General features: G+C 38.7%; 1 protein-coding gene across 7 annotated transcripts; it reads left to right on the top strand.

Annotated features, from left to right (window-relative positions):
* The first annotated feature begins 1,478 nt into the window (after positions 1 to 1,478).
* Positions 1,479 to 164,846, top strand: Kdm4c (lysine (K)-specific demethylase 4C). 7 transcript variants are annotated; one of them, NM_001172095.1, is made up of 22 exons: positions 1,479 to 1,622; positions 21,791 to 21,951; positions 30,176 to 30,351; positions 39,879 to 39,993; positions 57,423 to 57,616; positions 65,947 to 65,996; positions 70,629 to 70,732; positions 74,494 to 74,631; positions 89,637 to 89,830; positions 92,615 to 92,850; positions 93,531 to 93,850; positions 95,864 to 95,972; positions 102,352 to 102,533; positions 104,425 to 104,638; positions 107,382 to 107,458; positions 116,324 to 116,379; positions 118,402 to 118,510; positions 132,548 to 132,733; positions 136,612 to 136,782; positions 150,359 to 150,478; positions 158,329 to 158,421; positions 163,803 to 164,846. In NM_001172095.1, the coding sequence occupies exons 1-22, from the start codon at positions 1,589 to 1,591 to the stop codon at positions 163,977 to 163,979; spliced, it is 3,216 nt and encodes a 1,071-aa protein (NP_001165566.1). In that variant the 5' UTR covers positions 1,479 to 1,588; the 3' UTR covers positions 163,980 to 164,846. The 7 variants fall into 7 exon arrangements, with proteins under 7 accessions (NP_001165566.1, NP_659036.1, NP_001343490.1 ...); NM_144787.2 differs by lacking the exon at positions 1,479 to 1,622 and adding an exon at positions 10,861 to 11,068; XM_006538352.4 differs by lacking the exon at positions 1,479 to 1,622 and adding an exon at positions 11,107 to 11,395.
* Positions 164,847 to 288,358: the final 123,512 nt, after the last annotated feature.

Raw genomic sequence — 288,358 nt, forward strand, 5'->3', positions numbered from 1 at the left:
CTGATAGTGTGTATTTCATTTCTCAACTGCTTGAATTTGGGGAGAGTTTTAAACAACAATAAATGAATCTATCACTGCCTGGTTCATAAGGTTTTGGGATACGTAGGGAAATGGGATCAATCTTAACTGTGAAAGTACAGAAACTGCATAATAAAACTATTCATCCATTCTCAAGATGGCTACATAACAGAGAAATGTGAGCAAAATCAGACCCCTGATGAACAGGGTTATAGAATCCATTAGAGACACTGGATACTGACAGTTGAGGTCTGCATGAGTACCACAGAATAGAAGACAATAAAGGAAGGAGAGAATTAGGCAGTATTGATGACAAGTTTACTGGGCTTGGTGGAGCTATGTTTATAGGAGAGTTTTAAAAGGGGGAAGGGGATTGATTCAACAGGGACCTCACTAATGATATGGGGTTTTAGTAGTGTTCCTGGGCTCCCATGGTGGGCCATAATCATTACTTTAGAAGAAGCTCTGGTAAATCTAAATGATGCATGCCAACAGATAAATTTGGTTTATAAAGTGCAAAATCTATCAAGATGGGATGAAAGGCTGGAAAAACTGACTAAGAAATTTGTAAGATTTGTGACAATCTGGAGTTCCTAGACAAGAAAATCAATAGAAAGCAAAATAGTGTGCTAGTAAACTCCAGGAAGGCTTTAAAAGCCTGTACTAACAGTTAATAGGATGGGTAATTATCCTCCAAGAGTATTTGGTATGAAGTGAACTGAGGGTAGAGACTGTTCACCCAAACTGGAGTCCTTTCAAGGCAAGGTGTGGCTGAAATGAAAGGGTGACAAAGTTGGCCTGCAGCTCTCAGGAACAAGGAAGCCAACCCCAAGGGCTGGCCTGGAAGCCTAGAGAAAAGCCCTTGTGCCAAAGAACTACAAGCAAAATCCACTGAGAACATCAGGGATTAGAAATGCATGATGAATCCGGGCGTGGTGGCGCATGCCTTTAATCCCAGCACTTGGGAGGTAGAGGCAGGCAGATTTCTGAGTTCAAGGCCAGCCTGGTCTACAGAGTGAGTTCCAGGACAGCCAGGGCTACACAGAGAAACCCTGTCTCAGGGAGAAAAAATTGTAGAAATGCATGATGACCTCATGGTAAGAGTATTGTGGTAGAGGAGGCTGGAGAGTTCAAGGTAAGTGACTATAGGCTCTAGAAGGTTAAATGGAACAGTGTACTACCCATACCCCTTGTACCCAATACTGTGCTTAGCAACACAGTGAATCCTAGGCCAGTCTGGCTTACATGAGACCTACATTAAAGACCCTGTCTGGAAAACAAAGAAACAAAAATAAAACACATCATCCAAAGTGAAAAGGGATTAAGGGGATTAAAACAGGACAGCTGCTAGGCAGATAATCAATCCTCTTATGTTAAATATAGCTAATGAAATTAGGTCAATAGGAATAGTTTTGTCAGTTGGGGGCAGGGGATCCAGTGGCATCACTGAGGCAATTTATGATGAGGTCTACCTTGCTTAAATGTCTCTTTATCAGTACCAGGCTGCTTAATTAAGTGCATGAGGCAGACCGTGAATGGATGTCTACTGAGCCATTTACTGAGTTAATGAATGAAGGATTATCAAGTATGTGCATCATCAATCCGTAAGTTCTGTTTTATTTTTATTAATTTATTTACTTGAAATCCAGACTCATGGAACTGAGGGTGTGAACTCAGACTCACTCATTATTTAGCCAAAGACGTCTTGTATTTCTAATCCCTCTGTCCAAATGGTAAGATTATAGGCATATACTATGATCAACTGAGGCGGGCACACAAACAAAATGTTGGAGATATGCAGAACCCCCTCTTCAATAGTGCATTCGTCAGCCTAAGACCCTCACTTGCATGTACTATGTATTCACATCCCTCTCCTAAAAGTGTACGCAGTAACCTCAACCCCGCACTTGCAGTCCAGCCACATACATACACATACTATGCTAGACGATGGAATAAGTTTCTCCTCCCCTAACAACCACAAAACTAGGAAAGTGTCTATTTAAATGTATTCTTTTTTTTTTAATTAGGTATTTTCTTCATTTACATTTCCAATGCTATCCCAAAAGTCCCCCATATACCCTCCCCACCACTCCCCTACCCACCCACTCCCACTATTTGGCCCTGGCATTCCCCTGTACTGGGGCATATAAAGTTTGCAAGTCCAATGGGCCTCTCTTTCCAGTGATGGCCGACTAGGCCATCTTTTGATACATATGCAGCTAGAGACAAGAGCTCCGGGGTACTGGTTAGTTCATAATGTTGTTCCACCTATAGGGTTGCAGTTCCCTTTAGCTCCTTGGGTACTTTCTCTAGCTCCTCCATTGGGGGCCCTGTGATCCATCCAATAGCTGACTGTGAGCATCCACTTCTGTGTTTGCTAGGCCCCGGTATAGTCTCACAAGAGAGAGCTCTATCTGGGTCCTTTCAGCAAAATCTTGCTAGTGTTTAAATGTATTCTTAGTTTTATCTAGGTATCCTGAGTTCAGATGGGCTTGATGGTAGAGGCTGATATGACATGAACTAATTTTAGATGAGTATGTAATAAGACAAATTGCCCTCTGAGTGAATGTTTATCACCGTATACCTATGCATAATTGGCGATGAATGATTACAATTAGATGCTTGATAACAAGGGACATGCACAGTAGAGAAAGGGGTCTTATAATTTAAGCGTGTCAGTCAAAAAGGAGACCTGAGCGTGTTACACCTCTTAGTAACCAGCCCTTCCTTTGTTTAGGTCCCATAAAGAGAAACTCCAAGTGATAACTGGGAACCCTTAAATATTCTCTCATTCATAGGGCCTGCTGTTATTTTTTTAAAAACTTTTTTAAAAAGAAGTATTTATTTCTTTTATGTATGTGAGTACACTGTTACTGTCTTCAGATGCACCAGAAGTGGGCATTGGATCTCATTACAGATGATTGTAAGCCACCTGGGAATTGAACTCAGGACCTCTGGAAGAGCAGTCAGTGCTCTTTACCACTGAGCCATCTCTCCAGCCCCCTGCTGTTATTCTTGACAATTATTCTCATCCATTCTATCACTTTACTTTTGAAGAAAGTTTCTTTGCTACTCGGAAATTTCAGTTCTTTGAGACAAGAAACTGAAAACTTCCAGTCCAGACATTGACTAGCCCAGTAAAACAATTATTTACAGTTATAAAATAATAAGAACCTGAAGCAAAGGATAGTAGAAGATACTTTTATGACACATAAATTCTCCAGTGTCAAGTTCTCTTGTCTAGTGGGTACCTAAGTGACTCATGACCATGAACTGCAAGTTTGACTTTCTATATGTTGTTTTTAACAAAGTCTCAAAGGTTCAATTTTGCCAATAAAGACTCAGGTGCCAGATGCTGGGCTAGAAGCCTGCTAGCTCAGAGAGGCAGAGAAAGCACTCAAATGATCTTCCTCCTCGGCTGTCATCCCCAAACCAAGCTCTCCTCTCTCACAGTCTCTAAAAACCTCCTTCAAACTGAATCTTCCCAAGTCTACTTCCTATGCATCTCTCTTTCCATCCTCCTAACTCCCTTACTCTCTGACTTTTTCTTAGTAATCACATGTCCACTCCCTGTCAGCTGGTTGCTTCCTCTGACATTTGACCTAGGGTTGAATTCATTTAACCCTGTTTACAATGCTCAAGCAGAAAGCTCTTTAATTAAAGGTGTGAGCTGAGGCTGACCCACACTGTAGCTAAAAGCAGGTTTCTTTTTTTTTCCCCAGTAAATAACACAATCTTAGGGTTCACAGTGATCAAATATTCTGCAACAACTATGTAATAAAAAAAAAGCTTGTCATTTTCCAGTCAACATTAGGTCACTTCTAGGGAGTAGTATGAGTAGGCAGGCTACTTGATTCTGGAATCTCAGTGTAGCAAAATTTGGAACAAGGTATTTTTTTATAAATTGAGCTGAGCATGATGGAATATACTTGTAAAGTCAAGGATATCTTTTTTCTTTAATTTATTTTATGTGAGTACACTATCACTATCTTCCGACACACCAGAAGAGGGCATCAGATCCCATTACAAATGGTTGTGAGCCACCATGTGGTTGCTGGGAATTGAACTCAGGACCTCTGGAAGAGCAGTCCGTGCTCTTAACCACTGAGCCATTTCGCCAGCCCTTGGCAAGGATATCTTTAACGACATAGAAAGATCAAGGTCACCTAGACTACAGGAGACTCTGTTGCAAAGAAGCCAAAAGGAATTTATAAACAAACTCAGACTTAATTCACAAGTGGCTTTTGTGAAAAAGTATGAGACGTGAGGGAGGAGTCTGTCTGTGGGGATATGCTCTTCTCTGTACCCAGTTGTTTCTTCAGTGAGAAGCATGAGTTCATGGACTAGTGAATGAAGAAGCCAATGCTAGTATAATACACAACGTTGGTGATTCACCAGGACATCCCTCTGCACATTAGTATTTGGAAGCAACGGAACAACAACAAGAACAACAGCAAAATAAAACCAAAAACAGTTGTGGTGGCTCACACTTGTAATCCTAGAATTTGTGAAGTGGAGGCAAGAGGATCAAGATTAGCCTAGATGGGTTAGACAGTTTGAGAGTAGCCTGGACTACACGAAGCGCTCAACAAAATAAAACCAAACAAAAGCCTTAGTAATTTCAGAAGGACCCGGGGATCCATCCCATATATAACCACCAAACCCAGACACTATTGCATATGCCAGAAAGATTTTGCTGACAGGACCCTGACATAGCTCTCTCTTGGGAGGCTATGCCAATGCCTGGCAAACACAGAAGTGGATGATCACAGTCATCTATTGGATGGAACACAGGGCCCCTAATGAAGGAGCCAGAGAAAGTACCCAAGGTACTCCCAAACTGCCAGGAAGCAGGAGTGGGTGGGTTGGGGAGCAGGGTGGGGGGAGCGTATAGGAGGCTTTGGGGATAGCATTTGAAATGTAAATGAAGAAAATATCTAATAAAATTGCCTGAAAAAGAAAAGAAAAGAACGAAAAGAAATGCGCACAGTAGAAAACTATCTCCTGGTTTCCAGCTCTCTGAAAACAAGAACTTTCCCCCATTTTAATAAGGCTGCCTCTATTGTTCATGAGAAAGCTTTCAGGGGAAAGTCTGGAACCTTGGGTGGGGCTAAGGATAGCAATATGGCAGAGGAGCCATGAAGAAAGACAGAGAACTTCTGGGGCACTCAGAGGGCTACGTGGACCATTCATTAAATGATGAAGACCTATGGATAAGGTTAGACAGTATGGGAGAGGGGGACAGGAAAATAGAAGGGTACAGCTTCCTGGGTCTCCTGAGGTCCTATCCACATTGGAGACATCCAAGATAGCACTTAAGGATACTTCCTGAAGTCTTCGGTGATCTTAGAGAGGAAAGTCGTGTTTCAAGGGAGAGTCATAGGTCAGGCAGAAATGAATATATTATAAAGAGACGCCGCGTCTCTCAATCAGACTTTCAACTATTGAAAGAAGGGAACTGAAAGAAACAGGAATCTCATACTGGGATCAGGAAAAGGCACCACACCTAGGGGATACATTCCAGGAAAGAGATTTCATAGTTTTAGCTATTTGTCAATGATGTCTGTTGGGAACTAGTCTTGATGGTAAGTGCTTAGATGTGCACATCTTGGTTCTCTATTTAAATTTTAATCTCAGGGAATTCTGTGATATCCTTGTTTAATCTCGATTCCCAAAGAACATTAAATAAATCCACTTTAGTTGTTTTCAAATAAATTTATTTTTTTGTTTTCCACTCCTCCCCCCCCCCCTTTAATCAGCTTATTAAGAACAGGTAGTGGCTCACGCCTTTAATCCCAGCACTCGGGAGGCAGAGGCAGGTGGATTTCTGAGTTCGAGGCCAGCCTGGTCTACAAAGTGAGTTCCAGAACAGCCGGGGCTACACAGAAAAACCCTGTCTCAAAAAACAAAAAACAAAACAACAACAAAAAAAAACCCAAAAAAACCAAACCAAAACAAAACAAGAACAGGTGGTCAGATCTGGTTTCAGAACAGGCTGTGATTCTGAAGTTCAGTGACAGGACTTACAAGCAATGGGACATTTTAAGAATTAAGAATTATGGGGCTGGAGAGGGCTCAGATCCCACAACCAAACAGTGGCTCACATCCATCCATAAGATCTGAAACCCTGTTCTGGGGCACCTGAAGACAGCTACAGTGTACTTATATATATTAATAAATAAATGTTAAAAAAAATTTAAGAATTACTAGATGTAAGCCGGACGTGGTGGCCTTTAATCCCAGCACTAGGGGGGCAGAGGCAGGCAGATTTCTGAGTTTGAGGCCAGCCTGGTCTACAAAGTGAGTTCCAGGACAGCCAGGGCTACACAGAGAAACCCTGTCTCGAAAAACAAAACAAAACAAAAAAAGAATTACTAGATATGGTGACTCAAGACTGTTTACCTAGCACTTTGATGCTAGAGGCTCACCTCATGTACAAAGCCACATTGGTTTACTATATTAGTCAGGATTCTTTAAAGGCACTGAACTGATAGAATGAATAAATGTGTGTGTGTTCTATGTCATTTATTGGAGTGTCTTACAGGCTAGTCCAAAAATGTCTCCTGACAGGAAGGCCAAGAACCTGATAGTTGACAGCCCACAAGGCTGGAGATTTTAGCTGGTCTTCAAGCTATGCTGAAATCCTGAATAAAGCCTCAGCACCGGCAAGTGGACAAGCAGACAAAAAGCAAAAGATTTCTTCTGGGCTGGAGAGATGGCTCAGCAGTTAAGAGCACTGCCTGCTCTTTCAGAGGTCTAGAGTTCAATCCCCAGCATGGTGGCTCACAACCATCTAATGGGATCTGATGCCCTCTTCTAGTGTGTCTGAAGAGAGCGACAGTGTATTCACATACTTAAAATAAATAAATCTTAAAAAAAAAAAGCTCTTTTCTTCCTTTATGAAGGATTGCCATTAGAAAGTGCACACCAGATTTAGTCTGAGTCAAGTGACCTACTTCAAATGATCCAAGCAAGAGAAATCTCTCACAGCTCAGCTGCTTGGGTTTTAGTTGATTCCAGATGTAGTCAAATTGACAAAATTATAGCCATACAGCTACATGAGAAGATCCTGCTTCAAAAAAGAACCCCCCCTCCCCGAGACATCATCACTGCCACGTCACCATCACCACCACCATCACCGTCTCGTCACCCTCCTTCCTTTAGGTTCCATATGGCCTTTGAGTATTGTCTCAAAAATGCTAAATGAAGTCAGGAAAGTAAACCTTCTGACTAAAAAATGGAAAATCTAGGCAGGTGTGGTGATGTGATCTTAATCTCAGCACTAGTAGGTAGAGGCAGGTGGATCGCTGAGAGTTCAAGGCCAGACTGGCCTACAAAGTATGGTCCAGGGCAGGCAGGGCTGTTACAAAGAAACCCTGTCTCAAAACAAACAAACAAACAAACAAACAAATAGCAAAAAACCAAATAATCAAATCTTCCAAACAACAACAGCAAAAACAGGACAATATAATTTTTTATACTAAAACAAGTGCTATTTGTACAACATTAACATTAACAACATAAGTGTGAAGCAATGGGAGTTCAGGTCTCCAGGGTTTTTAGTCTAGGGTACTAGGTTTCCAGTCTAATATAGCCGACAGCTTCTTTATTCCTCTGTTTTTTGTTTTTCTCTTTGCCTCCTTTATTACTGGGCATGCATATTTTACTTAGATTTGCTTTTTTTTTTTTTTTTTAATAAAAACATTTGTCACTAGGCAATGGTGGCGCATGCTTTTAATCCCAACACTTGGGAGGCAGAAGCAGGCGGATTTCTGAGTTCAAGGCCAGCCTGGTCTACAGAGTGAGTTCCAGGACAGCCAGCACTACACAGAGAAACCCTGTCTCTAAAAACCAAACCAAACCAAACCAAACCAAACCAAACCAAACCACACCACACCACACCACACCAAACCAAACCAAAAAAACCCCAAAACCCCAAACATTTGTCACACTTTTTTCTTTACATAGACACATATATGTGCACCCTCTATTTACAGTTCTCTCTCCTTCCTTCTTCCCTTCCTTCCTTCCTTTTCTTTCTTAAACCCAGGATATCTCTTCAGTTACTTTTAATTTAGACTAGCTCCTGGACTTTCCCCTCCCTCCCTCTCTCCCTCCCTCCTTCTCTCTCTCTTCCTTCCATTCTTTATTACTTTCCTTCTTTCTTAAGACAGGGTCTTACTATTTAGCTCCAGTTAACCTATATATAGCCAGGTTGGCTTTGAACTCAAGGTGAACCACCTGCCAAGTAGCTGGTACCATAAAGGGTTGTGGCACTATGCCCAACAAGTCTTGAAAAAAACTTCTGTTTTTTGTTTTGTTTTGTTTTTGAAACAATGTTTATCTTTGCACCCCTGGCTGTCTTGAAACTCCGTCTGTAGACTAGGCTAGGCTGGCCTTGAACTCAAGAGATCCCCCTGCTTCTGCATCCCTAATGCTAGGATGCAAAGCATACTACCAACCCCCCACTCCCCACGCCCGCCCCAGGGTGTGTGTGTGTGTGTGCACAGACGCAGCACTTTTGACATTGACTTATATTTCGGTTATACAGAGATGAGGAAAGCTCTTTTCTTTTCTTTTCTTTTCTTTTCTTTTCTTTCTTTCTTTCTTTCTTTCTTTCTTTTTCTTTTCTTTCTTTCTTTCTTTCTTTCTTTTTTTTTTTTTGTTTTTTGTTTTGTTTTTTGTTTTTTTTGAGACAGGGTTTCTCTGTATAGCCCTGGCTGTCCTGGAACTCACTCTGTAGACCAGGCTGGCCTCAGAAATCCGCCTGCCTCTGCCTCCCAAGTGCTGGGATTAAAGGTGTGCACCACCACGCCCGGCTGGAAAGCTATTTTCTTATGTTATGTTTTAAGCACACCTTCCCAGACTACACTTTTACTCATTAGTCTCATTATTCTCTTTTGTTTCCAAGGCAGTCTTGCTTTTATTTTCACCCCATTAATATGTATGCAAAGTGTGTGGTGTGTGTGTGTGTGTGTGTGTGTGTGTGTGTGTGTGTGCAATGTCTAGGGCCCATAAAAGAGATCATGAAGTCTTTGTCTCTCTCAGACTGCAACTGGGGATATACTTCTATCTCACTCCCCTCTCCTTCATTTCTTTTGAGACAGGGTTTCTCACATATATCCCTGCCTTTCAGCAACTCACACTGATCTACACTTGTAAATCAAATTGGCCTTGTATTTAGAGATCTGCCTTCCTTGTCCCCCAAGTGCTAGGATTAAAGGTGTGTGCCAGTACGTTGGCCTTGATAATCTCTGCTTAGCAAGGATAATAAGAGTACTTATTCATTGAACTATTTCAATTATTTAATAATAGATGTGCAATCTTTGTAGTTCACAAAACGCCCTAAAATTTAAGATATGTAACTATAGTTTTAGTATATTCAATTGCTTTGGAGTATGGTTGCCAATCTCTATAATATCCACATTGAAAAATTACCAGTTGACTATATATAAGTTAAGTAAGTTTAGAATTGTATTTTTCCAAACCCTAAGCTGTGTTTTATTATTATTATTATTTTTTTATTATTATATCTAAGTACACTGTAGCTGTCTTCAGATGCACTAGAAGAGGGCGTCAGATCTCATTACGGATGGTTGTGAGCTACCATGTGGTTGCTGGGATTTGAACTCAGGACCTTCAGAAGAGCAGTCGATGCTCTTTACCACTGAGCCATCTCTCTAGCCCCCAAGCGGTGTTTTTCCAGTCAAAGAAATATGGTGGTTAGATCTCATTATCTTTCAGTTAATTAACCATATCCCATCTGTCTTTACAGTGCTCCCCCTAAAAAAAAAAAAAAGAAATAAATTAAAAAAAACACATTTAAGTACATTTAAATAGTTATGTTGAGCTTTTTTTTTTTAAAGAGGTGATCAGTTTTTGAGACAGCATATCATGTAGCCCAGTCTAACTTCAGGTCTATGATGTGTTGAGAATGATCTTGAATTTCTAGTCCTCTGATCTCTGTTCCAAGTCCTGGGTTATAAGTATGCACCACATTCATTAGAAATCCTTGTTTTCTAACAACACGTAAAATGATGGTCCTGTGTGCTCACTTTTGTATATGCCTGGTCAGTAACTAGAAGAAATGCAACAAAAAAACCCAGATAGGAACTGTGGGACAGTAAAACCTGTTTAGCCTTTGCAAAACGCTTAGTGTTTAGGCACCTATCTGGAAGTAAGAGTTTGAGATCTGTGTGATTCCTCTGCGGTCTTGGAAGTCAGATTTACACAGACGTGTAGGAAGGTAACTCAATTCAGGATCCCTAATCAAGATTTCTCTAGTCTTTAAGTATTAGACCTTTTTGCTCAAGGGCAGGCTTGGTTGCTAGGAATTTGGGAACACTGCTCACTTGGGATCTCCGACTGAAGTAGGCTCAGAGGTGCAGCCCACTGGTTGGTGTACCGGCACAGGACAATGTCATCGTGAGTCTGGCCTTCCTGACCACCTCCACTCGAGGTAAAAATCAGCCAGCCGTTCTTGCACCGAGGGTTGCCATAGACTCGCACCGAGTCCCTGCAGGCGTGTTCGTGTACTATTTTATTTCAGGTCCAGCCCCTGTGGGAACCTAGTGAGTGATCCGACAAAGATCTGTTGCGCACCTGCTCCTTCTGCTTCGTCAGTGTTTTTCCTCCTTTGAGAAAGAAGAGGCGAGCTTGTCCCCAAGGCAAAAGGAAATACAGCACGGCAAGCGTAGACTAGGCAAGAGGCGGAAGTCTCGGCTTCAAGTCGGGCACCTTTAAGCAGTTTAGAGACCCACGTGACCCAGAGAGCGCCCGGCCCAGCGGTCACGTGGGGGCGCGTGCGCCACACGCAGGCAGAGGCAGCCCGCACAGCCTGCGCGCCCGCGCCGCCTCCCGCCCACCTCCGAGCCGGGAGGGAGGGGAGCGCGGCGGAGGGATTCCGTGGTGGCGCCCCGTGCGCGTGCGCAGCGAACAGCTGTCACCCAGTGCGGAACAAGTCTTCCAAAGATTCCCAAAACCCTCAGGGGAGGCCGCACTTTTCATCCCTTTCATTCGGGTGGCGTCTGGACCTCCGCCAGCGGCGCAGGTAACCTCTTCTTGGTCGGGACGGAGCGGGAAGGGTGGCGGCCTCGGTCCGGTCTTCGCAGGGCAGCACGGGCCTGGGCGCTCCGCGGTGCAAAGCAGTCAGCTGGGAGGGAGGAGGCGGCCCTGACAGTCCATTCTGGCCCTCGGGATTCGGGAGCTCGCTCGCCTGCCTCCCGGGAGCCGATCGGAGGTGCTGTTGCTCCGGACTGCCACGCCTGTGTGGTCTGGGGCGCCGACCGACCCCTCTGCGGCCGACTCCAGGAAGGCCGGGCCTGTGCGTCCTCCGAGCCTCCCTTGGGTCGGGATGTCCGGATCCGCGAGGTAGCAGGTAGCCCGACCCTCACTCGGGTTCGTTCTTGGCCCTAGCAGATGATCTTTCCCTTTTTCTTTCCTCCGTCTTGAGGCCATTTCTTTGTGCGGTTCCTGGGGGGAGCCATGATGCGGGGTAGACAGTGGGCGCTTAATAGATGCGACTTCGTTGCGGCATGTGAACTGCCAGGGAGAGAGGGCGTGTTGTGCGATGGGAATGCCAAGAAGGCAGGCGGTCTAGCTCGGGCTGGAAGTTGGTGTTCTCTGCTCAGCAGTGAAAGCAGCTGGACTCAGTTCTGAGGATTTTCTTGGGGACCCAGAAGGCAGCCGCCGGTGTGGCTGAGCCCGCAAGCTCGCACGTAGTCAGTCAGGTGCTCTGAGAGAAGACTTGGAAGACTTGACCAACTTTTTTTTTTTTTTTTTTTTTTAAATCTTGGACTCAGTACGGTCACTCACACTTGGTGATTTACCTAGTACTGCTTAGAAAGCTTACGTTAGAAATGAAGCAATTCGGAACCCGGGAGACGCTTTTGATAGGCTCGGTAAGCTTAGGTTAGCACCAATCTTTGCTGTATTTCACCCACTTGAGTTTTGCGTTTAAAAAGGGCGGAAGGGAGTGGAGCCTAACTCTTTCTATGGGAAAAGTTATTAGTATTCTAATTTAAAAGTGTGATGGTTAAAACTTTTGGTATTTTTGGTTGTTTTTTGAGTCAGGGTCTTATATGTAGTCCTGCCCAACTTAGAACTCTGTATGGTAGCTAACCTGGTGCTCCAGGAAATCCACCTGCCTCTGCATCACCAGTGCAGGGATTCCTGCTGGTCATATTTCTGCACTGCTACTGGTTATTTGTTCTCTAAAATTTACGGTCCGTTCCCACCGCCTGGAATATATAGCTCAAGTGGTAGGGCCAATGCTTAGTATCTGAACACCTTAAGTTCGGTCTCTAAGATTGAAAAAGAAAAAAAAAGAAAAAGGAAAAAAAAGTTCGTTTTTAAAATTTAAAAATTTTTTTTTACTATTGAGCATGTTCACTAATGTTTTCTTAAAGCTTGCTGGCCTGGTAACCTATCATGCTTTGTTTTGGAATGCACTGCCTAGTTAAGTAGTTTTAGGACCTCCTTCCCATTTTATTTTATTTTATTTATTCATTTATTTATTTATTTATTTATTTATTTGGTTTTTCGAGACAGGGTTTCTACCTTCCCATTTTAGTGTTTAGAGTTTACACATAATGTTTACAGTTCTCCACGAAATTGGTAATACAATAAAATTCAACGCTAAGGCTTGCTTTATGGTACTAAAAAACTTACTTAATTCCTCCCTCCCCCACCCCACTCTCTTTCCTTTCCTTTTGTCTTGAGACTGTCTCTTGTAGCCCACATAGATTGGTGAATTGGTGATCTTTGTCTCTACTTCTTGAGTGTTGGAATTACTTTGTTTGACTCAGACCTGGGGACTGAATTCAAGGCTTTGGCGCATGGTAGGCAAACTCTATACCAAGCTACATTTCCAGTCCTACATTCTGTAGCAAGGATTCTTACTGCTATACCCTTGATACCCGTTATTATTTACTAGATATTAAATGATAAAACAAGTACATTCTGTACTGTCATTAAGTTCAATATGTAATGCAGGTTTTTTAAAAAAATTCTCTTTGAAGCAGTAGTTCTGGCTGAGTGTTTAAGGCGATGGAATAGAAAAAATTGTCTCCTTTTTTTGTATGTTAATATTTCATGGTCCTGTAAATACCATTTTTTGTTTATTTATACTTGTTTCAAACAATAGATTTTGATCCTGATGTTTTCCCTCCACATACTCCTGTCAGATCCTCTCTCTACCTCTTTACATACTTCATTTTCTCTCTCAAACTCCCCACAAAACTCAACCAACCAACTAAAACTCAAAACACACACACACAAAAATCAGTTTCACAATTAAACAGAACAAAAAGTGTATATATACACACAGACACAGGCCCAGGCAAAGGGAGTGGGGGGGAGAGGAAGAGAAAGAGAAGGGGGGATAGAATATGAATATCTTTCGTCTTGGTCAACTAATTCTGGGCACCAGGGCCTGCCCTGGATAGAACTGACTTTTGCAGGTGGTATCAATTACAAATAGCTTCTTGGTTAGTGGTGGGACTACAGGTACACGTATCCCTCTTAGCTGAGACCTTATCTAGCTTGAAGCTGTACATATCTTTTTTTATGCTGCCACAGGCTCAATGAGTTCATATGTGCATTATTGTTGTGTCTGGAAGATGCCCTCTTTCTCTGGAGTCCTCCATTGCTATGGCCTTGTAGTCTTTCCACCTTCTTGGTCTTCAGTCCCTTGATCTGGGACTGGAGAAAAAAATTTTTTTTTTTTTTTTTTTGGTTTTTTCGAGACAGGGTTTCTCTCTGTAGCCCTGGCTGTCCTGGAACTCACTCTGTAGATCAGGCTGGCCTCAAACTCAGAAATCCGCCTGTCTCTGCCTTTCAAGTGCTGGGATTAAAGGCGTGCACCACCACGCCCGTTTGGGACTGGAGAAATTTGATGAAGATATCCCATTTAGACCTGAGTGCTCCAAAGTCTCTCATACTCTGCATATGGTGTAGCTGATGGTCTCTGTTTTAATTACTGTCTACTGCAAGATTCTGTGATGCTGGCTGAGTGAGGCTCTGATCTGTGGGTATAGCAGCATGCTAAGGGCAGTCATTTATTGCAGTGTCCTTAGCAAAGTAACAGGAGATGTTTTTCCTAGACCCATAGCCACTTAATCAGTGTCATGGATTCTGTCTCATGGTAAGTTCAATAAAAAAGTGGTTTTTTACTGCAGTAAATACCAGTATCCCTTGCAGGCAGGTCACTGTTGTAGGTTATAGGGTTTGTAGCTGGGTGATACTGATGATTAACCACCTTCTCTGGTATGGTATAAAGTGCCTTCCAGCACTGTTAAAGTTTCTATTCGGATACCAGCTCCATTTCTTCATGTTTGATGATATAAATAGGTGATATACGTCAGCATTAGGGCCTTATCATCTGGTTGTGGCAAGTAAACAATAGCTTATTACATTTTGCAGACATGCCTATGGGAGCCATTTGGCCAATGACTCAAAAAGATGTAACCCATTCCCATCATTGGGGGTTTGTGTCAGGTATCTAGCTGTGGTATTGCCTCCCTCAGTATGTGATGATTCCATTTAGATTACTTCCATAGATTATATGTTTTAGGAACGTGTAAAGTAGTAGGTTTCCATATGGTTTTCCAAAGGGCCTTTAGTGTACCTCCCCATATTTTTTCTTCTGCTCTGCCCTTCCATTTCCTTCTCCATTTGATCTTCCTATTATGTCTTTCCATTTGTCTCTCCATAACTATATTCTATTTTCCCTTCCTTGGGATATGGTCTCCCCACCCCCAACTAGGTACTTAAACTTCTGTGACTATTCAAATCATAGCTCACATATCTAAAGAGTAAAAACTGACATCCACATAGAAGAGATACCATGCAGTATTTGTCGCCTTGGGTCTGGGTTGTCCGGGATGATGGTTTCTAGCTGTTTTCCATTTACTGGCAAATTTCATTTTGGTTAACAACCAAATAATATTCCATTGTGTAAATGTATCACATTTTCATGACTTGTTCTAATAGTTGATTAGCACCTAGGCTGTTTTTCTGGCTATAATGTATAGAAAAGTAATGAGCATGGATGTACAAGTATCACTTTAGTAAGATGTAGATTTCTTTGAATATGAATGCAAAGAGGTAGCACCATCCCTGATTTCAACTTGTATTACAGAGCTATAGTAATAATAACAGCATGGCATTGCCATAAAAAGTTGTCTTGCTAAATAGAATAAAGTTGATGATGCAGACATAATTCCACACACCTTTGGAAACCTGAATTTTGATGATGGAGCCAGAATTACACCAGGGAGAAAAGAAAGCATCTTTAACATGATGTAGTTAGACTGGATAGCTGCATGTAGAGGAATGAAAATACATCCATATCTATTTTTCTGTACAAAACTCAACTCTAAATGGATCAGAGTCCTCAATGTCCTACCATATACCCTGAATACGATAGAAATGAATTAGGAATAGCCTTGAACTCACTGTCACAGGAAAGGGTTTTCTGAACAGAATGTTGATAGGATAGGCACTATGATCAACAATTAATAAATGGGACTTCATGAAACTGAAAAGCTTTTATATGGAAAAGGGCACCATAATTTGGGCAAAGTGGCAGGCTATAGTATCTTGAATGCACAAAGAAGAAAGAGAACTGGGATCCAGGAAACAACTCAATTAAAAATGGGGTGCAGAACTAGGCTGAGAATTATAAAAAAAAAAAAAAACAAACTCACAAAACAAACAAACAAAGAATTAAAACTCAACAAAGATTGAAATGCTTAAATGTTCAATATCTTTAGTCATCAGGGAAATGCAAATTAGAATTTGATATTTCATCTTAACTCAGAATAGCCACGATCAATAAAATAAACGACAGCAGTCTGTGGTGGGGAAAGGATTCTTCATTATGGTGGGGGTGCAAACTGGTAGGGGCAGTCTAGAATTTAGTGTGGAGGTCCCTCCTGAAGCTGGGAATCAATCTACCTCAAGATTCAGCTGTTTGTTTATTTTTTGGGGAAAATGGGTCTCACTTTGCAGTTCTGGCTGGCTTGGAACTCACTGTGTATAGCAGGCTGGCCTGCAGTTCCTAAATCTGCCCCCAGAATTCAGGGGTTAATGGTGTGGGCTACCATTCCTTTTTCTTCACTATTGAGTCTCATTTGAACTTCTTGGGAAGTATAGTATACTGTCATCTTTTTTTTTTTTTAAGATTTATTTATTTATTATATGTAAATACACTGTAGCTGTCTTCAGACACCCCAGAAGAGGGCATCAGATCTCATTACAGATGGTTGTGAGCCACCATGTGCCATGTGGTTGCTGGGATTTGAACTCAGGACCTTCAGAAGAGCAGTGCTCTTTTTTTTTTTTTAACCTGCCTCCTCCCTCCCCCATACGTGCTCTTAATCGCTGAGCCATCTCTCCAGCCCCTTGTCTTATTTATTTATTTATTTATTTATTTATTTTTGCAGTTCTGGGGATAGAAACTAGAGTTCTGGAAATAGAAGCCATATGTATACATGCAATGTGTATTTTTGTCTTTATAACTATAGTGTTGTGAATCCGAAAGTACAAATTTAAAAAATTAGTGGTAAATGAAACAAGATACCATTAACAGTAAGTCTTGACAGGGAGCTGACAGAATTCATAATTTACTTCAGGTGTGAGGTTTAATTAGAGTGAAACAGACTCAGTTTTTACTTTTACATTTTCCATTTACATATTGCAGCTCATTTTACTTTTCACCCCCCCCCCCCACACACACACCCAAAGCTTCCCTACACACTTCCCTCTCTGTCTCTTGGAATTAAGTGATACACTGAAAATATTTCATATTCCGTGGTAGCTTAATCCACCCACGCAGTCAGAATAATCCCTTTAAGAAGGTTAGCCTCCTTGCTCCACTTCCAGCAGCTCTTCATTTGGGGTAGCAGCCTGCAGTTGACCCTGTGTTTGTGAGGCTTTGTTCAGCCCATCATTTCCCACTCCTTTCCTCTGTTCGCTTACCTCTCAGAGTGGGGCTGATCCTTTGTTCTTCCTCCCTTCTGATTTGTACTTTACTGTTTATTTAGTTTCACCGCCCCAGCCACCTTTCTGAAAGCTCAGCTGGAGTCCAGTGCCTTCGTGCACGTCTGGCCTGTAACCCAGACTCCTCCTCCTCTTCTTTTGGTGAATTGTTTATTAAGTTTTTGAATAGTGACCCATTAGTTGCTCTGCTTGTTTTTGCATCTACATACATTTAAAGAAAACAGTAACATGTACAACGTGCTAAGTACTTGCTAGATATGGGAGGAAGGCAATGCTAAAACTGCAGCTTTCATCTTAGAAGGGAATAAGAGATTCTCCAGCCATTTTGAGTAACCATGGCCTGGGAACACAGACTTATGTGACCTCAAATTCTATGTTCCAACATGGAAGCAAGCAATTTAGGATCGGTCTTATCTTACTGTTACCAGGCTACTGAACTCATAATGTAGCCCAGCCTTTAAGTACAGTGATCCTCCTTGACCAAGTGTCCAGGGTAGCTGCACTTGCAGGCTGGGCTCTTTGTCTCTATTTTTTTCAAAGACAGGGTCCTATTATCCATACTGGTTCTGAATTCTACATAGCTCAGGTTGATCTAGCATTTGTGACTTTCCTGCCTCAGTCTCCTGAGTGCCCCACCACACTTGGACCCCTCCCTTTTCCTTATTTTCAGGCGTGGTTTTGGTCTACATCTCCAGCTGTGCTTCCTGCCTCAGCTTCTCAAGTGTGAGGATTTGGGGCTACCCCCTCCTTCCCCTTGCCCCCACCCCCACTCTTGTGTTTGAACTCCATCCTAGTGCATGCAAAGCAAGCATGTACAATTGAGCTACACATCTCCAGCCTCAGTTTAGAAATCTTGACTTTTCTTCCTTTTTCATTTCTGTTGTGAAATTTTCTTCAGAACATACCAAATACTAATTGGATCTCACTGCACACTATATACATTCACTTCTGTTTTGTCTGGCTAAATTTTCTTTGGATAAATCTCTTCCTTGGTGTTTCCCCCTTTTCATCCCCCCTTCCTCCTTCTCCCCTCCTTGTCTTCCTTACTCTCTTTCTTCACAGCAACAAGAAATGAAAATATGAGCAAGATTCCTTTTTTGCTTCAGTTTCCTCAGAAGAGGTATACTTAGGGAGCTTAGTTCTTTGAATGGTGTGACGAAAATGACTGAGTTCAGGAACTGGATATGTTAAGGGGTAAAGGTCCAAAATTACTTGCTGGCATACTCAGATAAACGCCAAACTTCTTTTTTCTACTCTCTCTCTCTCAACCTTCTCTGTCTTGTTTTCAGCCATATCTGCCTTCTTGGAGATCTCTTGAAGAATAGAGCAGAACTGAACCTAAGAGATATCTCTTCCTTTAGGCTTCTCCTGGATTTTATTTCTCTGAACCACCTTCGATTGCCTGCTTTGAAACCGGAACCCCCTCAGTTGGCCCTGCATTTTTTAGTAGTTACTATTGTAAATCAGAACTCTTGAAAAGCAGCTTTGTCTCCAGAGCTTGCCTGACTGATTAGAATTTCAATACTGTGGAGAGGTTGGAATGTTGCAGGCCCAGGAGGTAGTTTTACCTTATCTTGGGCTGGTTTTCCTCTTCTGCACGCAGTAGCCTTTCTTTTTTCCTGGCAGTCTTGTGAGTAGTAGGTCATTTCTTCTTGGACTCTATTAACATGGTAGACCACCAGCTTCCACCAACCAAATGCTAAGAATGTCATCAGAGACCCTTCTGTAGCCTAGCATATAGCATAGCATAGAAAAGCTTTCCCTGTCTTGCTGTGACTGCCCCCTTTGATATTCTGTGTGTTTTAAATTTGCCTTGACTTATATTTCTCTTTGTTCTGCAACATGTTCTGTTCTCATAGTGTAACTGAAACTCATGAAACTGCTTCCATGTTGGAATATGGAGTTTGGAGTGATCTAAATCTGTATTCCCTGTGCAACAGTCATGTTAAAATGCTCCAGAAAAATTTATTTCATATTCCCTTAAAAAACAAAAACAAAACAAAAAACTGCTTTTTTTTTTTTTTTTAATTTCGCATTGATACCATTTACTTACTGTATTTTATGTGTCATTGTTAGTGCCAGGACTGTTTTGTCCTTTCAATGTCTGTGGAACTAAAGTTAGGAATTCAATCACTGTTGAATTGCTAGCTGCATTTCCAGTTCCTTCAGTGGCTGCTGACTCTGCTCAGACAAATACCAAGGTGACTTGTATTTTGGCCAGAAGAAAAGGAATGTTTCATTTCATATAGCTGGTGTGTTTCACACAGATAGTTTGTAGTTTTCTTAGTTTCCTGCTGTGGTTTTTTTTTTTTTTTTTTGCTAGTGAAACAAATTAGATTTGTTTATTGTTTTGTTTTTTGTTTTTGAGGTAGGACTCTAGCTGCCTCACCCAGAGTTTGGTATGTAGACCATGCTGACTTCTGACTTGTGAAAATCCTCTTGCCTCTTTCTCTCAAGTACCAAGATTATAGATGTGTTTTTCATGCTAGGCTAATCTGCTTTCTGAATAACTTTTGTTTAGGACAAGTTTATTCCTTTTCCCGAATGTGACATTCTATGTAATGTCTTTTTAATATTTTATGTGTAATATTATATGTATATGCATAGTCTGTATGTTAGTCACCATGTTGATTCTGGAAATTGAGCCAGGCAGGGTCCTATGTAAGAACAACAAATGCTCTTAACCTCTGTTCCTTGCTTCTAGCCCCTTGATACTCTTTTCTTTACTTTTCTTGATCCCCCCCTCTCTCCCCCTCCCTTCCTTCCTTCCTTCCTTCCTTCCTTCCTTCCTTCCAGGGGTTTTTTTTTGCCGTCTTGGAACTTGATCTGTAGACCAGGCTGTCTGCAAACTCATAGAAATCCACCTGCCTCCTAAGTGCTGGGATTAAAGATATGCATTCCTGGCCAATACTTCTTTATTATTACTCATATATTATTGTAATGATTATTGTATATAATATTATTATAGCAGATGTGAGGAAGACTACGTGCCAATCTGTCTTTCTTTTCAGTGCTTGATAACTCAATGGCTAGTGGGCTGTGCCAGCATTGGGAGGAACCCCTTGCTGTCTATAGTATGGGTGTAGACAAGGAGACAGAGCACAGGATGGCTCGTTGAGTTCTGTATTGCACAGACAGTTGGGAACTCACAGCTAGGAAGTGTGCAGAGGCTGCTTCAAGGGAAGGAATATGTGAAGTCACAGATTACTTAACTTGTTTGAGAAACTGGGTGAAGTACAGTTGGCTTTCTATATTTGAGTTTTTTTGTATTGATGAATTGAATCGACCAAGGGCTTACAAAAAATTGCATCTGGTTAAGGATGTAGCTTAGCTGGTAAGAGTAGTTACCTAGAGGGTTTGAGTTTGATTTCCAGTACTACAAACCTCCTATGAAGGAGATACAGGCATATGGATCAGAAATTCAAGGTCACCCTCAACTACATAACAAGTTCAAGGCCAGTCATGGCTATATCAGAAGTCTCAAGAGGAAAACTTGGCATGTAAAACATAAAAAATAATTCCCTGTGCTGGATGCCTTTATGTCAACTTAACACAAGCTAAGGTCACTCGAGAGGTGGGAACCTCAATTAAGAGAATGCTTCCATGACTGTTACCGAGCCTGTTGGACATTTTCTTAATTAATGACTGGTGGTGGATGACCCAGCCCTTTGTGCATGTTGCGGTCCCTGAGCTGGTTGCCCTGGGTTCTTTACAGCAGGCTGAATGAGCCTTGATGGTCAAGCCAGTCAGCAGCATTCCTCTATGGCCTCTGCATCAGCTCTTGCCTCTGGTTCCTGCCCTATTTGAGTTTGTATACTGACTTCTTTGACTATGAGCTATGATATGTTCAATCTTACTCTCTTTCTTGAACCTGGAGTAGGCTGGAGGGCAGCAAATCCCAGTGATGCTTCTGTCCCTGCCTCCTCCCACAATGCTAGGGTTACAAAACATGGCCATGCTTGGCTAGGCTTTTTACATGGATGCTGGAGTTTGAATTCAGAACTTCAGTTTTGCACAGCTCTTATCAGAGCTCCTCTGGTACTGTTTTCTGTCTTCAGTAGATTAGTTTAGTTTCTGGTGGTTTTGTCATGTGATTGGTTTTTAATTATTATAGAAAACCATCTTATAAAAAACTGGAAGACACTTCAGCTCTGTGCTAGTGATATTGAACATCCTTCAGCATATATATGCTAGGCCTTTATATATATATGTGCATATGTGAGATAGTGGACCAGTACATCTGTGTGTTTATTTGAGGACCATTAACACCTGACCTCCAGGTTTTCCCAGCAGTCCCTCCTCAGCATACCTTGTCCCCAACCCTGAACTTTACAGCCCAGCAGCTACGCTGCTTTTCTCCTTCAGAGGCTTCTCCTTGGTGTCTGTCTCTATGTTTCTCTGTTTGTCTGTCTGTCTGTCTGTCTCTCTCTCTGTTCTTTTCCCTCTCTTTCTCTCCACTCTCTTTGTGGGCTCTCTCTCCACCTTTCTTTCCTCTTGGGGCCAGTGAACTTGCCTAAGAACAGCTTCCCAATAAACATGCCTTTAAGATAATCAAATTTGGCTTGAACTGGCTCATTTTCACCAGTGGAGAAATAACTTATCTCTGTGGTAGACTGTACTTCTAGAAAATTCAGTTTTACTTGGAAAGGTTTCATGGAGGTCAGTTTTACAGTCAGGTCAGTGATTCTGTATCCAGAATAGGAGCATGTTAGGAAGCCCTGAGGCGTCCTTTTTGAGGAGTCCATTATTGATGGCCACCTTTTCTTTGCAGAAACATCTGTGGCCATCATGGAGGTGGTGGAGGTGGAGAGTCCCCTAAATCCCAGCTGTAAGATAATGACCTTCAGACCTTCCATGGAGGAGTTTCGGGAGTTCAACAAATACCTCGCATACATGGAATCCAAAGGAGCCCATCGAGCAGGTCTTGCCAAGGTGATTATATTCAGACTTGTCCTAAAAAGTATCCTTTGACTTCGGGAATTACATTGTTAGTTTTTGGTTCTTTCAGTGTCTGCTATCTAGCTGGAATGCTTAATTTTCTTTTGTTTGGATTATTTATACTAGACTATGTTCTAGAATTTCTCTTCCTTCCTCCCTCCCTTCTTTCCTCCCTCCCTCCTCCCCTCTCTCTTTCTTTTTTTTGGTTTTGAGATAGGTTCTTTCACTGTCTTGAATCATAGCCATCTTCTCTCTTCAACTTCCTGAATGCTGGGATTATAGGCTCTAGCAACTATGCTTGTCTCGTGTTAAAACAACAAGATACAATATCCTCAATCTACAGTTTCTAATTCAGTGGTGTTTGTTTATTCAAATAGTTTTATAGCTGTTACTACTATCAAATTATATGTGGATATCACAAAGAGAAACTATATATTTTAAATGGTCATTTCCAATTTCCTGGTATCACTGTTGCCCTAGGCAATCACAGTCTGCATTCTCTATCAATTTGCCTTTTTACCTATTTTTGAAAAAAAAATTTGTATATTATTTATGGGTGGTGCCTATGTATGACATGTGGAGATGTATATATTGCCACAACTCATCTGTTGAGGCCAGAGGACAACTTTAGAGTTGGTTTTCTGTTTTTACCTTGATGTGGTTCCAGGGGACAATATTGTTTATCAGTATTTCTTTGTTCTTATTTTGTTTTGTTTTGTTTTGTTTTTGTTTTGTTTTTTCAAGACTGGGTTTCCTATGTAGCTCTGGCTATCCTGGAACTTTTTCTGTTGACCAGGCTGGCCTCTGCTTCCTGAGTTCTGGGAGTAAAGGTATGAATTGTCATACCAGGCTGTAACAAGCATGTTTACCACCGAGCTCTTTTACCAGATCCTAGCCTACTTTCTTTCTTCAAGTGTGAAGTGTCTGCTGTGTAGCAGTGATGATGGAGGGCATGCAGGCAGAGTCTATAATTCTAGCACTTGCGAGGTAGAGGCAGGCGGATCTCTTGAGTTTGAGGACAGCCTTGTCTTCAGAGTGAGTTCCAGGACAGGCAAGGCTACACAGAAATCTTGTTTCCAAAAAAACCAAACCAACCAACCAACCAACCAACCAACCAACCAAACAGATAATTAGGGTGAAAGAATCCAGGTTGGAGACATGGTTCAGTAGGTAAAATATTTGCTACCAAACTGTGAAGACTTACAGTCTCCAGAAATCATGTAAAAACTGCGGCCAATAGCATATATTTTGTAATCCCAGCCCTCCAGTGTCAGTGGCAAATGAAGACTCATGGCCAGCCTGTCACAGAAGGTGGTAAAGAGACTGTCTTAGTTAGGATTTATTGCTGTGAAGAGAAACCATGACCATGACTACTTTTTTTTTTCTTTGGTTTTTTGAGACAGGGTTTCTCTATATTTAGCCCTGGCTATCCTGAAAGTACTCTGTTAGACCAGGCTGGCCTCAAACTCAGAAATCCACCTGCCTCTGCCTCCCAAGTGCTGGGATTAAAGGCATGCGCCACCACACCTGGCCATGACAACTCTTATAAAGGAAAACATTTAATTGGGGCTGGCTTACAGTTTCTGAGGTTTAGTTCATTATCTTCATGGCTAGAAGCATGGTGAGTAGGCAGAAATGGTGCTGGAGGAGGTGAGAGTTCTACATCTTCTTCAGCAAGAGGCAGGCAGAAAACTGTGAGCCATTGAGCCTGGAATTGAGCATCTTAATGCACGCCCCCACAGTGACACACTTCCTCCATTAAGACCAACCTATTCTAACATGGACACACCCACACCGAATGGGCCAAACTTTCAAACATGAGTCTGGGGAGCCATTCCTATTCAGATCACCACAGAGACCTGTGCCAAAAGAGTAGGAGGTAGGAGTTAAGGAAAAACATTCTAGGTTGTCCTCCCTGCCCCTCCACTAATAGATGTGGTGTGTGTGTGTGTGTGTGTGTGTGTGTGTACACGCACACGTGTGCGATTGCTTATGAAGTATATAAAAGGGCTTTGAATCATTTAGAACTAGATTTACTGGTATTGCCATCCACCCAGTATGGTTACTCGGATTTGAATTCTGGTTCCCGTGATTGAGCAGTAAGGGCTCACAGCTGCTGAATCACTTTTGGAGCTCACTCTATTATTATTATTATTATTATTATTATTATTTTATTTTTTTAAGACAGAGTTTTTTTTTTTTTTTTTTTTTTTTTTGCTAAGTGCTAGGATTACTGAGGTAATGCATTAGGGGGTTTATTCCACCTGCAGTAAGAAGTGAGGGTAGTCTTGAATTGAATAGATTAGTCTGACAAAACAATTTCAGGAAGGAATGATTTATGTTGGCTGTTTTAGAATACATTATGGTGGTAGGGACATGAGGCAGCTAGATGGTCATATTACATCTACACTGTGGAAGGAGGAAGAGATAAATACTGTTGTTCAACTTGTTTTCTACTTTTTAATACAGTTCAGAATCTTAGCCCACACTTAGGGTGGGTCTTCACGTCTCTGTAATACAATCTAGATCTGTCCCCTAGGTGACTTCTATCAAGTTGACAATCAATATTAACTATTAAAATTGGGAAGGAAGATGTAGTAGTAGATGTTTCCTTGTCCTGTTCTTTTGCTATGCTGAGACATTGCTTGAAAAAAAACTACACTGGCATCTATGTAAAAAATGAGTTTGGTTGTAAAGACAAGTGTCCACGGGAAGTCTTACCAGGGATAGTGTGCTGATCTACTGAACAGCTCTCGGTAGCTTTGAACACTTAAAAAGAGAAGCCAGTTTTGAGTAGGTTCATCTATTCTTGTTCTTAAAGATACGAAATTATGTGTTTTAAAAAATAATGGTAAATGGTGTGCTTAAGGTCGTAGGAGAGTTCATGAGGTCCCAAAGACTGTAATTTCATCATATAGGTGCATGGCACTGGCAGAGGCTGTTGCTAGTGATACGTTCACTGGGAAAGGTTTTTCCCTGGACTTTGCATATCTGTTATGAAGGTCAAATGGTGTGGATAATGACTGTTAGCTGAACAGAGAACTTCAGAAATATAGGTTTGGAGTACGAGGACGAGATATCTTGATTCATACTAGAGACTGTAATCCAGTTTTTTACTGTTTGTGGCATTTTGTATCCAGAGGTCATTCCTTTTGTTAGGTGGCTGTTGTCAGTAGTTATGCTCTGACTTCTACATTTGTGCTATGTACTCCCCATGCCTCCATGTCCCCCCTCCTCATACACAGAATAAGTAAATGTAAAAGTTGTTTAGAATTTGCTTTTTCAGTTTTGGTCTCAACTTGCAGATTATAATTTGAGGTAGACATGGGGGAATCTTTCTTCAGTTGAACAGAAGGTGTTATTTTTCCGTCATTTGGCATGAGTATGAAATGCTATGTCATGTATTATCTAGGAACTGGGCTTTATTAGCCCAGAGAGAAGCTGGAGATCACCTTCTCCTCTCTAGTTTTCTAGCTGTCTGTCTGTCTGTCTGTCTAGCTATCTATTTTTTTTTTTTGAAACAGATTTCTCATATATCCCAGAATAGCCTGGAACCCTGAATTTCATGGTTGTTCTGCCTCCATCTTTGAATGCTGGGTTGTTGGCATGTGTGTTACTATACTGTGTTCATTATTTGACCTTTTTTGAAAACCTTTTTTTGTCTCCTTTTTTGTTTCTTGAACACATCTCCTGGTCCTCTGTAATTAGTATGCTGTCTAGTGGTGAGATGACTTGTTAAGTAACGAGAAGAGGAGCTGTAGGCACACTGAGTACACCCATGACAGGTATAAATTAGAATCAGAATAAAATTAATATGAGAATTACAAATACACCTGAGTGAGTCCAGTGTACCTCACCCTCAATGGAACACTCTTTGACAAAGACAGCGTTCTCTAATAATATTAGGTTTGCTCTCCTAGGATGAAGCTGAACTGCTTGTTTCTTCTAATAGTATTTTGCTGTATTCTTATTGTCACATAAATTATGTTTAACCTAGTTTCATTCTTACTCTGGATGGTGAAGTAACTTAAGTGTATAGAGCTTCAACAAACCAAGTTACTTGGTTGAAAATCCAGACTATATAGATGTGGATGTTTTTCTTTTCGTGGGGGAATAAAGGTCCCCTGTGGTTCCTTTCTTAATGTATTATTGACATTTCGTGGACTTGTCTTAACTTATAATAATTTCTTTAACTTACAATAATCAATTTTTGAGTACTTCAATAATAGTGAGTTTAATTTCAGAGTAGCCCAATTTTGTTTTTTCTCTAATTATTTATATACATACACATAAACATATACATATGTACATATATATGTGTGCATATATGTATGTGCTTCATAAAATACAAGAGAGTGAAGATATGTACCTATGCCTACAACATGAAGATAACATCGTTCTTCTTTTGCTACTTTGTAGATAGCATCTGGCTTCAACATATCTAGTGGGCATGCATATTTTAGCTGGCAATGCCTGGGTTTGGGAAAACAGTGACATAAAGTATGTATTCTGTCTTGACATACTCAGGAAGTAGTCAATATAGTTGATAGAAATGAAGCAGAATAGGTTTCCTCTACTTTAACTCATTAAATATGAAGGTGTTACTATTAAATTGTTTAATGAGCAAATATGTTGTACTTGGTTTCGAACTGTGTGAGGTGATTTGATATTTAAAGACTTAAAATGGAACTGAAAGTATGACTGTAGGTAAAGCACTTGACTTACCTGCTGCTGACTGTTGAGTTCTGGATCCCGTGGGAAAGAGAGAACCAACTCCTGAAAGTTGTCCTCTGATCTCCACTTGCATGCCACTTCCATCACTCATGCACGTAGGAGAATAAAATAAAATCTAAAATGAATTCAAAAGAAAATAGTTGGTATAGGCTTGGATCAACATGCCTGCCTGCCTTCCTTCCTTCCTCTTTGACATGGGGTCTTTCTGTGTATACCTGTCTGGCCTAGAATTCACTGCATATACTGACTGGCCTCAAACTTAGAACTGATAGGCTTAACTTTGTAATAACTTTAATTTATTTTATGCTTTATTCTCTGGCATTAAAAGTTACTTAAAAATATTCCTGGTGGGCTGGAGAGGTTAGGTTTAATGATTAAAACCACTTGATGTTATTGCAGAGGATCTGGGTTTAGTTCCCAGTACCTACATGGTAGTATACAGTCATCTATAACTCCAAGGATGCCAGACAATCATGTGGTACATGTAGGCAACATACTTACACATAAAATAAAAATTCAAAAAGAATAAAATATTCCTAGCCGGGTGTGTTGGCGCACGCCTTTAAACCCAGCACTCGGGAGGCAGAGGCAAGCGGATTTCTGAGTTCAAGGCCAGCCTGGTCTACAAACTGAATTACAGGACACCTAGGTCTACATAGAGAAACCCTGTCTTGAAAAACCAACAAAACAAAACAAAACAAAACAAAACAAAACAAAACAAAACAAAACAAAAAATATTCCTGGGAAACCAGTTTACTTCTTTTATTCTTTTTATTTTTAAAATTAATTTTTAAAAATTATTTGTTTGTGCGTGTGTGATGTGAGTATGGGTATATTCAGAGACCTTTGGAAGTTTTTTTTTTTTTTTTTTCTTCCCACCAAGAATTCTAGGGACTACACTCTGGTGGTGGCTTGAGTGTATATGAACCACTTGTGTAGGGGATCTCAAGAGGTCAGAGGTGGACATTGATTCCCCGGGAACTGAGTTATAGGAAGTTGTGAATTGCCATTTGGGTGATGGGAGTCTTCTGTAAAAGCATTAAGTGCTTTTTTCCACTGAGATATTTCTTAAGCCACTAATTTTATGTTTTATTTTTGAGACAGGATCTGTTGTCTCAGGCTGGCCCTGACCTTGCTATGTAGCTAAGAACATTTCTACTGTCTAGATGTACAGCCTTGTACTACCATGCCAAGCTTAGGTGGTTCTGGAGGGAGAACTCCAGACTTTGTACATGCTAGATATCTCTCTTTTCCTTCCTTTTCCCTTTCCTTTCTTCCTCTCTCCCCTCTTCCTCCTTCTCCTCGTCTTATTTATTCTGAGACAGTTTTCTCTGTGTAGCCTTGCCTGTCCTGAAGTAGCTCTGAAGACCAGCTGACCTTGAACTTGTGGAGATCTGCCTTCTTTTGCCTCCCAATTAAAGGAGTACGGCATGCTTACCTGGCTGTATGCTTGATATTTTTGTTCTTTTAAGATTTATTTTTATTTCCCTTTGTGTGTTGATGTGAGTATCTGCTGTGTCTTTGCAGGTGTCTGCAGAGGGCAGAAGAGAGTGTCAGATCTTGTGGAGTCATAGGCATTTGTGAGCTTCCTGATGTGGGTATTGGGTACCAATTTCAAGACCTTTGGAAGAGAAGAGCAACAAGTGCTCTCAACTGTTGAACTATCGCTTTTGCACTCACAGTTGATCTTTCTAATACTTAAACACTCTGATTTCCTTTCAGTTACCAAGATTATAGTATAGTGTCTTAAAGATTCCTTTTTAACGGTTTTCTGTGTGAGCACGTTGATGTGCATGCGGGTACCCCTCCTGGAGCTAGAGTGCTGGCACCCTCTGAGCCTTTGCTCAAGCCTTCCACTTTTATATAGTGTACCTTTCAAATAGTAGTATTGATGTAGACTGGAGGTGTTGAGTACCTGCTGTACAGTCAGGAGGTCCTGAGTTCAGATTTCTAATACGCATGTTAAAAAAAAAGCCAGGGGTCATTATGCATCTCCATAATGCTAGTGCTGGGAAGGTGAAGAGAGGACTCGGCTCCATGACAGACTCTGTTTCCAAATAAAATATAATAAAATACATACATGTGTATCCTAATGCATATATACAAACACAAAAATGTCAGACATGTTACATACACAAAACAAAACTTTTTTTTTTTTTTTAAAGATACATTTGTTTTATGTATGTGAGTACACTATCACTGTCTTCAGACACACCAGAAGAGGGCATCACATCCCATTACAGATGGTTGTGAGCCACCATGAGGTTGCTGAGAATTGAATTCAGGACCTCTGGAAGAGCAGTCAGTGCTCGTAACCACTGAGCCATCTCTCCAGCCCCAGACAAAAACTTAATATTTAGTGAAGCATAGCCACATGCATTTATTACCAATAAATATGGTAGTTGTTGCCACTTGAGCAGGATAGACCTATTTTGAAAAGAGTGTGTGGAGGACTTGGGAGGGGTAATAGTATTCTGCTTCTTATACTTGCCCAAGTGGGTCCTCTGTGCTTTGGTTTCTAATAATTCATTTTCATTTTCTGTAAATAAATCTTTCAATGTTAATTTTTTTTAAGATTTATTTTATGCATATGAGTGCACTGTAACTTTTCAGACACACCAGAAGAGGGCATCGGATCCCTTTTCAGATGGTTGTGAGCCACCATGCGCTTGCTTGGGAATTGAACTCAGGACCTCTGGAAGAGCAGTCTGTGCTCCTAACCACTGAGCCATCTCTCCAGCCCTCTCAATCTTAAAATATTTTAAGAAATTTCTTAGGTATTCTGGCGCATTCATGCAGTCCCAGAATTTGGGAGGAGCAGGAGGTATTCCTGGGCATTCCTAGAGACGTAACAAATTCAAGGACAGTCTGGGTTGCTTAAGAAGAGACATGTAGATAAAATTCAGTAAAGGTGAACTTGCTTGTGTTCTGTGAGGAAGAGTCCATCAACAGTTGAGAGGTAACACGTGGTGAATTGTTTGTTCTGGTGTCATTGGTGTTTCATCTAACATCTCAGCCTGCCTTTTTTTTTTTTTCTCGAGACAGGGTTCTCTGTATAGCTCTGGCTGTCCTGGAACTCACGTAAACCAGGCTGGCCTCGAACTCAGAAATCCACCAGCCTCTGCCTCCCGGGTGCTGGAAGGTATGCGCCACCATGCCCAGCTCAGCCTGTCTTATAAACACCTAATAAATATCCCAGCCTGTCTTATCATTAGCTCTTACTCTTAGTCATTCTGTATACATAAAAAAATCATAAAAAAATAAAAGCAAGTGTTATGAGTGGCATTAAAAACAAGTCAATACAAATGTAGTTATGGGTGTCAGTGAATTTTGTTATTAAGAATCATATCCTTACTGCAAAGTATTAGTGAGTGTTTACAGTACTTTTGTTACAGAGGTATTGAGAAAATGTGTTCTTCTGAAAAATAAAAGGTATGTAATACTTAGTTTGGAGTGCCAAGTTAATATTTTGTTTTGCTTCCAGGTGATTCCTCCTAAGGAGTGGAAGCCAAGACAGTGCTATGATGATATTGATAATTTGCTCATCCCAGCACCAATTCAGCAGATGGTCACAGGGCAGTCGGGACTGTTCACGCAATACAACATCCAGAAGAAAGCCATGACTGTGAAGGAGTTCAGGCAGCTGGCTAACAGCAGCAAGTGAGTCAGTTGAGTTATGTTTGTAATTCTTCCAAAGGGGTCTGTGAGGTAAGAAGCCACGTGGACAGAGCAGCCGGAAAAGCAGGAACCTCCTTTGTCATCTCTTGTCTTCATCCCTGGTTTCTGTTCTTCAAATGACGGCTTACTCATATTTGATTATTTCTAAAGAAATTGATCCATATTTTATAATCCTGTTTATAAAATCTAGAAGTGGTTCTTTTGTGTTTTTTTTTTTCTGTTCTTTTTAGTTGTCAGAGGTTTTTAGTTCTTTTTAGCTTTGTTAGGGAAAATTTTATTGATAATTTTGTTTAAGACTAAAATGAGCAGTAGCAATTTAAAAACAACGTTGAATGAATAGGGAAACATCTATTATATCAGTTATATGGCATATAACAAATTCTTAAAGTTAGTCCCTTAAGCCAGCTCATAATTATAAAAGTCAGGAAGCTAGGAGTCATGTAGATGAATGATTAAGCTTAGGATGTCTGCCACGTTTACTGCTAAGGCTTTGACTGGGAGGGCGGCTGCTTGAGAACTTAGCTGGAAGATTTGTCTAGGAGGGGTCCTTGTATGAGGCTAAAGTTCATGCTGCTCGTCCTGTAAGTGGAGCTTTGCAAATGTGTAGAAACATGGACATATTACTGTTTCCTTTTTCCTATACCAGTCCTGCTATGCACTCACACATCTTTAAAAAGCACATTTGAGTAAATTGCAGACATTGTGGACTTGTGCATGTGTATGTAACTTTGGAGTTCAAGATTTGCTTTCTTTCTTTCTATCTTTTTTTTTTTTTTATTATTATTTTGTTCTTTGTCAATTTCATATGTATTTAACATATTCTGGTACTTTACCCACTACCCATTCTTTTTCCCCAACTCCCCTGTCAGTTCCCTCTCCTAATAGGTCCCATTCCCATGTTTTCTTTTGTTATATGACCTACTGTGTTTAATAAGGGGTTTTTGAGTGATTATGGGCTTATATTGAATGGAGCCAGGTAGGCTCACCAGTGGGTATACAACTGAAGATAATGACATCATCATCATCATCATCATTTTTAAAAATTTATTTATTATATGTAAGTACAAGTTGTCTTCGGACACCCAAGAAGAGGGCATCAGATCTCATTAGGAATAGTTGTGAGCCACCATGTGGTTGCTGGGATTTGAACTCAGGACCTTCGGAAGAGCAGTCAGTGCTTTTAACCACTGAGCCATCTCTCCAGCCCCTGGACATCTTCTTTTCTAAATCCATCACTAGCCAGTAGGTTCCCCCTTCCTTTACTTACAGTTGACAGTCCAATATTGTTCACACCCATAGTAGACAGCCACAGCGTCAGCGAGTTCATAATTAAAATGTCTGTGTCCTGTCTAGTAGATGGCATATCTCTGTTACTTCTCTATCCTTCTGATCCTGCATTCTTTCTGTTTCCTCTTTGTCTGTGTTGCCCGAATCTTCATATAGTGGCCGTTGTCTTCTTCCAGAGAAATTGAGTAGGTATATCATATACTGAATGGGGAGAAGAATGAAGTCTTACTTTGTTTTTGAGGCAGGGAGATAGCTGGCCACTATAAAGCTTAGGCTGACAATGAATTTGTGGTCCTTCTGTCTCAGTCTCTCAAGTTCTGGGTCTGTAGGTATATGCCACCATACCTAGCAAAATTTTCTTTCTTGAAGGGAAGACTATTAAAGAATTTACGGAAAAAAAATATATGTGTGTGTGTGTGTGTGTGTGTGTGTGTGTGTGTATAAATATATTGTTGTTTTGTTTTGTTTTTGTTTTTTGTTTTGTTTTTTCGAGACAGGGTTTCTCTGTATAGCCCTGACTGTCCTGGAACTCACTTTGTAGACAAGGCTGACCTTGAACTCAGAAATCCGCCTGTCTCTGCCTCCTGAGTGCTGGGATTAAAGGCATGTGCCACCACGCCCAGCACGAATATATTTTTAAACCTTGTGTTTTTTATGTGGTATTGGATGCCCAATATAAAAATCTTAATCTGAAACTGGGGATTCAGCTTAGGTGTTGTTTTTTTTTTGTTTGTTTGTTTGCCTAGCATGCATGAGGCCTGTGTTTAATCACCAGTACTAATAAACCTGGCTTGATGGTATATGCACCTGACTCTAGAGGGAGAGGCAAAAGGATCATTAAAAGCTCAAAGTCATCTGAAAATCCCCCTAAAACTGACTGTGCCCAACTCCTGCTTTTCTCTCCTTTTCCTGTAAAATCTCAGAAAAAAGTTCCACCTTAGAACAATAATAAAATCTCCAAGTATTTTAAAAAACATGCCAAAAATGTTTAAATTTCTTGTATGGTTGTGAATGGAAGCAAATCTTTGGATGAACTTAGCTGATACGGCATAAAAGTAACTTGCGTGTATGAGTGCATTATTTGATATAGTATACAAATGATGAAGAGTCTTTCTTGTTATTTCTAGTTTAGTGTAAAAATTAAATTTTGAATTAAAAAATATACTATTAGATCCCATTCTTTTGGATCTTATTGAGAATAGGACTTTAGTTATAGATTGAGCACCTCATCATTTATACTATTAAGAAACTTTATTAGCACATGTACGTGTGTGTGCATGTGTGTATGTGTATATGTATGTGTGTGTATATAAGTATGATGTGTTTGTGTGAGCATTCATGTTCCATATAACTTTTGTGTGGTGGTCTTGGAACAACTTTGTGGAATTGATTCTAGGAATTGATCTCAGATCTTTAGGCTTCTGAGGCAACTACTTTTATCCATTGAGGCATCTTACTGGCCACATAATTTTTCTGCTGCTGTTGTTGTTGTTGTTATTTTTCTGCTGAGGATTGTACTCAGGGCCTTTTGATTGCTAGCCAAATTCTCTACTATTGGGAATAGAGCAGCTGTCAACATGGCTATGCAAGTATCTGTGGAGTAGGTTGGAGAATTTATGCCAAGTAGTTGTATGGCTGTGTTACATGGTAGATTTATTTTTAGCATTTTGAGAGTTTTTTACATGATTTTTTGTAGTGCAACACTAATTTGCACCTCTACTACATTACCCCCAGCATATGTTGTCATTTGCTTTCATGATTGTAGTCGTTCTGATTATGGTAATATAAAACTCAAAGTATTTGTCTGTGTCTGTGTCTCTGTCTGTGTCTCTCTCACTGTAGGATATAGGCTTTGAACTCATAGAAATCTGCCAGCCTCTGCCTCCTGAGTGCTGGGATAAAAAGCGTGCACCATCACTTCCAGTTACCAAACTAGTAGTGATTTACATTTTCTGAGTTGCTAAGGATGTTGAATACATTTTGAGATGGCTTTTGTTACCTGAACCTCATGTTGTCTTCTGTTTGTTCCATTGGTAAAAATGTCAGTTTTTGTGCCTGTCCCATGCTGTTTTGTTACTGTGACTATTTTGTATTAATATAGCTCAGTAAGATATCTCGTAATTTAGAATGGCAAATGCATTCAGTGTTACTCACCTTGTGCCTTCTTAGTTTAGATTGTTGATCTCTTCTTGCTTTGACTTTGCTGGTTTGGATGAATCTAGAAATTCATCCATTTCTTTTAGATTTTTATGGAATATAGGTTTTAAAAATATTTCCTTATAAAGTTCTGAATTTCCTTGGTGTCTGTCATAATGTTTCCTTGTTCATTTCTGATTCTGTTAACTTAGGTCTTTTTTTTTTTTTTTTTTTTTTTGCTGAGTTTGTCTATGGGTCTGTTATTCTTACTTATTTTCTCAAAAATAAGCTATCAGACTCATTCTTTGTATTGTTTTCATTGTTTCTATTTTATTTATTTCTGCTTTGACTTTTATTATTGTATCCACATACTAGATTTAAATTTTATTTGTTCTTTTTTTGTTTGTTTGTTTGTTTTTTTTGTTTTTTGTTTTGTTTTGTTTTTTTCAAAACAGGGTTTCTCTGTGTAGCCCTGGCTGTCCTGGAACTCACTTTGTAGACCAGGCTGGCCTCGAACTCAGAAATCTGCCTGCCTCTGCCTCCTGAGTGCTGGGATTAAAAGCATGCGCCACCACGCCCAGCTTGTTCTTATTTTTGTAAATTCTTCAATAGTATTAGTAATTTTTTTGTGTGTGTATGTTTAGATATATGTATTATTATTATTATTATTTTTCGAGACAGTATTTCTCTGTGTAGCCCTGGCTGTCCTGGAACTCAATCTATAGACCAGGCTGGCCTTGAACTCAAATCTGCCTGCCTCTGTCTCCCAAGTGCTGGGATTAAAGGTGTGCAACACCACTGCACAGCAGATATATGTATTTTAATGCATGGTCTTAGGATTCCTGTTATAGGAATACTTTTAATGTTTCCCAGGGATATTATTTTGTTTTCAGATCTAAATTTTTTTAAATTACTCTTATTTCTCATATGACCTATTTATCATTAAGTAACAAACTGTTTAATTTCCACAAGTATGTGTATTTACTAGAGATTTCTATCAATTTTAACTTTGATTATATTGTGGTCAGATAAGACATATGAAATTATTTCAGTTTTTATAAAGTTTTAAGGTATAGTTTTTGCTCCAGAATATGGTCTCTTGCGTGGAATACATTTTTCCATCCTTCCATTTTAAAGTATTGCCTATCTTTTAAAGCTAAAATTAGTTTCTTGTAGACAATGGAAAGATGCGTTTTCTTTCTTACTCCATTCATATAGCCTGTGCCTTTTGAGATTGGTGAAGTAAAGCTATTCGTATTTAAAGGTACTATTGAAAGGTACAGGTTGATTGTAGTATTTTTATTGTTTGTGGTCTTGTATTTGTATTTTGTATTTCAATAATTATAACTTCATTTATTTTCTTTTTAGCTTTGGCTTGTTTATTCCTCTATTCAGTCATAAGTATTGCTTCTAGTATTCTCTGCAAGGTTTGTTTGGTAGAGATGAAATATAGTAATAATAATAATAATAGTAATAATAATAATGTGATAACAATAATTATTTATTTTGTTTTTGTTTTTTGTTTTTTTGTTTTTCTCGAGACAGGGTTTCTCTGTGTAGCCCGGGCTGTCCTGGAACTCACTTTGTAGACCAGGCTGGCCTTGAACTCAGAAATCTACCTGCCTCTGCCTCCTGAGTGCTGGGATTAAAGGCGTGCGCCACCACGCCCAGCTTAACAATAATTATTTTGAGTCAATATCTCATGTAGCCTTTGCTGTTCTGGATCTTGACCAGAATGGCCTTGAATTCATAGAGATTAGGTATGCGTGCCTCAGTGTTCTGAGTGGTAGTGGAATTAAAGATGTGTACCACTATGGCTGGCTGATACTAATCCTTTTAATCTCTTGATATTAGAAAAACTTTCTCTTCTTCCTTTGTGGTAGACTGTTGTGCTGGATACAGTAGTCTAGGCCGGCATCTGTGGTGTTTTAGAATGCACTACTTCAGGTTTTTTCCCTCTTAAAATTTTCATCTAGAAATAAGCTAAATGTTTTCCTTCATATGTTGTCTGTGTTTTTTTTTTTTGTTTTGTTTTGTTTTGTTTTCAGTTTTCAAATACTCTATATTTGTGTTTTACGTATGCTATATCGTTGGACTTTTTTGGTCTTGCTTATTGGTGTCCTGTGTGCTTTCTGCATATGTATGTATATGTATGATTTTACTTGGTTTAGGAAAGTCTTTTCTTTGATCTTGTTGAAGATCTGATGATTTTCTTTAAGTCCAGATATTTGTTCTACTTAATTCAATCAACTTTTAAGACTTTTACCTGAGCTTTCCGATTGAGTTATTGAGTTTTGTAATTTTGTCTTTCATTCATTCATTAATTCATTCATTTATTGAGATTCTCTTCACTATTTTTATTTTACTTTCAAATTCTGAATTATTTTAGTTTTATTCAGATTTATGTTTGTTTCTTTAGCTTCAGGTATTTAGTGCTAGCTATTCTCTTTATCTTTGGTCTGTCTATGACCTTTTAAAATTTCACAGCGAAATTTAGGTTCTGTGTCTGTGGTTTATGTAGGAAATTTTTATTGGAGAACATATATATAGGACTGGTGGATTTGGGGAAAGATATGTTGCCTTGGATTTTTGTATTGTGATTTTATCATATATCCCAGGCATATGGACTTCTTTGCTAGTTGTGTAGCCGATGTGCGGATCTACACTGCCTCAGGTTAGGCCTGTGTTTAGGCTGTGTGGCTGGGGCAAGGTGTGAGGGACCAGGATGGCACAGGAAGATGAGGTCTCTTGCATTCACCAGGCTGTATCTTTGCATAGATGTCTGATCTGGTTTATGCCTGTAGGCTGGATATGGTACAGCCTGCTAGGTTCTGGTGGAACTCACTGGACTAGACTAGTGCACATGGTACACAGGGGGTGGGACCAGTGCCAAGCCTGAAGCTTGGAAAGGCACTAGCAGCAACTGATCAGAATGGGCAAGCATAGAGGATATGAGACTACTGCCAAACTTGGGGGTTGGAAACCCCACAGGCAGGACTGGCCAGACTAATTTTGGGGGCTGGAAAGGTATGCAATGGTTCAGGGAGTTCACCACGGTGGACCTGAGTACAGGGTTGGGGACCAGAACAGGGGCTGTAGATTGGATTTGCCATAAGCAACTGGAGTGGAGGAGGAGGAGAGGCAGCACACAGGTTGTCTACCTGGGTCTGCCGTGGTGGCTACATGGTCCCTAGTAGCAAGTGGGGCTGACATCATCTGTATTTTTTTAATTAAAAAATTTTTTTTATTAGATACTTTTTATTTACGTTTCAAATGTTATCCCCTTTCCTAGTTTCCCCTTCTGAAAACCCCCTATCCTCTACCCCCTTCTCCTGCTCCCCAACCCACCCACTCCCATTCCCAGTTCTGTCCTTCCCCTATACTGGGGTATAGAACCTTCACAGGACCAAGGGCCTCTCCTCCCATTGATGACCAACTAGGCCATCCTCAGCTACATATATAGTTAGAGCCACATGTCCCTATCATCTGTATTTTATAGAGCAATAATAAGCTTCTGAGAAATTCAGCACTCACCCCAGAGATATTTTAGTTTTTACATGTCAAACCTTGATGTTTGTGGTGGCTCTTAATCGTAGTTAGAATTGTAGGGTTGCTAAGGCAGAAGGAGCCTGGTCATGAGCCTCTCTTTTAGAACTGTGCTCAGTGAGTAAATGGTTCTGAGAATGTATTATGGAGTCAGTTTTGAGTAAATTGGGGTTTGAACAACTGTGATGGTCTGGCAGCATGTTAGGACGGACCTTTGCTTATTTTCTTCATGAAAAAAAAAAAAAGGTATCTGTCTTAACTTCTTTTCTTGTTGCTGTGACAAAATACCCAGTTAAATTAAAGATGTGTTTGAAGAGGTGTTTGGTTTAAAGTTTCAGAGGATACAGCCTATAGGGGCTGAGAGAGCCATGGTCGACCAGAGTCAGAGCAAAGACCTGTAGTGAAGGCTGGTGCTCATCTTGCTTTCATCTTTTTATTCAGTACAGGGTGGAGCTTTCCACATTTAGGGAAGGTCTTCCCACTTAATTTATTTTAGGTAATCTCTTATAGACATGCTTTGAAATTTATGTTTTCAGTGATTCTGTATCCTGTCAGGTTGAACTTCATTATATCTTTCATATCAATATGATTGCTTAAAATAAATACAAAATAATTCAGAGAAGTATATTTCTTTAATTATTTTGTGAGAGAAAACTTTTTTAAAGACATTTTAATTTTTTCTTTTATGTGAATGCATGTTTTGCCTGCATGCAGGTCTCTGCATGACTTGTATTAAATGGCTGCAGAGACCAGAAGAGGGTGTTGGATCCTCTGGGATTGGAGTTATAGTTTGTTGTGAGCTGCCATATGGGTAGTGGGAATCAGACCCTAGGCCTTTGCAAAAAAAGCTAGTACCTTTAATGTCTGAGAGATCTTTTAATCTGGATTTATCTTTTAATTTGGATTATATGCATGTTCATATGTGGCTATATGTACTCAGGGGGGCCAGAGTTGTTGGATTCCCTGGAGCCAAACTACAGGCAGTAAATGGCCTGTTGTGGGTACTAGAAGGCAAACTTGGGTCCTTTGCAAGAGTGTTCTTACCCACCGAGCTCTCTATACATTTCCCCTATACATAGGATTTTATGTATGTATTTTCAGGCAGGATTTGAATTTACGGTGTAGCCAAAACTGGCCCAGAATTCTTGCTTGATCCTAATGCCTCTGCATCCTGAATATTGAAATTATATACATGTACCATCATGCTCAAGAAGTTAATTGTTAATTTTAACATTTCTTTTTTAAAATTAGGGTATCTTTCTAGTCCAAGTTGGCATTAACTCTTGATGTAGCTGAGGTACCTTTTCTATCTATAATTTATGATTTTCCTTCTATCTTTCAAGTGCTGAGTTTATAGGGATGTGTTACCATGACATATTTAGGTAATCAGGGTATTTGTTAACTCTGGCATCCTGTCTGATAGACAAGCAGGTTACCAAGGAGCTGGGTTCCTACCTCCAGAGTTTGGTTTTTAATTTAACTTAACAACAACAAAAAAATGCAATGTGATTACATTATATATACACAGTAATCTCTAAACTGGTGTAGTCAGCATGGAAATATTTTAATGTCATTACATAGAAGACTTACCTTATTTTATGTTTTAATAGTTAATTGCTGGCTATTCAGTCTGATAGTTAATATTCATTGTGAAAGTGACAGGATCTAGGATCACTTAAGACAAGTCTCTGAGCATGCCTATGAGGGTTTATTTATATTAGATTAATTGAGATGGAAATACTTACCTTACCTGGACAGTGCCATTGTATGGGCTGTGATCCTATATTGGAATAGAAGGAGAGCTGTACTGAAAATTAGCATTAATCTTTCTTTGCTTTCTGAGTGCAATTGTATGCAGATCAGTCACCTCAAGCTTCATTGCTAAAGCGAACCCTGCTTTTGTCAGAGTTTGATCACAGCTACAGGAAAGTGCCTCTTACCCATTGTGTTTCTAGTTATGCTGCTGTGCACTTCCTCATTTGTCATTGTCTGCATTTCTGTGCTGGCAAGAGGAATTTATAAATTCAGATCGAGGGTGTGTAAAATTTTGATAAGATATGCGATGAGAAATTATGCTCTGGAAAGATTGTGCTAGCTTATTCTTCCACTCTAACTACATAAGTTTTTTTTCCTTTTTTTCTGTCATTAGTATATTAGGCAGCACCAATCTAATAACTACAGAGTATCTTATTTTAGTTTTGTTGTCTTAGAATTTTATAAAGTTTTCTTCTCAGTTTTCTATAGATGTGTTTTTCTACATAAATGTGCATAATGTTCTTATATAATTGATTACATATTTTAGAAATATTTTGAAAGCTAGCGAATGATGCCTTTATTAGTGTGTTTTGGAAGCCCTACTGATAAGGAACATAAGAAATTCTATAGAGCTTTTAATATGAAATCATTTATATATTACTCATTAACTCTGATACCACATGAGTGTACAATATTTTTATTTAGAAAGTAAATTAAATTAGATGGGTAGAAAACCTTAAAATTGCCTTACTGCTTTGTGGTTTTTACTTTTTAATTTTTTATAGATACTGTACTCCAAGATACTTGGATTATGAAGATTTGGAACGCAAATACTGGAAAAACTTAACTTTTGTGGCACCTATTTATGGAGCAGATATAAATGGGAGCATTTATGATGAGGTATATTTACACTTATGTTGTGGTTTTTAAAAGTTTTTGGTGATGTTGTTTTTGTTTTCTATTTTTAGATAGCTTAGAAGTACTCAATTATATCTTATTTATTGTATTCTATTTACTTTTTTTTTTGGTATCTATACTTTTTAAATATGAGAGAAAGAACCAGGAGGATTCTTTCCTTCTTCTTTCCTCCATTCTCTGCCTATGGCTCACTTTTTCTGTTTGTTTGTTTATTTATTTATTTATTTGTATTGTTGTTGTTTATCTTAAATTATGTGCATGTGTGTATCTGTGGGTAAGGCTATGTATGTTTGTATAGAAGCTTGTGGAGGTTAGAGGCATTGTATCCCTTAGAATTTGTTACAGGTGGTTGTGAGTTCTTTGATATGCATACTAGGAACCAATTTCAGGTCCTCTAGAAGATCAGCATTCACTATTAATCACTGAGCTGTTTTTTTCTCCAGCCCTCCCCATCTCCTTTGCTGTCTTTGAGCCAGTGTCTTAGATAGTTCAGGCCAGTTTAAAACTTGCTGCTTAACTGAGCATGACCTTGAACTTCTGATCATTTTGCCTCTACTCCGGGTTGACATGCTACAACTGTGACAGATGTCAATTAATATATAGGATATATTGAGGTTGCCATAATTTCTCTAACATTACTTATAGTAACTCCTCTCCTATAGTGATGAATTACTCCTTTAGGGCTAGAGATGCAGGTCAGTGACTGAGAACTTGCTTGTCATGTGTGACATCACATTTTGCAGTTCTGGGTTCAAGTCCTTGGGCTGCAAAAACAAGCAAGCAAGCTGGGAAATAGATAAATAGAAGAATAATAAATTTCACTGTGTAGTTAATAAGGGAGTAAATAGTAGAATATTGTAGGGTATTTTTGTAGAAAATATTTTGTTCCCCAACAATCTTCCTTGTACTTTATGCATTGACACCCATTGCTAACCCTTACCTTAGTTTCCTTATTACACTTTTTTTTAAAAGTAAGACAAGTTGAAAAGTGCAGGTCTTAGGGTTTCTATTGCAACAACAAAACATCATGACCTAAAAGCAAGTTGGGGAGGAAAGAGGTTATTTGGCTTACCCTCCATATTGTTGTTCATTTTGTTGAAGGAAGTCAGAACATAAATTTAAACAGGGTAGGAACGTGGAGGCAGAGGCTGATGAAGAGGCCATGGAAGAGTGGGGCCTCTTTTCCATGTCTTGCTCAGCTTGCTTTCTTACAGTACCCAGGACCAGCACCACTACCCCAGGAATGACACCACCCAAATTGGACGGGGCCCTGTCCCTCAATCACTAGATAAGAAATTCATTACAGATGGATCTTTTTGGGGCATTTTGCCAGTTGAGCTTCCTACTTTCAGGTAATTCTAGCTTGTGTCAAGTTGGCACAGACTAGCCAGCACAGTACACAAAGCACAGATTCAGAACATCATGACTTCTTGTATATGGAAATTTTTGTGTTATTTCTGACCTCAAGAAAGAATTTTATCAGCATCCTTTTCCCTCTAAGCATGCATTACCTGTTATAGGCTCCAGCTTTCTCCAGTGATAATAATTGTTCTCACTTATAGTAACTCTCTTTTTTTATGACAACATAATTCATTGTGGCCTGTTTATGAACTTTATGTAGTTTAGATCATGTGGTGTATGTTCTTCCTTTCTTTTCCTTCCTCTTACCCTTCATTCCTACTTTTGGACAGTTTCTTGCCATGTAGCCAGGTTGATCTTGAAATCTTGTCCCTCTGCCCTTTCATCTCTTCATCCTCAGTTCTGGGATTATAACTGTATTGTATCAGACAACCTTTTTTTATTTCCAAGTAATTTTTTGAATTATTAGCTGTAGTTCATTAGTTTTAACGACTCTATGTGATATAAGAATAAGTTATAGTTTGTCTTTTTGTTATTCGTTATTTGGGTTGCTTTTAATTTTAGTTTTTATGATCGAGGCTTCTATGAATCTTCTGGAAATGTTTCCTAAGGCATAGAAATATACTTTCCTGTTGGTATAGATGTAGATATACATGACTGGCAGTGTTGGAGAGATGGCTCAGGGGTTAAGAGCACTAACTGCTCTCCCGAAGGTCCTGAGTTCAAATCCCAGCTACCACATGGTGGCTCACAACCATCTGTAATGAGATCTGATGCCTTCTTCTGGTGTGTCTGAAGACAGCTATAGAGTACTTACATATAATAATAAATAAATCTTTGGGCTGGAGCAAGCAGAGGTCCTGAATTCAATTTCCAGCAACCACATGATGGCTCACAACCATCTGTACAGCTACAGTGTAGTCATATACATTAAATAAATAAATCTTTAAAAAAAAAACCTGCGGGCGTGGTGGCGCACGCCTTTAATCCCAGCACTTGGGAGGCAGAGGCAGGCGGATTTCTGAGTTCGAGGCCAGCCTGGTCTACGGAGTGAGTTCCAGGACAGCCAGGGCTACACAGAGAAACCCTGTCTCAAAAATACCAAAAAAAAAAAAAAATAAATAAAAAAAAACCTGACTGGCTTTAGAAGAAAACATTGCAGTTTATAGTTATCCTTCTTGGAACAACGTTTGAATTTTTGTTCTTCCTTAGCCTTCTGTAGATTTTAGCTATTTTTTTAGGTGTAGTATCTTGTGTGTTTTGTTTTGTTTTGTTTTCCTCTTGAGACAGGGATTCTTCTGTGTAACAAACAACCTCGAGCTGTAGATCAAGCTGGCCTTGAATGTACAGGTTTTGTGATTAAATGTGTGCTACTATGCCTGGTTAGCTTGTGTTTTAAAATTGCATTATATTATCTGCCTCCCTCAAGTCGTTGTGAAATATGTTTGTTTTCCACTCCCATCTCCTCTCCTCTCTTTTCTCCCTCTCCTCTTTTACTCTTTCTTACTCTTTTGTTTCTCCTTCTCTCCTGTTTTCCATTCTTTTCTTCCCTCTCCAGTCTGTTCCTTGTTTCCCCTTCCCTTCCCCTCCCCTCCCCCCCTTTCCCCTACCCCTCCCCCCTCCTCTCTCCTTCCAGCTTGTGGGAACCTGTAAGTCCCTCCTCTTTCTTTCCACCCAGCCATTGGCCACTGGCATCTTTACTGATAGATCAAAAACCAGTTGGGAGCAAGGACCTTCAGAGTTAGTAAACAGATTCCCCATAAGATCATCAGAACCACCCCTCTACACAGCCCCACCACCCCCCTCCTTTTAAATTAAGACAGAATCTTACTCTGAAGCCCTGCATGACCTAGAACTTGGTGTGTATTTCATTTCAGCCTGGCCTCAAGCCTCTGGTTATCCTCCTGCATCTGCTTCACCAGGGGTGGGGTTATAGGCATGTGCTATCATGCCTACTTTTGGCTTTGTTTACCCTTTTTTATTTTTTTATTTTTTGGACGCAGGATTACTATAACTGAGGCAGGCCAGAATGGATCACTATGAAGCCAAGTCTGTCATCAAACTCATGGAAGTTCTACCTTCATGCTTATAATTCCAGCACTTGTAAGGCTGAGGCAGTGAATTCCCAGTCTTAGATCAATGGTTGTCCAAGAGCACTATATGGTGAATGAAGTTCTCTCAGCTTAACTTTGAATGCCACAAAGCCAAAATTGGTCAAAAAGAAAGGAATAGTTGCTTATCCTAATATATTTTTCAGTGGTCAGTAGGATTGTTCTGTGAATACCCATATGACAGATCACAGCTGTCTGCAATTCTAGTTCCAGGGGATCTGATACTTTCACACAAAAATACCTGCAGATGAAACATGAAGTCACGTAAAATAAAAAATAAAGTTGAAAAAATTAACTTGTGGGCTGGAGAGATGGCTCAGAGGTTAAGAGCACGGATTGCTCTTCCAGAACTCCTGAGTTCAGTTCCCAGCAACCACATGATGGCTCACAACCATCTGTAATGGGTTTCAATGTCCTCTTCTGGTGTGTCTGAAGACAGTGATAGTGTACTCACATACATAAAATAAATAAATCTTTAAAAAAATTAGCGTGTTTGAATCCTTAGTTTTAGTTAATTCTCCTCTCCGTTTACTTCCCAGTCGTCCTCCCCCCCCCCCCCCATTTCCTGCTTATACCGGTGCACGCTCTATCCTTGTACTTTCATATCACATGCATTCTACTATTTCTCATCTCTAAATGTCTAGTCTAACATCTACTACTCCCAGTGACCATGTGCTAGCCTCTTGCTTCTTCAACTTAAATAGACAAATCAAAATGAAAATAGTGGCTGTGTATAAGAGGAAACATTTAAGTTTCTGCCTTTCTGGGCCTAGGTTACCTCACTTAATATATTTTCCAATTCCATAAATTTTCCTGAAAATTTTATAATTCCAGTTTTCTTTATAGCTTAAGAAAATCTCTATTGTATATGTGAGCCATATTTTTCTTATCCACACAGCTATTGTGAATAAAACATCAATGAACATGTTTGATGTGGGAATATTAAAAAGACTATTTGTATCCTGTGCTACGCCGGGCACTGGCAGACCACATAGCTTTAGCTGGGTGGTCTCCACTCAATCTCTGGCCGGGAGCTGCTGAAATGTTTCCCTTGGCCGGTCATTCTCATGTCAGCCCCATGCAAGGACCGCCCTCCCAGCCGTCAGCTGCCACAACACCCAGTAACCCGGTAGAAACAAAACTCTAGAAGTTAATAATTAATCAGTCAGATTTATATAACAATAAATTCTCATTTCACAGGATGCCCTCACAATAAATTCAGAGTCAGTTGATATTGGTACAAGATGCCCACCTAGATTAGACAAGTTACCCTAATTATTCTTTTTTTTTTAATTATTACATATTTTCTTCAATTACATTTCCAATGCTATCCCAAAAGTCCCCCACACCCTCCCCCCGCCCCACTCCCCTATCCACCCATTCCCATTTTTTTGGCCCTGGCGTTCCCCTGTACTGGGGCTACCCTAATTATTCTATCCCTATATGATATAAATCTACCTATGGCTATTTAAAACCATGCGGATTATGAATCATCTTGCTTGTTGCCCTCCATCTTGCTTCCTTCTCCTCTCTCCTGAGTCTGTCTGTCTGCCTGTCTGTCTGTCTCTCTCTCTCTCTCTCTCTCTGCAGCACTTAGCTCCGCCTCTCTTTTCCCTGTCTAATCACAAGTCTCCTGCTGCACTAATAGTAATTGGACAGGGACTATCCTGCCACACATGTTTGTGTGGGTAGCTCTGCAGTAGAATTCAAAATCTTGGGGGGTATGCCTAGGAATGGTATAGTTGGGTCATGCAGTCATTCTTTATTGATACCTTTTTGAGTAAACTCCACACTGATTTTTATAGTTGATAAAACAGTTTACACAGACACTAAGAGAAATCAGCATTCTCTCTTCCTCCACTTGCCTGTATTTGTTGACATTTGGTTTCTTGATGATAACCATTCTGAGTGAGATGAAGTTAACCTCAAAGTAATTTCTTGATGACTAAAGAGGTGGAACTCTTTCAAAATATATATACATTTGCATATCTTGAGAGCTTTTCAGTTCTATAGCCCATTATTTGGATTGTTATCTTTGTGTGTGGGTATATATGTGCACTCATGTGTGCATGCTCCTGTTAATCCTATGCCAGAATATATGGCTCCTAAATACTTTCTCATCGTTTTGGAAAGCCTCTTTACTCTATTAACACTTTCTGTTGCAGTATCTATCCTTTGAATTTTTATTTGTTGATTTTTTTTAACCTATTTCCTAAGCCACTAGAATCCTACTCAGAATGTCCTCAGCTATGTCTGTATTTCAAAATATTATTTTTCTAGAACAGTGGTTCTCAATCTTCCTAATGCTGTGATTCTATAATACAATTCCTCATGTTGTGGTGACCACCAACCATAAATTATTTTTATTTTTGTTGTTGTTGCTACATCATAACTGTAAATTTGCTACTGTTATGAATCATAATGTAGATATTTGTTATGTGGCCCTCTGAAAGGGTTGTTTGACCCCTAAAGGGTTCCAGACCCACAGGCTGAGAATCACTGCTCTAGGAACTATAGAGGTTCAAGTCTTTTTTTTTTTTTTTTAAAGATTTATTTATTTATTATATGTAAGTACATATAGTAAGCTATCTTCAGACACTCCAGAAGAGGGAGTCAGATCTTGTTACAGATGGCTGTGAGCCACCATGTGGTTGCTGGGATTTGAACTCTGGACCTTCGGAAGAACAGTCGGGTGCTCTTACCCACTGAGCAATCTCACCAGCCCGAGGTTCAAGTCTTATGTTATGGGTTTTGATCTATTTGGAGCTGCTTTTTTGTTTATTTGTGGATCGAGAAAAGCTGTAGTTTCCGATTTCTGCATGTTTGTATCCAGCTTTCCTGATGCCCTTTGTGAAAAGAGGCTGTCATTCCTTTACTTAATTCTATTCTCTCTGTCTCTGTCTGTCTCTCTCTCTGCCTGTCTCTCTCTCTCTCCTGTCTGTCTGTCTGTCTGTCTGTCTGTCTGTCTGAGGTGAGTACATATGAGCATGTGAATTCAGATGGTTGAAGAGCCCCGAAGTGGATCAGATCTCCTGCAGCTGGAGTTGCAGGCAGTTGTAACCATTCATTATGGGTGCTGGAAACCAAGCCTGAGCCCACCCTCTGGGAAAACAGCAATCACTTTGATCCACTGCACCATTGCTCCACCCTAGATGCTGTCTTTACTCCTGAGTTTAGTTTTCATGTCTTTGTCAAAAATCATATAGCTGTTACTTGTTTGGGTTTTTGTCTGGTACAATCACTTAATTACGTTGATTTAGTAGCCTACTTTTGCGATAGCATATTTCTGCTGTTTTTATTACTTTTGTTGTGCAATATAACCTGAGGTCAGATATACTGACAACTGTGGCATTATTCTGTTTGATCAGGATGGCTATGGCTCTCTGAGCTTTTTTATATAGCCATACAAATTTTAACAATATTTTTCTCATTCTGTGGGGCATTGGAATTTTTGCTTTTCCTTCTCCAGCTTAGTATGCATGTGGTGTGTCTTTCATGTTTGTGCAGTCATATCGGTGAGAATTTATGGCTTCGGATTTCACAATAGAGACTCTGACCTTTTGATTTTTATAGTCCTTCTGCCCCCTCTTCAGCAATGTTTTCTGAGCCTTATTTGTTATACTGTTTTGTAGACGAAACCAACTGGGACTGGTCTGCACAAATCTGCATTTTGGTGGTTGTGGTTTTGTATGGTGTTTCCATTTGTTGCAAAGATAAGTTTCCTTAATGACTGTTAAAGGTAACACTTATCTGTGGGCATGAACACATATGTTTATAGATTATAGTTAGGGATTATGTTGATTTAATAAATTATTGATTGTAGATTCTACCCCAGTTTCCATGATTTTCATTAGTACTGAGTAGTGGTTTCCAGTTTCAAGCATGGTCTCTCTCTCTTGTTGAATGGGTCTTAAATATAATGAGAGAGCAGTTGGTTACTACCAAGTATGTGTTCTACTACTATGTCTGGTATGCTGGTAATTGATGTAGTTCATAGGTGACAGAGATGGGTAGGACTGTTTCTACTTCCCTCCTTTGGAAATTTCCCTTCTTCTGGTACTATGAAAGCTTGTCCTTAGAGAGGGGTCAGGATGTTCAGGTTCATTGTAGCTCAGGGCCTCTGGCCATGTTTCTGAAGTGTATGATGTCTTCAGCAGTAGGTACTTACCTTCTATCTCTATTTGGCAACCAAGGGCTAAAGTAAGAGTGTGTATGTTTTGGGAGTCTCTTAGACAGCCCTGGTCAACAACACAAAAGAAGGCTTCTCATGTTTGGCATTGGGGTTTTTCTCAGGTAGTTTTGACCTTTGAAGGGAATATTATCAGCTCAAAAGAGAAAAGCTCATTAATATTATATATCTATATTATGTATATTTATACATTGAATTACATGCATTAAGTGATTTTTTTTCTAGGTAAGTAATTAATAGTATGATATCTTGTGATTTTTCTCAACCATATTGTTATTTACCTACCTTCTTCCTTCTGTACTTATCTCTATCCCCTTTTCTTAAAGTGATGTTCCATCTTTCCCATTTTCCTTATCCAGTCACTTGTATCATGCATGCCGTTCCCCTTTTGCCCCGTCTCACCTTCTTTTGTATTTACCTACCTCTTATTCCCCAACGAACCCTCGATTTTCCCATTTTCCTTACCAGATTTCTTATAATGTGCTATTTCCTTCTCTATTGTCCCTCAGATACAGTATCTTGATAGTGGTCCCATTTTACTTTCCTGGTTTCTGTAGTTACTATAGGGTATGTACTCACATTAGAAGATTTGGAGCTGAAAACCTTCAGTAAGAGAACACATACCACATTTGTCTTTTGGGTCTGGATTCCTTCCTCAATATGATCTTTTCTAGTTCTATCCATTTGCCTGCAGTTTTTATGATTCTGTTTTTCTTTGCTGCTAAATAGTATCCCATAGTGTATAGGAACCACATTTTCATTATCTATTTATTATTTATAGAACACTTAGGCTGTTTCCTCGTCCTAGGTGTTATTAAACATAACATTCGCCTTTGAACATGGCTGAACAAGTATCTGTGCAGTATGATGTTGAGTCCTTTGGATGTAAGCTAATATGTGGGCCATATAGTAAGATTTTGAGCTTTTTGGAGAATTTTTTTTAATAACAATTTCCATAGAGACAATACCAGTTTGCAATTCCACCCGTAGTGAATGGGGTCCCTCTTCCTCACTCTTTAACATTTGTTGTCTGTTGTTCCACTGATCATTGCCATTCTGAATGGTCTACAATGAAGTCTTATTTATTTATTTATTTATTTATTTATTTTAATTTAATTTATTTATGTGAGTACACTGTAGCTCTCTCAGACACACCAGAAGAGGGCATCAGATCTTATTACAGATGGTTGTGAGCCACTATGTGGTTGCTGGAAATTGAACTCAGGACCTCTGGAAGAGCAGTTAGTGTTCTTAACCGCTGAGCCATCTCTCCAGCCTCCTAAAATGAAGTCTTAAAGTAGTATTGTTTTACATTTTTATAATGTCTAGGGAATGATGCACGTATTTAGAGATATTTTGGTATGTTCTTCACTTTCATCTAATTCTAGGTATATTGTTGTTTGTTTTTAGTTTTCTTGATTTTCTTAGTGGCTCCATTTCATTACTGAGTAATGTGATGTTTACTATCCATGACTTTGTGAATTTTCTGTGTTTTTTCTTGGAATTGATTTCTAGCTATATTCCATTATATTCAGAATATAAGAAATTATTTTAATTTTTTTCTTATTTGTTGAGACTTGCTTGTATTCTATTGTATGATCTATTTTAAAGAAAATTCCACAGGATCTTGAGAGGATGTTTTTCTGGAGTGTTTGATTGCCATGTTTCATAGATGTTTGTTAAATACATTGGATCTGTGATGCCATTGAATTCCACGACTTTAGGGCTGGAGAGATGGCTCAGTGGTTAGGAGCATTGATTGATCTTCCAGAGGCACTGAATTCAATTCCCAACAACCACACGGTGGCTCACAACCATCTGTAATGACATCTGATACCCTCATCTGGTATGCATGAAGACAGCTACAGTGTACTCATAAAATAAATAAACAGATCTTTAAAAAAAAATTCCAATACTTCTCTGGTTTTTGTTAGAATGGCATGTTTATTGATAGAGCATTTTGATAGTGAAACCATGAAGTATTACTGTGTTAGGATTAATCTTTATATTTAGTTGTATTTTATGTTTAGGATTATTATGTCCTCAATAGATTGTTTCTGTAATAAATATGAAGTAAATTCTCGTATCTTTCTGGGCCAGTTTTAAGTGTAAGTCTAATTTTGTCAGGCATTTAAATAGAGACACCTGCTTATTCCTTAGTTCTATCTATTTGCATTCTAAGAATGACCTTTTCTATCCTCTCACTGTTAGGGTCATGTCTGTCATTTCTGGTTCTCCAGTGATAAATGGATGGATGCTGTTTGTTTGTCTGCCTGTCTTTCTTTTCTCTTCCCTTCTCTTCCCTTCTCTTCCCTTTCCTTCCCCCTTCCCCCTCCCCTCCCCTCCCCTCCCCTCCCCTCTTCTCTTCTCTTCTCTTCTCTTCTCTTCTCTTCTCTTCTCTTCTCTTCTCTTCTCTTCTTCCTTACTTCCTTGTTAGTTTTAAAAGCTACTCTATATCTTTTGATTAAAGCTAATTAATACTCAGAATTATTGAAAGGTATATTCCTTTTATTTTGTTGTTTTTGTAGTGTTTGCTGTTTCTCTAATGCTTCTTTGTTTCACAAATATGTTACTTTTCTCCCTCATGTAGCTATTAGATGTCTTTATCATTCTTTTGAATATGAAGAATTCCTTATAGTATCCTCTGTAGAGCTGGCGTGATGTACATTAGTTTTTATAATGAACTATTTTAATTTCTCCCTCAGTCATGATAGACAGAATTGCTACATATTGTAGTCTGGGTTGGCACTTGTGGTATTCTAGAATGTTCAATGCATATGACCTTCTGGCTTTTAAATTTTAGTTGAGGGGTTATTTGTTATTCTGATGGTCCTGCCTTTGTATGTGATTTGATGGTTTTCTATTGTAGCTCTTATACACATCCCTTGTTCAATATATTTAGTGTTTTAACTATGGATATGTCATGTGGGTTTTGGTTTCTTGTTCCAGTTGCTTTTTAAAATACCTTTTATATGTGGATGAGCCCTTGTTTCTTAGGTTTGAGGTTTTATTTATTTATTTATTTATTTATTTATTGATTGTTACAATTATCTTAAAATGCTCTATCCTTTTGGAATAAATTAACTTCTTAGAGTCATGCCCTTCATCCTTTGAGTTTTGCCCTTGTCCATTTTTCTACTTCAGACTTCTGAGGGTTGGACCTAGGACTTCACACATGCTAGGCAAATGTGCTACACTGCACCTCATCTCCAGGTGTTTGCATGATGCCTACAAGAGTTTCCTGTTCTGTCATGTTATAAAAATTTTATTATTTTCTTTCAGTGTACCAATTCCTCTACCTCTTCCTAAAACATTTTCACTTGACTTTATTGAAATTTTTATTTTTACCATCATTTCATTTGGTGTTTCTTCAATATTTGTCTTTATTGAATTCCATTCTTATATCCTGTATTGACCTCCTTTTTTTATTCAGTTGTCTTTTTTCCCTTGTAGTTTATTCATATCACCTTTCATTTCTTTTTTTCTTTTTTTAAAGACTTATTTGTTTGCTTATTTAATGTATGCGAGTACACTGTAGCTGACTTGAGACACACCAGAAGAAGGCATTGGATCCCATTACAGATGGTTGTGAGTCACCATGTGGTTGCTGAGAATTGAACTCAGGACCTCTGGAAGAGCAGTTTGTGCTCTTAGACACTGAGCTGTCTCTCCAGCCCCCCATCCTTCATTTCTTAAACATACTTTTCATTCTTTTGAGTTATTTGTCCAGGATCTTTACTGATCTTCTCTTATCAGGCAGGGGACATTATTTTGGAATTAGTAGACTTTAGAGAAGTCATAAGGTATTTTGTGTTCTGTTTTGTATTGGGATTTGTACCTTAGAAGTTAGTTTTTTTGACCCTCCCACCCCCATATTACAGCATCTGTAATGCTTCATAGGAATTAAGTCGTAGTGGCTTTTTGGTATTGTTTTCTTTTGTTAGACTTGTATTCAGGCCATAATGGTCTGTTCCCAGCCGTTCTGTGCAACAACAGTAGATTCACAATGAAATAGAGTCTTAGTCAATTACACAAAGTCATCACCTAAGCACTAATCGCTCCTTGGACTAAAGGGATATTGGTAGTTCTGTGTCTATTACTATATTAGTTATTGTGTGTTTGAATGGAATCAAAAGAAAATAGAAAGAAGGAAGCCAACACTGGTAGGATAGTGATTCGCTTTGTCATGATAGAGACCAAACAGGAGAGGAAGACATAAATAGGATAAGGGATTGCAGCAAATGTCATGGGATGAGAGATGCTTGACTAGCAGACTGGAGAGAAGTAAAGCTATGCTGACTGATAGTATGGGGCAGTTGCATTTTTCAGGAGCCCCACCACTAGTTTCTTGGGAGCGTAAAGAAATAAAAGGAATGAACGAACAAGGAGGGAGGGATGTAGAAATCAAAAAAGAAAAGAGAAGAAAGAAGAAGCAATACAGAGCAAGAACAGAATAAGGCTGAGGTGGCTTGATGAAGTAATATTCGGATATTAAATAGGTGCTAGAGAAAGAGAGAAAGAAAGCCTAGAAGAGTTGAAGTTTAAGGAAACTGACTAGCCTGATTTGTTAGGAGCATTAGCTGGTCCCCCCCGCCCCCCACCCCAGAACTGAGGACTGAACCCAGGGCCTTTCGCTTGCTATAGGCAAGCACTCTACCACTGAGCTAAACCCCCAACCCCAGACTAGACTGATTTGTGGTCTCAGGATTCTTGTATTTTTCCTATCTGCTGGGAGTGGTCTGTGATGTCTTTGTGATTGTTCATATTGGATCTAACTTTGGGAATTCAGATTACTCATATCCTGATGTATGTGTATTACTTTGTAGATGGAGTTTCATATATAGTCAAATGTCTGAATTTCTTTCTAGGCATCGCATTGCCAATGTTCTCCACATCCCTATGCAGCCTTAGGCAGTATTCTGCAAGATGATTGCCATCTGGGTGAATGTTGCTCTTGTATACTTTGGTTTTGGCCAGATTATCGATTACTGATTTGTTAAATGCTGTTCAGATCTGGCTCAGTTTGTCCACCCCCTATCCCCCTGTAGTTTTGCAGTATTGTCTGTAAAGTTTCCTATGTAGTCCCATAACCCTTGGTCTCAGAGTCCTGAGACTCTGATTCCGAGAGGTTCTCAGGCTGCAACGGCACCACTGTATCAAAAGCTCTTTTTAAATGGTCTCTTGCTTTTGTTTTCTCAAATGCCAGTGTTGAGTGAGCAGGAATGGGAATGGGATGCTTGTATTAATGGCTTATTTGACAGTATTTATCTGTTTTAAATGATTACTTTCTGCTTCAGTACCTCAAGAAGAGGTGAGCTAGTTCTTAATTTCCCCAAAAGAAAGTAAAGTCCTGTGATGCATATGTTATTTTAAAGATCTACAAGGTCTATATGTAGATGTATAAAAGTTAGCTAGGTATGCTGACACACAAGGAAGCAGGCAGATCTCTGGTGAGTTCTAGGCTAGCTACATAGCTACAAAGATAGCCAGTGCTACACATAATGATACTCTGTCTTGAAAACAGCAACCAAAAAAATCAAACCAGTCAACGAATCAAACAGCAAAACCCTATAGCGATTATTTCTTTGAGGTTTAAAATAGCATTTTTTCTTTTGGTGTATGTGTGTGTGTGTGTGTGTGTGTGTGTGTGTGTGTGTGTGAGACATGTGCATGGCACTGGGTGTGTTGAAGACAGGGTGCAGGAGCTAGTTCTTCCTTTCTAGCATTTGCTTCTCGGGGACAGGTCCTGACACTTGGGGACACTCACTATTGTTTTTAAATAATTTATTATTTTCTTTTATTGTTACTTTAAAAAGAAGTAGACTGCATGTTTGTGAGTGTGTCCATGAATGTTCTTTTTGGATTTAGCTATTTCTAAATTTTGATGCACCATTCTTTTAATACAATATAAAACAAAATGAAACACCAAGAAAACCCAGAGACCCAAAGTATTACATTACTGAATTTCAAAGTATTGGAAAGAATTTTCCTTTACTTTTTAAAAAAAGTGTAAATTATACATGGATCAGAGTTGACTTTCTGGCTTTTGCTTGGCCACATTACTTAAGAAACAGAGCCAGCCCTGGTTAGAGGTGTTTTTTTTTCTTTTGAGACAGGGTTTCTCTGTGTAGCCCTGGCTATCCTGGAACTCACTCTGTAAACCAGGCTGGCCTCCAATTCAGAGATCCACCCGCCTGCCTCTGCCTCCGCCTCCCAAGTGCTGGGATCAAAGGCCACTGCCCGGCCTGGTTAGAGATTTTAACTTTACTTGGATAATCCCTAGCTTTTTAGGCATGAACTTTGGGATCCTGAGCAAGTGATGCCTTTCTTACAGTGCTTTCAGATGAAATGGCTTTTGAGGACACATGCCACTTTATTAGGAGAGAATGAGATGACATGATTAAAAAATTGTAATATTGTATGTTCTGTCTTATTCACTTGACAAAATTCATCACCACTTGTGATAATAGTACAGAAGGGCAATGTAGAAATCCATGGGCTTTAATGATAGTCTGTAGTGTAATCTGATAACAGAAAATTTATTTTATAGTTGTCCTTGTAAATAGAAGTCCTGCCTAACATCTAGCTGTTTATAATTTTTCTTCTGTCTGTCAAAGTTTGACCAAGCCATGAGAAGTGCTTGATTAGCAGTCATTGCTTAGGAAAATGCATGTATTATTTTTAGGAACTATTTCACTGTCTTGTATTCAATAAGATCTTGTTCTGTGAGTTGCCTAGATGGAAAGTTTGACATGTAATGGAACTCAGTAGATAGTCTTATGATTTTTTATAACTTATTTTATTTCTCGTGTATGAGTGTTTTGCTCACATATATGTCCATGAACTACATGTATGCCTGGTGCCTGGTGACCATGGAGACCAGAAAGGGCATTCAATTCCCCTGAAACTGGAGTTAACAGATTGTTGTGAATCACCATGTGAGTGCTAGGAATTGAACCCAGGTCCTGGGGACGAGCATTTACTGCTCATAAATGCTGAGCCGTCTCTCCAATCTTACTTTTCTGCTTTTAAATAAACTTTTAAAAGCACAAACTCTTTGTGGGCAATATATTTTAATATTTATATACAATGATGAATATTCTACACTGCCCATGCAGCCAGCAATCAGGACATAGAAATAGTGCTCGCTGATGTGCTTTTTGTAGGCTGCCTTTCTATTGGAATCCCATCACTTTCAGTTAGCCTGAATTGCATGCTGATTGAACTTGAGCACCACCCCATGCTTGCTCATTCTCTCTCTCTCTCTCTCTCTCTCTCTCTCTCTCTCTCTCTCTCTCTTCCTCTCTTTCTCTCTTTCTCTCCCGCCCCCCTCCCATCATTCATTCACATACACACTCTTTTTGGGTGTCCAGTGCTTTAAGCCTAGTATCCATATCTAAGTGATTACTATGCATGTCCTTTTGGGTCTGGGTTACCTCATTGAGGATGACATTTTCTAGCTCCAGGTGTCCTTGTGGTATTGTGGAGCATCTTTTGGTGTATGCCTAGCGGGGTGTAGGTGGTTTGGGAGGTGGTGCTCAGGCTAGCAGGCTGCAGCAGCACTAAGGAAGTTTGGCTAGACTGGCATGGAGAACATGAAGGAGAATCTAATTCCCTCACATGAGTTTCAGCCTAGTCTGGCAGCTGTGGGTCCCTGGTAGAGAGATTCATGTGGGGCAGCACAGTAAAAAAGAGCTGAAGGTCGGCTAGAAGGGAAGAATGAATGGGGCTTTCAGAAGAATGGGCCGATCTTGGGTATGCACTAAGATGCTTGGTGCATCATTGCACCATTAGGAGCTGGAGATGGATCGTGAAGTAATGTTTCTGTGCGTAGAGTGCAGTTGGACTAAGGATCCTGAGGTGACTTGTTGTCACCTAAGAATTTCAGTGAAAGAGTTTGTTTCTTATTCCTATGGTCTTTCAGATTAAAATGGTTCTCATAATTATGATGCTCGTTTATTAATTTAGATTAGTTATATCTGTAAAGATTTTTTTAAAAGATTTATTTATTATTATACATAAGTACAGTGTAGCTGACTTCAGACGCACCAGAAGAGGGTGTCAGATTTCATTACAGATGGTTGTGAGCCACTATGTGGTTGCTGGGATTTGAACTCAGGATCTTTGGAAGTGCAGTCAGTGCTCTTACCCGCTCAGCCATCTCTCCAGCCCCCTGTAAAGATTTTCAAATAGGTTTCTTACTAAAGTGTATGGACTGAAGTTAAGTTGGACTTAAGTTAAGAAATAGGATACTATAAATACAAGAGAAAAATCTATGTAATTTTATTGAACTTTTATGAGGTCTCCTAAAATTAAATCTGCATTTTTAAAGTTCCCAGCATAGGCCTTCAGTTGTAGATAGAACAGTTATTTAGGGAACTAAAATGTTTAAATACTTTCTTCTTCTTCTTCTTTTTTTAACTACTTCATCACTATTTTTTCTTACACAATAGTGCTAGGAAATGGGATTAGCTTATTAAGCAAAGAATTATTTAAAGAGTAAAATGAAAACAGAACAAGCCTAGAGGGTTTTAGTGTAAAAGAGAAATTGGTAAGAGTGACCATTTGTAAGGCTGTTTTAGTACTATAGTTATTAGGGGGCCCTTTTAGGTCATAGAGAATATTTTATTCTCTTTGTTAAAGGACTGTGTGCGGATTGAAATGGATTTTATAGTTGTCTTGTAAACTGACATATATGCGCCCAATGTTGGATATTAGACTTTGACTATGAGTAAAGTATTGGGGGTTGACAATATAGTTTGCTAAAACATTCTACATAGTTGTGTATTACAGTAAATTAGTTACTGATTGGTAAATTCTCTTAAACTCAGAATATTTCCCTATTTTAAAATGTTTTTAGTATTGTTTTGTCTTTATGAGACAACACATTATGTAGCTAAGGCTGGCCTTAAATTTGCTATGTAGCTTAGTTGAACTCGTCCTCCTGGCTGCAGTTTCCAAAGTTTTGAAATTATACACATTTACTACCATTCCAGCTACCTTTAATGAAAACCAACAAACAACAACAACAAACTCCCCCTTAGTTTTACTGACAGTCATTCTAATTATTTCTTTTCTTTATCACCAGCTCTATGGGCTATTCCAGTAATTTTGCCAGAGTTTAGATGAGTTGTTAAATGCTGACGTTATGTATATTTTATCAATATATGCTATAATATATGCTATTATTGCTTTTTGAGGACTAGTCTTAGCGCAGGGTCTATGATTTGGAAAACTTGAATTTTTTTTTCCAGTAGCACGAAATTTGTAGGACACAGTGGATCACATGCTACAGTAAAATGGACACGACCAAGGGAGAAGGAGGTGTTTTTTGCTGTTGATTTCCTAAGATTATGTTTCATGTTGAACAGGGCCTCGAAACTATTGGGCAAACATGAAACAAACTAAAAATTTCAGCCCCTGAATGTAAATACATGCCAATTATCAGTATCATATTTCAGATTATCTGCATTAAACTAGGATTATTACTATTTCTTAATTTCACTGAGAATCATGCAGTTGTTGGATATAATTTTACCTTTATAATTATATATAAAAATATGTTGATAGTAATTTTAGAATAATTTTAATAATAATTTAATGTAACTTTTGAATATGTTCTATATTTTCCATTATTAAATGATAAAATACACAGTATAGTAGTATTTGATAAATAGCTATTTGATTAGTAAGTACTATTTTTTATTTCCTAACACCTGCTTTTGCTTTTTCTCTCCCTGTCTTGTCTCTAGGGTGTGGATGAATGGAATATAGCTCGCCTAAATACAGTCTTGGATGTGGTTGAAGAAGAGTGTGGTATTTCTATTGAGGGGGTAAATACCCCTTATCTCTATTTTGGAATGTGGAAAACAACATTTGCGTGGCACACGGAGGACATGGATCTCTACAGTATTAATTATCTCCACTTTGGGGAGCCCAAGTCTTGGCAAGTCACTTGTTTAATATTCACACCCATTAGAGTTGAGAATCATTGATTGTTGTTCATTATTGATGAGAATTTACTTCTTTTATAGAGTGAGTGTAAGGAAGTTTTGGGTTGTAATCTTATAATTATTCTTTCCTGCCTCTGCAATTTAATATATTTTTAAGAATAACTATTTATGCCGTGTAGTGGTGGCACATGCCTTTAATTCTAGCATGTGGGGAGGCAGAAGCAGGAAGATTTCTGAGTTGGAGGCCAGCCTGGACTACAGAGTAAGGTCCAGGACAGCCAGGGCTACAGAGAGAAAAAAAACAAAACAAAAAAAGAATTATTCATTTCTGGTCATATTTGGAAGTTGGGTCAGATGTGGCAGTGTCTGCTGCTGATTATCTATGAATAGTGTTGTTGACAGTAAGCCTGCATTAGGGAGTGGGAAGGTTATCTGGATATCTAACACCTGAAAATTTAGTTTATTTTATCTGTTGAGTATTTTGGAGTTGATATTAGGAAGGAAAGGTTTTCATTAAATTAAAAAAAAATGTCAACTAATACTTCATAATGACCCTTTCATGAAAAAGTATTGTTAGATATATAGAAAGTATTAAAAAGGCTGAGAAGTGTGAGATCTAATTTCTTGAAGATAAATTTTGTGTATTTATTATGTCACTAGCTTTTATATTAATGATTTCAGACACAAGCATTTTTATGTGTTTGATTGCCCAGGATATAAATTTTCATAGAAGTGGCTACTGAACCTTATTTAGAATCCTGGATTGAACAGAATATATTTTTGGTGATTAATTTTCTTCACTGTGCCTGTCTGCTTATGCATCTTACTGTTGGAATTTTTTAAACTCAGAGGTTGTATAGGGATATTGGTGAGGCCATGTTGGGTTTTTCCTCAGGACTTGTCATGTATTATACTTTCAGGCTCAGCTTAAGTACCTTATTCCTTGCCATATTTATAGATGTCTAGCCATTTCATTTTCAGGTCTGCTATTTCCTGCAAAGATGTTATGTTCATTGTTATTATTACAGCTCAGATGGTAGGAAAGATTGTTTTGAGTTTTGTGTGCCCTATAGTTTCAGGGTAGTCTCCCAGGAGTGATACCTCTGAGAAGAAAGGAAGGTTGCACTAGTCATAAGCATTAAGCAGTGTTGGAGTCCTGGGAAGATTCTATAGACAGATGTGAAGCTGCCAAAATTCTTCAGAATGGCTTAGGATGAGACAATGGGATCTGGCCTTTATACTCAAGTTGTCCCACACATTGCACATGGGGCTCATCCTTCCTCAGGGACTGTATTATATTATTTTAGACGGAATGTGAGCTTGGATCTCAGTGATGTGAAGTGAGGAGCTTGTAAGAGAACATCGTTTGGGGGTTGGAAAGATGGCTCAGTGGTTAAGAGTACTGACTGCTCTTCCAGAGGTCCTGAATTCAATTCCCAGAAACCACATGGTGGCTCACAATTATCTATAGTGGGGCCTGGTGCCCTCCTCTGGTGTGTCTTCAGATAACTATAGACTACTCATATAATAAAAATAAATTTGAAACTATAACAATCACATCTATGGAATGTATAGTTGTTCAGTTTTGCTTTTGATATAATTTATTAGGGATATGCTATAATTATTATATTATAAATGAAATATACTTAAATCTTATAAAAAGTAGTATTAAGTATTTTACTTTTTGACTCATGTTTTTGTGATGAGAAATAAGAAACACCAATTCTTTCAAATTAATGCTCCCTTTAGGAAGTAGATTGATGGCTTTCTTTGTTGTTCTTTGATTAATTTAAAGGTGAATGTGTCCTTGAAAGAGTTACAGGTTCCTTAACCTGGTCACATCTTTCCTATTGTCTCCTTCACAGTGATCCTTGGGATATAGTAGTGGAACATGAAGCTGGGAATGGCTCTCAGACAGATTTGTGTAGGGAACCAGCTATTTCATCCTTTGTGTTTCATCTGAAGTGATGACCCTGTGCCTGGACTTTCTCATTTATAACATGCAGACAATAGAAAACATATTACTGTGTCAGCACATGCTGTTGTGTTGTAAATACTGAATAAATGTTAGCTGTGGTAGACTGCAATCCTATTTAATTGGTCGACTCTTGTGCCTTTCAGCCGTTTCTGAACTGTAGAGCATAAGTCATACATACAAGTTTGTGGTTGTAAAAGTGGAGAACGTCATGGTAGGATGAACTACTACAAATTGACCATAAAATCTTTGGTTTGATTTATAGGCTATGACTATGAGTAAAATATCACTTAGCAGAACTATAAATAAAGGAGCTAGGGAGAAGAAGAGAGGGCACCTGTATTAGTTAGGGTTTTATTGCTGTGAACAGACACCATGACCAAGGCAAGTTTTATTAAAAAAAAACATTTAATTGGGGCTGGCTTACAGATTCAGAGGTTCAGTCCATTATCACCAAGGCAGTAAGTATCCAGGCAGGCATGGCGCAGGAGGAGCTGGGAGTTCTATGTCTTCATCCAAAGGCTGCTAGTGGAAGACTGACTTCCAGGCAACTAGGGTGAGGATCTTATACCCACACCCACAGTGACACACCCATTCCAACCAGGTCACACCTATTCCAACAAGGCCACACCTTCAGATGGTGCCACTCCCTGGTCCAAGGATATACAAACCATCACAGCACCTCTTCCTGTTTTAGGTCTTTATTAACCTGGAAGGGGTTCTTTGTGGCCTTTGACACTACATGTGGGTAGAAGCTGTCCCTGATAGAAATACCAGCAGTGCTTATGAGTATGAGAGAGCAGTGGTGACTGCCAGTGGTAGCAGTGACAGAGTTCTGGATAGGGAAAGAGTGTTTCTAAGTAAATTATTGAGAGTTCTAGGACAATTAACAACACTAAGGAGATACCGAAGGACTAACCTGAAGCAAAGAAGCCATTGAATGAGCAGGACTAGTTAACAAGCAAGTGGTCTGAAGGTAGCTTTTAAGGACGCATAAGAAGGACACTTCACAGAAAATTGGAGCCAGCAGCGGGTGGAGTTATATAGTATGTTTTGGAAAATTTAGCTTTTTCTGCCAAGAACTTGCAATGGCAGTCTAATACCGTTCAGTTAAAACTGTAAATTTTGTTTCTGTTTTCCAGCTTATTTGGTTGATAAGATTTTAAGTCCCTTGTTTTTTTGTTTTGTTTTGTTTTGTTTTGTTTTGTTTTGTTTTGTTTTTTGAGACAGATTTCTACATTGACAGCCCAGAAAGTCTCTATGTAGACCAGGCTGGCATTGATCTCACACAGATCTGCCTGCCTCTGTCTCCCAGGTGTTGGGATAAAAGATGTGCACCACCAGTACTCTCAGTGAGTCTAGCTTTTTTTTTTTTAATAAACATTAGTTTTTTAGCGTTTTGTTTTGTACAGTGTGTTTTGACTATATGCACTCTTCCTTCCCTAGATCTTACCAGATATATTCCTTCCATTCATTCCCCAACTTGGAGTCCCCTACCCTACTCCCTCCAGGTCAATTTGTGCTGCTGAGCTATTTTTGGATGAGTGGTCATTTACTGAAACATGGAGTTATCATAGAAAATTAATCTTTTCTTTCCCAGCAGCTCAGAGTTGCCAATAGCTTCTCAGCCCAACTCCCCTTTCCACGGAGGGGTTTGATTTGGGGCTGTTAGAAGCACTGCGAATTTGTATGTGTAGCTATCCTGCAATGTGCAGACAACACTGGTTTCTTCTCACTCTTACAGTCTCTTTCATCTTTCACACTATGTGCAGACTCATGTCATCTGCATATAAGGATACTTGGATTTCTTTCTTTCTCATTTGTATCTTCTCTACCTCCTTCACTTGACCTAGTGTGTTAGCTAACACTGGAAGTACTGTGCCTGGGGTGCGTGCAAATGGTGTTAAATTCCTAGTATTGACTGAAAATGAAAACATAACATTTCAAAATCTCTGAAGGAAATACAAATGAAAACAGTCACCAGATGAAATTTTGTAAAACTATGTCCCTATATTAAGAATAGTCAAAGGTCTCAAATTAATAACTTAACATGCACCAAAAGGCCAGGGAAGAACAAGAATCATAACACCTCCTAAAAGTAGATGAGAAGTGCTAATCACAATTAAGTAATGAAATAGAAACAAACAGTAGCAAAACAAAAATGTAATTTTTGAGTTGGTTCTTTGATAAGATGAAGATTGACAATCTTTTATTCAAATTAACTGAAGAAATTCAATCTAGTTAAATAAAATTATAAGTTAAAGAGGAAACATTATAGCAGATACCATGGAAACTCAGACAGTCCTAAGGAAGAAGAAATGGATAAATTTCTTGGTAAATGATATACCAATGTTGTTATCGCTGGGGCATCTGCGCTTTTCTGAGTGGAAATGGAGGAACAGTGGGTCTGGGGAAGAGGTTGTGATGGAGTGGCACTGAGAGGAATAGGAGGCAGCAGACAGAGTGAGGGACACTGTGGCAAGGATGTTTTGTATGAGAGAAGAATAAAACAATAAAATCTCAAAAGATAGAATGTTCTGTAATGTGAGGTAGTGACAAGTATTATGATCCAAAGTAAGCTAATAAGTGGAAAAGGAAAAAAAATGAACTCAAGTATAGAATTCTTCCTATCCATTAAAGGACCATTAACCATTAATATTTTTGAAACTATTACAGTAAATAGTAAAAGAAGTAACATTTCCAATTTTTTCCCAAAGCCATTATCCTATCAAAACCTCACAAATATCTAATAAAAAATAAGAATAAAACTGTGGGCCATTTTCGTTGATGAGCACAGATGTAAAACTTGTCAATAAAATACTTACAAACTGAATTCATGAACACATCAAAAAATACTACTGTGATAAAGTTACCTTCATCCTAGAGATTTAGGGTTGGTTCAACATATGTAAAATAGTAATTGTAATTTACAACATAAATAGATTAAATGATAGAAACTACATGATCATCTTGCTAAATGCAGAAAAGTCCTCAGAATACATTATCTCTATGATAAAAGTTCTGAGAAAACAGGGATGTAGGGAACATCTCTCAACATAAAGGCAGTATACAACAAACTCAGCAAACATCGTTGAAAATGGGGAAAATCCTTAAAGTATTGACTAAAATTTTCATATATACATATTTTTTGGAACAAATCACTCAGAGATATACTTACAAAGGATTGTGTTTTCTTGACCTTGAAAATAAGAAAAATTTAAAACAAAGATATTGGATTAAAATGAAAATGTACTATTTAGTATCTAATCATTGCTACCTTTAAAGGAATTGTACCTGTAATATCTAATGAGTGTGCTTCCCTCATTAGGGAGACACATTTTGTTCATGTAAGCACAGATCTTGCCAGTAGTCTTTACAGCAGGACAATGAAATTGTCTTTCAGAATTCATTTTTACCTTGTACTTTGCTGACTGTTATCATAGAATTGCTATCAATATGAAGAATTAGCTTTACTGGGAACTATTTCATTTTTCTTTCTGGGCAATAGTGTTAAGGAATTTTTTACCCTTTAATGATTTCAGAGAATATTGAATATGTTGGATTAACCATAGGACATTTATTTGAGTCGATTTGTAATTATATGAATTGGGTTTTCTGGAAAGTTCAGAAATAGACCAAAACATTATTCTAAACATAAAAAGAAAAGCAGACCCAATTAAATAGATAATCTGTCCACTATACTGCATTATTTAGAAGTTTGGGCTAGTAAGGTCACACAGGTAATGTGGCAGAAGAATATCTAATGAGAGTGATTTATATACTAGAAGTAAATTGAGGATCAGATGTGGGATAGAACAATGTTAACTTTCTATTTTCTTAACAAATGAATGCACTTGCTTTTTCTGTGAACTGATGATTACATTTAAAATGGAGGGAATTTAACCTTGCCAGTTGCTTAGAGTAATATGGGTATATAACTATCTCTTCACATCCAGCTCATTTTGTGCAGCCAGATGGTGTGTGTGTGTGTGTGTGTCTGTTTCTGTGTCTTTGTCTGTGTGTATGCACATTTGTGATGTTATGAAGAGGGAATCACCTTGAATGGGATACACCCACAATTTTTTCTTTTCTGAGTGTATTCCTGGTATAAACCAATAAGAAAAATACGACAAGAACTTACCTTAAACGTTGATTATTTTCATTTCCTTATGCTAAAATTTTATCTCTCCCCAATTCAGTTGGTAGAATTTAAATAGCAGTATTTTAAGGGACAGAACATATGGTTGAACTTTCATTCAGAGAATTGCTTAGTTACATCAAAATCAAATACATTTTGAGTACAGATGCTATTAAATACAACCAAATGTGCTACTAGGTATGCTTAGAAAATTGTATCAGCAAAAAGGAATTTGTATTTATAATATACTGTGCTAGTAAGCAGGAAGTCTTCATGTTTAAAAGCAGTATATCATCTCACCTAACTCATTCAATGATTATTAGATATGCTTGTAATATATGTACTGTTTGGTTTTTGTGTGTCAACTTGATACAAACTAGAGTCATTAGAAAGGAAGAGGCCTCCAGCTCTAAGGCATTTTCTCAATTAATAGTCAATAGAGGAGTGTCCAGATCAAGGTGGGTAGCACCATTCCTGCAGTGATGTTCCGAGTTCTATATTAAAGCAAGCTGAGGCCGGGCAGTGGTGGCGCACACCTTTAATCTCAGCACTAGGGAGGCAGAGGCAGGTGGATTTCTGAGTTTGAGGCCAGCCTGGTCTACAGAGTGAGTTCCAGGACAGCCAGGGCTACACAGAGAAACCCTGTGTCAAAAACCCAAAAACCCAAAAAAAAAAAAAAAAAAAAAAAAAAAAAAAAAAAAGAGAAGGAAAAGCAAGCAAGCAAGCTGAGAAAGTGGGGGGTGGGGGTGAGGGGGAAGGGAAGCAAGCCAGTAAGCAGCATGTCCCTGTGGCCTCTGCATAAGCTCCTGTCTCCAGGTTCCTGCAGTGTTTATGTTCCTATCCAGACTTCTTTGGTGATGAACAGCAACGAGAAAATGTAAGCTGAATAAATGCTTTTTTCCCCAACTTGCTTTTTTGGTCATAATGTTTTGTCATAGTAATAAAAAAAAAAAAACCCAACTAAGACAATATCTAAAGTTTTTATTGAAGGACCTTTAAGATTTAGTTTTGTACTAAAATTTTCAGTTCAAAATTCAGCAAATAATTCATTTACTTCATGTTTGAAAGCACTACTATAGTGTTTCTCAACTTGTTTGTTGTGACACATTTGGTAAACCTCTATCTTGAGCAATACTTACATTACAATTCGTAACAGTAGCAAAATTACAGTTGTGAAGTAGCACTGCACATGATTTTATCGTCGGGGGGACCGGTCACCACAGCAATGAAGAACTATTAGAGTCACAGTGTTAGGAAGGCTGAGAGTCACTGCACTTGGAACTTTAAATGAATATTTCTTTTCTTTAGGGCAAACAAATCTATAATCAGGATTTTAAAAGTCATATACCCACAAAATAAATAAATAGAAGCAAGCTACATTTAAGAGACAACAACTAGGTTCATGAGATGGCTGACTGGATAGATGCTTGCCACTAAGTCTGAAAAGCTAAGCTTGATCCCCAGAAACTAACTCAGTAGAAGGAGAGAATCAACCCTTACTGTATCCTGTGACCTTCATAATACACATGCATGCCATACACATACACATACACATACATGCATGCACATATATACATATGCATCCACAATACATATGATAAAGATGTACAAATAGATAGTAACCAATATTTTCTACGAAATAATACCCAAACTCACCAGCTTCTAAACAAATAAGAATACCTATGTCCAGAAATAGCTACACTACATAGGAATGTTGTGGTTAGTGGGTAGTCTCCAGGCTTAGACAAGGAAGGGTTCAGTAGTCTTGAACATCTGTTCTGTAAGCTTTAAATTATAGGTGATTTGTGACATTTAAGTAGGAAGTTTATGCTCATTTTTCTTCATTTCTATGTCTAAGGGACAGGCTTTTTTTTTTTTTTTAAGTTTTTTTTTTTTTTTTTTTTTATTTTATATGAGTACACTGTAGCTGTCAGACACACCAGAAGAGGGCATCAGATCCCATTACAGATGGTTATGAGCCACCATGTGCCATGTGGTTGCTGGGATTTGAACTCAGGACCTTTGGAAGAGCAGTCAGTGCTCTTAACCACTGAGCCATCTCTCCAGCCAGGGACAGGCTTTTAATATTCTTGTTTCCTAGTTCATTTAAGTGCAGTTCAGTTTTTGTAAATGAAGATATTTAAATACTCTTCATAAGCTAGCTAAAATATTATAAACATAATTTTTTTTTTTTATTCTTAACATTTTAGGTATGCTATACCTCCGGAGCATGGAAAGCGACTTGAAAGACTAGCCCAAGGTAATACTTGCTTTCAATTTCTTACATCGTAGGCTTTGTGTTTTGAGGTAGTTCAGCAGCTTGCTTATTTATTTATTTATTTATTTATATCTTCTTCAAACTGCTAGCTTTTAAATGTTAACCTAATTGAACAATATTATTTATTTTCACATTAGTAGGTAATGTTTCTTCTGTTGTATAGTCTTCATAATGAGTTTAGCTGACTCTTAATATTTCACTGGGCAGTTGGCATTTCAATATATTGTACCTATTCTTAACTTTCTTTTCTTTCTTAAACACTGCTGAAATTTATCTTGTTTGCTGGCCACCCTTCCTCTAAAGATGTCAGCTGGACAGGAACTATTTGTAATAACAATTAGAGTTGAATTTGAGTGATAACTGGTAGCAAGCATCTTGCTTTATCAGAACTCACTATTGAATGAGTAGAACACTTCTGCTCATGCATTGGTATATGTTATGTTATGGTTTATTAAAATGATGAAGAAAGTTTTCCTTCTATGTACCATATATATTCACTTAAAAAATGAAGTGTGAGGGCTGGCTGATTAAGAGCACTGGCTATTCTTCCAGAGTTCCTAAGTTCAATTCCCTGTACCCACATGGTAGATCACACAACTTCTATAATCCTAGTCCCATGTGGTCTGATACTTTCTTTTAGCATGCAGATGAACCTGAAAGAGAGGGGTGGGGGATGTGTGTGTGTATATACATGTGTACACACACACACACACACACACACACACACACACACACACACACACACACATACAGTACATTAACAAATAAATCATTAGGTTTGGAGAGATTTCTCAGCGATTAAGAGCAGTGACTGCGCTTTCAAAGGTCCTGAGTTTAGTTCTCATCAACCACATGGTGGCTCACCACTATCTGTAATGGGATCCTATGCCCGCTTTTGGTGTGTCTGAAGACAGCAACAGTGTACTCATATAAATAAAATAAATAAATAAATAAAATGAAATGAGGGCATTGATAAACCTCATTGGCCTGAAAGTTTGACCAGAAATTATTAATGGCATCTACGATTTTTCCCCTTCCCCCAATTATAGGAAATTATTAAAAGTGGTCATAGGATCACCTTTATAAGACACAGTGCTATAATTTTGGCAGGACAGTGTTTATTATATTACAGTAATAAGAGTAGTTCAATTGTGAGTGTGAATTTAAGGATTATTTTCAAGAATACTGAAGTAATTGAATACTGTTTAGGGTAATAGATTAGAGTAGAATGTTATGATTATTATATATTCAGAATGTGAAGGTAGTGTACTCTGTGTTAAAACTAAATGTGTTAAAACTAGCTATTCTTTTCTGTAATAAGTCCTACAACATTTAAATTAACCTCATCACTAAAGAACGTTAAGAGGAAGTAAGGTCAGCTTTGTGGCGCAGGCTCAAACACTGAAGTTTATCCTGTGAACTATGATAGATGACATCCCAGGGAGGTAAAGGAGGACCAAGGTTTTAATCAACAGAGAGGTAAAACTGCTTACAGTATTTTGAGAAAGGAAACAAACGAAAAAGTCCTATAAGACAGTGAAAGATTTGTATCTGTTGTGCAGATACCAGCCAGATAATTACAATGATAAAATAGTGCAGTACATATGATAGACTGTACACTGTATCTACATCAAAGCAGTGTAGGAAACATGAAATGAAAAACAGGTTGAGATATTTTCCCTTATCTTGCCTTTACAGTGTAACCATTGCAGCCACCTTTTATGCACAGGTGCATTCGCTTTTGATTTCCAATGAAATCTTGCTTGATTGTGGCATTTATGAATATTTTATCTCAGAACTCTAAGGCCTGTATTTGATACTTATGAATATTTTATCTGAAAGATATCAGGCTTGTATTTAACAAAACCAGGAATTTGAATTTGCCTTTCAGTTGCTTTTTCATTTTTTAAAATTTGTGTGTGTATGTAGGTGTATATAGGTATAGAACTTTACCATCCTTTAGTAGTTTTCTAATTTAAGTTAAATTATGTTTTCCTATTGTTCATGTCCTGATTACAAATCCACCTCAGATGCAAATTAATGGACACTTTTTTCTTCAGTAATTTTAACATAAAATTTAGTTCAAAATATAGTGCTGCACAAAGTTACAGATTTGGAAAGCTTCCCAGATGTATTCAGATTTTGTTATTAACATTGTTGGCTGGGTTCTGAATTTGATGACCAGGTAGCTGCAGCTGGGTGCCTTCCTGTCTCCTTTGAGAAGGCTTAGGGCATTTAATTGTACACATTTAATCTTTATACCGTACAACTTTCACTTCCTATCCATTAAAGTTTCATTTAGTGTTTATATTTTATGATTATTAATCATCCTTAGATTGCTATGAAAATGACCCCACAGGGCAAAGTTACATTTTTATTTGTGTTAGTCTTGTAAAGAGTGGTAGTATTCCTAATGTCTCCATAGAGAACTGATTTTGCAAACTCCCCCTCTGTCCCTTTTCTATTTTTAAACAGGTGAAGATGCTTACCCAGAATGTACTTAAGAAAAAAACTTTATTTTTTAAAAATGAATCATGTGTCTGTCTGTCTATGACATGTATGAGTCAGTGAAGGTACCTCTGGAAACTGGAAAAGACCATCAGAGTCCTAGTAGCTAAAGTTACAGGTGGCTGTGGGCCTCCTAGGATGGTGCTAAGAACTGGGCTCACGTCTTGAAAGAACACTAGGCTTTTAACTGCTGAGCCAACCATTTAGAGTACAATACTTTTTTCTACCAAGCTGTTCCTTAAATTCCTTTGTCTGCATACTAGCTATTGTGTGCTCGTGCACTTCTCTCTCTCTCTCTCTCTCTCTCTCTCTCTCTCTCCTGAGCACTGTAGCATAAACAACCATTTCAATTATCTAAAAGTTTCTGTGAATTTATTCTACACCATTATGATGATTCGTGATTAATCATTTATATCTACCTTGCTGTCCAGAGGCCTTGTGTGGATAAGGATATCTGAAATCAATCTAACTCAAACATACTTTTTTTTTCTAATTAATTGAGTTCTAATGAGTTTTTCATTAAGGTACCCTACTCCGAGTTGTGTGTAGAGCACTAGGCAAGCCTTCTCTTCATTTTAGATATGAGGTCACATAGTACCTCTACTTCTACCACATTCCTGGAGTCCACACTCCATCATTCCTGGAGTCTTCTTGTTTCCTCTTTCATGTTCCTCTATCTTCTCTTTGTCCTTTTCATTGTGACTTGTTTTCCACTCTCTGAGATTTCTCATCCTTTGAAGGAGAAAGGGCTGAATAAAACATCAAATATGCCAGTTTTCATTTTCCTCTCCCTGTATCACCAAGGTGATGATAACATGCCTCAGCTAGATTGAAAGCAGTGATGGAGAAAATCGACCATGAACTAAAGCACAATACACTGCTGAGTGAACATTTAATACATTGAGGAATCAAAGATTTCCTTAATGTTTAGCGTCCTCTCTTAAAAGCTCCCAAAATAGGCTTGTAAGGCAAGTTTCCAATCATGTGTGCTAGGTTTACTCAGATGGGATTTTTTTTTTAAATTTAGATTATTTTATTTATGTGTATGAATGTTTGCTTGCATATATGTATGAATGTGCACCATGTGTATTCTTGGTGCTGTGGAGGTCAGAAGATGGCATCAGATCCTTTGGAACATGAGTTCTAGGTGGTTGTGAGCCACCGTGTTGGGGCTGGGAAACAAACCTTGGTCCTCTGCAAGAACAGCAAGTGCACTTAACAGTTTATCCCTCTCTGCAGCCTCTGAAGTATTATTTCAAATTGATATGTAGTAATTATGAATGTTTTTATGGTATAGTATGATATTTTCAAATGCTTATACCATGCTTGGAAGGGGAAATCTATCATTTAAGAGCTACATCACTTTTTTCATGTTAGACATATTAAAATCCTGTCTGTGTTGGGGCTGGAGAAATGGCTCAGTGGATAAGAGCACTGACTCTTCTTCCTAAGGTCCTGAGTTCAATTCCCAGCAACCACAAGGTGGTTCACAACCAACTGTAATGGGAGTTGATGCTCTCTTCTCCTGTGTCTGAAGACAGCTACAGTGTACTCATATACATAAAATAAGTAAAATCTAAAAAAAAAAAAAACCATAAAATTCTGTCTGTGACTTTGAAATAATTTAGTTAATTGTTGCCAAACATAGTTATTGTAGGATATTGTAAGTTAGTCGTTGTTAGTGTGAAATACGCAGGAAGATAAGAAAGTGTTTGGTGCATATAGTGTCTCAGGCTTTTGGAACTGGTGCTTTCAGAATAGTTAGTTCTCAGAGTCTCCACTGAGGGATTGGCTAGTACGGGTGTTCTTAATCTCACTTTCGACTTGAACAGGAAGTTTGAACAGTTACTTGCTGTATATTTGGCAACTGTATTTCAATTACGTGCCAAATTGAAATTCTTAAAATTAAGTGATTTTGTATGTACAAATGTAATTCTGGGTAAATAGTTTTGAAAAGATCAACCTTTTTGACATATATATATTACCTTTTAAGGATTAGTACTTGGGCTGATTTTTAGTCATTGTTCTAAGGACATTAGAATTGAAGTGTGTTTTCCAACCATATGAAATGTTGTTTTAGCTGACTGCATTTCTGCTGCTCCTTAGGCTTCTTCCCCAGTAGCTCCCAAGGCTGTGATGCATTTCTCCGGCACAAGATGACCCTCATTTCCCCCTCAGTGCTGAAGAAGTATGGCATTCCCTTCGACAAGGTTAGCGGCTCTCCGACTTTACAAGTCCATTGCTCATATCATAGGATTTGTATTTAAGAAAAGTTCAAAATGGCAAAACGTGGTCTTGGATTATTAAATAATACTTATGACGGGTGAAGAGAAATTTAAACTCCTATAACATCAATAATTAATTTAAATCGTAATTAAATATTTTAAAATGTTTTACTCAGGTTTATATATGTTTAATTTTTGTTGGAGTATTTCATACATAAATATAATATGCACCCACTATTCTTCCCATCCAGATTTTTCCCTACCCCATGGTCACTTTTTTCTCCAAACAGAATAATGCCCTTCCTTCCTTCTTCCTTCCTTCCTTCATTCCTCTCTCTCTCTCTCTCTTTCTCTCTCTCTCTCTCTTCCTTCCTTCCTTCCTTCCTTCCTTCCTTCCTTCCTTCCTTCCTTTCTTTCTTTCTTTCTAAACTCACAGTGTCTATTTAGTAATACTTACATGTGCATGGCTGTAGAACCATGTATCAGAGGATGAATACATTCTTGGGGGCCCACAGTTAAAATAAAAAACCAAAAAACTAAAAACAAAACAAAACAGCAGACATCAGTTGCCAGTAGCTCTTATGGTAGAACTTCATGATCTCCTTTTCCATCCATACTGATTTGGTGGCTTGAATGATCTTGTACAGTTTTTGTATATATAATTACAGCTGCTCTGAGCTCATGTATGAAATGGTATTGTCATGAATGGCAGATAGGTTTTTCTCGAGATATCTGCTATCTCTGGCTCTTTCTGTCCTCTCTTCCATAATGATTCTCAAGCTTTGCGGGGAGGGGATATGGTATGGATACTCTGAGCTGACTCAGTCAAGTCAGTACAAGTCAGTGATGGTGTCCCTGGAAGCCAGAAGAGGCCATCAGATTCCCCACATAGAGTTAACAGGTGGTTGTGGGTCCCGCAGCATGGTGCTAAGAACTTGACTCAGGTCCTCTGAAAGAGTAGCATTTTATTTATAGCACATTTTCTATACACATTTTTAGGTTGGTGGGTATCTAGGCTGCTTTTTTTCCCTAGGCATTATGAATACCACAGCAAGGAACAGGGAGGAACAAATATTTCTGTAGTAAGCTATAGATTCCATTGAGGATATACCAGATATGCTGTAACTGGGTTGTGTCATATATCTATTTCTAGCTTTTTGAGTTACTTCCTTACTGATTTTCATATTCGCTTCTACCAGCTTATACTTTTTCCAAAGTGCATAAAGATATTTCTTTCCTCACAGCATGGCAGATTTGTTGTCATTAATGGAGGTAAGATGAGTTTCAAACTAGTTTCAGTTTTCATTTCTTTGATGGGTAAGGATGTTAGACTTTTAAAAAATAAAATATTTCACAGTCATTTTTACTTTTTTTTTTTTTTGAGAACTCTGTTTACTTTCACGTGCCAGTTTTTGTTTTTTGTTCTGTTTGCTTTCTTGGTTTTTCAAGTTTTTCTATCTTTTAGATAACTACTTTCTTCCAGATATATCATTGTTTAATACCACCCCCCCCTTTCTACAGATTACATGAATTATCATGTCCTTTACTTTATAGAAGTTTTTTTTAGTTTTACTAGGTCCCATTTGATAGTTTCAGTTAGTCTGAATGCCTGTGCTACTGGGTATTGTTCAAAAAGGGTTTTTGTTGTTGTTGTTTTGTGTGTGTGTGTGTGTGTGTGTGTGTGTGTGTGTGTGTGTGTATTTTCGAGACAGTGTTTCTCTGTGTAGCCTTGGCTGTCCTGGAATTCACTCTGTAGACCAGGCTGGTCTTGAATTCAGAGGTCTGTCTGCCTCTGCCTCCTAATTGCTGGGATTAAAGGCGTCAGCCACCACTGCCTGACTCAGAAAGCTCTTTCATGTCCCTATAAATTAAAGTACATTTTCTATTAAATCATGGTGTCTAGTCTTATTTTGAAGTTTTTCCATGTATGGCTGTTTTTGTGTATGGTCGAAATTAATATATAATTTCATTCTTCTAAGTGTATATATCAAGTTTGACTGGTACTATCTGTTGAAGATGCTGTCTTTTCTCCAATTTGCTTCTGACCTCTTTGTTAATAGCTGTAGTAATGTGGGCTCATATCTGGCTCTCAATTTTATTCCATTGATCAATGTGTTTATGCCATTGTTGTACTGCTTTTTGGTTTTTCGAGACAGGGTTTCTCTGTATAGCCCTGGCTGTCCTGCTACTCACTTTGTAGCAGGCTGGCCTTGAACTCAGAAATCCGCCTGCCTCTGCCTCCCCAGTGCTGGGATTAAAGGCGTGCGCCACCACGCCCGGCTTATTGTACTGTTTTTATTACCATAACTCTATAGTATAGTTTGAATTCAATGATGGTAAAACTTCTAGCAGTGCTTTTATTGTTTAATGTTATTTTGGTTATCCTAGGTCTTTCGTGACTCTGTATGAATTTTGTGATTCTTTTCTTCAATTTATGTGAAGAATTGCATGAAATTTTGATAGGAGTTGCATTGAATCTAGAGGTTACTTTTGATAAATTTAGCAATCCATGAACATGAGAGTTCTTTTAATCCTATGAGATAGGAAGGAATGATGTGACGTTCACGAAGAACCTTTGAAGTGAGAAGGAGTGGGCCTAAGTTGTGTTTGTGGGGAGCCTCAGAGAGCTGGGTGGGCCTTGTGGCATGGGAAAGGGAAGGTACATGAAGTATCTCAAGGAGGGGTCCCACAGGCTGGGTAGGAGGAGAACTTGCTTCTTTGAAATAAGAAGGAACTACAACCCAGCATAACAAAGGTCCCAGTGTTATCTTCTTTTAGGGGCAAAGCTTTGTTCAAAATAGGATTTTTCATTCAGCTTGATGTGATAATGTGGCTTTCTTTAAATTGGGCCAGTAATGTAGTTGCAGGACATTTCATAATCAACAACTAACAAGGCCGAGATGGCCGTTTGATTGCAGTCTATACTTCTATATTTATATACTTTGACTGCAAAATATTTGAATACAAATCTCTACGTGATTCATTTACTTCCCAAAATTTTAGAACTGGAATATCAAGAGAATTATTTCCCTTTCGTCAGTAACTTCAAACACAACATTACTTGGGCTTTGTTTCAAATGTTTGAGAGGAATCTTTGGGCAGTGAGAACTGGATGGTGAAATTCTTCGCTTTCTTATTTGTTAACATACTAAATAATAGTTGGTGTCTTTTCTAGGATTGACAATCTTGTCCCTCACTATTATTCTCTTGGTTCTCATTTCACGTTGTTTATTTAGTCATTCTTTTGCCAACTATAGTTGCTGTTCAGGACTGGAAATCACTGTAGATATTTTATGTTTGTTCTAATGGTAATTTTTTTATCCATAAGTATATGCTTACCATTATTAGTAGACTTACCATTAAGAATATATAGAATATATGGAAGGAGCAGTAATGATAAATACAGTATCACAAATGGGAGAGGTTTGGGGTCATAAGACTTGCAGAACACAGATGGCAATAGTGAATCCTTTTTCTGTGTTGTATCTGCAGATGAGATGTTCACATTCAATTCTGTGATTGCTGAAAATACACAATATGTTTGCATTGTGGTCCATAGATTGAACTCAAGTTATCAGGCACTATTAACCACTGAAATGAAACAACATCTAGAACTTCTGTTATTTGAAAACACTTGTGATATTTTGACAGTTTTTTTTTTGGTTTAAAAAAGAAAATGTAAATGTATATTAATTATTAAATTATTTGGAAAGTTATTGAACATTCTGTCTCCTCAAACTCCACAGATCACCCAGGAGGCTGGAGAGTTTATGATCACTTTTCCTTATGGATATCATGCTGGTTTTAATCATGGTTTCAATTGTGCTGAGTCTACAAATTTTGCTACAGTCAGATGGATTGACTACGGCAAGGTTGCTAAGTTGGTAAGTCTCTCCTGACAAGTGAAGCACACATAGTATGCACCTAAGGAGCATGTGCGGCAGTCGTGTTCCCCATTCACACTGTGCCTCTCACTACTTTAGCTTTTGCCAGGTTAGCTACATTTACTTTTCATACGACGAATGGCCACTCATTACTGAATTTGTCTGTTTTGAGATTGTTATAGGACGTTTTATTCTGCTGGGATTTTTTTCTGTCCGTGCTTACTTTCACTCTCAAAGCTGCCATTTGGATTTCCTGCAGCGTTTTTTTTTTTTGTTTGTTTGTTTGTTTGTTTTTGGTTTTTCGAGGCAGGGTTTTTCTGTATAGCCCTGACTGTCCTGGAACTCACTTTGTAGACCAGGCTGGCCTTGAACTCAGAAATCTGCCTGCCTCTGCCTCCCAAGTGCTGGGATTAAAGGCGTGCGCCACCACACCCAGCTCCTGCAGCATTTTTCTTGGCTGTGTGTAAAATGAGATTTGGACTTCACATTAAAGTTGAGTCAGTTGTTTAGAAAACAGCAGGTTATAGAAGGAAGTTATTAGTTAAATTGAGAACTGTTGGTTATTGAGAAAGTATAGTAAAAAGAAATTAAGGCTTCCTTAATGTAAAATTATACTTCTTAGTGGTAACAGTCTAAAACACATTTTATATCTTAATGATAAACTTGGTATAAAGATTCGTTTGCAGTTTTAGTTTTAAAACTCTGTATTTGTTTTAGTTCATATAAACAATAACATTAAACTTATATAAAGTTTTGTTTATAGTTTTAGTTTTAAAAACACTTTTATTTCATGTACTGTGTATTTTCATCTGCAACAGTTTTTCTTGAATTGAATTGCTTTCACCTTGAGGCATTAAAACAGAGACATCTTCAAAACAATTGATGATATGACCCTTTCCTATGGCTTTTAGGGAGAAGCAAACTGGGAGAGGGCTTGGTCTTAATGAAACTATTTCAAAGTATATGAAGTTGACATAGTCAGGGTGAAAAATGATAAATGACCCTTATAGCCTTTTCCTAGCTATGTCATGGTACACGTGACTGTTCATCCTACTCTGAGTAAGATTGTATGTGGGACCATTTCATGAACGTAGGGAAAATCACTCGTAAGTTAGTTACAGGTGTAATAGAAGATTGTATACATTAAAATACATAAAAAGTTCTACTCTTTGGCAACTCAGAATGAATTCTTGTTAAAGGTTTGTTTTGGTTCTTTGACAGGATCCTGCATATACTTGTGTGATCGTAAATTGGTCATTTAGCCTTCAGAACCTCTTTACATCTTCTTCTCACTCCTACTGAATCCTGTCTTTTTCTCAAATGGTTCCCATCTGATTTTCTATATTTCTGTTATGGTCTTGTCTAGTTTGTTAGCTACATGGTAATTAGAATTGTTGAGAATGTTTGCGGTTATACAGTCAAGCACAGACAAGTTTGCACGACTACACCACAAGTGAAGAAAATGATTAGTGCCTATTTCTGAGGGGCTGCTTACGAAGGCATAAAACTGAACTAGCTCCTACTAAACAGCATCATTCTTTGTCTAATGAGAAATAGGACATTCAGCATGTATTTGTTGGCCTGTAACATCAATGCTTGCATTGAGGTCAGCCATTTTTTTAATTAATACAATTTATTTTAAAATATACAACTCAGTATTGACATTTTTAAAAAATGATTTATTTATTTATTTCATGTATTTGAGTACACTGTCGCTGTCTTCAGACACACCTGAAGAGGGCATCAGATCTCATCAGATGGTTCTGAGCCACCATGTGGTTGCTGGGAATTGAACTCAGGACCTCTGGAAGAGTAGTCAGTGCTCTTAACTGCTGAGCCATCTCTCCAGCCCCAGTATTGACATTTTTTAAGTCATCAAAATAATCTATAATAGTTAAATGCCTCTTAAATATACATGATATCTTCTGATGCTAAAAATAATATGTATATACTCAATCAGTTTTTAGAATCTGTTTGGAACATTAAACATGATAGAAGTAGAAAAAAATCTCATATTAAGTTCTTTATGAAAGGAAATTGTGACAGATTCCTGATTAGACAGAAACTGTTCCATCTCCAAGGGAGAATATGCAGTCTAATTGTGGCTTCACAGTTTTGGGTAGTGTTCCTTCTGTTTCTATTTTGTGGAATAGTTTGAGGAGTATTGGAATTAGGTCTTCTTTGAAGGTCTGATAGAATTCTTCACTAAATCCATCTGGTCCTGGGCTTTTTTTGGTTGGGAGACTTTTGATGACTGCTTCTATTTCTTTAGGGGTAATGGGACTGTTTAGATGGTTTATCTTATCCTGACTTAATTTAGGTATTTGTTATCTGTCTAGAAATATCTGTTTAGTGCTTGCATTGAAATGAAATGCTTTCTTCTGTGTTGAAATCTTGCCATAAACATGCAGTTGTACTGTGATGTTGTTTTTTGCATCTTTAAATTTGGCAGAATAAGTAAGCTATTTTAGATATTTGGATAATCAGAAAAATGGCCTAGTGCTTGTTTATTACAGGCTTCAAAACTATTGGGTGGAATTCACCAAAATAAGACATTTCTTGTTTATAGTCATTGGCAATGAGATCATTTTTCTATATTTTTATAGTAGGAGTGGACAGCCACCAGTGAAGAATTGTGGATGTTGGTATACCTTAGAACCTTAGCTGCCTGAGGTGTTACAGAAGTGGATCTAAGCCCAATTTTTCTATTCTTGCTAGGTATGATATGTATATTCAGGAAAGTAACTTATTTTTCAACAAAATTAGAAAGTCCTCTTTAAAGATTTGCTGTGGTGGGAGAAATCATATGCACGTGAAATCACTCATTATATTACTTCTTTATTTGGTTTTGAACACTTTTTTTTGTTTAGTTTGTTGGGCACATGACTATTGATACATATATATTAGGCTAGCTAATTTAAAATGTTCCACATATCCTATATAGGTATTTCCCCTCACTCTACTCTTCCTATAGGCCAGGTGACATGGCTTTGCTTTGAGCATTTGCTTTGAGTGGTAGCAAAAGCTTGTAGGTGGTATAGAGGTGGGCTTTAAAACCTCAAAGCCAGTGACATACCTCTTAGTCATTCTTAAATGATTGTACCAAGTGGGGACCAAGCATTCAAATATGAATGAACCACTGCTCGCTAAATTTACTTCTGTAGAGTTGTAAGAGTAGGGTCTTTTCCTAGCTAATTGACAGGCTCCATCCAGTATATAGTTAATTCAGGACAAACAATGTTCAAATATATATATATATATATTTTTTTTTTTTGCTTGTTTGCTTGTTTGTCTTTTTCATTTTTTAAAAAATTGGATATTTTCTTTATTTACGTTTCAAATGTTATCCCCCCTTTCCTGGTTCCCCCCCCCCCCAAAAAAAAACCCCTTCCTATTCCATCCCCCCTCCCCTTGCTTCTATGAGGGTGTTCCCCACCCCGCACCCATTCACTCCTACCTCTCTGCCCTTACATTCCCTTACACTGGGGTATTGAGCCTTCACAGGACCAGGAGAGTCTTCTCCTGTTGATGCCTGAAAAGGTTGTCTTCTGTTACATAGGCTGGAGCCATGGGTCCCTTCATGTATACTCCTCGGTTGGTGGTTTAGTCCCAGGGAGCTCTGGGGAGTCTGGTTGGTTGATATTGTTGTTCTTCCTTATGGAGTTGCAAACCCCTTCAGCTCCTTTAGTCCTTTCTCTAACTCTTCCATTGGGGACCCCATGCTCAGTCCAGTGTTTGGCTGTGAGCATCTACTTCTGCAATTGTCAGGCACTGGAAGAGTCTCTTGGGGATAGCTATATCAGGCTCCTGTCAGCATACATTTTTTTCATATAAGGTAGTACACAGGTTTTAGAGATTTGGATGACTGCATCGTAGATGCTAACCTAATCATTTGCCCACAAATGAGTACAAATTAGCAAATGATGAGTAATAACTGAAAATCTACTTTGCCTAAGTAACTGGTGTCTGCTTAAAAACAGGAACTTACCCTTTTAATAGACAGTTTTTAAAGTTTCATTAGTTTATCACCTTAGTATTATGATTTCTATTCTTAGTCAATTATTTTTCTTGTACTAAAATGTGATGTGAGTTTCTTTTAGACTTTGTTTTTTGTCTCTATATTTTTGATATATCTAAGGTAGATCACCTCACTAATTTTTAATATTATATATAGCTTTTAGCCATTTGAAATTGTGTTTTAGGCACAAGTTTACCTGTTTTGTTCATTACTGATACAATGTATGTGTTAGTTATGGATTGAAGTCAACAGGCTTTTAGCTTTGTTAGTCTTATTATTTGTTCCTTTGAATTTTTTCTAAATGGTAGAACTCATGACTTGTAGGTGCTTTTGAGTAAAGCTTTTTGTTACTTTTTAAACAGACTGCTGCTTCCTTATAGCTATACAAGGACTTGGCTCCTCCTTATGGCTTGAGTATAATGTAAGTGTGTGATAAAAGTCTCTGGACATAGAACAATAATGGATGAGTGTACATAACATGAGTGTTCTGAATCTTCTTTATAATATATAACATTTATATAAATCATTCATTCATACACTCTAAAACATGTAACCTCACATTATTCCAAATTTCTAATTTGATGTCTGAGAAAGGAATTCTTACAAAAGGCTATTTTTAATGAAAAGCACCTAACCATTTTCTTTGGAGATTCTTGATTATAAGCTATCAAGTTTGCTTGGTAGAGAAATCTGTCACTACTATATATGGCTTGTTGAAAGAGAGAAAAGCTACATTTACTGAGACTGTGCTTGATTTATGTTGTTGCCGGTCTGGAGACCAGAGGTGAGAGTAGAGGGTACTGCCTGGGTCCAATACTCCTTCTTGCCCCTTCTGCTGTTGTAGTGATTTCTGATGATATTTTATTGGTTTCCACTGAAATTATTAGTGACCTGTAGGTATGTAGTGAAGAAAACTTCATTCTTAATGTCTGGCTTTGGTTGAAGGTTCTAAGTTCTGCAGCTTGCTGGAGTGGGAACTTGGCCCTCTTGTTCTTCACAGGTTTCCTGTTTTTGATGATTTATTTTACTACCTAAACTTGGTTATCTTGGATCTTGGTCTATAGACTGACCTTGAACTCAGAGATCTGCATTCGTCTTCTGAATGCTGGGATTAAAGGCATGTACTACCATGCCTGGACATAAGCTTTTCTTTACTTGGAACTTACTCAATATCAGCCTGGCCTTGAACTGCTTGCCCATGTCTCCTGGGAATAAAGGCATGTACTACACATGGACATAAGTTGTTCTTTAAATCCTTTAATCCCCTATGCCATAAGATCTGAATCACAGGTGTGCCCTATATTTCCAAATTACAGTTCATTCCATACATTTCATGCAGGTTGACAACTGAGAATAACCATCACAATCCATCCCTTGTCGATTTGACACACAATAGTATTTTCTTATGTTCAAATGAGAGCAATAACCAGGTCATAACAATGCCTAACTTGTTTAACTGCAATGATATAAATAGTAAGGTTAGGTGAGTGGTATCTTTCCCTGTGTCCAGCATTCCCTTAACTTTGTTTATTATTCTGAAACAGAGGCCCCATTCCACTTCCTTGTACTCCTTTGATCATACATTTTGTAGTTTTCCTTTTTCAATTTGCTCCATAAGAATGAACCACAGGGCAGTTAATGCTAAGTTGTTTCTAGATCTCTAAATCTCTTTATTTTAGCCTAAGGCAGAAGACTTTAGACAAAGGCAAAAATTAGCCACATTCTTCACCAAAATATCAGAAGAACAATCTCTAGGCATCATGCTAAAATTCTCCTCTGAAACCTCTTGATCCAGGCCCCCACATTTTAAATCACCCTCAGCACCACTGTGTTCCATACTTCATTCTATGAGTATGACCCACTAAGCTCTTCTTAAAGCATTCTACTGCTTTCGTTTTTTTTTCAATTTTTTTATTAGATATTTTCTTCATTTACATTTCAAATGCTATTCTGAAAGTCCCCTATACCCTCCCCCGCCCTGCTCCCCTTCCCACCCACTCCCACTTCTTGGCCCTGGCATTCCCCTGTACTGAGGCATATAAAGTTTGCAAGACCAAGGGGCCTCTCTTCCCAATGATGGCCGACTAGGCCATCTTCTGCTACATATGCAGCTAGAGACACGAGCTCTGGGGGTATTGGTTAGTTCTCCACTGCTTTCTTAAAGTCCCCAAATCCACATTCCTCCAAATATAAGCATGGTCAGGACTATCACAGCAATACCACAATCCCAGTCTTAGTTATTCAACCAACAGAGCTTGTAAAATAAAACATAGTGCTCCCGAGCAACAGAACCTTATATTTAACAGGGTTATCCTACTCAACAAGGTGTTTATGTAGTTTTTCATGATATTCTTAATGTAAGGTATGATTTTCATAAAATATGCATAGTTCCTTGTAGGCTTTTCCCTGCCAGCTAAGCCATCTTTGACTGGTAAGTGCTCAGAGTCTGCTCTGGCAAAAGTACTGGGCTGCATTTATGTGTAGGAATATATGGGAAAGGATTTTCTGAGAAATGCTGTTCAGATCTTGCTCTTACAAATCTAACATTCAGTCAACTGTAACCAAGCTAATAATGTGCTTTCAGATTATTTATAACTATATACTCACTCTTTTTATGTACTATGTACTTAATATTCAGAATTATCTGCCCTTGAAGAAAAGCATACTTAGCTTGCTGACGTCTTGTGCTTTTGGGGATTCCATGGTGTAATCTTTATTTTGCTTTTGTGTGCATGCATGTCCCTGACTCAGAATAATGTATGTGTATGTGAATTGTGATGACCAGGTCTAAGACCATTCATTAGAAGCAGTGAGATGTTGAAGGCAGGCAGCACCCTCTTCCCTCACGTATGTATGAATGACATTCTGCACTGCTCTGCGTCAGCAGGGACAGCAAAACTATTTTCTGCCTTAGAAGAAGACAAGCTCCTCATTACTTGTCATTGCCATGTCGGCTCTGCTGCTCAGTATGTAAAGAGAATGGCCCTATTCAGGGTTACGAGGATGAATCAGAATCATTTAGAGTAGAGTAGACTACTCTTAGATACTAACAGGAAGACCTAAAGTCTTGGGAATATATGAGAGCCTCTCTTTCGTAAAGGCCACTAAGAATTTGCCTTTTCTCTTTTATGTTACAGAGAAAATACAAATTTCCTTGTCTTTAGGGAGCCTTCCTGAAAGGCCTTTAGTAATTGCATGCGCAAAGCTTTAATATCTGTAGAATATAGTGTTTGTTGACTTAATTTAGTAATCTTCATTGCTTTAAAAGAAGAGTAATTTAGAATATAATGTTGTTATAACCCTGGTAAAGATTTGAAAATATGTGACAGACAATGTATCAATTGAAGCCAAACATTGCTGCATATTTCAAATAACTGCATTAAATTTTATAGCATTCCTTTGTGGAAAAATGGAGCCTATGAATATTTCTTTGTATCTATAGTGGTGCTGCATCATGTCTAGGCTAAATCAAAGAGCTAACTTATAGGTTTTGATTTCATTCTTTCATTGGGTAGGATGAAGTGTCATATATAGGATGATGATGATCTTCACATTAAATAAAACCTGGCAGCTGTTAAATAAAGCTTTGTCTTGTATTTGGCCTTGAGTGTTTGAAAACATTTGTGAAAGTCTTTTGTGTTGCTAATATGGCAGTTGTAAACATTGTGATTATCTTAAAGAGAAACAGTTTTTAACTATACTGATTGTTTTCAGAGACAATCATGTCTTCCCTGTATCTTTAGAAACGGTACTTATTTCAGTGTGCAGAGTGAGAGACTCGCCAGGACATGATGGACATTGTTGTCTTAGGAGAGGGTGCAGTAGTCAGTGACATTTTATTTTGAGGTGATCTTATTAAAAGTAACTATTGCATAGTGTGTGTCTGAATCTTGAAAATTGAACTACAGATCTGAAAATATTTTCTGACAAGATTCAGAATCATTAGGTTACTAATTTAAAGTTATTTTAACATTTGAATCCTTAGGCATTTGAATAAATCTGAATAGATATGGTAGTAATATTTAAAATTAATTTGGAATTTATTTCAAATGTGAAAATTTCCTAGAATTAATGCCAGGGTATGGATTCATTCTATTTTATATTTCAGTCTTTTTTTAAATGAAAATAAATTAAGTCAGTTAAAACATTCTTCCAGCAAAGTCTTCAGTCTCGGGCAGTCTTTGTTCAAAGACTCAAGTATCATTTTTAAAGTGAATTTCTAGCTTTTAATTTTATTTGCTTCGTTTTCTAGCTGGTACAGTTAAAATCTCCTTAGGCAGCTTGGCCATTGTTTTGCTCCTGGGGGTTTACCAGCTAATACTGAACTTAGTGTGGGTACCGAATAGGCATTATGAACTACAACTCAGAATTTGTGAATTGTAGACCCAGGAGTAACTAGTTTTTACAGATGTTTGGCATTGACTTTTTATTGTGTCATAAAATGTTAGTTTAATGTTTATCTGTTCTTACTGTATGTAAAGGAAAGAAAATCCAGACTGCCTCGCATTTGTTCATTTAACAGTTCTTTCCTCCTTGTTTCTCTTCTTCCCTGTGTTGGGCTCAAACCCATTACCTTGGACAGATTAGAGGTCTACTATTATGTTACATCACCAGCCTCCAGATCTATTTGTCTTAAAGTATTCCATATTTTGTGTTATGCAGTTGTAGCTTGTGAAGTTCATATTTAATAACTAAGTAACTAATGCAGTTATTTACAAAGATAAGTGGAAAATACACCTCACAGAATTTAAGACAATGTCAGCATTTAAGCCAAGGCAGGTTTACCACTTGACCACTAAACCTACTTCATAACCCCCGCCAGACTCCTCACTTTCCTATTTAAGAACTCAAAACATCATTCTCACTTCAAAGTTGATGCCACATCTAGTCTCACTGAGTCTTTATCATAAAGAAATGGGGCAAAGTGGGCATAACTATCTAGCTAGTCCCTCTGCGGAAGCCCTTCAAAATGAAGCAGCAGCTTCCCGAGCTGTGGGGAATGAGAGCTGGGGCAGGAGTGCATGCTCTGGCGCTGTCGTCTTGTAAGCCCTCCCCAGTACACGGTTTTATTTTATTGTCTGTGTCTGTATATGCTGTTTTCATACAGTGCTCCGCTCGTAAGGATCAGAGCCTTGAACAGATTGCGAGAGATCTGTAAATAAATTATAGCCAGTTCACAAAAGATAACAGTTCAATTTGATGATGCAAACACTTGGTAAGTAGCAAATGAAATTTTCATTTAATAAATAAAATTATAGGAAATATAAATGATAACATGAATATTTTTTACATAATTTAGAATCATCTTTTTAGCATAACCAAATAAGGCCAATAATATCCCCCAAGAGAGTGTTAGATTAGGAAAAGAAGTAGGAGGAGAACCATAGTTCCAGAGGACTAGAAAGAGATGCTATGTAGTAGTGATTCACACTACTGTGGAATCATGAGTTTGAAAACAAAAATAGTGAAATATTATAATATATAATTCCCATCATCTTGATGTAATTTACAAAATGTTTTTTTTTAAAGATTTACTTATTTATTTTATGTATATGAGTACATCATTGCTCTCTTCAGATACACCAAGAGAAGGCATCATTGGATCCTATTACAGCATTTCAGGTGGTTGTGAGCCACCATGTGGTTGCTGGGAATTGAACTCAGGATCTCTGGAAGAGCAGTCAGTGTTCTTAACCACTGAGCCATCTCTCCAGCCCAATTTACAAAATCTAATACAGTTTTGAATATAAATGGGTAATAAGCGCTTAATACATATCCTAGCAAAAGCCAATAAGCAATTCAAAATTTACAAAAAAAGAATAAATATTCTTTCTAAACATAGTTACAAAACATATATATATTTTGGGGGGGGGTGGGTTTTTTGTTTTTGTTTTTGTTTTTGTTTTTTTGGTTTTTTTGAGACAGGGTTTCTCTGTTTAGCCCTGGATGTCCTGTAACTCACTTTGTAGATCAGGCTGGCATCGAACTCAGAAACCCACCTGCCTCTGCCTCCCGAGCACTGGGATTAAAGGCGTGCACCACCACCACGCCCAGGCACAAAGCATAATTTTGTTTTAATTTCTTAAAATATAGTGTTTTTGGGATGTATATATATGTGTGTATAAGATTTTGTGTATGTGTGTGTGTGTACACGCTTTTGTGTTTGTATGTATATTTACTTGTATGTTCATATGTATATGTATGTGATGTAAATAAGTATGCTTGTGTGTGTGTGTGTGTGTGTGTGTGTGTGTATATATATATATGAATGCATATGTATGTGATTGTATGTTTGGGTTTGTGTGACCAGCATCTTTATCTTCTGAGACTTAACAGGTCTATAAAACTCTTTTATTTATACACACACACAGACACACACGATAGTAATTTTGTTACTTGAAATCTATCTTTTTAAATTTTGCTTTCTTTTCTGTTTATTAATGCTGTCTCTGCTTCTGTCCTCCCTTGATCACTCCATCTCTGCTGCTTTTGACTTAATATGTTTTAAAGTGTTATTTTTAAGTCTTATGTTTCAGAAGTCAGTACATAATATTATATAGTAAGTGCATATTAGATCAAAATATTCACAGAATAACATGACATAAAAATTGAAAACTTCCCTGACTTTACAGTAGGTAACAGAGAGTATGGATTTTTCAAAGCAAGTGCATTCTCGCCTCTCCCCACTGCTTCACCTTCCCTCCTTTCAGTAGCTTATGGAGATATTTGGCATCTCCCATACCTGGGCCTGTTCATTGTATTTATCTACTGTAAGTGCCTAACTAATTCTGTGTCATTTACTGCTCAAGATTCTAAAACTGTTCGATCTTAGTAAATTATTTTGACATATTTAACTTAATTCTTTGAGAATTAGAATGAAAATTGGTCATTTATGTATAATGCCAGTGATAATACTAAGAATTGAACTATAGAAGATCTCTGCTGAATATTCATGGTAAGACTAGATCAATACTTGTTTTCTGTCCAAGCTTCAAGAAGGTTAATGTTGAGAATTCAAACACATCAATTATTTTTTCCTAGAATTTCTGACAGAGCTCTACATGAAGGAATTTGAGGGTAATGAGACTGTATAAGAACTTGTCCATTTTCTGAATGGGGTTTGTATTTCTGACCTGAGAATGTATTTAGTGAAGACTTAGAATCCTGCTACTATTGAAATGCACCTCTACTTGTTTTTATGAAGTTGAGTATTTATTTGTTTCTTTAGGCCCATGGTCTTGTATAGTCCAGGCTGTCCTTGCACTACCTGTGTAGTTGAGGTTGATCTTTATCTTGTGATCCCCAGGCTTCAGTTTTTACCCCGTGAGTGAGGGAATTACAGGTATGAGGTGCCAGTCCTGGTACTAGGACAGAGCAAGGAAATGATTTCATCCAAGGCCAGTATAGTGAACAAGTGATTTTCTTTGGACTATCTACAGGAGTATGGCTGACTCATAGGCAACTTACCAGCCAACTTATCCCAGCGTTGGGGATGCAGCCCCTGAAGGCTTCTTCCTTAAGGCTTCTTGTGTAAGTTGTTAGAAACTGGGTCAGTAGGAGCAGTTCCTCTCCTTGGTTACTTGGTTACTGCTTTTGTAACTTTTTGGATGAGCCTTATGATAATTTTCTGAGCCTTGTAAGTTTGCTTACTTCTTGTGTCTTAGCAACTTCTCTCTCTCTCTCTCTCTCTCTCTCTCTCTCTCTCTCTCTCTCTCTCTCTTTCAGGAAGCAGTGCATCAATTCAGAGGAGATGAATATAGACTTTCCCTTAAGTTACAGTGTTTCTTTCTCAATTGCTTTCTAGTCCTTTCATTTGTTTTCTTCTGACTGCAGATACTATTATTGATATGCTCAGTGACTTGTATTGAAGACAGTTAGGCACATTGATCTCTATGACAAGGAAATATGACAGTGTCATTGTTGGCATCATATATTGGAACTGCTGAGTGTTAGACATGAAGAACCACAGTTTATTCTAAAGTTAAAACAGTGCTGAAAATTTAAGATCCTATTTGAGAGAAGTTAAAGTAACTTTTGTGACAGTAGATTGTTTAGAAATGGTATAGTTAGAGAAGTTCTTTATATTTATTTTGCCAAAATCCAGGGTCTGTTTGAAACTGGAGCAATGTTGCGAGAAGTAACGGATGCAGTGGATACTTTACTGGCAGGTTTAACAGCAGATCATGTCATATTCAGTGTGTAAGGCTTGGGGAGTTGCAAGGGTATGAAATTATGAAGCAACTTAGTATTATTCATAGCTGTCAAATTCCTATATGTAGTTTATGAAGTTGGCTTAATCTGACATAAATGTTATGAAATATCGTTTATTTCTATTAATATTAAAACTAGCCACATATAGTAACTCACATCTATCATAGTAACAGCTCCTTAGGGACAGGGCTTTCCAAGATTCGGAGTTTCTGCTTATAGTGGGTTACTTGTCTATATAGCCTGCTTCTAAAAATACAAAACAAAAATGTATAGCTCTATTAGGGGAAATTCGCCAGTGGAAATTAAACTTGGAATTAATTTATATGCATGTGATAATTGTACCAACAATTTTAAAATCACATGTTCTGTGACTAGCTATGTAAGGAATTATTAAGTTATCGCAGCTAAATCATTGAGCCTGTTACTATACCATTGCTTGCTGCAAAGACTGTTGGATTCAACCTAATTAAATTGGGTGAAGTTTTTATAGAAAGCTTATAAGGTATGACTGATCACTGTGTATTCATGAGAAATAGTCTTCTACTAAGTCCAAAATAACTTCGTCTGAAATTCTCAATCCTTTTAGCCTTTTATCTTTTTCTATGTATGTTTGGTCCTTTTTTTAAATTTTATTTTATGAATAGCAGGCTTTATTATTAGTGTACGATCAATAGATATAAAAATCCAACACCTGCTCCCCCAACAAAAGGAGCTTGTACTAGGGAGTCAGAAATCCTGTGACATGCCATCTCTGCTTTGGTACCCAGAAGAGGGTGTGAGCCTCTTCAAGGCTTTCAAAGCTTCAGGGAGCCCAGTGTCATTTTTGGAGGACTCCTCAGGGTTCTGCCTGGGTGTCCCTCTTGTTGGCCAGTGATAGTTGTAAATTTTGCAATTCTTGTTCAAGAGCTTCAGTAAACCAAATGTTGTGGCAAACTTCTTTTTTTTTGGGGGGGGGGGATATCTGAGACAGGGTTTCCCTGTATAGCCCTGGCTGTCCTGGAACTCACTCTGTGAACCAGGCTGGCCTCGAACTCAGAAATCCGCCTGCCTCTGCCTCCCCAGTGCTGGGATTAAAGGCGTGCGCCACCACGCCTGGCTGGTTTGCTCATATTGAACATATTGAAACATGTGCAGACTAAAACCTCTCCCTACCTAAGAACTCATTCAAGAGGCTCTAACTAGTTCCTTGACAAGAGAAGATCCAAAGCCATGCATAACTCACTTAATAGAACCCCATGTTAAAACAAAGTACAACACTTTCTTTCACGAAGGCCTGAATAGTAATCCTTTACAAAAACCAGACGTGGTAAAACTGGTACCAGGACTTTACCAGAAGGAATTCAGACGCTGCTTACTATCAAGTGTTTCCACTCTTGGTCTCTCCAACTATAACACGAAAGAAAAAAAAGAAAAGAATGAAGAAAAGCCATCTCAGACATGAATGATACGCTTTCTTCTCCTAAAGGGAAATCTGGAATATATTGAACTAATAACTGAACATATTTAGGTTTTGAAGAATGCAAGGAGATAGGAGGCTTTGCATATGAACAAGTAAGAATACAGAGGTGGATGCTCTCAGCCAACCATTAGGCTGAGCACAGGGTCCCCAATGGAGGAGCTAGAGAAAGAATCCAAGGAGCTGACAGGGTTTGCAGCCTCATAGGAGGAATAACAGTATATTACCAGAGCTCCCAGGGACTAAACCACCAACCAAAGAGTACACATTGAGGGCCTCATGGCTCCAGCTGCATATGTAGCAGACGATGGCCTTGTCGGACGGACATCAGTGGGAGGAAAGGCCCTTGGTCCTGTGAAGGCTCTGTGCCCTAGTATAGGGGAATGACAGGTCAGGGAAGCAGGTGCATTGGTGAGCAGGGAGAGAGGGGATGGGATCGGGGGTTTTCTGAGGGGAAAGGAGGAAAGGGGATAACATTTGAAACGTAAATAAAGAAAATATCTTATTTAAAAAAAAGTTATACCTCCAGCAGATGCTGGCATTGGGACAAGCTGTAAAGGTAGGAAGGTGGGGCCAAAATGGAAGAAGCAGGCCATTGAGGTCTTGCCCTTGAAGAACACTGGAGCTCTGAACTTGTCCCCTCTCTCTGTTTCCTGGCTGCTGTGGGGGGAAAGCTGTGTTCTGTCTCAGCCTTCCCAAACAGTGGGACCAAACACCCATGGATGCAAACTTCTGATACTATGAAATAAATCTCATTCTGACTTAAATAAAAAAAGCAAAAAAACAAAAGTTACAAATGTTCACATATAGCAAACTACTATAAGAACTATTTCCTGCATCCAGTGAATTAAAAACCATCTATTAGGCCTCATCTATCAATATTCTTTCCATTTGTACCGAACGTCTAATTACAGTGGATCTTTGGTGATGTTCAGAACATACCTAAATTGGCACAAACATTCTATATAGTATTGGTACTTTGGAATTTTGTTGCATATCTGAGATAGTAATCATTTCATACAAACACTACTTGCTCTACTACAGATGTTGATGGATATCTGTGATAGTAGAATAATGTTTCGTTTGCTGGACAACCTTTGAAGAAATATTCATACTTCTCTATAACTTATTCTTAAGTGGTTCATATGAATGTACAGACTATATTTAAAAGTATTTCTCATTTTTAAGTTTCCTTTGAGTTTTTTTGTAGATGTAAATATTATTCTCATTTATATTTTCATTAAACATTCATATTCTACCTATGTTATATAATTCACAAAATATTTCATTGTCAGTTTTATTCTGTTTATTGCGTTTCAGTGCACTTGTCGGAATGACATGGTGAAGATATCAATGGATATATTTGTGAAGAAATTTCAGCCAGATAGATACCAGATTTGGAAACAAGGAAAGGATATATATACTATTGACCATACAAAGCCCACTCCAGAATCTACTCCAGAAGTAAAAACATGGCTACAGAGGAAGAAAAAATTAAGAAAGCCTCCCAAGAGGTAAGAAGCCCATCACATCCTGCTGTAGCATGTTCTTGTATGAAATGGAACCAAATGTTCTCTAGGCCTCTTCCTTTATTCTTGTTCCTATTAGTCATACCTTTACATAGTATATTACTGAAATTTTGTGTGTTTAACTTTTGAGTCGGTGTTTTAGAATTTAGGAATCGGTAGTCAGATATGCAGAGTACTCCTGAAATTGATATACACAGTAAGTAGAACAGCATGGAACATTTTAGAGTTTTCTCATTAATTTATCTTAAACATGTATTTGTTGTTGACATTATTCACCATATTTCAAACAACTTCAGATACTTGATTTCCAAATTTTATGTGCTACTATTTTAAGACATTTTCATAATAATTTCCTTCATTTTTTTTTCACATGGATGCTTATGCTGTGGCATTTTATTCAGTTTGTGTTAATTCTTTTCTAAGACTCAAAGGAGAATGTGTTAATTCTGTCCATTGTGGTCTTCTTAAACTTTACCTCTGGTCCACTTTTGTGATCTTTGTCACAAGCTTTCTTGACTTTGTCAAAAATCCTTTTTAAAATCCTTTGAATATATCTTGTCTATGGCTCAGGTCCTTAGGCTAATGTAATAGCTCGTAATTTGGAATTTTTATTCCAACTTTCTTTTTAATATTGCTTGTTATTCCTTTGGTTTATAAAAGTAATATTTGAGAATTGCTAAAATTTTATAAATTCAGGAAAAAATATCCAGTGAATCCAAATCACTCATAACCTAGTTATCCAAAGAGCATCCATTTTAAGATTTTATGTATATTCTTACATATGTATTTATTATGTATATTATAAAAATAGCATGTACCTCGTTCAAAATGAGTCTATGCTTTATTAACAATTGATTGTCCAGGTAAGTGAATGATTTTTATATAATCAAATTATTTTCTATAGCACAATTTTTAATATCTACATGTATTTAATATCTTACATTTAGATCTATGGCACTTCTGTTTATTCTGTAATAATACTATAATTTTAAAATTTTGCTCAGAGTATAATGTTCAATTTGTTCCCCCTACCACTTGAATTTATTTTTTGTTGTTTAGACTGGTTGTGAGCAGGAGAAATTTCCAAACATGGAATAGTACATAGTTTCATTTTGCCACCCCACCCCTCATTTTTTGTTTGTTTTTTTAAAGATAGGGTTTTCATTATGTTGTGGTTATCCTTGAACTCATTATGGTTATCCTAGAACCTGTAACTCAGAGAGATCTACCTGTGCTTCTGCTTTCCTGATGTTGGGAAAATGTCTCCCATGAATAAATAAATACATAAATAAATGAAAGAATGAATGTAATACATATATAAAAGTTATAAAATGTATAGTATAATATATGTATTGTATATATTATATAATGTGTGTATTAACTATATTCATATATATGTATTATATAATAAGTATTATATATTGTATTTATTATCTATTGATTAGTTCTGTCGTGTACACACACACACACAAAACAGGACTAGTCCTTAGCTAATCTAATAATAATAATATTTCGGTTGTAGTATAGAGCAAGGAATTTCAAAATAGTGTTTGTAAAAATTTGAATGATCAAATGCAGTGTTTTAACAGACAATATGAATTTAAAAGTCTTACAATGGAGCGGGAGAGCTATCTTAAAACCACTGAATGATCTTCTAAATAACTCAAGTTCTCAGCATATGTGCCACAGCTAACAACCATCTATAACTCCCATTCTATAGGATCTGAAAGCTACAATAGTGTTTTATGTGAGGGAAATGGTTGTCATGGTTTGTGTATTTGCATGTATATAAGTGTTGTCTCAAAATGTGTAACTGATTGACTAAATGCATTTAGAGATTGATTATTTAAGAAATCAACACCTCTAGAGTCATTCAGGAGACACACCAGTCTAAATGTTCATGAGCTGAGGTAGCTGCTAAAGTCTTGAAAGTCTGAGGCATCCCTCTCCCTGAGGTGCCAGCCATAGGACAGGTGTAGTATAGAATAGACTTTATTTTGAGGACATTTAAAGAGGATAGGTGAGGGAGGCGGGGGATAAAGAGAAGAGGCTGGCCAGGAACACTTGGAGAGAAAGGGGGAGGAGGGAGGGAAGAGAGGGAGAGCATGGGCAGAGAGAGGGGGAAGGGGAGGAGGAGGAAGGGAGGGGGCAAACATTCCCTTTTACACCAAGCCATACCTACCTGCCTGTGGCTAGGTAACTGCTGGACATAGCATAGAAGGAATGCCAACAACATGTGTATCTGTGATACTCAGATTGCCAGTGTTTTTATCAGAGTAGGTTTCTCATTTCTTATAAATGCTAATATTCAGGAGTATATTTGGTTTTTTTAGTTGGTGGCTTAAAGTGATTGCTGATGACCTTTTAGTCCTCAGAACATTTCCTCAGAAAATTGAAGATAGTACTACCTGAGGACCCAGCTATACCACTCCTGGGCATATACCCAGAATATGCTTCCACATATAACATAGTCAGAAGCTGTAAACAATCCAGATGTCCATCAACAGAGGAATGAATACAGAAAATGTGGTATATTTACACAATGGAGTACTACTCAGCTATCATCATAAACTTATAGTATGCAAATTCAGTTGTTATGAAGTTGATTGAAAGCTGACATAAAGCCATTATGGTTTTAACTTCAGACTTTATTAATTGTAAAAATTAAAGAAGTTTTTTTTTATATAAGTACATAATAGTAGCATTTGCATTGCTGTATATTATTTGTTTTGAACTTTTTTGCTCTGACCAGCATCCTGCTTTTAATAGCTTACAGGGCAATAAGCCACTTTGTAAAAGGCCTAAACCTGAAGAAGATGAGGAATTTGCTGAATTTAGTGGGGAAGAGGGTGCAAACCCTGCCATGGGCCCTAGGCACCTCAAAGTCACTGAAAAGCCAGAAAAAGCATTAAAGCTGGGGAAATTAGAAGAATCTTCAGCAAAAGAAGCTTTGGATACCAGGATACAAGTGGATCAAAGCTTACTGAACGACACCAAGCTCTCGGGTAAGAAAATAGCTGGTTGTCTGTCACATGTGACTAGGGAGCTCCGTAATCTGACTCACCAAGCTATCTCACTGACTACGCAGCTTGTCAATGAGTATAGAAACTTACAGATGATTTACCTGTGAGGAAAGTGAATGCTACACAATAAGGTAAACAGCTCTTATGTGTAATAGAATTCTAAAATAAATGTCCAATAGAATACTTGTGGTTTAATTAAACATGAAGAGATCTAAGAGCAGAAAGTTTTAGTGAAATTCAGCTTATAATGTACGAAAAGAAACTAAGTTACAGACAATTCTGTTCAGATACCTTGTTTCAGACTTCATTTTAAGGCAGGAGCCCGATATAGCTGTTTCTTGAGAGGCTCTGCCAGTGCCTGGCAAATGTGGATGCTCACAGCCATCCATTGGATGGAGCGCAGGGCCCCCAATGGAGCAGCTAGAGAAAGTACCGAAGGAGCTGAAGGGGTTTGCAGCCCCATAGGAGGAACAACAATATGAACTAACCAGTACCCCCAGAGCTCCCTGGGACTAAATCACCAATCAAAGAAAACACATGGTGGGGCTCAATTAAAATTAAAATAAAATATAAAATCAGTAATTACTTTGTAATTGTTCAATCATTGTACTCAGTAGTAATGCAGTGCAATACTTACTATGAGTTTTTTGTTTGCTTCTTAGGAAAAGGTTGCATAAGTTCATCAGTAACAGCTGAAATTCCACCAGAAGACAACAGAGCCAGTGCTGTAATTTCACCATCTCAGCTGAAGGAGGGCGCTGACTGCATACCACTTTCTCATGGCCATCAAGCAGGCAAAGAGTCACATCTACTTAAGATTCTAAAGCTTGAATCTCCCAAGATACCTTCCCCCCTGCCAGAAAGTAATAAAGTATTGACAGAGGGAGAAGAAAATGATGAAGAGGGCCATGGAAGTAACCTTGAGCCTGGGGAAATCCCAGAAGCTCTTAGTGAAGAGAGAAATGGGCTCAACATTCCTAAGGTACATGTCATTTTGTAATTCTGCTGTGTTCATTGAATTGTGGCCTGTATGGTATAATGATGCTCTATGAGTATAGTTTATTAACTCCTGAAATCTTGCTTTAGGGCAAAAATCAATAGTATTTACATTTTTGAATTTTAATTGTATTTCATCAGTGGAATATGATTTTGGCATAGAAATACTATTCTGGCTTACATTTTAATTCATTAATACAAACCCTTTTGGCTACTGTTAAAGTCTGATTTTTTTCCACTTTATACTTTAAAATAAGCAACATCTGTATTTGTAAATAATGCAGGCTTCAGTGCCAACAGTACACAGAGAGTTAATTGATACTCATTAACTGCTCTTCACAAATACTAGTACTTGATGAACTGTATTTTGAAATCTTAGTCATGTTGACATTCAGGCAGTCATGGTGCAAAACGTCCCCATAACAAGCAGCGTTATCCAGGCTGAGCTCAGGTGTCTCTTGGGCACTGCCCTACTGACAGTAGAAAGTATTTGAGTCAGTTTCATATAGTCTTGGTCTTAACATCATGGCTACATGATCAGTGTTTCCTTTGACTCTTCTTACTCAGAATATTAGAGATATACTTATGGTCACGTTTATTTCCACAAACCTTTTGCCTCTCAGAAAAGTTAAGTTTCCCATGCTGGTTTTATGGCTACAGCCTCCTCTCTGTATTTCTCCTTTGTTCTTGTTTAGTGTTATAATTATATGCTTACATACTGAACATTCGGGCGAGCTAATGCTGTGCTACCATTCTGAGTCCCTCACCGGGGACTTAAGGAGCTTCTCTCTCATTTGAAATGGCAGCTGAGCTGTCTGCTGACCTGAGTAACAATCTTGCTTGATCCCATTTTACTAAACCTACTATGAGTCTTTTCATATCCTTTAGTAACAAAGCACGTTATAAAAAGAGTAATTTTAAAGAGGTTATTTCTTAGTCATCTTAAAGTATATTAAATATAATTCAATAATTTGATCAATGCACTTAATCATTTTTTTATATCATTGTATATTCTACAGAAATATGTAACATATTATCTCAAAAGTATTAAAAGTTAAAAGGTAAAGTATCTCATAGGGGCTTAAAAATATCTCACAATTTAATGGTTTCCAAATAACAGAATGTTTTATTTAAAAATAATATTTTCCTATTGAACTCATGGCTCATTACTCTATGGAAGGAAAGGTCCTCTTTACCACTTGGCTAAATTTTCTTCTCTGAGAGGATTAAAGCTGGATCACTTGCCAAGTATTCATATATGAAAGGTGATACAACTTAACAGTTTTTCATCATTTTAACAGTATATAATGCTGGATGTGGGATAGTTTTAAATGATCTTTGAAACCTTAATTGTCTTCTATGAAACAATATTTGTTGAAGGAGAATTAATTGACTTCTTAGAAAAATGCTACCTTCTTCCTTTACCTCCCCTTTCTCTCCCACTCTTCCTCTCTCACTTTCTCCTTCTTTCCCCCTGCCCTCAGCCTTTCTCCCTATGTCACCCTGGTAGTACTCTGGATGAAAACTCAGGGCTTTGTGCATGCTAGGTAAGTGTTCTACCACTGAGCTGTACCTTAGCTTGTAAGTCTAAGTTTCTTAAAGTGCTCATTTCTTAAATAAGTATAAGATATAACTTGTAAGCCATGTTATCATTTGGAAGTATATATTTTTCCCTGAAACAAATATTTATTGAGTCTGAAGAAATAGCTCAGTGAATAATGTGCTTGCTATGCAATCATGAAGAAAAGTTAGACATGGCTGCACTAGTCTGGGAGGCAGAAACAGAAGGATCCTTGGAGCTTCCTGGTTACCCAAGCTAGTCAAAGAAGTGATCTCCAGGTTTATTGAGACCCTGCTTCAAAATGTAAAGCAGTGAGCTAGTAGAATGTAAGCTCCTGCATATATACAGGCATAGACCAAACAAAGTAAAACCAAAAGAACCAAACCTTGTTCATGGATATTTCTACTTCTTTTTTTTTTTTTTTTTTTCTATATCCAGATAATTGAAGGACAGCCAAAAACTACTAAGAGTTGGCGCCATCCACTTGGTAAGCCTCCGGCCAGATCCCCAATGACACTTGTGAAGCAGCAGGTAGCGAGTGATGAAGGTGAGTGTATAGTCTTTTGTAATAGATGGCTTATGCAATTAACTGTAATACGATTTTTCAGTTAGAGAGGAAACTTTTACTCTGGAGCAAATCATTGGGAGACTATAAGTAGTAAATAGTTTATAGGTAAAAGCAATTGAAGTTTAGAAGTAATGTCATGCTTCATATACTTTAATAATAATACTAGTACAAATATTTTGTTTCATGCCATAAGTAAGTCATTCCTGACATAGCCTGAAAATTTTCCGGAAGAATCACTTCAAGTCATGGCATATATGAATTGTTAGTACTTTTGTGTTTTTTTAAAGACAGGATTTCTTCATGTAGCCCTGGATGTCCGGGAACTCACTCTATAGACCAGGCTGGTCTCTGCCTCCAGGGTGCTGGGATTAAAGGCATATGCCACCACTGCCCTCTGCACAGTTTGCACTTTTAACCTGAATCATTTAAATTGATTTAAATACCTTACAGTCAGAAACCAGCTCTTATATACCTCCATAGCAGTGTGTGGTAAATCTCTGTCATTCTTTGATAGACTACTCTGATGAGGCTTGATGTAAAATGATTTCTTTTATAGGTCACGTATCCCAATATAGTATTTACTTTTCTTGTTTAGCTTGTTCCTCTTTCTCTCTGTCTGTGTAGTGTTTAAATTTACTTACTACTTTCCTACATTTCTAAGGGTTTTGTTGTTGTTTTGTAGGTTTTTTGTTTGTTTTTTGAGTTCTTATTTGAGAATCTCCTTTTCTGATGGATATTGACTAAAGTCCCCTGTCTTTGATGATGTAGTCCAGGTAAAACAGGATAGTGGTTCTTGTTTATATAAAATAACACTCACAATATGTGTCAGCATTATTTTCCACATACATCTCTTCATTTTTATTTTATTTTATCTGTGTTGGGGATTTGCCTACTTGTGTTCTGTGAAGATGCTTGGTCCCCTGGAGCTACAGAAAGTCCTGAGCTGCCATCTGGGTGCTGAGGCTTGAGCTCAGGACCTGTGGAAGAACAGTCAGTTCTGTTTTTGTTTTTTTCTTAGTTTGTTTGTTTTTTTTTAAGGTGTTTATTATCATGGCGGGAAGTGGAGCTAAGAGGGTAGGCAGAGAAAGAAAGGCAGAGAGGAAGAAGAGTATAGAAGTAGAGGTTGCCAGGTAACTGGGGTTGGAGTCACAGCCTGTGTGACTGATGGCCACGGAATTATGGAGCTGGGGCCTCTTGTCCGGAACTTAGTGTCTGGGAGCATGTGGCAAACTTCCTTTTGTCCCTTGCAGATTAATCTGCTGTGTCTCCAGGGATTAAACCTAGCTCGACCAGAAAACAGGCTTCCTTTCATGGTCCCATAACTCCCCCTTTTACTTTTTTCAAAGGGAGGGGTCACTGGAATGGATCTATCATTTGAAGTAAACATTTTGGGTGGGGAAGCAGTATCAAAAGAAAACACAATACAGGTCGGAGGGGTAACACAACTAAGCCAGTGTGGTAAGGAGGGTTAAGTGTAGGTGTTGGGAAGGCAAGGGATTATTGAATCTATTGTTCCATGGCTAGTACAGTTTGAGGGCAATAGCATCAGTTTTAAACAGCAATTGATTAATCTAGATAAACATCATGTTTTCCTTACTATCCTGTAACTTCCCCCAAGTTCAGCAGCCATTTGACTTTGGCAAGAGAGTTCATCTGTAGCTGGGAGGTCCCAAGTCTGTCCTCTGTGGGACTCAGTGCATGTCTCTGAATCTCAGCATGTGTCTCAGGAGTCTTCTGTCAGATGAGGTGTCTGGAGGAAGGCAGCTTTGTTGTCCCAGGCAGGTCTCAGGAGATGGCACTGTCTCAGCAGGATCTGTGCAGCAGGCACTGGCCTTTTCTTTTGTGGGAATAAACCTGTAGAGTAATCATAACAGAGGTGCAGAACCCCAACAGGGGGATGTCTGCATAGGGTGGATAATTTATGTTAAGCCTGCAGTGGTTTGCTTGGGAGCATATCACTGTCTGCTGTTATGGTCCTAGAAAAGCAAGGGTTTTTGAGGAATTTAGTTCTGGAAGGCATCATTTAAATCTGCTTTGGATGGCTGAGGAACAAAATATCATGTTAATTATGCATCCTGGATATGCAGTAACCATTTGTCTGTAAAAGGAAATTGGTTGTTAATTAAGGATTGAATAATGGTAATCAGTATAGTTGATTTGACCTTTGGAAGTAGATTAGGTGACTTTTAAACCTTAAAAGAAATCTTAAACAAGTTGAACAATTTTGAACATACATCGCGAATATTAGGGAGCAAAGCAAACCTTTAAATAAAGAAGCAAGAAAATTTTAGGTTGAAAAGCCTGAAAACTGTTTCAGGTGTCCCCGTTAGGAAGAGCAAGCATTTAAACAAACCCCAAAAAGGGTCTCTCTCAGGTGTGGTTTTTCTTTGGGGGGCTTAGATGGAGGGGGGAGGGGCCTACTCTGCTATGAGGTAGCTGTGTGCTCTATCAAACAGGTTCCTGTTTTCCCCATTTGTGTTTTCTTGGAAAGCAGGAGATGAAAGGCCAACCTTGAAGAAAAGCTCAAAAGAATAAGCATAGACCTCTGGCCGAATAGAATATGTCATACTCAGGGAATGGTGTGTTGACTTGCAGACAGAGGAAGCAGAGAGTTCAGAGCAAGAGCTGCCTTCTGAAAGGAGCCCTTGCTACAGGGCTGGGGGAGGGGCAGAGAGTGGAGGCTAGTCCCCACCTAGGGAAGAAGGTGGCCTGGAACACATGGATGTGGGGTGATGGCCGGGGGTGGGGTGGTGGGGGTTTGGGGGGGTGATCAGAGGACGGCCTAGTCTTTCGAACTAGGTCAGCTTACTCATGGTCTTGGGCTACCTGGAGTTCTGATGTGGGTCTCTCTCTATGTGTGGGTCCCCAGCTGAGGGTATGTTTTAGCTGGTTCTGCCCCAAGTTGGTCATCAGATGTGGATTAAAAGTGGGGTCCTGTCCGGCCCACAGCTTGTGCCACTGGGCCAGGCGGAACACTGAGGAAGTTTTGACTGAGACACGGATCCCACACCGCCGGGCTGTGAGAAGCAGCAGGACCTATCTCCTGGGGTTGGGAAGGCGTAGTCTGGGGTCCCTGCAGAACTGCAGAAATTTGCTCGGGGTTCCCAGGCCTGCATGGAGGCCAGGGACGACAGATTCTAGCTCTTGGGCACCACAGTCATGGCTGAATGCTGCGGAAGAGCTGAGAATGGAGTGGGCAGGAGGAGAGCTCCAGCTGGGTCCCAAGTGGAGGCGAGTTCTTGGCTTGCTCAGTGGGCTGCTTGGCTTGGTGGAGACCATGGCTGAGAACATAGAGAGGCCTCCCATGTGAAATTAGACGAGAGGCTAGGGGAAGACCTGCTCCATTGCTTCAGCATGGTGGATCCCGATGAGAAGTGGCAGTTCATGGTTTTAAAGTGTTTATTGTTATGGCAGGAAGGGGAGCTAAGAGGGTAGGCAAAGAAAGGCAGAGAGTGGGAGAAGAGTCGAGAAGTAGAGGTTGGCCATGGCCATGTGGAGAGAGGGAAGGGAAGGTGGAGAGAGGGGGGAAGGGAAAGTGGAGAGAAGGGGAGCAAGAGTGCAAGAGACAGGGGCAAGAGAGTAACCAGAGTCAGAGCATCTCTCAGGCCCCATTTACTACATTTATTTTGTGACACATGCTTATGTAGGAAAATAGAACACAGTGGTAGTACTTTCTATAGTGTACAGTAGCATTTTAGTTGAATAATTGAAATAAAGAGAAATATTAGATGTTATTTCTGTATGAATTAGTTCTAGTTTTTGTTTCCTAGATATAAGTTAAAGTTAAAGTCTAGGCAGTGCCGAGACTTGATCACCTGCATACATCCTTCCAATTGCTAGGATTATAGACATCATGTTTACTACAATTCCTTCTTTATCTCATTTTAGTTCATGTAGCACAAGCTATTGTGCTATTTTAGTTATTATAACTATATGACAGATTTTTAAAATTAATTATGTAACATATTTGGGAATTTTAATTACTTTTCCTCAAGGCTTGCTATTGTTGTGGCTTCCCTGGAGGAAGGGTACTAGACATCCTTCTAAGGAAGGGTCTCTTTTTCATGTGATTTTCTTCCTAGAAACTTATTTTTATGTCAGCCACTTGAGAATTTGCACAGAATATTCCTTGATTTCCGTGTATAGAACTTGCAAAACTATGTGTGAATTATGTTAACAAAGTTGTCTCAAGAGTTTAAGGTTAAGTATTTTTCTGAAACATTTGTAGTTGTAGCCTTTGCAACAGTCCCAAGTAAAGAAAGGTTTAATGATATAAAGCAAGAGAGGAGAAGTTGATTCAATGTGGACCCATTGGGAAGTAAAACAGAAAAATCCGGTGACGTGACCTCACTACAAGTCCTCTTTTCCCAGTTAAAATTTAAAGAGTGAAATAGCTAAGCAGTCCTTGTCCAGGTGTGGTCCTTCCCATCATTGACTCTACCCTAATCTCTCTCATAAGGTTGTCTGGCAGGTTGCTGAACTATGAGAAATTTCTTTTAAAAGACAAACTTATTTTCTGTCTGGCAGCAGGATTCAGTATTTTCCTTCTGGTCATGAGATTCCAAATAGAATTCTAGTGTCTTTCTGTCCATTGTTTCAATATGCTGATACTGAGCAAATGGAAGGGGGAACATAAGTATTTATTTAGAATATTTTCATTCCTTGGTAGCACTCAAGTTCATGTTCTTTCTACGTGTCTTTCTTAGGTAGGTGGTGTCGCAAAAACAAAAACCAATCCTCAAAAATGAAAATTAATTAATGCATCATCTGTAGGGCATGAATGGGAGGAGGGGATCAGCCAAGAGCTATATCAGTGCTTAAGCCAGGTCCTCATTCGAGTCTGCCCTTCTCGTTATCTCAGTAGCCCTCTGGGAAAAATGGAAGCTAGGAAGAGAGAAATGGAGAAAGGTCGATTACGGTTAGAGGATTCTCTGGCATTGTAGACACCAAGCCATGTAGCTATCATTATTTATATTAGTACATAGTGTCTTTCCTCATATATCGAGTACCATCTTGGTGGTGCATGTAACCATAGCCTTCTTTAGTTGTCCAAATGTTGGGTGGGCAACTTCAGTGTACGTAGTCCTAATGTGAGTACCTAAGTCTCCAGTGAGAACTAGGTTTCCATGTATTCATATGCTTGACTTGGATCACGATGGCTCCTTGCAAGCCTTCCAGTTTAAAGATAGTCGCCCCTAGATAGTTGTTTTCCCATTTAAAGCATCGTTTCTCCCAGGAAGCCACTAACCAACTTCTGCTTCTTTGCCCTGTCTCAAGGCCCAGTAGGAGAGGGCAAGAGAGAAGGTCAGACATACCCTCAGCCTCAGTCCCAGAAACCCAAAAGCCATGAAGGAAAGTCAAGGGAAATGCGGAATGTAGTTCTAGTCTATCTTGTTCCCATAGGCTGTCATTCAGGCCTTTTGGGGGAGCTTTGACACCATTTGAAGTATTCCAGAAAAGAGAAAGGTGAGGGTAAATGTTAGAATAAATAGCCATAGATTTTACATTCTGGGTCTTCTTCCAGCCTTTGCAGCCATTTATTAGAGTCCACAGTATAACCACAGGTTATTGTATCTTTAAAAAGGAAAATCACACCAGGAACTAATGATTAATGATTGAAATAGAGATACTTTACTAAGGAAAAGAAAATGTGCATTGGCTGGCTAACTGAAGAAGATAAACCTCCAAAGCTATAGGCCTTCAGAGGTTATTTATATAGGTCCTTTGCTTACATTTGGATATTATAGGGCTTTCCTAACATATGACCTGATTTTTCACTTGCACTTAGACCTAATGGGGATTGTCTTCCATTCTTTCTGCAGCTAACTTCTTTTATATTTTAATTTTCATGCCTTTTTCTCCCACTCAGTTTTTCTGTGACGACTACCTTGTTTTCTACTTTTGTAAATGCCATGGATTCTTGAATCCAAAAATCAATTCAATGAAATTCAACTAAGCTTTTACTGAACTATGAACTATGTACTATGTTAGGTAAAGATAATGAAAATATTAATACAAGAGACTTGTTAACTATGTGGGTAGTTTTACAGTGGACGATAAAAATATGAAGTGATGAGGTTAAAATAGGATTGGCTAATTTTTTCTAGAAGAAAGGAAGTAGCTAACAAAAAGGCCTTGCTTTGTGTTCCCATGATCTAATCTGATTGTTTGAAGATGATTAAAAAACCACATTTTTTCTATCTCTTTCAGAATATAGTTTTGGTAAATAGGTTAAAAAAGCTAACATAAAGATTTGATATTAATATCACAGATATTTAGGAGTATTTACATCTATTATTGGGTGATATTTTTTTTCTGAGTCTTATGTTTATTGTATTTTCCTGTTTTCTCCCCTAAGAATTGCCTGAGGTTCTAAGCATTGACGAAGAAGTTGAAGAAACAGAGTCTTGGGCAAAGCCTCTCATCCACCTTTGGCAGACAAAGTCTCCTAACTTTATGGCTGAACAGGAGTACAATGCAACTGTTGCAAAAATGGAGCCAAACTGTGCCATCTGCACTCTGCTCATGCCGTACTACAAGGTAATTTAGAGTTTCACTATCATGTATCTTTCTACTGCTGTACTTCTTTGGGGGCTTTTGGTTGGGTTTGTTTGTTGTTTATTTATTTTTAGTGTTTGTTTCTATCATTGCATTTTAGAAACCTGTATTTTAACCCAATTCTTTTACTAAAAGACACACAACTTCTAACTTAAAGCCTAGAAACAAAACATTTCGTATAAAAAAGCAAACACCTAGTATCTAACTAAAATTGAAAGTAGTACTGTCCAGTAATGTAAATATCAATGCCCATACCTTTCCATGTAAAACATACAAAAGGCATGTCCAGGACTCATTACAAACTGGGTATCCAGTTCACTATTTTCAGCTAACTGTGTCTGATGCTTCTATCATCATTCCATACATGTCATTCTGACAGGATCTCAACTCAGGAATGAATGTATTCTTCAATATACACATAAGAAACATATTTAATGCTGTGTATAAAATTGCATTATGAGCTTTAAGGTACAATATATTAGAAGACCCACTAATATAAACATCATTTTCTTTTTTTTTTAATTAGGTATTTTCCTCATTTACATTTCCAATGCTATCCCAAAAGTCCCCCATACCCTCCTCCCCACTCCCCTACCCACCCACTCCCACTTTTTGGCCCTGGCGTTCCCCTACATATAAAGTTTGCGTGTCCAATGGGCCTCTCTTTCCAGTGATGGCCGACTAGGCCATCTTTTGATACATATGCAGCTAGAGTCAAGAGCTCCGGGGTACTGGTTAGTTCATAATGTTGTTCCACCTATAGGGTTGCAGATCCCTTTAGCTCCTTGGGTACTTTCTCTAGCTCCTCCATTGGGGGCCCTGTGATCCAAACAATAGCTGACTGTGAGCATCCACTTATAAACATCATTTTCAAATTGTGATTCTTCTGACATAATAAGGAATACTTTATTCAAGATCATAAGTCTCGTAAATATTTATTTATTTATTTATTTATACTTCATGTAGTTACATACAATTGTGAGTTACCATGTGGGTGCTGGGAATTGAACTCAGGTCCTCTGAAAGAGCAGCTAATGCTCTTAACCACAGAGCCACCTCTCCAGCCCTTGAAATGAATTTTTTTCAAGTGTCAGATTATAGTGATTTAATTCTTATATTTCAGAGCTGGAAAGAAGATGAAATTCTACATTTTTAACTTTCTAATTAGTAGCTTACTCACTTTTGGTTTTACTTTCTTCTAGTCATTGAATATTTGCTTTTATTGATTTGTATTTAAGCATTTTTATCTCCCTGTATATTTTCCAATAATAAAAATACTCCCTTTAAGGGATACGATTTTAGAAACTGATTAATTTAAGATCTAGGGAGTAATAAAGGTAATTTATTAGTTGTAATTTCTCCATGACAATCAGGTCTGACACATTATTTTTATCTGACCACGTCGGCTAGTTCTGTCTTCTGTATTTCAAACTTTTGTGGGAGGCATGTACTTCTCGTTGGTGCTACCCTAGAAAACCTAAGGATTATATATATATATATATATTCTTTGAGGTATAACCACATAATATTTTTCAGTAAGACAAAGCAGACATTACCCTATTACATGTGGATCACAGATGTATGTGAGCAAAAGTAGTTGTACATTCCTGAGGTATTTTGGAAGACTGCAGTTTGAAGAGGTTCTTGAACTCTTGTATGAACTCTCAGAGCTTACTGATTTAACTTTGAATGGGAGTCTGTATGGGAACACTGGTGAAATGCTACCAATTGAATTAAAGAAATCAACAAGATGAAGTTGTAAAAACAAGATGAGGTTGTAATGTGTTGGCTAAATTGGCATAAGTGGATTAATGGATAAAAGAAAGTCTCTTTCCAGTGTCTTTCACTCACGTGGATATGATATATTTTTCAGCCTGATAGCAGCAAAGAAGAAAATGATTCTAGATGGGAGACAGCAGTAAATGAAGTGGTTCAATCTGGAAGAAAGACTAAGCCCATTATTCCAGAGATGTGTTTTATTTATAGTGAAGAAAATGTAGACTATTCCCCCCCAAATGCCTTCCTTGAAGAAGATGGAACAAGTCTTCTGATTTCCTGTGCCAAGTGCTTCGTGCGGGTTCATGCAAGTAAATACGTCAGATTTTCCAGTCTCTAGACTTGCAGTGTTTTATATAGCCCTTACAAATCACCTCAGAGTAACCTGTCAGTTCCTTTGTCGACATTGTTCTTTGTACTGGGGTTCTTCTAGCCAGGAGAGCTCCATTTCTACTCTTACAGTTGATATTATTAATGGTTTCATTCAAGAGTATGAATAGAATGTCATCATCCCTTTGCAGTTTTATGAAACACTAGTGAAGAGAAGGCCTGGGCCTTTGATTTGGAAGGAGTCCAGTTGTTAGGAATCCCATAAACATGGCTGGGGCATCTTCACTTGTTTAAATTTTTATATTCTAATGATTGTGGAAATTTAACCTAAATGTCTAGTATTGACTGAAAACTATTTTTATGACTTTCTAAGAAGTGGATGTTATTCTGTAGGTTCTGAGGGTTAGTGTATTGAATTAAATATTTTTCTTCATAAATATAGGGAAGTTCCTATTAATAGTCATTACAATAGTTAGGTTCTTTATCTTTCAAAATTTTTTACTTTTATACAGGTAGATAAGTATCAAATATATTTATAGGTAATAAAATATTTTATATATATATATATATATACATATATATATATATATATATACACATACATACATACATATATATGTGTGTGTGTGTATGTGTGTATGTGTATATATATAGTCTAATTTTAAAGTATTTCAATAGTCCTGATTTTCATTGTTTCTTTCTGTCTTTTATTAGTAGGGGCCAAACAAGGACCTCATATATGCTAAGATTATGTTGTACCACTGAGCCACATCCCAAGCCTTTAATACACATTGTTTTTAGACTTTTTATTTTTGTTATATGTATTTTGCTGGTATGTTTATATGTATTCCACATGAGTGACTGATGCCTAGAGAAGTCAGAGAGGGCTTTCAGTTCTCTGAACTGTAGTAATGGCTGGTTGTGAACTACCGTGTGAGTGTTGAGATTCCGACCCTTATCCACTGCCGGAAGAACAAAAACTAGTGAGCCATCTTTTCAGCCCCTCAATCCCATTTTATTCACTTATTTCTGTCTTTTTCTCCAACATAGTTTCAATGGTTGCTAATGCAATTAATTTCTAAATACAGTATCCTACTATGTATAGTCAAGAGACAAAGTACCAGACAATAAATATGGATTTAGTCTTGTTTTCTAAAGTCACCAGCTATATACTCTAACCGTATTAATCCCATAAACATGATTGAATTTAACATTTTGTTTGATTTGATTTTCTTTGATTCTATTTATATTCTGTTATTGTCTCTATTATCACTCTTTGTTAAAATTGCTCATTTATTTCTTCCAAACTCCTTTTATTTCAGGAATTAAGGATAATGTGTCTCTTTCTGACTCCCAGTTTGCTTTCTGTCCCATTTATTCTCCTCTTGCCTTTCTGTCCTCCTTTGCTGTTCTCTAAGGAATTTTCTCTGTAGGCTAGGCAGACCTTGAACATACCATATTTTCCATCTCAGTATGTCAAATGCAGGTGTTACACATCCTAGATTGTTAATTTTTTGATTTATTTGCTTATTCATTTATTTTGTGCTAATATAAAACATATATCACCAAGATCTTGGTATCATGCAATTTACCACACATATTTTCACCACCTCCCATCCTCACATTTAGTCTCAGCATGGATCTATCAAACATTGAATTGAAGCAAACTTTAATTATTAGTCATGGACTGTATAGCATTTACCCCATCACTGAAATTTGAGTCACACTTGATTAACATTCCCCAACCTGTTTTAAGAGTTGTAACTTATTAGTATGACATTTTAGGAATTTATTTTTCTTCTTGCAAAGATTGTCTCTGATAATATTAATATGTGTCCTCTCAAGCTTGGCGTGGTGCTGCACCTCCTGACCTCGTTCTCCAGAAACTATGGCAAAGATCTCATTCAATCTTTACTATATAAGAAAAACTCATCTGGAAGATTCCAAATATGTAGGCTTCTTAGATGACCCAGTCACAACATAAACTTGCTTTTGCAAGCCTGACTTCAGAGTTTCATCATCATTATCTGTGACGGAGTGAGATTACTTATCGCACTATGATCTCTGATATCCACAAACGTGAATCCACACTGGCACACACACGCATCACATACACATATTAATCCCAAGAAAGCAAAGAAGCAGTAAGAAAATCCCAAAAAGACAAAAAAGATAGATCTTCATGTTTTGGGAATTGGTAGCATGATAGTTACAAAATTAACCTTTAATTCCAGCATTTGGGAGGCAGAGGCAGGAAGGTCTCTGACTTTGAGGCCAGCCTGATTTACAGTGAGAGTTCTAGGATAGCTAGTGGTACACAGGGAAACAACAAAAAACGTATTTGTCACAGGCTCATGTAGATGGGTATGCTAGGCATTGTGCTGTGTAGTAGTAGTAGTAGTAGTAGTTGTTATTGTTGTTGTTGTTTTTGAAATATGCATTTTTGCCTCCTCCCCACCTCGAGAACTGGATATTTTACCTAATTCTTTTTTTAATGCTAGGCTATCTAACACTAAGCTATAACCCAACCCTCTTTGTACCTTTTATTTTCGAATTATCTCACTTAATTATACAGGCTAGCTTTGAGCTTACAAATAGGTTATGCAGGAGTTGAACATATGAACAACATGCCTCTGGTAGCTGGAACTGGGATTTCTTCCAGGGTTGTGGACACTTTAAAGATGCAAGAGACTTAATCTGTACATCCATTATGTTCTTTTATAGGTTGTTATGGTGTCCCTTCTCATGAAGTCTGTGATGGATGGCTGTGTGCCCGGTGCAAGAGAAATGCATGGACTGCAGTAAGTAGATTTAGTATTATGTCATTCCTCTTCTCTTTGCACCTATTATTGAGATGGCTAAATCTAATGGAAAGATAAATTTCGGTACATATTTCTTATGTACTTGTAGCCCCTCTCTTCAGATCGTTCTACATAATGGCTTTGTAACCACTGTAGAAAGTTCAGGTGACTTTCTATGTGGCATTCTACTTCAGATCCTATGTGCACCATAGATCATCACGTCCATATTTACTTTTCCAGACTTATTTTTTTAATTTCATTTTCTAAAACATTTTCAAATCCTTACAAATAAATGTTCTAATAAAAAAATCAAGGGAGGTATCTTGATGTATCCTTTAGGAAACAATACAATCTGTCTGCAGTTTTCCAACTAACAAGAAATCTTCCCTTTATTTATTCTTTCGTTTACTCACACCTTAACAAATGTGATTAGAATACCTATTCTATGAAGTGGAATTCATCACTGTGAACTTTAGACAGAACGTTTGACAAGAAATGATTCTCCATTTAAGGACCAGAATTATTGTTTTATAAAATTGCCCTTGGAACTTTACTCTAAACCCATCTTTGATTTTCATTCCATTAATCTACCATGCTTTATACATTTTCTATTTAACCATGCTCTGCCAACTTTTTGGACTGTGTTCATCATTGGTGATCTCACAGCAGATATTGCCCAGTTTATGATCAGCAGTCACTATTGTTTAGTAGACAGAACTTATACTCTGAGTTAATATAGGCCCGGATTTTCAAATATTAATGTTTGCTAAACACTTCATTATGAATCAGTGAATTTTGTGGCTCATATGTTTGTGGCGCAAATCTTTTATGTTGACTTCTTGAGGAATTGTCTTCCTACAGTAATCTTTAGATTCAAGAGCAATGGTGCAACTCCTTTGACAAAGAGACTCTGAAGGAGTTCACGGGAATCCAATAATTCACCTGAGGTCAGATAATATATCAGTGCTGGCCTATGTATGACAAAGCTTCATTTGTAATTATTTCTTATGATTGCTTTTACTATCTTGTGTAAAAGTAAGATTTATGTATTAGGAACACAGACTATTACTATAGCATATTTAGCTTGGTTTATACAATCATATAGTAAATGTAATTTTTCTAATACTTTTTTATTGTAACTAAGCTTTTTACACTTTCCTTCCCAATGTTTACTGAGCTCTGAGTAGATTTAGATATGTTCTTAGGACTGAACACACAACCTCACTTATTGTCCACACTCTAATAGCTATGAGCATTTGCACTGACTATTAGCCAATTCACAAAGAAGCTTCTCAGACCAAGGTTGAGAACTGTATCAGTCAACGGATATGACCATAAATATTTAGAAATTTTTGACAGTATATCAATTTAAACAAAACCGGAGTGGTAGGTTTCATTAGAAGGATTGTAACTCATTGTCCCCAACCCCTAGGCATTAGCATTTGTCCAGGCTTACAAGTACTAGACATAAATTGCTTTTGGTGGAAGAAGTCTCAAATCAAGTCAGAAAACATGCCATTACTCCAACAGTCACTACACTACTGCACTGAGGTGTACATTTTGAATGATAACAATATTTTTGGATTCAGCATTCAAGGCTGAGTAAATCGGTAATGACTTTCTCTCTGAGTGTTCTGCACAACATCTCTTGTACTATGAAAAGTAGTGTGGAACAAGTTTTCAAATCAGTTTCAGATTAATATCTTTATGTGCTATAACCAAAATGTGTTGTGTTTTCAAGAGAAGGGTCTCATAATCTAGTTGTTGTGGCCAACTGAGAATAAGCCATAGCCTATGTTATTTTGCGTGCCTCTAGGGCTTTTCCGATGATTAACTCTTTGAGTAGTACTCATACCTAATACTGAGATTTTTGTTTTATAATTCCTATCTGTTAGTAGATGTATCATCTATACGAACAGATTGCCTGTTTTCAAACTCAAAAGAAAAATCCCACCCATTGCTGAAAAGTGACATTATGACCAAGGCAATTTATAAAAGGAGTTACGTAATTTTGGCCTTGCTTACATTTTTATTTATTTGTTTCCCTTTTTTCTTTTTTATTAGGTATTTCCCTCATTTACATTTCCCATGCTATCCCAAAAGTCCCCCATACCCTCCCCCCACTCCCCTACCCACCCATTCCCACTTTTTGGCCCTGGCATTCCCCTGAACTGGGGCATATAAAGTTTGCAAGTCCAATGGGCCTCTCTTTCCAGTGATGGCCGACTAGGCCATCTTTTGATACATATGCAGCTAGAGTCAAGAGCTCCGGGGTACTGGTTAGTTCATAATGTTGATCCACCTATAGGGTTGCAGTTCCCTTTAGCTCCTTGGGTTCTTTCTCTAGCTCCTCCATTGGGGGCCCTGTGATCCATCCATTAACTGACTGTGAGCATCCACTTATGTGTTTGCTAGGCCCCGGTGTAGTCTCGTTAGAGACAGCTATATCAGGGTCCTATCAGCAAAATCTTGCTAGTGTATGCAATGGTGTCAGCATTTGGAGGCTAATTATGGGATGGATCTCTGGATATGGCAGTCACTAGATGGTCCATCTTTTTGTCTCAGCTACAAACTTTGTCTCTGTAACTCCTTCCATGGTGTTTTGTTCCCAATTCTAAGAAGGGGCAAAGAGTCCACACTTGGGTCTTCCTTCTTGAGTTTCATGTGTTTTGCAAATTATAACTTATATCTTGGGTATTCTGGGTTTCTGGGCTAATATCCACTTATCAGTGAGTACTTATCATTTGAGTTCTTTTGTGATTGGGTTACCGCACTCAGGATAATAACCTCCAGGTCCAACCATTTGCCTAGGAATTTCATAAATTCATTCTTTTTAATAGCTGAGTAGTACTCCATTGTGTAAATGTACCACATTTTCTGTATCCATTCCTCTGTTGAGGGGCATCTAGGTTCTTTCCAGCTTCTGGCTATTATAAATAAGGCTGCTATGAACATAGTGGAGCATGTTTCTTTCTTACTAGTTGGAACATCTTCTGGATATATGCCAGGAGAGGTATTGCTGGATCCTCCGGTAGTACCATGTCCAATTTTCTGAGAAACCGCAAGACTGATTTCCAGAGTGGTTGTACAAGCTTGCAATCCCACCAACAGTGGAAGAGTGTTCCTCTTTCTCTACATCCTCGCCATCATCTACTGTCACCTGAATTTTTGATCTTAGCCATTCTGACTGGTGTGAGATGGAATCTCAGGGTTGTTTTGATTTTCATTTCCCTGATGATTAAGGATGCTGAACATTTTTTCAGGTGTTTCTCAGCCATTCGGTATTCCTCACGTGAGAATTCTTTGATTAGCTCTGAGCCCCATTTTTGAATGGGGTTATTTGATTTTCTGGAGTCCACCTTCTTGAGTTCTTTATATATATTGGATATTAGTCCTCTATCTGATTTAGGATAGGTACAGATCCTTTCCCAATCTGTTGGTGTCCTTTTTGTCTTATTAAAGGTGTCTTTTGCCTTACAGAAGCTTTGCAGTTTCATGAGGTCCCATTTATCGATTCTCGATCTTACAGCACAAGCCATTGCTGTTCTATTCAGGAATTTTTCCCCTGTGCCAATACCTTCGAGGCTTTTCCCCATTTTTTCCTCTATAACTTTCAGTGTGTCTGGTTTTATGTGGATCTCCTTGATCCACTTAGATTTGATCTTAGTAAAAGGAGCTAGGAATGGATCAATTCTCATTCTTCTACATGATAACCGCCAGTTGTGCCAGCACCATTTGTTGAAAATGCTGTCTTTTTTCCACTGGATGGTTTTAGCTCCCTTGTTGAAGATCAAGTGACCATAGGTGTGTGGGTTCATTTCTGGGTCTTCAATTCTATTCCATTGGTCTACTTGTCTGTTGTTATACCAGTACCATTCAGTTTTTATTACATACAATTGATCTGTAGTAAAGCTTTAGGTCAGGCATGGTGATTCCACCAGAGGTTCTTTTATCCTTGAGAAGAGTTTTTGCTATCCTAGGTTTTTTGTTATTCCAGATGAATTTGGAGATTGCTCTTTCTAATTCGTTGAAGAATTGAGTTGGAATTTTGATGGGGATTGCATTGAATCTGTAGATTGCTTTTGGCAAGATAGCCATTTTTACTATATTGATCCTGTCAATCAATCCATGAGCATGGGAGATCTTTCCATCTTCTGAGATCTTCTTTAATTTCTTTCTTCAGAGACTTGAAGTTCTTATCATACAGATCTTTCACTTCCTTAGTTAGAGTCATGGCAAGGTATTTTATATTAATTGTGACTATTGAGAAGGGTGTTGTTTCCCTAATTTCTTTCTCAGCCTGTTTATTCTTTGTGTAGAGAAAGGCCATTGACTTGTTTGAGTTAATTTTATATCCAGCTACTTCACCGAAGCTGTTTATCAATTTTATGAGTTCTCCTGTGGAATTTTTAGGGTCACTTATATATACTATCATATCATCTGCAAAAAGTGATATTTTGACATCTTCTTTTCCAATTTGTATCCCCTTGATCTCCTTTTGTTGTCAAATTTCTCTGACTAGGACTTCAAGTACAATGTTGAATAGGTAGGGAGAAAGTGGGTAGCCTTGTCTAGTCCCTGATTTTAGTGGGATTGCTTCCAGCTTCTCACCATTTGCTTACATTTTTAGAGGGTTGGTCCATGACCACCATGGTGGGAATCAGGTAGGCATTGTGCTGGAGCAGTAACTGAGAGTTCACATATCATCTACAAGTTAGAGGCAGAGAGAGCAAGATCTGGGCTGGCTTTGTCTTTTGAAACCTCAAAACCTATCCCAAGGGGCATACCTCTTCCAACAGATCACAACTACTCAACAAGACGACATATACTAGGATTTCCTGAACACTTCTAGTAACTGCAGACAAATATTTAAACATGAGCCTATGGGGATCTTTGTCACTCAACCTAGCACAGCTCACAGAATAGTGGGTTTCCATAGGCTTTTTTGTACATCCATACCTTTAGTTAAGCATCCCCTCTCCTGCCCATGTCTTCCTTGTTTAAGCCTTTATGCCTCCCCCTAATTTCAGATCCCATGTTTTCTACTTCCCTCTTTCTCTGTTTTAAATCGTCTTTCCCTCTCTTCTCTCATGCACACTTTCTAGCTTCTAGACCTCAATAGACATTTCAGATTAAAACACAAATTTAAATATTCAAAGACAGAATATGCACAAGAAAGGAAGCATGTTCATTTGTTGTGCTGGGTATGGGTTACCTCATTTAGTATGATATATATTTTTAAATTTTTCTAAAAAAGATCTACTTATTTATTTTAAGTATAAGTACACTGTAACTATTTTCAGACGCACCAGAAGAGGGCATCAGATCCCATTACAAATGGTTGTGAGCCTGTGGTTGCTGGGATTTGAACTCAGGACCTCTTAACTGCTGAGCCATCTCTCCAGCCCTTAGCATATTTCTAAGTATATCACTTTCATGAAAGTTTCATAATTTCACTATTCTTTATAACTGAATAAAATTCCATTGGATATTTGTACATTTTCCTCATCTGTTCATCATCTGATTGATATATTGGCATCACATTTGCTGGCCATTATGAATAGAACAGAATACAACACAGTTCTGCATGTATCTCTAGAAAGATGTGGATTTCTTTTGATACTGATTTATTTTGATGATTGAATAGCAACTTCTATGCTGATTTTATTACTGGCTTCACCACTCTGCTTATATTCCCACCACTATAAGATAAGGCTTCCTCTTTCTTCACATCATTACCAACATTTGTGTAATTTTTTAAAAATTACCCTGCTGATGATGGGCAAGTGGAATTTCAGAGTACACTTTTTTCCAGTTTGAACATACTTCTGTGTTTTGATGAAATCATTGTCCGTTTTCTTTCCTTGTAATTCCTGCCCTATGCAACTCCACTTTTCTCCCCAAACTTTGTGTGCTTCTCCCCCTTTCCAGTTTTATCAGTTGTCGCCTTTTATTATTTCAGCTGTATGAGAGTTGATGTCATAATTTCAACTCTGGGTACCATGTATAGTGATGGAATCAGGATAGGTAGCATTTTCATGTCATTATACATTTGGTTTTCTTCAGTGCTTCTTATGAAACCTAAATGTGGATATCAAGTGTTTATCACTAAGCTCTACCTAAAGCACCTAAATTTGTGTATGCTTATATTTTAATTTTTAATCATTTTAAATTAAAAAAAACAATTGCATCTTTCTCTCTTCCTTTTCTTTCCTCCAGCTCCTCCCAGGTAACTTCCCTTCTCATCCTCCCATGGTCCCTCACTCTCAGATTGATAGCCTGTTTTGTTTGAATATTGGATTGAATATCTACTGGAGGTGGATTAAGGTCACCTAAGGTCCCTCCTTTGGGTCCTGAGAGTCACTCATGTCCCAGTTCTATGTTACTTTCTTTAGGGTCCCCCCCCAACTTATACCCCCCCTAGGTTGCCTGTTTGCATTCTTTCTGCTGTCCCTCAGGGCTTCAGTCTTGTTTCCCCCCACCCCCCAATACCTTACTATGTTCCATTTGTCCCCTCCCTGTCCCCTCTTCCACCCAGGTTCCTCCTTCCCTCAGTGTGCTTTCTATTATCATCCATTGCCCCAAACTGGCACCATATATAATGGGATGGCCCCTCCAGTAACAATTATAAATCAAGAAGATGCTCCACAGGCCAATTTTGTGTTTGGGTGCAGGGAAGGGTTCTCAACTGGTTCCCTCTTCCCAAATAACAATAACTTGTGTCAACTTGATATAAAATTAGCTAGCATACACGCACACAGTATGTTTGATTGATTTCTAAGTACCTAATGAGTGAATACATTTAATGCTGCCTCTATATGTATGGTTGTGGGACTATATCCTGAAACATTAGTAGCCTCTCAGGGACCATGTCCAAGAAGAAAACAAACTTTCCCTCTCCCAGCAGTCATGAGTTGCAATAGCCTGTCAACCTAGCAGTGGAACTTCACGAGCCTCTTTACTATCCATACTGAGGTTTGGGCTGTCTCTACCTTGTACAAGTCTGTTGCATACTGGGCTGGTAAGATGGCTCAGCAGATAAGAACACTGACTGCTCTTTCGAAGGTCCTGAGTTCAAATCCCAGCAACCACATGGTGGGTCACAACCACCTGTAATGAGATCTGATACCCTCTTCTGGTAACTGTCTGAAGGCAGCTACAGTGTACTTATTTATAGTAATAAATACATTTTAAAAAAAGAAAAAAATGTCTGTTGCATACAGTTACAGCTTCTATGAATTCATTTGAACAACTAACTGTACTATAATGTCTGGCAACTACTGTTTTCCTGCATGAGTCTAGTCCTTCTGTCTTACAGCTGGCATTCATTATTCTGTCCCCATTTTTGACACTGTTAATGATGCCAGATATGGATTCTATCTGTAGGCTTTAAATTCATAGTGTCATTCTCACAACAGTCTTCACATTTGATTCCATGCTTCTCCATACTACCCGTCTGATCAGACATTGAATACACAGACCTGTGCTGCATTTCTGTGCTAACATTAATACCTTCAAATACATGATGATCTCCTTGACATAAAGTACTGGGATTTATGTGTTCTATGGTTCTTGGCCACTTTAACAAGCATCAGGTGCCCCTTCCATGAATGGACCTTAAATCCAATTAAATAATGGTGGATTATACTCAAATTACTGCCACTATTGCACTACTATATCATGTAGGCAAGTCACTGTTGTAGGTCCCAAGAATTGTAGCTACATACTATTGATGATTACCTATCTCTTCTGGTAGAGTGAAAAGTACTGTCCAGCACCATTAGCACTAGGTATTATTAGAGGAGAAACTGCTATATAGACACCAGTTAGATTTTTCTCTGTTCAATGACTAAGTTACTGTTGTCTTTACCTGTAGGACCTACCATAAGTTGTGGAGAGTAAGCAATAATCTTGGCACTAGCCTATGACATTTGCTGGTGGGGGTGTGTTTTATAGGGCCCCTTTGCCAGTAATTCAACAAGATGTCACCCATTCCTGTGATTTTACTTGGTAGCCTAAGGTGTCTAGTTTCCCCTGTTATTTGATGACTCCTTTTAAAGTCTTTTTTTATGTAAATGCATGCTAGCAAGCTTCAATGGTAGTACGCTTCCATATAGGTTTTAAAAAGCCTTTAGTATTAGCTGTTTCTCTGTTTATTTCCTCCTTGATCTTGCCCTCCCGTTCTCATTTAATTTAATCCTCTCTTATTTATGTCTCTATAACTTTATTTTCTGTTTCTCTCTTTTTGGGAGATGCTCTGGTCTCTTATGGTACCTGACGTGGTACCTAACCTAACCTATGCCGTTACTTGGATTGTAGTATACATGTCTAAGGCATAACAATTAACACTCACTTAGCAGAGAAAACAGTATTTGTGTTTTGAGGTCTGGGTTACCTCACTCAGCATGAATTTTCTAGCTCTGTTTGCCTTTGGGTTTTATAATTTCACTTTTCTTAACAGCTGAGTAATATTTCATTGTGTAAATGTACTACATTTTTCTTATCCACTCATCTGTTGATAGAAATCAAGACTCTTCCCAGTTTCTGGCTCTTAGAGCAGCAATGAACATGGCTTAACAAGTATTTCTGTTGTAAGGTACAGTTCTTTTTCACAACATCATTACTGCACTCAAGAGTGAAAGCAATATATGGTGATCCTTTCTAAGGACCTATGCACTCAACCGTTTTCAGGCTTTCTTTTTTTATCTGGAACTTGAAGTACCTATCATTGTGTAATTTCTTACACTTTTAGTTTTATGATAAATGAAAAATGGTATATACAAATTTCTACAGTAGTTTATATGAAGGGCAGTGATATTTGTTATGTGGGTTTTATAACTATGTTAATTCCCATCTCCTCCATAGGAATGCTGTCTCTGCAATTTGAGGGGAGGTGCTCTGAAACAGACTAAGAACAATCAGTAAGTAATATATTAATTATGTTCAATTTCATCATTTCTTTTCCTACTCTTGAAGTTCTGCATGATAGTTGGATTTACAGTTCTTCCTCGGACATTAGTTCACATACTTGCTCTCTGGAGCTAGGGTTGAAATTTGGCTTCAGAGACAAATGCCAGAGTATTTCTTCCTCTCTGTGCTTCCTATGTAATGACAGTCCTCATTTTATGAACAGGTTTCTCCTCTGTCTTACCTCTGATATCCCTTTCCTCCTCTCCACTCCTCACCCCTTCCTTCTTCAGCAGTACTTCCTCCCTGTTAACTGCCTTCCCCCTGCCCCCCTCACTTCCTCTCTTTCTTTTTAAATAAACTGGTAGGAGAACTTGGCTTCAGTGGGGCAAGTGATCTTGCGTGGCCCATACACTGGAATAGGAACTCCTTGTGCATAATCTTTTGATGTCAGTACCGTATTTTTGTACATATACATGAGTCTCGTTGCTTGGAATGAAGACTAAAAGCATTTATCATCCTTAACATTGATAAAAGTGCTATGTAACAGCCAATACTTTTGCTTGGATTTGTATCATCTTTCATAAGGTCATCTAGTAAGATTGGCATTATTCTACATAGGTGTCACTAGATTTTAGATGTTATATATAGGCTCTGGGGATGGCTTAAGTGCATCATGTAAAAACATTTATCATGAGAAATTATCTTAATAGATTTACTATAAGATGCTAATTTTATTCAAGTATTGAAGAATCTTCTGGTGGGGTTAACAGTTGTCCTTTCTTCCTATGGTTTTGGGATGAAACCTGGCATATTTACTGGTTAAAAGAAATAAATAAGCTATGGCTGAGCAGGGCCTCGAAGTGCAGTCCTTTAATCCCTGTATCTGAAAAGGAGAGGCACTTGTATCTCTGAGTTGAAGGCCAGCCTGATCTATCTAGAAGCTCCAAGACATCCTATACCTGTCTTTGAAAAACAAACAAAAACCTTCATTTGAATATAAGTTGATAGTTTAATAATACAAATCCAAATGATGTTCTGAAGTCCTATGTTTACTTAGAGGTATAACACTTAAAGAGATACTGAATAATATTATTAACAAATTGATGCGGATTTGGGATGTGAAAGGATGCCCTAATATTTTAAAAAGATCACAAAACAAGCTAGATTTCATTTCTCTTTACCTATAGATTCTTTTGTTTATATTAATCTTGCACTGAGGAAAAATATATAAAGACTTAACTACTTTTAATTTTATAGAAAATACCTATTTATTTATTTATTTATTTATTTATTTATTTATTTTTCCGAGACAGGGTTTCTCTGTATAGCCGTGGTGGTCCTGGAACTCATTTTGTAGACCAGGCTGGCCTCGAACTCAGAAATCTGCCTGCCTCTGCCTCCCTAGTGCTGGGATTAAAGGTATGCGCCACCACGCCCGGCCCAGAAAATATTTATATTTTAATTATTTGCCTGAGAAAATAATACATATCATATCATGTATTATATTAAAAGGTGATTCCTAGTTCACTGAACTATTGCCATGTATCACACTGCTGAAACATAATACACATGTAGTATCAAGTGAAAATGAAAACCTACATTTTCAGTATCCTTATGGTTTTCAAATGTATATATCCGTATTATAGACTTAGTCCTTGGCCTTTATATGGTTCGTTTTTTATATGTGTTTATGCCTTAGTGTGCATGCAGCTCATGGAAGGCAGAAGGAACATCGGGTCATCTAGTATTGGAATTTGTTGTAGTTGTGAGCTGCCATGTAGGTGCTGATATGCCGTGCAGTGCCAAGACCCACTGCAGGAACTGCTGAGCCATTTCTCCAGCCCCATTTACCTAGTTCTCATTACAGAACTTATGTTAAGTATATCCAGTTGTCATTAGAGAAGTTTATAATCTAGAACATACTTGCACTGGAATTACTTGGATTCATTTCTTCTATGTGCCAGATTGCTACCACCAAGTTGAAGTCAGTAAGTTTAGGGAATTTGTTTATATTTAATGTCTCCTTTCCTTAGGTGGGCTCATGTCATATGTGCTGTTGCAGTTCCAGAAGTGCGATTCACTAATGTCCCAGAACGGACACAAATAGATGTAGACAGAATACCTTTACAGAGGTTAAAATTGGTGAGTGTCAAAGTTTTTTTTTACTTTATATATTAATGTTAATTTCAACTTCTGAATTTGTTTTGTTTCCAAATCAGTATATCAGATAGTTTCATTTTATTCTACCTATATTTCCCTGTATCCTCTATATATTTTTCTTCACAAATTCTTTATTAGTATATTGTAAGTCTCCATAACAGGCCTCATTTTTTTAAATATGGGAAAGGGATCAATTTTCTTTATTGATATGAACTTGTAAACATTAGGCTCTCTGATATTGTTCAGCAATTCCCTAACCTGTCTTACAGAAATTGCCTGCTGTTTTTCTTTCTTTACTCTTGTGTTTCTTTTGGTATAACAAATATGTTCAACCTTAGCAGCCATCTCTTTGCCAAGAAGAATTTTGCTTTGAATCGCAGAAGCTTTTTTTTTTTTTTATTACAAGGTTTTTTACTCAAATGTAGACTCTAGATACTTAATATTCCCATCTCAAACTTGTTACCTTCTAATCTATTCAGTAGCATTCATAAAAATTTCTTCACTGATTTACTTTTTTAAGAGGTTTTTTTTTTTTTTTCATTTAAGGACAAGCCTGTGATGAGTGTACTTTAACTAATTTTTTTATTCCTGTACCTTTCTGTAACATATAGTATTAATTTAGGCCTCTTTTCTTGTTTTTTGTTTTGATTTTTTTGTTTGTTTTTTTACTGTAGGGTATCTCTGTCTATCAGAGTCCTGGCCATCCTGGATCTTGCTCTGGAGACCAGGCTGGCCTTGATTCCTTGCTTCTACCTCCCCAGTGCTGGGATTAAAGGCATGTTCCACCACCACCTAGACTATTTTGTTTATTTAATAAGGCACTTTTCTTAGGTTAAAAACATTCATTTAGTATGCTAGTGAACTTCCCTACAAGTTCTTCAGTTTCTGTCATTATCATAACGCACAATCATTCCTCTACAGAACATTTCAAGCATTATCATTGAAACTGTTGCTTGATTCTAACAACCTTCTTCCCACAAAGAACCCTGTATTAGGAATTTATCTTCTATCCTTTGTTCTCAGAAAGGGTAAGTGAACACTATTTCTCATTATAACACTATCAGGCTTTTTTACTTTACGAAGAAATATGTGATCTGCTGTTACGTAATTTGAGTAATGTGGTCAAGGTGTAAAAGTAAGGCCTATAAAGACAGCGCAGTATTGAAAGAGCAAGCGTGTCAGCCTCCTCCCCACTCTACATCTTCCTATCATATGGATGTAATATTTCTAAGTGTTAGCTTATTTCATCAAAACTATTACCTATTTTGCCAAATACTATATTTTTAAAATAAACCACAGTTCTTAACCTTTACATCTTTTAGCATGATTTCCCAGCCTTAGCACTTGATTTAGTATTTTAAGTTATCTATGCTTATAGAAGCTAAATAGCTTGTGAATACTAAGAAGTATAAAATGCCCAGGTGTTGGTGGCGCACACCTTTAATCCCAGCACTCGGGAGGCAGAGGCAGGCGGATTTCTGAGTTCAAGGCCAGCCTGGTCTACAGAGTGAGTTCCAGGACAGCCAGGGCTACACAAAGAAACCCTGTCTCAAAAGTCCCCCCCCCCCTCCAAAAAAAAGTATGAAAAGATATGGTATGTATGATATATGGCAAATTACTATTCTGCCTTAAAATAATTGTCACCTGAAGAGTGAGATCATACAATAACAAATAGTTTGAGCCTTTCTTGGGATTCTTCTTTAATTTCTATCTACCTCTGCACGCCGTACTAACGTATGGCACTATTATACTCATTTTCATCATGCAAGAGCTATGTTTATGTGGTAGTCATGTGCCAGTCACTGTATTCACTTATTCAAAAAGAGATTGTTAGGGGTCCACAATCCCTCTAAACCAATACAGGCAGTTGGCATGTACTGCTTATTGTTGCCAGCCAGAATTAGATGATAAAATCGTATTAGTCAAGATACAACATGTACTAGTGACAGAACACAGAAAAAAATAAGTTGGAACTGAACAGACTCTGATAATACTAGAAGATGCTATCCGAGACCAGTGGCAAGTTCCTGTGTTGCTTTGGGAGCTCAGTATCTGATGTGCGTAATCGTCAGCAGCAGTTTTACTCAGCCATGGACTTCAGATCCGGAAAAATAAACCCACCACTGTAATGGTGTTTCAGGTCGGTGATGCTCTCTAAATTCTTGACTTTCAGGAGCTGCCATGACCTCCACAAGGTGGGGACTGTTGAGGGAGGCAGAAAGGGATTTGTAAGGCCCCCGTCCTCCCTAAATACCATAATCAGCTGATGCATGGTAGACGAGAAGAGACATTTATCTAACTCAGTTGTGTGGCCACAGGTAAAAGTGGCTCGTGCTTCTTGACCTTTCATCCATTCTTTTGTAAGCAACCCCAATACAAAGCATTTCATCTGTCTGTCTGTCTGTCTGTCTGTCTATTTGAAAGTAAAGAACAAGTAAGCCAGTTGATCATTTCTTTTTTCTTTTTTTAACTGTGTAGCCCTGGCTGTCCTGGAACTCGCTCTGTAGACCAGGCTGGCCTCAAACTCAGAAATCGGCCTGCCTCTGCCTCCCAACGTGCTGGGATTAAAGGTGTGCGCCACCACTGCCTGGCCAGCTGATCATTTCGTATGCAGCACTGAGGGCTAGGCTGAGTCTCTCCAGCACCCACCACAGGGTAATGCTGCTGGTTCGCCTGCAAATGCTTCATCTGAGCCTTAATCACAAGTTGTCGTGTACAGGTGTTGCAAACTTGTTTGCCTAACATAAAGGATAGTAGCAGATCACAAAAATTAAACAAAAACAGAAAAATAGTTTGTGATGCATTGAAACACTCAAAATCATGAAGACAAACAAAAATGTTTTTGTTCATTTTGCAATGTAAAAAACATTACTTTTTCTTGTGAAAATTTAGTCTTTCTATACAAGTCATGCTTAACAATTAGTAACTACATAAGGTTTAATGAAGAACTGATAGGCAAGCATGAACCTATTTACTGTTTGTCTACTGACTTGTTTTTTTGGGGGGGGGGGGATCTGAGACAGGGTTTCTCTGTGTAGCCCTGGCTGTCCTGGAACTCACTCTGTAGACCAGGCTGGCCTCGAACTCAGAAATCCGCCTGCCTCTGCCTCCCAAGCTCTGGGATTAAAGGCGTGCGCCACCACCGTCTGGCTTTAAATACTTCTTGATACTGGATAGATATGTCTTCTAGCTGTGGGAAATTTTCTTCTCCTTTTTTTTTTTTTTTTAAATAATGTGCCTTTTATCCAGATTACATCTTTTATACCTGTAATTTAAAGGTTTGGTATTTATGGTCTCCTGGATATCCTGCATTTCTCCTCTTCCTACTCCTCTTTCTCTTCGTTCTCTCCGCCTCCTGTTCCTCTTTCTCCTGATCTTTTTTCTTAATTATTTATTCTTGCTAACTGATTTAGTTCCTCCATCCCAATCTCTCCACTTCCTGTCTGTCATTAAGTTCCTCCTTTTTGTGTGGCTTCCCTCTGAACTTTTTATTAGAATTACTAAATTTTATATTTGAAGTTCTAGTTCAGTTTTTCCTCAGAATTTCTGTTTCTTACTAAATTCTATTTTTATGTATTGAATTATTCTTTAATTCATTCAATAATTTGTTTCTATTTAATCTAGTAGTCTTCTTTCTTGCATTTTTTTCATGTCCCCTTTGAGTTCTCTGAATGCATTAAGAGTTGTTATCTTGAGTATCATCCAAGTTTCTTTCCTTAAAAAGAAACTATTGAAGTACTAATTTTTAGAGTAGCAAATTTGTTGTTTTTTGGTTTTGCTGTTTGTTTTGTGATAGTGTTTCTTTTAGTATGGATATTTTGCCCTCCCTTGTTCAGTGTTTTTATTTGGATCTGTTTGCTCTTATTGGTTTGGAAGGTTTGGAATTGGCTAAGTGATATTTCAGACTTATTTTTGTGGGCATGAAGGTCTAATGTGTGGTTGTGGTATCACAGATGATCTTTGCTCTGCTAGGGCAAGTTGCTGCTTCGGATCTCATAGTAGGTGCTATGTAGAATCAGAACGTTCTCATTGCAGTTTCTCTGAGATTGAGGTTGGAGGGCCAGAGAGAGATGTGTGAAGGTTACCATTTGGTTCACAGATGCTCAACATTAGCACAGAATTAACACTCCCAGATAGAAGGAAAAAGGGAGTGTACTACTTGGAATGCAGCAGGGTCCTGCCTCAGGTCCTCAACTGATTGTGACTTTGGTATTTGTAGGGAGAGTAAAGGGGTGATTTCTTTGGAAAGCATGTGCAAGTCTCACTTAGAGGTGCTAATATTTCAATGGGTGGTGGGTAAAGGAAGCTGAGAGTGCTGTCTGTGGAACGTGGGCATGGGCCTCAGCACAGATGTCAAGATGGAGGTGACTAGGTCTTATGAGGGGAGAGGGAGGTACTTCTCGTGTATGCAGACTGGCTTGTTGCAGATCCCCAGATGGGAACCCTTGGTAGAAGAGGAAAAAAACCTACTTGTCTACCTGTGAGATACATTTTGAGACTTGGTACTGATCCTTACCTGGAAAGAGGTTAGGGGTGGAGGAGGGACTTCCAAAAGTATTGGTTTTATTTTTTTATTTCAGAAGCAAAGAAAAATTGATGTGAAACATTTTTATTGAGTAGCAGACTATTTTCAGTCAAAAGAATAATGACATTCTGGCATTGGTATAGTAACATATATATCAAACTGTTCAATGCTTTTCAAATTATAATGGCTAGTTTATTGCATTTTAGAGCACTTAAGGAGTTTTTTAGAATTAAATATTAGTCAACAATCACTAAACATACCATGTGACACATATTGAAATAAATCATACCAAATGGCTGGCCTATAAGCTGCTATGGAACTACAACAAATTTTAAAAAAAGAAAAATGAATCAAACTCTCATAAGTATTTCACTACATATTACAGCAAATTTTGACCCAGTCAATTCATCATTTTAACCATCACAATCCGTGCTCTGGACAGAAAGCTCATTGGCATACTTAAGTTATTCCACCCTTCAGCATTTGTCCCTATCTTCTTAGGGGATTTCTGCTAAAATGCTTATATTTAAAATTAATAACATTATGATCATTTCACTTGGAGATTATTTCATTTTGCCATTATTATAAATATTTTAAAGAAAATACCAGATTAGGGAGCCCCCCCCCCCCTTAAATTGGGCTGTCAGGTTTTTACTAAAAGGTAATTGCTCCAAGCCTCCCTCTCGTAGAGAGGTGAGACTCTGGAAAAGAGAAACAGGAGCCTCAGCAATAACTCCTCTACTGAATTCTCTGCTGCTATACAGCATATGTTAATTGACAGAGAATTATAAAGTATGTTTATAAAGTAAGAGTTTAAGAGTTTGCAGAACTTATTCAAGCACAGAGTACTATCACGTAACTTAAGAAGAGAGATAAAGAGTTAAGTTTCTTCAGTACTTAATGAAGTACAGACCAGTACAAAAGAGTTAAGTTCTTAGCACAGAACAAGAAGAAAAAAATCAAGTTTCCTACAAGGCTGGAGACCATCAGTCTTTTAGCCTGTGATTCCCCTAAGACCAGGCAGGCTCCTGGCATGTGAGTATAGCAGAATATCATTAGAATTCATTTTATGGCTATGTTCCTTTGGCCGAACAGTAGTTTTTGGTTTTCTCCTAGGTCCCTGGCCTATGTAGTCTTAGGTTCTTAGACACCTGAGCTGTGTCAGGAATGGGTTCTATCTCATGGAGTTAGCCTTAAATTCAATCAGATATTGGTTGGTTACTTCCACACCAGTAGTGAACTAGCATATCTTGTAAGCAGGTAACCATTGTAAATCAAAAGTTTGTAGCTGGTTACCTTAGGAAGAAACATTATTTCTAAATCTAGGTTTGCACTGCAGTGGCTTTATAGTGATGAGTTATAAATTTTTATTCTGACTTATGAATCAGAATTTCTAACTGTGGAGAAAAGGGGAACAGAATTTTAAACATGATTCCCTGATAAACATTGATAGTAGTAAAACTAATTCTGCAAATGTTTGACTCTCCTATATTGGATAGTTTCTGTATCCCAGCCTAATGTTTTGGCAGGATCTAATGTGATAAATTTAGCATAAAATGGATGAGCAGGAGTCAGAAAACCAGAAGTCCTTATTGGTATAACTCATGAGTGACTTGGAAAGAGCCATGTTGATCCCTCACATTTGGAGGAGATGCACTCTCTATAGTCCCTCTTTGACTGGTTTAACCTATAACATGGCATGTTTAGTTTCTTTCATTAAGAGATTCTATTTATTGACTACAATTTTCTAGCCTGTCTTTAAACCATGATTTGCCTAGGACCACTCAGACAATATTGATTTCAAAATCATTTAGAAACAGAACTTTTAGGTCAGGGAATAGCATCGGGAAGGGATATTGTCTTACTAAGGTCCAGCTTAATTTTTTCTATAGGTTATTGTTGTTGGGGTTTTTTTGTTTGTTTGTTTGTTTGATTGATTGATTTTTGTTTTTTGGTGTTTTGAGGCTACACAGGGTTTCTCTGTGTAGCCGTAGCTGTCCTGGAGCTCACTCTGTAGACCAGGCTGGCCTTGAACTCAGAAATCTGCTTGCATCTGCCTCCCAAGTGCTGGGATTAAAGGCGTGCACCACCACTGCCTGGCCGTATCATGTTCATATACATATATATGTATATATGTATATATGTATATATGTATATCTATATCTATATCTATATCTATATCTATATCTATATCTATATCTATATCTATCAATCTATCTATCTATCTATCTATCTATCTATCTATCTATCTATCTACCTATCTATCTATCTATATATATATATATATATCTTGATGTTATTTTATAGTCCAGTCACTATTCCCCCTCCTGGTCTGGCCTCTGTTCCTCATCGCATATCTCCCCCCCCATCTCCAATAGAATATGTGTGTGTGTGTGTGTGTGTGTGTGTGTGTGTGTCCCTGCCAAACCTCCCACTCCCTGGGGTCTCAAGTCTCTCAAGGGCTAGGTGCATCTTCTCTCACTAAGGCCAGACCAGACAGTCATCTGCTGTTTATGTTTTGGGGGCTTCATATGAACTGGTGTATGCTGAGTGGTTGGTGGCAGACTGAGAGATCTCTGGGGGGACCAGGTTAGTTGAGACTGCTAGTCTTCCTATGGGGTCTTTCTCCCCTCAGCTTCTTACAGCTTTTCTCTAATTCCAGCACAGGGGTCCCCAGCTTCTACCCATTGTTGGGGCGTTAAGTATCTGTATCTGACTCACTGAGCTGTTTGTTGGGCCTGTCAGAGGCCAGTCATGCTAGGCTCCTGTCTATAAGCACACCATAGCATCAGTAATAATGTCAGGCCTTGGAGCTTGTCCTTAATATGAATCCCAATTTTGGCCTGTCACCGTACCTCCTTTCCCTCAGTCTGTTCTGCATTTTTGTCCCTGCTGTTTTAGACAGAACAGTTCTGGGTCAGTTTCTGACTGTGGGATGGCAGCACAATCCCTCCACTTGATGCCTTGTCTTTCTACTGGAGATGAACTCTACAAGTTCCATCTCCTCACTGTTGGGCATTTCATCTAGGGTGCCTCCCTTTGGATTTTGAGACTCTCTCACCTCCCAGGTTTCTGGTACATTCTGGAGGGTCTGCTCCCCCTCCCGTCCCCACTTTTAATACTTGATCATGTTGCCCTTCTCCCCTCACTGACCCCTCTCCTATCCAGGTTCCTCCCTCCTTCTGCCCCCCACCCCCATGACTGTTTTCTTCTCCCTCCCAAGAGTGATTGAGGCATCCTCACTGGGGCCCCTTGGCTTTTGTGGATTGTATCCTGGGTATTCTGTACTTTCTTGATTAATATCCACTTATTAGTGAGTACATACCATGCATGTCCTTTTGGGTATGAATTACCTCACTCAGGATGATATTTTCTAGTTCCATGAGTTTGCCTGCATGAACTCGTTCTTAATAGCTAAGTAGTAGTCCCTTGTGTAAATGAACCACGTTTTCTGTATCCATCCTTCTGTCGTGGGATGTCTGGGTTGTTTCTAGCTTCTGGCCTTCACAGATAAGGCCACTATGAACATACTGGAACACTTGCCACTGCTGCATTGTGTGGCATCTATTGGATTTATGCCCCAGAGTGGTGTAGCGGGTCCACTTTAGGTAGATCTATTTCTAGTTTTCTGAGGAACCTCCAGATTGATTTCCACAGTGGTCTTACTACTTTGCAATACCACCAGCAATGAAGGAGTGTTCCTCTTTCTCCACATCCTCTCCAACATGTGTTGTCACCTGGTTTTGATTTTAGCCATTCTGATTGGTGTAAGGTGGAATCTCAGGGTTGTGTTAATTTGCATTTCTCTGATCACTAAGTGTAGCCTTCCACAAGCCTGAAGCCACCTGAGCCAGACCTTGACTTTGCAATACCACTAAGGAGATCACCTAGGGTGGAGCCTGCCTCCCTAGATCACTCTATTGTTCAGCCACTACCACTGCTGCTACCTGCTGGGAGTCTGCCTAGCTATTCAGTAGCCTACACGTGGTCACTTGCAGCTGGGCTCCAAGGATGATTTGGCAGGAATGGGCCTCCCCTCTCCTTTATAAAGCGTGCCCACCATTAAAAATTTGAGTCTTGATCAGAATACTTTCTTGGCTCCATTTCTCTCTCTACCCTCCTAGATTCCCTCTTTTCTTTCAGTTCCAAGATGCCTCCCAGGTTCCAACCCAGACATGAGAGCTGCAGGTCCGCCCCAACAACTAAGTACTTTGAACATTTCTTTAAGTGCTTCTTAGCCCTTTGAGATTTTTCTGTTGTGAATTCTTTATTTAGTTCTGTACTCCAGTGTTTGATTGTTTTATCTTTTTATCTTTTTTTTTTTTTAAAACAGGTTAGCTGCTTGAGTTCTTTATATATTTTGGATATTCTGTAGCTTTCTACAGAATGTGGGGTTAGTGAATATTTTTTCCCAATCTGTAGGTTACAGATTTGTCCTATTGTCTATATCCTTTACAATACAGAAGCTTTTCAGTTTCATGAGTTCTCATTTACCAATTGTTGATCTTAGAGCCTGAGCCATTGGAGTTCTATTTAGGAAATCTCCTCTCCTCCTTGCTTTCAAAGTTTCCATTGAGAATGTTTCTTTTTTCTTAAGCAGCTTTTAATACTCTTTTTTTTTCTGTATGGCTTATGTTTTAAGTGTCTTATCCAGTGGAGAATTTCTTTTTTATCTTATCTATTTGATATTCTGTTTCTTATATCTGTATCTAAATGTCTTTCTTTATTTGGGGGACATTTTCTTCTATGATCCTGTTGTTTCAAAGATTTAATCTTTTCATTGTATCTGACAGTTCCTGTGTCTTTCCTTTTTATGCTTTATTCAAATTTCCATATTCTTTGCTTCTACTATCTGATCCTTGAGTTTTCTGATTGTGTTTTCCAATTCTTTCTTTATTCCACCTTGAGTTTTCTTCAATGTTTCCATCTTTTTATCGAATTACCTTGTCAAATCTTACATTGTCTTTGTCATTTAATCCAGTGCTATTTTTGTATTATCTTGGGCACCATTCAGGTATTATGCTCTTAAATTTCATTCTCTAAGGTTTTTGAGGTTTTTTTTTTAATGTCTTCTTTAAACTCTTTTCTTTGAAGTCTATAATTTCTCTTTTATAAAAAAAATTCTTCATGCTTAGGTTTGCTGTGGTAATTCTCTATGCCAAATATTTCCTTCTGTATGACTGGATTTAAGATGACACATCCTATTTTGACTATTCACAATGTGTTTATTTTTGTGGTTAAACTTGGGCATGTGGGTTTATTTTGTTAGTTTTCTGTCTGATGTAGACATAGTATACTGTGATAGGAAACAGATTAAACAGGAAGCTTGATCCTGAAGGTTGAATGTAATGTCAAAGGACTCTCTCCTGGAAGACAGGATGTGCCTCCTGTCCAAAGCCTGTAGATTGTGGGTTATAAGAGCAGAGACTTGGCCTGTTCGCTGGATTTGAAATCTGGATTATATCTAGCACTTGAGAGTGGATGTTCCAGAAAACTTACCAGGATAGCCCTGGTGTAAGATGCATCAGATCTGGCTTAGCTGAAAGGTTGCATGACATTCAAAAGGGATGATGTCAGATGGTACCTGGGGCTCTATGCTATCATACATAATGTCCCTCAGTTCAGAGCTTATATAGGTTGTGGCCAGTGCAAGCACAGGTTAGACAGACAGTGGATGGGCAACTAGGACTAGATTTGGGGACTGGGTATGTGAAAGAAAGGGAAGAGGAGGCAGATCCCTCAGGCTGGGCCCTGGAGCAAGATACACAGTATTGTCCTGCTCTGAGATGTTATATGGAATACCAGGAAACAGTAATTTTATTTTTAAAGATATTTATGCCTGTTTTAGAATTACCTTGATATTTACAGAAGGAAAAAGAATGATTAAAAAACTGGCAAAATAACTATCTATCTATCTATCTATAAATCATATAATATTATAATAATATAACAAATCATAAAATATGTAAATAGGAAAAGACAAGGTGTTTTGAACCTCCAACTACTTCATAGCTCATCATTTCTTGATGTCCTTTGCCAAGCTATATGCGCAAGTAAATCATTACAAGGGCTTATTACCTCCTCAGTCTGTTAGTGCCCTCAGTGGCCTGTGCCTCAGAATGAAGTGTGAGAATCCAGTTCCCCAGCAGAGTACAGTACTCTGTAAGACATTCTTCTGAGCATCTTCTTCTCTAGGCATTGGACAGCAGATGGAGTAGCTTATACTTCCTTCATTCCTTTGAATTAAAAGTACCTCAGAATTGTTGCTGCTTTATATTTTGTAGCCTTCCCACCCAAAGGTTCTTAAGGACCGATATGTGGAGCTCCAGCCTCAGGATCACTGAGATTTATGTCATAAAATATAAATGCCGTGGTTCTACCCTGAATGTTCAGAGTTTTCAATGCTCTTAGATCTGTTTATAGACTTCCTGGTCGCTCTGATTCATGCTCCAGTGTCTTTTTGTTGAGGCATGTAATGTGTCTGTTGAGATTTAGAAGAAGCAGGTCATGAAACTTGACTAAAGTTCATTTGAAGGAATCTGTTTAATTCAATGAAAAAAATGAGCAGTTCCAGGCTCCTTCCCTGGAAAAATGTAAGGAATGACGAAGGTGATAATCCCATGGTATCAGTGTCCGCATTTTCTACTTTTGTTGTTTTCTGGCAGTCAGCATTTTGGTAAACTTATTCTAAAGCATCCACAGGGGTGCTTCCCTCAGAATCCCCATTTAACTCTCGAATCTCTTGTATTAGTTGTTGCCCAGACATAGCCTTCTCATTCTTTCTCAAGGCATCACTGATACCTTAATGAGTGGTCTGCAAAAATAATTGCCTTGTCTTTCTATACTTTCCCGCTCTCAAATGCCTATAATCTTATATCCTTAAGTTCCCTTTGTACCTGTGTCGCATAGGGTTACCACTTAAGACTCTAGGGAGCCAAGCCTGGTGGCAGAGTCTTGTAATACAAACTATTCTGGCTGAAATAGGAGAGTCTCAATATCAAGGTCTTCCTAGCCTACAGAACAAATTCAGAGCTAACCCAGGAAACTTAGTACGACGATATATCAAACAAACATCACTGTTAGCTTCCCTGAAGACATTGATTCACTTCCCATCCTTGAGCGGATAGCTTTGCTTAAAGGCAGAAGTTCTCTGTAAGTCTTTGTCAGGAAAGAGCAGCAAATACGGAAGACATCTCAACCCTAGCCTCTTCCTAATGTCAGAATCCTAAAGCCTGGCTGGTCAGAATTTGTAGTGATTTTTTTTTTTAATTAGGTATTTTCCTCATTTACATTTTCAATGCTATCCCAAAGGTCCCCCATACCCACCCCCCCAATCCCCTATCCACCCACTCCCCCTTTTTGGCCCTGGCGTTCCCCTGTACTGGGACATATAAAGTTTGCAAGTCCAATGGGCCTCTCTTTGCAGTGATGGCCGACTAGGCCATCTTTTGATACATATGCAGCTAGAGACAAGAGCTCCGGGGTACTGGTTAGTTCATAATGTTGTTCCACCTATAGGGTTGCAGATCCCTTTAGCTCCTTGGGTAATTTCTCTAGCTCCTCCATTGGGGGCCGTGTGACCCATCCAATAGCTGACTGTGAGCATCCACTTCTGTGTTTGCTAGGCCCCGGCATAGTCTTACAAGAGAGAGCTATAACTGGGTCCTTTCAGCAAAATGCAATGGTGTCAGCGTTTGGAAGCTGATTATGGGATGGATCCCTGCATATGGCAGTCACTAGATGGTCCATCCTTTCGTCACAGCTCCAAATTTTGTCTCTGTAACTCCTTCTATGGGTGTTTTGTTCCCATTTCTAAGAAAGGGTAAAGTGTCCACACTTTGGTCTTCGTTCTTCTTGAATTTCATGCGTTTGGCAAGTTGTATCTTATATTTTGGGTACCCTAAGTTTCTGGGCTATTATTATGCACTTATCAGTGAGTACATATTGTGCGAGTTCCTTTGTGATTGGGTTACTTCACTCAGGATGATACCCTCCAGGTCCATCCATTTGCCTAGGAATTTCATAAATTCATTTTTTTTAATAGCTGAGTAGTATTCCATTGTGTAAATGTATCCATTTTCTGTATCCATTCCTCTGTTGAGGGGCATCTGGGTTCTTTCCAGCTTCTGGCTATTATAAACAAGGCTGCTATGAACATAGTGGAGCATGTGTTCTTCTTACCGGTTGGGACATCTTCTGGATATATGCCCAGGAGAGGTATTGCGGGATCCTCCGGTAGTACTATGTCCAATTTTCTGAGGAACCGCCAGACTGATTTCCAGAGTGGTTGTACAAGCTTGCAATCCCACCAACAATGGAGAAGTGTTCCCCTTTCTCCACATCCTCGCCTGAGTTTTTGATCTTAGCCATTCTGACTGGAGTGAAGTGGAATCTCAGTGTTGTTTTGATTTGCATTTCCCTGATGATTAAGGATGTTGAACATTTTTTCAGGTGTTTCTCTGCCATTCGGTATTTCTCAGGTGAGAATTCTTTGTTCAGCTCTGAGCCCCATTTTTTAATGGGGTTATTTGATTTTCTGGAGTCCACCTTCTTGAGTTCTTTATATATATTGGATATTAGTCCCCTATCCGATTTGGGATAGGTAAAGATCCTTTCCCAATCTGTTGGTGGCCTTTTTGTCTTATTGACAGTGTCTTTTGCTTTGCAGAAGCTTTGCAATTTTATGAGGTCCCATTTCAAAATTCCAACTCAATTCTTCAACGAACTAGAAAGGGCAATCGGCAGATTCATCTGGAATAACAAAAAACCTAGGATAGCAAAAACTCTTCTCAAGGATAAAAGAACCTCTGGTGGAATCACCATGCCGGACCTAAAACTGTACTACAGAGCAATTGTGATCAAAACTGCATGGTACTGGTATAGTGACAGACAAGTAGACCAATGGAACAGAATTGAAGACCCAGAGATGAACCCACACACCTATGGTCACTTGATCTTTGATAAGGGAGCTAAAACCATCCAGTGGAAAAAAGACAGCATTTTCAACAAATGGTGCTGGCACAACTGGCGGTTATCATGTAGAAGAATGCGAATTGATCCATTTCTATCTCCTTGTACTAAGGTCAAATCTAAGTGGATTAAGGAACTCCACATAAAACCAGAGACACTGAAACATATAGAGGAGAAAGTAGGGAAAACCCTCGAAGATATGGGTACAGGGGGAAAATTCCTGAGTAGAACAGCAATGGCTTGTGCTGTAAGATCAAGAATCGATAAATGGGACCTCATAAAATTGTAGTGATTTCTAACAGTTCCTTTTCTTTTTGTGCTGTTTCAAAACAGAGAGCGGTGATTTTTAAAAATACCAAGGTAAGTTTTAAAGTAATGCTTTAAAATTGTAAGGACCTTGTTTTTGTTCTATGGTATGCGCTCTCTCCCTATGTTCTTGCTGATAAGGCCCCAGAATCAGAACTTGTGTTGTTCATATTATTCTTTGATGAATGAATGTTATATTCTCTGTTTTAATCCTTCAGAAATGCATCTTCTGTAGACACCGGGTTAAAAAGGTTTCTGGAGCCTGCATCCAGTGTTCTTATGGCCGCTGCCCAGCTTCATTCCATGTTACGTGTGCCCATGCTGCTGGAGTGCTCATGGAGCCTGATGACTGGCCTTACGTGGTAAACATCACATGCTTCAGACATAGAGTCAACTCAAACGCGGTAAGATCTGCTCTCCCATTTGCTGACACTTTATTTGAATTCTTTCTGGGACCTGTCACAGGTCTCTAATACCTTGTGAGTGTTGACATGTCCAGACTGTAGTATAATTAAGACTCGGAATTGAGAACTATTATTTAAACATAGTTGCTCAGAACCATTCAGTTTCGGCTATGCATTAAACACAGTATTTATAGTAAGTTGAATGAGTGAATGTATACAAAAATGAGTCAAACTCTTAGGATCCATTCTTTTTTTGGATCTGTGTACAGATATCTGAATAGTTGTATATAGATTGTGCTGTTCATGTGTTCAGCATGTCAGAAGATAATTTCAAGTAGAACAACGTGAAAAGAGCTCCTAAAATCTGCAATGCATTCTGTGTGCAATGATACACATTTATTTAAATCTTTCCTGAAAGAAAGAAATAGCAACAACGTTGTAAAAGGAAAATGGCCAGGAACTTTTGCTTCTTTCTACCTAACACAGGATAAGTGAGCTCTAACATGAAGGCCCTGGAAGATCAGTGGAATATGACTATGAAAGTGTATAACTTTTAACGTGAGGAGAATATATTAGCATAGATTATAGAAAGGAAAAATAGTTTGCCCCCCTTCATTCATATTACTTAAGACTGAAATTCCTCTAAGAAAATAGAATTTGTACGCAGATAACTTGAGTTTAAACTGTAATTTGCTTAATTTTTCCTTGGTTAATGAAACCATTCCCTTGACTTAAAAGCTTAAAAGGATTAGGGCAATATAGAGATTTGTATCCTTACAAGCTCTTCCTGTCTCTATTAATATTAATAATATTTTTCTCCTCTACTCTTTTTTTTTTAAATTATTATATGTAAGTTCATTGTAGTTGTCTTCAAACACACCAGAAGAGGGCGTCAGATCTCATTATGGATGGTTGTGAGCCACCATGTGGTTGCTGGGATTTGAACTCAGGACCTCGGGAATACAAGTCAGTGCTCTTAACTCCTGAGCCATCTCACCAGCCCTACTCTTTTTTTTTTTTGTTTGTTTTTGTTTTTGTTTTAATGGAATGACTTCTATTATTTGACAACTTCACACATGTAAAAAACATATCTTTGTCATATGGACCCACTAATGATCTTTTATGAGCAGGTGCCAAAATTGTCCACATTGACTTGTAGAAATATCTTACCTACACAGCAACCTTCCAGCCTTTTGTAATGATTCCATTAGTGTCTACTAGTGTCTTTAGAAATAGCTGACATTTGTGGCTAGCGATTGTGTGGATGTGTGAGAATGTTCAAATGGACAAACTGCTGTTATGAGCTCCTTATTTTAAAGTTATTTTCCATTATGTGAAATTATAGGTTGCATAGGAGACACCCATGTCTTTTTCTTAGTTAGTTGATGTCCTTTAATCAAAAAGATTGTATTCAGTAACAACCACACATTACTAGACTAATAAATTAGTAATAATATATACATTACTGTGGCACTTGCCACGTACATCAAGAAGTCAATAATGTTACCCCATTCAGTGATTCTGGATGTATTCTGTAGTATAATAAGATCCTGACCTCTAGAGCCATAGTGATCAGTGTTCATGCTTAGAATCTGCCAATAAAAGCTGATAGCTATGAAAAAGTGAAAATGTATACTAATTTTTTTTTACTTCTACGATTGCTGGTACTGCAATCTTACACGAATAATGTAAGTATTTTCTTGTTTTAAAAATAATAAACCTAATTTCAGAGGCACTTAATTCTATGCACAATCTGTTGTAATCATAAATGACAGGTGACTGACTGTTCAACCTATATGCTCTATTACTCGTTGAACCCTTAACTCCAAACTTAAATAGAGCTAACAGTATGCTTGGGACCATAGATCCCATTTTAATACTGCAGTGCCCTGTGGCTATAGGTGATTCTGTTGAAATTGGACTTAAGAGCTCTAGGACTCTGGCTCCGCTTCACTCTGGTGTGTGGCTTAGTTAGGCTTAGGCTGCTAACCATTTACAAAAGATGATGAAAAAGGAAACAAGACTTGTCAGGTAATTTAGAAACTACTTTATGTGCGGTATGTTTATAAAGGAATATATCATATACCTTAAATATAAATAAAAGAAGTTGTAGGTTTTGAAATTAATTGCTCCCGACCCTCTGCAGGTAACTCTAGGTTGTTGAAGTATAGTCCTGGTAGCTCCTACTTAGCTATTCTTCAATTAGACTCCAGTACAATTGCTGCTTTAATCTTATCTTGACATTACATCAACATAGATAAGGATATAAAAGAAATAACAAGTAGCATTTGTATAGCTTCTTACATAGTATTGTGTATGTTCAGACATGCACAGGTCTTGAAAAAAGTACCTGCATCCCCATTTTCTGAAATCGTAAAGAGCCATTCACCTCTGAAATGAACCATAATCGCTAATTACAGAGAAGATGTAAAACTTTTTAGGACATATAGCAGAGAACTGCTGATAGATAGATAGATAGATAGATAGATAGATAGATAGATAGATAGATAGATAGATAGAAGATACATATATACATTTAAAGATTATGTTGGGCAAATGTGAGATGATGTGAGCAGCAATTAATAAAATACAATAGGACTTATATACAATTAGGAATAAGAGATTAATCAGCTCATGCTGACACGTTTGGTAGGTAGGTAGGTAAGTAAGTAGATGCAAGAGAACATAGGAGATGCCCATATCAAATACCAAGTGATATCTAGTAAATTTTTTAAGAATGAGATTTTTTTTATATAATCACAGCTCCAGACAGTAATCCTTCAAGAAGATGAACACTGACACTTTAATCTGCCTCGTGGACTTAACTTGATCAAATGAGCAGGATGATCAGCATGTGCCACCATCATCATAAAGAATAAGTGAGATTCGTTATTGGATGTTAAATCTAACCAGACTTGTATAAGGATTATGATGTTTCTCCATAGTAAGAAAACGTCCCATATATTATATATTAATATAAGAGAAAAATAGAGAAATTGGGTCACTCTTTCATTTAGAATCAAAAGTAACATTGAGACACATGCAGACATCAAGTACCCTCAGATGGAAAGAATCCTGAAAAGAATATAGTATAGTACAGTACTGTTTATAATCATGGGGAAATATTATACAGATATCTATTGAAAAGCAGAAGGAGAAATTTTATCTTTCTAAAATATCAGTACCATTTTTTTTAAAGAAGGTCTATAGAAATGAATTTATATGAGTCTAAAATGATGGGACAGATAAACAAAACTGAAGTGGAGAATGGATCCTTTTCTTCAGAGTTTTGGGGGAGAGGAAAGGAAAGCACTAAGGTCATTATGAGGTCAGTTGAATCCAGGTGACAGATTAAAATGTCGTGCTAGTGTTCACCTTCTTCTAGTTGATTACTATCTAGAGCTGTGGTTATATAACAGGATACCTCATTCTTAGAAAGGAAACGTTGAAGTATTTAGGTGATGAACACCATGATGTGCATTGCTTCAAAGTAGTTTAAGAAAACCATAGAGAATTGAAGAGTTGGGCTCAGGTATCAAAGACAAGCCACAGAGGCAGAATTATACACAAATGAAACATAATTTCTATCCTCTTTCACACTGAAATATCAGACAACAAAGCACATCCTAAGACGTTAGTTATTATGTGTTAGTAAGCAGCGACTGACTAATAGATGAATTTTGATACCTGTCAAAGGATAGATGCTCTACTTTTGTACTAATTGTAGTCTTTACATTTGAAATTATTCTTTAATACTAAGTTTAAAATATTTAAATCTTGACAAGGTCAGTTTTTGCTTCCCAAGTAAATACTTTTTATTTTCTGTTCTTTTTTTCATATCCGTCTCTTTTTTTTTTTCCTTTTTCTCCATCTCACAGAAATCCAAAACTTGTGAGAAAGCCATTTCTGTGGGTCAGACAGTCATCACAAAACATCGAAACACTCGGTACTACAGCTGCAGAGTGATAGATGTGACATCTCAAACCTTCTATGAGGTCATGTTTGATGATGGCTCCTTCAGCAGAGACACATTTCCTGAAGATATTGTGGTAAGGAGGATTCCCCTGGATGTCTGATTCCTTAGAACAGGAATTTACTTGTTTAAGCTGTAAAAAGGTAAGGCAGTCCAAAAGTTAAGTTCTGACCTTTTTCTCTGGTGAGTACCTTCTTGCTGAACTCTTACATGGGACAGGACTTTGTTTGGAACCCCATCTCTCACTTGATGTCCTGTATGTCTGCTGGAGGTGGCTCTATAAGTTCCCTCTCCCTGCTTTCAGGCATTTCATATAGGATCACTCCCTTTGATCCTGGGGTGAATCTCTCAACTCCCAGGTCTCTGGTGCATTGGGGGGGGGGGGGGGTCCTAACCTCCTATTTCCTGAGGTTACCTGTTTACTTTCTTTCTGCTGGCTTCAGGGCTTAGTCCAGTCTGTTAACTTTTGCCTTTTTATAGGTGAGTTGAGAGCCCATTAATATTGAGAGATATTAAAGAGAGATGATTGTTGGTTCCAGATATGTTTTTGTTTGTTTTTTGTTTTGTTTTGTTTTGTTTTATTTTTTGGTACGTGGCTTGATGTGCTTGTGGCTCTCTGCTTTTGACTTTGTTGTGAGATATCCTTTCTTTGGTGCAGGTATCTTCCTTGTGTTGTAGTTTTCTTTCCAGTATTCTTTGTAGGGCTGGGTTGGATAGATACTGTTTGGATTTGGTTTTATCCTGGAATATTTTGGTTTCTCCATCTATGTTGATTGAGAGTTTTGCTTGATATAGTAGCCTGGGCTGGCATTTATGTTCTCTTAGAGTCTGCATGACCTCTGACCAGGCCCTTCTGGTTTTCATAGTCTATGTTGAGAAATATGGTGTAATTTTGATAAGTCCACCTTTTTATGTTACTTGGCCTTTTTCCCTTTAATCTTTCTTTGCTCTGTTCATTTAGTGTTTTGGTAATTATCTGACGAGAGGATTTTCTTTTCAGGTTCCATTTATTCGGTGGTTCTATAGGCTTCTTGTACCTTTATGTCCATCTCTTTCTTTATGTTGGGGAAGTTTTCTTCTATGATTTTATTGAAGACATTTTCAGGTCCTTTGAGCTGGGAATTTCATTTTCCTCTATTTCCGCTATCCTTAGATTTGGCTTTTCATTGTATCCTGATTTATTCATTGTATCCTTAGATTTAGCTTTTCATTGTATCCTGAGTTTCCTTGATGCTTTGGGTTAGGAGTTTTTTATGTTTTGAATTGACAGCTGTTTCAATCTCTCCTACCATATCTTTTATACCTGAGATTCTCTCTTCTTTTTCTTGTACTCTGTTGGTAATAATTACATCAGCAATTCCTTACCTCTTTCCTAGGTTTTCCATTTCCAGGTCTGCCTCCATTTGCATTTTCTTTATTGTTTTTATTTCCACTTTTAGGTCTTGGATCGCTTTATTCAATCCCTTCACCTGTTTACCTGTACTTTCCTGTATAGAAATACAGGAAAATTCAGAATACAGAAATTCAGTGCATTATTGATATCCTCCTTAAAGGACTCTATTATCTTCATGAGATAAGATTTTAGGACAGATTCCTAATTTTCCTGTGTATTCAGGGCTTGCTGTGGGGTGAAAACTGGCTTCTGATGATGTCCACATATTTTGGCTTCTGTTGCCTATGGTCTTGCTCTTGCCTTTCACCATCTGGATATCCCAGATGATTGTTGGTCTGGGTGACTGTATGGAGTCTGCCTCTTTTGTCCCTGGGTTGCTTCAGGTCTCCTGGTAGGCTTGCGGCCCTGGCTGTATCAGACCATCTGTGGGGCCTTCCTACTGGGGGCTCTTCACAGGGGCAGAGAAGCTGCTGATCTGTTGCCCTGACTGCAGTAGATCTCCTGGGAGGCCTTCAGACTGTTGGATCTTCTGTGGAACAGTGAAGCTGTTGTCCAGCTGAGTGCAGAGGATCCTCAACTGCTCTGAGCGCAGTGGGTCTAACTGCTCTTCATGCTGCAGGTCCTCTAGGATGTATCAGGATATGGAGTCTTCATGGGAGCAACTAGGAGCCTGCCCCAGCAGCAAGGGCCATGTGGAAGGGCACATCTCTGTATTCTTAACTGGGTCAGGGATATTTCTCAGCCAGTAAAGGTTCTTGCTGCCAAACCTGATTAAACTAATTCTGTTCCCTGGGCCCATATGATGAAGGAGACAGCCAGTTCCTACATGTTGTCTTCTGACTTCCACATTCACACCATGGGATGCACTGACTTCTCCACCCCAACACACTCTCACACATCTACACATATACATGTACACAAAATAAGCAAAACTAAAGTATTCACAAGATTTAAAATGACATAAATGGAAACCAAACTAATGTTTAAAAGATTTTAAATCCAATGAATTTATACACATTGAAAATCTTGGAATTTTTCCCAATGAAGACTAATGGCTTATTGGAGTATATCTGAAGCTGTGTGTCTGTACTGCTCTCAGAGATCACCACAGTGAACCACACAAACCTGCCAAGCAGAAAAGGAAGTGACACTTGCTACTGCTCCCACAGGTAGAGTGAAACTTACAAACTTAATGTCACAGTTCAAGACTATTATGGTTAATTTTATGTCCACTTGACAGTGCACAGATTTTTTTGGTCAAACCTTTTCATTTTTTTCTAGATGAATTTTACATTTAAATTCATTGAATAAAATAGATTGCCCTCTATTCTTTGGTTAGCCCTTATTGGTAGTCCTCTAGTGGTGGACCTACACGGAACAATCTGACTTCTCCCAAGTTAAGTAGAATCGTTGCTGTCTGCTCTATGTTCCTCTGCAGACGTGGGTCTTCTGCATTTAGAAAGATTTTTTAAATCTTGTGAATACTTTAGTTTTGCTTATTTTGTGTACATGTGTATATGTATATGTGTGAGAGTGTGTTGGGGTGGAGAAGTCAGTGCATCCCATGGTGTGAATGTGGAAGTCAGAAGACAACATGTAGGAACTGGCTGTCTCCTTCATCATATGGGCCCATCAGCTCGTCAGCTTTTCTATATGTCTAGCCTGCTCACCGCAGATCTGCAAACTTTGCAGCTTCTAGCATCTTGGAAGACTGAGTTACAATTTTGCTTTTAAATATGAAAATCAAATTAGGACAACAAATTTAATGACCATAAGTTATTTATGTGTGACATAAATACAACCTATTTTGAAGGCTGATACTTCAGTAATGAAAGGTATAGTCCCCTATTTAAAGATTCAGTGTTCAGCTCACTTTATTAATTCATTAGACAAGAGTTCTCTAATGCAAAAACTCTATATTTGAAAATAAATTTGGCAGTCATAAAGGGATTGGAATTTTGTTTCTAGAGAGTATGTATAGCAGCAGGAAATTTCACTACCTAGGTACTTAATTCTGTGGTAGAAAAGTGTCCAAAAAATTCTCACGAAACAGAGCACCTATACAAAGTGTGTATTGGCCAACTTAACCTCAGAATGAAATGTTTAGCTGTTGAAGGAAATAATAAATGATATATTGCTACATGCTTGCATCTGTCAGTTTCTTAAACATACTCTTGATGAATTTTTGTTGTACATTATTTTAACAGAAATTAAAAATGCCCATCTAAAAGAAATGTATAGCGTGGGGCTCCTTGGCCCCTTTAGCATATGCCAAAGCCTGGGATCCTCGTGATGCCTGCCTTGGCTCCAGAGTGAGATTCACTTGCTTCTTTCCTCACTTGGAGTTCATTTCAAGGGATGAAGGGGCCTAAGAGTCACTGCATCTTCTTGGATAGGCACATGATATACACCATGCACCACAAAGGGAAAATTGACTGCCTAGAAATTTGATCACAGGAGCCCATCAGTGAAACAGGAGTTGTTAAAAACAATTATATTTAAATTAAATTAAATATTACATGCTGTATTAGATAAATAGACAGAGTAATGTCACTTAGAGTGGTTATGTTCCTTCTGTGAGTAATAGACTAGCTACCAAACTCCAGCTTCAGTCATGGGAAACCTTACATCTAGTCTTTGTTCAGAGAAGTTGAAGAAATTCCCAAAATATAAAAGCTATTGCCCTTGTTCTTGATTTTCATTTAGAACTTGAAGAGTCTATTGTATAGACACCATGCATGCTTTGAGCATGAGACAGAGGAATCGAGCTGAAACTGATCAGGATGCCTGCTCTCTGAAAACTAGCTCTCGTAGTTTCAGGAGGTGCTTTGCAAGCTGCCAAGGAATACCATCAAGTTGTACCAAGGGTGCAGTAATGACAGTTAGGGCCACTCAATGGGAGGGAATTCGTGCCTTGTACTGGACTCAGCCAACTACTTACGGCTGGTAAGGTCATAACTCCTAGAGGAGACCCTATTATTCTCACTTTCCAAAACCAGTATAATTCCTAATTTATTCTAAAGACTTATCCAGACATTAGTGTAACTCTTACCTTTTATCAAAAAACTCCTTTTTGCAGCATATAGAGACCATTATAAAAACTCACAGCTTGTATATGTATAGTGTGGTGTCAGTTATGTATAAATAGGTAAAGGAAAGGCCCTCAAAGGAAATACACCAAAATATTACTTTTATCTGAAGATTGTTATCAGTCATAGGTGATTATGACTTTCATTTTATGGTTTCCATATGAATGTTTTCTGTTTATAAGCAGATAAAAGATTATATATTTTATTCTTTACTTTTTCCTCAGTTTTTCCTACCTGGATCATTTCAGATTACTTTATCAAATATTTTATTTTGGAGCCATCATCTATTGATGTTTCCTTTGTATTCCTAATTAAGTTTCAGTCATATAATTTTTTTTAATATATACATCTAGTAATGCCCTTTCGTATCCTCTTTTCATTCCTGCTATAACTTTTTTCTTCCAGTCTCTTTCTATTTCTGTGCCTTCTCGTGAGTGAGTGTGAGTGTGCATGTGCGTGTGTGTGTGTGTGTGTGTGTGTGTGTGTGTGAGAGAGAGAGAGAGAGAGAGAGAGAGAGAGAGAGAGAGAGAGAGGAAAGTGACAGAGGCCTATTGAGTTTCATTAGATTTTGTTTCCTATGATACATGTGAGGTAACTTACTGGAGCTGGAGCATGTCTTAACTTAAAACAAAAAAGGACTCCTCCTCCATAGTTTATCTTAGCTGCAAATATCTTCTTAGAGAGTGTGTGGTCTCATGAATCCCTCCCCAATCCATGGGATGTTGACAGGTTCAATTTAGTACAGCTCTTGTGGAGGTTACCTAAGCATCTCTGATTTCATGACTACACCAGCAACAGCCTTTCCAGGAAACATCATTTTCCAATTTTAGTGCATTCTCTCTCCCTCTCCCTCTCCCTCTCCCTCTCCCTCTCCCTCTCCCTCTCCCTATGTGTGTGTGTGTTTGTTTGTGTGTGTGTGTGTGTTTACACCCTTTATTCTATAATGTTACCTGAGCCTAGGGTGCGGTTATGTAGATATCCCATGTAGCACTGACTATCCCTTATTAAACTCATTTACTTATTCTCAACCTTTTCACCAGTTACAAGTGTCTGCATTGATTGCACTCATGTTAAGAAGCCTTTCTAAGCAGCTGATAGTACTAATCTGTGAGTATAAATATTTGGAAGAAGATTTGTTTCTTTCAATACATTTTATCAAAACACCAGTATTGTTCTCCTTTCCTTTCCTTTTTTTTTTTTTAAGATTTATTTATTTATTTATTTATTTATTTATTATATGTAAGTACACTGTAGCTGTCTTCAGACATTCCAGAAGAGGGAGTCAGATCTCATTATGGATGGTTGTGAGCCACCATGTGGTTACTGGGATTTGAACTCCGGACCTTCGGAAGAGCAGTCGGGTGCTCTTACCCACTGAGCCATCTCACCAGCACTGTTCTCCTTTCCTTAGTCAATGACTTACCTAGCTATGGGCTTTTGCATATTTACAGTTACAGGCATGAATTCTCTCCCACAAAATAGGCCTTAAATCCTATCAGAATGTAATTGTTTACCTCCATATCAGTCACGCCACTGTAGCATCATTGGGCACAATGTCCTGGTAGGGTGATATTGTTACACACTGGCAAATAACTGGTTAAGACTATGGCTGACTTTTTTCCTCTGAACCCTGCATAGCATCTTTCAGGTACCATGAAAGCTAGTTGAACATCAAGAAAGCATCCAGCTCAGCTATAGTTTCATTTCTTCATGTCCTGCAGCTAAAGAATAGCTCAGCAATAGACTTTTCCCATTAAGTTCTAGTGGGCAAGTAAGAGGAATGAGATATCCTGTGTTGTTTGAGGGATCTCCAGGGGCCTCTTTGACCAACAACTTTTAGAAATGTATCCTATGCTTTGTATAGGGATTTTCATTTAACAAACTTATGGCTTCTAGGAGAGGGATTATCCATCCATACAGCTTTTATCATTGTATTTTTAACTACTTTACAAATAGAAGTTGTTCATATGCCTTTTTCATATTTTTAAAATCTGATTACCTACCTCCAACTCTACATGCCCCAACACTCATCCCTTCTTACCCTATTTCAAATAAAACATTTTCCCTCTGTACTTTCATATTACTTTTGTTATATTCTCTCCATTCTCTGTTAAGTTCATACACAAATTCACACTCCCTCTTCACTGCATGCATATTAAAATTGTAATACCTTCTTAATGTTCTCTGATCAGTATAAAGTGACATTTTTAGTCCCTTCTAACTAGTTTTAATTTAAAGCCTATTTTGTCAGGTATTAGACTGGCCATATTTGTTATTTCCTAGTCCATTTTTTTTCTTTTCTTTTTGTTTTGTTTTGTTTTTTTTTTTTTTTTTTTTAGAATAGCCTTTTCTATCGTTTTACCTTAATGTGGTATCTTCCTCTGATGAGGAAGTATGTTTCTTTGAAGCAGGAAAAAGAAGAGTGCTGTTTTCTAATTCAGTTTGCCATTCTCATCTTTTGATTGAATAATTAAGACCATTTACATTCAGGGCTTTTTTTTTTTTTTAATGGTATGTTATAAGTCCTGTCATTTTTGTTTATTTTCTAATGTTTTGTGTTTTCTTAGTCCACATTTGCCTAACTGGTTTAGCATTGTTTGCCCCTACCCGAACTTCCTGAATATTTTCATTGAGAAATCAGCTGTTCTGATGTACTCTCTTATATAATAGATTTAGTCTTTCTGTCTTGCAATCTTTAATATGTTTTCTTTGTTCCATAATCTTTGTGCTTGAAATTAAACTGGGAGTTTCTTTTCTGCCCCAGTATATTTGATAATCTGTGTACCTTTGTACATGGTTGTAGTTATATTATAGAAGGCTGAGTCATGGATAGTGAGTTCCCAGTCCCCATCCATCACTGTGATTGCATATTTCCTTATGCTATGTGCATTCTGATGTATGTTTGAGTACCAAACTAGATCTGAATCCCTTTAGCGAAAGAATTAGGAAAAAGTTGGGTGGTTTTTTGTTGTTGTTGTTGGTGTTGTTGTCTTAAACCTGTTTACCTAATGGTCAGTGCCAGGCCCTGAGGATATATTTAGTATGTTATTGTAAAACCCAATGATCACCCTTTCCAGAGAGTTTTGACTTTCCCTCCCACCAATATTGGAACTTGACAGACAGAGAAGGAAGGTAATCTGTCTCAGAGAAGGCAATTCTGTTTCCTCCATACTCTCAAGCTCAAAAGATGCAGAGAGTTTCCCCAGTACTGCAGAGGGCAACCCCCAGACCAACCTCACTGTACCTGCTGCTGCCTGGCCCTATTCCCACAGCCCCTTAAAACAGGCTGGTTCCCCAGTACCAGTCTTGTGGGGGGTTTTGTTTGTTTGTTTTGTTTTGTTTTTTAAAAGATTTATTTATTATTACATGTAAGTACATTGTAGTTGTCTTCAGACACTCCAGAAGAGGGCATCAGATCTCATCTCATTACGGGTGGTTGTGAGCCACCATGTGGTTGCTGGGATTTGAACTCAGGACTTTTGGGAGAGCAGCCAGTGCTCTTTAACCACTGAGCCATCTCTCCAGGCCCCCCACTCTTGTTTTTAGTTATTGGCTTTTCTGCTTTTTTCATGGTATCTAACTTTAGAGGAACCAAGAAGAAAACTTCCTAAAGAAACATTTACTTATGCATTCAAAGCTCCCAGATGTCAAGGCCCATTAATTCTGATACCATAAAGATTGCCTTCTCTCATAAACAGACCTCATGCTAATGCTGAAATACGTTTTAAAATAATAATCTCCATATCAGGATTTTCTGTTCTTTTCTCAGCCCTGTGTATACTCTTGACATATGGCTGAAGGAGAAGTGCAAACCAACAAACCACTTGGCCTTGAGGAATTCTCCAAATAAGTACTAATGCTGTTGTTACATAGAAGATGATTTGTGTTTGTGTGTCAGGGCCTGGCAATAGGATGTGTCTAATAGCCAAGAATTTGGTTTAATGAAGAAACAAGGTGGGCTTTGAAGTAACATAACAATGACAACCACAGTATTGTGGGGGTATAGGAAGAGGTGTATTCACACATGCATATGCATTTATTTGCTTTTCAATGGGGGAAAAAAACTATTTAAAAAAAAAAAAGATAGGAAATTAGACTTCTTACTTTTAAGAGTTGAATCCTTTAACCCTGAACCTACATTGGCAATGATCCTGTATGTAACACAAAACATGTATAGGCAGATAACTCTGGGTAAGAGCCTTTCAGATTTTCTTTTTAGCATATTAAATGCCTCTCAATGTAATATAAAGTTGTTTCTCTTTTCATACATAAACATAGCCTTACATTATCACAGTCTTAACATGTATCTATTTTACATTATTACAAATATGTTTGCAGCTACTGGGCTGTACAATTAATATGGGGGAATGGCAAATCTTTTTTTAAAAACATTTTCTTTTATTGGGTTATTCAATATTTTGAAGAAAATATCGAATAAAATATAAAATAATTGGATATTTACATTTTAAATATTATCCCCTTTCCTGGTTTACTCCTCCTAGAACTCCCCCCTCTTCCCATCCCCTCCCCCTACTTCTGTGTGGGTGTTCCCCTTTCTAAGAAGGACTGAAGCACCTGCACCACGTTGGTGCTGGTTCAACTGGAGGTCAGCATATAGAAGAATGCATATCGATCCATTCTTATCTCCTTGAACAAAGTTTAAGTCTAAGTGGATCAAGGACCTCCACATAAAACCAGATATGCTGAATCTAACAGAAGAGAAAGTGGGGAAAAGTCTCGAACACATGGGCACAGGAGAAAATTTCCTAAACAGAACACCAATGGCTTATGCTCTAAGATCAATAATCAACCAATGGGTCCTCATAAAACTGAAAAGCTTCTGTAAGGCAAAGTACCCTATATTCATTTAACATTTTGGCATCTGGTCTAGCTTGAAGTTGCACTAGTCTTGTGCATACTGTCATATTATTGTGAGTGGATATATGAAATTACCATACTGTATTTTGAAGACACTGTCTTCTTGTTCCAGTGGGCATGCCTTGCCAGATCAGTTGTTATTGTAGTTCACAGGGTTCACTGCTATGTAAGATTAATGAAAGCTAGCCAGCAGGCAATGAAGCTTCCATGTCAGTATCAACTTGGTTTCTCATTTTTTTATGAGTCAAGTATATGGTATTTTCAGTAATAGGGTCTTACTATCAATTATATCTAAATTATACCTAGTAGAATTGGCATATTCTAATAAATTATATCTAATAGAATTGGCATTACTATCAATTATATCTAAATTATACCTAGTAGAATTGGCATATTCTAATAAATTATATCTAATAGAATTGGCATATATCTAAGTGTTGGCATATTCTGTAAAGTTCTTTTGGTTAATTTGGCTATATATCTGGCTGTATAACTTTTTTTCTTGTTTTATTATTTGTATGTTCTTTTGTTGATAGCAGATCACTTTGTAATCTTGGCTGTCCTGGAACTCAGTATATAGACCAGACTGGCCTCAAAGTCAGAGAAATATGCCTATCTTTGCCTCTGTATTAGAATTAAGCATACATACCACCAAGCCTGGCTTGCTAAACTTTAAAAAAAAAAAAAAACTAGCTCTTTTTTTTCATTGCTTCTTTGTATCATTTTTTTTTATTTCTATGCAATGAATTTTAGCCCTGATCTTGAAAAAAATATTAATTTTTTTATATTGTTTGTTCTGTTTTTCTTCTGCAGGCTTTTGTTGCATCACTAAATTGTTAGTTTGAGATCTCTAAAACATTTTTTTATATAGATAGACGCTTCTATAAACTTCCCTGTTAGGCCTGCCTTCATTTGTCCTATTGATTTTGGTATTAATTTTCGTCCAATTTTAGGAGGCTTTTAAATTTTCTTTCTTGATTTTTTTTTCTGTGACCTAATTATCATTCAGTAGTGTGTTGCTTAGCTTCCATGAGTTTGTGTACTTTCTATAATTCCTATTTCTGTTGATACCCAGTTTTATCCCACTGTGGACTAATAGAACACTGGATGCCATTTCAGTGTTCCTATTTTTATTAAGACTTGCTTTGTCTTCTATCATGGAGTTAATTTTGGAGAACATTTTATGAGCTACATAGTGTTTGGATGGAATGCTCTGTAGGCATTATTTAGAACCATTTGAATGATGTCATTGAATAGCAGCATTTCTTTTTTCATTTTTTTGCCTGTGAATCTGTGAGAGTGAGATATTAAAGTCTTCCACTGTTGCGGGAAATAATAAAAAATGATCCTGCCAACTCTCCTGCCCCAGAGGGGTTCCAGCTCTAGCACTGGTGGGCCACAACACTGTGTCCTGGCAGGGTACCGCTCACAAGGTCTCTGAGAGACTCTCTCCCAGCTAGCCCCCGCTGTGTTTGTTCCATCACCACTAGTTCTTCTTCATCCATAAATCTATATAGTTGGAGATCACATATTCCAGTAACTACATGGGACCGCCAACCTCGCGGTTACATCTCACAACCCAATACCCCAGTAGAATCAAGACTCTGTAGTTAACCAACTAGATTTATATATCAATAAAATCTCAATTTACAAAATGCCAATAAAGAATTTCAGAGCCAGTTGGTAATGATAAAACTTTACCCCAATATTTCTAAACTTATGAAATCATAGCTACTTGTGGCTAGTAATTGCCACAGGAGTTCACAGTCTGCGGTCTTGGTTCTTCTCCCTACCCTCTGGGATACTCCCTCTCTGCAATTCTTAGCTCAACCCCACTTTGCCCTGTCCATTCACAGACCTCTGCACTAATGTAATTGGACAGGGAACATCCTGCAACATTCCACAGTCACTCTGTTGGGGTCAATCTGTGGTTTTTAGATCTAATGTTTTCTTTATGAAATGTGATGCCCTGTGTTTTGGTGTATATAGACCTAGAGTTGTAATATTCTGTTGGTGGGTTTCTCTTTTACTAAAAATGAACTGATAGTCCTTATGTCTTCTTCCTAGTTTTTGTTTGAAGTCTGTGGTCTTGAATATTAGAATAGCAATGCTGCTGGTTCTTAGTCCCACTTCTTTGGAATTCCTTTGTCCATGCTTTTACTCTAAGGTGTTCTCTGTCATTACTGGTGAAGTGTGGTTTTGGAGGAAGCAAAAGTATGGATGTTGTTATCTAATTCAGTCTGATAGTCAGTGTGGTTTTGTTGAAGAATTGAAATAGTATTTAGTTATTATTGAAAGGAGTGTCTGCTCCTGTCATTTTTGTTGGTGTTGTGTTTTCTTGGACCTCTTTATTCTGTGTCCTGCTATTCATTTTTTTCCTATGACTTCTTGTGTGTCTTTACCCTTTTCAGTTGAAGGATTCCTTTTAGGATCTTTTGTAGAGCTTGTTTAGTAGTCAAAACTTACTTTAATCTCTTTTTAACATAAAAAGTTTTCTTTTTCCTTCAGTTTCCAACTAGAACAATTAAACATCTGTGCCTTTCATACTTAGTCCTCACCTGGCAATAAAATGACCACTTCTTTTTAGGGCAGAAATTTATTAATAGAAAGAAATATCTGACATGTCCCTAGTTGTAAACAACCAAATATGTCCTGTGTTTCTTTCATTTAAACATAATCTTTTCAGGCAGCATTTATAGCTTCATTTGTCAAAAATATATTTCTTTCAGCCAGATTAATAACCTCTCTGAGCATATTTTATTATTTGACACATATATCCTCTTGGCAGAAGTTAGCTTTCTGAATGAACTCCCCTGGGGAGTTTTGCTAATCTTAGAGGAGAGAGACATGAAACCAAACACCAGAAGACAGAAAACTTTGGATAGTTTCTGTGGGACCACTAGTACACCTGTATACCGTAACCAGCACACTTAATGGATACAGGAGCATTCATGTTCAGGCAACTGAAGGAAGACACATCCCACCTCCTCCAAATACCATGTGTTGCGGCCGCCAGCAGCTCGCAACGTGAATGGTTCGACTGATATGGCTACTCGAGCTGTAAGAGAGGAATCTAGATGGGGCGAAAGAAGAAACGGAGCTAAGACAAATTCATTCTGATCAAAGCTCAAATTTTATTGTTGCGACACTAGTTATGAAGGAAGGGGGAGGGGACCCGATTCCCACCGAATAATCTCTGGTCCAGTAGAAAGGTGAGCATGAGTGTGGCTCCGAACAGCAAAGCGGCAGGTTCCAGCAGTAGGCGTGGCAGAACGAATGAGCAGGAAGCTCCACCCCTGAGCAGGCAGGTTTCAGGCTGGGGAAGGGGAGACTACACCATGTCCCTTCCATCCCTTGTCTTTTCCTTGCAGCCTGAATCAATTCTCTCAGCTCTGACTTTGAGGCCCCTCATCCCCATTATTTTCAGAGCTTGACTGACTGACATTCAGCGTCATTTATGGTAGAGGTGTTCCTTGGATGCTCAGTATTGTTGCCAGTAAAATAAATATCATAATTTGCCACTTCATATGATCTCAACGTGGGTTGGGGGTAGTAGTCTTATAGGCCTACCCCAGCTCAGTATCTAATGGCATTGAATAGCTGCTGTGACAGGATAGTTTTCTTCAATGGTTTGACCCCTGTACCATCAACTCCAGTGCAGCCTTCACATCCAACACAAATTAGGCAACACAATTTTGACTTTATGGGTGTTAAAAAGAGAGAGAACTCTAATTTTGGGTAAATCAGAAGGTGGGATGTATCCAGGAAAATTTGGGAAGGAGGATAAATGTGATATAAAAAATACATTGTATCAAATTCTCAAAGAATACACGAAAATATGTAAAAATTCTGTCTACTTTAAAGAGTAATTAGAAAGATCAAGATCATAGCTATGCCAAAGACACTTTCTTAATTGCACATTGCTACAGAAATGTCAGGTATAATGAATCCCTTTGTCTCAGGCAAAGTACTTTGTATTTATTATTTGAGTTTCTGTCTTGACAGTTCCTTGTCAAGCAGCAAATGTAAAGTACTGATTCGTTGTTTTTGTTGCTGTTTTGTTTGTTTTGTTTTCATGCTTGTCTACAGGGCTCCTGCAACTTAATAGTATAGACTAAATCTTTAAGTTCTCCTACACCTCTTATCTCTTCCCTGAACACCCAGTCATGATAATAATCTGTAAAACCCTAGGATAATTATTTCTTTTAATTCCCAAGAGTTCATCATTTGCTAAGTTCCAAATGTATTCACTTAGGCACTTGTCTTAAAATGCTTCTCCATTAATTCCACAGAGCCGAAACTGTGTGAAGCTGGGCCCTCCTGCGGAGGGAGAAGTCATCCAAGTCAAATGGCCTGATGGTAAACTCTATGGGGCAAAGTATCTTGGATCAAATGTTGCCTATATGTATCAGGTGGGTGCTACTCTCTCTGTGCTGTTTGTTGAGAAAGACAGGATATACCAGAGGGAGATAACATGAGTATGCTATGGATCAAAAAGCCACTTGAATTTTGTTCTTTCCCTTAAATTTTGTGAAAGAGGCAAAATGTCATTGTCTAGCAGCCTGGGTTTCAACTTACAGTTTAGCAACTTATAGTTTAGTTGCCGGATTGGACACTGAGAACCCCTAACAATTGGTAAATGGTTAGTTCACTATATGGTTCAACTGCTAGATAGTAGGCTCTTTCCCCTGTGTTTTCATTATGAGAGTTGGTTTATCTCACCTTAAGCCAGAACATGGAGCTTGGGTTATTATAGCTCAGCAGTAGAACACTTGCTTTGCATATACAAGGCACAGAACTACAGGAATCAGATAGATAGATAGATAGATAGATAGATAGATAGATAGATAGGAATCAGATAGATAGATAGAAAGAAAGGAATCAGATAGATAGAAAGAAAGAAAGGAATCAGATAGATAGAAAGAAAGGAATCGGATAGATAGATAGATAGATAGATAGATAGATAGATAGATGGATGGATGGATGGATGGATGGATGGAAGGAACATTCATTTGCCAAGTTGATACAGTGCTATATATTACTTTTGTGGTAACTTTGTATGGCTGTTCAACAAGCAGCCCCTGACTTGATTTACTTGGGTGGAGGCATCTCAGATAAAACTGAGTCAGGTAAGGAGCATTGACATAGGTTCTAAGGAACTTACAGTTGTCATCTACTCAAGTTTAAAGAAATAGTCGTTTATCAAGTGTATGTTCTGGTCACTAGGGTATTCTACATGTTAATAACTAAACTGGAATTTTATATTTCTACCCGAAATGAAGAAGAGTTGAACTCACAAAAGGGAAACAACATAGGCAGCACATGTGTATTCCTATTCCTTGGGGAACTTTACAACTGAAGCAATGAATTTCAATAACACCATGTCATAAATTAACATTCTAGTGTAAATGGTATAGTAAAAATGGGGAAAACCAAGATGATTCAAGTGCAAAACAGGTTAATAATAATAAGACACTAGTTTGCATAAAGTAAGTTAGCAAACTGATCAGGGCTTAAAAGGTAGAGTACATTACAAAGTACGGCACCAGAAACTAGAACGAAATATAATTAAAAGATGCTCAAAGAAGTTTAGAAAACATGAGAGTACACTTTTTCATGGTCTAGAAAATCCCGCTTGAGTTGGTATACTGGCAAGTTTTTTCTCATGTTGACAAGAACCAGAGTTATCTGGGAAGAAGATCCTCAATTCAGAAAATGTTTCTATGGGACTTGCCTGTAGTGTAGGTAAGCCATGGCACAGCTTAATTAGTGGTTGATGGATGGGTGGGGGCCTGGCACATCTTGTGTGTGCCATTCCTCTGCAGAGAGTCCTGAGTTATATAAGAAAACAGGCTGAGGAAACCAGTAAGTAGTGAGCTTCCAATTCTCCATGGTCCCTGTTTCAATTCTTGCCTTGAGATTCTGCCCTGACTTCAGTAATGGACTGTGATGTGGAAGTGAAATAAAATCTCACCTTTCCAAGTTGTTTTGGATACTGTGTTTTTATTGCAGCTTAGAAAACTAAAAGTTAACAAGTGAAGGACATGGGCATACTGTTGGTCATTTTCAATCTTTCCCATGTGTAGATTAGGATTATGTATGGTGGGATAAGTGCTACAGCATCGTTGTAGCAGATTGTGTACAATGAAGTAAACCTCACAAGGGGGCTGTATAATACAGAGTATTTCTAGAGGAAGTTTTAATATAGCTTTCAAAAACAAAGTGTCACATTTAATAAGAGCAATGGTGAAGCGATGTAACAAAGCTCATTGCTACATAAAAGTATCACATGTTAAAATGCAGGCTAATTAGTAATCACTGTGTTAGCCTAGCAGCATAAAATTGCAGCCATAAATATAGAATCAATGAAAGTTAAAGCTGGTATTAAAAGTATCTCTTTAATTACAAGTAGTATAAAATTCCTCATTAAACAAAGTGGTCCTTTGAGACTGCTTTGTTCTTTCTGTCTTTCAGTTTCACCACAGAGTAAACCAGATATTCATTAAAGTGCATAGAGATAAATATCAGGCTCACAGTACATATATGCTAAATCTGTGTATATTTGTTGTTTCTGTGAATGTATGGGTCTGTGTGTATATTTGCAGGTGTGTGTTTTTATCTGTATGTGTATAAATTTGGCCCTGTTTGTATATTTGTACTTACGTGTTTATGTGTATTGATGTAGCTCTTTATGTGCATATTTGTGTGAATGTCTATATGTGTATGTATGTGGCTGTATTTATCTGTGTGTATATTTGTGTATGTAAATTTGGGTCCATGCGCATCTTTGTATATGTGTGTCTGTGTGTGTATGTATGTATGTATGTATGTACTTATGTCTGTTTATGTGATTGTATGTGTATGTTTGTGTGATTGTATGTGTCTGTGAGTGTATGTCTATATGTGTGTGTGTATTTTTGCTTCTTACAATAGTCCTGCAAAATAGGGTTTATAAATTCTTATTGTACAACTAAGGGAAGGAGACAGCTCAGTGAACAAATTTTAACTATTTTCAGGAGGAGAACATATTTTTTTCATAGTTCGTAAGAGCATACAGCTGATAAAAAATAAGAGCCAGAAAGTTACTCTTTTCTCTGTCCTAATGAGAGGAAGCAGCTGTCCATGCTGGTAGTAAAGTTTTGCCTCTGTATACCTGAGACTTAGAAAAATTAGGACAGCCAGCATTGCTTTAGGAAAATTGTCTTCTTTTAATTAAAGTTTTCAAATGACTCAAAACAAAAGAAAGTAGTCACAGATAAGTAAGTTAAAGCTATGCTATCAAATGTCTAAATGAGAAGACATCTTGCCTACTTTAATGCTAAAGGAGCCATTTTGTTAGTAGAAAAGGCCAGGATGAACCCAGTTTTTATTCTCAGCCTTCTAGGCAGTAGCAACAAAGTATTTTTGTGACCACAGCCTGATTCCACCTTGTTGTAAAGCTTCATCTTATGTTAGTAGTATATGAATGTAAATGAAAACAAAAACATGTTTAACACGTGCTTCCATCTCTGTTTCATTGATGACTTTGAACCACTACATAATTTGACTTATCTTTTGACTTTTAAAGTACCACTCAGCCGGGCGTGGTGGCCCACGCCTTTAATCCCAGCACTAGGGAGGCAGAGGCAGGCAGATTTCTGAGTTTGAGGCCAGCCTGGTCTACAAAGTAAGTTCCAGGACAGCCAGGGCTAAACAGAGAAACCCTGTCTCGAAAAACCAACCAACCAACCAACGAAACAAATGAAGTACCACTCTATTAAAAGTGAAAAATACAGAAAATCAAAATAGCTGGAAGTTCTAAATCCTAGGAGACTTAAGAGTTGTAATATATCAAATGTCTACTTATCCCACCTATATATATATATATATATATATATATATATATATATGTGTGTGTGTGTGTGTGTGTGTGTATTTTTTTTTTTTTTACAAATATTGTTGTTGGAAATTCCTAAGCACCCACTATCCAGGCCTCAGCTAGGCCAGCATCATAGACTTTTCTCTAAGTCTCCTAAGATCTAAAAAAATATTTCAGAATTAGTTGCTGTCATTTTACAAGGAGTTGAAAATGTTTGTCTTTTAAAAGACACTGTTTTCACACACTGGTGCCATTTACATGCTATGAACTAGAGGCCTATTTGAATTTGGAAAAGTAATAATAGTTATGAAAGCTTCTTAATGTGTATTGAAGATGTGCCAAAAGATATGCTGGCCCTGGGAAGTATGACTGAAGTTCTGCACCAGGATCCTGTCACTCTGATTCTCTACTGATACCCTGGAGTGACTAGACTGGAGTATATATAAGATGTATAATCACTGCCTAGATGAGCAGTCACTGGAGAACCCAAGAACCCAGCTCTCCTTCAGGTAAATGTAGTCTCAGACAACAACACTACTGGGAAAAAGGAAAATGGCTAGGATTTGCTAGGAACACAAAGTAGCAAATTATCTTAGTACCGTATAGGACACAAGTAAAGTACATAATTGTCTTTGACTGCAAGGGATTGCTAATAATTCCTATTCTTTTCCTGTTAACTAGAGTCAGGCTCCTCCCAAGTAGTAGAGAGGAATATAAGCCCAAACAAATATAGCTCACCATGAAGACGTACATGAAACAAACAGAAAGAAGGAAAGAAAGGGGAAATAAAGACAGACTAGACATTCATCCCAGCAGATGCAAGAAATGCAACAATATCAAAATGAGCCATTCTGACATCTCAACAATACATTAACATTAAAAACCACTTACAACACATCAATATGAAAGCCCATAGATAATGGCATAGCTGAAATGCTAGAAAAGATTTCTGGGTCTTCTACAAAGGCTCAAGGGCCAAGTAGAGAACTTAAGAAAAGCAATTTGGGACCTAGGAAAGAAACTTAATAAAGTCCAAAAAGGTCAACAGTTGGGGAAAAAGCTCATGCAAGAACTGAGTGAGCAGATCTTTGCTCCCTCCTCCTCTTTTCTCCTAGGAGGCTGCTGGCCACCAGCATGACAGTACAAAGGAAGCAGAGGCCAAGAGCAGGGTTCAGAAGGCAGTGAATATGGTAAAATGACCTCCAGAGACCATAGCAAAGTTTAGTTTATTATTTCAGGGATAGCCAACCGCAGTTGGCATGTACCAGATTAAGTAGGAAGAATTGCAGACCCTAACTGGGATGACTGCCTTACAAAGACAGAGATCTTCAGGGTGAACTGCAACAGCACCTACCTGCAGATGGAGACTGAAAATCTCAAAGGCCAAGGTACAATCCTGGAGGCTGCATGAGCAGCGTGGGGAGATGGCCATTAAGAATCTAGCTGCATATGTATCAAAAGATGGCCTAGTAGGCCATCACTGGAAAGAGAGGCCCACTGGACAGGCAAACTTTATATGCCCCAGTACAGGGGAATGCCAGGGCCAAAAAGTGGGAATGGGTGGGTAGGGGAGTGGGGGGGGGAGGGGCATGGGAGACTTTTGGGATAGCATTGGAAATGTAATTGAGGAAAATACGTAATAAAAAAAAATAAGGAAAAAAAAAAAGAAAGAAAGTTAGAAGAAACAATTTACCGTGAAGAAAATAAAAAGAAAACTATTAATCTCTCATTTAAAAAAAAAAAAAAAAAAAAGAATGCCAAGCTGGGTAAGCTAGAGGCTGCCCTCTAATGGGCCCAGAAGTGTATAGCCAGGCAGCTTCAAGAGTACCAGGAAATGTTGAACAGTAAGCCGGGCGGGCCCTTGACATCAAGATCACCACTTAACAACAAGCTGCTGAAGTCCGAAGAGAGCAGCCTAGAGTCTGAGAGGCAGAACTTGAGTATCCATATGAAGATCACCAGCAGCTACTCAGGAGTACTGAACTCAGCTTATGGAGCACTCACTAGTCCTGGTTTTAGCTATAGAATGAGCTCCTTCCAGCCAAGCTCCAGCTCTGTCAGGGGCTACAGCATGTTTTTTCACACCAAGGCTGTGGTCATGAATAAGATTGAAACTCATGTTTGGAAGCTGGTGTCTGAGTCTTCTGATATCCCTCCCAAATGAATGGCCACTTAAGTTCCTGCCAGTCTGTGTACCTACAGCTACTCAGGGATTACAGGGGGGGCAGCTGTATCGCAGAGTACAGGGAACAAGAGACCCACCTGATCAAGGATCAACACTAACCCTCAGGCCAACCTTGGGAAGAATGTCCTATCTGGGATAGTCCTCCCTTGCCTTCCACTAAAACCCAACTCAGTTGTATTTTCCAAAAAAGGCTTCAGCTGGTTCTTAAAAAAATCCTATCCAGCTATAACCCTGTGCTTTACAACCACAACCTCCCAGCAAAATACTGATGATAATGGCACAAACGTTAGGGGAGTAACCAAACACTTTTCAGTTGGATTTACGGCCTGCTCCATGAGCTAGAACCCATATCAGAAATCTGAGACTAGATAGGTCATGAGCCTACGGGAAATGACTTCTGCTACCATACAGCTGTACCCATCAAACAGAGCATGAATCATCCTCATCAGAGAAACAACTTCTTGAGGTATATGACAACACAGAGACACACAACTGGAAAATGTACAGAACGTGTGCAATTGTAGAGTGCTCAGGGAGAGTGTCTCAACTCTAAGGAAAAAATGGTGCCTTTTGTTCATATGTAGTAATCTTTCCTGATAATGTTAAGTTTTCATAGAGCATTAACTCTTTTAACTTTCTGTTTTTAAATTACTTTTTAAAGTGAGCACACAAGTAATGGATTTCTGCCATTCATGGAAATAGGCCAATTCACTTTGTTCTTACATTTTTCTCATCCCTGTCTTTCATGTTTGTGTTCTTTTCTTATCCTCCAGATACCACTCTTCTGGTTTTACATTGCTATGTGTTCCATTGCCATTTCTCCCATATTCTCTTAACATCATCTTTACCTTCAAGGTTCCCTGTGAACTTATCAACACACACATACACACACACCCCAGATAGAAATAAATTTAAATCTAGATTCTTCATAAGAAAGAAAATATGTAATATGTGTCTTTGGGGGTCTGAGCTCCTTTGCTTAATACAATAATGTCCAGTTTCATCCATTCTTTGGCAAATGACATTATTTTATTTATAATGAATAAATTTCTTTTTATGTTTGCCTCAGTTTCTTGGTGTTTGTTTGTTTGTTTGTTTGTTTGTTTGTTTGTTTGTTTTTCAAGACAGGGTTTCTCTGTGTAGCCCTGGCTGTCCTGGAACCCACTCTGTAGACCAGGCTGGCCTCAAACTCAGAAATCCGCCTGCCTTTGCCTCCCAAGTACTGGGATTAAAGGCGTGTGCCACCACTGCCCTTTGCCTCATTTTCTTTGTTCACTGGTAGATATATACTGTGGTTCCATTTCCTTGCTATTTTGAATACCTACAGAAATAAACATGGATGTGCAAATATCCCTGTTGTATGTTGACTTAGTCCTTCAGAGATGCACCAGGAAATGGTATACACAGATTATATCATAGTTCTGTTTCTATTTTTGTAAGGAGCCTTTATACTGAGTTCTATAGTGTCTGTACTAGTGCACAATTCTACCAGTAGTGTCCTGCTTTTCCCACATCCTTCTAACATTTGTTGCTATTTGCTTGCTTGATAATAGCCATTCTAACTAGAGCAGGAATCTCAGACTGGTTTTAATTTGCATTTTCCGGATAGCTCAGAATATTGAACAATTTTTCAAGTATTTATTGAGCATTTGTATTTTTTCTGAGGGTAGTCTATTCATTTCACTAACTCATTTAATAATGACTTTGGGCTTAAAAAAAAACTTGGTTTGATATCTGTTTGCTCTATTTTTCATTTTTTTTAGTTCTTTAAGTATTCTGGATATTTTCACCCGATGTATAGTTCTCAAATAACTTTTCTCATTTTTGTAGGCTGTTTTTTTCTTTCTTCTAATAGTTTCTGTTAATAAGACATGATGCTAGCAAGCCCAGCCCATCTTAATGCAGGACTTGCCACTTTTCAGAGAAATTATCTGATCAGCCCTCATTTTTCTTAGTTGGTTTTGAGATATTAAAAATTTCATAGTTCATATTTTAAGTCTATCCTCTACAACAGTCTTGACTATTTCTCAACTTGCTTTGTTCTTAGTTGGGTAAGAAAATGCTCTTCTAGTGTCCCTGACTTTGGGTCATTCTATATTTTCTCAGTTAGAGCCCTTTACTTCCCTACCTCCCAATACTCATAATTAATTGGAACTCTTGAAAAATGGCCAGGATTTCTTTGGTTTTACTACATATCACATTGGCTTTTGTATCTTTAGGTTGAATTTGAAGATGGATCGCAGATTGCAATGAAGAGAGAAGACATATACACTTTAGATGAAGAGTTACCCAAGAGAGTAAAGGCTCGTTTTGTAAGTGCAAGGGACAAATCCTACTTAGGTTAAGTCCTCATTCTCTGTGTTATCCCAAGCCTAAAACAACCTTGGGCTTTTGGTTAATTTTGAAGAAAGCTAAAGTAACTTTTCCCTTGTTGTAACCTGATGAATGCAAGTGTCCACTTAGAAATGGGAAAACCAGTGCATGCAGAGTTTACTTCTAATGAGATCAAATGGCAGGACTTTGTGTTAAAATTTATTGACACATAATAATAGTTCCTAAATTTGTCATTTATACAAAGCTCTGGGTGTAAACAAATACAATATTAAGGTATTTACTCTTTGTTAGTGGAAGTTACATTAAAAGAAAGTGTTCAAAATAGATAAAGAGGTAGCATTAGAGAAGAGTCTGTAGTAATCTTATCATGTAACGGTAAAGTTCTACGTAACACACTCACTGATGTTTCTTTCCAAACTCTCACTTTCATAAAGGCATAACAAAACCAGAATATTAATAGTGGGAGTACTAAAAGAGTTATAATAAGTGCCCATGTATATGTATATGCATATATATATATTTTTTGCCAAGTCCAATTTAAGCCACTAAATGATAAGTAAATATGGGTGGCCTAATCTTAAATTATTTTTAAATGTAATTCATAATAATGTAGGTTTCACACTATTATAAAGTATTTAACAGAGTATAAAATTTAAGTTTGGTTTATTCATTTGGAGTCATATCTATAGCATCTCTCTGAAAATAAATTTTTAATAGAGAAGTTAATTTTCTGAATAAATTTGACTTTTTCATACGCAATCACTGATTATGTCCTCCTGCAGAGGCAGAGTTGTGATACCAACCAAGGGCTTCTTTAAGTTGTGAACAGTTCCTCTGTTGTCAAGTGAGATCCTTAGGCAGGGAACCCACAATGGATGTGCACTTCCCTCTCAGCTGTACCTTCAGAGGAAGGACATTAAAGTAAGAAGAGGACACGACTCAGTGTCAGTGCTGCTGTTCACCCAGTGAAATGCGGGGTTTTCAGGACAGCTGCACGTACTCTGAGAACATTCTAGTTTAAAAAAAAAAAGAACAGATTATAATACCTGTGAGCAAAGAGAAAATTAAGTGTTCCAATTATGGAGACAAATATTCCTGAAGCCTGGGTAACTTGTCAGCATTGTAAGATCTTGAAACCCGGGGCTAGAGCATGGCACTACTGTTCCATCCCAATCTTGGAGAGGACCTGGGTCTGGGTTTCTGTATCCACACCCACATGGTAGCTACAACTATGGATAACTTCAGGGTTCGGTGTATCCAACATCCTCTTTGGTCCTCTACGGGCATTGGAAACACTTCAAGGAAAAACACTCCAAGGGAAAACATTCATACACATAAGATAAAAATAAATATTTCATAAAGCATACTGAAGTCTTTCAAGAAAATCTGAAATCAGTAGAGATGGTTTTATATCCATATCTCCCCTTGGCTCACCTCTACTCTCCCTGTTTTGTTTTGCTATTTTGTAACTTCTATTGACCCCTAAATATTTGGGTAGGGAATAGAGTAGGAAGCCCTCTGAAAGTCTCTTGGTTTTTTTGTTGTGTATATCAGGTGTGCATACTAAATTGATTCTTAGAGATTTCATGTTCATGTTTCTTATGAGTTCACTTCTCTAAACAGATAAAATCTTTTTATTCCATAGTAGATATGGTCTTGATTCTATGATGCTACCTTCAGTTTTTTGGTTTTTTTTAAAAACAAATGTCTTGAGTATCATTTTGTGGTGTGTATTCTCAATACATCCCCCTTCTCTCTGCCCCCTGGTTTTTTGTTTCTGTTTTGAAACAGGTCCATATGTGAGCTAGGCTAGGCTTTAATTCACTAAGAGGCCAAGGATTTCTTTGAGTTCTTGGTCTGCCTCGTGTCCCATGCTACATGTCAGGATGATGAGTGTTTGTGACCTGTCCAACTTCTCTGAGAACACTGTAATTAACTTTAACAAAACAATGAATGCAGTCCTGTGTGCCCAGCAGCTAAGCCCAGTAGGAAATAGTGTCCTGGAGCTACAGCTCTTGCCACTTTTGTTACTAGATCAAAAACTTTATACCCTTCAGTTAGAAGGTATACCTGCCTTCAGGTAGGTTGTCTCATACTCTTCCAGCTGGGGAGTCAAATCTAATTTAATATTCTTTGATAGATATTTTATGCTTACAGAATATTTGGTTTGAGGAAGATTGATAAGCATCGCTTATCACTGAACCTTTATGTTTTAGTGACTTTGCCTCCCTCAGATTCTTCTCACTTGGGGGAAAATGTTTTAAGAGAGCCATCGGACTGCGTAATGACTGTGCTGGGCTCTTTTTTACTCTTTTCAGAAACAGCCCCATTACCTTTTATTGTCTCATAGAGTAACCATGGCAACCACTGCATAATTAACTAGAGCTCCTGGTAAATTGACTTTACTATTGTGTTTAAGAGGCTGACTTCTGCTGTTTCTGCAGAGTAGCAACACTTTCATAGATGTTTTATTTCCTCCTTTGGTAACTTTAGCACTTAATAAAGGTGAAATATAAGTTAGTGGAGGTGCTTTCTTTTTTTTAATTCAATTTTTTATTATATATTTTCTTCATTTACATTTCAAATGGTATCCCAAAAGTCCCCTATACTTCTCCGCCCCGCCCTGCTCCCCTACCCACCCATTCCCACTTCTTGGCCCTGGCATTCCCCTGTACTGGGGCATATAATCTTTGCGAGACCAAGGGGTTTCCCAGTGATGGCCTACTAGGCCATCTTCTGCTACATATGCAGCTAGAGACACGAGCTCTGGGGGTACTGGTTAGTTCACATTGTTGTTCCACTTATAGGGTTGCAGGCCCCTTCAGCTCCTTGGGTACTTTCTCTAGCTCCTCCATTGGGGGCCCTGTGTTCCATCCAATAGATGTCTGTGAGCATCCACTTCTGTGTTTGCCAGGCACTGGCATAGCCTCACAAGAGACAGCTATATCAGGGTCCTTTCCCCAAAATCTTGCTGGCATATGCAATAGTGTCTGTGTTTGGTGGCTGATTATGGGATGGATTCCTGGGTGGGGCAGTCTCTGGATAAAATCATCCTTTCATCTCAGCAGTGGGGGTGCTTTCTAAGAGTTACTGAAACAAAATGTTTCTTTCTGATGACGAAGATCCAACCAATTCACAATTCTAAGTTTCCTCCCCAAATGATATATGGCACTCTCTAGGGAACCCGTAGATTAGCCTCATGAGCGGCTCAGCAGAAAATATATGCATCTGCCAACTTGAAACATTTCCAAATTCTAGGCTTCCTTCTGTCTGATCCCTTCCCTCTCTACTACACAATGAACCATGTATTTTTAACACCTGAAAGAATAACAGTCTACTTTGTTATCAACCTCATATATTCTATTTGTTCATGTCATTAGAAGTCATACCCCTAACTTAAACCAGTGGAGACCGTATTCTAGATTGAAACTAGACTAAGGAATCAGGAATGAAGTTTGGTATTTTATTGTAGACTCTAGGTTTGGTCTTGAGTATCTCAACTCAATGATCACTTACTGAAGAGTTGCTGAGTTCCACGCTTTAGTGTTCCAACATTAGTTTATACAACATTTAGTTTATAGTTCTTAATATCCTTTAGCTTAAGAAATGCCCAATGGGATGAACATTGATTATTCCTGCATTCATGTTCAGGGCTCACAGGAATTCCCAGCTTTTCTGTGGTAGAGACTCTTCCATGGAAGAAAAACTATCTCAGACAGAAAACTTAAGGCTCTCATATGTGGCTCATAATGTAAAATTTACTCTTCCGAAAGAAGGAAGTAGGATGTGCTAGGTTGTAAAAGTCTGCCCTTGGGAATGTGCAGTTATTCTTGAGGGCAGGTAGAAGATAAGGTTACAGACAGGTACATGTAGCACTCTTTAATTAGTTAATTAGTATGTTTCTGGAGAGCTTTGTTTTCTAGGAGTTAAATGGGAGATAGACTGGGACTACTGCATTTGTTCTAGTGGTTCAAAAGGAGAAGGGAGTGACCCTGCATCAGGATCATGGCTATTTCAAGTATATGGAGGGCTCCTGGCAGAATGGGAATCCACAGTACCATTAAATCTTTGACAAATGATTGTACAGAAAAGCATGGTATTGACATTCAGGAAATTTAAGAAGGGCAGTCATGGAGCAAGTCTTTAGTTCCATTTTATACAAAATACTTTGGAGAGGGTCTGAAGCACACAGTCTAAGGTACCTATTGAGCAGGGTATTGTAAGTCTGAGTGTGAGAGATCCAACCTAGAGTGAGATTCCATCATCAGCCTTGGAGTCTGCATAGGCATCAATGCCAAGAATATGGGTTACAGGCCCCAGAGTTGAACAGATAGCTAAGACAGTGAAGTCTGAAATGTCAAAAATGAGCAAACAGGTAGCCAGTAAAGTAGTTAAGCAACAAAGAACTGCCATAGGACTTAGGAACTAGGGATTTAACCACATTAGCTTCAAGGAAGTGGAGAAAGGCTAAAGGAACAAAGAATAGGATTCGGCATGAACTAGGAATGACTGATGACTACCCACCCCCACCCCCCAAAAGACAAACCTGTTGGCGCAGAAGCCAAGTGGAGATGGTGACTGAGCAAGTGTTAATGTAAAATGGGCAGCTCCTATTCTAAAGTCACATGGCTATGACTCAAGAACATAGATTTAAGACAACTAAAATTTCATATTCCAACATGGAAGCTGCTTCATGAAGTGTTATAGTTTTGTAGGACCAAAAAAAAAAAATCTAAATACCTCAGCGAGTTTAAAATACATTAGTGGGTACATCAGAGAGGTTGCTATAGCAAGAAGGGGGAAGGTTTGCTATAGGCCCAAGATTCTGTCTGATGACATTGTTAGCTTTGGGGCTGGAGGGAACTAGTGATCTGCTAAGTTAATGGGCTCCAAAAAGTTTTTTATCTGTAAGTCACAAGATGTTAACTTGCAACACAGAAATAGGAAAGCATGGGTGGCTCTTCTGAGGGGCTAGAGCTAGTGATGAGCTATTAGACCTGGATCATTTTAATCTCACCACAATACTTTCTCAAAATCTAATTAGTCAATCAATTTCTATAGACATAGCTTCTTTTTAGGAGTTTTCATTTACAGCAGACTCAATATGAGAAGACTTTAATTTTGCTTTTGTTTGGGGAAGCTTCCTCAGGCAGGATAAAGAAATTGGGACCAAATAGAGCCACATATCTCTGCCATGTGGTATAGGTGAGACCTACCTGATGATGAAGACACTGTAAGACACTGTGGTAGGTTCCTTCGACCCTGTGATAGATCCTAGCCTCTGTTCCCTAGATCTGTATGTAGTGTTTCAGTAATATATTTCTCATTTATACACTCAATAATGTATTTCTGCGTTTAGTCCACAGCCTCCGACATGCGATTTGAAGACACATTTTATGGAGCAGATGTAATCCAAGGGGAGAGGAAGAGGCAAAGAGTGCTAAGCTCCAGGCTCAAGAATGAGTATGTGGATGACCCTGTGTATCGTACTTTCCTGAAGAGTTCTTTCCAGAAGAAGTGTCAGAAGAGACAGTAGTTGATAATGTGCAGCAGCCACAGTGCAGCTCAGACCAGAAGAGGGAAGACAAAGGGACAGCCTTGGGGTACACATTGGGACAGGTGGCTGGGTGCTTCTTTGGTATTGGTAATAAACCAGGCTTCTGGAGTTTGATTACCAAGCAACCAAGAAGAGACATATTAGTTGCTTCTGTAATCTGATCACCCCTCAGTCATTTGTTTGACCCCAAAGAATATTCCTAAATTAAAGGAAACAGCAGTGAATGGCCCACTAGATAAAACAACTGCTAAAGAAGCGGGGTTCCCTCTCTGGCTCAGGTCCCTTCCTCAGGGAACACATTTGGAGGCTCCTTTCCCACCTCCTTCAGTGGCAGCCTCATCACCCAACAGCCGGTGGGTGTATTTATATATATTTTCCACAGCCAGGGAAAGAGTCTCACTCACATTTGTTTTCAGTGGCAGTTTTTATAAAACATTTTTAAAACACAAATGGCATGTATGGTAATAGGATTTACCTGTATGCTATCTTCCCTTGTACAGAACTTTTCCATTTTTTATATTATTACTTTTGATTGTGTCTGAAAACTGAGTTGGCCTTTATAAGAGGAAATTTTTTGCTCTTGAAGAGGAATTCATATGAAGTATATGGGAATTTTATATATTTACAGAGGAAAAATCTTGGCCTGATATTTTGAACACTTCATAATTCCTGTTCTGAAATGATATTTATAAAATATATATTTCTTTCATTATGTGTTTGTAAAAATTAGAGTTTAAAGAAATATACTTAATGCATAGTTTTAAACTAATGTAACATGATTTTTCTTTGCAAAACAGCCTGGAGATGTATTAATATTTAAAAATTAAAATCTGTTTTCTCCTGTCCCGTCTTCTGTCTGTCAATTTTCTCTAAATTAAAACACCCCTTATTTGAAGGAGGGGGTTGCTCATGAAACTTCAGAGGTGAACAGAAGTCTGCTTTTACATGACTGCAAAAACAGAAACTGGGAAGGTGTTCAAAAACCCCTTACTAGCTTGGCAAGTAGACTTTGACCAACCAAGATACAAAGGAGAACATGATACATTTTGTAATGCAGTGGCATGATGCGGTGGGAAGGGGGTGCCTCAGCAGGTCCATGCTGAAGCACCCCCCACCGTTCCTGATGTACCAGCCATAGGACCATGGGTCTACTATAAATGAAGTTTACTTGGAGGTATGAGAAGTGGGGTGAGAAGGGACTGAGGGAAAGCGGACAGAGGGACAGAAAGAAAAGAGAGAGAAAGAAGGGAAGAGACCAGTAGGAACACATGGAAAGGTATAGAGAGGAGGGAGAGGGAACAAACAGTCCTTTGATTGCAAGTTAGGCTCCTACCTGACTGTTGCTAGGTAACTGTTGGACAGAATCTAGAAAAATTGCTAACAGTGTATCACAGGACTACCTGAGATGTACAGAGTTTCAGGGTTGCAATTTTTGATTCATCCCTCTTTTAACCCTTACCCATACTCCTCTTAACAACCTCATTAAAACTCATTGGTTAGCCAAGTTGTATGCACTGGTCTATTGTGGATTTCCCTTTCTGGAATGAAAAGGTGTATATGGTCCCTGCATGTGTGTGTGTGTTGCATCTCTCACACAACAGGCTGAGACAGGATCATTCAAGTCTAGTGTATGGGGAAAACTTAGTCTCCAAAATTCCAAAGCAGAAAAAAACAAGTGTTATTGGGGAACTCTGAACACATTTTGTGGCCCAGGCTTTTCAGGCCCTCGTTTTATAGCTAAGTACCTTCATGACAGTATTACTGAGAAGAAAGTATCCACCTATCTCCAGCACTAGCTGAGGTGTTGCCCCAACTTCTAGACCTTTAATTATCTGAGTCCCTTCAGTGTGGAGTGAACCTTAGTAGTCTCAGTTACATACATTCATTTTACAAATGAATGAAAGACAGGAAAGGAAAGGATGACCCCAAAGCATACAGAACAAAAGAGTATACATTTCTATTCACCTGCGACAAAGGGAACATTCAGTTTGCTGATAGGTCTTGAAATTGGGTGACCTGTGATGGACTTGGCTTAACTCCCAACTGCTTCCTATCCCTCTCAATTAGCTAGCCTGGATGTAGTCTCAAAATAAAAATAGACAATGGAGCAAGTAGGCCCAGATGGAGTTCATTTCAGTTCCCATGTGAGGAGCCTCCACGGAATCTCCCAGATCCTAGGTGAGGAGTCACCCCAAATCATGGATTGATTGGGCATTTCAACCATTTCATGGCAAAGGGTGCAGTATCTGCTGTTACCGGGGACAGAGTGAAGTACCAAACCAGCAGTGACAGCCTCAATTAAAACAGTGCTCATTTTCTGGAGTGACTCATGGGATGACCTCAAAGCTAGAGCAAGCCCACCAACCTAATCTCACAGGGATTGACACTAAACCTTTTCTGCTGCCATAATGGGTTTATTTTAGAAGGCTATCAGCCTTGAATTTTCTGTCTTTTAGGTTTTAAATGGAAGTGAACTCTTTTTCACAGTAGTGTAAGATATTGGGAAAGAGTTAATCTAATTAGAAACATTTGTTGTGCACAAGTTTTCCTGACAGCAAAATTTCAGATTGACTGTCACAGCAGGAAAATGTACAGATTCGTGTATGATCTCAAATATAATTTTCCCTTTTAGTCTCACTTAAATAATGTTCTATAACCAAGAACAACCAAATATATTGCCTTTGCAAAGTCCTGGCCACAGATAGACTTTTGTTCACTGTGTTCTTCATAAACTAGCTATTAGCTCTCTCACTAGACAGAACATTAAAACTTTTCACTTACTGTCTGACACTTCAATTGTAATTTTAATTCCTGTGTATTTACGCTAACTGCATGTTCGGTGTGTTCGTGTAGCAGAAAATCAGTTAAAGTCCTCCTACTGATTTATAAATTGCTTAGCTGTGACAATTCTAATGTAATACTAATTGCCAGCCATTTCTCTGCAGGTTAAGAGCTTAGTAAAACTGGTTGGCATATTTCACAATATTTAATTCTTTGTGTGCTTGAAATGAAGACATTGTGATCATTGTCAGTTGAATTTTTGTTTTTAATTCATCTAGAAAGAAATTGAGTGCAAACATCTGCTGAAATACCACTTGACTTCTCAGATTATGTTATTAATTTCCACTAGTTATAGAATAGTACAAAATCATGTAGGAGAAAGCAGGTGGGATGCAAGTGCTACTTACACTTTTAGGAATAGGGGTCTAATATGAAACAGCCTCCATCTCGGATATAAATCAGCCCCGTTAATTCAAAGGTCACCAGTAATCCTAAGGTATTCTCAGTACATTGATATTTTCAAGCCTCACTGACTACAAAGTTTCTGAGAATTAAGTGTTCAGTCATCCAAAATGTTTACTGCTCCCGTTGATTGCATGAATCGGGGACAGTGAGGCCTAAAAACTGAGGCAGACTAAATTCTCATGCAATCGCCAACTTTATTCAGAGCATCAGATAATTTGTATTCTGTGGATTAAGAGTTACCTGAGCCAGGTGGTGGTGCTTCATGCCCTTAATCCCGGTAATTCTGAGGCACAGGCAGATGGACCTCTATGGATGCAGGGCCAGCCTGGTCAAAAGTGAGTTCCACAAGAGCTAAATCTACACAGAGAAACCCTGCCTGTAAAAACAAGAATAGGAGGAGGGGGAGGGAGAGGAGGAGGAGGAGGAGGAGGAGGAGGAGGAGGGTACAATCAAAAGGACAAGCCAGGTGGCAAAGGCATTCTTTTCCGTAGAGTTGTAATGAATAAGCTGAAGTAAACTCACTCTTACCTGCTATACCTGGGAGGAACAGGAAAACACATTCCTAGAACACATTCTCTTTTGAAGAAACTGACATCACCAGACTTGTCTTGATTTCTTGGAGTTTTCTCACTAACACTGAGAATTTCCAGAGGATTCTATTCTTGAACTATGTTCTAACAGTATAAATAGAACAAAAACCAGTAAGGAAGAAGACTTCTCTATAGAGGCTTGAAATCTCTAGCAAGTGGGCAAATGCTTTGGTTTGGAGGTGCAGATTCCTTTGGGGGAAATGTATCTGGGTAGTCTTTGCTATCCTTGAACATGCTCTGTGGACCAGTCTGGCCTGAAACTCAAACAGTTCCCCTGCCTCTGCATCTGAAGTGTTGGGATTAAGGGCCCCCACCACTACAGCCTGGCAGCATCTATTTTTTTCTTCATTTATTAACTTTACATTTCTATTGCAACCCTCTTCCTACCTCTCCTCCCACTTCTTCCTTTATAAATCCATCATCCCGTTACCCACTCCCTTTCTTAAGAGAAGAAGGCCTCCTTGGGTACCATTCCAACTTGGGACATCCAGTTGAAGCAGGCCTAAGTAGATTCTCTCCAACTCAGGCCTGACCAGTCAGTTCAGCTAGAACAGGATCCAGTGGCAGGCAACAGAGTCAGAGATAGTTTCCACACCAATCTTAGGGGGCCATGAAGAAGAACCTGGACATGTGTTACAAATGTGTAGAGGTCTAGCCCCTGCATGTACTTCAGTTTGTGGTCCAGTTTCTGGGAGCTCCCATGTGCCCAGGTTAGTTGACTCTGTAGGTCTACTTTTAGGGTCCCTGACCCTTCCAAGTCTCTAGGTCTTCTTGTATTTTTGACCATTTCAAATCGCTTAATTCTAAACCCCACTCTTTCATAAGAGTATCAAAACTGCACCTGAAAGTTTGGCTATGAGGGTCTGCATCTGTTTCCGTCTGTTGCTGGATGAAGCCTCATAGGAGACAGTAATACTAGACTTCTGTCTGTATGTACAGCAGAGTATCATTAATGACTCTTTTGCATGGGATGAGTCTCAAGTTATGCCAATCATGGTTGGCCATTCCTTCAATCTGTGATCTGTCTTTATCACATCTTGTAAGCAGGACAATCTTTGGGTTGAAGGTTTTGCAGGTGGGTTGATGTCCCCCTCCTCCTACTGGAAGTTCTGTCTGGCTATAGGAGGTAGCCATTACAGTCTCCGTATTCCCCCACTGGTAGTAGTCTCAGCTGGAGACATCTCCATAGACTCCTGGGAGCCTCCCCAACCTCAGCTCTTCAACTAGTCCCAGAGTTGCCACAAGCCACCTATTTCAGTTCTCCCAACACTGCCCCTCCCCCATTTCCCCACCTGAACCTCATGCTCATTCCCTAGCTCAGCCCCTGCCACCCAGTTCCCTCCCTCCATCTACCTCCAATGTCTTCTGAGTAAGATCCATACATTCTATCTTTGTTTCTTTGTGTCTCCAGATTGTAGCATGGCTATCCCTGTATTTTATAGGTAATGTGCATTTATAAGTGAGTGCACACCATGCATGTATTTCTGTGTCTAAGTCACCTTCCTCAGGATATATTCTACTTCCATTAATTTGCCTGCAAATTTCATGATGTCCTTGTTTGTAATAGCTGAATATTATTCAGTTGTGTAGATGTACCACATTTTCTTTATCCATTCTTCAGTGGTGGGATATTTAGGTTGTTTCCAGTTCCTATCTCAGGAATCTACCTGCTTTCCCATCTTTCTGACAAGCTGGCTCATAGTGCAGCTGCCTCTGTTCTTTTAAGTTTGTGAACCCCTCATACAATTCATATCATATGCTTATATTTTGCATAGTTGGGAAATACTTTTTATATAATTTTGAACTCACGTTTTCATGAGTTCCCACAGACATAAGGGCTGTCCTGAAGGTCAGTGTTTACCATTTTTTCTAAGGATATAGACACACCCTTTCCTCCTGGACTCATGCTGTCTCCGATTATCATAGAGTCATTGACCTTGGCAGAGAGGATACACACACACACACACCACATTGCTGGCTCCGTTCCAGGGGTGGGAATCATGTCACACCATCATTCATTCATATATATATATATATATATATATATATATATATATATATATATATATATATATATGAATAGAGAGAGAATACATGAATATAGAAGAGAGAGTGTGTATGTGTCTTTTCCCCACGTATTGAGGATGAATGATTTTGAGTTGCTCTCTTGAGTCTTCATTTCTGTCATTCTTTAAGAGGCTAATGTTATTTATTGAGCTGACTCACTGGAGACACATTCTACAAGGTGGTTGACAGGCTAGCTATACATAATACATGCTCCACACACATTAAGAATAGATGCTGGGCATGCTAGCCTGTGCACTCCATTGGTCTCCAAGTGGATCCAGGTTGGATTCTCTGACCCCATTCCTTGGTCCACCAAGTCCCCTGAGGAACACCCAGCTACCTTAAACTGTGTGCTATCCCCAGAGTTCCACTGTACCATCAACATCCAAGTTGGATCCCTTCCTGTAACATCATCCTGCCCACTGAGTATGCCAGGGAACATCCAACTGTCATGAACCTCATCGTGAAGTCCCACCTCCACAAGCTAGCTTTATTGTCCTGCCAACATTCCACCTGCCTTCACCAGGCAGTGGTGGCACATGCTTTTAATCCCAGTACTTGGGAGGCAGAGGCAGGTGGATTTCTGAGTTCGAGGCCAGCCTGGTCTACAGAGTGAGTTCCAGGACAGCCAGGGATCCACAGAGAAACCCTGTCTGGAAAAACTATATATATATGAACATATCAGAATATCGAAAGAGAGAGAGAGAGAGAGAGAGAGAGAGAGAGAGAGAGAGAGAGAGAGAGAGAAGAAAGTGTACTTGTACCTTTTTCCTAGGAGAAAGGGGGCTAAGGTTAAAAAAAAAATGCTGAATTGTGGGATAATCCAAAGGAAACCTGGAGAAAATGACTGAATTTATATGCAAATAAAAGAGTGAACTTTGGTCTGAGAGTGCTGAGCTATCTGAACGAGCTGTCTAGAGATCTCTGGAGAGCTGTCTTGAGCAGAACACAAGGCTGTCAGCTTGTACCCCACCGCTGATTTCAAGTCATTCTTTTTGCCACTCCCAAACCCCTCTTCTTCAGAACCCCTCCAAGCCTAGGCTGGTCCTTGGCACTTAGCCAAAGTAAAGATACCAGATGGATTATTCTAAACCTCAAAAGAAAAGTTAGTGCTAGACGCACAGATGGAATCAAACTTATTCATAGAAAATTTAGTTTTTGGAGTTTTCTAATGTTCTTTTGATCTGCCTTGTGTATGACTTGGTGAATATAAATATTCTGAAAATGGCATGAAATCCGACTTTTTGGTTCTGTTCTCTTAGACAAGTTAGTATAGGCCTATTTCATGTGTGTTACTCATCAGAATGCTCTATGGGTTTGTTCAAATCCTTTCACCTTCTGTCTCTGAGATAATTTTTGTGTTTGGTACTTGTGTGTGTTGGGAAATCTCATCCAGTCCCCACTGGCAACATTCTGGCAACCCAGGACCTCTACATAAAGGATGTTCAGATCCCCAACACTATCTCTAAAAACACAACACTAGAAAATTCAGAGACCTGTATCACCCTGGATCAGGACACTGATTGTCATCATTTTTGGAACAGAAATTAACTCTCCAGTTGATCTCTATTAACATGGCGTAATTCATGCATTGCCTTAGTGTCTTCACTTACTTTGTATTCAGATAAGAAAGTTCCTGATGTGAATAGGTTCTATGAGGTTCTGTTTGGCTTGCAGTACTGGCAGCAATCACAGTGACAGAGAAGCTGAAAGGGACATAGCTGACTGCTGAAGAGGTCAAGCCTTGCTTAATAACAGCCTAGCTACTTAATGAAACCAAAGTCAGTTCATCTAAGAGTATAGAAATCCTGTGTGATATTGACTTTTTGCTTGGCCCACCTATTAAGGCTCCATTACCACAACACCCCCATGAAAGACCAAGATTTTAACATATGAACCTTTAGGAAATGAACCATGTCCAAAGTGTTACTATTAAGAGAACATTACTGTTACAAAGGGTTTTATCCTACTCTGTAGTTGTTGGTTTTTTCTTTCCTGTTCCTTTGAAAGAAAAAGATTGCTAAAACTCTTTCTTCTTTTTATGCTTTTTGATGGTTTTAGATTATAGGCTCCACAGAGATCAGGGTACATGGGACAAAGAGAAAACAGAGAACTCACTTCTGTGTGATCCTTTAAGTCCTGTCCTGATGTCCCTAATTTGCATCTCACGTCCCTCATATTTGTATGTTCAATAGTTTAAATTCAGAATGTATCACCTTACCCAAAAGAAAAAGTCCTTCATTTTTTTCATGAATGGGAAAAATTGGTAAGGAAGCAGAGGTATTTGAAACTCGCTGATGAAAAATCTAAGTGATAGAGTTATCTTAAATAAAAGCAAATCGATGAGAAACAAAGAGAATATTTGAGATGATAGGCATATACTTAAGTGCATTCAGTGTATGTAACCAACAAATATGTATAATTATTATGTGTAAGCCAGAAAGCAAAATATTTTAAAGAATGCAGGTGAAACGGTTAATCTTAACACAAGAGATTTTTATTCAGAAAAGCCAAATTCAGGTTGTAAGAGGAATGAAAGTACATTATATAAGTGCCCCAGAATAGGACTTCCAAGCATATTTGAAGTAAGGAATGGGATAGGAGAAAATGGGGAGATGCTAAAGAGCAAATTATTTCTATCAGTCGTTTTGCTCTAGTTCAAGGTAGGATCTGATTGAAGTAAAATGGATGGGTTGGTAGGAAGTGGACAGCTACAGAATACTGAATAATGTCTCCAAAGAAGTCCACAGCCTAGTTCCAAACACCTGTAAGCATACCTTCTTAGCTGGCAGAGGGCTTTGGAGATGCCAATGCATTAGAAATGTTGGGATTGGAAGCTTAACTTGTTCACCTAAGTGAGTTCTGGGGACTCACCCAGATCTTTCTAAGACAGAAGCTTGATGGAAGTCAACTGCTTTAGAGATACAGGAAGCAAGCAGAGCAAAGGAATGTTGAAACTTCTAGAAAGTGGCAAAAGTGAGAGAATGGGGTTTTCTCTAAAATGTCTATGAAGAACCAGGCTTTTGGATAATGACTTTAGCAGTGAAATCCAGACTTCTGACTTCCAGATTTTTAACAATGTTGCTTTAGTCTACTAAATTTAAGGTAATCTTGTTTTGTAGTTTCATATGTGTTGTGTGACCAAATGTGGAGTTTGTGAAGAAATTAACAATATTAAAGGAGACTCATGAACGTGGGTGGAATTACCAAGAACTGACTCACCATCCAACACAGACTAGTTTATATGTTTCAGGCAGCACTGGCTCTTGTGTCATTAGTAGAATCTACTGACATTTGTCCCTGAGAACACAGATACTTACAATACACCATACTTGCAGTTGTTAAGTATAAAAAAAGGACAGTAACAGTTGACCCATAAAGAAAGTTGACACAGTTCTTTTTTTTTCTTTCTTTTTTTTTTATTACGTATTTTCTTCAATTACATTTCCAATGCTATCCCAAAAGTCCCCCCCCCCCTCCCCTACCCACCCATTCCCACTTTTTGGCCCTGGCATTCCCCTGTACTGGGGCATATAATGTTTTCCTGACCAATGGGCCTCTCTTTCCAGTGATGGCCGACTAGGTCATCTTTTGATACATATGCAGCTAGAGTCAAGAGCTCCGGGGGGGGGGGGGGCGGTACTGGTTAGTTCATAATGTTGTTCCTCCGATAGGGTTGCAGATCTCTTTCTCTTTAGCTCCTTGGATACTTTCTCTAGCTCCTCCATTGGGGGCCCTGTGATCCATCCAATAATTGACTGTGAGCATTCACTTCTGTGTTTGCTAGGCCCTGGCCTAGTCTCACAAGGGACAGCTATATCACCGTCCTTGCAACAAAGGCTTGCTAGTGTATGCAATGGTGTCATCGCTTGGAGGCTAATTATGGGATGGATCCCTGGATATGGCAGTCTCTAGATGGACCATCCTTTTGTCTCAGCTCCAAACTTTGTCTCTGTAACTCCTTCCATGGGTGATTGTTTCCAATTCTAAGAATGAGCAAAGTGTCCACACTTTGGTCTTCGTTCTTCTTCAGTTTCATATGTTTTACATATTGTACCTTATATCTCGCTATACTAAGTTTCTGGGTTAATATCCACTTATCAGTGAGTACATTTCATTTGAGTTCTTTTGTGATTGGGTTACCTCACTCAGGATGATGCCCTCTAGGTCCAACCATTTGCCTAGGAATTTCGTGAATTCATTCTTTTTAATAGCTGAGTAGTACTCCATTGTGTAAATGTACCACATTTTTTTGTATCCATTCCTCTGTTGAGGGACATCTGGGTTCTTTCCAGCTTCTGGCTATTATAAATAAGGCTGCTATGAACATAGTGGAGCATGTGTCCTTCTTACTGGTTGGGACATCTTCTGGATATATGCCCAGGAGAGGTATTGCTGGATCCTCCGAGAGTACTATGTCCAATTTTCTGAGGAACCGCCAGACTGATTTCCAGAGTGGTTGTACAAGCTTGCAATCCCACCAACAATGGAGGAGTGTTCCTCTTTCTCCACATCCTCGCCAGCATCTGCTGTCACCTGAATTTTTGATCTTAGCCATTCTGACTGGTGTGAGATGGAATCTCAGGGTTGTTTTGATTTGCATTTCTCTGATGATTAAGGATCTTGAACGTTTTTTCAGGTGTTTCTCAGCCTTTCGGTATTCCTCGGGTGAGAATTCTTTGTTCAGCTCTGAGCCCCATCTTTTAAGGGGGCTATTTGATTTTCTGGAGTCCACCCTCTTGAGTTCTTTATATATATTGGATATTAGTCCCCTATCTGATTTAAGATAGGTAAAGATCCTTTCTCAATCGACACAGTTCTTTTGAAGAACTTTTGAAGAAATTGAAGACCAGGGCTTGAGGCCATGCTTTGATCTCATGGTAGGAGCCTGCATTAAGTAGACAATGGTGCTAATATATATATATATATATATATTAAACCTAGAATGAGCTACTTGAAGGAAAGAGAAGCTTCCCTTTAAAACCTGGAGAACAGCTTCATTAAGAGTGAAAATAAATGAGAGAGCAAGAGATAGCTGTTCTTCAAGAGAAGGAAAGAAGGTCAGAGGAGCCTCTTCAGGAAACCTACATGAGTACTTTTCTGAGACCCAAATCAAATCCCCAGCACGGATGCCAGATTTCTTTAAGTTTATGTGTGTGTGTGGGGGGGGAGGGGGTGGTGGTGGCAGGAGTTAGGGAGTCAGAAAGTTTCACATAATATGATTTAGTTCAACATAGCAAGCTAACAAGGAACATGGAAGTTCCAGATATTATTAAGAACTGTGAAGACTTAACATGCATCTTAAGAGGCATCTTAACTCTATCCCAGAGAGATGGGAAGAAAGACATGGCTTGATAGCTTCACATTGTGAAATCTGGACTTTAAAAGGTGACTATTATCTTAGTATTCCTTTTGCTCAGGATTGTTCTGGCTATCTGGAGTCTTTTGCAGTTCCACATGAATTTTATGATAGTTGTTTCTCTCAAAGAATGTGAGGGGGTTTTGATTGGATTGCATTGAATTTCTAAATAGCTTCAGGTAAAATGATCATTTTCACAATATTCTACCAGACTATGAGCATGCGATTTGTCTTTCCATTTCCTAGTCCTTCTCTTCAGGGGTTTAAAATTTCATTGTAGAGATCATGCTTGGTCAGTTTTGGGTTTTTTGTTTGCTTGTTTGTTTTTTGTTTTGTTTTGATATTTATTTACATTTCAAATGTTATCCCCTTTCCCTATTTCCCTCTGGAAACCCCCTATCCCATCCTCCCTTGCTCTGCTTCTATGAGGGCACTTTCCCTCCTATTCATCCACTCCCACCTCCCTGCCCTGGCACTACCTTACACTGCTGTATCAAGCCTTCCCAGGACCAAGGGCCTCTCCTCCCATTGATGTCTGACAAGGCCATACTCTGCTACACATGCAGCTGGAGCCATGGGTCGCTCCATATGTACCCTTTGGTTGTTAGTTTAGTCCCTGGGAGCTCTGGGGGGTCTGGTTGGTTGATATTGTTACTCTTCCTATGGGTTCCGAGCACCTTCAGCTCCTTCAGTCCTTTCTCTAACTCCTCCACTGGGGACTCTGTGCTCAGTATGATGGTTGGCTGCAAGCATCGGCATCTGTATTTATCAAGCTCTGGCAGAGCCTCTCAGGAGACACCTATATCAGGCTCCTATCAGCAAGCACTTCGTGGCATTCGAAATAGTGTCTGGGTTTGTTGTCTATATATGGGATGGGTCCCCAGGTGGGGCAGTCTCAGGATGGACTTTCCTTCAGTCTCTGCTCCACACTTGGTCTCTGTATTTCCTCCTGTTGAGTATTTTGTTCCCGCTTCTTAGGAGGACTGAAGCATCCACACTTTGGTCTTCCTTTTTCTTGAGCTTCAGGTGGTCTGTGAATTGTATTTTGGGTATTCCAAGCTTCTGGGCTAGTATCCATTTAACAGTGAGTGCATACCATGTGTGTTCCTTTGTGATTGGGTTACCTTCCTCATTTAGGATGATATTTTCTAATTCTATCCATTTGCTTGAGAATTTCATAAAGTCATTGTTTTTAATAGCTGAGTTGTACTTCATTGTGTAAATGTACCACATTTTCTGTATCCATTCCTTTGTTGAAAGACATCTGGGTTCTTTCCAGCTTCTGGCTATTATAAATAAGGCTGCGATGAACATAGTCGAGCATGTGTCCTTGTTATGTGTTGGAGCTTCTTTTGCTTATATGCCCAGGAGTGGTATAGCTGTGTCCTAAGGTAGTATTATGTACAATTTTCTGAGGAATTGCTAGTCTGATTTCCATGGTGGTTGTACCAGCTTGCAATCCCAACTGTGAAGGAGTGTTCTTCTTTTTCCACATCCTTGCTAGCATCTGCGGTCACCTGAGGTTTTTTTTTTTTTTAAAGATTGATTCTATTTATATAAGTACACTGTAGCTGTCTTCAGACACACCAGAAGAGGGCACCAGATCTCATTACAGATGGTTGTGAGCCACCATGTGGTTGTTGGGAATTCAATGCAGGACCTCTGGAAGAGTAGTCAGTGCTCTTAATTGCTGAGTTGTCTCTTTAGCCCGTCATCTGACGTTTTGATCTTAGCCATTCTGACTGGTGTGAGGTGTTATCTCAGGGCTATTTTGATTTGCATTTCCTTGATGACTAAGGATATTGAACATTTCTTTAGGTGCTTCTCAGCCATTTGGTATTATTCCTCAGTTGAGAATTTTTTGTTTATCTCTGTACCCCAATTTTAATAGAGTTATTTAGTTATTTAGAGTCTAACTTCTTGAGTTCTTTGTGTATATTAGATATTAGCCCTCTATTAGATGTAGGGTTGGTAAAGATCTTTTCCCAATCTGTTGGTTGCCATTTTGTCCTATTGACAGAGTCTTTTGCCTTACCGAAGCTTTGCAATTTTATGAGGTCTGAGTTTTGGCTTCACTAATGCACAGTATCACTTCATCCACAAATAGGATAGTTTGATTTCTTTTTCTATTTTAATCACCTTAATTTCCTACTCTTATCTTCAACAACTTCTTTGAGTACAGTCATGAAAAGGGGTGGGGACAGTTTTTCTCCACTTAGGACAATTTTGGCTACAAATTCCTCATGTATATTATTATATTGAAGTTTCTTAGATTTTGTTAAGGGGCTTTTCTGTTTGTTTGTTTGTTTGGTTGGTTGGTTGGTTTGGTTTGGTTTTTCGAGACAGGGTTTCTCTGTGTAGCCCTGGCTGTCCTGGAATTCACTTTGTAGACCAGGCCGGCCTCGAACTCAGATATCCACTTGCCTCTGCCTCCCAAGTGCTGGGATTAAAGGCGTGAGCCACCACCGCCCGACTAAAGGGCTTTTCTGTATCTATTGAGATGATCATATAGTTTTTGTCTTTAAATCCATTTGTGTGTTTTATTATATTTATTGATTTGCATATGTTGAACCATTTCCACATCTCAGAAAAACAAAGCCTAAATTCAGGTGCCTGAAGAGGCCAGAAGAGAGTGACAGATCCTCTGCAGATGGAATGACAGATAGCTCTGAGCCATCCTATGTGGGTGATGGGAACTGAACTCAGGTACTCTAAATGAGCAGCTATGGCTTGCAACCACAGAGCAACCTATCCATCCCCAGAATATTTTATTCTTAAAGTTCCTATTTGAAGAGTTGGTTTCCAGTGCACTTAATGATGTTTACATGAATTTTATTTTGTAATTAGGACAGAATTTTCCAAAAATTTCTGAAATGGCTCTAAATATGGCTGTGTCATTCTGTGCTACCTATACAAATGGCCTTCTCACACCACCAATGGAAAAATCAAATTACTGACCAACTCTAAAAATTAAGTGACAGAACATGATCCATGAATGAAGCTACATGATAAGATTTCTGAGTTCTTATGAGAAAACTCCAAGAAAACAACACAAGAGTCTTGTATTCTCTTTTCCTCCATAACGTGGATTTGTTCTTGGGATGTGCTTTTGTGCCCCCTCCCAGCTGTAGTAAAAAGGAGTGAGTTTTGCTTTAGATAACTCACCATGTTACCCATTATTATTCACGATGATATTTTCAATTATTAGTTTTCTACATGTGTGTATATACCCTAAACTCATGTGGCCTTGCCTTTGTGCCTGTCTACAATTTAAACTCTAATGAAATTTGCTCTCATGACCTTGCTTAACCCTTACAATGCCCTCTGAATAGAAATTGTCTGATTCCCTAAATAAATTTGACTATTGCATGAGACTTTGGTTTCTGTCTCATTTTTAGGCTCCACTCCTCCAGGTTCCTACCAACAAATAGCGTAGTATTATCATGAAGTAACCAATTTTCACATATCGTTTAATTATGCAATAGTAAACAAGCAAATCCATCCCAGTAGCTTATAAATGTGCTTTTATCTTTAATAAGAGGCATAACTATATTTATACCTCAGAATTGTTTTAAAATCAGTTTTTGACTTATTCACAACAAATGTTTGATTTGTATTACATATTGTATCAAGCACATCCCTGTGCAGTTGGGGCAACCAACATTCTTTATAGAAATGATAACACATGGCTTGTTATCTTACAAGAACAGATGTTGTAACAATGTCATCTTCCCCAACATTCTAGGAAGTTATCTGTCCTTGGGTGAATGGGGCTTACAGGTTAGAGGCATGTTCGTTTTATAGCTCTCTTAAGCACAGAAATGAAAACTTAAAACATAAATGTAACCCTAACAGTTTACTTTTTTATATAACAATTTGAATAGCATTAGCATTACCTCTGAAGTTCTGGTAGACTTCTGCAGACCATCTGGTCCTGAGTTATTCATAGTTGAGAGTTTTATTATTGCTTGAATGACATATCTGGTTCTAGATTTATTCATATTATTTATTTACGCTGATCTAATATTTTGACTTATGCATCTATAAGTTCACCCATTCCTGTTGTTTTCTAATTTAGTGGAGAATAGATTTTTATGGCATGTAATCATGATGGTCTGAATTTCATTTGTACATGTTGTGATGTCTTGTTTTTCACCACCTCTTATATTAATTTGGATCTTCTCTATTTCTCTAATGGCTTATCAATTTGTTTATCTTTTCAAAAATAACTCAATTATTTTTATTTATTTTAAAGTTTGTATTTAATTAATTACAGCCCTAATTTTTTATTATCTTCCTAGGTAATTATTTGGTTTTTGTTTATTCTTGTTTGTCCCCAGACTTATGTTGAATCATTTAGTTATTTTAATATTTCTCTAATTTTTTATGTAATATTATAAACTTTCCTCATAGGTCTGCTTTCACATGTCACTTAGATTTTCATATGTTATATTTTCATTTTCATTCAATTCTAGATATTTTATTTTTATTTCCTGCTTTATTTCTTCAGTGGTACTTTCATGATTCAGTGGTGTATTATTTAATCACAATGAAATACATTTGGAGTTTTCCTTACTTATATACTTACTGATAGATAGCTTTATTCCATTGTAGTCTGATGGAAGGTAGGGTAGGATTTCAGTTTTTCTATATTCATTGAGATTTTCTTTGTGTCATAATATGTGATTAATTAAAAAAATTCAATGGGCTGCTACAAAGAATTGTGGGTTTTTTTTTTTGTTTGTTTTTTGTTTTTTAAATAGATGGAGTGTTCTGAAGATGTCTGCCAGGTCCATTTGATTTATGACAACATTTAACTTCACTGTTTCTTTGTTTAGTTTTTGTCTAGATGACCTGTTGTTTAGTGAAAATGGCTATTGAAGTCAACTGCTATCAATCTTTTGAAAGTAATCAGTGTCTTTTTCTCTAGCAGTGTCTGTTTTATGAAACTCAGAGTATGTATATTTAAAGTTATATCTTCTTGTTGAGTATGAAGTGACCTTCTTTATCTCTTCTAATTAATTTTGATTGATCGATTTTTATCAGCTATTAGAGAAGCTACACCTGTTTATTTTATACTTTTATTTGTTTGCAATAACTTTTTTCCCCATCCTCTTAGCCTAAGGTGGAGTCTTAGCTAGGGTTTCCATTTCTGTGAAGAGACACAACGACCAAGATCACTCTTGTAAATGCAAACATTTAATTGGGGCTGACTTACAGTTTCAGACGTTTAATCCCTTATAGCAGGAAGCATGGCAGCATGCAGGCAAACATGGTGCTGGAAGAGCTGAGAGTTCTACATTTTGATCTGAAGGCAGCCAGAAGACTGGATGTGTTTCACACTGGGTGTAGCTTGAGCATTTTAGACCGCAAATCTCTGCCTTCACAGTGACACATTCCCTCTAGCAAGGCCATAACTCCTAATAGTGGCACCCCCAATGGCCAAACATTCGAACACATGAATCTATTCAAACCTATTCAAATCATCACATTACACTTCCTGGCCCCTATAGGCTTATAGCCATAACCTTATGCAAAATCCATTTCGTCCACCTTCAAAGTCCCCATCATCTATCACAGTCTCAACTATGTTTAAAAGTCCAAAAACTTCAAAGTCTTTTATGAGATTCATGCAATCTCTTAATAACTATAATCTCCTATGATATCAAAATAAAAAACAAATCACATACTTCTAAAATATGATGGCACAGAATTATGCATTACTGTTCCAAAACTTAGGGAAGGGACCATAGTGAAGAAATACTGGATGAAATCATACCAAAAAACAGCTGGGCAAACTCCAAACTCTATCTTTATGTGTGATGTCAAAATATTGTTTAGATCACCAACCCCTTTCAGCTTTGTTGACTGCAACACACCTTCTCTTGGGCTGGTTCTACTCCCTGGAGAACAAGCTTCCTCTGCAAGTATCCCATGGCTCTGGCATCTCTAATATAATGGGGTCTCCAAGGCCACCAAGCTTCACCTTCACAACTTCATATGATGGCTTCGCCGGGCTTTCATGCAATGACACCCCTAACATATTCATAGCTTCCACAGCTTTCTCAGTTGCAGAAGGAAATTTTATCCTTGATTCTAAAGCCAGAATCATGTGGCCAAAGCTGGCACTTTCTACTGCTTGCTGTGGCTGGAACACACCCCCTCCTGCTTTATTATGTCTTCACCAACTTTCTGGTTTTGATGATTTTCTTCACTGCCTAAGCTTGGCTGTTTTGGAACTTGCTTTGTAGATTAGGCAGGCCCTGAACTCAGAGATCTTTATGCTTCTGTCTCCTGAGTACTGGAATTAAAGGCATGTACCACCATGCCTGGAATTAAGCTTTTCTTTAACTACTTTTTCATTGTAGATAATTATAATCATGGTAACTATGCTTCAAGATCTGAATCAAAAGGCTGTGACTTCCAGGCTCACGATCTAGATCAAAGGCATGTTGTCTTCCTGCCTCAAGATCTGGATCAAGTATGCCCTCCATTTCTGGATAGCTCATTTCAGATACAGTTAAGTTGACAACTGAGAATAGCCATTATAGGTGGTGTCTATCTTCTATGAAAGCACACCTTTTGGGGAAAGCAAAAATGTCAGATCCTAATTTTTAATGCAATCTGTTAGTCTATGTATTTTCTCTTAAAGTCTACTTATTTTTATTTTATGTGTATTTGTATGTGCCTGCTTGTCTTTGTGCATACCACATGTATCCTGGAACCTTTTGAGGAAGGTTGCAGAAGAGGGTCCTGTATACCTTGCCTTGGGGTTAGCAGTTACTAGTGATTATGAATCACTGTATATGAATGCTGGGAACCAATCCCAAGTCCTGTGTGAGAGCACATGCTCCTCTTAAATGTTGGATCATCTCTTCTACCCCTACTGAATCCATTAACATTTAGAGTTATTATTAAAATATGTGTATCAATTCTGGCCATTTTCTTCATCTTATGTTGTTTCCTTAGACCTCTTTGATTAATTGTCCTGGTCCTATTTATTTTTCCTCTGTAACTTCTTGGAAGGGTTTGTATTTCTTTTAATCTAGAATACCCCTTCCAATATTTGCTCTACAGCTGGCTGAACAGTCATAATTTCCTATTTTACATCACTTACTTACTGCTGCACCACGGGACTGTTAAATAAATTATTTTTAATATTAATGTGAGTAGTTAATTAATACAGTAGCTATATTTCTTTATCCTAGCTAGTTCCTAATAATCACGCAGAAAGACCAAGATTTATTTCAAAACGTCGCCTTAGTATCTGGGCGGTAGTGATCTAATAATCCTCTAAGCTAATCTGGCAACCACCCAGTCATGATCCCAAATATTTGAGATTATAGCTTCTGTTACGCAGATGTACTCTAAACTCGTGCCCAACTCCTCCTCCTCCTCCTTCTCTTGCTCCTCCTCCTCCTCTTCTTCTTTCTTCCTCCCTCCTCTCTCTCCCTCCAGTTTTCTAGTTTTCACATGGCATATGTTGAGAGATCTCAGACTCAATAATTATGGGAATTAATGTCTTTAATATATCTTCCCTCATCTGTCTGCCTGTCATCCACCCATAATATTGCTTCTCTTTCTGTGGAGAACTCTAATTACTATGTGGATCTATAGCCAGACAACCTTGTCTTAGTTTTGGACATAAGATTTTAACAGTGCAGGTCCTGATTTGAACACAGCAGGCCCTGAGCACTGTTCCATTTTGGTAACGGCTCATGAAAAGGATCACGAAAGGCTCAGAAGACTTGTCTACAAAGGCAAGCTCACTGTATAGATAGACCGATCCTTGCAACCTAGAGTCTAGAAGGGTAAATAGTTATTTTCTATGGATGCAAACAGACAGGGGGGCGGGGGGGCACCTAGGAAAGAAGAGCTTCTTGTTTGTCCTGGAACAGTGTTCTAAGCCTCAGAATGGAATATGTGAGACCTACAAGCTTCATAGTGAACTATCTCTTCAATTAATAGAAGGCCTTGCATTAAGGATTTCGTGCATTAAGGACATGAACCTCCAGTTTATGATATTAGTGTGATTAAAAAGCTATTCATTTCATATTTTCTCTACCCCCTCCCCAATAGAAACCATAATGAGAAAAAGAGGCTTCATAATAATTTCCATATATATTGGTAACATAGAAAATTGCTTTTAATGATGATTTTTAAAAAAACCTGCTGTTCATAAATATAAACTCTTTGTTGCCATTTATAAAAGCAGCCTCATATTGAGAGCTCATTAGTAGTTTGAAGTTAATTTTGTCAAAGGAAATAGAGTCACAAGAGATTATGTTTCATCTTTAATATGGCTTTTCAGCAACAATGCCATTATCCTGAATTTCAGATGAATTTAATTGAAACTTAATGCACAAAATTAGTTGTTTTGTGCAATTAGAATCCCATTTAAATGGGTTAGAAAATAAATAGGATGGTAAATTCATGATTTGCTAGGTCTTTGTTCCTACATTTTCTCTCTATATTAAATAAATGGTTTTTTTTCCAGTTTAATAGGATTTTCACTTGGCAATTTTATCCCCCTAGGCAATATATAATACCTAGCACTTCCAAGGAGGTAAATGGAAAATGGAGCTGCCCAATGGTAGACAGTTTCAGAAAACTGAGATTGAAGCTCTTTGGATCTACTGTGTCCAGCCTCTTGCATATTCTTCCATTCTGCAGATGGATACTGATCACATCTACCAGAGAGATTTGGAAGGATGAGTTCTAGAAGGAAACCTATGTTTAAGTTTTCCTCTAGCCAATAATGCCTTTGTGACTTAGGGTTCATCTCTAGACATTTGAAACTTAGTAATTTACTGGAAATTCATTTTTCAATGCTAATCATCAAACATACAACCTCTGTTATTCTATGTATGACCTAATACTGGTCTACATACTGAGCCCAGTGATTATTCCTTAACATTCTTGGTAAACATCAAATGAGAGAGGTTATACAAGTGTTCAGTATAATGGCAAATTTCAAAAGTATCAGCTACTATGGTTATTAGTATTGTCTTTTATCATCTTTATGATTGTAACCATCATTAATCTTCCAGTATTTTGTGACCTTGGTATAGTAATAAGCTTTCCCAAGAATTAACTTGAGCATTCAAGTAGAGGATGAAGAGACAGGGGTAATTGCTTAGGGAACTGAGATGATGACATCTTCCAAAGTGAAACATTTCCTCTCAAAGGCTCATGAGACAAAGGAAATTCCTGAAATTACAAGATTGGTAGATAGGTCTCTCTTCCATGGTTAGCGAAGTAGCAATTAATTCCTTGGTAGGAGACTTTCTCACCAGCCCAGTGTCCTAAGGATACTCTTTGACATCTGAGTTGCCTGTAAGGTATGCGGAGAACTCCAGAGTTACAGCTTTCATGAATTATCACCCACACTGAAGTGGGCTTATTAGTGGGCTGTTTTTGCATTATATATGCTCCTGTATGTTCTCATAAACTCATGAACTTTCCAAGTTGGTTTTTGTTCCATCATTATGCTGTCATTGGTTCTCTCTGAAATGAGTAGATATTTTGTTCATATTTCTCCAAGAAAATTTGACAAAACAGGATTGGTTTGTATCTTGGGAAAGGAATATGACTTGATAAGGCTCAATATGATAAAAGTCATGGTCCTAGAAAGTTCTGTAGATAGATCTGTAGACAAGGATGAAGCATTTGTCAGGAAGCAGCTTTGCCAAAACTAAACTTAGCAGATTCATATCCAAAGGCTGAGTGAGGTCTGGGCATAGGAGAACTTTGCACTGTAAGCATTTGTAGTTATTTTGACAACCTAATATGGTAACATACATTTTTGCTGAGCATTTTATGGCTGTAGAACTATGTCTCAGAGGCTATAATAATGTGATTTCACTGCTATGACATGGAAGCAGAATGTAATAGGGTTGCTATGGCACTGAGGACGTATTCTAGTAGATTTGGTGTTTCAGACTTAACATTTAGGTCTTTGAGCCATTCTCAGTTTTTGTGCCAGTTGGTAGATAGGGGTCCAATTTAATCTTCCTGGCTATGGACACCTAGTTTTTCTGTCATTTGTTGAAGATACTTTCTTTTCTTAAGCTTATGTTTTTAGCATCTTTGTCAAAAGATGCCAATTAACTTTGAATTTATACAGACTCAATCTTCAACTTTGTTTCATTTGTCTACATGACTGTTCTTATGCCATATTTTCTTTATTAATATATTTCAGTAGTGATACTAAGATGTAGAATGTTAATTCCTCCAGCATTATTTGTTATTGTTGTTACTTGTTTGTTTTGTTCAGGATTTCTTTGACTACCTAGTCTTTTGTGATTCCCCATGAAGTTTTGAATACATTTTTTCTATTCCTGTGAAAGTGAGATGAGGATTTTTATTGGGATTTCATTTAACCTGTAAATCACTTTTGGTAAACATGACCATTTTCACAATATTAAACCTATCGGTCATGGAATTGATTTTTCATTTCCAAAGCATGGGATTTGTTGTCCCATTTTCTATCTCTTTCTTTAAAAGCTTAATGTTTGCATTGTAAAAGACTTTCACTTCCTCAGTTAAGTTTATTCCTAGATATTTTATATTCCTTGACGCTATTGTAAATGGAAGTGTGTCAATAAATATCTTCTATATTTTTGTTCTTGGTGTGTAAAAAAGCTATTGGTTTATGCTTGTTTATTTTATATCTTGCCACATTGCTGAATTTGTTTACTGTGTCTAGAAAATTTCCAGTAGAATTTTCAGGTCCTCTATTATATAGAATCATATCATCTGCAAATAAGATAGTTTAATTTCTTCTTTCCCTGTTTGCAACACTTCAATTTTCTTTACTTGCTTAATTCTTCCATCTAGGACTTTGAGCACAATATTGAAAAGGAGTGGTAATTGTGGATATTCCTGTCTCATTTCCAACTTCAATGGGATTGCTTCAGGCTCTTCTGAATTTAAGATGCTGTTGACTGACAAATACTCATTTTTGAGTTCTTTATTATGTTGAGGTATGCTCTGTTTAGTCCAACATTTTCAACTTTTATCTTGAAGGCATGATGAATTTTGTCACAGGCCTTTTCAGTGTTAATTGAGATGATCTTGTGATTTTTGTCTTTAAGTCCATTTATGTGGTTTATAAGCCAAACTTGGTCATGGTGGATAAACTTTTGGATGTATATCATTGTTCTCATTGCAAATATTTTATTGAGCATTTGAGTCTGTGTTCATGAGACATAGTAGGTCATAGTTTTCTTTTTTTGTTATATCTTCCCCTGGTTTTGTCTTTAGAATAGTGTACAAAGAGATTAGGAGTGCTACTTCTGTTTCTGATTGTTTTTTGTTGACACTTTTAGAAGGACTGGCTGTAGATCTTCTCTGAATGACTGGTAGAATTCTGAGATGAATTCATCTGGCCCTCAACTTTCTTTTAGCTGCAAGGGTATTTAGTATTATTTCAAATTCCACTTTTGTTATGCTCTGTTTGGTTGTTGATTCTTTTTTAAAATTTGGGGCTTCGGCTGAATGTAGAAATTAATTTATTTCTTTTAGATTTTCCAGACTCCAGGGATAGAGATTTTAAAAATATTTCCTTATAATATTCTGAATTTCTTTGTTGTATGTTGTAATGTTTCACTGTTCATTTCTGATTCTGTTAATCCATGCCCCCTTTTCTTTCTTTTGGTTAGTTGGACTGAAATTCTGTCAATCTTTGATAGACTTTCTCAAGAAACAGCTCTTAGATTAGCTGATTAATGTATTGTATTTGTTATATTTAGTTCATTTATTTCTGATCTTATTTTCATTTCTTTTTGTTGGTTGTGTTCAGATTTGATTTGATTTTGATTTTCCAAATTTTTGACTTTGATCATTAAGTCATTTATTTATGCTTTTTCTGATTTTTTTTTAAATATAGGCACTTGAAGCTAGCAATCCCTAGTAGGACTGCATTCGATGTATCTCAGAACTTCTGACTTCTGTTGTGTTCTACACTGAAGCCATTTCCATTTGTCCCTAGACTTTTTATAAGGGCGGTGGTTGGGAGACTTTTAATGACTGTTTCTATTTCTGTAGGTGTTAATAGGACTGTTTAGATAGTTTACTCGATCTTTTTTTTTGATGTCTTTTTTTATTAGATATTTTCTTCATTTACATTTCAAATGCTATCCCTAATGTCCCCTTTACCCTATATCCCCCCCCCTGCCCTGTTCTCCAACCAACCCACTCCTGCTTCCTGACCCTGGCATTCCTCTGTACTGGGGCATATAATCTTCGCAAGACCAAGGGCCTCTAATCCCATTGATACCCAACTAGGCCATCTTCTGCTACCTATGCAACTAAAGACACAAGGTCTAGGGGGTACTGGTTAGTTCATATTGTTGTTTCTCCTATAGGGTTGCAGACCCCTTAAGTTCCTCGGGTACATTCTCTAGCTCCTTCATTGGGGGCCCAGTGTTCCATCCAATAGATGACTGTGAGCATCCACTTCTGTATTTGCCAGGCACTGGCATAGCCTCATGAGAGATAGCTATATCAGGGTCCAGACAGCAAAATCTTGCTGGCATATGCAATAGTGTCTGGGTTTGGTGGTTGTTTATGGAATGGATCCCCAGGTGTGACATTCTCTGGATGGTTCTTCCTTCCATCTCAGTTCTGAACGTTGTCTCTGTAACTCCTTCCATGGGTATTTTGTTCCCCATTCTAAGAAGGAAGGAAATATCCATACTTTGGTTTTCCTTATTCTTGAGTTTCTTGTGTTTTGCAAATTGTATCTGTTAAATACATTTTTTCATAACTTCTGTTAGTTTCAGTGTGTCTCTGTTTAGTTTCTGTTTCCTAGATCTACCCATTGATGAGAGTGGAGTGTTGACATCTCCCACTATTATTGTGTGTGGTGCAAAGTGTGCTTTGAGCTTTACTATAGTTTCTTTAATGAATGTGGATGCCCTTGCATTTGGAGCATAGATATTCAGAATAGAGAGTTCATCTTGGAAGATTTTACCTTTGATGAGTATGCCCCTCCTTGTCTTTTTTGATAACTTTGGGTTGGAAGTCTATTTTATTCGATATTAGAATGGCTACTCCAGCTTGTTTCTTCGGATTGTTTGCTTGGAAAATTGTTTTCCAGCCTTTTACTCTGAGGGAGTGTCTGTCTTTGTCCCTGAGATGGGTTTCCTATATGCAGCAAAATGTTGGGTCCTGTTTATATAGCCAGTCTATAGTCCAGACAGGACCGTTTGTCTATGTCTTTTTTGGGGGGAATTGAGTCCATTGATATTAAGAGATATTAAGGAAAAGTAATTGTTTCTTCCTGTTATTTCTGTTGTTAGAGTTGGGATTCTGTCCTTGCAGCTATCTTCTTTTAGGTTTGTTGAAGGATTACTTTCTTCCTTTTTCTAGGGTGTAGTTTCACTCCTTGTGTTGGAGTTTTTCATTTATTATCGTTTGAAGAGCTGGATTCATGGAACGATATTGTGTGAATTTGGTTTTGTCACGGAATACTTTGGTTTCTCCATCTATGGTAATTGAGAGTTTTGTTGGGTATAGTAGCTTGTGTTAGCATTTTTGTTCTCTTAGGGTCTGTATAACCTCTATTCAGGATCTTCTGGTTTGCATAGTCTCTGGTGAGAAATCTGGTGTAATTCTAATACATATGCCTTTATATGTTACTTGACCCTTTTTCCTTACTGCTTTTAATATTCTATCTTTATTTAGTGCATTTGTTGTTCTGATTATTATGTGTTGGGAGGAATTTCCTTTCTGGTCCAATCTATTTGGAGTTCTGTCAGCTTCTTGTATGTTCAACGTCATCTCTTTCTTTAGGTTAGTGAAGTTTTCTCCTATAATTTTGTTGAAGATATTTCCTGGCCCTTTAAATTGAAAATCTTCATTCTCATCTATACCTATTGTCCTTAGGTTTGGTCTTCTCATTGTGTCCTGGATTTCCTGGATGTTTTGGATTAGGATCTTTTTGCATTTTGCATTTTCTTTGATTGTTGTGTCCATGTTTTCTATGGAATCTTCTGCACCTGAGGTTCTCTCTTCCATCTCTTGTATTCTGTTGCTGATGCTCGCATCTATGGTTCCTGATTTCTTTCCTAGGATTTCTATCTCCAGAGTTGTCTCCCTTTGGGTTTTCTTTATTGTTTCTACTTCCATTTTTAGATCTTGTATGGCTTTGTTCAATTCCATCACCTGTTTGGTTGTGTTTTCCTGTAATTCTTTAAGGATTTTTGTGCTTCCTCTTTAAGGACTTCTACCTGTTTAGCAGTGCTCTCCTGTATTTCTTTAAGTGAGTTATTAATGCCCTTCTTAAAATCCTCTACCAGCATTGTGAGAGATGAATTTTGGGTGTGTTGTGGTATCCAGGTCTCGCTGAGGTAAAAGTACAGGGTTCTGATGATACCAAGTGGTCTTGGTTTCTGTTAGTAAGATTTTTATGTTTGCCTTTTGATATCTGATAATCTCTGGTGTTAGATGTTCTAGTTGTCTCTGGCTTCAGCTTGTTCCTCCTGTGATTCTGTTAGTCTTTGTCAGCACTCCTGGGATTCCAACTCTCTCCTGAGTCCCAGTGGTCAGAGCACTCTCTGCAGGCAAGCTCTCCTCTGTCAGAGAAGGTGCACAGAGGTCTGGAGCTCAGATCCACTTCCTGGCTGAAGATGAAGGTCTGAAGGGACCCTGTCCAAGAAGCTCTGTTGCTTCTGTGGCCCACCTGCTTTCCCTCCTGGATTGTTCTCTGAGAGACCCAGGATACAAAATGGCGATCTCAACTGAATCCCGGAGTCAGAGCCCTCCCTGGAGTCTGACCAGTGTACCTGATCTTGATTTAACTTTGGTAAGTGGAATCTGTCTAGAAAATCAACCATTTCCTTTAGATTTTAAAATTTGGGGAGTACAGGCTTTTGAAGTAAGACCTAATGATTCGTTGAGTTGTAGTGTCCATTCTTGTTTCCTTTTTCATTTCTGATTTTGTGAGTTTGGGTACATTCTCTCTGTCATTTAGTTAGGTTGGCTAAGGTTTGTCTATATTGTCGATTTTTCTCATAAAACAACTCTTTGTTATGTTTTGTTGACTCTTTGTATTATTTTCTTTATTTCTAGTTTTTTTTATTATATATTTTCTTTATTTACATTTCAAATGCTATCCCAAAAGTTCCCTATACACCCCACCCCGCCCCCGCCCTGCTCCTCTACCCACCCACTCTCACTTCTTGGCCCTGGCATTCCCCTGTACTAGAGCATATAAAGTTTGCAATACCAAGGGGCCTCTCTTCTCAGTGATGGCTGACTAGGCCATCTTCTGCTACATATGCAGCTAGAGACACGAGCTCTGGGGGTAGTAGTTAGTTCATATTTTTTGTTCCTCCTATAGGGTTGCAGACCCCTTCAGCTCCTTGTGTGCTTTCTCTAACTTCTCCATTGGGGGCCCTGTGTTCCATCTTATAGATGACTGTGAGCGTTCACTTCTGTATTTGCCAGTCACTGGCATTTCACCCCTGAGTTTGACTTTTTCCTACCATCTACTCCTCTACTCTTCTTGGATATGTTTCCTCCTCCTCCTCCTCCTCCTCTTCCTCCCCTTCCTCCCCTTCCTCCTCCTCCTCCTCCTCTTCTTCTTCTTCCTTTCCTCTGCTTCTGCTTCTATTTCTTCTTCTTCCTCCTCCTCTTTTTTCTAGAGCTTTCATGTGTACTTTTAATTGTTAGTGTGACAACTCTCCAATTTTTTTCATTTGCCCAACATTTTATTTATGTATTTATTTATTTATTTTAATTAGGTATTTTCCTTGTTTACATTTCCAATGCTATCCCAAAAGTCCCCCATACCCACCCCCACAATCCCCTACCCACCTACTCCCCCTTTTTGGCCCTGGCGTTCCCCTGTACTGGGGCATATAAAGTTTGCAAGTCCAATGGACCTCTCTTTGCAGTGATGGCCGACTACGCCATCTTTTGATACATATGCAGCTAGAGACAAGAGGTCCGGGGTACTGGTTAGTTCATATTGTTGTTCCACCTATAGGGTTGCAGTTCCCTTTAGCTCCTTGGGTACTTTCTCTAGCTCCTCCATTGGGGGCACTTAGTGCTATGAACATTCTTCTTAGAACTGCTTTCCTTGTATCCCATGAGTTTGGGTATATTGTGCCTTCATTTTTATTGAATTTTAGAAAGTCTTCATAGCTTCCCTGACCCAATAACCACTGAGTAGAGAGTTCTTCAGTTTCCATGAGTTTGTAGGTTCTCTGTTGTTATTGAAATTCATCTTTAATCCATGATGTTCTGGTAATATGCAACGGGTTATTTCAATTTTCTTGTATCTGGTGAGGCTGAATTGTTATTGAGTATGTAGTCAAGTTTGGAGAAGGTTCCAAGAGGTGCTTAAAAGAAGATATTATCTATTAAGTTTGAGTGAAATGTTTTGTAGATATGTTTGGTCTATTTGATTTATAACCTCTGTTAATTTCATTATTTCTTTGTTTATTTTCTGTCTCAATGACCTATCAGTTGGTGAGAGTATGGTGTTGATGTTTTCCACTATGAATATGTACGGCTTGACATATGATTTAAGCTTTAGCAATGTTTCTTTTATGAATGTGGGTACCTTTGCATTTGGGGCATAGATTTTAGTATTGAGATGTCAACTTGGTAGATTTTTCCTTTTATGATTATGAAGTATCCTTTGATATCTCTTTCAATTGATTTCATTCAAAAGTCTATTTTATTAAATACTATAATGACTAGTCCAGATTGTTTCTTGAGTCTCTTGAATTTTTTAGTACAGTTATTGGGGTTTTCAATTTCAACTTCATTTCAGCTGGAGTTCTCTTAATTGTTTCTATTTCTTTATTGAATTCTGTTCTTAAGTCATGAACTGCCTTCATTTCTGTTAGCTTTGTGCTTGAGTTTTCTTGGGAATAAATTAGGTATTTATTCTTCTGGAGTTCCTTTTTCCTTCTCTGCTGTGGGCTTTCCTACATGATGCTGCCAAGAAGTATGGTGACAGTAGACATGAAAGCAAGGCCAACAGTAATATTGATCTGCCTTATGTAACTTGCTTTTCTTTTTTTAAACCTTTTAAGACAGGACTCTTTGAGTAGTCCTGGTTGTTCCAGGACTCACTCTGTACACCAGGCTGGCCTCAAATGCAGAGATCCACCTGCTTCTGCCTCCCAAGTGCTGGAATTAAAGGTTTGTACCATCACTCCCCAGCTCTTTCTGAATTCTTTTTCCTTAATTTCCTTCAGGTGTTTCTATGTGTCTTCTCTAAATCTCTTAAATTCTTTGATGATGTAAATGGATATATTTTTTTTAAGTGCCCTGTGATTTATCCTGATAAATCTCATTGGCAAACTGTTCCTTTGGCCAGGTAGGTTTTGGAAAAAAAAATACAGTGACTTGGTCTTTACCTTGTTGGTTTTTTTTTTTTTTTTTGTGATGTGATCTGGGCATGTGTACTTCTTTTATTAGTTCTAATTCAGGCCATAGTTCACAGAAGGAAGTAAGAAGTCTGGTTGGGTGGAGAGGGTTAGATGCCAATGGGAAGTTTGGAAGCAGAAGAGACCTGTGGGTGTTGGCAGATATAGTATGTCCAGACCAGTCTATGTGGTTGGTACTGGGTAGGGAAGGTCACGTTTAGCGAGTGTAGAAGATTGGTACTATGTTGAAATATTTTTATGTAGTCTGTCTTCTTCTTTTTTCTTTTATGACCTTCTTACATTATATATTTGTAAATAGCAGTTGTTTTGGCTAACTTTCTATACACTCTCCCTTTAGAATCCATCAAGTCTATGTGTTTTTGATAGATTGTATTGTGCATTTTAGTTTGTTATCTGGCTAATATATTAAGGATTCTTGCAGTTCTGTTACTTCTATATATAATAGCATGATGCAGCTTAATATGTAGATGGCAGTTTGATCACCCTAGGATCCATCATCTCCCCAAGTGGATGTGTTTATGCCTTGGAGGGTCCATTCCAGCTAATGATTTGTAAGGCATGCTGCTTTCTTTGGACCTGAAAATCTTCATATATTGCTCTTTCAAATGCTTCCCTCTGACTACTTGTGGGAACATGGAGTAGTATGGGAAGCTAGACTCTAGTATCCAAGGTCTTGACTAGTTTAGGCATAATCTTGCTGATGCTCACTATTTTATGTCTTTGTGAGTGTTGGAGATGATGGAAATTAGACAGTGTTTGGGACCCTGTCTCAAGATGGTTAGGGATCCTTAGAACACTTTGGACAATCACATAGTAGAATGTTTGTTCTAAGCAAGATCAAAGACTTTCCTCAGATCTGTTAAATTATCCTCTCTAACTGGGAAAGATAATTCTCCCCAGATTTGTGGTTTTTAAGAGGCCAACCCCAAGCAGAAGGACAGTGTAGTGGCTATTCCTGGTTGTCAACTTGACAATATTTGGAATGAACTACAATCCAGAATTGGAAGGCTCACCAGTGACCCTTATCTGGAGGCTTGGAGATCCTTATCTGGATCTTGGTTTGAAGATCTTGAGCCATAGTGGCTATGGATTCCAGAAGATTGAATCTCCGAGTTTAAGGAACACACCTTTAATCTGGGCTACGCCTTTCATCTGGGATTAAAGGTGTGGTGGAACACACCTTTAATCTGGGCTCCACCTTCTGCTGGAGACAATATAAGGACATTGGAAGAAGGGAGTCTAGCTCAAGCTCTTGCTCCTTCGCCTGCTTGCTGCCTGAGACTGAGTAACTGCTAGATCCTTGGACTTCCATTCACAGCTGCGACTGAACAATTGTTGGGAATTGGGCTGCCGACTGTAAGTCATCAATAAATTCCTTTACTATTTAGAGACTATTCATAAGTTCTGTGACTCTAGAGAACCCTGACTAAGACAGAAGTTGGTACCAGGAGTGGTTCTAGAGTAACAGAAGTACAAGGATGAATCTTTTAAAATTCTGGAATTGGCTTGTTGATCCACCAGCACTTTCAACTATTGAAACCTCTCCAGATTCTCTCCCTCCTGGGAGCTCAGAGAATTTTGAAGACCCATGGTTGAAACTATATTCCGAACTTAAAGAAGCTAATGCCCTTGATTTTCTTAATGAATTAGGTGATTCAGTGCACAAAGCTTTCTACAAGATGGGGAAAAAATCGAAAAATGATTTTACTGGCTGGCTGCTCTTAGTATCTGTGGAAAAAATGATGAATGAAAGGAAGGAGTTGTGTGATAAAATCGAAAGGCTCCAGACACAAGTAAACGATCTAAAAGTTGCTAAGTGTGTCCTTGAGGAGAATCTTCTCTCTTGTAGCAATAGAGCTCAAGTTGCAGAAAATCAAACAGAAACTCTCATTGTAAGGTTGGCTGAACTACAGCGAAAATTCAAGTCTCAGCCTCAGAGTGTGTCGACAGTTAAAGTAAGGGCTCTAATTGGCAAAGAATGGGATCCTACAACATGGGACGGGGATGTGTGGGAAGACCATGTTGAAGCTGAGAATTTTGAATCTTCAGATTCTCAAGGGTTTGCCCCACCTGAGGAAGTAGTACCCTCAGCCCCACCTCTTGAAATAATGCCTTTCCCACATGAGGAAATTAATTTTGCAGAGTCTGATAAACCAGCAATGACTTTCACTACTGATGTTTCTCAAGGCCCACCAATAGTTTCTTCTAGACCTGTAACCAGACTCAAAGCAAAACAGGCTCCTAGAGGGGAGGTAGAAAGTGTAGTCCATGAGGAAATTCGCTACACTACTAAGGAGCTTAATGAGTTTGCTAATTCATTCAAGCAGAAACCTGGTGAATATGTGTGGGAATGGATTTTAAGGGTGTGGGATAAGGGTGGAAGGAACATAAGACTAGAGCAGGCTGAGTTTATTGACATGGGTCCTCTGAGTAGAGATTCTAGGTTTAATACGGAAGCTCGCATAGTTAAAAAAGGTGTCAAAAGTTTGTTTGAATGGTTGGCTGAGGTGTTTATCAAAAGATGGCCTACTGGAAATGACTTGGAGATGCCTGATATTCCGTGGCTTAGTGTTGATGAAGGGATTTTAAGACTTAGGGAAATTGCAATGCTAGAGTGGATATATTGTGTAAAGCATAATTGTCCACAATGGGAAGGTCCAGAAGATATGCCTTTCACTAGCTCTATAAGACGCAAATTGGTGAGAGGGGCACCAGCACATTTGAAGGGTTTTGTTCTTTCCCTTTTCCTTGTGCCAGATCTTAGCATTGGAGATGCTTCTGCTCAATTAGATGAATTAAATTCACTGGGTTTAGTTGGATTCCGAGGTAACAAGGGCCAGGTGGCAGCATTGAATCGCCGGAGACAAGGTGATTCTAGTTATTATAATGGACAGCGTAGACAAAAGAATGTTTATAACATACCCAGTAATGGTCAGCACAGGAGAGGTGAAATTTATAATGGCATGACTCGGTTGGACCTTTGGTACTGGCTAACCAATCATGGTGTTTCCAGGAATGAAATACATAGGAAGCCTACTGCATATTTGTTTGATCTGTATAAGCAGAAAAATTCTCAAACAAATGAAAGAAAGGCTACATTAGATCGTGGTAAACAGCAATCTCGGCCAGTGAATCAATTTCCAGACTTGAGACAGTTTGCAGATCCGGAACCCCTTGAATGAAGGGGTGGCCAGGTTCCGCTGAGGAAGGATCTTGATAAGACACTCAAAGGTTTTGCTGTTACCCTTTCTCCAGTTCTTCCCCAGAGGGACCTACGGCCTTTTACAAGGGTAACTGTACACTGGGGAAAAGGAAATAATCAGACTTTTCGGGGTCTGCTGGATACTGGTTCTGAGTTGACACTGATCCCAGGGGATCCCAAGAAACATTGTGGCCCTCCAGTTAAAGTAGGGGCTTATGGAGGGCAGGTGATTAATGGAGTTTTGACTGATGTCCGACTCACAGTAGGTCCAGTAGGTCCCCGGACACATCCTGTGGTGATTTCCCCAGTTCCAGAATGTATAATTGGGATAGATATACTCAGAAATTGGCAGAATTCTCATATTGGTTCCCTGAACTGTAGAGTGAGGGCTATTATGGTTGGAAAGGCCAAATGGAAGCCTTTAGAGTTGCCTTTGCCAAAGAAAATAGTGAATCAAAAACAGTATCGTATTCCTGGAGGCATTGCAGAAATTACTGCCACTATCAAGGACTTGAAAGACGCAGGGGTGGTGGTTCTCACCACATCTCCGTTTAACTCTCCTATCTGGCCAGTGCAGAAAACAGATGGATCATGGAGAATGACAGTTGATTATCGAAAACTAAATCAGGTAGTAACTCCAATTGCAGCTGCTGTACCAGATGTAGTTTCGTTACTTGAGCAAATTAACACATCTCCTGGCACCTGGTATGCGGCTATTGATCTGGCAAATGCCTTCTTCTCAGTACCTGTCCATAAGGACCACCAGAAGCAATTTGCTTTCAGTTGGCAAGGCCAACAGTATACCTTCACAGTTTTGCCTCAAGGATATATTAACTCTCCTGCCCTGTGTCATAATTTAGTTAGAAGAGATCTTGATCGTTTGGATCTTCCACAAAATATCACATTGGTGCACTATATTGATGACATTATGCTGATTGGACCAAGTGAGCAGGAAGTAGCAACCACTTTGGACTCATTGGTAACACATATGCGTATCAGAGGATGGGAAATAAATCCAACCAAAATTCAAGGACCATCTACCTCAGTGAAATTCTTAGGAGTCCAGTGGTGTGGGGCATGCAGAGATATTCCTTCTAAGGTGAAAGATAAGTTATTGCACTTGGCCCCTCCTACAACCAAGAAAGAAGCACAACGTTTAGTGGGTCTATTTGGATTCTGGAGACAACACATCCCTCACTTGGGTGTGTTACTTAGGCCTATTTACCAAGTGACTCGGAAAGCTGCTAGCTTTGTGTGGGGCCTGGAACAGGAGAAGGCCCTTCAACAGGTCCAGGCTGCTGTGCAGGCTGCTCTACCACTTGGACCATATGACCCAGCAGACCCAATGGTACTTGAGGTGTCTGTGGCTGATAGAGATGCTGTTTGGAGCCTCTGGCAGGCCCCTGTAGGTGAATCACAGAAAAGACCTTTGGGATTTTGGAGCAAAGCTCTACCATCATCTGCAGACAACTATTCTCCCTTTGAAAAACAGCTCTTGGCCTGCTATTGGGCCTTAGTGGAAACTGAACGTTTGACAATAGGACACCAAGTTACTATGCGACCTGAACTACCCATCATGAGCTGGGTACTATCAGACCCTGCAAGTCATAAAGTGGGACGCGCACAGCAGCAGTCTATTATCAAATGGAAGTGGTATATACGTGATCGGGCCAGAGCAGGTCCTGAAGGCACAAGCAAGTTACATGAAGAAGTTGCTCAAATGCCTATGGTTTCTACTCCTGTTACAATGCCATCTGCTGCCAAGCATGCGCCTATAGCCTCATGGGGTGTTCCCTATGATCAACTGACCGAAGAGGAGAAGACTAGAGCCTGGTTTACTGATGGCTCTGCACGTTATGCAGGCACCACCCAGAAGTGGACAGCTGCAGCATTACAACCCCTTTCTGGGACAACCTTGAAAGACACAGGTGAAGGGAAATCTTCACAGTGGGCAGAACTTCGGGCAGTACACATGGTATTACAGTTTGTTTGTAAGAAGAAGTGGCCAGATGTACGATTATTCACTGACTCATGGGCTGTAGCCAATGGATTGGCTGGATGGTCAGGGACTTGGAAAGATCACAATTGGAAAATTGGTGAGAAAGACATCTGGGGAAGAAGTATGTGGATAGATCTCTCCAAATGGGCAAAGGATGTGAAGATATTTGTGTCCCATGTAAATGCTCACCAAAAGGTGACTTCAGCCGAGGAGGAGTTCAATAATCAAGTGGATAAGATGACCCGTTCTGTGGACAGTCAGCCTCTCTCCCCAGCCATCCCTGTCATTGCTCAATGGGCACATGAACAAAGTGGCCATGGTGGTCGAGATGGAGGTTATGCTTGGGCTCAGCAACACGGGCTTCCACTCACCAAAGCTGACCTGGCTACAGCTGCTGCTGATTGCCAGATCTGCCAACAGCAGAAACCGACACTGAGCCCCAGATATGGCACCATTCCTCGAGGTGACCAGCCAGCAACCTGGTGGCAGGTTGACTACATTGGACCACTTCCTTCGTGGAAAGGACAGCGTTTTGTTCTTACTGGAGTAGATACTTATTCTGGTTATGGATTTGCCTTTCCTGCACGTAATGCCTCTGCTAAAACCACCATTCACGGACTGACAGAATGCCTTATCTATCGTCATGGAATTCCACACAGTATTGCTTCTGACCAAGGAACTCATTTCACAGCCAGAGAAGTACGACAGTGGGCCCACGATCATGGAATACACTGGTCTTACCACATTCCCCATCATCCTGAAGCAGCTGGGCTGATAGAAAGATGGAATGGCCTTTTGAAGACGCAGTTACTGCGCCAATTAGGTGGTAACAGCTTGGAAGGCTGGGGTAGAGTTCTTCAGAAGGCAGTATATGCTTTGAATCAGCGCTCGATATATGGAACAGTTTCACCCATAGCCAGGATTCATGGGTCCAGGAATCAAGGGGTGGAAAACGGAATAGTTCCACTTACTATCACTCCTAGTGACCCTCTAGGAAAATTTTTGCTTCCTGTCCCCATAACGCTAGGTTCTGCTGGCCTAGAAGTTTTGGCTCCAGAGAGGGGAGTGCTCCTACCAGGAGCTACAGCAAACATTCCATTGAACTGGAAGCTCAGACTTCCCCCTGGTCATTTTGGGCTTCTAATGCCCTTAAACCAACAGGCTAAAAAAGGAATAACAGTGTTAGGAGGGGTGATAGATCCAGATTACCATGGGGAAATTGGATTACCTCTTCACAATGGTGGTAAGCAAGATTATGTCTGGAGTGTAGGAGATCCCTTAGGGCGTCTCTTAGTACTACCATGTCCTGTGATTAAAGTCAATGGGAAACTACAACAGCCTAATCCAAGCAGGATGACAAAGGACACAGACCCATCAGGAATGAAGGTATGGGTCAATCCTCCAGGAAAAGAGCCAAGACCTGCTGAGGTGCTGGCTGAAGGTGAAGGAAATACAGAATGGGTAGTAGAGGAAGGTAGTTATAAATACCAATTAAGGCCACGTAACCAGTTGCAGAAACGAGGATTATAAAGTAATATGAATGCCCATTGTAAATTTACTAATGCGTTTGCGATTGTACGAGGGCGAGTTATATCATGTTAGGCGTATTTACAACCTTGTTATTGTTTCATGTGAACATGAGATATTATTTGTGTCAAGTTGACAAGGGGTGGATTGTAGTGGCTATTCCTGGTTGTCAACTTGACAATATTTGGAATGAACTACAATCCAGAATTGGAAGGCTCACCAGTGACCCTTATCTGGAGGCTTGGAGATCCTTATCTGGATCTTGGTTTGAAGATCTTGAGCCATAGTGGCTATGGATTCCAGAAGATTGAATCTCCGAGTTTAAGGAACACACCTTTAATCTGGGCTACGCCTTTCATCTGGGATTAAAGGTGTGGTGGAACACACCTTTAATCTGGGCTCCACCTTCTGCTGGAGACAATATAAGGACATTGGAAGAAGGGAGTCTAGCTCAAGCTCTTGCTCCTTCGCCTGCTTGCTGCCTGAGACTGAGTAACTGCTAGATCCTTGGACTTCCATTCACAGCTGCGACTGAACAATTGTTGGGAATTGGGCTGCCGACTGTAAGTCATCAATAAATTCCTTTACTATTTAGAGACTATTCATAAGTTCTGTGACTCTAGAGAACCCTGACTAATACAGACAGGATATCCTGTCTGATTATAGGGCTCACAGGGATCCAAATCTCAGGCTTCCCAAGGTCATTGATAGCATAGATTGGCTTTTCCACATACATAGTAAGCCTGGGGTACAGTTTCTGCCAGCTCCAGGGACTGACTGGCTTTTTTTGTTTGTTTGTTTTTTGTTTTTAATGGCAGAAATGGGAGAGGCCTTATTTTTATTCTCTCATTAAAGGAATTACAAAGTTCATTGGTTGATGCTTTTTAGAAATTAGTGACATCTTTGAAGTACAATGTACCTCTGGGGCACTAGCCTTGCCTGTTGATATATAGTACCATTTTGTAGTCTCTTTTACATTTAGGCTCTCCCAGGTCAAGGATGATGAATTTAACAATATGATATGTGCTCAAATGACAGTTTGGCCTAGTAACACATTTCTAGAGGAGTGGTGTTGCACCTTTAGCCTGCCAGGTGGCCCAGGCAACACAATTCGAGTAGGGCACTGTGGTCTTTATCAGTGTTATACATAGACCATCAAACAGATGAAGACCATTCACTTATGTTATTGTCATTGAACATGAGCATGAATTTCTTTTCTCAGGATGAGTTTTGACATGATAGAGTACCTGCATGCTGGGTGACAGCACATACCTTAAGTTTTCATGGTCACATGTTCATCAGAATACAGTATTGTTTCTCCTGGGTTAATGATTTGGGTAGAAGTTAGAACACCCCTCTTTGTAGGTCTACTGCATATCCAGACATTTTTTGATTGAGCAGTGAGATCAAAATAGGTTTCTTTAGTTTTTCTGCTAGCAAATAGAACAAGTGGATTTATTGTGTCTGTAAATTTTCCCTTTGCAAGAAAAATGTGTATGTTGGAAGAAGATTTTTACCTAGGCCAAGGTCGTGTTGTGTAGTATGGATGTATGGGTCATTAGAGGAGCATTTTTGAAACCATTAGAAGGATCCATATTAATAGCATCAAGCAGTACTATTATATTATGTCTAGAAAATGTAAAAGAGTGCTAATAAGAACATTTCATTATGAGTACAGCTGTCTGCAGCCACTTATACTACACCTGTAGTACAAACCCGTGCAAGAACTACAGTAATCAATGTAGAACTTTGGAGCAATGCATCAAAACAGGAGAACAAATACAGAAAATAAAAAGAGTGTTTTCATTTCATTTTCTGACCTACTACTCCTTACACTTGTACTGTGTAAGAATTAGATTCCAGGGCAACTAAAGTAGGTCCTCTGGGGCCTCCTGGGCTCCAGATGTCTTCCTCTGGAGAGTCAGTATGCATTGGGATGATGCGTTAGGAATGTATTCCCAGTCACAATAAGCTCTGCTATAGAGAATCCGAAGGACATACCTCCCTACATTTGGCGTGGGTAAAATGAAAGTGAGCCTTCGAAGAGGCTTTGGAGACTGGAAATATTTTTACCCATCATCTCCTGGTTCAAAGGGTGGACATCTGTAATTAAAAACAGGCAGCTATTCCTCACCCAATGGGCAGTGCCAAGCATCTCAAAAGCAATGTTGCAGGATTCTTAGATCCCACCACCACCACCTGCTTCTGACCTTAAAGGAAGGGCAACCATATAGAATGTCATAAAGAGATAATCCTGTCTGCCTATTACAGCTATATTTCATATTTAACCAAAGAAGTGGCAGCAACTAATCCCGTTTTGGGTGGGTTTCCTGACACAGTATCTTTAGTAACAGTTTAAAGTCTTGCTCTTTACTCCACCTTCCCAGAACTCTGGGGATGTTACAACCTCTTTAACTTTAAGCTTTAACTATTTATCACCATTGCACAATCTTAGCCAGTAAAGCTGGCCTATTATCTGATCCTTTGGTGACTGAAATTCCAACCTGGGAAATTATTTCCTTTTATCATATTTTGGGGGGGGGAGGGGCAACAGGTAATATTGATATCTGGTAATTATCTGTTGGAGCTGTGAAACCAAATGCATATAAAACACCACTCCAATATATATAAAGAGTTCCAGCATGGATTTTTCTGGACTTTTAAAAAGGAGATTTTTTTCTTTTTTTTTTCTTTTTAAATTTTTATTAGATACTTTCTTCATTTACATTTCAAATGCTATCCTCCCCCTGCCCTGCTCCCCTACACACCCATTCCCACTTCTTGGCCCTGGCATTCCCCTGTACTGGGGCATATAAAGTTTGCAAGACCAAGGGGCCTCTCTTCCCAATGATGGCCGACTAGTCCATCTTCTGCTACTTATGCAGCTAGACACGAGCTCTGGAAGTACTGGTTAGTTCATATTGTTCCACCTATATAGTTGCAGACTCCTTCAGCTCCTTGAGTACTTTACCTAGCTCCTCCATTGGGGGCCCTGTGTTTCATCGAATAGATGACTGTGAGCATCCACTTCTGTGTTTGCCAGGCACTGGCATAGCCTCACAAGAGACAGCTATATCAGGGTCATGTCAGCAAAATCTTGCTGGCACATGCAATAGTGTCTGGGTTTGGTGGTTGTATCTCGGATGGATCCCTGGGTGGAGCAGTCTTTGGATGGTCTTTCCTTCCATCTCAGCTCCGAACTTTGTCTCTGTAACTACTTCCATGGGTATTTTGTTTCCTATTCTAAGGAGGAATGAAGTATCCACACATTGGTCTTCCTTCTTGATAAAAAGGAGATTTTAAATCTCTTTATTATCTTGTTATTTTTAATCTGCCAATTAGTGCTGATTTTACTTGCTATAGTACCAAATGCTAAGGAAAATTAACTTCCTCATCTCTAGTGTTTGAGCCACCACTTCTAGCCTCCCTGCAGACACAATGAAATCCACAAACATATTGAGCACCAAGGTGTGTTTTAATTTCAGTCCAAAGGCAGTGGTAATCCTTTTCCTTTAATAATGATGAGGCCCGGAAAGATGAATATTCCCAGCAATCCAGCAATGATGAGATGAAGCAAAATAAACTCTGTGGAACTGTAAGTAAAATGGAACTTTTCTAGCTGCTCAACCAATCCTTGTTGCCACCTTTAAAAAAAAAACAAAAACAAAAACCAAAAAACATACTTTTCTTTTCTTTTCTTTTCTTTTCTTTTCTTTTCTTTTCTTTTCTTTTCTTTTTTCTTTTCCCTTTTCCCTTTCCTTTCCTTTCCTTTCCTTTCCTTTCCTTTCCTTTCCTTTCCTTTCCTTTCCTTTCCTTTCCTTTCCTTCCCTTCCCTTCCCTTCCCTTCCCTTCCCTTCCCTTCCCTTCCCTTCCCTTCCCTTCCCTTCCCTTCCCTTCCCTTCCCTTCCCTTCCCTTCCCTTCCCTTCTCTTTTCTTTTCTTTTCTTTTCTTTTCTTGGAATTTGGTAATTTTGCTTTTTAAAATAATTTTTATTAGATATTTTCTTTATTTACACTTCAAATGTATCCCCTTTCCTAGTTTTCCCTCTGAAAATTCTCTATTCCCTCCCCGCTCCCCCTGCTCCCCAACCCACCCATTCCTGCGTCCTGGCCCTGGCATTCCCCTATACTAGGGCATAGAACCTTCACAGGATCAAGGGCCTGTCCTCTCATTGATGACTGACTAGGCCATCCTCTGCTACATATGCAGTTAGAGTCACGAGTCCCATCATGTGTTCTCTTTGATTGGTAGTTTAGTCCCAGGGAGCTCTGGGGGCACTGGTTAGTTCATATTGTTGTTCCTCCTATGGGACTGCAAACCCTTTCAGCTCCTTGGGTACTTTCTCTTTCTCTTTCATTGGGGACCCTGTGCTCCATCCAATGGATGACTATGAACATCTACTTCTGTATTTGTGAGTCACTGGCAGAGCCTCTCAGGAGTCAGCTATATCAGGCTCCTGTCAGCAAGCTCTTGTTGGCATCTGCAATAGTGTCTGGGTTTGGTGGTTGTATATGGGATGGATCCCAGGTGGGGCAGTCTCTGGATGGCCATTCCTTCAGTCTTTTCTCTGAATGTTGTTCCTGTAACTCCTTCCATAGGTATTTTGTTCCCCCTCCTAAGAAAAATTGAAGTACCCATACTTTGGTCTTCCTTCTTCTTGAGTTTCATGTGAGGAACTTACTTTTCAAAGGCCAAGCAAAGTGCTATCCTGTGTTAAAGATGGCAGATGAGATTCAGCAAGTCCATTAAGCTAAGTATAATGAAGTGCTCCAGATCCTGGATCTCTTGAGCCCACTCTTGAAGAAAAAAGAAGTATTGTCCAGCCAATAGGTAGTGTTGGCATTCTCTGATTCTTGAGTCTAAAGATGTGTTTTCAGGTCCATGTCCTTAAATAGGACACATCCCAATGCCTGCTGCTTATATTTAAAATTTTCCATTAATAAGCTTATTTGATATGTGTGCTGGCCAATTTCATGTCAACTTAACCTAAGCCCAAATCATTTGGGAAGAGGGAATGCAATTGAGAAAATATGTCTAAGCTTGGAGTGCATTTTCTTTTTTTTTTTCCATTTTTTATTAGGTATTTAGCTCATTTACATTTCCAATGCTATACCAAAAGTCCCCCATACCCACCCACCCCCACTCCCCTGCCCAGCCACTCCCCCTTTTTGGCCCTGGCGTTCCCCTGTACTGGGGCATATAAAGTTTGCAAGTCCAATGGGCCTCTCTTTCCAGTGATGGCCGAAGGCCATCTTTTGATATATATGCAGCTAGAGTCAAGAGCTCCGGGGTACTGGTTAGTTCATAATGTTGTTCCACCTATAGGGTTGCAGATCCCTTTAGCTCCTTGGCTACTTTCTTTTTTTTTTTTTTTTTTGTCAAATTTTTTTATTGTTTTTCTTTTTTTTCCATTTTTATTAGGTATTTAGCTCATTTACATTTCCAATGCTATACCAAAAGTCCCCCATACCCACCCACCCCCACTCCCCTACCCACCCACTCCCCCTTTTTGGCCCTGGCGTTCCCCTGTACTGGGGCATACAAAGTTTGCGTTTCCAATGGGCCTCTCTTTCCAGTGATGGTCGACTAGGCCATCTTTTGATACATATGCAGCTAGAGTCAAGAGCTCCGGGGTACTGGTTAGTTCATAATGTTGTTCAACCTATAGGGTTGCAGATCCCTTTAGCTCCTTGGGTTCTTTCTCTAGCTCCTCCATTGGGAGCACTGTGATCCATCCATTAGCTGGCTGTGAGCATCCACTTCTGTGTTTGCTAGGCCCCGGCATAGTCTCACAAGAGACAGCTACATCTGGGTCCTTTCGATAAAATCTTGCTAGGGTATGCAATGGTGTCAGCGTTTGGATGCTGATTATGGGGTGGATCCCTGGATATGGCAGTCACTACATGGTCCATCCTTTCATCTCAGCTCCAAACTTTTTCTCTGTAACTCCTTCCATGGGTGTTTTGTTCCCAATTCTAAGGAGGGGCATAGTGTCCACACTTCAGTCTTCATTCTTCTTGAGTTTCATGTGTTTAGCAAATTGTATCTTATATCTTGGGTATCCTAGGTTTGGGGCTAATATCCACTTATCAGTGAGTACATATTGTGTGAGTTTCTTTGTGAATGTGTTACCTCACTCAGGATGATGCCCTCCAGGTCCATCCATTTGGCTAGGAATTTCATAAATTCATTCTTTTTAATAGCTGAGTAGTACTCCATTGTGTAGATGTACCACATTTTCTGTATCCATTCCTCTGTTGAGGGGCATCTGGGTTCTTTCCAGCTTCTGGCTATTATAAATAAGGCTGCTATGAACATAGTGGAGCATGTGTCCTTCTTACCAGTTGGGGCATCTTCTGGATATATGCCCAGGAGAGGTATTGCTGGATCCTCTGGTAGTACTATGTCCAATTTTCTGAGGAACCGCCAGACTGATTTCCAGAATGGTTGTACAAGCCTGCAATCCCACCAACAATGGAGGAGTGTTCCGCTTTCTCCACATCCATGCCAGCATCTGCTGTCACCTGAATTTTGATCTTAGCCATTCTGACTGGTGTGAGGTGAAATCTCAGGGTTGTTTTGATTTGCATTTCCCTGATGATTAAGGATGTTGAACATTTTTCAGGTGTTTCTCTGCCATTCGGTATTCCTCAGGTGAGAATTCTTTGTTCAGTTCTGAGCCCCAATTTTTAATGGGGTTATTTGATTTTCTGAAGTCCACCTTCTTGAGTTCTTTATATATGTTGGATATTTGTCCCCTATCTGATTTAGGATAGATAATGATCCTTTCCCAATCTGTTGGTGGTCTTTTTTTTTACTGACGGTGTCTTTTGCCTTGCAGAAACTTTGGAGTTTCATTAGGTCCCATTTGTCAATTCTCGATCTTACAGTACAAGCCATTGGTGTTCTGTTCAGGAATTTTTCCCCTGTGCCCATATCTTCAAGGCTTTTCCCCACTTTCTCCTCTATAAGTTTCAGTGTCTCTGGTTTTATGTGAAGTTCCTTGATCCACTTAGATTTGATCTTAGTACAAGGAGATAAGTATGGATCGATTCGCATTCTTCTACACGATAACAACCAGTTGTGCCAGGACCAATTGTTGAAAATGCTGTCTTTCTTCCACTGGATGGTTTTAGCTCCCTTGTCAAAGGTCAAGTGACCATAGGTGTGTGGATTCATTTCTGGGTCTTCAATTCTATTCCATTGGTCTACTTGTCTGTCTCTATACCAGTACCATGCAGTTTTTAATCACAATTGCTCTGTAGTAAAGCTTTAGGTCAGGCATGGTGATTCCACCAGAGGTTCTTTTATCCTTGAGAAGACTTTTTGCTATCCTAGGTTTTTTGTTATTCCAGATGAATTTGCAAATTGCTCCTTCTAATTCGTTGAAGAATTGAGTTGGAATTTTGATGGGGATTGCATTGAATCTGTAGATTGCTTTTGGCAAGATAGCCATTTTTACAATGTTGATCCTGCCAATCCATGACCATGGGAGATTTTTCCATCTTCTGAGATCTTTAATTTCTTTCTTCAGAGATTTGAAGTTTTTATCATACAGATCTTTCACTTCCTTAGTTACAGTCACGCCAAGGTATTTTATATTATTTGTGACTATTGAGAAGGGTGTTGTTTCCCTAATTTCTTTCTCAGCCTGTTTGTTCTTTGTATAGAGAAAGGCCATTGACTTGTTTGAGTTTATTTTATATCCAGCTACTTCACCGAAGCTGTTCATCAGGTTTAGGAGTTCTCTGGTAGAATTTTTAGGGTCACTTATATATACTATCATATCATCTGCAAAAAGTGATATTTTGACTCCCTCTTTTCCAATTTGTATCCCCTTGATCTCCTTTTGTTGTTGAATTACTCTGGCTAATACTTCAAGTACTATGTTGAAAAGGTAGGGAGAAAGTGGGCAGCCTTGTCTAGTCCCTGATTTTAGTGGGATTGCTTCCAGCTTCTCTCCATTTACTTTGATGTTGGCTACTGGTTTGCAGTAGATTGCTTTTATCATGTTTAGGTATGGGCCTTGAATTCCTGATCTTTCCAGAACTTTTATCATGAATGGGTGTTGGATCTTGTCAAATGCTTTTTCTGCATCTAACAAGATGATCATGTGGTTTTTTGTCTTTGAGTTTGTTTATATAGTGGATTACATTGATGGATTTTCGTATATTAAACCATCCCTGCATCCCTGGAATAAAACCTACTTGGTCAGGATGGATGATTGCTTTAATGTGTTCTTGGATTCGGTTAGTGAGAATTCTATTGAGGATTTTTGCATCGATATTCATAAGAGAAATTGATCTGAAGTTCTCTATCTTTGTTGGGTCTTTCTGTGGTTTAGGTATCAGAGTAATGGTGGCTTCATAAAATGAGTTGGGTAGAGTACCTTCTACTTCTATTTTGTGAAATAGTTTGTGCAGAACTGGAATTAGATCTTCTTTGAAGGTCTGATAGAACTCTGCACTAAACCCGTCTGGTCCTGGGCTTTTTTTGGCTGGGAGACTATTAATAACTGCTTCTATTTCTTTAGGGGATATGGGACTGTTTAGATGGTCAACTTGATCCTGATTCAACTTTGGTACCTGGTATCTGTCCAGAAATTTGTCCATTTCGTCCAGTTTTTCCAGTTTTGTTGAGTATAGCCTTTTGTAGAAGGATCTGATGGTGTTTTGGATTTCTTCAGGATCTGTTGTTATGTCTCCCTTTTCATTTCTGATTTTGTTAATTAGGATTTTGTCCCTGTGTCCTTTAGTGAGTCTAGCTAAGGGTTTATCTATCTTGTTGATTTTCTCAAAGAACCAACTCCTCGTTTGGTTAATTCTTTGAATAGTTCTTCTTGTTTCCACTTGGTTGATTTCACCCCTGAGTTTGATTATTTCCTGCCGTCTACTCCTCTTAGGTGAATTTGCTTCCTTTTTTTCTAGGGCTTTTAGATGTGTTGTCAAGCTGCTAGTATGTGCTCTCTCCCGTTTCTTCTTGTAGGCACTCAGAGCTATAAGTTTCCCTCTTAGAAATGCTTTCATTGTGTCCCATAGGTTTGGGTACGTTGTGGCTTCATTTTCATTAAACTCTAAAAAGTCTTTAATTTCTTTCTTTATTCCTTCCTTGACCAAGGTATCATTGAGAAGCGTGTTGTTCAGTTTCCACATGAATGTTGGCTTTCCGTTATTTATGTTGTTATTGAAGATCAGTCTTAGGCCATGGTGGTCTGATAGGATACATGGGACAATTTCAATATTTTTGTATCTGTTGAGGCCTGTTTTGTGACCAATTATATGGTCAATTTTGGAGAAGGTCCCGTGAGGTGCTGAGAAGAAGGTATATCCTTTTGTTTTAGGATAAAATGTTCTGTAGATATCTGTCAGGTCCATTTGTTTCATAACTTCTGTTAGTTTCACTGTGTCCCTGTTTAGTTTCTGTTTCCACGTTCTGTCCATTGATGAAAGTGGTGTGTTGAAGTCTCCCACTATTATTGTGTGAGGTGCAACGTGTGCTTTGAGCTTTACTAAGGTGTCTTTAATGAATGTGGCTGCCCTTGCATTTGGAGCGTAGATATTCAGAATTGTGAGTTCCTCTTGGAGGATTTTACCTTTGATGAGAACGAAGTGTCCCTCCTTGTCTTTTTTGATAACTTTGGGTTGGAAGTCGATTTTATCCGATATTAAAATGGCTACTCCAGCTTGTTTCTTCAGACCATTTGCTTGGAAAATTGTTTTCCAGCCTTTCACTCTGAGGTAGTGTCTGTCTTTTTCCCTGAGATGGGTTTCCTGTAAGCAGCAGAATGTTGGGTCCTGTTTGTGTAGCCAGTCTGTTAGTCTATGTCTTTTTATTGGGGAGTTGAGACCATTTATATTAAGAGATATTAAGGAAAAGTAATTGTTGCTTCCTGTTATTTTTGTTGTTAAAGTTGGCATTCTGTTCTTGTGCCTGTCTTCTTTTAGTTTTGTTGAGGGATTATCTTCTTGTTTTTTTCTAGGGCGTGGTTCCCGTCCTTGTATTGGTTTTTTTCTGTTATTATCCTTTGAAGGGCTGGATTCGTGGAGAGATAATGGGAGAATTTAGTTTTGTTGTGGAATACTTTGGTTTCTCCATCTATGGTAATTGAGAGTTTGGCTGGGTATAGTAGCCTGGGCTGGAATTTGTGTTCTCTTAGTGTCTGCATAACATCTGTCCAGGCACTTCTTGCTTTCATAGTCTCTGGTGAAAAATCTGGTGTAATTCTGATAGGCTTGCCTTTATATGTTACTTGACCTTTTTCCCTTATTGCTTTTAGTATTCTATCTTTATTTAGTGCATTTGTTGTTCTGATTATTATGTGTCGGAAGGAATTTCTTTTCTGGTCTAGTCTATTTGGAGTTCTGTAGGCTTCTTGTATGTTCATAGGCATCTCTCTCTTTAGATTTGGGAAGTTTTCTTCAATAATTTTGTTGAAGATGTTTGCTGGTCCTTTGAGTTGAAAATCTTCATTCTCATCCACTCCTAGTATGCGTAGGTTTGGTCTTCTCATTGTGTCCTGGATTTCCTGGATGTTTTGAGTTAGGATCTTTTTGCATTTTCCATTTTCTTTGATTGTTGTGCCGATGTTCTCTATGGAATCTTCTGCACCTGAGATTCTCTCTTCCATCTCTTGTATTCTGTTGCTTATGCTGGCATCTATGGTTCCAGATTTCTTTCCTAGGGTTTCTATCTCCAGCGTTGCCTCACTTTGGGTTTTCTTTATTGTGTCTACTTCCCTTTTTAGGTCTAGTATGGTTTTCTTCATTTCTATCACCTGTTTCGATGTGTTTTCCTGTTTTTCTATAAGGACTTCTACCTGTTTGGTTGTGTTTTCCTGTTTTTCTTTAAGGACTTGTAACTCTTTAGCAGTGTTCTCCTCTATTTCTTTAAGTGAATTATTAAATTCCTTCTTTATGTCCTCTGCCATCATCATGAGAAATGCTTTTAAATCCAGGTCTACCTTTTCAGGTGTGTTAGGATGTCCTGGACTGGGCGAAGTGGGAGTGCTGGGTTCTGATGATGGTGAGTGGTCTTGGTTCCTGTTAGTAGGATTCTTACGTTTACCTTTCGCCATCTGGCAATCTCTGGAGTTAGTTGTTAAAGTTGTCTTTGTTTAGAGATTGTTCCTCTGTTGCTTTTGTTACCCTCTATCAGCAGACGTGGGAGACTAGCTCTCTCCTCTGAGTTTCAGTGGTCAGAGCAGTCTCTGCAGGCAAGCTCTCCTCTTTCAGGGAAGGTGCACAGTTATATGGTGTTTGGACTTCCTCCTGGCTGAAGATGAAGGCCCAAAACAGGATCTTTCCCAGAAACCGTGTTGCTTTGGCCAGGAAGGTTGCCGGTTGTCTGGAGCCGAAGGTGGCGCCACCTCAGAAGCTCTGTGGCTCTCGCCAGGAAGGTGGCCGGTTGTCTGCAGCCGAAGATGGCGCCGCCTCAGAAGCTCTCTTGCTCTCGCCTTTCCCAGAAACGGCTGGCCTCTGTATTCCACACTGTCACCCGTGCAGCCTGTCCTTCGCGGAGTCCTGGAGCCAAGGAGACTCCCGCCGCCAGGGCCTGAGGCACAAACCTCTCGGGCTGGCGGATCCCTGTGCACTCACCAGGAAGGTGGCTGGTTGTCTGGAGCCGAAGATTGTGCCGCCTCATAAGCTCTGTGGCTCTCGCCAGGAAGGTGGCCGGTTGTCTGGAGCCGAAGATGGCGCCGCCTCAGAAGCTCTGTTGCTCTCGCCAGGAAGGTGGTCAGGAGTGCATTTTCTTGTATAATGATTGATGTGGGCCAGCCAAGTTCACTATCTGCAATACCACCCATGGGCAGTAGATGCTGGGTGCTATGAGAAAACAGGGTGAACAAACAAAAGGAGCAAGACATTAAGCAGCACTCCTCCATGGTCTCTGTATCTAGGTTCCTGCTCTGAGTTCCTGTCCTGTATTCACTCAGTGAAGAACTATGATGTGGAACTATAAGTAAAATTTCACCTTTCCTCCAAAATACATTTTGGTTATGGTGTTTGTGGTGGTTTAAATAAGTCCCAGAGGTTCATAGGTTTGACTACTTAGTCATCAGGGAGTGGCATTAATTGGGAGAGGTTAGGAGGTGTGGCCTTGTTGGAGTAGGTGTGGCCTTGTTGGACAAAATGTTTAATAGGGGTATGGGTTTCGAAGTTTCAAAAGCTTAAGTCAGGCCCAATGGCTCTCTCCCTTCCTGCTGCCTACAGACCCAGAGATATAACTCTTTCTAGTACCATGTCTGCCTGCATGCTACCATGCTTTGCATCAAGCTGAAAATGGACCAAACCTCTGAAATCGTAAACAAACTCCAACTAAATGATTTCATGGTGTTCCTTCACAGCAATAGAACATTGACTAAGATAGTATTTTATCACAGCAATAAAATCTCTAAGACAATGTGTATGATATTTTGTCTGCACAAATGTATATGTATCTCATGAGTGCCTTTGGTTCAAAAGAGGACATCAGATCCCCCTGAAGTGAAGTTACAGGTCGTTGTGACCCACTATGTGAGTGCTATGAATCAAACCCTGGACTTCCATGTGACCAGTTAGTGATCTTAATCTCTAAGATATCTATCTAGACCTGCCAAAAGATGTAAAGGGGCCAGATTGAAGTCTGCTTCTGTTAAGCAGGTGCTATGTGCCCATTTAGTGTCCTCACTCTGTTTATGCTGCCTCTGCAGCCATGCTCACTTTCCAGCCTGAGTGCTCAGGACAGAGTGAGTCTTCTGGTTTGAGAAACACTGGCGCAAAGGCCTTGGGAATAATTATCATTTATCTTTAAGATTTTTTTCCATCTGCTGGGAAATAGCTCCACTTCCAATTTTAAACCAAGTGTTTTTATTCTTTGAGCAATTATGTTCCCACATTACTGATGAGCTAGGGAGTGAGACAACAGTCAGACTGCTGGTTTCATTCATCTTCTCTTACCACAAGCTACACCAATGTTTTTGTTTGTTTTGTTTTGTTTTCCCTTTCAGTTATCTTACCTACAAACTGAGGGTACTGAATCCTCCCTGTTGACCATTTCAACTCTGAAGTTTCAGAAGGAATTAGGATGCCACAGGGCTTTTTCTTGGAAATACTTATGGATAAGAGTGAAGGTTATCATACAATAATAGTGGGAGATTTCAACACCTCATTGTCACTAATGGACAGGTCATTGAAACAGAAACTAAACAGAGAAAACAGTGAGACTAATAGAGGTTATGAACCAAATAGATTTAGCAGATATCTACAGAACATTTCACCCTAAAACAAAAGAATAAAACTTCTCCTCAGCACCTCATGATACCTTCTTGAAAACTGACCATATAATCAGTCACAAAACAAGCTTCAACCAATACAATATGATTGAAATAAATAGGTGCATCCTAACAGATCAGCAGGGCCTAAGGCTGGTCTTCCATAATAACAAAATCAACAGAAAGCCCATTTACCCATGAAAATTAAACAACTTTCTACTCAATGATAACTTGGTAAGGGAAGAAATGAATAAAGTAAAGACTTTTTAGAATTCAACAAAAATTAGGATACACCATACCCAAATATATGAGATGCAATGAAAGCGGTGCTAAGAGGAAAATTCATAGCTCTAAGTGCCTAAGTAAAGAAACTTGAGAGATCCTACACTAGCAACTTAACAGCACACCTGAGAGCTCTAGAACAAAAAGAAGCAAACATACCCAAGAGGAGTAGACAGCAAGAAATAGTCAAACTCTGGGCAGAAATCAACCGAAGAGAAACAAAGAGAAAGATACAAGGAATCAACAAAACCAAAAGCTGGTTCTTTGAGAAAATCAAAAAGATAGATAAACATCTAGCCAAACTAACTAAAGGGCCCATAGACAGTATCCAAATTAACAAAATCAGAAATAAAAAGGTAGACAAAACAACAGAAAATGAAGAAACTCAAAAAATCATCAGATCCTGCTATAAAAGCCTATACTCAACAAAACTGGAAAATCTAGATGAAACAGATCATTTTCTAAATGGATACCATGTACCAAAGTTAAATCAAGAGTGGATAAACTATCTAAACTGGCCATATCCCCTAAGGAAATAGAAAAAGTCATTAAAACCCTCCCAACCAAAAAAAAAAAAAAAAAAAAAAAAATGGCGTTAGTGCAGAATTCTACCAACCAACCCTTCAAAGACGAGGTAATCCAAACACACCTCAAACTATTACATAAAATAGAAACAGAAGGAACATTACTTAATTCATTCTAAACCACACAAAAAAACAACAAAAAGAACTTCAGACCAATTTCGCTTATGAATATCAATGCAAAAATACTCAATAAAATTCTAGAAAACTGAAGAGGAACACATCAAAGCCATCACTCGCCATGATCAAGCAGGCTTCATCCCAGAGATTCAGGGTTGGTTCAATATATGAAAATCTGTTAACATAATCCACCATATAAACAAACTCAAAGAAAACAAATCACATGATAATCTCATTAGATGTTGAAAAGGCCTGTGACAAAATCTAGCACTTTTTCATGTTAAAAGTATTGGAGAGATCAGGACTTCAATGCTCATACCTAAACATAATAAAAGCAATATACAGCAAACCAACAGCCAATATCAAATTAAATGGAGAGATACTTGAAGCAATCCCACTAAAATCAGCAACAATACAAGGATGCTCATTCTCCCCATATTTATTCAATATAATACTCGAAGTTCTAGCTAGAGCAATTAGACAACAAAAAGAGATCAAGGGGATACAAATTGACAAGAAGAGATCAAGGTATCATTCTTTGGAGATGATACGATAATATAAATAAGCAACCCCAAAAAATTTTACCAGAGAACTTATACAGCTTATAAACAACATCAGCAAAGTGGCTGGATAAAAGTAACTAAAACAAATCAGTAGCCTTCCTCTGTACAAATGATAAATGGGCAGATAAAGAAATTAGGGAAGGGCCGGGCTTGGTGGCACACACTTTTAATTCCAGCACTCAGGAGGCAGAGGCAGGTGGATTTCTGAGTTCTAGGACAGCCAGGGCTATACAGAGAAACCCTTTCTCAAAAAAAAAAAAAAAAAAAAGAAAGAAATTAGGAAAACAACCCTCTTCACAGAAAGAAATTAGGGAAACAACACCCTTCGCACTATAAATAATGTTATAATGTAAAAATCCTTGGGATAACTAATCAAACAAGTCAGACATTTGTATGACAAGAACTTCAAGTCTTTCAAGAAAGAAACTGAAGAAGACCTCAGAAAATGGTGAGGTCTCCCATGCTCATGGATTGGTAGAATTAACATAGTAAAAATGGCCATCCTACCAAAAGCAATCTACAGATTCAATGCAACCCCCATCAAAGTTTCGACACAATTCTTCACAGATAGGGAAAGCAGTTTCCAAATTTATCTGGAAAAACAAAAAACGAAGAATAGAGAAAACGATTCTTAACAATGAAAGAACTTCTAGGGGGAAATCACCATCCCTGACCTCAGCTATACTAAAGAGCAATAGTGATAAAAACTGCATGATATTAGTATGGAGACAGATACTTTGATCAATAGATTAGAATTGAAGACCTAGAATTAAAGCCACACTCTTTCAGACACTTGGTCTTTAACAAAGGAGCCAAAAATATACAGTGGAAAAAAGAAAGAATCGTCAATAAATGGTGATGGTCTAACTGGCTGTCTGTATGTAAAAAAATGAAAATAGACCCATATTTGTCATCTTGTACAAAGCTCAAGTCAAAGTGGATCAAGGACCACCACATAAAACTAGATGCATTAAATCTAATAGAAGAGAACATGGGAAAGGGCCTTGAGCTCATTGGCACAGGGGGACATTTGCTAAACAGAACTCCAGTGGCTCAGGCTCTAAGATCAACACTTGACAAATGGGAGCTCATGAAACTGAAAAGCTTCTGTACTGCAAAGGACATAGTAGGACAAATCGGCAACCTACAGATTTTGAAAAAAAAAAAAAAACTTTCACTAACATCATATCGAATAGAGGTCTAATATCCAAAATATATAAAGAACTCAAGAAACTAAACACCAAAAAACAAACAAACAAACAAACAAACAACCCAATCAAAATATGGGATTTAGAACTAAACCGAGAATTCACAACAGATGAATCTCGAAAGGCCAAAAAGCACTTAAAGAAATGTTCAAATTCCTTAGTGATCAGGAAAATCTGTATCAAGACAACCCTGAGATTCCACTTTACACCATTCAGAGTAGCTAAGTTATTGCAAACTGGTACAACTACTCTGAAAATCAATCTGGAGATTCCTCAGAAAATTGAAAATAGATCTACCTGAAGATCCAGCTAAACCACCCGAAAGATGCTGCACCATGCCACTGGGGTACATGTTGCACTACATTCATAGTGGCCTTGTTTGTGATAGCCAGAAGCTGGAAACAACCCATATGTCCCAAAATGGAAGAATTGATACAGAAAATGTGGCTCATTTACACTATGGAATACTACTCAGCTATTAAGAACAAGGACATCCTGAGTTTTGCAGGCAAATTGATGGAACTAGAAAATATCATCCTGAGTGAGGTAACTCAGATCATGCATGGAATGTACTCACTAATGAATGGATATTAGCCAAAAATGTACAGGATACCCAGGATACAATCCACAGAACTAAAGACGATTAACAAGCTGAAGGGCCCAAGTGAGAATGCCTCAATTACACTTGGGAGAAAGAAGGAAACAATCATGGGGTGGGGGGAGAGTGAGGGACCTGGGTGGGAGAGGGGACAGGTAGGGGAAAGGGGGAACATGATCAGGTTTAGGAGCAGGGTTCAGTACTGAAGCCCTGAGAGCCAGCAGAAAGAATGGAAGCATGCAACCTTGGGAGGTAAGAAGTGGTGGATCCTCTAGAATGTACCAGAGGCCCAGGAGTTGAGAGACTATTAGGACTCAAAGAGAGGGACCTTAGATGAAATGCCCTATAGTGCATAGAGGGAACATGTAGTGTCCACCTCCAGCAGAAAGACAGGGCATCAAGTGAGGGATGGAGATGCCATCCCACAGTTTGAAACCCTTACACAGAATCGTTCCTGTCTAAAAGAACTGGAGGGACAAAATGAAGGAAAGCCTGAGGGAAAGAAGGTCCAGTGATAGGCCCAAATGGGGATCCATCTCAAAGACCTGACACTATTATTGATGCTATGGTGAGTTGCATTTTGAGAGACCCATCAAGTAGCTGAAAGAATCAGATGCAGATACTTATACCCAACTAGTAGACCGAAGGCAAGGACCCCTATGGCTGAATCAGGTAAAAGCTGGAAGCAGCTGAGAAGAGGGTGACCCCATAGGAAGACCAGCAGTATCAACTAACCTGGACCCCTGAGATCTATCAGACACTGAGCAACTACCCAGACAGCATCCACCAGCTGATATGAGGCCCCTGATATACAGCAGAGGACTGCCTGGTCTGGCCTCAGTGAGAGAAGATGCACCTAACCCTTGTGAGACTTGCGGCCCCAAGGAGTGGTGAGGTCTGGTGGGGTGGAGGTTGGGAAGTGGGCATACTCTTGGAGATAGCTGGAATGAGGAGGAGTCTTACACGCGTTCTCGCGACCGGCCAGGAAGAACGCAGCAAACCAGAATCTTCTGCGGCAAAACTTTATTGCTTACATCTTCAGGAGCAAGAGTGCAAGAGGGCAAGAGCTCTATTGCTTACATCTTTAGGAGCCAGAGCGCAAGAGCGCAAGAGCTTTATTGCTTACATCTTTAGGAGCCAGAGCGCAAGAGTGCAAGAGAGCAAGAGCAAAAGCAAGAGAGAGAATGGCGAAACCCCGTCCCTTTTTAAGGAGAATTATTCTCCGCCTAGGACGTATTACTCCCTGATTGGCTGCAGCCCATCGGCCGAGTTGTCACGGGGAAGGCAGAGCACATGTAGTGGAAAACTACCCTTGGCACATGCGCAGATTATTTGTTTACCACTTAGAACACAGGATGTCAGCGCCATCTTGCAACGGCGAGTGTGAGGGCGGCTCCCCACAGAGGAGGTATGGGATAAGGAACAGTCAGAGGGCAGACAGGGAGTGGGATAATGACTAGACTGTAAAAATGGATTAAAACTAACTAACTAGGTAACTAACTAACTAACTAACTAAATATATTCCAGGAATGTCAAAATAGGGGTAACTTATATTAAATATGTTCTTGACATCCCCACCCCCTTTATTAGATTACTATTTTAACTTTTACAAGGAATATTTTGTTATTGATTGTGTTTAATCATTCCATTCCTTTCCAGAATCCTATACATGTTCTGTCTTCTTTATCTTTTCAGAAATAAAGAAAAATAAAATTAATTTAAAAAAAGAACAAGAAAAAATTGAAAAGTTTCTGTAAGGCAAAGAACACTGTCAATAGGATTACGACAAATTGGCAATCAACAGGTTGGGAAAAGATCTTTATCAATCTTATATCTGATAGAGGGCTAATATCCAATATATACAAAGAACTCAAGAAGTTAGACTCCAGAGAACCAAATAACCCTTTTAAAAATGGGATACAGAGCTAAATAAAGAATTTTCAACTGAAGAAGTTCGAATAACTGAGAAGCACGTAAAGAAGTGTTCAACATCCTTAGTCATCAGGGAAATGCAAATCAAAGCAATCCTGAGACTCCACCTCATACCAGTCAGAATGGCTAAGAGCAAAAACTCAGGTGACAGTAGATGCTGGTGAGGATGTGGAGAAAGAGCAACACTTCTCCACTGCTGGTGGGATTGCACGCTTGTACAACCACTCTGGAAATCATTTTGGAGGGTCCTCAGAAAATTGGACATAGTACTACCTGAAGACCCAGCTATACCACTCCTGGGCATATACCCAAAAGATGTTCCAACATATAACAAGAATACATGGTCCACTATGTTCATAGCAGCCTTATTTATAATAGCCAGAAGCTGGAAAGAACCCAGATGCCCCTCAACAGAGGAATGGATACAGAAAATGTAGTACATTTACACAATGAAGTACTACTCAGCTGTTAAAAACAATGACTTCATGAAATACTTGGGCAAATGGATGGAACTAGAAAATATCATCCTGAGTGAGGTAACCCAATCACAAAAGAACACACATTATATGCACTCACTGATAAGAGAATATTAGCCCAGAAGCTCAGAATACCCAAGATACAAATTGCAAAACACATGAAACTCAAGAAGAAGGAAGACCACAGTAGTCATCCTTTAAAGTTAATTTATACCTTCAAGCAATGGAAGCTGTATTCTGTGATAAAGATCAAGGGAATAACTTAATCAGAATTGTATGATTATCTATATCTTGACCTTAAAATATTTAAAAATTTTAGATTAAAAGATCCTTTTGATCATTCTAAAAGAAGATTTAGGGCCATTACTTATCTCTATTTCTTTTACATATGAGGTAGCATTGATTACGTATCTTTTATCATTGTTTTATTTAAAATTTTAGTTTACCATGAACAAAAATGAAGCTGGGCTGATTTAACCACTTTAGTTAATATGCACACTTATTTATAAGTCAATTTGGCAATAAGTAGATTATGTAGAAATAAAATAAAATAAAACTGTGTGTAACCAAATAGTTTATATTCATTATAATTATATATAAGGTCTATTTTATTTTATTTTCTGACATAATATTTTATTGATTTTGGGGGAGAATTTCATATCATACACTCATATTACACTGTTATGTTCATTTCCCTTTCTTCCCTGTGCAACCCCTTTGTCCTTGTGACCTCTGCCCCCAGCTCCCCCCCCCCCCAAAAAAAATCCAGTTTGTGTTATCTATATTCACATTGGGGCATGGTCAAACTCTCAGTGTCCTGCTCCCTAAACACATCTGAGATCTTCTCCTTCTACAACAGTGTTGGAAATCTTCTATTGTGGAAGGCAACACCCTTGCATCCTATCACAGTTTTTAAGAGTTCCCTTTGATGGGTTCTTGCCTAGGCTGTTACTATTTTGTGGAAATGTATTATGATAGAGGTCACAGAAGTCTTCTATGTCCCTCTTTTCTTTCTTAATTGTGTGTCTGCAGTCATCAATATCACTGTCGAAGTAGCTTTTTCTTTTTCTTTTTGTCAGAGCAGACCACAAACAAGGCTCCTGTTTGTAGTAGGACCATGGATCCAGATAAGACCTGAATGCAGCTGGAATTAGGGATACCAACATAGATTCCAGCCACAGCATAGACTACAGATATCATCAGCCTATATTTAGTGGCAATATGGGTACAAGCATCATCACAGACCCAACCACAGTAAGACTATGGATGCAGACATGGGCTTCAACTGTAGCACAGTCCCAGACATTAGCATGGACCCAGTTGGCAGTGAAGGCCATCTATATTGATATGGCCCCTAGTGTCAGCATTGCCCACAGATACAACATGGTTTCAGTCTGAAGCTCAGGCCATAGACATCATTATGGCCATCGGTGGTAGCACAGGCCATGGGCATCAACATAAACCTGAGTGCCTTAAGACCATGCTCCCAGCCATGGCCCAGAATGGGACATTACCAAGGCCTTAGGTGGCAGCAGAGGCTACTCAGATCACTAAGGTCCCCAGAATCAGCACAGCCCACAAACATCAACATGGCTTCAGGTTGTAGCACAGACCATGGGCATCTGTGTGTCCATCTGTGGTAGCATGAACCATGGCAATCAATATAGACCCAGCTGCAGTAGAATCCTGGACCCAGACATGGGCTCCAGTAGCAGCATATGTTCAGATATCTCCATAGATCCAGGTGGCAGTGCAAGCCCCTCAAGTCTATATGGCCCCCAGTGGGAGCATAGCTCAGAAACATCAACATGGCTTCAGGCTGCAGTGCAGGTCAAGAATCTCTGCTTGGTCTTTGGTGGTAACATGGACTATAGACATCAACTCAGACCTCACTTGGAACAGGACTTGGAACACAAAACAAGACTCTTGGTAGGACTTTAGATATGGTCACTACTACCGTCTCAGGTGGCAGTGAGGCCACTCACATCAGTTTAGTTCCTGGAAGCAGCATGACCCATCAACTTGACCCTGGCCAGATAAGAGCCATTGACCCACACATGACCCTCAGCAATACCATGGGATACAGAGGTCTTTCAAGGACGTCCAATATAGTATAGAAAGTGGATCATTCCTCATCTCGGACCACCATCATTGCCAGATCTAAGGAGCTCCCATTGCCAAACACCTTGTTCTGGGACTGAGTCTGCATCTGTGTAAAGTCCAGGCTGCTAGACAGCATCCCATTGATCCTACTGAGCAGTGACATGATCCATTCTCTCTCACCCCTCATCACTGTCACATACCCAGTTCTACCTCTTGACAGTGTATGTACCATTCTGTTTCTCCAGCATTCCCATCTCTCTGTCACCCATTTCTCCTCACAATTATGTCTCTGGTACAGCCAGCTGGCTTCATAAGATCTATTTTAATAAACCAAGATTTTGAACATAATTGTTAGAATTATATTTTCTGTAATTCTTTAGAAAGGATGCATAGAGATGTTTAGTAAACATATAATTTATTAATTTACACATGCTCCAGACTTAATAAAAAACTTTACATTTAACAGTTTTTTCACAATATTTAAATTTGAATCTTCATGTAGATTTTAATTGGGGGTGCCATAAAATAATTTTAGCACATAAAAAATGAATTTAAAAAGAGAACTGATGTGGCCACAGTTTGTTTAAAAAAAAATCTTTGACACTTTCAATGTAAAAATTACAGCTCTCATCTTAAAGGGAATAAGAGGTAGTTTATTCTAGAGACATTTTGAGTGCACATGACCTGGAACAAAGACTTGGGTTACCCCAAATTTCATGTTCCAATGTGGAAGCAGTTTCATGAAGTTTTATAGTTTTACAAAACAAAGCCATAAATCAAGGCAAGTTTAAAATATATTGATGGGTACACCAAATAGGAAGGTATTACAAGATGGTAGTAGCTTTTCTGTAGTTGCAAGACATTATCTGATGACATTGTTAGCTCTTAGATTAGCAGAAGCAAGTGTTATGCTAAGTGAATAGCTACTAACTTTTATTATGAAGAACGGCTGTTCCAGAAAGCTAAAACTAGGCAAAGATAAAGTATTTACCTATGAACCTGCAAAATTCCAATCTCTCCACAGTACTGGAATTCCAATCTGTCCATCAACCTCTGCAGCCCCAGATTCCTTTCAGGAGGTCTTCTTTCACAACCGGACATAGCTTCTTATGAGGAATTTTTGTTCATAACAATGCATATGAAAACAACCAAAACATTAAAACAGTTATCACACGCATGATTCAATTACATAAATTTAGGTGCACTCAGTTTAGGAAAGCAGTAGAAAGTTTCTCTGTTTGGAAGGCTTAATAACACAAAAGATCAAACAGTAAAATCTGTTCTTTAGACTTAATCTCTCTCTCTCTCTCTCTCTCTCTCTCTCTGTCTGTCTCTCTCTCTGTCTCTCTCCTGTGTGTGTGTGTACCCACTTTGATGAATTTGGTATTTGTTCTCATTTTGTTAGACTGTACTGTCTATGTGTTGAGTTTATGGCCTGAATGGTACTTCTATCATATGGTCAGTTGTGCTAAGGTCTGGGGGCTTATTGCATAAGTATAGAGTCTGAGGACTGCAGTCTTTTTTAATTGTTAAATGAATGTACTGAAGTGAGAGTATAATGAAACCACCAAACTAGACTGCTTCATGGATAGAAAGTAATGTTTATTGGTGATCAAGATGCAAAGGCTAGAGGTTGGGGGTTGGCAGAAAGAAGCAAAATGGTAGAAAAGCAAGCAAATTTTATGTGACAGTCAGCAGGATAGGGTCTGTGATCTGATACAGGCTGTTCATATTGATGCAGAGATGCCCTTGCCATAGGTATTTGATCTCTGGGTCAGATTAAGGGAGGTTCCTGGAGATTTAAGACTTTGGTTTACCCAACAACAACCCCTGTATTTACCCACATATTTTTTGGTTTAGGACATTGTATGTAATAATACACATAGAAGAAATACACTGTATGTACTAATGCATGTATATATAATGTTTTATTTGGGGTGTATGTATGTGCATGTTGGCATGGATGTTCCTAGGTACACTTGTGAAGTCAGAGGACAACTATTGAGAGTCAACTCTCTTGTATTACATGTGGGCCATGGTGGTCCAATTCAGGTCATCTGGCCTGATGGTAAGTGGATTTAACCACTGGGGTATCTCACTGGCCATGCTCATAAGATATTAATGGATTAATCTATATTCTTAGGGAAGATCTGCCATAAAAGTCATTTTGGTTTCTCGTTTCTCGATACAGTGCCTTATATGCCTCATGGCAATCTTGGCTTTGGCAAACCCATGTATCTGTATTAATTTTTTATTTATAATACTTTAATCCTATAGCATTATCAGCAACAGAAAGTAGACTAAGACAAAGGCTTTTTCTTTATTTGTAAATTATTTGTATGTTTGACTTTAATGAGCATACAAATTAACTTAATAACATAAAGTATATTATATTAAATTTACAAATACTTTTTAAAAAAATTTAACATAGTTTGTAAAATGTGACCAATATTAATGAAAGCTCTCTAAAAGGCCTAATCAGATTTTGTGTACAATAATAAAATTTGTAAGTTGAATTTTGAAAAGCTTAAGGCATGGTTTTAATTAGCTTGAAAAACCAATATCATTTTTGAAAACCAAAATAACTGCTTTCTTATGCCTACTCACCAGCTGAGAAGATATGAAATTCATCAATATGGTCCGATTTGCAAGTTCACATGACATGCTGGGAGAGAGGAAATGTCCAGCGATTGCAGTACCTAACTGCTTTAGGAAACAGCAACGTTTTCCCCACTCCTCTGACACTAAAGTGATGCTCTGAGATGGGCACTGCCTCTGCTCTCAGAGGAAAAGCAGGCTTCCTTCAAGCTTCCTTTTATCAAGCACCCACTAATGAAGGGAATGGAGTAGAGTAACATTTCATCTTGAAACCCCATAATTATTTTTTTCTAAGTCAGCTATTGTGCTGAGCAGTCTTCTCTGCACTCCAGTCTACTCCCAGGGGTGGAGCTAGGAAGGATGACAATTTGCCATCTGAGTCCTGATGGTAATCTTTCTTCTTCACCTCCTTACTGCTTATAGAGCTGTGGGAAAACAAGCAGTAGTTACTGGCTAGGAATAGGACAACAGTGGGATGATGATGTGACCGCAGCTGGGAATGAATGAACTAGGAACAGAGGTCAGACTTTTATCCATACAAGTCCAACCGGAAAGTTCCTCAGGCTATCACAGTGTGGCACCAGAGGTCTAAATTGGGAGGGGTGATTCTGTATTGAGGACTTTACAAGTCTTTAGACCAGGACTCTGTAAAGGGCCATGTCATAAATATTTTAGACATTGGTGAGATCTGAACTAAATGCTCACCTCTCTCATTTTAACCACAAAGCAGCTAGAGGCATTAAATCAATGGATGGACACAGCTGTGTTTAGATAAAACTATGAAAATAGGTGATGGTCTAGATTTGGACTAAGCAATGTAGATTGTTATTTCTGAACTAGGTGGACATGGGCAGAAATAGAACTGCTAAATGATAATTCTCAAATGTATAGAATTTCAGGATGTTTGATAAGTGAGTGGATATTGTCAGAATTTATCTCTTGTGATTTTTGGAAGATTTCCCTGGTGGGGTTAAGGCACAGGGAACTCATTGTTTATATAGATGAAAATGCAGAAGTAGGTGGCTTTAGGAACAGCTGCATTCAGGGGGCATTTTTCATTTCTGGTCTGCCTTCATTCTGCCCTTAGTCTGTAAGAACTGTATAGACCTAAGAAATGTAGATCTGTGAGGGATCAGAGCCTAGAGATGTAAAGTGGATTAAACATGAATGCCAAGTTGAAATGGATTCTATAAATTATAACCGCAACTTAAAACACAACTAGTGATTCTTTCAAAATGAAAAGATTCCTTTTGTTTGTGTATACAGGTTACATAAAAATAAGTGTATGCCAGGCATAAGGGTTTGGTTTTATAGCTGCGTAACATATCTATATAATCTTGCAGAAGTGTGTGTGTTTTCAAGCACCATGTGTTCCATCATTTATATACTCTTTCATCAGTGACTTATGGAGAATTGATTGTGTGCCAGACTTTGAGGAAAGAAATCACACATTCTTTGGTCAATCATTTTGTTGTTGTATCTAACGGTTTAGATTTACCTTCCAGAAAGTATAGTTCCCATTGATCCTGGCTTCGAATCAAGTGCATTCAGATTTGAAATTTTGATTTTTCTTTTAAAAATTCAGTTACATGGTGGGGTGAGGCAATGGTCATTTGCAAAACATGAAGCCTGGGAAGTGTCTGCAGGTGAACTGAAAACCCTGACAGAGGGTTTAAGACACTAACAGCTCTTCCAGAACAACTAGCCTGACAATGAGTAATATGCAGTTTGATGTGAAAATTAGAAAACTGGCAGATGAACCTGCAACGGGAAAATTGGATTTCCAGGGAGATGAATGGGAGGCCTTGAAGCTGAATAGAGTTTATAAGATGCAAACAGAAGGAGATGAGTTTCAACCCTCCCTCCTTCCCAATGGGCAAATAAGATTCTTGTGCCTGTTGCTTATTTATGTATAGGCAAAATGTGAGCATCCTATCGTCTAGTGTTTTATATCAAAATGGATAGATATAATATCAACCAATGATGCGTTCAAAATGAAAGGCACATTGTTAATATCTCAGGCGTTTATCACCACAGGTTTCTTCTTAACTGAATAAAACAGGTATTATCTCAGCAGATCCTATTTTACCACAGCTTTGTGGGTGTGTTGGGGGCGGGGGTGAGGGCTGGCCTTTGGCAGACTTTCAGTTTCCTGGAGGCAGCTGAGTGCAAACTAAATCTTGGCAAAGCTACCCTAGGGAATTGTGTTAAAAGATGGAAAGCTCCCAGAGAGCAGGTTAAACAGGAGAATGTCTTCTCAAGTCCTAAATGTGACTGCTAACTTATTGCTCACTTTCTTTAGCTCCCTTCAATCACCTATGCTATTGGCTTGTTGGTTTTGTTTTGCTTCTATTAATGCACATTTTTGACAACTGAAAATGTCTTTTGCTTTCATGAGCTGTAACTTTACTCTGGATCTGAGAGCAAAGGGACTGAGGTAGCAGAATAAATTCCATTTTGCTTCTAAGCCTCCATTCTCAGTCTGGCGGTTCCTCAGAAAATTGGACATAGTATTACCAGAGGATCCAGCAGTACCTTTCCTGGGCATATACCCAGAAGATTTTCTAACTTGTAATAAGGACACATGCTCCACTATGTTCATAGCAGCCTTATTTATAATAGCCAGAAGCTGGAAAGAACCCAGATGTCCCTCTTCAGAGGAATGGATACAGAAAATATGGTACATTTACACAATGGAGTACTACTCAGCTATTAAAAACAATAAATTTATTAATTTCTTAGGCAAATGGATAAATCTGGAGGATATCATCCTGAGTGTGGTAACCCAATCACTAAAGAACTCACATGATATACACTCACTGATAAGTGGATATTAACCCAGAAACTTAGAATACCCAAGATACAATTTGCAAAACACATGAAACTCAAGAAGAAGGAAGACCAAAGTGTGGATACTTCATTCCACCTTAGAATGGGGAACAAAATACCCATGGAGGGAGTTACAGAGACAAAGTTTGGAGCTGAGATGGAAAGAAGGACCATCCAGAGACTGCCCCACCCGGGGATCCATCCCATAAACAGCCACCAAACTCAAACTATTGCATATGCCAGCAAGATTTTGCTGACAGAATCCTGATATAACTGTCTCATGTGAGGCTATGCCAGGGCCTAGCAAACACAGAAGTGGATGCTCACAGTCAGCTATTGGATGGACCACAGGGCCCCCAATGGAGGAGCTAGAGAAAGTAACCAAGGAGCTAAAGGGGTCGGCAACCTTATAGGAGGATCAACAATACGACCTAACCAGTACCCCGCAGTGCTTTTGTCTCTAGCTGCATATGTAGCAGAAGATAGCCTAGTCGGCCATCATTGGGAGGAGAGGCCCTTGGTCTTGCGAAGATTATATGCCCTACAGGGGAAAGCCAGGGCCAGGAAGTGGGAGTGGGTGGGTTGGGGAGTAGGGTGGGGGGAGGGTATAGGGGATTTTCGGGAAAGCATTTGAAATGTAAATGAAGAAAATATGTGATAATAATATAAAAGAACATCTAAAAGAAATTTTAAAAAAGACTCCATTCTAAGTTAACATGCCCTCAGAAAGGTATGGCCCCCACCCCTGAGGTCTGAGAAAAATCACTGAATGTCCCTAGTAGTTGCAAAATAGACACAGCAGCTGCAGCTAGCTGTTAACAGAGTGGGCTAAGAAAACATAAGTGGTTCCCAGCTCAAGATGTTTCTTTTTGATGTATGCTCCCTCCTTGTGGTTTAATCAGGTGCTGAAAAATAATTAGCTTAAAGGAAACATTCAAAAAAAAAAAAAGAAAAAAAAGGCCAACATTCATTAACCCCCTCATGTAACACGAAGGCTTTGAAACCCTGCTTGTGTTTTTGTTTTTGTTTTTGTTGTTGTTATTTTGTTTTCCTTTATAAATGTCTTCCGCTAGACTTCAGGTGCTCTCCTATCTTGTTGCATCGGATAGGTTTGTGGCCCAAGCTGGAGCTTAAATAAAGACTCTCCTGTGTATGCATTGGAGGTGTGGTTCCTGGTGGTCTCTTTGTGGTTTTCATGTTCTGGGTACAACAAGAGTAGATAGGAAGATGGCATACTTCATTTCTGAAGATCCTCTGAACTGTTGCATGCTCAAAACTGATTTGTGTAAAATATGACTGTACTTCTAAAAATTGAAGCTTGAATTATATAAAACCATTATTATGTTCCAGCTAGTGAGTCTTCTCCACCATTTCAATAATATAACATGAGTTTGAATATTTCACTGGACCAAACAAAACATATGTGAAACTTCTGTCCTCTTAAGTGAGTACTGAAAAATTGCGATCAGGTAATAATAGACATCTTTTGCATATATTTAATCTCAAGACATTAGTATTATTCAACACACTATTTTTCTTCATGTTTCTGTCTTATCAAGTTAATTTTAGATGAGAGAAGGACCGATTTATGATTGAGATGATGGTCTGGAGCATATAAAAATCATATTCTCAAAGACTGTTTTATTTCTACAGAAATTATGCACACTATAGCATCTAGACAGGCTCTATCATAAGAATTAAAAGACTTAATTAGAGTATATTCTCAAATAATAGTGTAAGAGTTTATCTACCAAATGGATCACAATTATAATATAGTGGCAAAATAAATGGCTATTTTATTAAGCACTTGAAGTAAAACCCATGTGTTGCTAAAATTCCTTCCTAGGGGAGGCATAAACAATGAGTATCCTTTCTTCTGGGAGACTAGGAGTTAGAAAGATTACATGGAAGGCATGCATATAGGGAACAGAGACATGGCTAGGTAATAAAAGTGGCAAACTTCCAAGATGAAAGCAGAACTCCCGAAGATGAGTCTGGCTCAAAAGATAGTGCTGTATAATACCAAGTGAGTGTGTTACTATAGCAAAGTAAGTATATCCATCCTTAATAGATTTCCCTTGATCTCATTATCTATATCTAATTTATATGGTTACTCGGAGCTTCAAGGATGGCTGTGAAATTTGGAGATATTGCTAAATTGGTTTAAGGTAATTCTAGCCTAACTCCCCAAGGTTATCACATTAAAAAAAAAAAAAAACCGAGACGCCATGAAAACAAATTTGAGTGTTTGCCAAATCAGTGTACTCTCTTCAGTCTAAACATGGAAGAAGTACAAGCTCCAAACAGACCTGGAATCCAGGTATTTCTATGATTCTAAGCCCCAGATTAAGTTTCAGAAACCTCTGATTCCAAGTAGTTCCCTTCTTCCTTTCAACTGTGAAGTGACTGTTAAGCAGCCTCTGCTTCATTCTTCTTGCCTTCCACTTCCCAAAAGGCTTCCATAGTGGTAGAGAAGGAAGTGATTTCACCATCACTTAGAATAATCTCTCAGGTTATAAAAATGTTTGATTTGTGTTGGTATAGGACTTTGAAATTTGAGTTTTTTGTTTTTGTTTTTGTTTTTGTTTTGTTTTGTTTTGTTTTGGGGTGGTGGTGGTGGTGGTGGTGGTGGTGGTGGTGGTGGTGGTGGTGGTGGTGGTGGTGGTGGTTTCGAGACAGGGTTTCTCTGTATAGCCCTGGCTATCCTGGAACTTACTTTGTAGACCAGGGTGGCCTCGAACTCAGAAATCTGCCTGCAGAAGTGCAAGAGCCTATAGTTTATTAGGCTGTTCTAGGATCTGTACAGTGGTTCTATGAAAGTATTTTCTTTGTTAGACAATATTTGATCTCTCAGTTCCTCAACCAAGTTAACAGTCTGTGCTCCCCTGCTTTCTGTTGCTGGAGAAAGCATTCCAGACATGCAAGGTCTTGCCCTTTTCTGTTTTACCCCATCTACTATTAGCAGTCTTGCTTTGCATGTTTGGAAAAATTTAACTTCTACAAGCTAACCCCAGGAATGTGCCACTATGGACCGAATGGTTCTATATTAGTATCTGGCTTAATTGTGGTTTTTGTTTCCCCAACTTGAAAACAGTTTTTAAGTGAATTTGAAGGTAGGGATTCAGTGGAATGGATTTCTACTGAATGGTGGAGCCTTTGGAGACAGAGTTGGTGGGAAACTATTATCTAGTGTCACATGTGAGGAGCTAGGGAACCCTTGAGTGCCTGTATATGATTGAAAAAGGAACAATGCCTCAGATCCAAAGGAATTGGGAAAGTCTTCCTGAGGTGAGGCTTAGAGGCACAATGAAGTCTTCATCTGGTCCAAGTATGAATGTTTCTCAATGATTGACCAATGTGTACAAAAACTGGGAACTGGGACTTCTTCAGGTTTCAGAATATTTGTAATGAAAGACTGCTCCCGTACAGAGACCTCATATGAGACTAATGCCTTCTCTGATACCAGCTAACTCCTCCTTTTTGTGTTGTACACAATACACTTGAAGTAGTTCTAGCTTATTTTGTAGTTATTGCTGTTTCATCAGAAGAGTAGGACCTATTGATCCCAGCTTTCTTCTGCCCTATCTTTCTGTTCTTTCTTTCTGCTTTCATTTTCCTAGTCAGGTTTCCATGACCAAGTCATATAAGATGTGGTTTTCAAGTGGCCAGAAGTTAAGATTTTTGACCAATCTATGAGTCCTGTGTATTTTTCCAAATGTCATTGATTATTGAAGTCAATAGAACTTGTAACTTAATTTTTCCTACTGATACTGTCAGATAATATAGTTTGATGGGTACCTTTGGAGGGATTCTAGGTTTTTATTACCAGAATAAGGGATTTAGACAGAAGCACATAGTAGTCAAATTAAGCACAAATTAATGGGAAAAAAAAGATACATTCTAAGGGAGAAAGTGATCCAGAGAAAGGAAGAGTTTTAGCAGCTAAAATGCTCTAACTACACAACGAGTTGGGGCTTTAATATTACATAACCAGGATTTTGCGCTATTCATACAGCATGGATTTTTAGGGTCATTTGCCTAGTATAGGCTCTTCCTTCCTTCCTTCCTTCCTTCCTTCCTTCCTTCCTTCCTTCCTTCCTTCCTTCCTTCCTCCCTCCCTCCCTCCCTCCCTCCCTCTCTTTCCTTTCCTTTCCTTTCCCTTTCCCTTTCCCTTTCCCTTTCCCTTTCCCTTTCCCTTTCCCTTTCCCTTTCCCTTTCCCTTTCCCTTTCCCTTTCCCTTTCCCTTTCCCTTTCCCTTTCCCTTTCCCTTTCCCTTTCCCTTTCCCTTTCCCTTTCTTTCTTTCTTTCTTTCTTTCTTTCTTTCTTTCTTTCTTTCTTTCTTTCTTTCTTTCTTTCTTTCTCTCTCTCTCTCTCTCTCTCTCTCTCTTTCTTTTTTCTTTCTTTCTTTCTATTATTATTATTATTACTTTTGGTTTTTTACAGTCTAGTCATTGCCCCCATCCTGTTCTGCCCTTCCACAGTTCTTCATCCCATTCCTCCTCCCTCCTGTCTCCAGGAGAATGTCCCCCTCCCCAAGCCCCAGGCCTTCACACTTCCTGGGGTCTCAAGTCTCTCTAGGGTTAGGTGTGTCTTCTCCTTCTGAGGACAGACTAGGTGGTTCTTTGCTTTATATATGCTTGGGGCCTCGAACAGGCTCGTGTATGTGGCCAGTTTGGTGACTCAACATCTGAGAGGTCTCAAGGGTTGAGGTTAGTTGAAACTAGCACAGGCTTTCTTGTGCATGGTTTATATGTTAAATGCATCACATGCCTCATTAGCATCTTAAATTCCCATATTTTCATCTGTATTTTAATATGTTAATGAATCATAAGCCACCTTCAGATACTCTGAAGCATCTCTGCAGCCATAGCATTCATTTGAACTAATTCTAATCTGCCTTAAGGGAAGGATGAAGGATGTTATATTATTTGTATAAGAGCTCCTGGATATATCATTCTCTGCCTTATTCTTCTGTCTTATTGCCTTCAAAAATAGATATATTCTCTTAGACACATAATTTTACCTCCTTCAGAGGCATGCCACAATGAAGACTCGGGAGACTCATTGTCTATAATGATGTAAGTTTTGGGGTAAAAAGAGGGTATATAAATGGTGAGGATGAGAAGGGAGAGACAGGGCACATTGCACATAGGTCTCTCAGAGATGCTCGTTTTCCTCTGTGAGCTGTACACTTGCAAACTAATAATTATGCACACCAGTATCTGAGTGCTTCTATTATCCCAATGACAAGAAGATGGAGCAGATGAACTCACAGCATAGGCATAAGGGAGTCTTAAAGTTTTCAATTCTGAGCTAAGTAGATCCTCTGGCTCAATAAGGAAGGTGATTATGATCATCATAGCTATAGTAATAGCAGTACTAATAATAGTCACTGTTTACTTGAAGGTATACTAGGGACATCACACACTTTTCTTTATTGTGATTAAACCTCATGCCCTTTTTACTTTTTAATCTTTTTCCCCATTAAGATTTACACATTTGAACTTGCTTTGTTTTTTTTTTTTTTTTTTTTTTTTTTGTTGTTTTTGTTTGTCTGTTTTGTTTTGTTTTTGGTTTTTCGAGACAGGGTTTCTCTGTATAGCCCTGGCTGTCCTGGAACTCACTTTGTAGACCAGGCTGGCCTCGAATTCAGAAATTCACCTGTCTCTGCCTCCCCAGTGCTGGGATTAAAGGCATGCGCCACCATGCCCGGCTTGAACTCAAGTTTTTTGTTAACCTTGAAGCTAAAATTAAGCATATAAATTAGTTCCTGTCTGGGGAAACAGACTGTGTGATCTTTAGAATTCAACATTTGTCTTAGGATTTCTTTTGATTTTCTCAATTGTTAGTCTCTCTTCTCAAACAACTCTAGTTTGAGGCAAGTTAATATAAAAAAAAAAACCAGCATAATTGACCCCTCATCAACTTGACACCCAAACCATGCTTTATTAAGCCACAACCTTTCCTTTCTTGTTCATCCCCAAGATCTCATACTAATATCACAATATAAAAAATTCCAACTTTTAAAATTTTGAATATGTTAAAAGTTAAAGCTCTTTGAAATATCAAGCCTTTCTAAAACTCCAGAATGCCCTTAAAATTCTAAATGTTTTGAAAGTTGCAGTCTTTTAAATTGAGCTCCTGTAAAATAAAACACGAATTAAATCTTATCTTACCTTTTCTTTTCTTTTCTTTTCTTTTCTTTTCTTTTCTTTTCTTTTCTTTTCTTTTTTCTTTTTCTTTTTCTTTTCCTTTACTTTCTCTCTCTCTCTCTCTCTCTCTCTCTCTCTCTCTCTCTCTCTCTCTCTCTTTCTCTCCCCCTCTCTCTTTCTCTTGAGATAGAGTTTCTTTGTGTAGCTCTCAAACTGCTTCTACCTCCTTGTACTGGCTACTTTTGTGTCAACTTGACACAGGCTGGAGTTATCACAGAGAAAGGAGCTTCAGTTGGGGGAAATGCCTCCATGAGATCCAACTGTAAGGCATTTTCTCAATCAGTGATCAAGGGGGAAAGGTCCCTTGTGGGTGGTGCCATCTCTGGGCTGGAAGTCTTGGTTCTATAAGAGTGCAGGCTGAGCAAGCCAGGGGAAGCAAGCCAGTAAAAAACATCCCTCCATGGCCTCTGCATCAGCTCCTGCTTTTGACCTGCTTGAGTTCCAGTCCTGACTTCCTTTAGTGATGAACAGCAATGTGGAAAGTGTAAGCTGAATAAACCCTTTTTCCCCAATCTGCTTCTTGGTCATGATGTTTGTACAGGAATAGAAACCCTGACTAAGACACTCCTGAATACTGGGATTCAAGGCATCTGCCAGCACTGCTTGGTCACTCTTTCTTATTTAAGAGGGAATAACCAGGGACAGTAACAATAAATCAAAGCGTAACAAAAGTTCAACAGTATAAATTTCAGTTCTAATTGTTGCAACAAAGTAAAAGTTTCACTTTAGTGATTCATAATTCAAATTATCACTCAAACTGTCTCAATAGACATTTTCCTTTCCTCTGAAAAGAAAAACTTTTTCTTTACTTCATAAGCTCCAGCTCCATTGTCTGAATTGCTCTCACCATTCCTATCTTTTAAACTTCCATTGAATAGCCCACTGATCTCTGAGCACTCAACAGGTTTTTCAGCTCAAAGTTCAAATGTCACCATAATCCTCTCCTAATACACACGGTCAGGCCTGTCACAGCCAATACTCCACAACTGAGTACCAATTTTTATCTTAGTGTTTCTATCAATGTGAGAAAACACCATAACCAAAAACAACTTGGGGAGAAAATGGGCTATTTCAACTTATAGATCCACATCACAGTCCATCACTGAGAGAACTCAGCAAAACTGAAATAGGACAGAACCCTGGAAGTAGGAGCTGACTCATGGAGGAATTCTATGTAATAGTTTGTTCCTCATGACTTGCTTAGCCTGCTTTCTTAGAGCGCACAGGACCACCAGCCCAGAGGTGGAATCACCCACAGTGAGCTGGAGCCTCCCACATCAATCAAGAAACTATGATTGCTTCCAGGCAAATCTAAAAGGTATATTTTTTCAATTGAGCATTTCTTTTCCCCAGTGACTCTAGTTGTGTCAGATTAGCATAAAAGTAACTATTCTATCAGGAACAGCAGGACACGACTGAGCTGTTTGGGACAGCTATGGCAAAGCTAACAGTAACATTGTGGTTCAAACTTGGGGGGGGGGGTCTCTGATTTTCTTTCAACCACATGAACTGTGATGCTGAATCTCACAGTGCTGCAGGAACTGGCATATGAAAAAAAATTTTCCCCAACTGTGAAGTCTCTGACTCTGATTCAACGGCTCTGAGCACCTAAGGAGACTATAAAATTAGCATCTTTAATGACCTTCCATTTTTTTCTCTCCATCCCTTTCTTTCTTTCCTGTCTTCCCTTCTTCCAGTTTGTCCACGAAAACCAATGAGACTAACAACTAAGACAGGCTCTTGCTCTCCTCAAACACACCACTTTCATATGTCTTGCCAAAGAATGTCTTCATTTAGATACCTCCTAATTATATTGGGGACTTTGTGAAGACTCGATCATATCTTAGCATACATTCTTTTTCACATCACCAAATATTGAACCATGGACACTTTTGATTCCAAAAGTAATAGATGTCAAGTTTATAAATGAATATATAAGCAACCAATAAGTAAATAATAAGTAATTAGTGAACACTATCTGTCAAAATAGAAAAAAATAGTAACTTTTTGAAATGTATGAAATTTCACTGGAAGCTTCAAAATTCGGTTATTCCTGTATAACTGAATACAGAAGGACCATCCACAGAAGAGATATGAAACTCATAAGCAGCACAAAAGGCAGACATAGAGGTATAACATTTAATATTGAAGACTAGATATGTCATTCAGGAGGCACAGTCAACTGCAATGGTGACTGTGGATTATGGGAAATATTTATCAATCCTTAACATGTATGCTTATGTGTAGAATCTACAGTGGGTGAGGCTCCTTTAGAAGAATTATAGGAACACGAATGTTAAGAGTTCAATGGTGCTTTCTATAGTCTTGACTCTACCCAAAACTATTATCAGTGGCTGAACTGAGTTATCACTTGTTTTGGGTGGGGTTTGGGTCTTTGATTCTTTGTTTAAAACTTAGTTTATGATAATGTTTCTATTGTATTTGATTGGTAAATCAAATAAAGGTAGTAAATAGTTTGGGAGTGAAGATGAAGAAGAAGAGGAGGAGGAAGAAGAAGAGGAAGAAAAAATAGTAGTAGCATAGTAGTAGTAGTAGTAGTAGTAGTAGTAGTAGTAGTAGTAGTTGTAAGGTATAGGTTATTAGGGAAGAGAGAGAGAAAAAGTATTAAGTAGCAAAGAAGAGTAAATTGGATAGAAAATGGTATATTGGAACCAGAAACTTGCATAAGGCTATTTAGGTGAGGGACTTATTTCATCTGAAAGATATAAGGAAGTTATTCCAAAGGAGGTTTTCAGGGCTGGGGTACTGATATTATCTGCCTGCCAGTCACTCTCTTCTTTAACCGAAGACTCCTAACTTTGTAGGGTTTGACACCTTCGAAAAAGCAGTGTTGGGTAATGTGCCTGGGTCTAGAGATCAAGAAAGCATTTGCATAATACTGGCATCCTGTACATTCTGTTGAAACATTGATACTGAAAGAACAGTTGTAAATGTTGTGAAAGATACAAAAAAAAAATGGTTTGTGATAGATCTTGAGTAGACAACCGATGCTAACACTTCTTCATGTTTTGGAGAAGTAGGAGGTCTTTTTCAACTTTTCTTTTCTGCCTCCCTTCTTTTTATTTTTCTCTTCACACACAGCAGTGCAGTCAGTGTTGTTACATAGCAGAAAATAATGTTATGATTTCTTTAAAAAAAATTCTACCATAAGAAGCATCTGAGTTAGCTAGCAAACCTGAGCTCACAGCGGGTACAGCCTCTCTTTCCTTTTCATTGTGTTAATGAATTTTCATAATGCTGCTTGCCAGATGGAGAATAATTTAAAAACCTGCATGCCTCGCCTTCTTACTGTGGTCTTGCTGCTTTATCCCAGCTGGGTCTGGTGCAGGACAGGACATTCTTTCTTCATTATCAGCTTGTCATTCTGTTGCCCCTTGTCTGAGTTCAGGTCACCAGGTGAATCTAGAAGCTGAGTTCAGGAATTGAAGTCCTAAGGAGGGGAAAGTGTTCAAGCGTGGACTCTGTCCTTACTTACTCCCTTATTCTCCATGGAAAAGGAGAGACAGTGAGAGCCCATCTTTTTACATACTACTGAGGTAAATTGGTTCTCAATGCTGCTGTGTTCTGAGTTTGTAGAATCTAAAGTTCTTTAGTTCTCAGAACTAAATGGTCCCAGGGAGAGAAAATTAATCAAGTAGTAGGTCAGTGTAGGAGATTCATTATGAAAAAGAAACAGGAACTTTGCCATTTGGGAAATGTTGTAGAGAGCAAGGTATAACAATCAGTCTTATATAAATTAATATAAAATATATTTAATGATCTGATAGGAGTTTTAAGGGAGATTTCCCGGAAGAATGCTGAAAGTGTTTGTTTTAACAATGTAGGGATATAAAAAATGTTAGTTTAAATGGAGAACATTGTGATTTAAAGCCCAATGTAGCAAAAAAGTGGAGTACCTAAGCAAAAGTTAGAAAGAAGACCCTCTAAGCAAGACATCATCATTATTCTTTAATCTTTTCCAATTTGTGCCAATTTCATATATGTATATAATGTGTTGAGATCATATTCACCCCAATTAGCCACATGACTTTGTGCTAGTCAGCTCTTTCTCTGGCTCAGGCTCAGAGCAGTACTAGTCAGTCTTTGGGTCTAATCATACATTCATAAGGATGTTAGGTTATAATTCCACTTAGGTAATGAGCAGCATTAATTTTCACTCTCCTCTCTGGGGCTGTGGCCTCCCCAGCAATAAGTATTGCTTAGGTTTATAGTACCTAACATGTATTCTCTTACATATAGCATGCTGCAGATGTAGTCAGAGAGTGGTTAATTACACCTACAATAGTCATGTCACTATTGTGTTAGAGGCACCTCTTACCTGTTAGGTTACTATAATAACATTATGCACTCTATAGCTGAATAAGACATTTGTGCCATTTATACTTGCATTGGTAACTTCTGTCAGGATAAATGCTAGTTATCAAGGACAAAGTTTCCTGCTCAGTTCCAGCTGGATTTCTATGTGTCTTGTATCCAAAGCGTGTGTTATCTTAAATAAGAGGGTCTTACTCTCTTACTGGCAAGAATGAAGATCAATGGCTTCTTTTATTTGAGCGTCTCTAGGGATTTCATGATCAACAACTCATAAGGAGAAATTCTAACACCTGGCCCTTGGATTCTCATTTAAAAATATATGGCTTCTGGAACCATTTCTGGGTCTTATATATTTTACATCCTCTTTTCTGAAATGATCACAGAGTACTGGAATGAGGGGTGCAGTATAGAAGCTCTACTTAGGGCTGACCACCATGTATTCATATTTTCTGTTTTCACTCTTTAGTTGAGGGGCATTTGGTTTGTTTCCAGCTTCTGGCTATTATAAATAATGCTGTTATGAACGTTGTGTAGGTTGTGTCCTTGTTATATGTTGGAGCATCTTTTGGGTATATACCCAGGAGTGGTATAGCTGGGTCTTTAGATATAACTATTTCAAATTTTCTTAGGAATTGTCAGACTGATTTCCAGAGTGGTTGTACTAACTTGCAATCCCACCAGCAATGTAGGAGAATTTCCCTCTCTCCACATCCTTGCCAACATCTGCTGTCACCTGAGTTTTTGATTTGAGCCATTCTAACTGGTATGAGGTGGAATTTCTGGGTTGTTTTGATTTGCTTTTCCCTGATGACTAATGGTGTTGAACATTTCCTTAAGTGCTTCTCAGCCATTTGAGATTCCTCAGTTGAGAATTCTGTTTAGCTCTGTTCCCCACTTTTTATTAGGGTTATTTGGTTCTCTGGAGTCTAAGTTCTTGAGCTCTTCATATACTTTGGATATTAGCCCTCTATTGGATGTAGAGTTGGTAAAGATCTTTTCCCAACCTATGGAATGCCGTTTTGCCCTATTGACAGTGCCCCTCACCTTACAGAAGCTTTTCAATTTTATGAGGTCCCATTTGTCAATTCTTGATCTTAGAGCATAAGCCACTTGTGTTCAGGAAATTTTCCCCCTGTGCCAATATTTTTGGTTTTTTCCCCCACTTTCTCTTCTATTAGATTAACTGTATCTGGTTTTATGTGGAGGTCCTTGATCCTTGTACAAGGAGATAAGAATGGAACAATTTGCATTCTTCTACATGCTGACTGCCAATTGAACCAGGACCATTTGTTAAAAATGCTGTCTTTTTTCCCCCACTGGATGGTTTTAGCTCCTTTATCACAGATCAAGTGACCATACGTGTGTGGGTTCATTTCTGGGTCTTTAGCTTTTTTCCAATGATCTACCTGTCTCTCTCTGTACCAATACCATGTTTTTTTGTTTTTGTTTTTTGTCTTTTTTTGTTTTTATTTTTGTTTTTGTTTGTTTGTTTGTTTTTTAATCACTTCTGCTCTGTAGTATAGCTTGAGGTCAGGGATGGTGATTCCCCAAGAATTTCTTTTATTGTTGAAATGGTTTTTGATATCCTGAGTTTTTTGCTATTCCAGATAAATTTGAGAATTGCTCTTTCTATCTCTGTGAAGAATTGAGTTGGAATTTTGATGGGGATTGCATTGAATCTGTAGATGGCTTTAAGTAAGATGGCCATTTTTACTATGTTAGTTCTGCCATTTCAAAAGCATGGAAGATCTTTCCATCTTCGGAGGTCTTCTTCAATTTCTTTCTTCAGAGACTTGAAGTTCTTGTCATACAAATCTTTCACTTGCTTGGTTAGTGTCACACCATGATATTTCATATTATTTGTGACCATTGAAAAGGGTGTCATTTCCCTAATTTCTTTCTCAGTCCATTTAACCTTTGAGTAAAAGAAAACTACTGACTTGTTTGAGTTAATTTTGTTTCCAGCCACCTTGCTGAAGTTGTTTATCATCTGTAGAAGTTCTCTCGTGGATTTTTTTGGGTCACTTATGTATATAATCATATTGTCTGCAAATAGTGATATCTTGACTTCCTCCTTTCCATTTCTTATCACTTTGATCTACTTTTGTTGCCTAATTTCTCTGGCTAGAACTTCAAGTACTTCATTGAATAGATAGGGGAAGAGTGGGCAGTCTTGTCTATTCCATGATTTTAAAGGGATTCCTTCAAGTTTCTCTCCATTTAGTTTGATGTTGGCTATTGGCTTGCAGAACTCAGCCTCCTTAACCTTATCATGTGAACTAAAACCAGTTGTTCTGTAGAAATCATCTAGACCAGTGGTTCTTAACCTTCCTAATACTGTGGCCCTTTATTATAGTTCCTTATGTTGTGGTGACCCCCAACCATAAAATTAATTAATTTCTACCTCATAATTTTAATTTTGCTCCTATTATGAACCATGATGTAATTATTTTTGGAGATAGAGGTTTACCATAGGGGTTGTGACCCACAAGTTCAGACTCTGCTCTAGATCTTCATCACCATACTAGGGCTGTTATGTAAGCTCCTGGACTGAATAGCCACTGGGTTTTCAGAGCTTGTAGTGTGAAGACATTGCTTGTGTACTATGCAGACCACATAATGTAAGTCAATATAATAAACCTGCCTTTGTATTCATTTAGTTAGTTCTGTTTCTGAAGAGAATCCTGACTGAAACAGAACATTATAAAATTTATTGTATTGGTAACAATATTCATGACATTATTCATCTTTCTGTTTGAAATTTCTTGATGAACTGATACTTCATTAAAATTAATTTTGAAATGCAATTCCATAATAACTTTATAGTCCTCTTTTATGTTCCATCACCTTGGTACCATTTTTATTTATATCAAATACTTTGTCAAGAAAATTAACATTTATTTTTACTTTTTTGATTCAGTTACATCTTCTAATGGCAGTGAAGAGGCCGCTTCTTCAGTAACATTTTATTCATTACCAATATATCTAACAAAATGGAAACCTGAGCTGTACATGTAGCATGGATGCTGTCAGCTACAATAATAACGCACAACTGAACATTACCACCTATACTCCTACAATTTCTTACAATAACTTTTCCAAAAGACTGCTCTTGTGAGACAGTTAATTTTGTAGCTATCCCCCTTATTTTCAGGGGATGTTATATTTGCAACATTTGCCATGCATTGCTTAATTAACTCACCATCAATAAATTGTTTTGCAGATGGAGGTCATTTTAGAAAACTACAACTGACTGAAATGCAGAGTTGTGGATTGCAGTCCAACTGATACTTCTAATGCAGCTCCTTTACTTAAGGCTCAGGGATCATTGCAAAAAAGGAAGTGGGAAGATTGTGATATTCAGAGAACATAAAATTTGCTATAAGAGTGTGTCTGCCAGAAATATATGTTAAAGGAGATATAACAATAAAGTCTCACAACCATGACTGCCTGAATATGACCTGAACAAGGAAACCCTAATGTGGAATGGAAAATCTCAAGAGGCCTCAACCCTCAACAAAGAAATAAGAAATGCTGAGAGATGGAGAAAAATAGTCATCCCAGGAAAGAACATGTTGGTTACCCAGTCTTAAATAGAGAACACTGCAAACATACATGAAAATGATATTATATGAACTGAGCAGGTTATATTTATATACTTAGGAATATATGAAGACACCAACACACACAGACACGTGTAACAACAGTTAAGGAAAAAGAGGTCTTAAATTTGAAAATGAGAAAGGAAGAAAGGGGGATATACATGGGAGGAATTAAAGAAAGGAGAGGAAAGTCATAAATGATATAGCTATATTATAATTCCAAAGATTAAAAAATAATTAAAAGTGGTTCAATTTTTTGCCATTAATTATGATACCACACAACTTGGTTTTACAATAGAATCTGAGTTGTACCATTTAGGTTTTTGTTTTTTAGGTTTTTCGAGACAGGGTTTCTCTGTGTAGCTCTGGCTGTACTGGAACTCTTTGTAGACCAGGCTGGCCTCGAACTCAGAAATCTGCCTGCTTTTGCCTCCCGAGTGCTGGGATTAAGGGCGTGCACCACCACGCCCTGCTGAGTTGTACCATTTAAAAAATAATTTTGTTAAAATACATTTTTTTCAGTTTTTCTACTCTTACAGCATGGCAGCTTGTCTTTACATATAATTCCTTTCTGCATTATAGTTTTGAGACCTTGCACAAACTTGTTTCTAACAATAAGAGTGTCTTACTGTTTTTTTTTTTTAAACCAGGAAAACAATCATCCACCCACTCTTTCTTCTTTTATAATTCTTTCTTTCCTTTTCAATCCTTTTTTTCATATATTTTTTATCATATTGTTGGAGCCATTCTGGTTTCTAAAAAATAACAGTTACATGGCTATATTTGCTTTTATTATGAAAATGAAATGACAGAAAAATGAAAAGATTAGTTTGGGTCCTGCTACATATCAGCTGTTAATGCAGCACAAAGTAAAAGGTCAGTTATAAAATGAGGTGGACCAGAATGTGTGTCCGTTTTTGAAGAAAAAGGCTCCATTGTTGTAAGATTGGTGAAGAAACCTATGATTGTAACAGTTTAGAACCCCAGGAGCATATACCTTTACATTTTTTTCTGGGAGTTTACTTTCGTAAGATCTATGCTAGAAAAAGAGGCTCATTGATTTATAGGCACATTCTCCATGTGTGTGTGTGTGTGTGTGTGTGTGTGTGTGTGTGTGTGTGTGTTTGTAGGTGACCATAACATTTATTTTAAATTATTTAATAAGTATTCCCTCCAATAATATAGCTAAGTAGAAAATAACCAAAAAATATGGACCAACATCTTTCTGAACATGTATAGAAGGTAATACAAACCTATAAACATGTTCAACATCTTTGGCAATTAGAGAAATGCAAATTAATACCATAATCAGATACCATTCTACACCTATCATTTTGACTGAAATGTATAGATGAAGATGGATACACGGAAACTGTATCATTGTATTTTGCTGGTGGATATTAACTAGTACAGGAAATCACAATACAGGTTGTGAAGTTTTGTTTGTTTTTCGTCTTTTTGACACAGGCTCACTATGTAGCCTAAGATACCCTTGAACTCAGTGATCCTCCTGCCTTATCATTCTGAATGCTGAGATTAATGCTATTTCTGGGTTTAGCAACCCTAAAAACTATAGTTACTAATAAACTATTATACACTTAAGCACTTACATTCTTGTCCATTTATCCCAGAGAAATAAAACCTTATACAAACCTGTATTTGAATATTAGTACTAACTTTAGTCATAATAGCTCTAAACTAGAAGCATTCTTTCAGGAGATGATGCATAGTATGCCAATATCCTTAGAATTAACTATTGACACCATGACAATCACATTGCGAGGAAAATGTAACTGTAGATTACTAGTGTCATTGTAGAGATCTTTATTGGGATAGTATGCTTTACTATTGCAAGATGTTAGTTACCATGAAGGTAACTGGATAAGACAAGGTCTCTATTATTATTTTGTCTTACAACTGTAGGTGAATCTACAATAATGTCAAGAAGAGTTGTGAAGAAAAAGATGTATCATCCCTAAATAGAAAGGCGTATGGAGCATTCCACAGAATGCAATCTGTAAGGTGAGCTGCTACACAGTGATTGAGGCAGGGTTAGCATTACAGTACAGTGTGCAGTCTTCTAGAATTTTTGGGAAAGATGACAGGTCACCTAGGTATAGCAGCTCTGATCTGCTGGCTAAGGTGTCACCCCAGTCACCTTCATATTGCTGTGACACACAAGAAAGTGTTTTATCAAACATTGTTTCCACTCTTTTCCCAGGGTTTAAATTCTCATATTATCAATCTGCAATAAGTGATTAAAAAAAAAAACTTAAGGTTTCAGCTATATCAACTGTCCCATTTAGATACTGAATAAAAGTCCTAGTCTCCCACATCTGTAATTGGTGTGCTATATAAAAAAAATTGGGTAAAATGACATTCCCCACTTTGGTTCCACCAATTTTCTATAATTTCTTAAGAAATGAACTTGATTCATGCTTTTTAGTTAATTACAAATGGTACCACTTGAGAAGAATGTGGTGTGGGGCTCCCATTTCCTGATGTGATCTGCTACCTTTTTAGTATGTCCATGGGGTCACCAGCCCAGAGCATCTTAAAGTCTTAGTGTTTATGATTTGTGTAGGGGCCAGGTAGGGTGGCATATACCTTTAATCACTGCACTTGGGAGGCAGAGGCAAGTGGACCTCTGAGAGTTTGAGGCCAGCCTTGTGTATACAGTGAGTTTGGAGACAACCAGGACTATACAGAGAGACTCTGAATTAAAGAAAAATGTGTAGGGCTTAATCTTCAGCCATCTCGCTTCCCTTGAGGAGATTGATTAATGAGGCTGCAGATACCACCAATCACTTGATATTCCTGGTAATCAGTCCCCATCCTGAGTCTGAATAGAGGCTTCATCCTGTTAATTCAGTAGCACAAAGTTAGACTTAATGAAAGAGGGTTCTTATCAAAAAGAGAAGATATCCCATTACTAAGGGAGTTTTGAAGATTGTTAAATAAACGAGGTAATTCCACCCCCACGATTGTTTATGGTTAGAAATAGACTGATATTTTTTTTTTTTTCACAACAGTCCTGGAAACAGAAAGTTAGCTTTGGTGTCTCCCTGACTTAAGTGTTCTGTTCCCGTGTCTGTCTTCAGGAGAGATGTGATGCATGTGCACAGTCTCAGCAAATACATGGTCAGCCTGTTTCTTCCTCCTGGAGGCCACATCAGGAGACTACAGGACACTGAATGCTGCACACCAACCTGGGACAGAAAAGACTTGGGTGGGATCCTTGAACCAGCCTCCCAAAGTATACACTTTCCCTTTTCTCAGTGGAAAGAATAAAACAGAACCAACATAATCAAAATGGAATAATGTAACAATCATTTCAAGACCGTGTGAAAACAATGGAGCAATTACACAATGGTAAAAGCACACCCAAAGATAATCTTTATGTCACAAAACCTGCCATGGATGAGAATTGCTGGGAGGAAGCTTTGTCTGCAAAGGCCAACTGACTGATTAAAACTGGAAGATGTAGAGAACTTAGAATATTGCAGTTCTAAGTGTTAAGGATACCTCATTTGGGATGATTTTTTTTCTGGTTATATTCATTTACCTATGAATTCCATAATTTCATTTTTTAAATATATTTTAAGCACCCACACACACTTTTAATAAAAATTAATTATTTTCTAGTACAAAATACCCTGATTATAATTTCCCCTCCATCATACCCCTCCCACCTCTTCTTCCATCCAGATCCATTCCCTTTCTTCCTCTCCTTACGAATGAGCATCCTTCTAAGAGATAACAAATGCTGAGTAATATTTCATTGTGTAAATGTACCACAGTTCTTATCCATTCATCTGTTGAGGGACATCTAGGTTTTTTTCCCCCATTTCTATAAGATGGGACTATAAGATTTTCTTTCTTTGTTTAAAATAACCAACCCTAAACTAAGGGAAGAAGTCCCATTCCAGCCCCATCAAAGACCCTTAAACCCTCCAGCACTCCAGGAGAGATCAGACTTTGGTTTCCTGAATATGCACTTCTGCTTTGCAATAGTTCTTTTTCCTCTGTGCCCTCTGTGTCCACCTCGTGTGTGTGTTTATGTATGTGTTGGGTGAAAACTTCTGGAAATAAATGGTGTCTGGAGAGACTGAGGAACTAATTAGAATTTTAGTACTATGGAGAGGTTGGGATGTTACAGGTCCAGAAACTAATTACCTTATCCTGGGCTAGAATAAGCCCCTTGGAACAGCCATTCCTTGCAGAACTTGGTGCCAGAACTAACAGCTTGTGGCTAATAGAAAAAAAACTTGTGTAATCTATTGACTTAGCCAACTAATTATCTTTTACAAACCTCATAGCTAAAACTTGTTGTCTGATACCATCTTAGGTCTATAGAAAAGATTCAGCTAGACTGAAGCTCTGGACCAAAAGAGTATTCAAAGAAATGGCCCGTGGAAATCCTCCAAATCTGACACATAGATGGACAATATACATCCAAGATGAATGAACCCCACAGCATGTAAGTCAAAGTGGTGTTTGCAAAGACACAACACAGACAAACTTTTGACAATTATAATGAAAAGTCTAAAAACTACTTCTAAGAGAAAACAGTTCACATGATAATGATTTTCTTATAAGAAACCACGCAGGCCAGGATAAACGACAATTTTTCTAATGCTGAAAGAAAAACATGTTGACTCAGAGATTTATGTCCATAAAAATCCTATGCAATGGAGGGAAAACTACGTAATTCTCCAATAAAAGAAAAAAAATAATTTATTCAAAATCTGTATTTTAAATGACAGTTTAGTATGTTTGCTTTGTCATGCATTTTAATTGATGGATTCACTTTAAAACTCACTCTATAATTTCAATCTAGACTCCCTTCTTTTTATTAATTTTTATTGCATTTATTTAGTGTGTGTGTGTGTGTGTGTGCGCGCACATATGTACATGTGTGTCCCATGGTCCACATGTGGAGGGCAAAGGACAAGGTTTGGAGTCAGCTACTTCCTTCCATCATGTCAGCTGGCTAGGTGATGAGTGCCTTTATGCACTGAGCCATCTCACCAGCCTTGTTTACTTCATTCTTAAAGTTCACCATGAATTACACTAATTAAAATTTTATAGTTGTTCTTTTTTTAAAAATTTTTTTTATTAGGTATTTTCCTCGTTTACATTTTCAATGCTATCCCAAAGGTCTCCCATACCCACCCCCCCATCCCCTACCCACCCCCCCATCCCCTACCCACCCACTCCCCTTTTTGGCCCTGGCGTTCCCCTGTACTGGGGCATATAAAGTTTGCAAGTCCAATGGGCCTCTCTTTGCAGTGATGACCGACTAGGCCATCTTTTGATACATATGCAGCTAAAGACAAGAGCTCCCGGGTACTGGTTAGTTCATATTGTTGTTCCACCTATAGGGTTGCACATCACTTTAGCTCCTTGGGTAATTTCTCTAGCTCCTCCATTAGGGGCCGTGTGACCCATTCAATAGCTGACTGTGATCATCCACTTCTGTGTTTGCTAGGCCCCGGCATAGTTTCACAAGAGAGAGCTGTATCTGGGTACTTTCAGCAAAATCTTGCTAGTGTATGCAATGGTGTCAGCATTTGGAAGCTGATTATGGGATGGATCCCTGAATATGGCAATCACTAGATGGTCCATCCTTTTCTCACAGCTCCAAATTTTGTCTCTGTAACTCCTTCTATGGGTGTTTTGTTCCCATTTCTAAGAAAGGGTAAAGTGTCTACACTTTGGTCTTCGTTCTTCTTGAATTTCATGCGTTTGGCAAGTTATATCTTATATCTTGGGTATCCTAAGTTTCTGGGCTAATATCCACTTGTCAGTGAGTACATATTGTGTGAGTTCTTTTGTGATTGGGTTACTTCACTCAGGATGATACCCTCCAGGTCCATCCATTTGCATAGGAATTTCATAAATTCATTTTTTTAATAGCTGAGTAGTATTCCATTGTGTAAATGTACCACATTTTCTGTATCTATTCCTCTGTTGAGGGGCATCTGGGTTCTTTCCAGCTTCTGGCTATTATAAACAAGGCTGCTATGAACATAGTGGAGCATGTGTCCTTCTTACCTGTTGGGACATCTTCTGGATATATGCCCAGGAGAGGTATTGCTGGATCCTCCGAGAGTACTATGTCCAATTTTCTGAGGAACCGCCAGACTGATTTCCAGAGTGGTTGTACAAGCTTGCAATCCCACCAACAATGGAGGAGTGTTCCTCTTTCTCCACATCCTCGCCAGCATCTGCTGTCACCTGAGTTTTTGATCTTAGCCATTCTGACTGGAGTGAAGTGGAATCTCAGTGTTGTTTTGATTTGCATTTCCCTGATGATTAAGGATGTTGAACATTTTTTCAGGTGCTTCTCTGCCATTCGGTATTCCTCAGGTGAGAATTCTTTGTTCAGCTCTGAGCCCCATTTTTTAATGGGGTTATTTGATTTTCTGGAGTCCACCTTCTTGAGTTCTTTATATATATTGGATATTAGTCCCCTATCCGATTTGGGATAGGTAAAGATCCTTTCCCAATCTGTTGGTGGCCTTTTTGTCTTATTGATGGTGTCTTTTGCCTTGCAGAAGCTTTGCAATTTTATGAGGTCCCATTTATCGATTCTTGATCTTACAGCACAAGCCATTGCTGTTCTGTTCAGGAATTTTTCCCCTGTACCCATATCTTCGAGGATTTTCCCTACTTTCTCCTCAATAAGTTTCAGTGTCTCTGGTTTTATGTGGAGTTCCTTAATCCACTTGGATTTGACCTTAGTACAAGGAGATAGAAATGGATCAATTTGCATTCTTCTACATGATAACAACCAGTTGTGCCAGCACCATTTGTTGAAAATGCTGTCTTTTTTCCACTGGATGGTTTTAGCTCCCTTGTCAAAGGTCAAGTGACCATAGGTGTGTGGATTCATCTATGGGTCTTCAATTCTGTTCCATTGGTCTACTTGTCTGTCACTATACCAGTACCATGTAGTTTTTATCACAATTGCTCTGTAGTAAAGCTTTAGGTCAGGCATGGTGATTCCACCAGAGGTTCTTTTATCCTTGAGAAGAGTTTTTGCTATCCTAGGTTTTTTGTTATTCCAGATGAATCTGCTGATTGCCCTTTCTAATTCGTTGAAGAATTGAGTTGGAATTTTGATGGGGATTTCATTGAATGTGTGGATTGCTTTTGGCAAGATGGCCATTTTTACAATGTTGATCCTGCCAATCCATGAGCATGGGAGATCTTTCCATCTTCTGAGATCTTCTTTAATTTCTTTCTTCAGAGACTTGAAGTTCTTATCATACAGATCTTTCACTTCCTTAGTTAGAGTCACGCCAAGGTATTTTATATTATTTGTGACTATTGAGAAGGGTGTTGTTTCCCTAATTTCTTTCTCAGCCTGTTTATCCTTTGTGTACAGAAAGGCCATTGCCTTGTTTGAGTTAATTTTATATCCGGCTACTTCATTGAAGCTGTTTATCAGGATTAGGAGTTCTCTGGTGGAATTTTTAGGGTCACTTATATATACTATCATATCATCTTCAAAAAGTGATATTTTGACTTCTTCCTTTCCAATTTGTATCCCCTTGATCTCCTTTTGTTGTCTAATTGCTCTGGCTAGGACTTCAAGTACAATGTTGAATAGGTAGGGCAAGAGTGGACAGCCTTGTCTAGTCCCTGATTTTAGTGGGATTGCTTCCAGCTTCTCACCATTTACTTTGATGTTGGCTATTGGTTTGCTGTAGATTGCTTTTATCATGTTTAGGTATGGGCCTTGAATTCCTGATCTTTCCAAGACTTTCATTATGAATGGGTGATTGATTTTGTCAAATGCTTTCTCAGCATCTACCGAGATGATCATGTGGTTTTTGTTTTTGAGTTTGTTTGTATACTGGATTACGTTGATGGATTTCCGTATATTGAACCATCCCTTCATCACTGGGATGACACCTACTTGGTCAGGATGGATGATTGTTTTGATGTGTTCTTGGATTCGGTTAGCAAGAACTTTATTGAGGATTTTTGCATCGATATTCATAAGGGAAATTGGTCTGAAGTTCTCTATCTTTGTTTGGTCTTTTTGTGGTTTAGGTATCAGAGTAATTGTGGCTTCATAGAATGAGTTGGGTAGAGTACCTTCCGTTTTTATTTTGTGGAATAGTTTGTGAAGAACTGGAATTAGGTCTTCTTTGAAGGTCTGATAGAACTCTGCACTAAACCCATCTGGTCCTGGGCTTTTTTTTGGCTGGGAGACTATTAATAACTGCTTCTATTGCTTTAGGGGATATGGGACTGTTTAGATGGTCAACTTGATCCTGATTCAACTTTGGTACCTGGTATCTGTCCAGAAATTTGTCCATTTCGTCCAGGTTTTCCAGTTTTGTTGAGTATAGCCTTTTGTAGAAGGATCTGATGGTGTTTTGGATTTCTTCAGGATCTGTTGTTATGTCTCCCCTTTCATTTCTGATTTTGTTAATTAGGATGCTGTCCCTGTGCCCTCTAGTGAGTCTAGCTAAGGGTTTATCTATCTTGTTGATTTTCTCAAAGAACCAACTCCTCGTTTGGTTAATTCTTTGAATAGTTCTTCTTGTTTTCACTTGGTTGATTTCACCCCTTAGTTTGATTATTTCCTGCCTTCTACTTCTCTTGGGTGAATTTGCTCCTTTTCTTCTAGACCTTTTAGGTGTGTTGTCAAGCTGCTAATGTGGGCTCTCTCTAGTTTCTTTTCGGAGGCACTCAGAGCTATGAGTTTTCCTCTTAGGAATGCTTGAATTGTGTCCCATAAGTTTGGGTATGTTGTGGCTTCATTTTCATTAAACTCCAAAAAGTCCTTAATTTCTTTCTTTATTCCTTCCTCGACCAAGGTAACATTGAGAAGAGTGTTGTCCAGTTTCCACGTGAATGTTGGCTTTCCATTATTTATTTTGTTATTGAAGATCAGCCTTAGTCCATGGTGATCTGATAGGATGCATGGGACAATTTCAATAATTTTGTATATGTTGAGGCTTGTTTTGTGACCAATTATGTGGTCAGTTTTAGAGACGGTACCATGAGGTGCTGAGAAGAAGGTATATCCTTTTGTTTTAGGATAAAATATTCTGTAGATATCTGTTAAGTCCATTTGTTTCATCACTTCTGTTAGTTTCACTGTGTCCCTGTTTAGTTTCTGTTTCCATGATCTGTCCATTGGTGAAAGTGGTGTGTTGAAGTCTCCCACTATTATTGTGTGAGGTGCAATGTGTGCTTTGAGCTTTACTAAAATTTCTTTAATGAATGTGGCTACCCTTGTATTTGGAGCATAGATATTCAGAATTGAGAGTTCCTCTTGGAGGATTTTACCTTTGATGAGAATGAAGTGCCCCTCTTTGTCTTTTTGATAACTTTGGGTTGGAAGTCAATCTTATCAGATATTAGGATGGCTACTCCAGCTTGTTTCTTCATACCATTTGCTTGGAAAATTGTTTTCCAGCCTTTCATTGTGAGGTAGTGTCTATCTTTTTCTCTGAGATGAGTTTCCTGTAAGCAGCAAAATGTTGGGTCTTGTTTGTGTAGCCAGTTTGTTAGTCTATGTCTTTTTATTGGGGAGTTGAGGCCATTGATATTAAGAGATATTAAGGAAAAGTAATTGTTGCTTCCTGTTATTTTTGTTGTTAAAGTTGGCATTCTGTTCTTGTGGCTGTCTTCTTTTAGTTTTGTTGAGAGATTATCTTCTTGTTTTTTTCTAGGGCATGGTTCCCGTCCTTGTATTGGTTTTTTCTGTTATTATCCTTTGAAGGGCTGGATTTGTGGAGAGATAATGGGTGAATTTAGTTTTGTCGTGGAATACTTTGGTTTCTCCATCTATGGTGATTGAGAGTTTGGCTGGGTATAGTAGCCTGGGCTGGAATTTGTGTTCTCTTAGTATCTGTATAACATCTGTTCAGGCTCTTCTGCCTTTCATAGTCTCTGGTGAAAAATCTGGTGTAATTCTGATAAGCTTGCCTTTATATGTTACTTGACCTTTTTCCCTTACTGCTTTTAGTATTCTATCTTTATTTAGTGCATTTGATGTTCTGATTATTATGTGTCGGGAGGAATTTCTTTTCTGGTCCAGTCTATTTGGAGTTCTGTAGGCTTCTTGTATGTTCGTGGGCATCTTTTTCTTTAGATTTGGGAAGTTTTCTCCAATAATTGTGTTGAAGATGTTTGCTGGTCCTTTGAGTTGAAAATCTTCATTCTCATCCACTCCTATTATCCGTAGGTTTGGTCTTCTCATTGTGTCCTGGATTTCCTGGATGTTTTGAGTTAGGATCTTTTTGCATTTTCCATTTTCTTTGATTGTTGTGCCGATGTTCTCTATGGAATCTTCTGCACCTGAGATTCTCTCTTCCATCTCTTGTATTCTGTTGCTGATGCTGGCATCTATGGTTCCAGATTTCTTTCCTAGGGTTTCTATCTCCAGCAGTTGCCTCACTTTGGGTTTTCTTTATTGTGTCTACTTCCCTTTTTAGGTCTAGTATGGTTTTGTTCATTTCCATCACCTGTTTGGATGTGCTTTCCTGTTTTTCTATAAGGACTTCTACCTGTTTGGTTGTGTTTTCCTGTTTTTCTTTAAGGACTTGTAACTCTTTAGCAGTGTTTTCCTGTATTTCTTTAAGTGAGTTATTAAATTCCTTCTTTATGTCCTCTACCATCATCATGAGATATGCTTTTAAATCCAGGTCTACCTTTTCATGTGTGTTAGGGTGCCCTGGACTGGGCGATGTGGGCGTTCTGGGTTTTGATGATGGTGAATGGTCCTGGTTTCTGTTAGTAGGATTCTTACGTTTACCTTTCGCCATTTGGCAATCTCTGGAGTTAGTTGTTATAGTTGTCTTTGTTTAGAGATTGTTCCTCTGGTGATTTTGTTACCCTCTAGCAGCAGACGTGGGAGACTAGCTTTCTCCTCTGAGTTTCAGTGGTCAGAGCAGTCTCTGCAGGCAAGCTCTCCTCTTTCAGGGAAGGTACACAGTTATCTGGTGTTTGGACCTCCTCCTGGCTGAAGATGAAGGCCCAAAACAGGATCTTTCCCAGAAGCTGTGTTGCTTTGGCCAGGAAGGTGGCCTGTTGTCTGGAGCCGAAGATGATGCCACCTCAGAAGCTCTCTGGCTCTCGCCTGTCCCAGAAACGGCTGGCCTCTGTATTCCACACCCTCACCCGTGCAGCCTGCCCTCCGCGGAGTCTCGGAGCCAAGGAGGCTCCCACCAGAGCCTGAGGCAGCAACCTCTCGGGCCAGGTGGACCCCTGTGCTCTCACCAGGAAGGTGGCCGGCTGTCTGAGCAGATTTCCTTTTTTTTTTAAAGGTAAAATTTACCTTGTATTGAAGTATACAAGACTTAATTAAAAGTATCACTGGGAAATTTTTGATAAATATGAGCATATATTTAATCAAAATTTCTTCAATGTGCAGAGCATTAACATGACCCAGAACATCCCCTTATGCTGTTCGTAAAACAACGACTGACTGGAGCCTTGGAGGTAAGCATTGTTCCAATGGCTTTCACTATAGATCAGTTTTTGATGCTCTGAAATATGCATGGACTCTTGTGTTTATTCTTTTTTTCAATACACACTTTAATGTGGTGTTTACAGTTGTATAAAGATGTAAAAGATATTCTACATAATAACTTAGCAAACAGCAATAAGTACATGAAATTGAAACTGAAATGAAATCATATATAGCCATTTTATTGTCAACAAAGTAATTATTTTTGAGAATTATCTCTGCTCAGTATACTAGTGGGTTTATTCTCATCAGCTTATGAGGATTAGTAGTTGTCTAGACACAGCAGTTTTAGATACTACTCTTAGATACCTGCTATATCTTTTGTATGAGAAATCATTTCTTATGAATAAAACTCCTCTTTGAATAAACACTCCTATGAAGAGATGGCATTTTGATTTCTCTCTTCTGATCTTCAATCCCCTTTGTTCTCTAACATTGGGAAATTAATGTAATTCATTATATTAACAGATTAAGGGTGTAAAGAACCAATTTAAACACTTTAAAGTGCTCACAAAAGAAGTACTTGACAATATATAATTCTCACAATAGGAGAATGTAACAGCAGATTAAAGATAGAAGGGAACTATCTTAATCTATGAACGTCTAAAACCACCCCTTAGTACTCAGTGGTAAAATATTTGAGTCTTTTCTCCATATGATTAGGTGAAAGGCCCTGTTATTATGCCTTCAGTGATTCCAATTGATTGTGACATACTACCATCTCAATATTTTGCCATGTTGCATTTTTACATATGCTCTTGGAGGATATTATATTGCAGTGTTTTTGATATTGTTCTGGTTTTTATTTTATTTATTTATTTATTTATTTATTTATTTATTTAGTAGTTTTCTTTATGATGATGCTACATGAGCTTTATAACCCAAGACATCATTTCTTACTTCCTATCTTCTGGATGAATTTCCATCAACACACTGTTGTAGTTACTGTTCTGTTGCCATGACAAGCTACCTCAACAAAAGAGAGTTCAGTTTGACTTACAGCATAGAAATTTGCTATAAACGTTCATGTGCAGGATGTTGTGTGGTCATAGTTTTCAACTAGATATAGCTGCACTCATTTACATTTCTATTAGTGATGGTGTTTCCCAACATTTGCTGCCTTCAGTGTACAGGAATTTGATGATTCTAATCTGCATGGAATGGATTCTTGCTTTATTTTGCATTTCCATGATGACATATGATGATATAAGCTTACTAGGCAGCTGTTTAAGCCTTTGGAAAGGTTTCTGTTAATACTTTGTCTATCTTGCAGTTGTATTGCTTTGATATTGTCCAGTTTTAAACATTGCTTTGGATAACAATTATTTTTTAGATATTTTATACAAATGCTTTCTTGGATACTTCTGGTTGTTATCTTGTTCTACTGGTATTTTTCTAAATCCCAATTTTTAATTTGAGTATTCTAGTGTATTAGTAACTTTCTTCATGGATTGCACCTTTGTTCTTTTCCCCCTAAACCATTTCTTTATCCATGATTACCTAGGTTTTCCTTTAAGTTCTCTTCCAGGAACTTAATGGCTTTCCATTTTACATTCAGGACAATGATGTATTTGAGTTAGAGTTTGAAAAAAAATGTCAAGTACCTGTCTAGATTCATTTATTTGAACATACAAATTGTTTCAGCAGCCATATTTTGAGAAAAATTCTCTGCTCCAGGGTGCTATCTTTGCTCGCTTGTCAAAAATCAGTTGAAAATAGTGTCAGAGAAAATGTATTCTCCTTCAATATTTTGTTGGGTATTCTTGTTCTTTTGTCTTTTCACTTATTATTTTTTAGAATCGGTTTGTTGAGTCTACAAAATAACTTTCTTTGATTTTGGTAAGAATTGCCTTAAATTAATAGACTAATTTGGGCAGAACTGACACCCAAAGATTATTAAACTATTCTATCTATGTTCCAAATATTTAGTTCTTTGATTTTTTTCACCAGAATGGTTTCTTTCAATGTATCTCATATCTATATACTATGTGATGCTTAGTTTTTATTGTCAATTTAACATAATATAGAAAGAAACCCCTGAGAAGAGGATATTAGTGAGAGACTATCTAGATCAGGTTGAGCTGTGAGGGATTGCTTTTTTTTTTTTTTTTTTTTTACATTAACTGATATGGGAATCTTAGCCTACTCTGGGAAGTACCTCTCCCTTTGTTGTGTCCTGGATTGAAAGGAAACTGAGCACTAGTGAGTGTGTGTGAATTTAATTTTTCTATTCTTGTCTGAAAATGTAATGTGATTAACTGTTTCAAACTTGTGTTACCTCAACTTACCTATTATGATGGACTACACTTGGCATAATGAGCTAACATAAGCCTCCACTTGCCTCTAAGTTGTTTCTTTGTCAAAATACTTTTCACAATGACAATGAAACTAAGAAATTTGTTCTTAGGAGTGAGGTCATTGTTGGAACCAATGTGATGATATGATTCTTGTGCCATTTGAAATATTTTATGAATGAAATATTGAAGGGTTTGGAATTTGGGGTTAGAAAAAATGTAAGTTATGGGATATTTTTAAGGGATCTTGGAAGATAAGATTATATAGAGAAATGTCAACCATGGAGGCTTGGTTCATGAGTTTTTATAGAGGAGCAAGGACTCTATCAGGAAGTAGAGAAGGGTTTATGTGTGTGATATTTTGGCCAAGAATCAGGCTGTGTTCTCAGAGTTTGAGTAAAGTGAATATAAAGTTCTGCTTTGTTCAGCAGGAATTTCAGGGGAGCATGGGTTCAGACTGGTGCTAAGAAAGAGTTATAACTGATAGAGAGATGAGCACCAGTATTGAAAAACTTACTTCATGACACTGTGACAGAGAAACATGTTTCCTTTTTGTCAACACATGAGAGTTGTAACAAATGTGGTCCTAGGGGACCAACATATATCTTGAGCTGACAAGAGAACTTTTATTATAAACATCATTGTGCTAGTTTTGATGAGATGAACTATGCAATCCTGAAAGAGTCATTGAGAGAAGCTGTAGCCAGGCATTGTGTAGTAGCATTGGAGATTCCGAAGAGAGGCCTGGCAATGCTACTACATGAAGCTTTGTTACAATGGAGACTGCCATTTTTCTAATTGCTCAGGATGATGAACATTCTTTGATATGTTTCTTCAACATTTTTTTCTTCTTTGGAGAACTCTCTGTTCAGGTACCATGCCCATTTTTCAAATGGGTTGTTTGTTTTCATGATTTATGTGGTTTTTTTTTTTTTAATTTGTTGTTGTTCTTTATATTTTCTGGGCATTAATCCTCTGTGGCTAATATTTATTCTCTCTGGCTAGTATTTAGTTTCACTTCATGGGCTCCCTCTTCATTCAGTTGATTGCTTCTTTAGCTGGCCAGGAGCTCTTTAGCTTTATTTGAGTCTAAATGTTAGTGTTAGCCTTGGGTAAAATGGGTCCTATTCAGAAATCCCTGTCTTATACTATATGTAAGATATTGTCTGTGCTTTCTTTTGTCAAATTCACTGTTTCAGAAAACATGCAGGTCCTTGATTCATTTGGAATTAGGTTTTATACAAGTTGATAAATACAGGTAAAATTTTATTCTACAGTGTGTGGACATTCAGTTTTTAATGCTCTATTTTTTGACGATGCTTTTTAAAATCTCTCTCATGCTTTTGGCATCTTTGTCAAATGTTAAATAACTATATTATATGTGTTCATATTAAAGCCTTTGGTTTTCTTACATTTGTCTGCATGTCTATGTCTGTGCCAGCAACACGTTGTTTTTATTACTATGACTCTGCAATATATCTTAAGATCTGGAGTAGTAATCCTTTTAGCACCATTGTTTTTGTTCAGGATTATTTTAGTTATCCAGGGTCTTTTGTGGTTTCCTGTAAATTTCAGGATTGTGTTTTTCTATTTCTGGAAATAATGAGATGTGAATTTTGTTTGGGATTGCACTTAATCAGTAAATAGGTTTTGATAAAAATGTTCATTTACACAATATTCATTCCACCAATCCATGAGCATGGAATATCTTTCCAATTTGTGGAATCTTTTGCCATCTCCATCTCTTTCTTCACAGGCTTAAATTTTTTATTGTAAAGGTCTCTCACTTCCTTAGTCAAGTGTGTTCCTAGATATTTTATTTTAATTGATTTGCATAGGTTGATTCTGTATCCTGCCACACTGCTGAATTTGTTTATCAGTTCTACAAGTTCTGTCTTTGTATTTTCATAACATCTGAAAGTAGAGATATTTTGACTTCTTTCCTTCTTTGTATCCCTTTAATCTCCTACTCTTGCCTTACTGCTCCAGTTAGTACTTTGACCACAATAAATAAAGATAGTGGGCACCCATGCTTAGTTTCTAAATTCACTAGTATTGTTTCAAACTTCTCTTTATTTAACATCTAGTTGGTCAGGGGCTATTCATATAATTTTTATTAGGATGAGGTATGCCCCTACTAGCCCTACATTTTCTAGGATGTTTTTTCATGTCACAAAACATGTTGTAGTTTGTGAAGGATATTGTTTTTGCATCTATTGAGAAGATCATATGATTTTTATCATTGAACCTATTTATATGGTTTATTACATTTACTAACTTGAATATATTAAACCATCTCTACATTTCTGGGTAAAGCATAATTGGTCATGGTGGATAACCTTTTTTATAGATGTCTCTATTTTGCTTGAAGTATTTTATTAGGTACTTTTATCTGTACACTCATCAGGGATATTGTTTTGTAGTTTTCTTTATTTCTTCCTTACCTAGTTTTTGGTACTAGAGTAATGCTGGCTTTGTAGAGTGAGTTTGGCGGTGCTTTATCTGTTTCTTTTCTTTCCTTTTTTTCTTTTATTCTTTCTTTCTTTCTTTGAATAGTTTAAGAAGGATTGGCTGTGGATTCTCCTTGAAAAGATGTTGGAATTCTGTTTTGAATCCATCTGGTTCTGGACTTTCTTAAGCTGAAGCTGTCTATTACTATTTCAATCTTCTCATTTGCTATGGGGATGTTTAGATTATTGGTTTCTTAATTTGGTTTTGGTAGTTTGACCTAATCTAGAAAATCATCCATTAATTTTAGATTTTCCAACTTAATGGAGCACAGGTTTTTAATATATTCTCTTCTAATAATATTAAGTTCCTTGTTGTCTGTTGTAAGGTTTCCCTGTTCATTTCAGATTGTGTTAATTTTAGTCCTCTCTTCCTTTTTGTATTCAATTGGGTCAAGGATCTGTCAATCTCATCTACCTTCAGAAAAAACCAGCTCTCAATGTCCTTGATTCTTTGTCATGTTATCTTTATTCTTATTTCCTGTATTTATGCTCTGATTTGAATTATTTCCTTATGTCAATTGGGTTTGAATTGAGTTTTTCTTATTTTCTCAATGTTTTGAGTTACACTTTAAGTTTTATTTGTGCTCTTTCTGTTTTTTTTTTTTTTAATACAGACACTTAGATCTATAAATTTCCTTTGTAGGATTGCTTTCAGTTTGTCTCAGAGATTTTGCTATGCTGCGTTTTTATGCTCTCTTAGCTCTGAGAAATGTTTTCTTTCTTTTTTGATTTTTTGACCAATTCATCATTCAGCAATAAGTTATATTAATCTTTATGAGAGATGTATTTATCAGAAAATTATTTGCTGTCAATTTTAATTTTTATTGCTTAATGCCCAGATAGGCTACAAGGAATTATTTTAATCCTTTTGAATTTATAAAGGCTTGTTTTATTTTGCAGAATGTGGTTCCTTTTAGAAAAGTTTCCATGTTGAGTGAACTGTTTTCTTTGACATTTGGTTGAAAAGTCCCAACGAGAATCCAGTATTGATAGCAGAAGCCATAGTCCTCAAATCAGAGAAATAGTCTATTGCAATGAATATTTGCAACCAATGTAGACAAAAGTGTACACTGTGAGGCATGCTGTGACATACTACAGCTTCCACAATGAGATTTTCTTTTTGAGGGGAGGTTGAAAGTGTGGAAGGCAGATATAAAGTGATGAGAAAATAAGTGATATTGGAGTACATGATGCAAAATTCACACAAAATCAATAAAATGTTAAATAAAAAATAAAGAACATACTTAATTTGTGACTTTACATCTAGTTGCAGATTTTTAAAATGTAATATTGTGCTTAGGAATTTAGTGCATATTTGTTTAGAATAGTAATATCTTCTGGGTTATCTGTGCCCTTGATTGGAATTATCTGTCCTTCATTGTGTTTTCTGATTAGTTTTTGTTTGAAGTCAATTTTGTCAGATATTATGGTAGCAATACCTATGTGCTTCCTGGTCCCATTTGATTGGATTTCTTTTGTTCATCCTTTTATTCTAAGGAGATAACTATATTTAAAGCTAAGATATATTTCTTGTAGACAGCAGATAGATGGATTTGGATATTGATTTATTCAGACAGCCTGGGTCTTTTGATTGGAGAAATGAGGCCATTCGTATTTAGTGTTATTACTAAAATGTGTATGTTAATTGTGATTAGCATGTTGTTGATATTTGGTGTTGCTATTCGTGTTCTCAATAGTACTTTTTGCTTTAATAATTTTAACTTTAAAATATAATTTATATATTATATTTATATATAATTTATAATTTAAATTATACAATGTACATTTATAATATTTTATATATACATACAATATATATATATATAATCCAAAGTTTCTTTGCTATGCTTATTTCTCCCTTCAGTGTAAAATACTGCTTCAGTATTTTCTTTTTTTTTTTTTCTAATTAATACAATTTTTATTTTTATTTATTTTTTTTTCATAATCCTATTTTTTTTCCATTTTTTATTAGGTATTTAACTCATTTACATTTCCAATGCTATACCAAAAGTCCCCCATATCCACCCACCCCCACTCCCCTGCCCACCCACTCCCCCTTTTTGGCCCTGGTGTTCCCCTGTACTGGGGCATATAAAGTTTGCAAGTCCAATGGGCCTCTCTTTCCAGTGATGGCCGACTAGGCCATCTTTTGATATATATGCAGCTAGAGTCAAGAGCTCCGGGGTACTGGTTAGTTCATAATGTTGTTCCACCTATAGGGTTGCAGATCCCTTTAGCTCTTTGGCTACTTTCTCTAGCTCCTCCATTGGGAGCCCTATGATCCATCCATTAGCTGACTGTGAGCATCCACTTCTGTGTTTGCTAGGCCCCGGCATAGTCTCACAAGAGACAGCTACATCTGGGTCCTTTCAATAAAATCTTGCTAGTGTATGCAATGGTGTCAGAGTTTGGATGCTGATTATGGGGTGGATCCCTGGATATGGCAGTCTCTACATGGTCCATCCTTTCATCTCAGCTCCAAACTTTGGCTCTGTAACTCCTTCCATGGGTGTCTTGTTCCCAAATCTAAGGAGGGGCATAGTGTCCACACTTCAGTCTTCATTCTTCTTGAGTTTCATGTGTTTAACAAATTATATCTTATATCTTGGGTATCCTAGGTTTGGGGCTAATATCCACTTATCAGTGAATACATATTGTGTGAGTTTCTTTGTGAATGTGTTACCTCACTCAGGATGATGCCCTCCAGGTCCATCCATTTGGCTAGGAACTTCATAAATTCATTCTTTTTAATAGCTGAGTAGTACTCCATTGTGTAGATGTACCACATTTTCTGTATCCATTCCTCTGTTGAGGGGCATCTAGGTTCTTTCCAGCTTCTGGCTATTATAAATAAGGCTGCTATGAACATAGTGGAGCATGTGTCCTTCTTACCAGTTGGGGCATCTTCTGGATATATGCCCAGGAGAGGTATTGCTGGATCCTCCGGTAGTACTATGTCCAGTTTTCTGAGGAACCGCCAGACTGATTTCCAGAGTGGTTGTACAAGCCTGCACTCCCACCAACAATGGAGGAGTGTTCCTCTTTCTCCACATCCACGCCAGCATCTGCTGTCACCTGAATTTTTGATCTTAGCCATTCTGACTGGTGTGAGGTGGAATCTCAGGGTTGTTTTGATTTGCATTTCCCTGATGATTAAGGATGTTGAACATTTTTTCAAGTGCTTCTCTGCCATTCGGTATTCCTCAGGTGAGAATTCTTTGTTCAGTTCTGAGCCCCATTTTTTAATGGGGTTATTTGATTTTCTGAAGTCCACCTTCTTGAGTTCTTTATATATGTTGGATATTAGTCCCCTATCTGATTTAGGATAGGTAAAGATCCTTTCCCAATCTGTTGGTGGTCTTTTTGTCTTATTGACGGTGTCTTTTGCCTTGCAGAAACTTTGGAGTTTCATTAGGTCCCATTTGTCAATTCTCGATCTTACAGCACAAGCCATTGCTGTTCTGTTCAGGAATTTTTCCCCTGTGCCCATATCTTCAAGGCTTTTACCCACTTTCTCCTCTATAAGTTTCAGTGTCTCTGGTTTTATGTGAAGTTCCTTGATCCACTTAGATTTGACCTTAGTACAAGGAGATAAGTATGGATTGATTCGCATTCTTCTACACGATAACAACCAGTTGTGCCAGCACCAATTGTTGAAAATGCTGTCTTTCTTCCACTGGATGGTTTTAGCTCCCTTGTCGAAGATCAAGTAACCATAGGTGTGTGGGTTCATTTCTGGGTCTTCAATTCTATTCCATTGGTCTACTTGTCTGTCTCTATACCAGTACCATGCAGTTTTTATCACAATTGCTCTGTAGTAAAGCTTTAGGTCTGGCATGGTGATTCCGCCAGAAGTTCTTTTATCCTTGAGAAGACTTTTTGCTATCCTAGGTTTTTGTTATTCCAGACAAATTTGCAAATTGCTCCTTCCAATTCGTTGAAGAATTGAGTTGGAATTTTGATGGGGATTGCATTGAATCTGTAGATTGCTTTTGGCAAGATAGCCATTTTTACAATGTTGATCCTGCCAATCCATGAGCATGGGAGATCTTTCCATCTTCTGAGATCTTCCTTAATTTCTTTCTTCAGAGATTTGAAGTTTTTATCATACAGATCTTTCACTTCCTTAGTTAGAGTCACGCCAAGATATTTTATATTATTTGTGACTATTGAGAAGGGTGTTGTTTCCCTAATTTCTTTCTCAGCCTGTTTATTCTTTGTATAGAGAAAGGCCATTGACTTGTTTGAGTTTATTTTATATCCAGCTACTTCACCGAAGCTGTTTATCAGGTTTAGGAGTTCTCTGGTAGAATTTTTAGGGTCACTTATATATACTATCATATCATCTGCAAAAAGTGATATTTTGACTTCCTCTTTTCCAATTTGTATCCCCTTGATCTCCTTTTGTTGTCGAATTGCTCTGGCTAATACTTCAAGTACTATGTTGAAAAGGTAGGGAGAAAGTGGGCAGCCTTGTCTAGTCCCTGATTTTAGTGGGATTGCTTCCAGCTTCTCTCCATTTACTATGATGTTGGCTACTGGTTTGCTGTAGATTGCTTTTATCATGTTTAGGTATGGGCCTTGAATTCCTGATCTTTCCAAAACTTTTATCATGAATGGGTGTTGGATCTTGTCAAATGCTTTTTCTGCATCTAACGAGATGATCATGTGGTTTTTGTCTTTGAGTTTGTTTATATAATGGATTACATTGATGGATTTTCGTATATTAAACCATCCCTGCATTCCTGGAATAAAACCTACTTGGTCAGGATGGATGATTGCTTTAATGTGTTCTTGGATTCGGTTAGCGAGAATTTTATTGAGGATTTTTGCATCGATATTCATAAGAGAAATTTGTCTGAAGTTCTCTATCTTTGTTGGATCTTTCTGTGCTTTAGGTATCAGAGTAATAGTGGCTTCATAAAATGAGTTGGGTAGAGTACCTTCTACTTCTACTTTGTGAAATAGTTTGTGCAGAATTGGAATTAGATCTTCTTTGAAGGTCTGATAGAACTCTGCACTAAACCCATCTGGTCCTGGGCTTTTTTTGGTTGGGAGACTATTAATAACTGCTTCTATTTCTTTAGGTGATATGGGACTGTTTAGATGGTCAACTTGATCCTGATTCAACTTTGGTACCTGGTATCTGTCCAGAAATTTGTCCATTTCATCCAGGTTTTCCAGTTTTGTTGAGTATAGCCTTTTGTAGAAGGATCTGATGGTGTTTTGGATTTCTTCAGGATCTGGTGTTATGTCTCCCTTTTCATTTCTGATTTTGTTAATTAGGATTTTGTCCCTGTGCCCTTTAGTGAGTCTAGCTAAGGGTTTATCTATCTTGTTGATTTTCTCAAAGAACCAACTCCTCGTTTGGTTAATTCTTTGAATAGTTCTTCTTGTTTCCACTTGGTTGATTTCACCCCTGAGTTTGATTATTTCCTGCCGTCTACTCCTCTTGGGTGAATTTGCTTCCTTTTTTTCTAGGGCTTTTAGATGTGTTGTCAAGCTGCTAGTATGTGCTGTCTCCCGTTTCTTCTTGGAGGCACTCAGAGCTATGAGTTTCCCTCTTAGAAATGCTTTCATTGTGTCCCATAGGTTTGGGTACGTTGTGGCTTCATTTTCATTAAACTCTAAAAAGTCTTTAATTTCTTTCTTTATTCCTTCCTTGACCAAGGTATCATTGAGAAGAGTGTTATTCAGTTTCCACGTGAATGTTGGCTTTCCATTATTTATGTTGTTATTGAGGATCAGTCTTAGACCATGGTGGTCTGATAGGATACATGGGACAATTTCAATATTTTTGTATCTATTGAGGCCTGTTTTGTGACCAATTATATGGTCAATTTTGGAGAAGGTCCCGTGAGGTGCTGAGAAGAAGGTATATCCTTTTGTTTTAGGATAAAATGTTCTGTAGATATCTGTCAGGTCCATTTGTTTCATAACTTCTGTTAGTTTCACTGTGTCCCTGTTTAGTTTCTGTTTCCACGATCTGTCCTTTGAAGAATGTGGTGTGTTGAAGTCTCCCACTATTATTGTGTGAGGTGCAATGTATGCTTTGAGCTTTACTAAAGTGTCTCTAATGAATGTGGCTGCCCTTGCATTTGGTGCGTAGATATTCAGAATTGAGAGTTCCTCTTGGAGGATTTTACCTTTGATGAGTATGAAGTGTCCCTCCTTGTCTTTTTTGATAACTTTGGGTTGGAAGTCGATTTTATCCGATATTAAAATGGCTACTCCAGCTTGTTTCTTCAGTCCATTTGCTTGGAAAATTGTTTTCCAGCCTTTCACTCTGAGGTAGTGTCTGTCTTTTTCCCTGAGATGGGTTTCCTGTAAGCAGCAGAATGTTGGGTCCTGTTTGTGTAGCCAGTCTGTTAGTCTATGTCTTTTTATTGGGGAATTGAGTCCATTGATATTAAGAGATATTAAGGAAAAGTAATTGTTGCTTCCTTTTATTTTTGTTGTTAGAGTTGGCATTCTGTTCTTGTGGCTGTCTTCTTTTTGGTTTGTTGAATGATTACTTTCTTAGTTGTTCTAGGGCGTGATTTCCGTCCTTGTATTGCTTCTTTTCTGTTATTATCCTTTGAAGGGCTGGATTCGTGGAAAGATATTGTGTGAATTTGGTTTTGTCGTGGAATACTTTGGTTTCTCCATCTATGGTAATTAATAGTTTGGCCGGGTATAGTAGCCTGGGCTGGCATTTGTGTTCTCTTAGTGTCTGTATAACATCTGTCCAGGCTCTTCTGGCTTTCATAGTCTCTGGTGAAAAGTCTGGTGTAATTCTGATAGGCCTTCCTTTATATGTTACTTGACCTTTCTCCCTTACTGCTTTTAATATTCTACCTTTATTTAGTGCATTTGTTGTTCTGATTATTATGTGTCGGGAGGAATTTCTTTTCTGGTCCAGTCTATTTGGAGTTCTGTAGGCTTCTTGTATGATCATGGGCATCTCTTTTTTTATGTTTGGGAAGTTTTCTTCTATTATTTTGTTGAAGATATTAGCTGGCCCTTTAAGTTGAAAATCTTCATTCTCATCAATTCCTATTATCCGTAGGTTTGGTCTTCTCATTGTGTCCTGGATTACCTGGATGTTTTGAGTTAGGATCCTTTTGCATTTTGTATTTTCTTTGACTGTTGTGTCGATGTTCTCTATGGAATCTTCTGCACCTGAGATTCTCTCTTCCATTTCTTGTATTCTGTTGCTGATGCTCGCATCTATGGTTCCAGATCTCTTTCCTAGGGTTTCTATCTCCAGCGTTGCCTCGCTTTGGGTTTTCTTTATTGTGTCTACTTCCCCTTTTAGTTCTAGTATGGTTTTGTTCATTTCCATCACCTGTTTGGATGTGTTTTCCTGTTTTTCTTTAATGATTTCTACCTGTTTGGCTGTGTTTTCCTGCTTTTCTTTAAGGGCCTGTAACTCTTTAGCAGTGCTCTCCTGTAATTCTTTAAGTGACTTATGAAAGTCCTTCTTGATGTCCTCCATCATCATCATGAGAAATGTTTTTAAATCTGGGTCTAGATTTTCGGTTGTGTTGGGGTGCCCAGGACTAGGTGGGGTGGGAGTGCTGCGTTCTGATGATGGTGAGTGGTCTTGATTTCTGTTAGTAGGATTCTTACGTTTGCCTTTCGCCATCTGGTAATCTCTGAAGCTAGCTGTTTTAGTTGTCACTGTTAAGAGCTTGTTCTTCAGGTGACTCTGTTAGCCTCTATGAGCAGACCTGGAGGGTAGCACTCTCCTTAGTTTCAGTGGGCAGAGTATTCTCTGCAGGCAAGCTCTCTTCTTGCAAGGCAGGTACCCAGATATCTGGTGTTCGAACCAGACTCCTGGCAGAAGTTGTGTTCCACTCACTAGATGTCTTTGGATCACGTGTGGAATCCTGTGTGGGCCCTTGCGGGTGTCAGGCGACTCAGCTGGCAAGGTAGCCCAGGGCTCGAGTGGAGTGGAAGGGGTTTGTGCCCCAGATCAAGCCCGGGTAGCCTGCATCCCTATGTACTGCAGTCTCAAGTTCCGCGCGATTGGATTGGGGCAGGCACTGTGTTCCACTCACCGGAGGTCTTAGGGTCCCGTGGGGAGTCCCGTGTGGGCCCTTGCGGGTGTTGGGCAAGACTCTGCTGGCAAGGAAGCCCGGGGCTCGAGTCGAGCGGAAGGGACTTGTGCCCCAGATCAGGCCCGGGTAGCCTGCTTCCCTATGTACCGCAGTTTCAAGTTCCGCGCGATTGGATTGGGGCAGGCGCTGTGTTCCACTCACCAGAGGTCTTAGGGTCCCGTGGGGAGTCCCGTGTGGGCCCTTGCGGGTGTTGGGCAAGACTCTGCTGGCAAGGAAGCCCGGGGCTCGAGTCGAGCGGAAGGGACTTGTGCCCCAGATCAGGCCCGGGTAGCCTGCTTCCCTATGTACCGCAGTCTCAAGTTCCGCGCGATTGGATTGGGGCAGGCGCTGTGTTCCACTCACCAGAGGTCTTAGGGTCCCGTGGGGAGTCCCGTGTGGGCCCTTGCGGGTGTTGGGCAAGACTCTGCTGGCAAGGAAGCCCGGGGCTCGAGTCGAGCAGAAGGGACTTGTGCCCCAGATCAGGCCCGGGTAGCCTGCTTCCCTATGTACCGCAGTTTCAAGTTCCGCGCGATTGGATTGGGGCAGGCGCTGTGTTCCACTCACCAGAGGTCTTAGGGTCCCGTGGGGAGTCCCGTGTGGGCCCTTGCGGGTGTTGGGCAAGACTCTGCTGGCAAGGAAGCCCGGGGCTCGAGTCGAGCGGAAGGAACTTGTGCCCCAGATCAGGCCCGGGTAGCCCAGTATTTTCTTTAGTTTCGTTTTTTGGACAGAAATAAACTTTAAGCTGTTTTTTATTGTTGTAAGTTTTTCTTTCTCCTCCAGCTGTGGTGGATAGTTTTGCTTAGTTTATAACTTTAGGCTAACTTGTCATCATTTTTTAGGACTTCTAATAGTTTGCCACAGTCTATTCTCATGTTCAAAGCTTACATTGAGAAATCAGCTGGAATTCTGACAGGTTTTCCTTTGTATGTGACTTTGTATATATTTTTAGTTTGGAGAAGTTTTCTTTTACAATCTTGTTTAATATCTGGCCTATGCCATTAACTTGGAATTCTTCTCTCTCATCTTATGCCTATGAATGTAAGGCTTGGGTCTTTCATGGTCTCCTTTCCTTTCCTTTCCTTTCCTTTCCTTTCATTTCCTTTCCTTTTTCCTCTCCTCTCCTTTCCTCTCCCTTCCTCTCCTTTCCTCTCCTTTCCTCTCCTTTCCTTTCCTTTCCTTGCCTTGCCTTGCCTTGCCTTGCCTTGCCTTGCCTTGCCTTGCCTTTCCTTGCCTTTCCTTGCCTTTCCTTGCCTTTCCTTGCCTTTCCTTGCCTTTCCTTGCCTTTCCTTTCCTTTTTCCTTGCCTTTCCTTGCCTTTTTCCTTGCCTTTCCTTGCCTTTTTCCTTGCCTTTCCTTGCCTCGCCTCGCCTCGCCTCTGCTCCCTCCTCTCTTTTTCTCTACCCCCCTCTTGAATTTTCAATTTTCTTGATTTTGTTGGTCTAGATCTTCTATTTTATCTTTGATTCCTGATGTTTTTACCTTTTGTTTGATTCTACTTTTAAAGATTTTATTTGAATTTTCTAGTCGAGTTATTAGACTTTTTTTTTAGTTCTATCTTCATTAAAGTTTGAGTATTTCTCAATGTTTCTAACTTCTTATTGAATTCCATTTTCATATCTTCAGTTGCTTTTATCTTTTCTATCATACTTATGCTTTCTTAGATGTCACTCAGCCATTTATTCTCTTTAAGATTTTTTCTCCTTAACTTTCTTGATTCTTTGTGTTTTCAAAATTCTTTGATGATGTCTATGAATTATCTTTTAAATTCCATGTCTTTGAGTTCATACATGTAATTCCTATTTTCAAATATTTCTATAGTCCTGGTAGGTTTTCTAGGGCAATTACTGGTTTGAGCTTTCATATTTTTGGTATTTTGTGATGAGATTTGGTCTTCTTTTTTAGTTCTAAATGTGATATTTACAGGGTAGGTTGGGTCAGAAGAGATGATGTTTAGGTATCTTGGGACTATAGGTTTAAAATTATTTTGGAGAAATGAATTCAGATGGAGAGAGGGACATGGACTTATGAATTAGATGTGCTTCCTGCTATAAGTCTGGAGTGTTGGGGTAGATCTGACTGAGTGAAAGAGATGATTGTACTGTGGGAAGAGTCTGTGTATTGGGCATTAAGTAGAGAGGGTCTTGGCAGAAAGCCAGAGATCATTCGCAGTGGAGGATGAGGATATTAGGATAGGTATGGTATTAGGTGTGTGATCTTGACTAGACATTGTAGGAAGACTGATGGCTAGGTGCTAGAGAGGAGAGTGGGAGTCTGGCTGTGTGAAGGTGTTGGCTATGTTGCAGAAAGGAACTGTGGCAGGTTCGACAGTTCCTGGCAGAATCCTTACTGCTTGTTGAAGGTGGGTGACCAGATTATGCCTGAGAACTGGATATGGAACTATGACTAGATTTGAAAGATTATGAAGAATACATGGATAGGGAGGTCAGAGAGACCCTGGAGAAAGTGGTGGGAGTTCTCTTTGTAGAGAATTTGGATGCTGTTTTTAGTCTTTTGATAGTAAATCATAAATTGTTGTTCTACAGGGCCCCCAATGGAGGAGCTAGAGAAAGTACCCAAGGAGGTGAAGGGGTCTGCAACCCTATAGGTGGAACAACAATATGAACTAACCAGTACCCCCAGAGCTCATGTCTCTAGCTGCATATGTAGCAGAAGATGGCCTAGTCGGCCATCATTGGGAAGAGAGGCCCCTTGGTCTAGCAAACTTTATATGCCCCAGTACAGGGGAACAACAGGGCCAAGAAGTGGGAGTGGGAGGGTCGGGGAGCAGGATGAGGGGTGGGTATAGGGGACTTTCAGGATAGCATTTGAAATGTAAATGAAGAAAATAATAAAAAATTGAAAAAACCATAAATAAAAAATTTAAAAATAATTGTTTTATTTTGTCAAAAAGTTTTTCAATACCCATTGATACAATAATGTTATTTCTTCTTACTTAGCTTATTGTTATGATAGAATTACATTAGTTACATTTTTCATTAATTAATTAATTTATTCATTTTACATCCAAATACATTAGTTAAAATTTCCTACACACACACACACACATATATATATACATATATATATATATGGTTTTAATCACAAGTAGTTATCATATATAATTTGTCATATATTGTTTGTTCAGTTACTAAAAGTGTTAATAGTTTTCTTTCTTTAAATTTTTTAATTAAATTTGTTTATTCACTTTACAACCCAATATCAGCTCTTCCTTCTCTCCCAGTACCCCCTCATACAAGTCCTCTCCCATCCACCTTCTTCTTCTCAAAAGAGGAGGGGAAGTCCCCCACCCTCACCCCCACACACAACAAATCGCTGAGAGATTAGACACATTCTCTCCCACTGAAGCTACACAGGCTGTTCATTTAGGGGCATGGGAATCATAGGAATACAGGCAGGGAACAGGCTCAGAGACAGCCCTTGATCTGGTTGTTAGGGGGATCCGCATGAAGACCAAGCTGCTCACCTGCTACATATGTACAGTGGGTCTTGGTCTAGTCCGTGCTCACTCTTTGGCTGATGATTCAGTCTCATAACATCTTTGGTGGATGGTATTACCAAGCTAATACTGACATCACAACTTCATCTTAACATAAGTAAAAGTTTAGCAGAGTGAAAAATCAACGACTCTGGACAAGGACATAGGCCAAACGATAGACATGATTGGAGGCATAAGCAGATGAATAGAAAGTAAATTCAGACAGTAAACAAAAAGTGAAAACTGGTGAAACAGAAAGACATACCTACAAATCCCAAGTACAGTGAAGAATGAAAAAGGAATACTATCAAAGAATGAATGCTCACAAGTATGACAAGTAAGATAATGGACTAATTCCTTACAAAACATACTCAACCAAAATTCATACAGGAATAGACAATTTTAGCAGGCATATATCTACTAAATAAACTAAATTAATAGCTAATAACCCTTCAAAATAAGAAAGCCCCAGCTCCAGATGGATTTATTAACTGCATTCTAAAATACTTATCCTTCTATCACCAGAAAAGGGTAACTCTCACTTGTCAACAAAGAAGTTTCTCTTTGCAGTAGACAGAAACCATTATGAAATACCACAGTTATACAGAATACAAGGAACTACTGATTTTGGGGTGCCTGGCACATCCTCTGCACCTAAGGCTCAGGAAACATTGAAGAGGGAGTAGAATGATTGTAAGAAGCAGAGGATGAGAAAGTCTGCTGGAAGACTGTTTCTTAGAAATGAGAGGGGTGATATGTCCATAAGACCTCAACAGTGTGGCTGCCTAAACAGATCCTCAACAATGAAACAGCCAATAGATGGAATCTCATGGGGCCCCCACCTCTTGACAAAGATCTGTGGGCAAGAAGCAATTTCTAAGAGAGGAAGAATTAGTAATTGGTTAGTCCATTCGAAATAATCATCCCTGAAGTCTCCAATGTATGTGTGTGTGTATGCATATATATGCAATAGTAAATTAACCCAGAAGGTTATATTTATGTATCTGCATTTATACATATTTGCAATAATAACAATTAAAGGGAAAAAGGCCATTAATTTGAGAAACAGTGAGTAGGGTAGTACATGCATTAGGTTCAAGGGAAGAAAGAAAAGAGGGGATATGATGTGATTATATTTTAACTAGTATAAATATAATATAAACAAAAAGAGTATATGTCATTGTAAAAAGGGAAAGAATGATCAGTTTGATTAGGAGTAGGAGGAGAACCCACTACACCTATTCATCTTCTTTGTTGTTGTTGTTTTTAAACACTTTCTAAACTACTTGAATCCATAGCAGTTCAACCATCTGCTACCCTATACCTTTCTCTTTTTCTTTTTAGCCCTTCAGATCTATGTTCCCACTTCTTTCCCTACTCCTCACCAGCCTAACTACTGATTATTTATTTTCATCATGAAATGAATTAATGAAACATAAAACCATGAATTTGAATGCTTTTAAAAGCCTTTTTAGTTGGGAAGTAGGCAATGTCAAACGTTAATAAAAAAGCAGAGAGATTTTTACTTAAAAAAAAATAATCTATTTAACCTGCTTTTAATAACGGGTTAAAAAAATCTTCAGAATTTTTGTATAGAGTCTATGATAACTGCAACAGTCTCTTACAGAAGCCTGTAAAAAACAACTTTGTAATTAATTAGCCCACAGCTATATTAAGCAAATATTTCTATAAGGAAAATTGTGTTATCTAAGTGACCAGTTGATTCTAAGTTTATTTTTTTCCTACTTTTTAAGAGTGAATTTAAATGACATCTCTGTGTGTTACTCTCATTTCAAATCCTTTGGAGCAGATAAACATTATCATGAAACTGGCGAAGGATGAAATTTAAATAAGTAGCGACTGGAAAGGATGACAGTAAGTTTCCACCCCACAAAAACAGACAAATTAGTTTAATTAACTGCAAAATTTAGGAAGAAAAGATAGGGGGATTATTTATGTTGATTTGTAATGCATACTCAGTATTTGTATAAACAAATATGTTAGGGGAAGGAATCTCTGCAGTATAATTCTCCTTTAAGATATACTTTCAAAAGAGCAATTTAAGTGACTGCACATTTTTCTCCTTAGCATATATCTTGTACATTATAATATTAGCCCCGTGTTCTACATAGTATTTTATAATTTTCTTTTACTTACTAGACCACTTACCATTTCTCACATAATGATGTTTCTCTACAATATGGTATTTGACATCTGCTTTGGGCTTCATCACAAAGACATTTCACAAGTTGATCATGCCCCCATATTTTCTTTCTATAAATTAGTATTCTTATGAGGTAATTATAAATGACAGTGGGACTTCCTTTTCTCTACCATTACACCGAGCTGCTAGTCAGGTTGTAGTTCTAAAACTTTATGTGTTTATTTTAGGGTTACTATAGCTTCTCATGTAGCCAGATAATTTTCTAAATAAGTAAAATAGACGCTGCCTTCCACTGGAAGCATTTGGAAGTAAAAAGACTTTAAATAGATAATGAGCTTACTGTAGGCTCACAAAAAATAGTTTTCCTGGGGTGTTTATAAAAACATCGAGAGCTAAATCCTATTGTGTATCCTGCAGTAGTTATGGTACCCCCTCCATTGTGAGGTCGAATTTGCTTTTCTGTTACTTTACTTGTATAGGTGATATGGATATTGTATTGCTGTCTCCTCCTCCTCCTCCTCCTCCTCCTCCTCCTCCTCCTCCTCCTCCTCCTCCTCCTCCTTTAAAGACAGGGTCTCTTCAAGTGGTTCATCAGGCTGTTCTGGAACTTACAATGGGACCCAGGCTAATTCCTGCCTCAGCCTCTGAGTGCTGGAATTCCAGGTGTATTCCACCATGCCCGGTTTTCTCTATTGTTAATGAATACTGGAGGTCCATATTAATTATGTCTCTCATATATCCTTAGGAGGCCTCCTTATTCTGCAGCTCCTTCCAGCAGGAACAGGACAGACATGACAGTGACTGCTATACCCACAATTCTTCTGGATCTGTAGTGGTTAGCTCAACCCCAGAAGCCATGGATCGTTTGCCAAGTGGCTAAACGGCATGGCAGGGTCCTTGTATCTTCTTGGAATGGCAGAAGGCAACAAGCTGAATAGGTGCCTTCAAAAGAAAACACTATGTCTTAATCCCACGACCTGTGTGTCCCCATTTAGAAAAAGGGTCTTCAGAGATGTAATAAAGGCTCTTTCAATGAGGTCATCCCAGATTCAGGGTGAGTCTTGTATTCAGGGCTGGTGTCCTTGCAAGAGACAGATAGGGGAAAAGCAAGCCATATGAAGACAGGACACAGAGTCCAGGAGATCTGGAGCTCAGGAAGCCAGAAAAGTGGGGCCCAAACACCCTGATCTATGCTGCCGACTTCCAGAATGGTGGGAGAACAGGTTACTCTGTGTCCTCCATCACATTCCTAGCAAAATGTAATGTCTAGGGGGAGTGGGCAAGGAAGGTAGGACCAACGAAAAGGGTAGGGCAACCCAGGCCTACAGGTGTATGGAGGGTGCAGACAGATGTGTGTGTGTGTGTGTGTGTGTGTGTGTGAATGTGTGACATCTAACCCACCCAACTGAAATATGCCACTGAAGGCATGAGGAAATGTGTGCCACCTGAAATATGATCCAGGGATTCTCAGGACAGGGCAGCGGGGCTGCGACTGAGACAGGTCAGATTTGAGCCAGCTTGGATCAGTCTGTGCCAAGGGAGGGAGTGGGGTAATAGCACAGGCTGAGGGGTGAGGGGACCTGTACAGGCCTTATCCCCTCGGGACCTCAGAGGAAGAATGAAAAGAGAGAATGGGGGTATCAGTTGCACTCCGCTGCCTTCATGGGCGCTACATTGACCTGAGGAAAGGCTCACAGTTGTAGGGCAGTGGGCTGCACACAGACAGCCTGGTTTCCAGTCAAGCATAGGCCTTGAACCCCGGGAGACCTGATGGGTGGTGATTTCCACCTACATGGGATGGAAGGTGTTCGATTTCATCTCCTGGACCCCCTGGCTCATTACTGTCCCCAAAGCCCCCGCAGGAGAGGTGTATGACTGTCAGTCATGCAGACAATGTCCCAAGCTCCTGGCATTCTGGCTAGAATCTACCCCCCCAGTTACCAGACTATAGCCATACATGCTCCTCCCCACAGTTACATGACAGCCCAGCCCACTATAAAAGGTGCTGCTTGGCCCCTCCTTGCTCTCTTTAAGCTCTCTTTTTCTTTCTTTCTTTCTTTCTTTCTTTCTTTCTTTCTTTCTTTCTTTCTTTCTTTCTTCCTTCCTTCCTTCCTTCCTTCCTTCCTTCCTTCCTTCCTTCCTTCCTTTCTTTCTTTCTTTCTTTCTTTCTTTCTTTCTTTCTTTTTTGAGACAGGGTTTCTCTGTATAGCCCTGGCTGTTCTGGAACTCACTTTGTAGATCAGGCTAGCCTCGAACTCAGAAATCCATCTGCCTCTGCCTCCCAAGGGCTAGGATTAAAGGCATTCGACACCACTGCCTGGCGCTCTCACCCTTCCTTACTCTCATCTCTAGCCCTCCTTCTCTCTCTCCCTTCCCCCTCTCTCCACATGGCCATGGCCGGCTTCTCTCCCTCTTTCAACCTTCTCTCTTACTCACTGCCTTTCTATAAGATAGGCTTCCTCCTAAAAAGCCGAGTAACCTCCCTCCAGAAGGCCTTCCTGCATTCAAGCCACAGACCAGACCAAGGACTCTTGCCCATGTGGGAACCACACAGTGACCCCCCTCTCTCCCTGCCCTCTCCTCCCTTCAGCCCCGGGGCTGACCGTGCCTTCTGAGCCACCTCTGAGACCCCCATTTGTTCTCAGCTCTTCCTCAGTATCCAGCGTGGGATTCGGAAGACTGAGAACCTGTTATCTAGGACTGCCACTTGTCCACCCCTCAACCCCCCGGTGAGCTGGGATTCCGTGGCTTTACACAGCCAGATACCCACCCGGGGCCATGTGGAAAACATGTGGCAGTCCTTCCATGTCTTCCTACCCAGAGCACTGGAACTTTGGCAGGATGCAGGTTTTCTTCCCAGTCCCTTTATTACCCCAGCACCCATTGCCCCACACATGGTGGCCTGTGTCCACCAAAGGAAGGAGATACTCCAATGATGGGCAGGTGACCTTATCTATGTCCTGATCAAGCTTGAGCCCTGGTTCCATATTTTGCCTTTGTTAGAGCATTGGAGAGAAAGGCTGAATAAGACCTTGAAAGTCCAATATGGCTCCTGGTGGGACTGAGCGCTTTCACCCAGAGGCTGGATGAACTCTGTCTGAACGCTTCTTCTGCTGAGTGCTCCCTGGGGGAAATGCCCAGATTCTGTCAGTAAGGAGGGACCACACATCACAGCTGTATCAAGGTCCTCGTGGTTTCTGCTAGGCCAGAACAGCACAGGCCAGGAGGTGTGAGGAGAAGGACCTATTGGGACCACATGGCAACAGACAAGTCCATGCATTGAAATACTAAATTACAGAATCAGGAAAACACTTTGTCAAGGTTGGAATGAAACAGTTTTAGAGAACTTTGATTGTTTTGGTACATTCAGCCCTCTGGATTTTGTTTTTGTTTGTTTGTTTTTTTTTTTTGTAAGTTCCCATTTCCCCTTCCTTCTTCCCTATTCCTTTCTTCTTCCTCCTCTGACTGCACTACCCATGTCCCATTCACTCTGGAGCTCTTAAAGCTGTCTTTCACAACACTTGGTCATTATAGGCTATACCTTGACCTTGTCAATTATAATATCCTATTTCTCTAGGCCTGATGCTTACCCATAGTAATAGCCATGATACTGCACAATCTGTCATAACTCATTACCAGGAGTGCTATTCAAAGAGAACAACTTTCTGCTATAGAAGAAAAGCTAAGAGGAAGTGAGTCCAGAGCTGCTGCTATCATTGATTATTTTTTCCTTCAAATCTTTGATATGCTAAGCTGAGCAAAGTAAGGCAATAATTGAACCCTTGATTTAAGTCTTGGAACCTCTGGTTTTCCTTTCCCTTTCCTTGATTCTTCAATTTATTCTTCTTTTTCTCCTTTACTAAATCAATACTGAAGATTTAGTCTTTGAGATAGTTCTGTAAGGTATGTAGAACTGTAAAACCAACAGTCTGTTCTTTTGGCATTTAGATATTAGGGAGAAAAGATGATAGCAAGTTAATATGTGAACAAATTGCAATAGCTGTAAATAGTGGTGCCATGGAGACACCAGATGGGGATGCGATAAAACCTAACTCAGGCGGAGGAGGATGGAATCATCAGGAAACACTTTGAGGAAGAAACTAGTGAGAGGTCCCAAAGTATTAGACAGAACTAGCTGTGTATAGATCTTAAGGGCAAGAAGACTAAAGAAGGAACAAGTGGAGTAAAACTCCTCATAAAGAGGATTAACGGGAGCCAGACATGGAGAGAGGCCATGGCTAGGTAATAAAGGAGGCAAGCTTTTAAGATGGCTGGCTTCTTCCTGACCCGAGAGAAAACATGCCAGCTCAAAAAAAAAAAAAAAAAAAAAAAAAAAAAAAAAAAAAAAAAAAAGGTATGTGTAGCCTTCTGGTTTGTGTCTGCGCCCAGAGCTGATCCTGTGCCAGAGTGCTTCATACCCAAATACTGCTGAGAGAGATCTGGTTTCCCAGGAGTTCTGTCATACCTGTGAGCACAGGTAACAGTACCACTTCTGCTCAAATTCCTGGCCCAAGATGGACCAGCCAGAATCATCAAGTAACAGGAACCATGGCACAGCCGAGGACAGGATCCTTCAGGTTTCTGTCTGCATTCAGGAGCTGACCATGTGCCACAGCTCTCCTTAGTCAAATTCCTCCTGGAGAGAACTGGTCTTCCAGGAGTACTGAGACAGGCTTGCAGGATGGACAAGCTGCAGTCAGAGACAGAAAGGCCAGCTAACACCAGAGATATCCAGATGGCAAGAGGCAAGGGCAAGAACATAAGCATCAGAAATCAAGGCTGCTTGGCATCATCAGAACCAAATCCTTCCACCACAGCAAGTCCTGGATACCCCAACACACCAGAAAAGCAAAACTCTTACTTAAAGTCATATCTCATAGTAATGATGGAGGACTTTAAAAAGGACACAAACTATTCCCTTAAATAAATACAGGAAAACACAGGTAAACAGGTAGAAGCCCTTAAAGAGAAAACACAAAAATCACTTAAGAATTACAGGAAAACAAAAACAGGCAAAGGAAATGAACAAAAGCATCCAACATCTAAAAATGGAAATAGAAACTAATCACAAAGGGAGATAACCCTGGGGATAGAAAACCTAGGAAAGCGATCAGGACTCATAGACACAAGCATCACCAACAGAATACAAGAGATAGAAGAGAAAAATCTCAGGTGCAGAAGATACCGTAGAAAACATTGACACAACAGTCAAAGATAATGCAAAATGCAAAGAGCTCCTAACCTAAATCATACAGCAAATCCAGGACAGAATGAGAAGACCAAACCTATGGATAATAGGTACAGAAAAGAATAATGATTCCCAACTGAAAGAGCCAGTAAATATCTTCAACAAAATTATAGAAGAAAACTTCCCTAACCTAAAGAAACATCAACATAAAAGAAGCCTATAGAACTCCAAATAGTCTGGTCCAAATAGATTGAACCAGAGGAGAAATTCCTCCCTCACATAATAGTCAAAACACCAAATGCACAAAACAAAGAAAGAATATTAAAAGTAGTAAGGGGAGGAAAGGTCAAGTAACATATAAAGGCAGACCTAATAGAATTACACCAGACTTCTCACTAGAGACTATGAAAGCTATAAGATCCTGGACAGATGTCATACAGACACTAAGAGAACACAAACACTAGCCCAGGCTACTATACACAGCAAAACTCTCAAGATCGTAGATAGAGAAACCAAGATATTCACGGACAAAACAAAATTTACACAATATCTTTCCTCAAACTCAGCCCTGCAAAGAATAATAGGTGGAAAACTCCAACACAAGGAGAAAAACTATACCCTAGAAAAAGCAAAAAAGTAATCTTCTTTCAACAAACTTAAAAGAAGGTAGCCACTGAAATATAATTCCACCTCTAACAACAAAAATAATAGGAAACAACAATCACTATTCCTTAATATCTAACATCATTAGACTCAATTTCCCAATAACAAGACAGACTAACAGACATAACATAAACAGGACCTAGCATTTTGATGCATACAAAAAAGCACCTCAGTGTCAAAGACAGACACTACCTCAGAGTAAAAGCCTGGGAAACAGTTTCCCAAGCAAATGGCCCCAAGAAACAAGCTGGAGTAGCCATTCTAATATTGAATAAAATCGACTTTCAACCAAGAGGTATCAAAAAAGATAAGGAGAGACATTTCATACTTGTCACCAGAAAAATCTACCAAGAAGAATTTTCAATTCTGAACATCTATGCTCCAAATGCAAAGGCACCCACATTCATAAAAGAAACTTTACTAAAGCTCAAAGCACACATTACACAGCATACAATAATAGTGGGAGACTTCAACTCCCCACTCTCATCAAAGGACAGATCATGGAAACACAAACTAAACAGAGACATAGTAGAACTAACAGAAGTTAAGGACCAAATCGTTTTAAAAGATATCCATAGAACATTTCATCCTAAAACAAAAGAATATACCTTCTTCTTAGCACCTCATGGTACCTTCTCCAAAACTGACCATATAATAAGTCACAAAACCATCCTAAGCTGATATAAGTGGATTTAAATAATCCCATGCATCCTATCAAATTACCGTGGTTTAAGGCTGGTCTTCAGTAAGAAAAAGATCAGAAAGTCTATATGCAAATGGAAGCTGAACAATGCACTATTCAATGAAAACTTGGCCAAGGAAGAAATTAAAAAAAAAAAAGACTCTTTAGAATTTTATGAAAATGAAGACACAACAAACCCAAATTGATGGGACACAATGAAAGCAGTGCTAATAGGAAAATTCATAGCTCTAAGTGCCACCAGAGAAACTGGAGAGAGCATACACTAGCAGCTTGACAGCACACCTGAAAGCTCTAGAACAAAAAGAAGCAAATAGACCCAAGAGGAGTAAAAGACAGGAAATAATCAAACTCAGGGCTGAAATGTCTCCATCAGATTATCTAGTAGGCAAAAGATCATTTAGTATTTTCTTGACTGGTGATTTACTATTGCAATTGCCATCCCTGAATAGCTGGAATAAGAAATCAGTCTGCACAAGATAGTAATTCTATTCCTTCTTGACCTATTCTTCAGTGCCTGGCCTCCAAGTTCACTTTGATTTTCTGTCCTGACTTCCACTCATAATGTACTGTAAGATATAAGATGAAATAAACTTTTTCCTCTCCAAAAAACATAGAAATACTGTAATAAGTTTTTGTTTTAATCCAAGGTGTGGGAAATGGGGCGGCTTCAGATTGCCCATAGCAGGTGTCTATGATTTGCCTCATGCTCTAGTTGAGACATGGTTTAACTAGCTACAGATAGTTTCTGCGATTGTATGATATTTGGAACTCTGGAAAAATTTCAAAGTGTATATAAATGCTAGGACCCCGAGAGGCAGGATGGGATGTTGGTTGCTTCCTGTTGGTTGTTGTTGGTTATGCTTTGTTAAGTAGTCATGTTCGAAGAAGAAACAAGAAAAAGAAAAAATTGGATATCCTAACTTGGAAGATCAAACTTGCCTCAAGGAACTTGAAGAAGCCCATGGGAGGCCCTGACAAGAGAAAAAGATAGACTGGTTTGAGGCTGTATTAGAAAATGTTTATACACCCAACTGTGGATCAATCAGCTATCCATTTCCACATCAAACTGACCAATTCTAAGTTAAAGAGGAAGACTACAGAGACTTTAAAACTCCTAGATCTTTTAAAGAAAATAGATTTTTGATTTCCTGATTCCTCTGGTTTTTTTTTTCTTTCTTTTTTTTTTTTTTGTATTTTGTGTGTGTGTGTGTGTGTGTGTGTGTGTGTGTGTGTGTGTGTGTGTGTTTGTGGAGGGGTTTCCCCTCTGTGTTCCTGTTGCATGTTCTTTATCATCCCAAAACACCTTTCTTCAGTTGATGATTCTGTCAACTGCTATTCATAGTGTTTGATATTTCTCTGCTGTTGTTGTGCTTGAGACTTTTCTTGCTTTATTATTTTTTAATTGGTAGAGAAAATTAACCAGATCAAGACTCCTCGATTGTAACATAAGTGCTGGTAGAAAAGGGAAGAATAGAAAGGAGAAAGTATGCAATAGTGTCTGCGTTTGGTGGCTTATTATGGGATGGAACCCCGGGTGGTGCAGTCTCTGGCTGATCCATCCTTTTGTCTCAGCTCCAAACTTTGTCTCTGTAACTCCTTCCATGGGTGTTTTGTTCCCAGTTCTAAAAAGGGGCGAAGTGACCACACTTTGGTATTCCTTCTTGAGTCTCATGTGTTTTGCAAATTGTATCTTGGGTATTCTAAGTTTTTGGGCTAATATCCACTTATCAGTGAGTGCATATCTAATGACTTCTTTTGTGACTGGGTTACCTCACAAAGGATGATATCCTCCAGATACATCTATTTCCCTAGGAATTTCATAAATTCATTGTTTTTAATAGCTGGGTAGTACTCCATTGTGTAAATGTAACATATTTTCTGTATCCATTCCTCTGTTGAGGGACATCTGGATTCTTTCCAGCTTCTGGATATTATAAATAAGGCTGCTATGAACATAGTGGAGCATGTGTTCTTATTACCAGTTGGAACTTCTTCTGGATATATGCCCAGGAGAGGTATTGCTGGATCCTCCAGTAGTACTATGTCCAATTTTCTGAGGAACCACCAGATTGATTTCCAGAGTGATTGTACAAGCTTGCAATCCCACCAACAATGGAGGAGTGTTCCTCTTTTTCCATATCCTCACCAGCATTTGCCCTGATAGAGCTGTCTCTTGTGAGACTATGCCAGTGCCTGGCAAACACAGAAGTGGATGCTCACAGTCAGCTTTTGGATGGAACACAGGGCCCCCAATGGAAGAGCTAGAGAAAATACCCAAGGAGTTGAAGGGGTCTACAACCCTATAGAATAGGTAGAATAGGTAGAATAACAATATGAACTAACCAGTATCCCCAGAGCTTGTGTCTCTAGCTGCATATGTATCAGAAGATGGCCTAGTTGGCCATCAGTGGGAATAGAGGCCCATTGGTCTTGCAAACTTTATATTCCCCAGTACAGGGGAAATACCAGGGCCAAGATGTGGGAGTAGGTAGGTCGGGGAGCGGGGGGGTGGGGGGAGGGTATAGGGGAATTTCGGGATAGCATTTGAAATGTAAATGAAGTAAATACCTAATAAAAAATTGGGGAAAAAAAGGAGAAAGTAAAATAAGGAGAGGTTGAGGCCTGGGTCATTTTCACATTACCTGGCCAGGAAATAATGTCTTATGAAGGGAGCCAAGGTTAGACTTCTAAAGAGTAAGGAGGTGTGGACTTGATGGCTCATGTCAAGTTCCTTGTGGTGTAACTATGGGAACTTGAGTTATGGTCCCCAGGACCCATCTAAAAATATGGGGTAATGGCAGTACTGGCATGCAGAGACTCAAGCATTCCAGAAACTTACTGGCCATCCTGACTACTCAATAAGTGGGCTCCAGGCCCAATGACAGACATTGCCTGAAAAAGAAAATCGTAAAAAAAAAAAAATGGAGCACAACTGAGAAATACATCTAATTGACTTCTGACCCCCATATTTGCATGCACAAGTGTGCTCATTTGCCTATAGTTATTTATACAAATTCATACTATACATACATCCACATATCCATGCATGGAGGAGGAAAAAATATTAAGTCTAAATTTAAAAAGGATTTTAATACTATATGGAATAACTATAGAGATGAAATCAGGAAGGAAGAAGTCATGTTACTCTCCTACTAGGATGACTAAAATTATAATACATCTGACAAGAATGTGATTATATTATTTGAGTGCATATATAGTTCCAGAATGACTCTTCTATATCAAAGATGGCATTCAGAACCAAAGCCATTTCCAAGCAAATTATGAGCTAGGTGTACTAGCTTCTTTTATTGTTTGTTTTTGGGGGGGTGTGTGTGTGTATAGTCTTGTTCTGCTTGAAACTTACTTTATAGACAATAAAACCTTGAACTCATAGAGATCTTCCTCTATCTTCCTAGTACTGACATTAAACATATTCGACCATCCTTGTTTTTAGTGCCTGCGCTCTCTTGTGTAGAAGATGTTTGGCTGCTTCATTCCAAGCATTTTGTGTAGACACAATTTCTAGATGATGAAGCCTCCTTTATTGATCCTGTTTTTATGATCAGTGAAAATCCTTTTCCAAAACCCCTTCCAATACTAGTAGCCAGGATTGGGCCACATGCCAGACAGAAATAGAATTACAGTAGTTGTATTAGTCCCTTGATGCTTAGTTCTTTTTCATGAAGTCATGGAATGGTTTCAGATTTTACTAATAATAAAGATTCGGGGAAACCAACATTGCCTCTCACCACTGATTCAATTTCTTTGAATAGTTCAAATAAGTTAAAAAGAAACAAAATTTGTAATTATTCTCCAATCACATTTTTTTTTTACTTTATTTAACAGTCTTGATTGACCTTCTGCAAGATAATTTTCAACACCTTCCTCACAGTTTTGTGAAAACCACAGAAACATTAGCTATTATAATTTACAGTGTTTTTTTTTTCCTGAGTTATCATTTAACAACTCTTCCAAAGCATTTGATTTTCATTGTTGCTGCTTGTGGGTCAGTCTTTCTATGGCCATGATGGTCTCAATTCAAATCATTGCTTTCTTGGTTCATTCCACCATCCTGTTTTATATACTTTTAAAAAAAGTTTCATTTAAATTTTTTTCTTTTTTCTTTTTTTTAATTAGGTATTTTCTTCATTTACATTTCAAATGCTATCCCAAAAGTCCTCCATACCCCCCCCACTCCCCTACCCACCCACTCCCACTTCTTGGCCCTGGCGTTCCCCTGTACTGAGGTATATAAAGTTTGCAAGACCAAGGGGCCTCTCTTTCCACTGATGGCCAACTAGGCCATCTTCTGATACATATGCAGCTAGAGACACGAGCTCCGGGGCTTACTGGTTAGTTCATATTATTGTCCCACCTATAGGGTTCATTTTAAAATTTTAATCATGTGTATGTCTCTGTGTGGGTGTGTACATGTACATGCAGTTGCTGGCAGAGGTCAGAGGCATCCAGTCCCTGTGGAACTGGAATTACAGAGGGTTGTGATTCACCTGACAGCACTGAGAATTAAATTCAAGTCCTCGGAAAGAGCAGTAAGCATCTTTATCTGATAAACCATGTCTGTAGCCCAATGTCTTTTTCATTATGTGTGTCAACATGTCCATCTTTATCTGTATATGAGCAGGCAGCCAGTTTCCTTCTTATGAAACACAGCTGAATTATTTCCTGGTGATTGTCCTTGCTGTGAATAACTTTTACTAGGATAAAAAAATCTTTCCCCAATGATCTTCATTACAGTGAATGCTCCTTCTTCCCTTGTTTATTCTCTGTCTGAAAGGTTATTTCTTAGGGATCTCCCACAAAGCACTTCTGGATTCATTTCTAAAGCTTATTTTCCCTTTCATTATCTTAGTAGCATAGACAGCATTGCTATTTCTCACTCAGCTTTTCTGAGTTTGATTTCTGTCATGTTCCTGACTAAATATGCTTGTCTCATATAGACTACATTCTGGATAGGAGTAGAAAAATAAATACAAATAAGTGAGTCTTATGAAAGAAGATTGCTTTGTCCTATTTAAGAAGCTTTGTCAGGGACAGTGAAGGAAAACATACTTTTAGTTTTACTTCAGTGATTTCACTTTTTGAAGCAAATGTAATATCCTTCTTTAATGGGCCCAAGTCTTTATTTAAAGTCAGAAACATCAATGTAGCCAGATTCTTCTAAAGAAAGCAGGTTCTGGTATCATTTAGTGTCATGCTTTACTGAGCTTCCTAATCAGAATAAGCCTTAACTGGACAAGGAGTCTAATGTCATTAATAAGGCAAGTAGCTTTTCAATTTATACAATTTAAAAATAAATTGTAACTCTTATCTCCACAAATGGCCAAGGTTGTAATATTCCCCCAAAAGAAGAAAAACAATATATCACTTATGGAGGACAGAAGAACACACAGAAACTCGTTATCATACCAGCTTGAATTTGTTTATCCTACTAGCTGACAAATACATCTGTGGGCACAGAAAAAAGAACATTTCTAAAGGCTGATATTTCAATGAAAATCACAAGATAGGACCACAGGAGTTATCTTCCAGTTTTTCACAAATCCTAATGTCTAAAGCACTATAGTCTAAGGTAGTAGTTCTTAACCTTTCTAATGCTATGACCCCTTTAATACAATTCCTCATATTGTAGTGACCTCCAATCATAAATTATTTTTATTACTACTTCAATTGTAATTTTGCTAGTTATGGATTATAATGTAAACTTCTGTGTTTTCTGATGATCTTAGGTGATCCCTATGAAACAGTCATTTAACCCTAAAAGGGTTGATATCCATGGTCTAAGGTTGCTTAATATGAAGTATACGAATTAGGAGATTCACAAACCACTTAAAATAGACACTACATGGTTGAGTTATTTTTGAATGCTAATAGCTTTTTATTAGATTCTTAAAGTGGCTCTGTTGACCTGGTCCTTGCTGCTGGGGCAGACACCAACTTAGTCTGTTCCCCTGAAGACTCCATATCCCAATATGTCCCAGAGGATTCGCTGCATTCAGAGCAGTTGCTAAGAATACCTCTGTACCTCCTCCTTGAGTCCCCGAGCTGCTGCTGAGAGCCTGGCAGACTCAGAACCCATCACCCACTAAAACCCCACCCTCCTGAATACCACTCTCCTGCCTTCCATCCCTCCCACCCCTTCCACCTGGTCCTTGCTGCTGGGACAGACCCCTAGTTGGTCTGCTCCCTTGAAGACTCCATATTCTGATACATCCCAGAGGATCTCCTGTACTCAGACAGTTGAGGACCCTATGTACTCAGAGAAGTTGAGGATCCACTGCTCTCAGAGAAGTTGAGGATCCTCTGAATTCATTGCAGTTGGTCAACAGCTTGTCTGCTCCACAGAAGACCCAACAGTCTGAAGGCCTCCCAGGAGATCCACTGCAGTTAGCACAACAGATCAGCAGCTTCTCTGACCCTGTGAAGAGGCCCCAGGAGGAAGGTCCCACAGGTGGTTTGATACAGCCAAGGCTGCAGGCCTACCAGGAGATGTAAAGCGACCCAGGAATAAAAGAGGCAGACTCTATACATTAACCAAGATCAACAAACACCAGGGATATCCGACGGCAAAAGGAAAGTGCAAGACCATAAGCAACAGAAGCCAAAATACGTGGGCATCATCAGAACCCAGTTCTCCCACCACAGCAAGCCCTGAATACACCAACACACATGAAAATCAGGAATCTGTCCTAAAAATCTTATCTCATGAAGATAATAGAGTCCTTTAAGGAGGATATCAATAACTCACTGAAAGAAATTTAGGAAAACACAGGTAAACAGGTGAAGGAATTGAATAAAGTTATCCAAGACCTAAAAGTGGAAATAGAAAAAATAAAGAAAACACAAGTAGATGCAAACCTGAAAATGGAAAGCCTAGGAAAGGATCAGGAATCACAGATGTAAGTATTATGAACAGAATGCAAGAGATGGAAGAGAGAATTTCAAGTGTAGAAGATATGTTAGAAGAGATTGACACAAATGTCAATGAAAATTCAAAACATAAAAAACTTCTAACCCAAAACATCCAGGAAATTCAGGACACAATGAAAAGACCAATCTAAGAATAATCAGAATAGAGGAGAACAAAGATTTCCAGCTCAAAGGACCTGAAAATGTCAACAAAATCATAGAAGAAAACTCCCCCAACCTAAAGAAAGAGATGGACATAAAGGTACAAGAAGCGCATAGAATACCAAATAAATGGGGCCACAGAGGAAAACCTTCTCATCACATAATTATCAAAACACTAAATGCACAGAGCAAAGAAAGGATATTAAAAGCTGCAAGGGAAAAAGGCCAAGTAAGATACATAGGTAGACCTTTCAGAATCACACCAGACTTTTTAACAGAGACTATGAAAGCCAGAAGAGCCTGGTCAGAGGTCATGCAGACTCTAAGAGAACACAAGTGCCAGCCCAGGCTACTATACCCAGAAAAACTCTCAATAAACATAGAAGCAGAAAACAAAATATTCCAGGACAAAACCAAATTCAAACAGTATCTATCTACCAACCCAGCCTTACAGAAGATCCCGGAAGAAAAACTCTAACACAAGGAAGATACCTGCAGCAAAGAAAGGACAAAATATTAAGCATCTGACAATAAAGTCAAAAGCAGAGAGCCACATGCACATAAAACTACCTACAAAAACAAACGTGTCAGGAACCAACATTCATCTCTCTTTTTAATATTTCTCAATATTAAAGGACTCAAGTCACTTATTAAAAAGACATAAGCTAACAGACTGAATACACGAACAAGATCCAGAATTTTGTTGTATACAAGAAATACATATCTGCAACAAACACAGGCAATATCTCAGAGTAAAAGGATAGAAAAAGGTCTTCCAAGCAAACTGTCTAAGGAAACAATCTGGGGTTGCCATCCTAATATCCAATAAAATAGACTTTCAACCAAAAATTATCAAGCAGGATGAAGAAGGACACTTAATATTCATCAAGGGGAAAATCCACCAAGAGAAAGTCTCAATTCTGAACATTTATGCCCCAAATGCAAAAGCACCCAAATTTATGAAAGAAACTTTACTAAAACCCAAAACACATATTGAACCTCACACAATAATAGTGGGAGATTTTATCACCCCACTCTCATCATTGGACAGGTCACTGAAACAGAAACTAAAGAGAGACACATTGAAACTAAGAAAGTTTATGCATCAAATGGATTTAGCAGATCTCTACAGAACATTTCTTTTCTTTTTAAAAAAAATTTTATTAGATATTTTCTTCATTTACATTTCAAATGCTATCCCAAAAGTTCCCTATACTCTCCCCCCCACCCTGCTCCCCTATCCACTCACTTCCACTTCTTGGCCCTGGCATACCCTTGTACTGGGGCATATAATGTTTGCTAAACCAAGGGGTCTCTCTTCCCAATGATGGCCAATTAGGCCATCTTCTGTTACATATCCCACTAGAGACATGAGCTCTGGGGGTACTGATTAGTTTATACTGTTGTTCCACCTATAGTGCTGCAGAACCCTTCAGCTCCTTGGGTACTTTCTCTAGCTCCTCCATTGGGGGCCCTGTGTTCCATCCTATAGATGACTGTGAGCATCCACTTCTCTATTTGCCAGATGCTGGCAAAGCCTCACAGGAGACAGCTATATCATTGTCCTTTTAGCAAAATCTTGCTGGCGTATGCAATAGTGTCTGCGTTTGGTGGATCTACAGAACATTTCATCCTAAAAGAAAAGAATATACCTTCTTCTCAGCACCTCATGGTACCTTCTCCAAAATTCACAAAACAACCCTCAACAGATACAAGCCGATTGAAATAATACCATGTATCCTATCAGACCACCATGGCCTAAGGCTGATTTTCAATAACAGCAAAAAGTACAGAAAGCCCACATACATGTGGAAACTGAACAACACTTTACTCAGTGATAACTTGATCAGGGATGAAATAAAGAACAAAATTAAAGATTTCCTGGGATTTAATGAAAATGTTGACACATCATATTCAAACCTATGGGATACAATGAAAGCAGTGCTAAGAGGAAAGCTCATAGCACTAAGTGCCCTGGCAAAGAAATGGGAGAGATCTTACACTAACAACTTAAGACCACACCTAAAATTCCTAGAACAAAAAGAAGCAAACTCACCCAAGAGGAGTAGAAAGCAGGAAATAGTCAATCTCAGGGCAGAAATCAACCAAATAAAAACAAAGAAAACAATACAAAGAATTAGCAAAACCAAAAGCTGGTTCTTTGAAATAATCAACAAGATAGATAAGCCCCTAGCCAAACTAACTAAAGGGCAAAGAGGAATTATCCAAATTAATAAAATCAGAAGTGAAAAGGAAGGCATAACAACAGAACCAGAAGAAATAAAAAAAAATCATCAGATCCTACTACAAAACTGGGAAATCTAGATGAAATGTGTGAGCGCCCGTCTCGCCAGCAAGAATGACGCCACAATAGGATCCTTCTGCACACGTTTATTGGGAGAGCATTGATTGCATAGGTGAAAGACCATGAGCCCAGAAATGGTGCTGCTTATATAGGCCTAGGAGTGACGTGTCCATACCTGATTGGTTATGCTACCAGTACCTCATTAATATGCGTCGGGCCAGGCAGTGACTCGGCAAAAACCTCTTATGCACATGTGCACATTGGTTATTTACCCATAATCATGGGCAGTGGCCAGTGGTAGTCAGCGCCACTCTGCAATGGCACATGTGGCTTCCCACATCTCCCCCTTTTTGTTTTAATAAAATGAGGCTGGTCTAGGCCTGTGCAATTATGTCAATCTGCCGTGGCTCCTGTTTTAGGTCGTTCCTCTAATGTCACAGCCTTACCTGTCATAGAATAACCCTATCGCCACCGGGCCCCGTGTCTTAGGTTGGTCTGTGCATGAGGAAAGTTGCCCGTCTCTGGATACCGCGATGCTGTGTGAAGTAATTGCTAAATAACCTAGGGCGAACTCTACAAAAGAGGCCAACCAAAAATGAATTAGAGGGGAAATCATGATCACCCTATCGTGTGCAATGAGGAAACCTCAGCGATGTGCAAGGGCTGATCAATGATCGCTGAGTCTCTCTCATCCCAGTGTAATGGATCTATAGTGGGGTGCAAGAGCAGAGAACTCAGATGCCGACTAATTCTTGAGCATAGATAACCAAACTTCAGGGGAGGTGCCGTTTTCAATAGCTAAAAGTGCCTGAGTTATAATCACCTTGTCAGGTTTTTGTTGGGTTCTGAATTTGCATACCAACCAGAGCATGAACACCAGTCCACAGCATATGGCAGCACAAAAGAAAATCACTCCCACCCATTCTTTAAAGTAAGAAAAAGCAAAGGTAAGCCAAGAGGTAAAATTGCCAACAATGATGGGTTCTATTCGAGTTCCATTAAGGCTTAAAATCTGGCATTAGATGTAAAGAATTGAGGAAACACCCAAATGCGTCAATGGCATGGTTTCAGGAACACAGAACTCTTCAGTTCTCACTAGCGGGAGCACCTCCAGCCACAGGAACATCCAAGTCCTCACAGTTCCACCTGCCCTGAATTGCTCTGGTCAGCCGCTCTGGGACCTGCAGCTGTTGTCGATGATCCTGAGGAAACACAAACAGACCCTCTCTCCCAAACCAATTGAGAGCGCTCCTCTCTTACCTGATTCAGTGCCTCATTGTCTCTCTGGAGTTCTACAACACTGTCAACACCGGTGGCAATGATTTCCACGCCCTCATGGCAATCTGATTCACCTGCTCAAACACCTGCACTGTATATCCTGTCTGTTGTTGTGCAAAGCGACCTTGGCCAAGCAGCATATCCCTGTCCCATGCTGGATTTCCTGCAGCAGAGTTAGCCGCTGCCTGTTTTTTTTTTTTTTTTTGCAAATTCAATAAGGAAGGCTTTTCAATCTAAATACTGCCCAGGTGAAAGGATGCCTTTACCAAGCCTGCCCAATCGGACAGCGTCATGCAGTGTCTATTCAAGGCCTCTACTTGAGCCACAATATAGAAGGCAGTTAAGCCATATGTCCTCACGGACTCAGCCAAATTCCTGATTACTTTGAAATCTAGAGGCTCATGATATCTCTGCCCTGCTTGGTTGGTGGAAATAGGACATCCCAGCAAGGAGAATCTAATTTCTCTCCAAATCTCCGAACAGAAGGTCCGTCTATATGCAGCTGCCTGCCCCTTTAAGAGCTACATTTGCAATCGGCCCTCAGCAGGGCTTTTTCAGCTGTACCTGACTCCCAGCCACAGTGCTTATATCACTTTCTGCTGTGCAAATTGAGGCTGCTTTTTAAACAAGTTAAAGGATGGACAGCCAGCAGATAAAGTTTTAACCAATTATATTTTTCAACATGAAACACAGAACAACCATTCAAACAACAAAACAAAAACAAACATGAATTGACAGACATATGGACAATTTGGTGCACCAAAAACAGATAATAGACAGACAGGGAATAAAACTTGGTGTCTCAAAGGGACACAGATATCCTATCCGGAGCTAAAAAATATCTCCATAGGAGCCAGAGAGGAAGCAGGACAGTTCCCATTTTCCTTCTGTCCCTAGGAGAGTTCTGAAATAGATTATTTTCATTTTTTTCACTTATTTTTCTGCACGCACCTTCTTTTTCATTTCTCTCTGTTTCTGATATGAGCCACAGAGCTTCTGAGGCGG

Source organism: Mus musculus, chromosome 4 (genome assembly GCF_000001635.26).
Source record: "Mus musculus strain C57BL/6J chromosome 4, GRCm38.p6 C57BL/6J".
NCBI lineage: Eukaryota > Metazoa > Chordata > Mammalia > Rodentia > Muridae > Mus > Mus musculus.

Excerpts from the sequence above, each read along its gene's own strand:
- Kdm4c (NM_001172095.1), top strand. The coding sequence starts at position 1,589 with ATGAAGGATTATCAAGTATGTGCATCATCAATCC. Across the intron at positions 102,534-104,424 it reads TGCTCATGCCGTACTACAAG|CCTGATAGCAGCAAAGAAGA; the intron begins GTAATTTAGAGT and ends TATATTTTTCAG. Across the intron at positions 132,734-136,611 it reads ATAGAGTCAACTCAAACGCG|AAATCCAAAACTTGTGAGAA; the intron begins GTAAGATCTGCT and ends TCCATCTCACAG.